Source organism: Mixophyes fleayi, chromosome 5 (genome assembly GCF_038048845.1).
Source record: "Mixophyes fleayi isolate aMixFle1 chromosome 5, aMixFle1.hap1, whole genome shotgun sequence".
NCBI lineage: Eukaryota > Metazoa > Chordata > Amphibia > Anura > Limnodynastidae > Mixophyes > Mixophyes fleayi.
Genome location: NC_134406.1, coordinates 53,323,924 through 53,603,568, shown reverse-complemented (window position 1 = coordinate 53,603,568; position 279,645 = coordinate 53,323,924). Strand labels below are relative to the sequence as shown.

General features: G+C 40.5%; 1 protein-coding gene across 1 annotated transcript; it reads left to right on the top strand.

Annotated features, from left to right (window-relative positions):
• The first annotated feature begins 132,636 nt into the window (after window positions 1-132,636).
• ITGB8 (integrin subunit beta 8) lies at window positions 132,637-260,872 on the top strand. The gene is made up of 14 exons (XM_075212207.1): window positions 132,637-133,499; window positions 169,159-169,244; window positions 181,351-181,525; window positions 195,980-196,226; window positions 201,242-201,407; window positions 203,776-203,934; window positions 216,703-216,798; window positions 217,695-217,784; window positions 222,666-222,800; window positions 230,165-230,570; window positions 244,430-244,652; window positions 252,645-252,748; window positions 256,856-257,019; window positions 257,117-260,872. Exons 1-14 carry the CDS (start codon window positions 133,214-133,216, stop codon window positions 257,237-257,239), a joined length of 2,460 nt encoding a protein of 819 aa, XP_075068308.1. The 5' UTR covers window positions 132,637-133,213; the 3' UTR covers window positions 257,240-260,872.
• Window positions 260,873-279,645: the final 18,773 nt, after the last annotated feature.

The following is a 279,645-nucleotide window of genomic DNA, read 5'->3' as shown; positions in this document are numbered from 1 at the left end:
AAACACTTGACGAAAGGTCTCGGTTCGGATTTAAGGTTTTGGATTCGGATTTTTTTTGAAAAAAACATAAAAAGTTTAAAAATCAAGTTTTTGGGCTTATTTTCACTCCTAGGCTATTATTAACCTCAATAACATTCAATAACAAGCATTTCCACTAATTTACAGTGTATTCTGAACACCTCACAATATAGTTATTAGTCCAAAACGTTGTAACAAGGTATCTTTCTGGACTGCGTAGAGGAGTGGGTCACCACAATATATATTAAAAACCCTGAACTTTTATGATTCGCACCAATAAATGTACCTGGACTGCGTAGAGGAGTGGGTCACCACAATATATATTAAAAACCCTGAACTTTTATGAATCGCACCAATAAATGTACCTGGACTGCGTAGAGGAGTGGGTCACCACAATATATATTAAAAACCCTGAACTTTTATGAATCGCACCAATAAATGTACCTGGACTGCGTAGAGGAGTGGGTCACCACAATATATATTAAAAACCCTGAACTTTTATGATTCGCACCAATAAATGTACCTGGACTGCGTAGAGGAGTGGGTCACCACAATATATTAAAAACCCTGAACTTTTATGAATCGCACCAATAAATGTACCTGGACTGCGTAGAGGAGTGGGTCACCACAATATATATTAAAAACCCTGAACTTTTATGATTCGCACCAATAAATGTACCTGGACTGCGTAGAGGAGTGGGTCACCACAATATATATAATAAGAAAACCCTCAACTTTTATGAATCGCACCAATAAATGTACCTGGACTGCGTAGAGGAGTGGGTCACCACAATATATATAATAAGAAAACCATCAACTTGTTTGATTCGCACCAATAAATGTACCTGGACTGCGTAGAGGAGTGGGTCACCACAATATATTAAAAACCCTGAACTTTTATGAATCGCACCAATAAATGTACCTGGACTGCGTAGAGGAGTGGGTCACCACAATATATATAATAAGAAAACCATCAACTTGTTTGATTCGCACCAATAAATGTACCTGGACTGCGTAGAGGAGTGGGTCACCACAATATATTAAAAACCCTGAACTTTTATGAATCGCACCAATAAATGTACCTGGACTGCGTAGAGGAGTGGGTCACCACAATATATATAATAAGAAAACCATCAACTTGTTTGATTCGCACCAATAAATGTACCTGGACTGCGTAGAGGAGTGGGTCACCACAATATATTAAAAACCCTGAACTTTTATGAATCGCACCAATAAATGTACCTGGACTGCCTAGAGGAGTGGGCACTGGGCACCACAATAAAATATATAAAAAACCTTCAACAGGTCTGCATTACACTACACATACGGCTGCTCCTCCATCCTCTCCATCATATACATGTTGGAGTTTTAGCGTGTGACAACCTCTTGTTTTTGATAATGTCAGTGCATTTTGAATATTTTTCAATTTGCCCCACACCACTGAATGTACTTTATCTATGATACGCATCTATCTATCTTGACTGCGTAGTGTGGTGGCCCCGGTACACAATTTGGTACCGAGGCCACAATATAATTAAAAAACCCTCCACGTGTCAGAATTCCACCAAACAAGTATCTGGACTGCGTAGTGGGGTGGCCCCGGTACCCAATTTGATACCGGGGCCACAATACCTCCTCCAAACATGGTACAGACAATTCGTCATTGAGATCCCATCAAGTATGTTAAAGACAGACAGGGTCCAAGTGTTATTGGTTGACTTTGTAAACCAAAAAACTGTCCCTGTTGCACATAGTCGTGCAATGAAGACTGACTTTTTCATTTAAAGGCACCATCTTTCAAGTGTAGTGTTTGTAAGTCTAAGTCATATTATACTTTTGGTAAAATTGGTTTATTTTGTTCCTCTTTATGGTAACTACTAATAGAATTAAAGTATTAAATAGAAGCGGCAGTTCCTCTTTATGGTAATTAGTAATAGAATTAAAGTATTAAATAGAATTAAAGTATGAAATAGAATTAAAGTATTAAATAGAATTAAAGTATGAAATAGAATTAAAGTATTAAATAGAATTAAAGTATGAAATAGAGTGGTATAGAGTTGTAGTGTGGTATAGATAGAGTGGTCCCCACAATATAATAATAAAACCCTCAACTAGTCTGAATTCCACCAAACAAGTATCTGGACTGCGTAGTGTGGTGGCCCCGGTACACAATTTGGTACCGAGGCCACAATATAATTAAAAAATTGGGCATCAACTGTCACCGTTGTTTAATATCTGATACACCTAAATATGGACTGCACAGTGGAGTGGCCCCGGTAGTAAATTTGGTGCCGGGGCCACAATACCTCCTCCAACTTCCAAGTGTAGTGTTTATAAAGACAGACAGCGTCGAAGTGTTATTAGTTGACTTTCTTAACCCTAAAATTGTCCCTGTTGCAAATATTCGTGCAATGGACAGTTACTTTTTTATTGAAAGACTCAAGCTTTCAAGTGTAGTGTTTATAAAATATAAACAACAATACAGTAGTTTTAGAGCACGTCAATACCTCTTGTTTTAAATTATGACACGGCATTTTACTTTTGGTTTAATTTCTTGATTTTTTTAAAATTTGGTTTTACTTTTTGAACATGGCAAACGACTGTTGATTGGTCATATAATGCAAAAAAAAAAGTTCCAAGATGGAATTGTCCTTGGGCCCTCACACCCACCCTTATGTTGTTGAAATAGGACATGCACACTTTAACAAACCAATCATTTCAGCGACAGGGCCTACCAAACAACTTTGGCTGAAATGATTGGTTTGTTTGGGCCCCACACCAAAAAAGCTATTCATCTCTCCCTGTACAGACTAAACAGGCTCTACTGAGGCAAGATGTCGTCCTCATCCTCAACCTCTGATTCCTCTCCCCCTACAGTGTGTACTTCCTCCTCATCACACATTATCAATTCGTCCCCGCTGGACTCCACAACCACAGGTCCCTCTGTAGTATCTGGAGGGCAGTGCTGTACTTCATTGAGGAATTGATTATTCATTTTTATAAACATCATTTTTTCAACGTTGTGAGGAAGCAACCTCCTTCGCCGCTCACTGACCAGGTTCCCCGCTGCACTAAAAACTCTTTCCGAGTACACACTGGAGGGGGGACAACTCAGGTAAAATAGAGCCAGTTTGTAAAGGGGCTTCCAAACTGCCTTTTTTTCCTGCCAGTAACAATATGGACTGTCTGACATGTCTATTTGGATGGTGTCAGCAAAATAATCCTCCACCATTTTTTCAATTGTGACAGCATCCAATGCAGCGACAGTAGACATGTCTATTTATTTTTACTTTTTTTTAATTTTTTAAAAACTTGGGAATAATGGGGAAATAACTATGCCCTTAGAAGCACAGAGCACAGGACACAGCACCACTGGACTGAACAGGACACGGCACAGGACCCAGCAGCACTACGGAACTCAGCAGGACAGAGCACAGGACACAGCACCACTGGACTGATACTGCAGAATGTGTGAACTTTGTAATATTGCAGTACCAATGGACTTATACTGCTGGATTGGTTTTGCAAATTTGGTTATAATTATTATATTTTTTATTTTTTTTTTAAATTTTTTATTTTTTTTTAATTTTTTTTATTTTTTAAAAACTTGGGAATAATGGGGAAATAACTATGCCCTTAGAAGCACAGAGCACAGGACACAGCACCACTGGACTGAACAGGACACGGCACAGGACCCAGCAGCACTACGGAACTCAGCAGGACAGAGCACAGGACACAGCACCACTGGACTGATACTGCAGAATGTGTAAACTTTGTAATATTGCAGTACCACTGGACTTTTACTGCTGAATGTGTGAACTTGGTAATATTGCAGTACCAATGGGCTTATACTGCAGGATTGGTTGTGCAAATTTTGTGGTAATTAAAAAAAATTAAAGTAGTTTTTGGTATTTTTTTAAAAAACTTTTTTTTATTTTTTTAAACACAGGGGAATATTGGGGAAATAACTATGCCCTTAGAAGCACAGAGCACAGGACACAGCACCACTGGACTGAACAGGACACAGCACAGGACCCAGCAGCACCACTGACCTCAGAAGGACAGAGCACAGCACACAGCACCACTGGACTGATACTGCAGAACACAGCACAGCACAGCACAGCACAGCACAGCACAGAACTAAACAGCACAGCACGAGATCTACCAGGACAGAGGACCACCTAACACACCCTCCCTCTACCCTGATCAATGCCCGAGTGAAGATGGCGGCGACTAGCGGGGAATTTATAGGATCCGAGTATCGCGAGATCCGACAACGGGATTATGAGTCAGAGCCTCAGTTTCACATTTGAATTTGGCGCCAATACCCGGATCTTTCTCGGATCCGACTCGGATCCGCAACGTTCGGGTGGGCTCGGATTTCATAAATCCGAGTGCGCTCATCCCTAGAAATGACCAACATCTGCATCTGATACCAAAGAATACGGTACATTTGTAAGCAAGCCAGGATCTTCTTATATCTTGGCAAAATAAGCAGTTTAGGTGGGGGAAACAAATTAAATTGCCACTCTGAACAATAGGTAGGCTAAATCATACTTGCCAACTTTATGTTGGTCATGTCCGGGAGTTTCTGGAGGGCAGGAGGAGTATATGGGTGGAGGGGCGGGGCTTCACAAATTGCGTCATATTGGTCCCGTCCCCAGTGCTGTAATGTCTGTTTAGGATCTTTTTACAGCTGTAAAAAGACCCTAAACAGGCATTACATCACTGGGGTGGGCCCAAAACAACGCGATTCCCAGAGAATCGCGTCATGCCAGCTCTGATCTGCCCATTTCATTAGTGAAGTGGACAGATGCGGGAGAATTGCTAGCTTTCCCGGGATTCCGGGAGACCTACCTGGAATTTGGGAGTCTCCCGGACAGTCCGGAAGAGTTGGCATGTATGGGCCAAATAGCTACTCTGGCCCACTGCTGAGGGGAACCGGCTTCCCTGTCAAAGCTCCATGTGTTTATGTGAGTTTTTCACAATTAGGTGGTGCATAATGTGGTGTGTATAGTTCCTATGTTATTGTGTGTATCTGTTGGAGGGATACACCGGATCTTGTTTTTGTATTGTATATATTGGCTATGGATCTTTCTTTTTGTTTAATGTGTTTCCTACAGTTGAACAGTATCGAAGCGGGCATAAACCACTGTCATCGTTTATAAATAAGTTTATTGAAATCTAAGTCACAGATTTAACAATTTGGCAATGAGGAGTGAAATCTTCATCAGCACCGATGATCAGAACACCAGTGGAAGTGACACAGTGTGATTGTGGGGTGCAAAGAAGCCGGATTGAATAAGGGAGCTCACGATCATTATTTCTCTAAGAAAGGGAGGAAAAAGGACACAAAAGCAAGGTGTCAGGATACAGTGGCTGCTTTAAATAGTGCTATAGAGAATCTGGGGGTCTATGCATCAACTGTTTTTGATACTTAAAAGATGCGGAAACTACTGTTTTCGCAACTTTTAAGTATGTTTGCCATGCATTACCTGCCTATCGGAGGAGATTTCTGCTGGTGATAGGATTGCAGGAGAGGGGTCACTTCGCTGGGGCTCCCAGAGTAGCCCCATCATAGTACATCTTAGCAGAGCATAGATATGCATCAGGATGTGTGTGTATATGTGTATATAATATATATATATATATATATATATATATATATATACACACACACAGTGATCAAAGTGGAAATTTAGAAGTGGTGGTATGGAAAATGTTAGTGATTGGAATTTCATAATCATGGCATACCAAGCAGAACTGGGCAAACTAAAGATTTTATGACTGTGACAGCCCACTGGGTTGGTGTTTCGCCTTCACCAGCAAGGACAGCAGCAGCATGTACCCAAGTAGGCCACATTTGTCAGAGGCAGGCTACTCTGTGTATCACCGGCTTCACTAAGAGGCATACAGCTGACAATCTGTTACAAAAACTAAGGGATGTCATTGCAACATGGCGTATCCCACTTGGACTATCCTCAGGATATGTGATTTCTGATAACGCCACCAATATTGTGAGGGCATTATTAAAGTAATTCTATCATTTTCAAATAAGCATTACATAAGCGATTGTATTGTGTTTCCAAAGCACAAAGTAATTTATTTTATTTTATTTATTTTATTTATTTTTAGCAGATGTAAAATTTAACAATTCAATACATGATTATAATACAGTACAGCCAATACCAAGAGATACATACATACCGCGCTCGCATGCACTCACTGCGCTCCCACTGGTACCAGCACCCAGTATTTCACTCCAGAATACTGTGGTCAGAAGAGACTGAGGCCAGTGCCAGCACAGCTATATTATATGCACTCAGTGTTACAGAGACAACAATGCAGATGACGTGGCTTGCTTCTATAGGTCCAGACTTCAGGTGGGTCCAGTGTAAACAGGTCATAGGCTAGTTCAAACAACCCCCTCCAAGGCTGAGGGTCAACATTCCAGATGATTCTCCCGCCCAGAAACCAATTTAATCTAGACTATTTACACATTACTGTCAGTTTCACTTTAAGTATTTATTCCCTAACATCACTAATTAAAGTATGCAATGTGCGATCTCTTCAGCGAAAGAACCAGTCAACTGCTGATGAATAGGGAATTAAAATGATACCAGACATGACACATTTCCTAGAACCTGGACCTTAAATAACACTAAAGTGTACATATAATCATAATATATAAACTAATAATAAACTAAATACTATCTGCTCATAAATCACTGTGAAATGGAATCAATATAAATAAATAACTAAAGGTTGTAGTGCGAGTGTGTGCGTGCGTATTTTACCACGTGATCGCGCCATGCAACGTGTAGCGTGGCATACTGAGAGCAATCGCACGATAAAACAATATTAAGCAATATACTTCCATTCATCCAATTATACGACTTCGACAGCATTACAGCTGGTGAATTCCATCACATTCCCTGTTTTGCTCACACAATCAACTTGGTGGTGCAGAGCATTTTAAAAAATGACCGGAACTTGTAGGAGATGCTGTCTGTGGCCGGTAAAATCTGTGGCCCGTAAAATATCTGGACATTTCCAGCATTCGGCAAAAACATGTAGTAGACTGCAGCAGCTACGAGAGCAATTTAATTTGCCCTGCCACCAACTGAAGCAAGAGGTGGTGACAAGGTGGAATTCCACCCTGTATATGCTTCTGTGGATGGAGGAACAGCAAAAAGCCATCCACGTTTACTCCACAAGCCATGACATTGGGAAAGGAGGGGGAATGTATTTTACTCAAGCGCAGTGGCGAATACTTTCCGTGTTGTGCAAGGTGATGAAACTATTCAAAGTAGTCACCTGTGAAGTGAGTTCAGACACTGCTACCTTGAGTCAAGTGATTCCCTTAATTAGGCTTTTGAAAAAGCAGCTTGAGAAACTGAAGGAGGAGATTAAACAAAGCAATTACGCTAAATATGTAGGACTTGTAGATCAAGTACTTTATTCGCTTTGCCAGAATCCAAGAGCTATCAAAATCTTGAAATCGAATCACTATATTTTGGCGACTGTGCTTGATCCTAGGTTTAAAAGCTATGACTTCTCTTTGTTTCCAGCTGGCCCAGATCTGAAGAGATGCAAGGAGCTCCTGGTGACAAGATGACAACTCAAGTGTTACGTGACAGGACGGCATCTCCTCCTTCAGTTTCTCACTCAACTGCTGCTAGGAAAAAACTTAGCTTTTCATAGAGACCCAGTGATGATGCAGATGACTCAGCACAACATTTTGACATCTGGTCTGGTCTAAAAGAATTGACCAAAAAACGTGACACCTCTGCTGTAACTCCACCTGATCCTACTATCAAAATCCAAAGGATGGTGGTGGATTATTTTCACAACAGCATAGAAATAGACACATCAGAAAGTCCCTTTAGATACTGAGAGTAATAAAAGGAAATTTGGAGACCCATGTACCAACTCGCTTTGCAGTGCCTAAGCTGCTTACCCTCTAGTGTGCACTCGGAGTGAGTTTTCAGCACAGCCAAGAACCTTGGCAGTGATCGGCGTAGGAGGCTACTTCCTCGAAATGTGGAAAAGATGATGTTCATAAAAATGAACTTCAATTTCCACGAGGAAGGCCTTTTCCGCCAATTACATCAAATACTGAGACTTCTGTAATGGTGGATTCCAGCAATGATGAATTAATAATGTGTGAGGATGATTTACAAACTGATGAGAGTGAGGATGATGACAACAACATCTTGCCACAGTCGAATTCATTAACAGCACTGTTACCTTAGGTGCCTTAAGCCAATTGTTAGCTTGTTTTGTGGGGGCACAAACAAACCAAGCACTTCAGCAAAAAGGAGTGGCACTTTTGTGGCTCAAGTGCTTGGTTTGTTAAAGTGTGCATGTCCTTTTTAAGATCCAACAAAAGGGTGGCTGAGAGGGCCCAAGGACAACAGTTTTATTAACAAAGAACAACGTTGCTTGCAGAAGTAATGTAAGCATGGATGTTTAAATGGACATGTACATGTATTACCTTCCACTTTGCTGCTGTTTCATCAAGTGTTTGTAATCTGCACTTTATGTTACTAACTATATTATAATTTTGTGTGAATTGGGGCTGATTCGAAGCTCAGTGATGAACTTGCTTTTTGCTGTGAATTACAATGGCTCTTTTTAGTGCATTGTCTGGCACTGTGGATTGGTCTGGGCCTGATAAAAGCACGCATCCCGGGGGGTCAGCGCTCATCGCCATTTATTAGCTGTAGAATTACCATAGTTATCCAAGAAACGTATGGAGCGTTCAAATGAACCATAACTGGTTTCATGACAATTCCATCTTGCACCACTTTTCTTTTCTGCCACTGCTGTGTGGCAATGTTTCCTAGATGTGCTAGGAACTGTCATGTGTTTCAGTCATTGCTCTGTCGCTTAGCATCCAGCAAGGTCGCTGTAGTCTTTGTTTGAAAGTGTATGAAAATAATATTGTGACCTATGAGATGGTAAAAATTGACTGCAAATGACTTGAAATGAGTGTTTTTGAGGTCAATAATAATGTAGGAGGTAAAAAAAGCAAAATTATGTGATTTTCGAAAAAAAATAAGGATCCTAAATCAAAAACAAAAAGCACAAGGGCGGTTTTGCTAAAACCAAAACCAAAACACGAAGTTAACCCAGATCCAAAACCAAAGCCAGAACACAGGGGTCAGTGAACATCTCTAATAAATATATATATATATATATATATATATATATATATATATATATATAATGTTATATAAAGTGTAGCAGTCTGTATTGCTATAAAACATCAAACATTCACTGCTGTCAAAATTATAAAACTGTCACAATGCAAAAGTGGAAAGTATTGTAGAACCCAGCTGTGACAAGCAATGATAACTGGTGTCAACTGCCAGTGTCTCTCCACATAATTATGTGCAGAACAAGTAAAGTGTTTTTGCAGTGTTAGCAATTCCAAATTACTAGTATCCGATGTACAGGCAAAAAGGAACGGTCATGTGTCCAACAGAAAAAAATATTTGACACATTATTCCACTTATGCCACATTGTTTTTCTCTGTTACACAGTAGCACAAAATTGCACATAAAATCAATGACTATGTCAATGATATTGTACTTAATTATTTGCACAGTGTCTAAGCGTTCATGGGGTTAACAAGCTCTGTGTTTTCAAAAGTGCTTACATTTTGAAAACTCCTTGAAGGCATATTCTATATATAAATAGAACTCAAAAAATAATGATTTAATTTAATGCTGAACAACTGAATTATTTTTAGACGGTGCAGAAAATGAGGTATATGGAGATAGAGAAATTTTGGAAAAGTTGCTCAAAAATGACTTTTTCGACTGTGCAATATTCTATAGCAGAATGCTGTATTTTGCATTTAGAGGGCAAAATAAGCATTGACAAACAGAGTCCATTTTTCTAAATGCTTTGCACAAATGTTTAAGGAGGGAAGTCGGAGAACTGATAGGTCCATTGCCTGATAGGCTTCTGTCTTATCTGTGATGACTTCATGCACACATCTCTAGCTCCATCACAAATGGTACATGGAAGGAACCACACTAAAAATAAATTCAGAATCTGGTTGGTTGCTATAAGCAACACTGGTATTCATAAATATCTTTATAACTTACGTTTTGTTGTCTGAAGATAAACATTTTCAACTAGATACAATATAGGACACAGGCACACAGGCACTGTCCGAAACTAGGAATAAATATAATTTATTCTATCTGAGAAGCATCACTTGCCTACTCTCCCAGAATGTCTGAGAGACTCCAGAATTTTGGGAAGTCTCCCAGACTCCTGGGAGAGCAGTCCACCCTCCCAGATCCCACCTACTTCACCATTGATGAGGGCGGAGATTGGGCTTCACGCCATAATAGCTCTGCCCCTTGATGCACCATTGCATCACCCCAAGCAACCTGCCAAGTATGGAGTTATGGCTATAAGCATGATCTGTCCAGCAGTTGATTGAAATTGATATTTAGTTAGATTTGACATTGCAGGGCTTTGTTTGTTATAAACATGTTTAATTGCTGTTTTCAATTAATTGCATTGAATATATATATATATATATATATATATGTATTACACTCTCTCACATATATGAGAGTGCACACCACTCGTCAAATATCGAGTAGTTCCATTTTTTCATACCTGCATGTATTCTCTAACAATTGATTGGGAGTCATCATGTATCAGTGAGCCCTTTGAGCCCTACGGCCATCTGCATTCCTGTTCCATATTACATGCATTCAGCCACAAGTAAAGGCAAGTACAGCAAATGGAGCAGAGACCTAGTCCTAATAACACTCTTAAACTTACATTCTAGATGCACCTAATTAGGCACATGTGCTAGATTGCTGACTTAGATCTTCGAAATTGTTGTTCTTACTTTGCATTTTACACTTGAGTCATAAATAGAGAAAATGATTACCCTGAAGCACTTATGATCCCTGTTCCCAGGAAAAAAGCAAACTCTTCTAAATCAGCATTTGTCACTGTAGACAAAAATATGACATGGAACATTAAATGCTCAAATTAAATTTCAGCATAACAATTTACTATTTTGCTTGATTGTGCTGCATGTTAGAACCACCAACATATTCAAAGTAGAATGTAAAATGTGTCCTTATATTTGGCACGCTGTGATGTCACTTATTGCACAGCACGATTCGTTGTAAAGGTGTTTTATGATGGAGTATATAACTGTCAGTGAATGTAAAACTCGCTTGGATCACATCGTACAAGCTACTTGCAAACTGTCTGATAAAACAGTCGCAGGTATTAAAGATATGTCTCTAATTTGCAATATTGACCTACTGCCCAATAAAATTCCTCTTTTACTGACAATTAAATGCAATTCTTACCATGCATTCCTTATTCTTTGGTCTTTATAAGTTAATATTTTTTGAGTAGGAGTATGTAAAAGTATGTTATAATCAAATTATTTAAACATAACATGATGGGGATTGTAGCATTTCAATGTGCACCAAACCGTTGTCAGATGTAACATGATTCAATGCACTTGCTGAGCAAACAAGTGTTCATGGAATATAAGCTAAGTATCTTCTGTGTAGCACTGTGTAATATGATTGGCGCTATATAAATAATAAAGACTATGCCCTGGTGGTGGCTGGAACATGTTGGAAGTGACGTTCTGGTCAATATGACACAGCTGGGACGTGGCCCGCAAGTAAACAAGTCGCCGCGGCTCATAACATATATAAATATCTAATATATAAATGTCTAGTGGCGTGTGTTAGTCTGTCTGTGTGTGTGTGTGTGTGTGTGTGTGTGTTTGTAAAAAATAAAACCAAGCTGCAGCGCCACCTGCTGGGCGGAGTTATACACTGACCTACTAAATTCTTATTGTGTGTGGAAAAAAAAATTCAGAAAGGGCTGAAATTTGGTATACTAAGATGTTTTTAATTTGTTAATTTAATTTGTTAATTGTTAAAAGTGTTTATAAAGATTTAAAAAATATATATATATATTTCTTGAAGGAGAAGTGACAGTTGGGAGTGGTTGGTGGTTGCCGGGGGTGACAGTGGGGAGTGGTTGGTGGTTGAGGCCTGGGCTATGGCCCAAATGCATGACAAGATCCTTTTTAACACCTTAAGTAGCTTGATTTGACTAGAATGCATGAGTATCATGCACGGGTTAACTTGTATATATATATATGCTCTAGTACTCACAATAGAACTTATCTTACAGACAAAGCTTGTCAACACAACATCATGGCTTGGTAAATCTTCCCTGTGCAAAGTCACTACTGTAAATGGCCGACCTCATACAGTGCTTTGTTGAGAGCAGTTGCTCTGTTGGCTATTTTTCTAATTGCCTCTTTTATATCACTCAAGATATGTGGCTATACAACAAGTACAGTATACTTCTTAATAACACAAAAAAAAACATATTACACATACAGTCTGTATAACCATGCAACCTTTATAACTATAGCAACAGGCCCAGTTATTAACTTATTAAACTATACGACCAGTATTAGCATTATTCTTATTATATCTCCAGTTATACAATACTTGCAATTCCCCCATAGATATCTCTTTATCTAGCAGTCATTACATGTGGTCCACTAACCTCCCTTTGGTCTCACAGGGTGAGGGGATATCTACAAACAAATACAAACAATGTCTTCTTACAACACAGGTACTATCTTACACAAAATCTTTTTGCTAATTTTCATCTTAACCTATCTCATACAAGAACATTATCTAACTTGAACTACAACTTCAAAACACAGATGTTCCATGGCAGGGACATGAAGGTCTATTGTATAGGCACAATCAAACTCCTAAAGTATGTATTAACTTCAAACACTTAAACTGCATTACTTCAACTATTTCACTTTCTAAGTTACAATTTCCAATTTCATTTTCTAATCCAAACCTATAAAAATGTCACTTCCGTGTTCCAAATTACAATATCTCTTAAGAACAATATATCTTAAGCACATTAACATTTATTACAATATATTTAGAGTCCTACAATTGTACAGCATTGCAGGAGTTAATTTTAACATCTGCAAACTGACGACATATATTTCAAATCTTTACATAATATGGGCCTGATTCATTAAGGAAAGTAAAGCAAAAAAATGAGTAACTTTTAACCTTGGCAAAACCATGTTGCATTGGAGGGGGAGGTAAATTTAAAATGTGGAGACAGATTTATAATTGGGATAGGGCATGTCCTAGATCAACTTAAAGGGGCATATTCAATTGACGGCGGGATCGCCGAAAATCCTGCGCTCAAAAATTATTACCGTTATTACGGTAATATCTCGCTGGATTTCAGCTCGCAGATCCCTGAGCTGCGAGCTGAAATCCAGCGAGTAAATTACCGTATTAACGTTTTTTCCGCGCAGGATTACCGTAATAACAGTAATATTTTTTGAGCGCAGGATTTTCGGCGATCCCGCCGTCAATTGAATATGCCCCAAAATGTCAGTGTAAAAATAAAGCCATCAAGTATTTGTGTCCTACATGAAAAACAGCCAGTATTTTCCTTATGTGTAAAATAATAAACTAATTTACACCTCTCAAATTGCAACATGGTTTTGCCAAGGTGCAAAGTTACAATTTTTTTTGCTTTACTTTCCTTAATGAATGAGGCCCTAAGTATTTAACAACTAACAATCTATGCGCGCTAACATTTACTACAATGTATTTACAGTGTCACAGCCACAAACATTTCTACAAACCAAAGACCATACCATTAAAACATCCTTCCTGATCAAATTGTGTGATCTTTCCAAGATACTAGCCCTCCATGTGGCCCCAATGTAGCTCCTATAATACTTGCTAGTCCATGTGGATGTATATAATAAAAGAGAGATTTTCTGTATGTCTGTATATCACAGGTCACCCCCAAAGGTAGTTGGAGTCCCAACACAGAATGTTTTAAGACATGCTAATTAAGCAGCTCATATTTCTACAAAGGAAAAAACAGGTTTCTTCAGTTAAGGTGGGTGGGGGGGGGGGACTAGCTCCCTTGTCAATGGCTACGTTTTATTTGAGTAAAATGTAAAATGTTGAATATCATATTCTTTCTCAATTTGCAAAAAATACATAATTGTGTGAATATGCAAAGTTGGACAAATAATAGTAGCATTTGTAATAGGTTTATGACAGGCACAAGCCCAATCTTTTATTTTAATAGTGAAATATGCATTCTCTATTAGGCTGGAATAAGAAAAAAAAAAAAAACTTGAGAGCTCTGCCTGTGAATTAAAAAATCATAAATCTTGCTAAAATAAACTCACAAAATCATATTATAAACCACGATTAAACACCTATCAGCTTTAGGGGTGAATTCTGCAGTTAGCTAATCAGGAGCAGCTAAATACTGCTGGACGGTGGTAGTCACGTCGCTGATGCTGTTAAATCCGACTCTGAGGACACCTACAAAAGAAAAACGATTTCAGAAGACAACAACAAGAATATACACAGACTTACCTGAACAGTGACTGTCCAGATATCCGATCGTAGCAGGACACTGACAGCAGCTTCTTCCGAATGCATAGGTGTTCGGCAGTAGTGCCTGACGTCAGTGCGGCCTCAATTAATTTTTATTTAAAGCAGAAATTTCGGGACCATGCAGCTTAACTGTTAACCTACAGTCGCAAACAGGCACAAATGTCGGATACAAGCAAATCTGCATATGTGTGCGGCTTTTTTGTGGTCATGCGCAGTACAAGTTTGCCAGTTTTACACTATGCCAATGGGTGTACGTCCAGCTTGGCATCAGGCCCAATGAATATGACCAGTGACTTGGAAATGTGACCGACTACAGATTACTAAATTTAGAACAGAGCATTTCTCACAGCGATCAATAGGTGTGTTAGTCACTACCCATTGGAAAAATAAATAACCAATAGTAACTCTTCTGGTACATCAAAAGAGAGTCATCGTATGAATTTCAGCTGCTGTATTCAAGAATCTTGCAATGCTTTGCTGTAATATTTCTATTCCAACCACACCAGAGCAGAATGAAGTAACCATCATTGTCCAAGCCCTATTTATATACTATGTATTTCACAAAATTCAAACTTAAAAGTACAAATGACCTTCCTGCCAAATGGTACAAGAAAGGGTCTCCATTCAGCAAAACGTATTAATTGTTTGAACATAAAGAAGCTTTTATTAATCATCAGCATAATAATGATTTTAAAGAAAATAAATAGCACTTTGGCCCCATTCAAGGCACTACCTTGTTGCTTGACCTGTCTCTAAGCAGTGGGCAGCTAGGTCATTTACCACTCTCTCTTTCTGCAGACTCTTTCGCTGCAGCTTCTCTCTCCTGCAGGTTATCTTCCCTGCCTCCACACAGCCATCTCCTCAGTCTTCTCAGAGCTGTCCTTGTAGGCCTCTGTCTCTTGCCAGATATACAATGGCCTCACTGGGTCCTCTTATTAGCTCCTCTCTGACCTGTGTGAGCTTTTTCCTGAGCTCCGTGCTGGGCTGCCCATTGGTGTGGTCACACTACTTTTAATCCTGTAGATGAGTATCCTAAACTTCAAGGCCTGCACATGTGGCCACACTTTCCAATAGAACAGGATCCATGGAGAATAATCTGTTATGAAATATATATGTAGAATAATTCTAATATAATTGTGAGTTGTACTGTTAATTTGAGTCATTGTTAAGGAAGGAGAAGTGAAAGACTGCATATGTTGAGTATCACTAGTTACGACAAGGCTTCTATGTGAGTGATTTTGTTTGTTTATACATTTATATGAGCAAAACATTTTATTTTAATTTGGTACAAAAAACTGTTATATTAAAGTGTTGTTCCCTTTTAATGTGGATCTAAAATGGCTCCTTCTCATTTATGTCATAGCTACTGTATAAATATAGATATTGTCCATCATATCCAGATAACATACATGTACATAAGGGTGGTTATACAGTATATCCATCTGTAACGGGGTGGATGGCTGGCACCCCAAAAGTAGTGTAGGGAAGGATTCTACAGGCCCAGTGGTATGGTAGACAGGCGAAGGTCCCCCCAGTAATGTTGAAATAAAACAAGGAACACGGGGCTAAGACTTCATAAACTTGTGGGTTTATTCTCTTTGCTTGTGGCATAAGGCTTTACCACAGCAGCAGATAAATAGCGGTAGTATAGGGAAGTAATACCACGATACCATCAACATGTAATGTTATTCAACAAGTCACAAAATAAATAACATTTTAGAAATCTTGGTTCAACAATATGCAAACATAAATCGACACAACACATAGGTCACGGAAGGAATAAATATATCCCACTTTAAATTTAGGCACTGTGCTTCAGTGAAATGGATTTCACTGGATAAATACTTTAGGACACAAGTTGCTCCAAGTTAATTAAACCATTACACTAAATATTGCAGCAGCAGATAATATAGACCAATCAATCACAATACCTTTAGTGCAATTATACAGATCATACTTATCACACAAAAATCAGTAGAGATGCAACAAGAAGTAATCCAGCTGGTTCAGATTAGATGCTTTAGAAGAAATGACTGTAGACTAGGGTCACTTTGCGATATACAAAACCCAAGGGGGTAAATGATAATCCACAGGTTTAAGCGAAGTTTCAGCTTACACATGAAGCTTATTTACTTGTCCATTGTGAAATCAGTAATCAGCTTGATGCATGTGTGACTCCTGAGCTCTTGACTCCTTTGCAATTCTGCACAATAAATGATTTCCAGTGTAAATGACAGTGTCCACTTACCAATCCTTCTAATGAAATAAGCAGCACTCTCCCAGCAATTGTAGGGTTAAACAACTTGCAATTCTCTCATCAGCAACCATTTTAGGCAGTTTCACAACAGAATCAAACCTCTGATGCTATATTGACAAACTCTTGTGGTAAATGATTGCTCTCTCTATGTCCCAGTCAGCTTGCAGATAACTTTAAAAACAGCACATTTGGCTGGAACAAACTTTTTTCTTTTAGACAGTGCTATAACACCTCTCAACAGCAATGTTACAGTTCCAGTCCGAGGTTTTAATAACACAGATTGATGTCTCACTTAAATAACTTGAACATAGCAAAGCAAAATAAAATTATCTGTCTTCACATGAGTCCTGCTGACATCTCATGGAAGTGGCAAGTTAGGGCTTTTCCTATACTGCAAAGGTGATTCTTTCTGGGCTGGTTGCAAACATCCCTCAGGACAACAATTTAGCCATAGCATTCAGTGGCACTTTGTGGGAAGATCCTACATTAACTCAGCCAGCAGTCACACACATCACTCCTCACACTAGCCAGTCCGTTTTGGCTCCTCCCCTTTTTCCTAAGAATCTCCCAGAACCTTGTAGTTCATTCATTGCAGTTTGCCCATCCCAAAATTGCAAACGCAATTTGCATTTAACTTCCCAGAGTCACTCTGGGGAACTATAGTTTTCTGAATGAGTGCATGCAGTAATATACAGGGGCTGGCTGGGCTGGGGGGCAGGGAGGCATCTGCCCCCCAGGGCGGTACGATAGTGGACTACCTTGGGCTGGGTTGCTGGGCTGTCTGCATTTATTTTCCTTTAAAATAAGCTGCTAAGTCAAGTCCTGCCCCCGGGCCAAAATTTGCCAGCCCCCCCCCCCCCCACCCTGGTAATATACCTGTGATTTGCAGGGTATTGCAAGTCTGTGCTGCCTTATCCTGTTCTGCAGACTTTTGTCAGTGTCGGACTGGTCCATTGGGATATTTGTGAAACCTCCTGTTTATCCTAAAGTTGGTGGACCCCCCCCCCCACCCTGTGTTACTACTCCTTATCTCCTGGAGGAGGAGGCAGGGCAATCTAGTTAATGCTAATCACACCCTCAGGCAGACTGTGCCCCCTCTGTGGGATGGCTTAACCCTTCCCACTCCAACAGACACAAAGCTTTTCAATAGATCACAATTTTGATGCAATAAATAGAGAACTATAAATGTCAACATTTTGTACTAAATTTCAAAATGCTTTGCTTTTTGGGGAATGCAATGTTCCAGTTTAATAGTTAGATACTGCAACTTCTGAGATATTGAAATAGAACTATTATTAAGCATACATTTTAATTTGTTTTGCTATTTACTTCATTAGATATTTAATTTGCTGAGAATCATCCTTTTGTGGTCAGTACCACATTTGGATGTGAAGTCTTATAATTATGTTATAAATAAAAGCTCTGTTTAGACGCCAAAAATTCATATAAACATTTGTTTAATAATTTTCTTTTCTCTGTGGGAAGGAAGTAGTGAATGTAACAGAGGATATAATTTGGCGCCAGTTGGTTGAAAATGGTCCACTGCAACACTTGGAAAACAATATTTTCCTTGTAGTATAGGAAACGATCCAGAAATTGCATATTACATAAAGAATATCCGTAGTGATTTCACCAATGGCTGTACATAGAAATGTTGGTGTGCTTTACGGTCCATGTGCCTGGAAATAATGAGTTATTCTCTGTAATAAAAGTTTGCTAGGAAGAATAAAAGTTTATATCTGTCATTTTTATTGGAGTTTAGAAACCTAACACATTGTCACAAAACTGATTTCCTGCTGCATACCTTAAGTTTTGTCTTGCTTCAAGGCCAATACAGCTTGCAGGAATATGTATATTAATAGTAACTGGCATCAGCAGAAATAATGATGAATCAGTTGCACAAGCACCTTGAGAAATTATCTTAGCCAACAAAAATGAAGCACTGAGTTATCAGGTTCCAGCAATTAGGAAACAGTAAGGTAACACCTTAAGGCATGGGATCCTTAGCAGTCTACAGTCTGTCTCTTCTGACCCACTTGCCCAGGAAAGTAAAAGGTTATATATTTTTATTTGGATAATATTTAAAAGGAAAAACAATTGAGTAGTAGAGCCGAAATATAATGTAAGACTCTGGTGTTACCTGGGCTGAGTCAGAGTACTAGAGGGGGACGACGAGTATGGGGTCCAGCTGCTAGCATGAAAACCAGAACCAGGCTACACAGGGTCGGCTGTTCCTCACTATTAAGTGATCCCCACAGTGGGGAGTAGTCTTGTCATACTGGGAACCAGACCAAGCATGACCAGCTCAGGGCTGGCCAGCTCAGGCTCGAGCGTCTCCTAAGAGCATAAAAATAAATGGGACATTGTACCAAAGGCTACCAAATGACCTATATGAATACAAACAAAAACACAGTTATTATCCCTCAGCACTTATCCTTACTATTGCAGATCCAACTCAGGAAAAGTTCTACAAACTAAAGCTCATTCATAAAAGTGCGCTCTCTTAAAATGACCTGCACCGACGTTTAGGCAAATGTATCTGGTTTTATGGGGAAGTCAGTGGATTCGAGGGACAAGATCATGGCTCTACAGGGTTGCAAAGGTTTGCAACAGTGAATGAGAGAAGTTGGGGGGAACAGGATTCAGAGCACCCACTTGAGTATCAACAAGCAAAAAATAGATTTTGTTTTGCAGGATGAGATTATATTAAATGAAGGGATATATATTATATTGAAGGCTACTTTTGAGGGAGGTTTCCTGGCAGAGGAAGAACAGTCTTTTTCTCCTTGCAAAATAAGTTGATTTTCCACCTCTCGTGAGGATATCAGGTCAAATCCCATAATTTTAAACAAAAGCCTTTGCACCTTTCAGCTACATTTCTTTGGAAAATCACTGTGATGGAAACATTTAAATATACAAAAGTGATACATTAAATAAAGACAGTGCTAGTGTCCTCTTGCTCTCATGAGTAATTTAAGACATAAACAGCAAACTGTACAGCAAACCCGAATGATGGCTTGTGGAGCTTTACAAATTTCAGTTTTACAGCCTTAATATTTTAAATAATGTTTAAGTTCTGGGGTAGTCTGGGCCCTTCTAACCCCCTGCACTTATCTACTGAATATTTATACATTTCCTCATAGTTGAACATGTGTGATATATGAAAATATACAATAACCTCTGGCCATAAAGTCATCACTTTGTAATTTGTGAATATGCAATATTTTCCAAGTTTATTTAACTTACAAAATAATTGCCCCTAAATCAACACAGTAAAATGACCAAGATAAAAATGATGTGTAATGACAATACTTTGCAAAGCAAATTACTTACCAACTCAGTTTACTGAGAACATTGCTGTGTAAGCTATTTTATGGGTACTTTAGATATTTCTTTGGTATACAATTACAGATACAAAGAACAGTTACTTCCCTGTACCTTTCACAAGGTTCCATTCAGCAGGGATTGGATACATATGAAAGCACTGGTTAACATTTAAAGGTCCAGATCAATTTTAATGTTTTTGTTACATCTATTAAACTAGGAATATGTTTTTGTATTATGTATGTATAAGCATGTACAAACGAGAATATTTAAATATCAATCAAGTGAAAAAAAGAATGCTGCCCCAATCCTACACAGTTAGCAGCTATATGACTGAGGATAAAACAAGCAATAGACTAGACTGAAAGGCAGTTGGAAAAGTTAATGATATTGTTACAGTGCATACAGTGTTACTGTAGCATGGCCTCGTCCCCTCCCGGTGACTGTAGGTAAGCTCCCCAGGGGATGTTCTAGTTTAATGAGACTTGTGCCTAATATGACATGGCGCCAGTGATGTAGACAGCCTCACCACTGGGGTGGGGGCAGTGCTTAACCGTGAAGTGTTAAAGTGCCAGCGCTGACTATGAGAGTGTCATGTGGGGGCCAGAGACTATAAAGACCATTTTTAAGCCTGAAGAAGGATGGTGGTCCTGGTCCCCAATGGAGAGCTGTAAGGCACAAACTACAGCCCCTGTAGGTGGTAATCAAGGGAGAGTGAGCCCCATTATATTAAATTCTTGAGTGGAAAAAATGATGGTGCACAGTGGGTGCCGTGGTTAGCATGTTGTTGACCCCATCTAACAGGAGACACCAGAGAGGTACTGCCTAGAACCTGGGGTGACCCCAACACATTGAAAGGGGCTGACATGATCCAGTGAGATTAAAGAGGGGAAAAGAACCCCAGTAATTTAAAAAGCCCCAACAGTTGAATGAAGCTTGACAAGTTCCAGCAGAGGGATCCCTACCTTCAGGGGTACCCCAGAAATAACACCACCACAGCAGACACAGATTTTCACTACAGGGAAAAGAGGCAGTGAGAGTCTGAAAGTCCCTTCTATCAGGCAACCTATGGAGGATCACCCATAAAAAGAACCCCATACTGTAAGGGGGGGTCGCTGCATGGTGGTGTGAGGCTATTTGCTCAGTGTGGCTGGTATGAAGGTTGAAGACTGCTTGGCATAGGAGTCCTTGGACACTGGGATGAAGATCCAGAGGATCTATAATTGTCCTTCTGCATGCCTGCGACTGAGTGAGATGAAATATTTTGAAGAGCCTGTGTGATGCAACTGTGGTCTGTGCGTGTGGAACTACTGATTCCAACAGCAGCAGCTGGTATGAAACATAATGTGGATCTATAAGAAATGGGCGGGAATGAGAGGGAGTAAAAAGGAAGCTTTAATATCTGCTGAATTAGTGCAGGAGGAGATTGGTATTTAAAATGTGAATATTGCCAAAACCGTTATGCTTTTATGTGCTGAAGGAAGAGTTGTTGTAATAAAGTTTGTTTCCAGCTTCAAACTGAGATGACCTGCACCACAACTGCACTAGAGTCTGCCCACATGTGACCCAGTGAAGCACTCATCAGCTAGCCAGGGCAACAAGGACCTTGCAGCTTAGTCCACCAGGGGCACCTTTACAATATGGACAGGCCAAATGTGAAATGAGCGTGCTTAGTGATGATGTTTTTATCTATAAAGTGATGCACTGTGGAGTCCTATCTTCCAAACCACAATGATCACACACATGAGATCCACAAAAAGACAATAATTGCACTCTGTGGACATGAGTCATTAAGGAGAGTAAAGCATAAAAAGGAGTAAATTTGCACCTTGGCAAAACAATGTTGCATTGGAGGGGGAGGTAAATTTAAAATGCGGGGACAGATTTATAGTTGGGGTAGGACTTGTCCTAGATCATCTTTAAATTTCAGTGTGAAAATAAAGCTATCAATTATTTGTGTGCTACATGTTTGCTTTGCTCTCCTTAATGAATCAGGCCCTGTGTGCACATGAACATTTTGTATGCTTTGATCCAAAAAAGTTGGTGCAATTACACTTATATAACCACCGTGAATGTGACACCTTTACTAGTGCCACAAATATGTACTTTAAATTGTATTAATTGTTAACAAAGTTCTCAACAGAGAACTGCATTTTGGAGGCACATGCAGATGTAGTTGTGGTGGGGCTGTTTTACCTAAGGGTAAACAGTTATTATGCCCCTTAATTCATTCACCTGTATAATAGCAGCATTTGCCTAGCCTATGAAGGAATTACCAAACAAAAAACAGTTTATGAGTCCCTTTACTTTTCTACACAAACAACACACTCAAATATGCTATTATATTACTAAATCAGACACTTACATTCTTCTTCAGGGGCCTAGGATGGGCTCCCTGCCTCCTCCTGGCCCTCTTGCAGGGCCTCTTCCAAGGGCTCCTCCTGGAGCTCCTCTAGGGCCTCCTGCAGGGCCTCCTCCTGGGCTTTCTCCAGGGTCTCCTCCTGGGGTCCCTCCTTGGCCTTCTCTATGGGTTCCTGCAGGTGGTCCTCCCTCACCTGCTCCTATCTGCGACGATGGTGGTGTTCTGGTAAAAAAAATATTTGAATAAATATTTTTTCTCTCGGATGTCTATAATAGAGAATTTACGCTTTGCAATCTACCTTCGAATTTCCGCAAGGAACTGCAGCTGTCTCCTGCAGATGTCACTCCAGCGGTGCAACAGCTGCGAAACTGTCTGCCTGCTAACCACTCTTCTTTAATATTTTTCAGCCCTATAGGCTTGTATGCAACCTGGATGTATTGAGGGACAGGCCTAAGAAACCATGATCCATTACATGCCATGATTACATTACATGTCAGGACATGGAAAGCTTACTGAACGCATGTTTGCAAGTGAATTAGGCTTTTCAATATTCTCCTAGTTGATTTGCTCACAGGACATGTGTGGGCGTAGATACGTAAGCCTCTGTTCCCTTCAACAACATATCAACACCATTTTGTTATCCATACTGGAGTACCTGTCATATCCCGTTTGATGATGATAGTGGGCCATACCAATACCATTTGGGGTGTTCCCACGCAACACTGGCGTGATACTACAATTCAGCAGACATGATATGAAGTAGAAAAGTTAGTTTGTTGGCTTGCCATTTTGTGAGCGATCATATCCAACTTGGTATTTAGCTGTATTGTGCTATCTTGCAGTATTTTGCTGCAGTATTTTTTATGTACCAGCCTGATAATGAAACACCTCAGCTTAGCTAAGTGTCTGCAAAGCGTAGGCAGCCATCACCAGGAAGTGGAGCTGCTGGTGTAGATAGTGGTAAATAACATGTACCACACTACCCGGCAGCTATCTGCAGGAACTAAGCAATGCATCTGGGTAGAAATAACCAAGCAGGTCAAAGGTGTTGTTCCCATACGCAGATCTGTGACCGAAATCAAAAAGAGATGAGTTAACTAATGTGGCCAAAATAAATTGTATGTTCAAAATACATTGGAACAATGGCCAACTTTCTATATCTTTCTACACACAAATGTTGGCTAGGGCATGTGATTTTTATATTTACATTAAAACAAACCTGGATAGCCTTCCTATAACCTTGCCAGCGCTACAGTTAATAGTGTTTATAGGGAGCCTGTCAGAGTTTTTTTTACTAAGGCTTGCAGATTAGACAGCCAGCGGGGTCCTGTAATTGCCCCCTTAATGTAAAAAATGTAAGTGTCGCAGTTTTTAGGGTCGCAAATCAAACTTGCTGCATTTAGTGCTTTCGCTATTTATCCCAGGCATGTCGGAAATGATGCATGTCACTTATAAGTAAGTCTGAATTTTCTATTTGTCGCTATCATCTCGTTCGGCATTTTAATGTCTAATTAACTTTTGCTGGAATTATTGCATTCGTTATTTCATACCCCACCCATTTAGCAACAAGGTTGTTAATCTGGAGAGATGCATCTAGTTTAGTATGAACAGTTATTGAGTGGAAATGTGTTCTATTATGAAAAATAGATTAATTTCCACCCAATGAGATCAGAGATATATTGTACCATCTACTGGCCCTATAACGTGCAGCAAGTCAGCTAGGTTGGCAAAATACTTAATGGGCATAAGTGATTCATCAAGTAGCAGATGGATAAATTAATAAATGCGGGACAGGAAAGCCTGCAGCAAAACCTTCAGTACCCAACTAAAGGTAGGTTAGGACAATCGTGCCATGACACCCAATAATGTGTGGAATGACCCTGATGCACAGAAATGTAACACTGCCAACAGTTTGGACAGTGGGGGTATTGCTGTAGGGATGTTGTGCAGAGACTCTAGGTCACAATCTGCATAGTATCCATGATGAAATGAGATGGTAGCCGATAGCGACAGATCACCTCAGCATCTGACAACCCAAAGAGGCTGAAACATGGCCTGAAGGCACGCTCCCTTGGCCGGCGATAATGAACCAGTTTCTGGTTTTGGAAGACATGTCTGTCATCCTTCAGAATCACACATCTTTCAACATGTGTCTATATGTGAGAAAGATGTAGGGAAGTCTAAAAAAAAATGCCTTGTGCATTGACGATATTTCAGGCCTCTTTAAAATTCCACATAATAAATTAAAAATACAAGTAGCACAACTTCCATAATTTATAAATATATTCTTTTCAGGTTTATTTATTTAACATTCATTATAATCAAGGGTGTAATTTGAATAATGTTAATAAAAACAAATATACACTTATAAAATGGGGAAAAAACCTATGCAAATGCTTATAAAGGATCCTAAAAAATGATACCAAAACTTACAGCAATGCTATCGCAAACAAATGTTTATAAAGGATCCTATAACATTAAACCAGAAATAATAACCATTGCTAACCTATGCAAATGCTTACAAAGGATCATAAAACATGTTTTATAGAAATCTGCTAATACTATATATGCAAATCCTTAAACAAAATGCTTCTTTTTGTTTGTTACTATTGAGATACATGTGAAATGTTTTAAAATAGAAATGGTACAAATGGCTCCCCCTTCCAGTGATCTTATATATACTAATGTTTGATGAAATGAGTGGTGTTTGGTGTTTGGTGAATTGGCAATCATCCAATTATACTGAGAGAGACAATGCCATCTCTGGTCATAACTATCTTTCATCAGTTACACCTGCCCCGGAGCTGAGGAAAACCATGTCTGCAAAAAGCGTACAAAGCCAGGATTTGAATTGGCCACTTCTGCATCAGAAGATAATTGTCATTTGCTATCATACTTGGCGGAACATCCATTTCTGCTCATGCACAGTGCAGAATCATGCAAGCTATGCTACGTCCGTACATGAATCAAGCCCAAAGTGTATGAGTATTTATCCAGTGGCACTTCAAAGCAGGCAGTCTTGCCATTGTATCGTTTACATATGGAGTATAAGTAGCGGGTGGCTTTTTGTATATGTGCACCTGTTGGCATGTATTTTTAAAAAGTGTTCAGTTACTTTTTGGGCAATTTAAGATTACAATGTAAGTGGCGCTGAAAACATGTTGTAAGGACAGCTTAGCCTTACTTAGTATAGTTAAGTTGATTTCTAAACATGTTGTGATACATATACATTTGCACCTCCTTTAGTACTACAATAATACGCAAAATACACTTTTATTTCAACTTCCATTTAGACTAGTTATGTCATTTCTGAGCAGTGGGACAGAATATGCTGTGATTTTGCGTGAAAGGGAAAACCACTTTTTATTTGTAAGAAGCTCATTCTATGTTTTGTGTTTGGCATTTCCAACACGTACAATAGAAAGATTTAGAAATACAGAATAAACAATGGTATCCAGCATCTAATGTTTCTGAATATGGGCAGCTTCTATATAGTGGTTATTTTGCCACTGAGATGATAAGTCACAGCTGACAATACACAAAAGGAAACTCACCTGGCAAATAGCCTTTGGTTTGATGGCTTTCTAATTAAATATAGGAACATTTGTTAAAAACAATGTTCAGCGCCGTTAGCTTGCAAAGAAATTACACTGACTAAAACATGTGCTTTTCATATTGTTGGACACATTGTTAGTTATAAAGGAGCAAAAACACAAACAGTCAAATGACTTTAGGCAGTTTGTCACCCATCAGAAATGGACAGCTTCAACGGAGCAAGTGATCTTTTCAGAGCCTAAAAACACAGAGGCATTTATGAAAATTGGTTCATAGGAAAAAAAAGCTATGTAACCTATAGCAAAAAGCCGACACAGAATAGTGTTCTACCATAATTAACGAAATGGAAAGAAATTAAATTAAATTGAAACTGGGGTTCAAGATCGATGTAACCACAAGCTTTAAATAAAAATATATTGGTTTTCTGCACCCACCAAAACATGATCAATGCTATTAAAACTACTTCAAGCTGTAGTTTGTGTTAGTGATGCTTCTGGATTTACTCTCTATTGGAGACACTTCAGACAGTGCTCTGTAAGAAATACACTTTAGGCTGTACTCTGTACTAAAATTGGGAATGTTAGTTCCACATATTGCAGTATATTTTAAGCTGACAAACTCACGCCAAATTATTCCCCTTCTGGCAATCCTACACTAACTATAAACATGAATTTAATATGATTTTCAACTCTGCTATTTATTCTTTTTTTAAGTGGCCTGAGTCTAACCGGAAGATCCACTCCAGCTTGTGTCAGGTGATTCCGTAGGTCAGGGGTAGGCAACCTGCGGCCCTCCAGGTGTTGTGAAACTACAAATCCCAGCATGCCTTGCCACCTATCTGCTAGTTATCTACTGGCAAAGCATGCTGGGACTTGTAGTTTCACAACACCTGGAGAGCCGCAGGTTGCCTTCCCCTGCGCCTAAGTGTCTAATAATGCTGGCCTGATTCAGTAAGGATCTTAGATGAAGAGGATTCTTTATTCAGTCTCCTGGACAAAACCATGTTACAATGCAAGGGGTGCAAATGAGTGTTCTGTTTTGCACATAAGTTAAATACTGACTGTTTTTTCATGTAGCACACACATATCAACTTTAAATTTCAGTGTACAAATAAGCTATCAAGTAAAGGTGTGCTACATGAAAAGACAGTCTGTATTAAACTTATGTGCAAAACAGAACACTCATTTGCACCCCTTGCATTGTAACATGGTTTTGTCCAGGAGACTGAAATAAGAATCCTCTTCATTTAAGATCCTTAATGAATCAGGCCCGCTGTTGTTGGCTGAGGAGTACAAGCTGTGTGCAGGTAGGACTCAATTCAGATGGATGTAGTAATAATGTTAAGAAGAGGGTTAGTTGTCCATAGATGTATTTTTTGGGCACATTTAACAGATTGTGCTGTATCATGTGACAGAGGAAGAGTATTTTCCAGGTAGTGTCTGTAGAGGTTAAGCGATCGATTCAATTGTGACCATTTCACACCACCCTTTACAAAGGCATCTCATGTTTTCAGAACTGACAATTTCTCCCCTTAAAAGATTTATTACTGGAGCCTCTCATCATCACCCTGAGGCACTCAGTGACAGCTAAGGAATTCTTCAGTAAGGTAGGAAAACTTCACAGTATTCACTATAAATATCACAGAATGTGATTTGCTTTTAATGTGGGCTGTGTGATCACCTTGTTATGTCAGTATGTCGAAAAATAAATCTACTTGTGTGACATAACTCATTCTGAAAGTGTGGCATTGTGGAAGACATAATAGTCATCGTTCTAGTACATCTTAGAATAAAAGTAAATGTCTTATTGGTTGCTATAGGTTACAGCACCTTTTTTTTTTTTTTTTTTTGCAGCATTACCTAGTTTTTATAAATGTCCCCTATTATGTTGGTAAACAAACCTGAGCAGATGGCCAGCAAGTTGCGCTCGTTTCTCAACCATTTAGATATCTAAAAGTTGGTAAAAAGAAGAAACCTTACTGTAAGTAATTTCTCATTCTACCACAACTGGATGGCTTCTCTGTATACAAAATATTGGCAGAGGAACTCAAGATACTTAAGATGTTATGATTGCTATGTAAAAAAAATTCAAAACTTCTGCAAATAATAATGGCAGATATGAGATGTTTATTGTCATTTATGTGATCATTCCACCTATTATCTTAACAATTTTGTAGAATTTATGTGGGTATTGAATAAAATGCAATTATCAGAATCAACATTTCATTTATGTAATAATAAATGCCAGGTTCTAGCACAGCCTTTTATTTAATTTAATAGTGGTCTTTTTACAATGTGGGTGATAGTTGTACCTGTGCTTCTTAGTTCGAAGTTCCCTCAACCCAATAGCTCAACTCCATTGTTAGAGCTACTCATACCAATATCGAATGATTGTCAGAAAGACATGCAGATGTTAACTGGGATGCCCCAAAGGAGAATAATGGTGGAATGAGATGAAGACAGGTTGGTCATTCTATTACAGTGAGACCAGACAGCCAAAGAGAGATTGATCACAGGGTGTGTGTGTGTGTGTGTGTGTGCGAAGCCATGGGCCTCTGAGTTGGGGGTAGCCATAGAAAAGAGCATATTCTGGAAGCCAACTATCACTGTCAAATCTATACCCACCCATATTCTGGTCCCTGGGGGAGAGTGTCACTGCATGCACTGGACTAGACAGGCCGCATAATAGTACTTGCGGAAGCAAGGGATGCCCAGGCCATAGAACATAGGCAGAGTGGAGGGGGGAGCTCTAATAGGTAGGACGCGGAAGAGGTATAACAACCTGGGTAGAACATTCATTTTTCTTGAGGTGACATGACCAATCCAAGATATCTGATAATTATCAAAGGATTTGTTATGGTAAGAAGGATGCTATGTTTGCCAGATGCCATCACTATATCGGAAATATTCAATCTAACTTTGAAGTCGTGGGATGGTGACGAGGCAATGGGGATGAATGACCTCTCTAGTCTGGCATCTAGGTTCATATTAAAGTCAAGGGTCGATGAGTAGATGACCTTTGACATGTTTCTCAATGAGTTTGAAAAGACTTTGAAGGAAGATCTGCACAGCAACAGACTAAAGTGATGGACAGATAAAACAAGGTTCCAATACCCAGCAGAAAGCTGCCATCTGGGTCTGCAACCATGTGTTAAACAGTAAGTGGGACAGATTGATGGACTAAGAAGGCAACACCCCTATGCTTAGAAGTAGAAAAAGCAAAAAAGGATTGAGAAAAATCTTCCCTTTGAGTGTTGGTTACGGTGAAGCCAAATGAGTTTCTTGAACCCCTTAAAATTAAGAGTGATTAGTCTAAGAGACTTGATGAAAGGGAGGGGGAAGCAAGAGAATCTCCTCTGCATCCAGATAATAAACTTTGAAAATATTGTGGCCAGGGTCAAGCCCCAAACACAAATGGGAAAGAAAGGTATCCGCATGAAAGGGAAAGGGAGGGGCCAATAGATTAAGAAGGGGGTGCGGTACATAAAAGAGCTCTGAGCCAAAGGGGTTGCTGGAGCAGAAAACCAGTCATGGGGCAACCGGACAGTAGCAACTCGTCTAGGGAGAGGTAAGAAGGGACTGGCACTGGAGGGAAAGGGAGGAAAGAGGGTGGGGAGGGACACAGAGGTGGAAGTGACTTTTGACAAGAGTGGACTTAAACTCGGAGCATCAACAGCAAAATAAGAACATAATAAAGAGTGTAGCATTATACATAACACATTGCCTATAACATAAATTAATGTGTAAACAATAAGAGGGAATGTGACCTCAAATGAGATAAGGCAACTTAACAAAACATAGTCAGAAACATAAGCTCAGAGAATAGTAATAGGTTGTTGAACTGTGGATAAGTTGCTGCCGGTGCAGTTGTGAAACCGATCGATAGCTACTACAAAGCTAGTGAAGAAGATCCCAGAAGTACCCGCAATGGTGGGAGCCCAGTGTACTCTCAGTTTGGTCCAGGTGAGCGGGTGTGTAGAGACCAATCCAATGACTAGGTTGGAGGGCATTCCAGGCCACAGGATAAATGTCCAGTTTAAGGATATCGTTACCAGTTGAGACTCAGAATGCGACAGTGTTCTATTGAGACCAAATCTGGTGGGATAAACTGTGTTTAGATCGTAGGGAATACAATTGTATGGGATTTTTCAAACTCAAATTCTCCTGTGTGCTGCATCCCACTGTGGAGAGAAAGTAAAACTATAGAGAATCAGGAGGAGTGAAGGAGGGAATAAAGTGGTGGGGAAGAGTGAAGAGGTGAGAGATATAGAACAGCAAGTTAGAGGGGGAGAAAAAGAAGAAAAGAAAGAGAGCAAGAGAGATTAGGTGACAACACGAAAAGGGCTAAAGGGTGAGAAGGTTGGTGGATTGTGTTGCTCTCTCCTACCTGTTATAGCAGCTTTCACAATCTGCTGCTGGTTTCCTATCTGGCTTATGGAATGTTGGAGCCAGTTTGGACATTGTATAGGTAATTGTATTAGTTCCATTGTACATGCAAGTATAATCAGAGACTAACTGTTAATGCACCAGCACAGTATAGCAGGGGCAGCTGACTATCAATTTTTTTTAAATAAATTGCAGCAATAAAGGAATCAAAACATTTTAGGGGTATATTTACTAAGATGTGAGTTTGAAAAAGTGGAGATGTTGCTTATAGCAACAAATCAGATTCTAACTATCATTTTGTAGAATGTACTTAATAAAAGGTAACTAGAATCTGATTGGTTGCTATAGGCAACATCTCCACTTTTGGAGATGTAAATATATCCCTTAGTCTTATTGCGGCAAATGAGGACTTATTGATTGTTTTTGCTGGTGATAGAAGCTTATTATTTATTTCACTTTGCATTATACATCATAAGGGTTCATTTCAGCAATAGTCCTTCTGGCAGTATGTTTTTCCATGCCTTTTTTTTTTTATCAAGTATGGTGGTGGTACCTGTGCCTGATTTTCTATACATGGAGAATTGTTTTTTGTTTGTTTTGTTTTTTCAAAAAAAACTTTTTTTTGTTCTAACAGTGAAACTGCTTCGTAATTCCCGCCAATGATTCACCAAATAACAGATTGTACACATAATTGGGCTCTAGTAGTGTAGGATGTGTGTCTGTTGGTGTCGCTTAATGTATCATGTGTGAAATCGCTCTGCATAGCCTAGAATATGGGCACATATGTGCCTATGCAGAGTTGCACATATGTGTAACTTACATCTGCCTGCACTTGGAAAACCAGGATAGGGGATAAAAGAGACATTCTACTGTGTTAAACGAGTACATTAAATGCACGTGTATGCAAATGCGGCAAACCAGCAGGAACACGCATAAATGTTTATTAGGAGGTGTATAAATCAGGTGCATATGCTGCCGATGCAGAGGCAGACGCATCTCAAGATGTGTACAGTTCTGCATATGGGCAGAAATACGCTTGTTTTCAATGCTCTATGTTCTTTCGTAAAACATTACTCTCACATGTATGGAGTTATCATGCAAACTGAATGATAAATTAATTGTTAAATATTGTAAATATTGTAAAAATAACATGCTGACTGTGGGACATTGCCCTGATGTGGAAAATGTTGATATTCGCAGATAATTGAATTTAATTGACTGATCGATGTTATTATGCCTCTTTGAAGTTCATTGCAAATGGTACTGGACATTTTTGGGTGGACAAACTGCAAACTAGAGCCCCAGAGTTAGTTAGACACTGTAACAAGTTACAAAAAATAGGCAAAATGGTGCTAGAATGTACTAGAAGGCTCCAGGATATTCTTAGGGAAACGAGGAGGAACCAATGGACTGCTTGAGGCTACTGGGTGGTTACTGGTAAATGTGAGTTGTGCTGTGTTACTGCAGATCATCGAGGCTCTGCCCACAGGGAGTCACTGAGTGCTGTTGTTGGATTACTGCCTTTAAAGACTGTTTGCAGCTAAAGTTCCAGCTTTTATTGGGAAAGGAGAGACAGACCCAGAGGAAGCATTTTTGGAGTAAAGGAAAAAGACCCAGGCCTCACACTGCCCATCAGATGTCAGCAGGACTCATATATAGACAGATATGATTTATTTTACCCTGCTATATTCAATTTATTAAAGTGAAGCAAGTGAAACATCAAGCTGTGTATATTGCATCAGAAGTTTGATTCTATTGTGGAACTGTCTAAAACAGTTGCTGAGGAGAGATTTGCAAGTTGTTTAACTCTACAGTTGCTGGGAGAGATCTGCTCATTCCATTAGACGGATTGTGAAGATTGTGTTCCTTACACTGAACTCAGTCAATTACTGATTTCATCCTTTACAAGTGATTCAGCTTCGTGTGAAGAGGAGAAACTTTACTTTAACCCAGTGGATCCCAAACTTTCTCAGGTCGAGGCACCCTTAGGGTCTCTATAATATTTTCAAGGCACCCCTAAGCCAAAATAATTACCATGTAGTCATCTGCCATGCTTACCACCGGTCCTGGCCGTGGCACCCCTTTGAGATCGCCATGGCACCCCAAGGAGCCGTGGTGCACAGTTTGGGAACCACTGCTTTAACCTAAGGATTACAGTATAGCCCCCAGGGTGTTCTATTGTAAAGTGACCCTAGTTTGAAATCATTTTTTCTAAAGCATCTAGCCCAGTGTTGGCTAACCTGTGACACTCCAGGTGTTGTAAAAACTACAAGTCCCAGCATGCTTTGCCAATATATTGCAGCTTATTGCTGGAAAGGGTATGCTGGGACTTGTAGTTTCACAACACCTGGAGTGTCACAGGTTAGCCAACACTGATCTAGCCTGATCAAGTTGGATCAACCTATCTCTATTGATTTTTGTGTGGTAAATGTAATCTGTTTAATTGCACTAAAAGTCTATTGGGGTTGATTTGTCCAAGGAATTCTGATGCTTCCCTGATATGTCCAACCAAAAAATAGCAATTTAGACACAGGTCTGTCTGACTGTATATTTGTGAGCAATATTGATTAGCCCTGTCACTCACTCTGTAAACACAGACCTTATGCTGCTCCAGCAGATACTTAATGGACCTTAATATTTTGTCACATTTCAGTCTTTCCCATCTTAAAGAGATGCGCCTTCAGGAATGGGTAAGACAGTATACTTTTAGCATGCACCATTAGAGTATCCAACTATGGAGGTAATTCCCACTCATCCTTCTCTATCAGGACAAAAAAATGTCTTGTATGGCTCCGCCATGCCTCCCTTAACAGTTTAGATAACTGTAAAGAAATAAGTTTTTGGATTGTCCATTGAAATTAGGTAACATCCAGGGCTGGATCATCTACCAGTTTTTATTACCAGATCCTGTTGAACTGCCATTAGTAGTTGGTCAATACCTTGACCCCTGATGGATTATGTATTAAATTCAAACAGATTCCTCAAAGGTTCACCCTCTACATGTGAGAAAATATCTGATATAGAATTGTCCACAAGAGAAACTGGGATATCTGATGAAGCTTACAGGGTCTAATAGGAGAGGTTTGAAGAGCTTCTCCAATGTGAAGAAATGCGCACCAAACCAACATGGATATGCCCTATGTTCTGGCCCACAAAACCTCAGCTGGGTCACTGTGATGAGACTTAAAGAAAACTGGGTGACAGTCTCCCAATAAGGAGAGTCTTCTCCAGATGATCTAGCTGAAAGTATTGTTATTCATCTCTTTTGTACATGCAATAATTTTGTGGCTCTAAACCTGCTAGTTGCACCCATGCTAGTAAACACAGGTTTTATCCTTCGCTTAATATACCCCTTCCATCCCTATTTTGAGAGTTGTAGTGTTATTTGTTTACTGTATTGTACTGTTATACTATGTACTGTCTTGTTGTGTGCCCTCTGTACGGCTCTGCGGACCTCATGTGACGCCCTGTAATTATTCAAATTGGAACCCTCAAACCACCATGGTGTATCAACTTCATATAGCATATGAATAAACAGCATTAACTTTCCTAGCTCACAGGGGGAATTTTCAATTTATTAATAAATAACTCATTCCAATAGATGGTGTAATTAGAGGTTGATACACCATGATGGTTTGAGGGTTCTAATTTGAATATTGGTTATTTATGACACATATCTATGACCAAATTTATGGTATTAAGGTTGTATTTTGAGCAGTGACGTGGCTTGTCTAGTAACATTGTCTTTTTTTATCAGTTAATTGTTCTTTCCTCCGGAATTCATAAACACTTTTTAATATTTCGCTACTAGAAATGATTTTATGATGACTTTACTTAATAAAGATGTATTTAACAGTATTTAGGATAATTTAAGGCACAATTTTGTCCATTTCAGTGCCCCTTAGGATCATTCCTTTTCTTCTTTTTTCTACATGGGTTCTCAATCATACTACAGTGACTGCAAAGGGATGTTAGAGCATAAAACAAAAATGTCCAGTGCGCAAGTGAGGAAATCCAGTAGACAATTCGAAGACCAGCAACCACTGAGTGAATAGATGAAGTCTGCATTATCACCTAGGAAGATATTTTGCTAAGGTGACCCTTCTCCCTAGCTGGAGCCCTGGGGTTTCTACTTGCTGACTGGAGCTCAAAAGCTATTTACTGACTTGAGAATCCCATCAGAAAAACAACTGTGTTTGCACATTTAGTAATAAAGTAATCGTCATTTCACTTTTTGAAACAAAAATGAATTATCCACTTGCCACTGTAATAACATTTGAATGTCACAAAGCCAATATCTACATTTTATACAAATAAATTAGCTGTACACAGAGCAGTGACTAAAAAGAGAGACCACTGGCAACCCACCTCTCGTTCCACCACCATCCTAAGTGGGAGTACAGGCTGCCTCCCACCGGCACGCAGTGCGTGAATAGAAGCAGTCATCCTACTGTGGGGCATGTCTAGCCCTTTACAAGCACTAGGCCAGTCTCCAATCCAGAGCCAGCTTAAGGGCCAATGGAGGTGTGGCTAGTGATATGCAGGTGTTGCCAGCTGTATTTGGGCATGGCCAGCATCATGGAGGTCGTGCCAGGTGCCCTCACATAAAAAAACAAAAACATTTATTTTTTTTTCCTCCTGGCTGGCCTGGGCCTATTTCTGCACAGAGGCCTGGGGCTGCAGCCCCATCAGGCCCATTGTTAATCCGGCCCTGATCCAACCCTGTGCTGCTCTTTCCTACTTGGTGCTGCTGCTGGTGTCTTAACTTCACTGGCTGCTTTGCTTGATCCTGCAAAGCAACTAGTGAACACTCTAGGCCTCCCTTCTTTAACCAGCCCTGAGAGTAAATCAAGCACCAATGTTCAATAATCAGGCATCCTTCCTAAGCTCAAACTAACATTATTCACATTTAATAAAAAGGCATGTTTTATTCTACCAGTCCTGACACTAATTAGTAGCATTTCCATGTCATAAATACATCTTCTTCTACCCCACCTCGCTCCCACATTCAATTAAAAGCACCCAAACCTCCCCAATATTAAATTAATAGTCCCTTCATCCCACCTTAAATTAATAGGCACCAACATGACCCCACCATTAAATAGTGCTTTGCCAAGATTTCTCCTTAACCCCTGACAGCCAAACAGCACAAAATTTAAGGGTGGGCAATCTGGCCTCAGGGAGGAGCATTGTCAGGCGCCGTCCGCACGGCCGCCTGACTGCCTGACCGCGCGTCTGGTTGCTATGCAACCAGACGCATCACTTCCGGATCCCCCCTGCCATCCATCTCCTAGCAGTATGACGCGCCCCGTTGCTAGGCAACGGGACGCTATGTGATTCCCGGCGGCAGGCATGACAGCGCTGCAGCGCTGATGCTGATTGGATCCCCACACTATTTAAACCTCTTCCTGTCCTCTAATCAGTGCCAGAGTATCAGGTCTTCCTGTCTCCAGCGTTTGTGTGTACCAGTTGCTGTATTTGTTCCTTACATTCCTCGTGCTGCTTGTGACCCTTTTGACCCGGACCGTTTGACCACCCCTATCTGGATTCTGCCTTTGTACTGCGCTCCCTGAAAGTTACCGACTCGGCTTGCCTCACCATTCTTCTGGATTTCCCTTTGTACCTCCTCTACCTGAACGTTGCTGAACCGGCCTGTCTGACACCCCCTTATATCTCGCTATGGACTCTAGGAAGGACCGCGACCTGCGTGTCCCTGCAGCGGAGTCCATACTTCCTTGCGGGGGTTCCTGGTGAATACCAGGGGCACGTTAGACTCCGCGCCTTCCTCTGAGTTGCGCCAACAACAGCAGGTACCCACTATCAGTCATACACCCACTATCAGTCGTGACAGTATACTCTGGCCATGACAACGGAGGGGTCTGGTGAACCGTCTGCTCGTGACCTACTCCTGCATTTGGCTCAACGAGTGGAGCAACAAGAAGCAGCCCACGCGCATCTTCTACAATGTGTCCAAGGGATTGCTACCCGCTTCGATACATTTCAGAATGCTGCACCCGCTACACCAGCCATAACCTCTGCGGCATCCACAGCATCCAGTGTGGTTACGGTCTCTACAGCGGCCTCCGGTGTACGCATCCCGACACCCGAAAAGTTTGACGGTGATCCCAAGAAGTGCAGGGGCTTTCTGAACCAATGTGCCATCCAATTTGAGTGCAACCCAGGGGCCTTTTCTTCAGAACGCACCAAAGTAGCTTTTCTCATCTCACTCCTCAGTGGTCAAGCCCTTGCCTGGGCCTCACCTTTATGGGAACAAGGGGGTCCACTTCTTAATAACTCCAACTCTTTAATTGAAGCTTTCAGGAAAGTCTTCGATGATCCCGGAAGAGTTGCTTCTGCAGCTACCAGCTTGTTAAACCTCCGCCAAGGTGACCTGTCCGTGGGGCAATACGCAGTTCAATTTCGAACCCTGGCTTCCGAGTTAAAATGGAATAACGAAGCACTGGTGGCAACCTTTTGGCAAGGTCTGGTGGACCGGATTAAGGATGAGCTAATTTCCAGAGAACTCCCGGCTGAGTTAGATTCTCTCATCTCCATGTGCATCAAGGTGGATTTGCGCTACCAAGAGCGCACGCAGGAACGCTCTCCTGGCAAACGGTTCATACCACGGCTAGCACCCCAGTTCCAAAATCCCATTCTGCCAGTGGACGAACCAATGCAAGTAGGACGCTCTAAATTATCCCTTGAAGAGAGGGAGAGACGCTTCAAACAACGCCTGTGTCTGTATTGTGGAGATCCGGGACACCTGCTAAGAGTTTGTCCCAAGAAACCGGGAAACTCTTCCTCCTAAACGGTGGCGGGGAGGCCGTTTTAGGAGAATCCACAGTTGCTCCCTATTCTAAAGAAAATTCCCCAGAATTTCAGATGGCTGTCATCCTGAGCACCCCCAAGGGTACCTTTTCCACCACGGCCTTTGTGGACTCCGGCTCCTCCGGGAACTTCATTTCGGCGGATCTAGCTTCGCAGCTCCAAATACCTCTAAACCCATTGCCCCAACCGTTATCTCTGACGGCAGTCGACGGAAGTCGTGTCACTCACGGCTCCATCTCCTCCGTGACTTCTCCGGTTCGGTTGAGGGTAGGAGTACTTCATAGCGAAATGATCCAACTTTTGGTGTTGCCGAGGTCCATTAATCCCCTCATCTTGGGGCTACCGTGGCTGAGAAAACATTCTCCTCAGATGGATTGGGACCACGCTCAAGTTATGTCGTGGGGTTCAGGATGTCGCTTTGAATGTCTGTCTAGAGTCTTGCCTCCAAAATGTCAAGTAATGGCTCATTCCGAGCTAACCCACCTTCCTGAGGCCTATATGGAATTCCAAGATGTATTCAGTAAAGTGGAAGCGGAGATCTTGCCTCCTCATCGTCCCTGGGATTGCGCTATTGTTTTATCTCCTGACCAACCCATCCCCAAAGGGAGGACCTACCCTTTATCTCGTCCAGAGACGTCAGCCATGTCTCAATATATTTCAGAAAACCTGAAACGGGGATTTATCCGCAAATCCACTTCCCCAGCGGGTGCAGGGTTTTTTTTTGTTAAGAAGAAGGATGGGTCTCTTCGGCCTTGTATTGATTATCGTCCTCTCAACCGCATCACTGTCAAAAATCGATATCCACTACCTCTCATCTCCGACCTCTTTGACAAACTCAGTGGATCTCAAATCTTTTCCAAACTAGATCTCCGTGGGGCCTATAATTTGATTCGCATCAAAGAAGGAGACGAATGGAAAACGGCCTTTAACACCAGAGATGGACATTTCGAGTACCTGGTGATGCCCTTCGGCCTCTGCACCGCCCCAGCCATCTTCCAAACCTTTGTTAACGATATCTTTCATGACCTGTTATACACTTCTGTGGTAGTGTATTTAGACGATATATTAATATTTTCTAAAGATCTGAAGACTCATCGGGAACAAGTAAAGGAGGTCTTACGTAGACTCCGGAAACATCACCTCTACTGCAAGCTGGAGAAATGTGTGTTTGAGACTAGCCAGGTACCTTTTCTTGGTTTCATCGTGTCGGGTCAAGGTCTTTGTATGGATCCCACCAAGGTGTCAGCTATTCTGGACTGGCCTCAGCCACAAGGCCTTAAAGCTATTCAAAGGTTCATCGGCTTTGCAAACTATTATCGCCAATTTATTCAGGGATTCTCCACCATTATAGCCCCCATTACAGCTTTAACCAGGAAGACTGCCAACCCCAGGGTTTGGTCCTCGGAAGCCATGTCTGCCTTCATAACGTTAAAGAAAGCATTTTCTTCAGCCCCAGTTCTGTCCCAGCCAGATCAAGAACGACCTTTCTTCTTAGAGGTAGATGCATCCTCGGTAGGCATTGGGGCGGTGCTTTTTCAAGAGTCTCCGGCTGGCTCACACAACCCGTGTGGGTTTTTCTCCAGACGATTTCTTCCAAGTGAATGTAATTATGGAATAGGGGACAAGGAGTTACTGGCCATCAAGGCGGCTCTGGAGGAGTGGCGACATCTGTTGGAGGGGGCTATATTTCCTGTTACTGTATTTACCGACCATCGGAACCTAGTGTTCATTCAAGAGGCTCGTTGCCTTAATCCTCAGCAAGCCCGCTGGGCATCCTTCTTTGCTCGATTTAACATGAAGCTCACATTCTGCCCGGGAGCCAAGAATGGACGTGCCGATGCATTATCTCGCTCATTTGACGATTCCGATCGTTTAAGACCGTTGGTTCCTCAGCATATTATTGATCCTTCTAATATCGTAGCCCTTACTAGGACCAAAACGTCCTCTCCTCCTCCAGGCCGGTCATTCGTGGAACCCCATCTCCGGTTCAAGACCCTGCAGTGGGCTCATTCATCCTGCATTGCCGGCCACGCTGGAATAAAGAAGACAACATCGCTGCTTTGCCGACGCTTTTGGTGGCCTAATGTACGTGCCGATGTTGGGAGATTTATTGCTTCCTGCACTACTTGTGCTCAACACAAAACTTGTAGAAGAGTTCCGGCAGGCCTTCTTCGTCCACTCCCTATCCCCGATGCTCCTTGGGAAAGTGTGGCCATGGATTTTATCACAGACCTACCCCTCAGTGCAGGGTTTACCACTATCTGGGTGATTATTGATCGATTTTCGAAGATGGCACATTTTATTCCTCTAACTGGACTACCCACGGCCAGTCGTCTGGCAGATATCTTTATCAAGGAGATATTCAGACTACATGGTTGCCCGAAGGAGATCATTTCGGACCGCGGAGTCCAATTCACATCCCAGTTTAGGAGAACCTTTTGTAAGAGATTGAACATAGAATTGAAATTCTCTTCGGGATACCATCCGCAAACCAACGGACAGACAGAGCGAATCAATCAGGATCTCGAGACATTCCTCCGCTGTTTTACCTCCGACAACCAGAATAAATGGTCTCAATTCCTTCCTTGGGCGGAGTTCTCCCATAATTAACACATTCATGAGTCTACCGGATTCTCCCCTTTCTTTATTGTATACGGAAGTCATCCTGTGTTTCCGGATCCTTTTCCAGTGTCCTCGTCACCGGTTCCAGCCGTAGATACTCTTTATCGGGAGTTTTCTCTCATTTGGGCTAAGACTAAGATGGCTTTACTCAAGGCTACTCAGCATCACAAAATCTTTGCAGATCGTCATCGGAGGGCCACTCCTCTCCTAAAGGTGGGAGACCAAGTATGGCTATCCACCCGGGACCTAAGACTAAAGGTTCCTTCTATGAAGATGGCTCCTCGATTTATTGGCCCGTACACCATCATGCAAGTCATTAATCCTGTATGCTTTAAATTGAAACTTCCTCCTTCTCTGAGATGTCATAATACTTTTCATGTCTCATTACTACGACCAGTGGTACTCAATAAATTCTATCGACCTCCCGGTCGTCCCCCACCAATACAAACCTCTTCTGGAACTGAATTCGAAGTCAGTCGGATCTTGGCCTCTCGCATTCTTCGTGGCAAACAGCAATTTCTTGTCCATTGGAAAGGATTTGGCCCAGAGGAGAGATCATGGGTGGACAAGCAGGACCTTCACGCTCCTAGAATTCTCAAAAAGTTCCTTCAAACAGGAGGAAGAAGAGGAGGGTATACTGTCAGGCGCCGTCCGCACGGCCGCCTGACTGCCTGACCGCGCGTCTGGTTGCTATGCAACCAGACGCATCACTTCCGGATCCCCCCTGCCATCCATCTCCTAGCAGTATGACGCGCCCCGTTGCTAGGCAACGGGACGCTATGTGATTCCCGGCGGCAGGCATGACAGCGCTGCAGCGCTGATGCTGATTGGATCCCCACACTATTTAAACCTCTTCCTGTCCTCTAATCAGTGCCAGAGTATCAGGTCTTCCTGTCTCCAGCGTTTGTGTGTACCAGTTGCTGTATTTGTTCCTTACATTCCTTGTGCTGCTTGTGACCCTTTTGACCCGGACCGTTTGACCACCCCTATCTGGATTCTGCCTTTGTACTGCGCTCCCTGAAAGTTACCGACTCGGCTTGCCTCACCATTCTTCTGGATTTCCCTTTGTACCTCCTCTACCTGAACGTTGCTGAACCGGCCTGTCTGACACCCCCTGACTTGAGAATCCCATCAGAAAAACAACTGTGTTTGCACATTTAGTAATAAAGTAATCGTCATTTCACTTTTTGAAACAAAAATGAATTATCCACTTGCCACTGTAATAACATTTGAATGTCACAAAGCCAATATCTACATTTTATACAAATAAATTAGCTGTACACAGAGCAGTGACTAAAAAGAGAGACCACTGGCAACCCACCTCTCGTTCCACCACCATCCTAAGTGGGAGTACAGGCTGCCTCCCACCGGCACGCAGTGCGTGAATAGAAGCAGTCATCCTACTGTGGGGCATGTCTAGCCCTTTACAAGCACTAGGCCAGTCTCCAATCCAGAGCCAGCTTAAGGGCCAATGGAGGTGTGGCTAGTGATATGCAGGTGTTGCCAGCTGTATTTGGGCATGGCCAGCATCATGGAGGTCGTGCCAGGTGCCCTCACATAAAAAAACAAAAACATTTATTTTTTTTTCCTCCTGGCTGGCCTGGGCCTATTTCTGCACAGAGGCCTGGGGCTGCAGCCCCATCAGGCCCATTGTTAATCCGGCCCTGATCCAACCCTGTGCTGCTCTTTCCTACTTGGTGCTGCTGCTGGTGTCTTAACTTCACTGGCTGCTTTGCTTGATCCTGCAAAGCAACTAGTGAACACTCTAGGCCTCCCTTCTTTAACCAGCCCTGAGAGTAAATCAAGCACCAATGTTCAATAATCAGGCATCCTTCCTAAGCTCAAACTAACATTATTCACATTTAATAAAAAGGCATGTTTTATTCTACCAGTCCTGACACTAATTAGTAGCATTTCCATGTCATAAATACATCTTCTTCTACCCCACCTCGCTCCCACATTCAATTAAAAGCACCCAAACCTCCCCAATATTAAATTAATAGTCCCTTCATCCCACCTTAAATTAATAGGCACCAACATGACCCCACCATTAAATAGTGCTTTGCCAAGATTTCTCCTTAACCCCTGACAGCCAAACAGCACAAAATTTAAGGGTGGGCAATCTGGCCTCAGGGAGGAGCATTGTCAGGCGCCGTCCGCACGGCCGCCTGACTGCCTGACCGCGCGTCTGGTTGCTATGCAACCAGACGCATCACTTCCGGATCCCCCCTGCCATCCATCTCCTAGCAGTATGACGCGCCCCGTTGCTAGGCAACGGGACGCTATGTGATTCCCGGCGGCAGGCATGACAGCGCTGCAGCGCTGATGCTGATTGGATCCCCACACTATTTAAACCTCTTCCTGTCCTCTAATCAGTGCCAGAGTATCAGGTCTTCCTGTCTCCAGCGTTTGTGTGTACCAGTTGCTGTATTTGTTCCTTACATTCCTCGTGCTGCTTGTGACCCTTTTGACCCGGACCGTTTGACCACCCCTATCTGGATTCTGCCTTTGTACTGCGCTCCCTGAAAGTTACCGACTCGGCTTGCCTCACCATTCTTCTGGATTTCCCTTTGTACCTCCTCTACCTGAACATTGCTGAACCGGCCTGTCTGACACCCCCTTGTATCTCGCTGTGGACTCTAGGAAGGACCGCGACCTGCGTGTCCCTGCAGCGGAGTCCATACTTCCTTGCGGGGGTTCCTGGTGAATACCAGGGGCACGTTAGACTCCGCGCCTTCCTCTGAGTTGCGCCAACAACAGCAGGTACCCACTATCAGTCATACACCCACTATCAGTCGTGACAAGCATCCTGTGTTGCACAGCACAGGCACTCCTTAGTCCACATTCACTCTATGATGGTATGGGTGGGCCTCCCCTGCCAATCATGCCACCTTCCGATGGCCCAGACTCTGTGGCAATCTCAGTTATGTACCTGAGGCTTGTTGGTGTAATAGCTGGTGGACATGGCGCCCCCCTGGGTCTTGCACCATTGTTGCCGAACTGCCCTCATTATGGCCCTGGCTGCGCAGATACCACCCGGGCAAAAAGTACACATTTAAATATACATTTTTAGTATACCTCCCAACATTTTAACAGTGTTCTTCAAGAAAGTGCATGTTCAAAAGGAGACATGGCAACACCATGTTGGGGCAGTGGCTATATCATGTTGCCATGTCTCCAGAGGCGTACCATTTGCGTCAAAAGTGCTCGAATAGCTGAGAAATTATATATTACTCATTGTATTACAGTTTATGGAAATTCAGCAACTTTTTTTCAATTACGAGTATGTTGAAATTTTGTGCTTACAGGGACATGCATTGGCATAAGCTGACAGCCCCTCCAAGCTACGTGACTATATTTTTGCATCTGACTAAGCAAGATATGCCAAAATTCAATTTTAAAGTCTACTTGGAATTATTCCTTGTAATTATAAAAAATATAATGTTAAGAAAGTATCCTTACTTATACAAGTGACTTGCTTGTTTTTAGATTTACATTATACCATGGGCTGTTTATTCATAACGCACACAGACCAAGGACATGAATATGACAAGTTTTGATCAGAAAAATATTATTTTCAATAGTAGGTATTTATATGACATTATTGGTTTGTTAATTAGAATCATCTTTAGTTAATACAAACAACATTTTTTTCAATGTTCTCATCATAAATTGCTACAAAATTTTAAATGACCAAACAGTTTAATGGACACCAACAATATTTAAAGGAGAAGCCATACAAGCGTCTGCTTAAATTCATATACTCCATTATGCTCAGTTCTGCACAAGATCTGCGTCTCTCATCCACCCTCATTACATCCTCCCATTCCCGGTTACAGGACTTTTTCAGGCTGCACCCACTTTATGGAATTCTCTCCCTCGCACAATAAGACTCTGCTCTGGTCTATAAACTGTCAAGCGTTCTCTGAAAACCTACCTCTTCAGACAAGCTTATAATATTCCTCAACCACCCTCTTAACCTCACTACCTTACCCTATTACCACCACTACAAATACAAAAGTGGAAGCTGCTCAAATCAATTTATAGGCCATAACAGGTGCTTGAAAGGGTGGGGTTATCCTGCAAGGAACATACACACAACATTTTTTCCCCCAGCACACTGCTATAGCCAGCAACAGATCTGCCATTTCTACTGTAGATAAAAATGCAAAAGTCTTTGTTGCACACATTTGCAAATGTATGTTTAAGTCATCCGCCACGCCAAGGCGCTTTTGCTAATAGGATGGTCCTACTCTAAACAATGAGAGTCCCATATATTTGGGCCATACATATGTGTTTATAAATTGAGAGCCAACTTACCAAAGAGGTACCCCAGAAGCCTCCAAACAGCAATTCAGTGCCAGTACCCCCTCTTAGCTACTGACACCAACATGCCTCTCAGACAAATACAAAAGTGGAAGCTGCTCAAATCAATTTATAGGCCATAACAGGTGCTTGAAAGGGTGGGGTTATCCTGCAAGGAACATACACACAACATTTTTTCCCCCAGCACACTGCTATAGCCAGCAACAGATCTGCCATTTCTACTGTAGATAAAAATGCAAAAGTCTTTGTTGCACACATTTGCAAATGTATGTTTAAGCCATCCGCCACGCCAAGGCGCTTTTGCTAATAGGATGGTCCTACTCTAAACAATGAGAGTCCCATATATTTGGGCCATACATATGTGTTTTTAAATTGAGAGCCAACTTACCACCACACAATTTCACACAAGACAACTACCCCCTGACCAACATTGTTGTGTGACAGGATCATCTAGCCTATGAGTCACTTTTACCTTTGCAGCCTGGCTGGGCCGAAATGCAAAATGTAGACTTAGCCTTAGCCTCATGTGTCAAACTCCCATTATCCCATAGATTGTAAGCTTGCGAGCAGGGCCTTCTCACCTCTTTGTCTGTTTTACCCAGTTTGTTTATTAGTTTACTATGTTTGTCCCCAATTGTAAAGCGCTACGGAATATGTTGGCGCTATATAAATAAATGATGATGATGATGATGATGATGATATACTCCATTTACAAATGAAATGATTATTATACATTTTTCAACTTCCTTAGTGACTGTACACATAGCTGTAGAAAAACAACACTAATTGAAAGATTAGACAAATCATGAACATAGTATACTATACACTTAATAAGCATTCCCTTAGAACATTTTATTTTACTTAGTTTATTTTGTAGTAGAGAGGTAAGAGAAGGGGTATGAGAGGTCAAATTTCAGTATTTTCAAATGGAATTAATACTGTTGAAAATAGAAGAGATGGGCTACCGCGATCCCTTGTAAGTGTAAATCAATTGCTGCCTGGGGGACAAATGAGGGTAGTCCCAACCCTAAACATAGACTTAATAAACAGATAGAGAAGTCCCCTATAGCGCAGAAAATCGGGAGAAGTATGGTGAACACTCCCTAATGAGAAGTAGGTAAACAACCTATCAAGTAGAGGGTGTCAACCTTCTAAGATTACATACAATAAACCAGTGTGGTATCCCCTTTTTTTATAGTAGGTGTCTTTTATTTCCTCAATGGGTAGGCATATAAAATATATTTAGACACTGATAGAAAAGGTTGCAACCTTTTAACAGGAGGTTAATAAAACCAAACCACTGACAGTGATATGTACATAGGTATAAAACAGGTCTCATAAGATACAGGTCAAATCTTGTAAATACCTAGATGCAAATTAGATCAGAGACCCGTAAAGGTATTGTTGGTGAGGGTACAAGACTCCTATTCACCATACAAACTGAGAACAAAAGATTGCAGCTCCAGACAGGGCCGATTAACCATAGGGCTAACTGGGCTACAGCCCAGGGGCCTATGGCATCCAGGGGGCCCTTGAAAGTGCTCAGCAGCAGTATTGATCGGTCGGGGGCGGGGGCGCAGTCAGTGCTGCTGAGCACTTTCACTGCGGTCCTTCCCCGGCGAGCTGTAGTCTCCTTACTGAGGAGATCTCGTGAGTCTCACTCTCACGAGATCTCCTCAGTAAAGAGCGTACAGCGCGCCGGAGAAGGAGGTAAGTGCCGGGGGGGGGTGGACAGCTCGGATCACGGGGGGGAAGCCCTCACAGAGGAACGGAGGCCCCCTTAGCCCAGGGGCCTCCATTCCCTTAATCCGGCCCTGGCTCCAGACAAAGTCTGTGGGACAGAGCATAGAACCTTGCCATAGCCGGAGATCACGTTTGGGAGGAGACTACCAAACCTGGACTGGGCAAGTGAAAGCGCTCCACGTCCGGACTCATTGGCTGGATCTTGGGACATTTTTCTTTCACCTATACTCACAGTGGATTTATCGGCTACCCGCAGATACAATGGGACTGTGGCCCCACTACCCGCGTCAGTTCTCAGTCTTTGGAACAATTCTGTTTATGGTTTGGACTTTATTTATATGGACTTCAACATCACTCTGAGACTTGTTTGCCACTGTATACTATCCATATAGCACTGGATTTATATAGACTTTGTCTGGAGCTACAATATTTTGTCCTCAGTTTGTATGGTGAATAGGAGTCTTGTACCCTCACCAACAATAAGTTTTTTTTTGCAAGGGCGGCCGCAACACCCCTGTGACAGTGCCGCAACACCCCAGGGAGCCACGGCGCACACTTTGGGAACCGCTGCATTAGGGAATAACACAGGGAAGATGTAAATTGTGGTTGTAAAACTTTGTTACTTGCCTCCCCTGTAGACCACTCCTAGTAGGAGGGGAAAGGTGAAAAAGTGTATTTAAAAAATAAGACCACTTATAAGATATTGTCAGACTTGTGGGAAATCAAGCAACATTGTTTTAGGACTCTGTCCTTATTCTGAATTTGGCCTGCAGTACCTCTGTGCTATCATCCTAGAATCTAGTCCCAAACTTTCATGTTTTTTTAATAGTCTGCAAAATGCATATGTGGAGTGAAAAGAGGTATAGGGCTCCCATCCTTCTCTGTAAAATGTGCTGTGATGTCTGTTTAACAATTACTAGGCTACCATCTGAAATCCTACTTTGCCTGGCACTCTCTCCCTTAACATTTTAAGATGCTGCCAGTGGTTCCCTGATTACATGTATATAGCGATTGGGTGTCCTCCTGGAGTCCCAATTAGACACTAGAGGAAAGCATTCTAATGGAGGTCACTATCACGTGTCATAATAACACCCTGTGTACATATATGAGGAAACTCAGACCTGACCACCACTGTTTCCTACATGAACCAAATCATCTTTGGCAGACCACCCTTAGTTTTACGACATATTTTTTTACAAGGATCAAAGCTAATTGCTAGAAATATTGTTTTCTTCATTTACTTAATTCTTGTGTTATTTAAGTCCAGAGAATACACCAAACTTCCCATTAAGAACGCATATTGGTGTCCCTGTAAATGTTGAAATATTTAATGGGTTAAATTAATTTTGCTAGTAGGTAAAAATCATGAAAAATGGTATTTTAAAAACTGTTACCCCTTTTTTCTCTTATATAATACCCATCATTTAAAAATATATTTACCTGCCTGATATTTATTTTTCTTAAGTGTGATACCAAAAGCAAACTTAGTTTGTCCCAGAAAAATAATATAAAATTTGCTTCGGAAGAATAAAAAGGAAAATGTTGTCCACCAAGGATCCGTTTGCCCTCTGGAGTGTGGGATAAACGAACCCTTCCTCTATCGAGAGTTTGAAGAGTATACCCTAGTGATTGCGTTTTCATGTGCTTATGTTGCACATGGTTGGAGCAAGCACAAATCGTGGGCTTTTTATAAATAAAAATAAAGTTATTCCCAATGGCATTGTTACAGTGCAGAAATGTGAAAAATGCTGGGGCCAGCTGTAATTTTGGCACAAACACCTTGCAGCGGCAGGGTTAATTGATGGAGTCCTGCTGTAAATCATTTCTCTGAAAAATACAGCTTCATCTGTTCACTAAACATTTTTTGCAATGAATTTTGCCAGAAAAAATTCCAGAGATGGACTTAGTTCATACAGGTTAAGTCAGCGGTTCCCAAAGTGTGCGCCGCAGCTCCCAGGGGTGCCGATCGCTGTCACAGGGGTGCCGTGGCCAGGAAAGAAAAAACAACAAAAAAACTTACCAATTCGGTGGCGCCCAGGACCCAGCATGATGAAGAGGGGGGCACAGCATTTATAAATTGTTTTAGGATGAAGGGTGGCACAGAGTTTGTGGATGAAGTGAGCACAGAGTCAGGATGAAGGAGGGCACAGAGTGTGTGGATGAAAGAGGGCACAGAGTGTGTGGATTAAAGAGGGCACAGAGTGTGTGGATGAAGGAGGGCACAGAGTGTGTGGATGAAAGAGTGCACAAAGTGTGTGGATGAAGGAGGGCACAGAGTGTGTGGATGAAGGAGGGCACAGAGTGTGTGGATGAAGGAGGGCACAGAGTGTGTGGATGAAGGAGGGCACAGAGTATGTGGATGAATGGGGCACAGAGTGTGTGTGGATGAAGGAGGGCACAGAGTGTGTGGATGAAGGAGGGCACAGAGTGTGTAGATGAAGGAGGGCACAGAGTGTGTGGATGAAGGAGGGCACAGAGTGTGTAGATGAAGGAGGGCACAGAGTGTGTAGATGAAGGAGGGCACAGAGTGTGTGGATGAAGGAGGGCACAGAGTGTGTGGATGAAGGAGGGCACAGAGTGTGTGGATGAAGGAGGGCACAGAGTGTGTGGATGAAGGAGGGCACAGAGTGTGTGGATGAAGGAGGGCACAGAGTGTGTGGATGAAGGAGGGCACAGAGTATGTGGATGAATGGGGCACAGAGTGTGTGTGGATGAAGGAGGGCACAGAGTGTGTGGATGAAGGAGGGCACAGAGTGTGTAGATGAAGGAGGGCACAGAGTGTGTGGATGAAGGAGGGCACAGAGTGTGTAGATGAAGGAGGGCACAGAGTGTGTAGATGAAGGAGGGCACAGAGTGTGTGGATGAAGGAGGGCACAGAGTGTGTGGATGAAGGAGGGCACAGAGTGTGTGGATGAAGGAGCACAGAGTATGTGGATGAAGGGGCACAGAGTGTGTGTGGATGAAGGAGGGCACAGAGTGTGTAGATGAAGGAGGGCACAGAGTGTGTGGATGAAGGAGGGCACAGAGTGTGTAGATGAAGGAGGGCACAGAGTGTGTGGATGAAGGAGGGCACAGAGTGTGTAGATGAAGGAGGGCACAGAGTGTGTAGATGAAGGAGGGCACAGAGTGTGTGGATGAAGGAGGGCACAGAGTGTGTGGATGAAGGAGGGCACAGAGTGTGAGGATGAAGGGGCACAGAGTATGTGGATGAAGGAGGGCACAGAGTGTGAGGATGAAGGGGCACAGTGTGATGATTTTTGTACATGTTGTTGTTTTATTTTGTTTGATCTTATTCCTATAAATATTATCTGTAAATTATTCTTTGACAGAAATATAATTGAAAAAAATATATCAAATATTCTTTTCTCTTAGATTTATGTGTATTATTTTTGCAAATAACTTACTAATTATTTCTGTAATGACCTAAGTACTTATTACGTTATTTTGACCCAACAGCTTAGAAAACGGGACTGCTTGGTAATTATTTTGGAGGGGTGCCTTGAAAAAATTATGGAGACTCTAAGGGTGTCGCAAACTGAAAAAGTTTGGGAACCAGTGTGTTAAGTCATACCTCATTTATTTATTTTTTATAAATTGCTTTAACTGTTACAATGTATATATAGAACAGCAGAGTTCGGCTAAGTATGGCAGTCAGACTCACCATGCAAAAAGTGTTGTGCTGTGTTAAACAGAGTTTCTTAATTTGTTGAGCTACTTTCTCATATCTTTCTCTTTATTCTAAATTATTAATCTCAAAATAGCCACTAGATGGCAGCTGTAAGTCATTGTGCAAGACTTTTCTCTTTCACATCATATCATATATTTGGTAACAATATTTGACTGTGGTTTTTGTAAACTATAGAATGTTAGTTATTTTTTCATACCACAAATGTGAACTTCAACATTGACATGTTTTTCTCTCAGCTTGTGTGGTTCTTTCTGTAATCAATCAATGTATGAAGAAAAAGGAATATATTATTTGCGAGACTGTCATGGTTGCTGGTGTTATGCTCTAATATACTGTGATCACTGACCACTGCAATTATGTCACACACAGTGCAGATAAAAAGCAGTGGACTTGTGCAGAATATCTAAAGAAACTGCATTCTGATGGGTAATAGTGCAAGTTTAAGAAAATATTTTAGGGATAAGTCACACCTGGCAACCTGAACCTGTCTATATAAAGAAATTATTGCTGCATGCCAACACATTAAAGGGGATAACTTAGCAGGACTTGCACCACCAAAATGTTGCTTTAGCACTATTTGCTATGAAATTTCTATACAAATTAGTGCCAAACACGTAAATAAATATGCAGTTAGAGTAAAATTAATAAATGTACTATAGCATTTCATTGCAAAAAATATATACCTGACATGCATGGTTTTGCAAGATAAAATTATTCATTGCAGCATAAAGGTAAATACACGTCATGTTAGGATAAAATTCTATACTTTTTGATGGTGAAAATAAAAATAATTATTGTGCTGATTATGGCAAAAAGAAATACCATTTACTTTAAACCCCACCACCCCTTCATATGCTCCTAGCCTCACATACACTTATATAGTCAGTATACCAACAAATACCCATTTTACCTCTATATACTTCTATATAGCCTCACATGGTACCACATAGCCAACATACCTCCATATAGTCTTGCTTGCCACCACAAAGCCAAAATACCTCCCTATAGCATCATATGCCTGTATATAACAAATAATGCCCATATAGTCAGTATACCCACATACCCTCACATGTTACCAGGTAGCCAATATGCCCCCATATAGCTAATATGCCCATGTACAAGGGTGACTCAAAATTTATCCGCACCCTGGCTGTAGAATTTATTTTAATCAACTTTCAGAAAAGACAAATACATTATTTTTCGACTTAATTTCCCTGCTTTTCAATACACTTTGTCCATCTGTAAACAAACTTTTCGTATTCCCTTATTAAAACATGTTTTAGGCTGAACTGAGAGCCATGAATGTACCATTGTCTTCACCTCTTCATCACCCAGCTCGCACAAACTTTTTGAAACCCAAGTTTGTCGTGGATTATTGCATAGGCAGAGCGATGGCTGATTTGCAAATAATTTGCAACATAATCCACTGTCACTCATCTATCCAACAGAATCAGTTCAAAAGCACGTTCAATGTTCTCATCAGTCGTGGACGTGGACTGCCGTCCGGGTCCTTCTTCATGGCTAACACTTGTGCGACCTTCTTTGAACTTCTCTATTCATTCATACACACTTCTTTGCAACAAAACACTTTCGCCATACTGTGCACCAGACACACCCTCAGACCACAAAAAACTAATCACTGCACGCTGCTCTTCTTTCATGTAAATCACAAGTGGGGCAGTCATTTTTCCATGCGGTGCAGTCACAAATGAACTTACGCAACCAGTTCAAACCTACACAGCAGTGACTGGGGAGACAGCAACCTAGTATTGAAAGCATTGATAAGACAGTGAGGCCAACAGAAGTTTCAATATAACTGAAGTGTGAATAATTATTGACTCACCCTCGTAGTTTCATATGTTCCCATACAGTAACCACCATTCAAAACACTCTGCCACGCTGCCTTTGCCGCTCAAAACACTGTCATGCTGCCTTCCTTTGCTCCTTTCCAGAACTGTGCAGGAGAAGTAAGGAAAAATACTTGCAACCATATTCATACTGCTCATTAAGAACTGTGCTGGAGAGAGTAAAGAGCTGTATATATTTTTGCATTGCTGCAACCATTATGAATATTATGCTGGAGGAAGAGGAGTGTAAATAAAGAGTTCAGTTTGTGATAGACATGGTCTGGCGCCCACATTATTATGATTTTTATTGCACTGCACCAGAAAGTGACATCACCTGTGTCCCACTACTTACAATGAGACTGTTGTAAAGAAACACCTGCATGTGCAGGGATCCTCTGGTCATTTACACCAATGCCCATCAGCTAGCCCGGGCTTGAGAAAGAGGTGCACTATGTGACCTGTGTACCTCACACTACACTCAGTGACAGGGGGTTACAATATGATATAGCCTCATGCCACCATGTTGCCCCATTCCCAACCCTAATGACCCAAAGTACTAAACCCAATGGTAGGTTCTTAGGATTAGCAGTAGCATAATCATTGCACAGGAAACCAGGCTAGTCGGTTTAAAAACAAAAAACAGTTTACCATATGGAAGGTTTCTCTGCGCCCTAGGCAAATGTTAAAGCTACGGGATCCCCCACCACATAAACCCACACATTACACCAATACCACCACCCCCACCCTCTCCCCACACATTATACCAATACCACCCCCTCCCTCTCCCCACACATTACACCAATATCACCCCCACACCTTTCCCCACACAGTACACAAATACCACCCCAACCCCTCTCCTCACACATTACACCAACACCACCCCCATCCCTCTCCCTACACAGTGCACAAATACCACCCCCACCCTCTCCCCACACATTACACCAATACCACTCTCACCCTCTCCATACACATTACACCAATATCACCCCGCACCCTCTCTCCACACATTACACCAATACCACCCCCGCCCTCTCTATACACATTATACCAATACCACCACGACCCTCTCCCCACACATTACACCAAAACCACCCCCCACCCTCTCCCCACACATTACACCAATACCACCCCCCACCCTCTCCCCACACATTACACCAAAACCACCCACCACCCTCTCCCCACACATTACACCAATACCACCCTCCACCCTCTCTATACACATTACACCAATACCACCCTCACCCTCTCTATACACATTACACAAATACCACCCCACCCTCTCCCCACACATTACGCCAATGACACCTCAACCCTCTCCTCACACATTACGCCAATAACACCCCATCCTCTCTATACACATTACACCAATACCAGCCCCACCCTCTCTCCACACATTACACCAATACCACCTCCACCCTCTCTATACACATTACACCAATACCACCCCCACCCTCTCTCCACACATTACACCAATACCACCTCCACCCTCTCTATACACATTACACCAATACCACCCCCACCCTCTCCCCACACATTACACCAATACCACCCCCACCCTCTCCCAACACAGTACACAAATACCACCCCCACCCTCTCCCCACACATTACACCAATACCACCCCACACTCTCCCCACACATTACACCAATACCACCCCCACCCTCTCCATCCATACACATTATACCGATACCACCCCCACCCTCTCCCCACACATTACACCAATACCACCCCCACCCCTCTCCCTACACAGTACACAAATACCACCCCCACCCTCTCCATCCATACACATTATACCAATACCACCCCCACCCTCTCCCCACACATTACACCAATACCACCCCACACTCTCCCCACACATTACACCAATACCACCCCCACCCTCTCCCCACACATTACACCAATACCACCCTCACCCTCTCCTCACACATTACACCAATACCACCCCCACCCCTCTCCCTACACATTACACAAATACCACCCCTAACCTCTCCCCACACAGTACACAAATACCACCCCTAACCTCTCCCCACACAGTACACAAATACCACCCCCACCCTCTCCCCACACATTAAACCAATACCACCCTCACCCGCTCCATACACATTATACCAGTATCACCCGCAACCTCTCCCCACACATTAAATGCAGGCATTGGCTGGTAAATTTTACACTGGGGGGCAAGCACACAGCAGTGGTCCATCTTAGGTAACCCCCACATCCTCAAAAATAACCCCTCATAATAATTAACCTACTCATAATAAACCTTAAACCCTTCATCCTGTCATTAACCTCCTCAAAATCATTAACTCTTTTATCATAATTACCTCTTTATCAATATTTACTTTCCCATCATTAATTAACCCTCAAGATTACAAATGAACCCCTCTATAAGCATTAGCACTCACATCATTCCCATCATAATTAATGACACCTCCCCCTTATAGCTGTTAAATCCTTTAGCCTCATCATAACAACCCCTTCAACATCATATACATCATCATTGAGTCCCTCATCACCATAATTAATTAATTAAACCTTACAATGTTAAAAAACCCTTTTATATTCATTAACCGGAGGTTACACAGCGTGATCAGCCAGTTGGGGAGAGGCTGTGTACTCCATGTCCCATGCACTCTTCAGCCATGAGCGCCATCTTTATGGGCAGCAGCAGATCACATAAATGCTTGTCACCAGCCCTCAGTGGCGCCCCCAAAAGCCTGGATGAGCTTCCAGTAGCTGTGAGCCTGAGAAATGCGGCCCCAAACTGTGTGTCACATGCTGGGACTTTGTGACTGGACAATTCTGAAAGTGTGGTATTGAAGTACTAAGATAGTATTAGCGAACTAATTGACTATTTATATATTATAAATAATCTATATTTTTCAAATTTAACAAATCTTTTCATCACTGAGACAAACAAAAACATAATTTAAAAAGGGTAGGAAAATGTAGGAATGTTTATTTTGCTTTTTCTAAACTACAATTCCACTTAGCAAATAATCCCTTATAAGTGAATTTCTTGTGCTTTGATTTACAAGTTGCTTTTACAAGATCCCCGAACCATCCAAAATACTATGTAACTTGAACTGTTCCACAGTTTCTCACTCATGTTTCTTGCTGAAAGACCTTTAATAGATGAGTGGCTCTCTGTGTACACTTTCTAAATATTCAGCTCAGCTGAAGAATCTCACCTGGATGGTCCTTGTCACACGTATAGGTTATCTTCCTTCGTAACTCCTTTCCCTTTACACCTGGTAGTTTATGCTCTGATCATGTATGGAAGAAAAACATACCCGTGTACCATTAATATCTGATTTCACATTACATTTCTCAAGATCTTCAGTAAACCATATAAACATGAGTTATACTGCACAGGGGACCATATTTATTTACAGATCTGCATTTGTTGAAAATTGTAGGATCCACCACTATAGGTAAAATAGTAACCATATTACAGGTCTTGTTGCCTACATAACATTAGTAATTGTCAGGCGCCATCCCCGCACCTTCCCTCGTTGCCAGGGAGGGACGTCTGATCCTCCTACCCGGCGCGTCCCATTGCCTAGCAACGGGACGGATGACGTACTTCTACGTCTGTGATGCCGTCATGGCACAGTGCACCTGTTAGAATTTGAAAGACACGAACAGGCAAGAGACAAGAGGGCTGATGAGACATGGGGAAGTTAAGGAGGACAGATATAAAACAAGGGTTATATACAAAAAGGGATGGAAGACCTCAGACAAGAGGTGACAGACAAAACCCAAAAGGGAGCAGACATGTGATAATGGAAGATGTGCAAGAGATAAGGTGGAGAATATGGCATCAGAGCAGAGCTGACATGAGACAAGAAACAATGGGAGGCAGACAAAGGGCAAGGACTATAGCTATGAGACAATGGGGTGCCAAGAGAACAAACCTAAGAAAAAGATGGATTAGGGCCAAACAAGGAGAACAAAGATGAGTCAAAGCAGGTGCTGGCCCCAGTTCAGATTCTGCATCTGGACTTATTCATTTCAGGGGCCCTTAGCTACTGTCCATGAGTGCTCCTTTGGGAGAAATGCACTCTTTACGCTCTCCTAAAATTTGCCGTATGTCAATGCTGATATCCAAATTCATCTGTTTCCAATGTCTGAGAAGCACAAATGCCCTACTATTAATATCAATGTGGAAACATGCACAAGCAAGTGTAATAAACTCTATCTTTTGGGGTGCATGAAGCTATAACAATTCAGGTATAACAATTTTTAGTTTGTCAACTGTTAACCCAAATATTAAATAAAAATGTAATTCCTAACAACATACTACTTTGTGCTGTAGGATCTATTTTTTTCAGTGGCTCCAAGAAACATGACATCGAGCAAGAGTAGGAAAAACTTTTCAAGATTTACTGCTTTTCCTCTCTTGTTCTTATTAAAAAAAATCTTGTTCTTAAGCCAAGTTTAATTTAAATAGTTTTGGAAAGTCATGGGTTTCAGATGAATTGCAGAGGGAATATAAACTATACTGAGTACAGTAGCAAATCATTCTGCATCACTTGAAGAAATAAGCTGTAATTCTATGGATTTCCCTCGCAGGTTTTCATAGTATAAAAGCATATAAAATTGCCACTCAAAACTCATTTGACAAGTAACCCTGAGAAAATCTCAAAGACACATTACTGCTTTCACACATTACAAGTTAACACCTGATTAATTAGCAGAAAATTACTGTGTGAGATTTTCTCTCATCTCCCCAAGAAAAATGAAGTGTGTACGTTGTGAAATATGACCTAATATCATCCATGTCCATGTTTGAATCCATTAAATCACTCCATTTTCCCACCATGGAACTCTGTTTAACAGTGAGATAAAGCACACGCTAAAGATATTCACATGACAAAAAGAACAATGGTCAAAGAACTACAAACAAGGCAACGTCAGTATAGTTATATTGCACACTTGGAAAAACGCCAGAAAGATAAAAAAAAAAAAAAAGTGATCTAAAACTAAACGGTTGGACTATTTATTTTATTTTTTCTACTTTTTCTTATTATTATTTGGCCCCTTTCCCACAGTCTCATCCCAAAGTACATTAGGCAGATCAAGCCAGTGTGCATTCTTGAACCTAATGGACACACTGGAGAAATGGTATTATGCCCATGTAAAATTGTGTATCCATTCGATTGTAATAGGAGCTGCGTTACAAAATGGTGTTCATGTACGAGTGTAATATAACTGTCCCAAATATCTATAAGATTGCAAAATAAGTTTATGTTTTTCTCTTTTATGAACATTGAATTGATGCCAGCATACCATTATTATTGTAGCTATATGGCTGTGTACTAATGTACATAGATTCCTAGTGTTCCGTTTTTAGAGGAGAGTGGTGCTATATGTAATATTGAGGTATATATAATGCAGCACTGCTTCAGAACAGAGCAGAGCAGACCTCCGCCACCCCAGAGGTGATGGAGACTTTGATGCAGGGGGGAAGAGAAGGAGTGTTGCAATGGGCCGCATGGTAATCGTTATTATTACTATACATTTGTGCCTTTGCTCCACTCCTACTCCTCCTCCTACTCCTACTCCTCCCAGTGGCAGATCCAGGGGCAGGCGATTGGGGCAATCGCCCACCCTAGCAGCACAAGCCTGCCTTTAAATTGTGTCCCAGACACCGATCAAAACGGGGTGGGGTGTGGCCAGCCACTGGCAGGGGTTGAGTCAGCCAATCAGAATGGAAAATTCTAGATCCGCCCCTGACTCCTCCTCTAGCTACACTACAGTGCAGTGCATCTGTTATAGAAGGGTGTTTGTCCAAACGTCCATAACCCATTTTTCTTTTGCAGTCAACAACTTACAGTAGATGTCAACAAAATTCCATGTCCATAAATCTTTTTAAAATGAGAGGCATATAGCAGGGAGCCCATCAGCCTTTGGGAATATGCAAGACACTGGGATATGCAAGACAGATGACTTTGGACAGTTCCTTTAACTCAACAATTGATCCCTGACAAATGGAACCTGCAGCTCTGAAAAGTTCTATTAATTAATATGTGCAAATAAACATAGGCTTACCCAGGGATGTGCAGAGGGACTCTGCACTGGCCTGATGAGCGGTATGTCGCCTCTTACTACTGCCAGCCAGTGTTGCCAGAGAGCCAAGCATTACTCAGTTGCCACAGCAACCTTTTAGCAACCTTTTAGTGTTAAACTGGGCGGAAGAAGCAATGAGCAGTGACAGAAAATCCTGAAATATCGTCAAATACTGATAAATACGAGCCTTAGTCATAACAATCAACCCAGGCCATTTTTAATAAAGCTGCAACCAGCAGACAGGACAAGAGAAGTAGTACTGTGCAGTTTAAAAACTGTCGGCTTTAAAAATTCATATACATATATATATATATCTATATATATATAGATATATATATATATATATATATATATATATATATAATCCCTGCCTAGAAGAGTTTACAATCTAGAGAAGAAAAATGTGTACCCTGACTTTACTAATACCACTTTCATACTGCCGCCCCGGCAATATCCCGGGTTGTTAACCCAGGATATTGCCAGGGCACAGGGCAGTATAGATAACAAGATTCCCGGGTCAGGCAGGTTCATACTGCACCTGCCCGACCCGGGTTTTAGAAAAAAAAAAGTGTTAAAAAAGATTTTAATTAAAAAAAAATACATAAGAAATGTTTAATTAACTTATTTTCCACCAGCGGTGTCTCCGGTGCGTTGCCGGCTATCAGGGGGACCTCTGGGTACTAAAATGACGTAATTTCTAGTCCATTAGAAATGACGTCATTTTAGTACCCAGAGGTCCCCCTGATAGCCGGCAACGCACCGGAGACACCGCTGGCTGAAAATAAGTTAAGTAAACATTTCTTATGTATTTTTTATTAATTAAAATCTTTTTTTTTTTACCTCACAATTTTTTTTTTTACAGTATGAATGGTGAGACCTGGGAATTACACGGGTTGCACCATTCATACTGCAGGCGAGCGGGGTCCAACACGGGAATTACCCCTTGCAAAATCCCGGGTCTAAGTCCCGGGATTTTAGACCCGGGATTTTGTGGTTGGACTATTCATACTGCACCAAGACCCATGTTTTTCAGCGCGCCTCTGCAAAAACCCGGGTTTTTGGTGCAGTATGAATGGGGTATAACAGAGGCAGACTTCAAACACTCACACAGTATGCTTTGTTAAGGAAGGGGAAAGTAAAAATAGTACTGATGTGTCCCAAGCTTTTAAACATTGAACTGATCCTCTTGCTGCCAAGGAAAATAGATTAACTCAGTTTATCTCTTTCTCACAATGGGGCAATAAATCCCTATAGAACTAATACAGATATTAATTTAATGTAATATCAGATATCAAAGAATGTTAGGGTGATCTCATGTATAAATGGCCACAAAATCAACATTTCATATCTTATTGAAAGCCTGTATTTGCAAACAATAAATTCAATATAAAAATAAACTTTTAATGAAAAAAAAAAAAGGCTTGGATTTCCACTGACGATTCTTCACAGAGAAATTCCCACGTTTCATGAGAATGGAATTCAGCTTACATTGCAAGGAATCCAATGTGAAGGGATATCTGGCACAGTATTAATTACTTTTGTAAGCAGTAATTGCAGGAATAATGGCCTTGTAGAGTTCTGGATGCAGAACTCGGAATAATTATCTGTGCAAGTTGGTAAACACAAAAGCCAGGGAGTTTTATTTAGGTTTAATTTCACAAAGCTCATTAAATGTTTGCAACAAAATCAATGAGGTGCCTACTTGCCTAGAGGCAGGTCATGCAAATTGAGGGCCATTACCCATAATCCTTGTTTTGTAATAGGCCTCAGAAAATATGTTGTTCCCAGCAATCTTGTTAAAGGCTTAGAGACATTGTTTCCAGTGAAGGAGTTAAGCAAGCCAATTTTTACAAGTAAAGAATTGGATTCTGTGCATATTTGGATAGGTAAGGTGAAAAAAAACTATATTCTATTTCTAAGAAGATAGTCCTGAGTTATTGTTGCATTTATTACTATGAATGTGAATTGCCATAGTGATTCTTATTCCAGGGTAAACTGTAATACAGTATTGTTCATAGCAACATTCAAGGAAACACAGTGGAAATCCACATACCTATGAGCTCCAACTGCATTATTGAGTTATATGACTACAAATTGGGCATTTTTCATATATGTCAATCATAGGGACAACAATACTACACCGCCAACTGTGATTAAACTATAATGAAAAACCTTACTACCCGCTTGATATTAATATTGTTTTCCACCTCCGACCTTATATTGTTAAACCTCACTCACCTTCTGCTACATTACCACTTCTGTGTAAGTCCCATTGTTTTCTCAGTGCACCAGAGTTACAGTACTTTTTACAAACTATTAGTGGGGATCAACTTAAGAAATGTTCAACTAATGTCATGGGATCTCCTGCATGGCTTAAAGTGACAGCCGGAACCTGATTGGATGGCTGCTGTACTCATCCATTAAGAAGCCAATTCTTTTTAGCTGAGTGTCATCAGCTCCTTCCCTCCTTTTCTGCTGGTTGATCGTTTTTTAAGATGGTTAATATGAGAACCTCACTAATAGTAAGAAGCAGTTCTCAAATACAGTGTATATGTACAGATTCTGAATCGTTCCATATCCATTTACAAATTCTCTATCAAAAGCTATTGATTCTGTGTTTCCTGACAGTTGCTCTTTCCTGAGTCATTTTGTTGGGCCCAGCGAAGTAAGACCAGCAACATTGATGTTTTTACATTGATGCCGTAACAGACTCCAAATTAGGTGTTCTAGTGACTTGCAAACTTTTATATATTTTAAATTATTTCATAGTTCACCTTTTTATAGAATTTTAACTACAACTTTCCTGGAAAATTTTATTATAATTAAATTCTGTGGAGAACTTTAGTTTAATTACAGATTTGTGACAGCACAGAAAGACATTGCTGGATTGAATGTGATGGAAACTTCTTTCCAGCCATAGTTTGTCTCATGGAAATAAAAGAATGACAATTTGAACCACAAAAGAATCTCTGCGGGCTATCACTTGGGTGGATCTGGAGCACAATACATTTTGTGGGAATTAATGTCATTTTGAGGAGACAATGAAGCCAGTGAGTGAAGAGATGGTGATGGGAAATTGATTACATTTATAAGGCACGGTAGATGAATTAAGGCAGCTGTAGTAATTGTGCTAAATGTTTAGAAAGCTTGTACAGTAGTTAAAATTTAAAGAATCCAGAATGAAATATATATACAATATACTCACCTGAGCCTGCGTGATGTGTGTGTGACAAAGGGTTAATCAAAAATAAACACCTAATCTGTTTAAAAATGATCAAAACCCTCCCTGTCTATCCTACACACTGACTGTCGCCTTACCAATTATGCCACCACCAAGGTTTTTTTGTGACGCGCTGACACTCATACTCAGGAATCCTTTGGTTCTCCCTTTAAACTAATCTATGGCAATTTACTTTCATCAGAGTTATCTTAAACCAAATGATCTCCCCTGACCCAGAGTTATCATAAGCCTAATGGTCTCCTCTGTTTCAACTATGTAGCATTCTAATACCAAGCTAAGTTTGACACGTGATTTCATAAGAACACATAGACCTGAGCTTACTAAGTGTAGTTCAATATGGAAAATAAATTCACAATACTTAATATGAAAAACAATTAATGAAAATGGCATACAAAGTTATAATACAATAGTTTCCTGCAAAATAACGATTAAACGCTCACGAGTGTTCAGATTTCTGCTTGTAGGGAGTGCTTGAATTCAATGGAACACTTCGTAATAAGAAAATGACTCCCAAAAGTGAAAAAAAACCTGTTAGAAACAGGACATTTTAAACATGCTTCAGGTGCCCACAGCCTCCCTTCCTTAATTTTTTTTTTTTGAAACTGGCCTAACTTCTCACCAGAATGTCCTACAAAGATGATATTACCTCCACACGACATGTCATAAGTTTCCCTTCATTTACATACCAGACATCACTTCTGTAAGTGCTGATATTTGAGAAAGTATGACATTTTCCTGTTTCTTTATTTTCCTTCATTAAAACTTATCCCAGCTGCTTAGTCCCCTTTTAACTAGTTGAAATGTTTTGAGATATCAGAACCATTAAGATATCAGCACCACAAAGAAGGTGAGAGGTCTGTTTTTGGATATTATTGATGTAACCTTAACGAGAGGCTCCAATTGTTTTTAGCTTTTACAACCTGTGCCATGAATTGGTATTGAGCACTCCTCTGTAGCATATCCTTTGGATATCTCTATCCATAAATACCTCATGAGTAGAGCAAAAGATTTTAAAAACAAACAGAGATAACATTATCATTTAGTCTCTTGCTCTTAGGTTTTAACCCATGATTGGAAACAGAGTTCCTGTAAGTCACACCAAGCTAATACCATGAATTTAATCACAAACGCCTAATTGCAGTTTTATAAGGTGAATGAGTATCTTACATATGATATATATTCACAGTATACATTATATACCAGTGCCCATTGCTCCTTGTGCATGTTCCCTAAACATTAATTTAGTTTCCGTCAGCCTCCTGTGCAAGTGATGTACCATAATGGGATTTAGAGAACACAACCTCTACTAAATAGTGTTTGTCTCTGTACAATTGTGGTCTCCTTTCTGTGTTACCTGTGTTTACTACAGTGTCAGTTGTGAGGATGTAAACATGCATAGCGACAATGTCAATAGCCATTTAGTAGATATCTCTGCTACTGAGAATTAGTAGAGGATGAGGAATGATTGATTATATTATCAGACAGGCATCCATTTCTACTCATTAGGCCTATATACTTATAGGTTATCGGTCATATGTTTCTAAGTACGATTTATATGACATACCAGCACTTTTCCCCACTTCCTTTGAAGCAATCCTGCATGTCATCTGACAAAGCAGGTAGTGCCTGCTAAGTAGTGTGAGCTTGTTGGATGCACAATACATGTCTACCTTTCATTTGACATGAGTTAGAAGGTGTCTCTCTACAACTGTCTTGCATGGCAGCAACCAGTAACTCCAGTCCTTTGTGGTCTTCAGTTACCTCAGGTAGGTGACTATTTTGTTCTCTAGCGCACTGTAATTACATATTCATGTAACAAGTGTATATGTTGCTTACTTAGGTTAAAAATTCCATTTAACATAACCCAGCTATTTGAAAAATTTTCTATTGCTGCTCTCATCTCAATTTGACAATGAGATTTCACCAGGACAACTGAATGATACTCAGCTCCTCAGTACTAGTGGCTGGCAGCGATAAGGATGAACTTACCTCTTCACCGGGCCAGTGTGGGAGCCCATGTGCATGCGCCCTCTCCATTCACAGTGTAACTGGTAACCCGGACTTGGGCTAAGTGTCTGTATATTGTGAAATTTCCCACAGCACTTCACTAATGGGGCACATACATTTGGAGTGACAGGACCCTAATCAACCCCTAGCAAACACTGCAAACATGATCAGAGCTGATATTATCAATTCCAGCAAGAGCTTCCACTACCTTCAGCTCAGCATGTGGGTAATTTGTGCTTGGCTACAGGTATAGCTGTGGCCAGTTAGAGAAGCTGGGACTAGTAAGTGGTATGCTGCCTGGTGTCTGATGTTTGCTATTTAAAGAAATGCTGTGTTTACTGTGAAGGAACAATAAAAGCAAGAAGTTGTCTGTGTGACTGATGTCTGCAGGGTGCTCATGTTACAAGTGGGTGCTCTTACTACACTAGTTATCATATTGTGTTATATAGTAATGGGTAGGATTCCATATGGGTATTATCATATTAACTACTATTTTGTATTTGTTAATAATATGCACAATAGGTACATCATTTTTACAACAATTTTATGAAATATATCTATTTTTATATAGTATATGCTTGTTATGTAATCTTTGGTCAATCATTTCACACATGAGACAATGATTTAATTTGATGCAATCGGTCTTAATACATTTGTGGGTAAAATAATAAATATATGAGCTTGATATATTATAAAGAGGGAATATGATGCCTTCTTGAATATACACACATATTTAATTATTACAAAATTATTATTTAAAAAAAAATAAAATAAGGTATAACAGGATTGTTATGGTTCTCAATGTGACTTAATATTAAAGTATTTGGGGGTTCTATTAAACACCAGTCAGTATTGAAATTAGTTCAAATTGTTCCTTTAATTTATACTACTGTAATTTTCAGAAGGGATTTATAATTGTAACTGTTAGATTAGGGTATATTTATCTATTATTTATTAATATTTATTTATATAGTGCCAACATACTCCTTCACACTTTACGATTGAGAATATAGACAGTTATAATAAAAATACTGTGTATTAAGAGACAGACAAAGAGGAAAGAGGACTCTGCTCGCCGGCTTACAATCTATAGGACTATAGGGGGGGTATTCAATTGTTGCTCCAGGCGCCGCCAGAACAAGCGCGTTAAAACTATTACCGTTTATACGGTAATATTGCGTGTAATTACCGTTCATACGGTAATTTACTCGCTCAATTTCAGCTCGCTGCTCAGGGAGCTGTGAGCTGAAATTGAGCGAGTAAGTACCGTATAAACGGTAATAGTTTTAACGCGCTCGTTCCGGTGGCGCCCGGAGCAACAATTAAATACCCCCCTAGGAGTTAGATATGTGAGGTTAAGTGCCACATAGTTCATATTGGTCCCAGCTATATTACAATGAGAACAAGTGATTAATGGGCCTGTGTGATTCCGTAAGAGCACAAAGTTGGTTTGGGAGACAAAGGAGAATAAATGTAAGTTTGAGTGACCTGTGTAGAGGGATCGCACTGGGGTAAATAGCATAGTGAGGTTAAGAATGTATTACAGAAATTTGATAAGCTTGCCTAAAAATGTGAGATTCAGTAAATGCTTGAAGTTTTGGAGGCTAAGGAAAAATCCTGTACTTGTAAAAAACCTCTGCAACGGGAGCCAGTAATGAGCTCACATGAGAGACGTGTTGGGTGATATTTTAAAACAAGTGAAGAGTTGTATTCTTGTTGGTGTTGGTTTACTTTATGGCCTTATATGTTAGTGGAAGTAGGGACTGACTGAGTGTAGTAGCAGTAGAAGAGCGACCATATGGGGAAAGTAGGCGGATAAATAAAACAGATAAAATAAAGGAGAATGGACAAAGGGAGAGGTGAGATGTTATGGAAAGTTGAAGGGACATAACTGACCTCAGATGAGTAAGGGTGAGTAATGGAAGCAGGGGGTGTGTGTTGTGGTGGGAGATGGTGCAGTCAAAGTAGCAGCTAGAGCTGTTGAGAGGTGGGAAAAAGGAGAATGAGGAAGGCGAGCAAGTTGTGAATTAAATTATTCTGAGAAGAATGGGAGATAGAGAGTGTGGTATGTGGGAGAGTAGCATGAGTTATGGAAGGATTGGGGGACGACTGGGAGAAAGAAATGAAATAGGTCTGATATTAGATAAGGATATAGGTATGGGAAAAAACAAATAAATGAAATAGGTGTAAACTAAAGTTGCAAATTGCCAAAGATCTATCACCTTATCTGTGTCTTCCACAAGCGGAGTGACATTTGGAGTTTATCACTGCCAGTGTGACAGCAGGAGAATTAGACTTCCCCAGTGTCAGACTGGCCCAGCGGGCTACTGGTAAAATCACCGGTAGGCCCGGCTACCTTACGGCCACACACCCTTTTACCCGTGGGCAGAGCTTACCTGGAGGCCCCCACGAGAACCTGGCATCCCTGCTGCTCAATTGCGATCGCAGCTGCGATCATGTGACCCACCACACCCCCTTGTCACCTGATCTTCCCGTCTGCCGCCGCCGCTGAAAAAGAGAGAAGGAGCAGAGAGCCTGCAACAAGCAAAATATTGGTAAGTATATTTTTTAACCATTTGTGGCCTCAGTTAGTACCACCCTTTATGTGTCTCCCCCTTCCCTTTAGGTTGTAAGCTCTCATGAGCAGGGCCCTCTTTCCTTGTGTGCTCCTTCTACTGTTCCTTCACCCGCTGTACCTCTTGGCCTGCTTCGCTAGCCCTGTTTTCCCTGTTTAATAATCTTCGGCCTTCTTCTTGCTGATTTCTACTATCCCTTTCACTATCTGTCAGATATAATCTGATTTGCTTTACCCTGTCAACTGTGTTTGTATAGATTTGTGTATCATGTTGTGTCTTGGTTCTGCTTTCTGTATATGTAATGTACAGCGCTGCAGACCCTTTGTGGCGCTTTATAAGTCAAAGATAATAATAATAATAATAATAATAATAACATTGGGGGGCACTATGTGGCATAACATTGGGAGCACTATGTGGCATAACATTTGGGGCACTATGTGGCATAACATTAGGGACACTATGTGGCATAACATTTGGGGCACTGTGGCATAACATTTGGGGCACTATGTGGCATAACACTTGGGGCACTGTGGCATAACATTTGGGGCACTATGTGGCATAACATTGGGGGCACTATGTGGCATAACATTTGGGGCACTATGAGGCATAACATTTGGGGGCACTACTGGGTGGCATAACATTGGGGGCACTATGTGGCATAACATTGTTTTGGGGGCGCTACTGTGTGGCATAACATTGTTTTGGGAGCACTACTTTGTGGCATAGGGGGGCTGCCTATCTATACTAATCTATAGGGGGGCTGCCTATGCTAAACTATAGTGAGGGGGGGCTGCACAGAGAACACTATAGGGAGGGAGTGATGGGACCTTTAATGCTGAGTTGGTTTGGGTCTATAATTAAATGTGGGTGCTGTTTATTTAATGGCAGGGATGGTTGACGTTTCTAAATGTACCCATAATTTTTTCCAAATAGGGCCGGCCCTCAACATTCCAGAATCCATACAAGCCGCAACTAAAGAAACCAGCAGCCACAGGTGTTAAAAGTGACAACAACAGGTAGGACAGTCTGTCAAATGATCTGAGTCTAGTACAGGCTTGGCTAACCTGTGGTACTCCAGGTGTTGTGAAACTATAAGTCCCAGCATACCCTTCCAGCAAAAAGCTTCTATATATTGGCAAAGTATGCTGGGGTTTGTAGTTTCACAACACCTGGAGTGCCACAGGTTAGCCAATCCTGGTCTAGTGGGACAATCCTGATTTTTGGTGACTGTTCTGCCCAATCTAAGGGGCAGGTCAACACTGTGTACTCTTTATACAAACACTGCATTCTTTACATACTACACTATGGTGCTAGCTGTCCTTCGTGGACTGACCACTCTCCCTCTAGTGTCTGGTCCCGCCTCTATGATGGCTGACCACACCCCCTTTGGTGGGCCCCTAGTGTTGCATTCCCCAGTGGGCCCTTCATGCCCCAGACCGACACTGGACTTCCCCTAATGGCTCGCACTAAGTGAATATCTTGAGTGGCTCATAAAGTATGCTGTTTGAGTTTTGTGCTGTTCCCTTGACCACATGGTATTAAGATATATTGTGTAATTCGAGTTAAGTTCTTTAAAAGTGCTATATCCATTTGGTGAACATTGTTGTATAATAAACAATACTTTAGTTTAAGTCTAAAATATTTGCCTCGGTGGGAAAACATGGTATTGGTGTGACTTGTATCAGGTATGGGAGTAATTGCCAGTTAACTCCAGGTAGACTCTCCACCAGTCCAGTTAGTGAGGGTTACAGTGAGAAGGTTCTACAGTGTCGTGACACAGACTTAGTAAAACTTTACTGTTTACCACCTTTAACATAGTGTAAGTTTATGATCACTTTGTATGGCTTAAATGGCCCTGTTTTTATACAGATTTTCCCACAGTAGGACCTATCAATGTGGCTAACCAGAGCACTTCAGAACCCCAAATCCTCCTAGTTTGACCCATTATCCCATTCAAAATTTACTTATTCTGTGTTTTGCCAAACATATCTATACAATGATTAGCCATATCAACAGATTTTTATGATGAAAAATGACATGAATGGGACATTTATACTATGCTGCCATTTCGTAAATGACTCTTATTCTGTATATTAAATATTAAGTTAAAGGATTAAAGATACTAATATCTGCTTTGCCTGGAGTTTATTAAATGACCTATAATCACCACCTAAATGCTAAAAAAAAATATTTTCAGCTTTTAGTTTTATATCATATATTTTCAGTTTCATATCATATTCATCAATAAGCAAATACAAAAATGGTATATGTCCAAGATCATTTTATTGATATACCATTAATGTAAACTCCAAATTTTACCTTTGAAAACAGATCTCGAAATATTTTATGACATAAGAAAGCTGAATATACATCCTACTCATACAATATAGGGGGCTAAAATAATGTTAAAATTATCAGATGCATAAAAACAAAATCACAAAAAAGAAAATTTGAAAGTTTACAGACAGTTCTCATTGATTAAGTATGTAATAAATTTGATAAAAGTCACAGTTCTGACACTTCTTTGGCATTTCCAGGTTTTGACTGTGTTGATGAGGAGTATTGAAATGAAAACACTTTCAGTGTACTATATTAAAGACCCCTATGTCATTGCACAACATGAAACACTATCTGACAAACTAAATCTTGACCTACTGAGAAAATACAAAGTCTTACACTTTCCTAGTTATCTCACAGGCAAGAAAAACATAACCGTTGATGCATATGTCAAATGAACAATTTGATATATTTGATTAATTTTTGTTCAAACTGTGAAAGGAATTTCTAACGTTCTCTATAAAACTCAGAGCCGTAACGAGGCCGGTGCGGGCGGTGCCGCCGCCCCGGGCGCAGTCCCAAGGGGGCGCAATGGCCGCCCGCACCTGCCTCTGTGTGAGGAGTGAAAAAAAATAAAAATTAAACAGACCTCAGATTCAGACTGCCGGCCGCCCGGCGCATCCAAAATGGCGGCCGGCACCCGGCTCCACCCCCTTCTGAACTCTGCCCTCTGCCTCATGACGTTGCTAGGCAACAGAGGAGCAGAGAACCAGAGAGGAGCCAGGCAGCGACGGCTAGACAGGAAGAAAGAGGAAAAAAGTAAGTTTAAAAGCAGGGGAAAGGGGATGTGTGTTGCTATTATGGAGGGAGGGGAGGGGGGGGATGTGAGCTGCTATTATGGAGGGAGGGGAGGGGGGGGATGTGAGCTGCTATTATGGAGGGAGGGGAGGGGGGGATGTGAGCTGCTATTATGGAGGGGAGGGGGGGATGTGAGCTGCTATTATGGAGGGAGGTGGGCATGTGAGTTGCTATTATGGAGGGAGGGGGGCATGTAAGCTGCTATTATGGAGGGAGGGGATGTGAGCTGCTATTAAGGAGGGGGGATGTGAGCTGCTATTAGGGAGGGGGGGTGTGCTGCTATTATGGAGGGGAGGAATGTGTGCTGCATCTTGCTATTATGGAGGGGAGATGCTGCTATGCTTTATGAGGGAAGGGGGAGTATGCTGCCATAATGTGTGAGGGAAGGGGGGGATGTATTAATGTGTGATATGAGGGTAGGGAGGTTAGGTGTCTTAGTACATGGGTGGGAGGTAGGCTATTAATTTAATGGTGACGTTTAGGTGGGGGCTAATTATTTAATGGGTACTATTTTATTTGTGGGGTGCTGGTGGGTCAATTAAATTTATTGTTGGGGCTTTTTATTTTAATGGTAGGGTCTATTAATTTCAGGTTAGGTATTTATCTGTTTTGCAGTCACAAGAATGCTCTCTGTATTGTATGGTGGTCATAGGAATGCTCTCTGTATAGTATGGCAGTCATAGGAATGCTCTCTGTATAGTATGGCGGTCATAGGAATGCTCTCTGTATAGTATGGCGGTCATAGGAATGCTCTCTGTATAGTATGGCAGTCATAGGAATGCTCTCTGTATAGTATGGCGGTCATAGGAATGCTCTCTGTATAGTATGGCGGTCATAGGAATGCTTTCTGTATAGTATGGCGGTCATAGGAATGCTCTCTGTATTGTATGGCGGTCACAGGAATGCTCTCTGTATAGTATGGCGGTCACAGGAATGCTCTCTGTATTGTATGGTGGTCACAGGAATGCTCTCTGTATAGTATGGCGGTCATAGGAATGCTCTCTGTATTGTATGGTGGTCACAGGAATACTCTCTGTAAGGTATGGCGGACACTAGGAGGCTCTTTATATTGTATGTGTGTATGTGTGTGTGTATGTATGTATATATATATATATATATATATATATATATATATATATATATATATATATTCATTTCGTGCGATGGTGATAAGGGGGCACGATGGGATAAAGTTGGCTCCATGGCACGGTGTGATAAAGGAGAAACTGTGATGAAGGGGCAGTGTGATACAGATGGTACTGTTACATTTGTTTTAATTTGTTTCAGTGAGTTTTATTTCAATAACCAATTCATTTGTTATACAGCTAGCATGTGATAGCTGCATTTAAAGTACTTTGATCTATGGAGGCTCATTACATAAAGATCCTTACAAAGCCAGACCGTGGAGAATGGGGAGGGAGGTGGTTTCAGTGCGGTCTAGAACTTGTAAAGAGCTAGCTACGCCCCCCACAGTAGGTTGACCACGCCCACTCGACAATTGACATTCCCACTTAGATGGGGGGCGCCGCTTCCCTATCTCGCCCAGGGCACTAAAATGGCTAGTTACGGCACTGATAAAACTCACAAGGATATGTGAGATCCTGAGGGTGCTCAGACCAGGAATTCTACACCTTTGTGCAGACGTATTTATGTCACAATGTATTACAGTAATGCCTTGTTTTGGGATGCTCTTACATGAATTACACTTTTCCCACATTGAACTTGAAAACATCAAAATGAACACATTTCGGAGGAATCTACCATGGGAAAATAATTGCTATTTGTTCAGCTGCCCATCAGCCCAACAGAAGCAATGCAATGTTACTATACATGGTGGGTTATATACTACAAAGCCATTAAAGGCTCATTCACTCCATGTATAGATGCATTTTAATACAATGCATTTACATTTAAATGCGTTTTGTTGTGCGTCTTAAATTTTTACACTTTTTTATGTGCTTTTGATGCTTTTAAAAAAAAACTATATTTATTTAAATCAATTTTCCAACTGTTTTGCAGTTTTATATGCATTTGTTGCCATTTAGCATACTGATCAGCTAGTGTGTGATCTTGAGTAAAATTATTTCTATTCCCTTTAATATATAACTGTGTTACTGATACACAGACAGCATCACCAACATTGGGTGCTCCCACTGCTTTCCCAAAATGTCAAATTGAACTCCTCTATACTATACTTGACTATTTTTTGGACCTTCCCTCCAAAGGTACACATATGGCCACATAAGATTTCACAGTGAAAAGAGAAAAATAAAATTGTACTTCCATCACCTTACCCGGAATTAGATCACTCAGGACGGCAGACTGCTATGTCCTTTACATGGGGCACATCTATGCTAAGCTCAGACATGTGTGATTTCTCCATACATGTGGGCCAAAGTACATACAGATTCAGCATGTGTCTTCTAGACAAATAATGTGGTAGTGTGCCTGTCACACAGCGTGACAATCATGCCATTCAAATGACATGCAAAAGTGTGGGTGGGGGTACTGTAGCTGTACTATGAAGCTTGTGGAGCTTCATCTGATCATTGTAACAGTCCAAATGGAATGTGCTCCCTATGTAACCTTCATGACTTTGAAGTGAAATTCAACTCAAGAATTACAATATAGTATTGGACGAAGTGGCACATGTTTGGGTAAAACACAAGGTTTTAATGTCTTAAATTGATGAGCGCCGCTAACACACTAATATGACTTTTCTATTTCAAACAGGCAGCAATGTTAATGATTCCCCCCCCCCCCCCCCCGCCTTTCCTATGCTTGAAGACAGTTATTTCGTAGCTTCAATGAATTTTACAAATAGATTTTGGCAGATACAGTATCTTCTTTAAATAGTTGTACATAAGTCTTTATGTAAGAAGTGTCACAGAAAGAGAAGGAGATATGCAGGAGAGTAGAAGAGGCCTAGGTAGGGATGGCCATAGTCAGGTCTGGAGCCATATCCAGAGGAACCACTTGCAACCAAAAAACAGTGTCTGCTTGTTTACTGAGTCTGCAAAAGAGAGAGAGAGAAACACACAGCATGAGATATTCTGCTGCAAGTTTAGGAGAGAGCCTGCATAGCATTTGATCACTGGAGCTACTGGGAAAGACAAAGTCCACATTGTGTGTGAGTATTGTGAATGTGAGAGTCCTACCAAGGAGAAACAGGTCTAATTGTGGAGATGCAGGGGGTACAAGAATGTCAATTATTCTTAACTGGGCAATTAATTTTCAATTCCTCTCCACAGGCCACATTGTAAGTAAACCTGGCTTAAAAAAAATAACTGTTAGGCAATACATTTCTTGTAACCTTCTACAAATAGGAACTGTGCATCGTGGCTGATGACTGTTGTTGGTGAAATCTCAGTCTGATGCACATTTGTTTTTCATAAATAGGATATATAACTGCATACCTACATTATTTCTCATTTGCATGAGAAAAATATTTCCAGGCGCTGCTGTCTAAAATTTCAAAATAAAGAAAACAATATTATCTGGGTGTTTCTTTTTTTTCCACCACTCCTTGTTGATTGTGGTAAAACGTAGACACAATAATTACTCAACATTAGGCATTACACATATAAATAAGTAGGAGTACCTACATTTCCAAAAGATTATTTTGGCCCATAGTTAGTATTGTGTAAGCTACAACTTTTATGAATTGCCGAAGACTGGATATTTTCTTTCTTCCTACTTTCATTTACATATGTAGGACGAAATTCATATTTGTTAACACAGCAAAATGTCAAATATAGTCAGATAAAGCCACGATTATTTTGGAATTGTATCGAAATTGTAATTGTATTTGAAATGTGGCCAGTTGTGACAAATAGTGCAATGAATAATGTATTTTACCCAAGTTTTACTAGTAAACTAATAGTAACTCATTGTAATGTAACAAAATCATCTCTGTAACTAGTAGAACGACAGTGGTTCGGTGTCTGAGTTTGATGAAATAAGGGTACCAGGACATGTAATAAAGGATGAGCCTAGCTGCCCCCCCCCCTTTACCCACTATGTACCAATTCACAACTGTGACCCCCACCCATCCAGGGAACATTATCCATGATTAACTCATTTTGAAGGTTAACCTGTTATTTCACCACACCTTTACTATTGACTTTGTTACTGGACAAATTAATTTGTGTAAATCCAAGTAGCTCATTGTTTCATAATAAACAGCCCAAGACTGGCACTAGTATTCTACACTGTGAACAGAGCGAGGGACCACATGACTGTAATCTTACAATACGTCTCCTCTCCCACTCTAAGGCCAATGTGGTCCTCTAGAGAAGACAATGTGATATCACCTATGGATCATGACAATTATAACAGGTTGGACCATAGAAAGGGAGGTGGTGAGGTGTTATTTATCTCTCAATAAGCCAGGTCTAAGCAGCAATCAGGACCAACTGTAAAAATGCATTTTAGGTACAGTAGACATTAATAACATCCTAATAAATGTATTTTATAGGGGGGGTGAAAAAAACTTTTTTTTATTTTTTAATGTTTTGACATTAATGAATATATTATTAATAGGTGATACTAATTGATTTCTTTTTCTGTGCCTTCTTTTGTGATTTTATATTCCACATATGTATTGGACATATCCTACAGTGTATTGCCTGTTAGAGCAGAGCAGACCTAGATTCGTATTCATCAACAAACGTAGCTTTACATCCGCTCCTTGTTGAATACAGATGTGTGTAGGTCCGATTTATGTGTGTTTTTAAAAAAAATGCAAGTTTGTTTTGCGTCCCTTAATGAATCAGGCCCAGTATGTATCTGTGATATGTATACACCACTTAAGTAAAAGTAAAAAAGTAAACTTAATATGGACAATGGCACTAACTAAAATGGAAATTCCTTTTGACCGTGATTTTGCTCCAGATGTTTTTTACTCTATGCATTACCCATGCAACATAACCTCCTATTCGCCACATTATCTAAATAAATCAAAATACGCTACCACTGTGAGAACATTGATAATAGAATATCAGACTATTTAGCTGGCATGATACCCCCTTAAAATAAGTTTATTGTGGTTTGTCCGAGACAAATGGCTTCACATAGCCCATATTGGCCTCTCCCTTTCATTAAAAAAATCAGTATGTGCCACTGCATAATCTTCCCTCATCTCTTGACAAGGTATTCTATTTGCAAAGAATTTGTGTGTCAAGAAATTGACAAGATGAATAATGATAACTGTATAAATGAGGATCCTAAATATGAAGTAATCTTCTTTTGTATGCTTGTCTGGTGCTCTAAAGTGTCAACAAACAATCCTGCCTTGTACCACTCTAGAATTTGAAAATACACATTTTACTAATATAACAAAAAGTGCTCTCCGAGACAAGACAAGCTGTCTGTGCTAGATCTCTAGTTTTTTTTGTTTTCTACAGATAGAGCCAGGTTTCATCTTTGCTACGGCTATTTACTTGCTCTCACTGGTTCATCCCAGCAACAATTAGCAGATCTTTCCAAGCGGGTTACAGAGAGGAAATAATATTCTGTATCATGGACCTCTTCCTAGTTCTCATCTCACTGGACCTAACGTTGCAGCCCTCTCATGTTGCCTTCAACCACCTTAGTTTGTTAAGCAACACAAGATGATGAGCAAATAAAAACAAAAAAAAACATAGTTAATCATCCATTTGTTTATCAGCATGTAATACTACTGCATTAAAATGTATTTATTTATGAAAAAATAACCTTCCAAAAACAGTGACAGTTTATTAAGGGCTGATTTCAAGGCATATGGGTATATACCTTGAAGTTCTGTAGAGGCAAAGCGTTGGACTCATTAAATACTCTCATTGCTTAGAATGAAAAAGAAAAGGAACTTTATCAGTCGTGTGGTAGTGATTGATAGTGGGTTGGCCTATGAACAAATTGCAAAGTAGTAGCCAGAGTCAATGGTAGGATGCTAAAGCGTCGGAACCTTCAACCTGTCTATTTGTAAAGCTTACTCTGCTACTGTTAGCCCAGCACAGGCTTTTGGGAGACCTGTCTGGGTAGCTCAGTGACCCTTCCGTTAAAGACCATGCGGGAAGTAAGTTGGGGAAAGCTGCCCTCACCCCTCATCTGCAAGTTCTAATAAACTGTTAGACTAGCTGCTCCCCTGCTACAACTTGTAGAAGTTTCTGAACTCAATCAGATGTCTTCTCTATTTTACATTTCCTATTGTGTTTGATTATTTGAAATTGAATTTTTAATCAACAATATTTTTTAATTTAATTGGTAATCAACCTTATTTATATATGTCTTTCAGGGTGTCTTCTACCGCATGTAAAATACATGCAAACACTGTTTCCCATGTGTAATATACTTTATTATAATTATGGCGATCATAAAATATATTATAATCTGGTGGGATACAATTAAAACTGAAAAGATTTAGAACGCAAAATACTCAGAAATCTTCGAAGTAAAGTGCCCTTTAGTTAAACACACAGGCAGAGATAAGAGGACAAATCGGTGACCCATAACCTTGTCAAAAGAACGTAGATATGTTTTCCTAGTGGAATTCATTACACATACTCTAAAGCATGCTCTCTAAATTTAGAATAAGCACAGAACTGGGTTAATTTAGTACAGTTTCACGTACACTTAAAATGACTTAATAAGGAAAATGTTTAATGATAAACATTTTGGAAATTTGGAATCTCTGCAGAAACATGTTTGGTATTAGGAAAAGTATTTTGCTAAGTGTCGTTTTGTAGATTCATAAATAGAACTTTACAGGGATATGGTCAGTATAAAATTGATAACCATATTTTGAAAATATTACTATGGCAAGATCCAAGATGGGACTTTCAAATCTGGTTAAGTTGGCAAGATGATGTGGCCTTAGGGAGTGGAAGGTTGTCAAACTGCATTCACATCATCATCACCAACAATTATTTATATAGCACCAGCAAATTCCATAGCGCTTTACAATTGGGATAAATACACACTAGGGGTCTGAGTCATTAAGGAGGGCAAAGCAAGAAAAAGAAGTAACTTTGCACTTGGGCAAAACCATGTTGCATTGGAGGGGGAGGTATATTTAAAATGTGGGGATAAATGTATAGTTGTCCTATAGCAACTTTAAATTTCAGTGTAAAAATAAACTTATCAACTATTTGTGTGCTACATGACAACAAAATCAGTATTTTCTTAATGTGCAAAATAATAAACCCTTTTGCATCCCTTGCATTGTAACATGGTTTGTCCAGGATCAAATGTACTCCATTTTTTGCCTTGTTCTTCTTAATGACTTAAAGTTACAAAGAGAGAATGGATATTATTAAAGATTAACTTTACTCAAATCCTTCAGCAAAGTGGGTGAAACTTCTATTGGTAGAATGCAGAAACTGCAGCTTACTCTTCAGCTGTCAGTGAGAACCAGCAAAAGAAGACTGCAAAATACATTAAAAAAGAAAATGCATTTCATTGGATGACAAGGTATGATGCAAGAGAAAATAGACAACATATTATTGTTTATGATAATTACCTTAGAAGTATATAAGCAGCTGACTGGAAGAACTTTCACGTAAGTCTACAACCAACCTACTCAACAGGCAGAATAGTGGAGATTGGCCAATGGTTAGCAATAAGATTTAAAAATAATAAAACATTAATGACTTGTCAAAATTAAGAATCTTAATAAAAATAAACTGTCACGCCTGAGGATTTGTCTGTACCCGGACAGGGTTGTGACTCTGGAACAGAACTGGTGGCTATGTGTCAGAAGCTGGCTTGATTAGGTTCCTTTGCATGGGAGAGCATGGAGTGGTACAGATGGTGGTTGTTGAGAGTTCAGGAGGTGACTGAATATGAATGGCGATGGAGACTGCCAAGAAGTCAGGAATAGCAAGACTGTGATCAGATTTAGCAGTGGAGACCAGGCTGGAACCGGATTTCTATACCAGACTGGAACCAGAATGCGGACCAGACTGGAACAGGATTCCTGGACCAGATAGGAAACAGATTGCTGGACCGAACTGGAACTGGAATGCTAGACAGGACTGGAACCGGAATGCAGGCTGTGCTGTCTGGGCAGAAACAACTGAGTAGACTGCAGATTGCTAGAAAACAGGTTGGTGTCTAAGGAATCAACATTGTACTGGCAACAGGATAGGGTTCCAGGAAGTCCTTTTAAAGGGACTGCTATCTCATGATTGGAGGCTGCGGACAGCTGAGATGAAGCAGCACTCTGACTGGCTGAGAGGGAGCAGGTGACTGAATCCAAGATGGTGGCGCCAGGGACTAGTTTTGGAGGGAACTCTGGCGTAGAGACTGCTATCCGCTGATTGGACACTGCGGTCAGCTGAGCTGCAGCAGCACTCTGACTAGTTGACAGGTTGAGAGGGAGCAGGAGACTGAATCCAAAATGACGCCGCCCAGGCACTGGTCTTGGCGGGAACTCTGGAGTGGAGACAGACTGGGTAACATCCTGCAAGGAGACCTGAGACCAGCAGAACCTGTGGATCGCAGGGACAACTTTGATAGACAGCGAAGGGGTAAGTAAAAGGACCTCAGAACCTGATACATGCCATAAACTACATGGAAATTAGATACTCAGGATTTCCCATTCAAAGACAAACAAAATGATTATCTAACCAGATTTAATGCATAATAGCAACAGGTTGCCTGTGAGATTCGTGATCTCATCGCTAATAAAATTGGACCTCCACCTAGGACTGAGCAGTGTGTATAATATTGGCCCTTTCTCCTTTGCGTCATGCTGTTGCTTTATTCTGCATATTTTAGATATTTGATGGCTCCAATTCCAATACTTATCGCACTGGGATATTCCAATATTATTACATCAGCAGACTGAAGTGGTGACATAGTCCCAATATTACACTCTATTATGGCAAGAGATGTGGAAGCCTAATCTCGACAGGTGTCACACAGGTGCTTCCACACACAGGGCCAGTGCTAGGGCCCTCGGCGCCCTAGGCACAATTTTAAAATCCGCCCCCCGCCTTCCCCCCCAGGCACAATTTTAACTTGGCTCCATAAAGATGCTCCTCTCTGCCGGGTCCCATCCCCCACTGACACTGTCGGGCCGCGATGATGATGTCACTCCCGACAGTCAGTGAGTGGAGGGGCGGAGACGGAGCGCCCCATCAGCTGTTGGAGGGGAGGGCAGCGGTGGTGATCCATAGCCCCTCCCCTCTCCCCGTGGATCTATCTCAAGCTGTGTGGCGGCCGTGGAAGGTATGCTCAGCGGTCACGCGCAGATTTAAAGTACAACAATAAATGCATTTTAATTCTGTGACACCCATCAAAGCCCGGCTCCCTAGGCAACTGCCTAACCTTGCCTAATGGGAGCGCCAGGCCTGTCCACATAGAGGAAATGGTTGTCACTATTCAGGTAAGACGGGTAAGTAATTGACTTAAATGGGTTTAAATAATGGAATTATCTTTCAAACAGTTCTCTACAAAAAAAGTTTCATTTGCTGGCATAATATGTATCGGTAAATAATCAAAATAAGATATACTTACCAACTTGAGTTATGCGCATGATGCATTTTCCCTACATACCCGATAGTGTACTACAACATTATTATTTTGCATAGCACGGATTTTCCCTACACACCTGACAGTGTAGTACAGTATTAAGTTATGTTTAGTATGCATTTTCCCTAAATATCTGACAGTATACTACAGTCTTAAATTATGCATATCAAGCATTTTCCCTGCATCTCTAAAATTGTTGTATAGTATTATATTGTGCACAACACATTTTCTTACATATGTTATAGTGTAATACAGTATTATTTCACACATATCATGTATTTTCCCTTCATACCTGGCAGTATCGTACAGTATTAGGTCATGAATTTGAGACTTTTCCCCTACATCTCTGACTGTGTAGTAGAGTACTATGTTATGCATATTATCTTAAATAGAGTGCATATATGCATATTGCAACATAGTCATCATCAACAAGTTTAAAAATTATATCTGCCTTGAGCAATCTTACATCTAGAAACTAAAGTATTTTAAAAAAAAGTGGTTTGCTTAATTTATAAGTTCTTTATTAACATTTATTTATATAGTCCTTATATATTGTGCAGCATTTTATAGAGAGTAGTTAACCATCAGTCCCTGCCCCAGTGGAGCTTATAATCTTTATTCCCTAGCAGACAGACATGCACATACACTATAGCTAGTTTCATCAGAAGTCCAATTAACCTAGCAATATGTCTATGGAATTTGGGTGGAAACAGGAGCCCGGAGAAATAAGAACCCATGCAAACATGGGGAAAAATATACAAACTCCACACAGATAGAAAACTTGTCTGAGGCAGCAATGGCAACCTCCATGCTACCCACACTTCCATGTCCATCTCTTGAAGTATAAGACACTGAAAGTACAAGATACAAGTGGGTCTAAATACAAGTGCAAGTTGGATGCCTGTGCAGTGTGCCAAATTATATGCTAAATTTATTTTTACTACGTACAAGCTGACCAACTCTAAAACACACAAAAGCGACATATCTAATACTTTAATTGCCTAACGGTCTTTTTCAATGTAATATATAAATAGAGCTAAATAGAGCAGTATTTTATGAGAAAAACATAATTGTTTAAATTAAAAAAAGGATAGTAGTATTAGTTAGTGCCCCTATGCATTAGGACTGTATGTAGACCGTGTGGGGAAATCAGGGTTACGCTTATTACATGTGCAGCTCAGTACTCATTTACACTGATAACATTTCCATAAAATACTTCTGCTTTCAACCAGGATATACAAAATGTAATAATGTATTGAATAAACAACACAACTGTCTGCCATACATGTAAACATGAAATGCTTCTAAATTCCCTTATGTTTATAAACAGCCTGGGAAAAATAGGGTTCCATATAAGGTGTGATAAAGATGCTAAAATTATCCATTCCATAATTTCAAGTGGCCAAAGAATCAATGGATAATGTTGATGCATGCTTCAAATCTCTGGACATAAATTACAATAAAACATACTATATAAAAAGCATAACAGCACAGAGAATTAAAACACATGATAATTCAAAGGATTATAATTGTGTTATAATTAATTCACTATAATTAATTCACTTTTGAAAGTAAAGGATGCTGCATATCGACAAAGATTTACAAAAGAGTAAACAAAAAGAGGTACAGTATGGAAGGAAAGAAAAATAAATCGGGATTTAAACCCATAAGAGGGACCATCGAGATTGAGACATGAAAAAAATTATTAATGGTAAGTGTAGTAGATATACTAAATATAAAATAACATCCTCTGCAATTGGCCAGGGTATCAGACAAGCCTAGGTTTAGAACACAACACATGTACATTTTTTGCATTGAATGCCATTTGTTTAAGTTCCTTGTAGGGTCTGATTCATTAAGGATCTTAACTTAAGAAACTTCTTATTTAAGTCTCCTGGACAAAACCATGTTACAATGCAATGGGTGCAAATTAGTTTTCTGTTTTGCACATAAGTTAAATACTGACTGCTTTTTTCATGTAGCACACAAATACTTGATAGCTTATTTGTACACTGAAATTTAAAGTTGATATTTGTGTGCTACATGAAAAAACAGTCAGTATTTAACTTATGTGCAAAACAGAATACTAATTTGCAGCCCTTGCATTGTAACATGGTTTTGTCCAGGAGACTTAAATAAGAAGTTTCTTAAGTTAAGATCCTTAATGAATCAGGCCCGTAGTCTTTATATCAAAGAGTTACTTGGAACAGATCAATTTTCTATTCTACAAAGCTGTGCCCAATTTTGTGTGACAGGTTGACTATAATGCATTAGCCACTATCATCTCTACTGGGAGACAATTTGTTGAGTCTATCACCTTTGATGCAAGCTAGTGATTTAGTGTTCTGAGATTTCTCTGTTCTCTGCACCTGCCCCAATCCAGTGTCAGAGCATGACCTGCAATCTTCAGCCACACATCTGGTTCTGTTTCCATAGTGACTTTAGATGTCCAATTCTCAACTGATGAAGTGAGCATGCACAATTATCCTGACTCAATAAAAAGGCGACTAATTCTAGTTTATGTGAAAAACCTACTGGTACATTTACAGCAACCTCAAGTGGATCATTCACTTTATAAAGCGTATAAAACTTTAAAAAGTACAATAAATGAATGTATGTTTTTTCTCGCCCAGGCAGTGGAACATTCAGTGAAGAGTTACATTTCAAATAACATCTGTTATGTGTGAAACTATTGTTCTGTATCCCTGGAGATAAACAAACCTCCCAAGCTGGACCGATGTGAGATATTGGGACAATAGTTCTATTTTTGGCAAATTGATTAACACATCTGTTATTTCTGGGTCAACACACAAAAAGGTCTTAAAAAAGAAATTTTAGGAGTTTAAATAGAAATCCTAAAGGTTTTTTTTATGTTATCTGTTCTTTATGTTTCAGCTGCATAGTTTATTTTTAAAGAAATTATATTTTAAAGACCATTTTGGTCCAATTTCTAATTTTTTCAGTGTAAACTTTACAAACTCATGTATGTGCAGTAAAACATTGAAATACATTTCATCCATCTGTATATATACCTGAAGTATAAAAGGCTGCAGTGAATACAATTAACTGGTTTAATGATCTAACTTTAGTTTAATATATCTTAAAGCTGTGGTGCACAATACGAATTAACTTTGGAACCATCTGTATATGTTTTGAGGGAGAATAACTGTGATGGTTATATGAGTTTTCATTGCCATCAATGACAACAAAACATATCATCTGAGTCGTACTTTCAGTCATGGAAGACTTTTATAATGGGTGACGTCATTTATGCCACAGTCCACCTAATTAGAGAAGTCTTGAGCAAATACTGTACAAACTGGTCTATAGGTTAGAAATCAAATGGCAAATGTAGTGAGGGTCACATATCACTACTGAGGAGCTATTATTTATCATTCTGGGACCTCTGCTCTCCAGCTTCTGTAATCATTTATGAGCATAGGAAAGGGAAAGACATTACTGAGATCATTAGCTAGCATCAATGAAGAGCCACTGGTTAGTAACTGTCCAGCTAACCACTGGTGAGTAACTGTCCAGGTAACCACTAGTGAGTAACTGTCCAGCTAACCACTAGTGAGTAACTGTCCAGCTAACCACTAGTGAGTAACTGTCCAGGTAACCACTGGTGAGTAACTGTCCAGCTAACCACTGGTAACTGTCCAGCTAACCACTAGTGAGTAACTGTCCAGCTAACCACTGGTGAGTAACTGTCCAGCTAACCACTGGTGAGTAACTGCCAGCTAACCACTGGTGAGTAACTGTCCAGCTAACCACTGGTGAGTAACTGCCAGCTAACCACTGGTGAGTAACTGTCCAGGTAACCACTAGTGAGTAACTGTCCAGCGAACCACTGGTGAGTAACTGTCCAGCTAACCACTGGTGAGTAACTGCCAGCTAACCACTGGTGAGTAACTGTCCAGCTAACCACTGGTGAGTAACTGTCCAGCTAACCACTGGTGAGTAACTGTCCAGCTAACCACTGGTGAGTAACTGTCCAGCTAACCACTGGTGAGTAACTGCCAGCTAACCACTGGTGAGTAACTGTCCAGGTAACCACTAGTGAGTAACTGTCCAGCTAACCACTAGTGAGTAACTGTCCAGGCAACCACTGGTGAGTAACTGTCCAGCTAACCACTGGTAACTGTCCAGCTAACCACTAGTGAGTAACTGTCCAGCTAACCACTGGTGAGTAACTGTCCAGCTAACCACTGGTGAGTAACTGCCAGCTAACCACTGGTGAGTAACTGTCCAGCTAACCACTAGTGAGTAACTGTCCAGCTAACCACTGGTGAGTAACTGTCCAGCTAACCACTGGTGAGTAACTGTCCAGGTAACCACTGGTGAGTAACTGTCCAGCTAACCACTAGTGAGTAACTGTCCAGCTAACCACTGGTGAGTAACTGTCCAGCTAACCACTGGTGAGTAGCTGTCCAGGTAACCACTGGGGAGTAACTGTCCAGGTAAACTATTCACCAAAAAGCTGTAACCTAAGAGGTGTCATTTGTCAATCAGTCATTTTGTCTATGTAATCAAGCATAAACCAGCACAGAATTGTATTTTTGGAACAAAATAAATATATCTGTGTTACAAGTTAGTTTAGGTGGTATAAAATTCGATTTTGTGCAAACAAAATCCATCTTTGAGTGCAACACAATCAATGTTGTGTGCTACAAAAAGGTATTTTGTAGCACAAATTGATTTAGTGGTTACAAAATAATGTTTGTGTCAGAAGGCCTCACATACAAAGAAAACTCAATGTGCAGCACAAAATGCCTTGATTTTGTACTGTTTCACCTCGATTTTCAACCTAGCGAACATTAAGGGTAAAGCCTGCTCTCTACTCTCAGGAGGAACCTCTACAAATTTCAAATGCACCTATCTTTCCAGAAAGGCAGAACCAGAGGTGCACAGTACACAAGTGTAAAACAATTTGAATTAAACATCAGAGAGTGGAGTGTTTTGATTAAATATCGCATTTTTGTATGTGTGAAAGTTTTTATTACATTACTTGGAGTGTACCTATAACTACAAACTTCACATTTTAACCCCGCAGAACCATGACAAATGAAAGAGTGGAGCAAGATCAAAGCTGGTTTAGCACAGTGCAGCAAATGTAGTGCGCTCCAGGAATTACCTCCACTCTGTGCTACACAGTAGTTTTTGCATCAGAAAATCAATTTGTGTTTTCCAAATTGATGTCGTTTTGAAATAATTTTGTACCACATACACCCAAGCAGCACTGTCAGAAATGCAGGTATTAAAGGATTAAAGACAATGAACATTAATAAAAAGATTATAGATAGAATACTCTATATTTGTTTTATGCAGCTGAGGTCAGGGCCATGGATCTTTATGGTAAAGGGAAGGAGGTTGAGAAAAGCAAACTTGGCCTAAGTAAACATTTTTAGACCTTTACTACACAGGCACACAGCAAAACCCATACTTCCCAATTGTCCTGCTTTTATTGGGACTATCTTAATTTTCAGATACCAATAGGCGTGATTTCAATAAATGAGGGTTTGGTTGAATGGATCAGGGTGTGGGAGGTATGCAAACTAACTGCAATGTATCCATGCATTAAATGTATTTCATATGTGACAGGTTCTAAAAATGCAATAAAACTCTGTCATTGATATAAGTGATAGATCATTTTGAATTTTTTTTTTTAAATCTGGAACACCTGAAGCATAACTTTTTCTTATGTTTTACTAAACTACTTGTATTCTGAACACCCAGTGCAGGTGTGGGCAACAGACGAGCTCTCATCAGCCTGCTTGTCCTGATCTTAATTATTCTACTGAAGCAGAGAGTAAAAGTGAATAGGAGCAGCTGACTTCCTCGTCATGTGGTCTCCTCTGCGCACTTAATCACCGATAACAAGCAAAGGTTGAGGCAGGCAGCAGACACGATTGGTTTAAAATGAGCTGGGTCAATAACCAGCAAACAAGAAGATGCTACAGAACACAAACACACTACAGGCAACAAGTCAATGGCACTGACAGCCTAAAAAGCCTACAATGGACCAATCCCAGCAGTGCATCAGATCAACCCTTATAAGTAAGGTGTCATAGACTGTCATGGCAAACAACACACTGCTCAAATGGACTGAGAGGCAGTGGAACAGCTGAGCACAGTTTCTATCCCAGCCTTTGCCTACAATCCTGACAGGAAATGGGGCCCTCCAAAAAAACAAGCAAAAAAACAGCCTCATGCTGAAGCACTGCAGCTCAGTGCCCAGTGGTTGTTGGGGTGATATATAGTTAGTTCAAAGGTAGATTTGCATTTTTGCCTGGTGAACAACTGTCTCACATAGCCCTTGCAGCCCTAAAGAGTTTGGGTGTAGTGCACTTGTAGAGTAAAAAATGCCAGCATACCCATAGATGTTGCACTTGCAGAACTACAAGCACCAGCATGCCATGGTATCCAGAGTCTATTGCAGCCACAGAGCAACAGCAAAAAAATACTGTTAACTAAAAATTCTTAAATCTTTTATTAAAATAAACACGCCGGGACACACGTTATTTTACCAATGTATTAGTCACCTAAATACAGAGAGTATCTTCTTCTTTCTTCTAATCCTACACGATAAAGACGCAACACAAATGACAGGCCGGTACTGGGTCCCCACCCGCATTCACTCAGTTTTCCCCAACTCTTCGGATCTCTGTTGGCGGGCCTGCAGTCAGAGAGGCTGCTGCACATATGATGGACCTGCCCAAAAATACGCCTCTACTAGCAAGAAATCCACTCACTTCTATTCAATATCACTGGAGTCACCATGCCACCTTCTGTATTGTGCACACTGCTACCCAGGCCTATCCGATACCCCTCGCCACCTACAAAAAGTGACCTGTCACATAATAAATGCGGAAACTTGCCCCATAGCTGCACACTAGAAAAACACTTCCCCTCCTTTTCTCTCCAGCACTATTCAGAACATGTGGGCCACTTATCGCATGGAGAGCATAACAGCCAAATTGCACAACACCCCTGCTACATTCTGAGCGGTCTGGTCGTCTTGAACAGATCCCTACGGAGCTACCCCTCCCTTACCTGCAACATTCTCCCATTTGCAACAATATCCCCAGCTGCCCACAAAACACTAGAGAGTCATTGCTGTTTACCATCACCCCTCCACTTTAACAATTGCTGAATAATCCCCCGCCACGCACCCCATTGTACGTCTTCCCCTAAAAAACCTTGGTATAAACTTACCCCATCTGTTTAGACACTATTTTCTGCACTTTGATGTTGTCTTGTTAATAACCACTATACCACACCTGCACCTGTTAATCTACTGTTGTTTCTCATTTTTCTACCTTGATTAAAAACAATAAAAAAGTTTATTTTAAAAAAATGACAAGCTGGGCGTCCTATCAGCTACTAATCAATTGAGAGCTGCTTCACTCTGATTGGTCAGTCATGGTTACACCCCATGTGTGTATAACTCTCGTCTTCAGGACTTTGCCCGGGCTGCTCCCCAACTTTGGAACGATCTTCCACAGTCCATCAGGTTAGCATCTACTCTCAAAGGCTTCAAGCGTGCCCTTAAGACTCATTTCTTTATTCAAGTCTATCAGTCCTCCTCCTAACTTCCTAGTCCTGGCTCTCTCCCCCAATTAGTACCACCCTATTTGTGTCTCCACCTTCCCTTTAGGATGTAAGCTCTCATGAGCAGGGGGCCCTCTTTCCTTGTGTGCTCCTTCTACTGTTCCTTCACCCTCTGTACCTCTTGGCCTGCTTCGCTAGCCTGTTTTCTTAAGCTTTGGCCTTCTTCTCGCTGATTTCTACCATCCCTTTCACTATCTGTCCCAGATATAATCTGATTTGCTTTACCCTGTCACCTGTGTTTGTATATATTTTTGTATCATGTTGTGTCTTGGTTCTGTTTTCTGTATATGTAATGTACGGCGCTGCGGACCCTTTGTGGCGCCTTATAGGTCAAAGATAATAATAATAATAATAATAATAATAATAATAATAATAATATAACTTCAATGGTCAACATTTCTACATTGTAGTTCATTGATACATTTGCCAAACTAGTTGTTAAAACAGACTCTGTTGCTTTAATCTGGGGATGAGCTCCAACGCGGCAGTCCTATTCTACTTGCTGTATACCATCGCAGATAGCTTTGTTTGCATACTAGGTTAAGGAACTATTCACTTAGGTTTTGTTTGCTTGTTGGTTAACTGTTATGGGCACAAGGCTCTTATGTGTTGGGAGGTAAGAGCAGAGTGGAGGGTGAGGAATTACATTGATTTTTATTTACAATACGGTCAATACGGTACTGTGTACTGTGTGTAATTTGTGGCCCCTTTGTCAATTTGACTGCCCCACTTGAAAATAGTAAAATAGAATTGATGCCTTAATAATACATTTAGAAGAATGATGGATCATAATTTTCCTTAAAGAGAACACCGTAGATATTGCTTCTCTCTGGGAGACCCATATTGTGAATGCTAGAGTTTTGGCACTTAAGGTGTAGAAAATAAACACTATAGCACAATCCCTCTTTTACCAATTTATGACTCACCTAAATACAGGCAGCTCCTCTACTTTCTTTGTTTAATCCTGTAGGGGAAAAATGTAAAAAAACCATGTTGACGATGAAGATATGTTGGGCACATCATACTATCATACTATCATACAATGTCTTCACAGAATTGTGGGGGAGTGTTTCTTTTGATCTCTAAATCTATCACATTAGAACTACACTAATTATAGCTGGATGACATGGGCAGATATATATATTCACATTGCACAGAGCGTGGATTCTGTACTATGTGTTTTATCTGTGCCAGCTTTATAATAATGGAGTTCTTAAATACTTTCTGAAATTTAGGGGAGAGTGTGGAGTCTCCATCATATCACTATAGTTACCTGGATCGTAGACATGCCATTACAATTCACAGACTTTCCTATTTATTATCTAATATTTTTTATTTATATAGCACCACCATATTACTCAGTGCTGTACAGAGGATACTTGTCATTTACATCAGTCCCTGCACACTGGAGCTTACAGTCCAAGTTACCTAATACACACACACACACACACACACACACACACACACACACGCACACTAGGGTCCAGCCAAATAACTTACCAGTATATCTTCGGAGTATGGGAGGAAACCAGAGTACCCAGAGGAAACCCACGCAAACACCAGGAGAACATACAAACTCCACACAGATAGCTCAAGACTCCAGCAGTGTGAGGTTGGCAATGCTAACCACTGTGCCACTGCACTGCCCTCTCTACTGCAAAACACTATCCCCAAGAGTTTAGTATCTGGTATTTATACATACTTAATAATCAAGAGGGTTTACATTGTTATCGGCCCTTTAAAATCAAGATGGGAAGGAGATGTTTAGGCATTAGATGACGAGCACTTGGGAGGTGCTGGAGTTCCCATAGACAGTTCTCCCCAAACTACCCAGTTTATTGCGGGTCTATGTTCCAAACAGGGCATCTTACTCTATGCCTAGATTGGCCTGATGACAACAGCTGCCCTACGTGAAAGGTACAGCAAAGGGCCTTCTTGCATTTAATATACGAGCCTCTGGTCTTAAGTCATCAGGTTTCTACATGAAAATTGCCATCCTGAAAACCTAGGATCTTGTTTTAAATAAATATGTATTTAAAACAATTTTCCTCTGTATATGATGTATTGCCACTTTCTAACACTTGATTTGGTCTGCATTCTCTCAATAAACATTTAATTGGTTAAAAATACCTCTGCCACCCATGTCTGCATGATGTGTACCTGCTCTGGGATTATATCATATGCATGTCTTACTCATGTTTACCATATTATATTTTATTAATCATGGCGCACTATAATAAACTGCAGCATATGACATATCATTTTGTGCCTAGCGAGACACAATCTCCTCCCGGATCAACCATTAATTGAGACAGAAGGATGAAGGAATGCATGTTGCTTATGTCTATAATAACACTGTCTTAGGAGAAATTACATGTATGCTGCATATTTGTATAGAAATAACTGCAAGTATGCCCCATACTTGTGATGAGTTCCAGAGCAGACATGCAGTTTTTAATGGCTGAAGTTGCAATGCTAATTGTAATGAGAATCTGTAACTCCTATTCATTAAAGTGATATCAAGAAAACTAGATTAAAAGTGGAGTTATGAAAGAATTACATAACTGTTATTATAGAGTTCTTGAATATCACCACTGTGAACTTATGTTTTTTTTATTCAGTTTCATATATTTCTTACAGTTTATATAGGTAGTAAAGTAAGCAACACAGCAGGGAGTTAGGGTATAATAGATGTCATTTAACAGAGATTGGTGGTGTAGCTGAGTGACAGATTCCAGGAACCAATCAAAAACTAGAGGAGAGAACTTTTGTGCAAAATCTATTTATGCAATACTCTGGCCTGTCTGTAATCTACATCCATTTATTGCAAACACATGTATCATCGAAAAATCTATTTTGTGTCTACAACATTTATATCATTCCAAAATAATTTTTCATTTTAGTTTTGTATTTGTTTGACAAAACTAAATTTTTGCTACAAAATTTATTTTGTGACCCAGCTCCAAATTTTGTTTAATCAAATAACAAAATTATTTATGACATTGTACAAACACTATCATGTTACCTGCCCCAATATGTTTTGTTCATATAAATATACTGTTAATAAATGGCACCTCATATTGCCATATATGGCAACTACAAGAGAGGAGACATGTTATAGAAAGTGTAGAGGCCTAAGGACAATTGAAAACATGTGTGTTGGCCCTAACTACTGATTATACAATGTACACATTACTGCAGAGAAAATACTACTACATTTAACTGCACTTAGCAACACCCCAGGGATTTATAAAGAGTGTAAGGTTTGTCTGGATTACAAGGGGTTTCTGTTAATAAGACAAAGAAGGTTATTAAATTAACAATACATTTTATATTAGTAATTTGTAAACACAATATTTAGATAATGTAAGTGGGGAGATTTAGAAAATTAAAACATTTAAAGAAGAGATAAATTATAACTAAGGTTTTCCAGACATGTAGTGGATAAGTTACTGTATGAAATTATTATACTGCTACCTAACAGCACAGCAGCACGGACAGGTTTTGGCACAGAGTAAGCTCAGTGTGTAATGAATATTAAAGAGACTGTTACAAGAATATTTACCAAGGCAACCATTAATACATTTGGAACCTATAACCTTCTAACTTATACAAGGGTTTGGTTGTGTGTGGACACTTAATGCACTACATATGTGATTAGGCCTCTGAAGTATTTGTCTTCTGACTAGCTGGTGGAAACTCAGGACAAGACTCCAAGATACGGTGCAGTGGGACCGCCAAGCCCCTATAATGGTCATAAGATTAATGAAGTTAGAGAGGAATAATTCAGTGACTGATGAGGCTCTGAAAATTGCTTCCATGTGGTTTCTTTGCTACCATCTATTTTGAATACACAACATTTTATTTACTGTTAATGTTTATGTTATCTTGTAGTACTGGTTTACTTGATTTTATTATTATTATTATTATTATTATTATTATTATTGTTATCCTTTAATAAAATATAGTGGCAACATATTATGCAGTGATTTACAGACAGATTCTGGAGCTTATAGTAAAGCCAATTAACGTACTGGGAAGTTTTTGGACTGTGGAAGGGAACCTGACCACTCAGAGGAAGCCCATCCGAACACAAGAACAAATACGCTTCCCACACATGGTCGGCGCATAAAGGGAGGGATTTGGACAGGCAGGGAAAGACGTGAGCCTATAATATAAAATCTGATCTTTCAGTTATAATAGATATTACTCTTAAAAGCTGGTTACCTTAGATATGTTAACTTAGGAAAACATAAAACTTCACTAAAGGGACATGTCAGGAATCACACTGGAAGTTTACTGGATCCAACAGCTCGATCGATTTGGAACTAACTACAATGGAGTTGAGGAGTCTAACGAGGGACCCCCTGCTAGGGTATATGGACTTAGCTGCTATCACCAAACAGGTCTCCACCCTAGGGGTACTGTAGGAATCATGCTAGATTCATGGGAAGCAGACAAGATAACAGATGATCTGCAGAATTAGTGGTGCTATATAAATAACTGATGATGATGATGATCTGGAACTCACTGGCGTAGATGGAATAACCAGGACAGATTGGCATAGAAATAGAGCAGTATGATGGAGCAGTATGATGGAGCCGTACGATGGAGTACAATTAAAACATTTAACAAATAATAATTGCACTCACAATGTTACATTTTTCACAGGTTTATCCTCATTTGGCAAACCCAGAAGTACGGTCAGTGTCTTTGTTCTTCCTTCCTTGCGTTGTTACGAGGTCCGGTGACATCAAACTAGGTCCCAGGATCTGTGGAGTCTGTTGCAGGATCTGTGTAGTTTATTGTGTTTTTCACTTAGAGAGGTTTAGCTCCCTTAAGTAAAGTTTTATGCTTTTCTAACTAAACACATATCTATGGTAACTAACTTATAAGTAACCATTATAACTGATAGATTACATTTTACATTATACACTCATGTCTTTCCCTGCTTGTTCATTTCCTTCCCTGTTTCGACTTATTAAGTTACATTTTTATATTTTAAGATAAGGGCTTAGACATTCCTTTCCTACAATTTTGATCTATCTATCTATATTCCTTATGCAAAAAAACAAGTACTTCCTTATGGTATCATGTATATATTCTGTCTGCCTTCCTGACAGAAGTGAATCACATCTGTATCTTACATTTACAAATAGGAATATTATTAATCAGAAACATTTTGTGTGTCTGTTTTTGAAAGAACTGATAGAAAATTGAATTTTCCTACTTTGTTCTATTTTTCCTAAAAAGGAGCTTTACAAAATCTAAAACATGAAATAGGAAATACTGATAGATAGTGATAGGATGAAGTGCAGGATAATATGCATTTGAACCCCCTGCCCTTCTCTAGTAATCCCTGAGGACACAGCTAACATTCTGTCTTTCTGCAGTTTGTGTGCTGCAGTTAACCTCTCGGGTCCTTCTAGGTAGGGTAACATCACTCATCTCTTTCTATTCATCCATGATCCACAATGTCACAGCAACACTCAACAACACAGTGTAGTGTTTGGGCAATGGCACACAATTGACCTTTTCAGGAATTTCATTGGGAATGGGGAAGGTTTCAAAAGCAGCACATTGGATACAGATGGAGTGTCTTTTAGACAGATGACACACATTAAATGTGAATGTGGAGAAGCCAGAGGCACCTAGTAAACTCTGCAAAGTTGCCCAATCATGCCAGTGTCTAAAAGGAACGTTTTCCATCTGTACAAGAAAGTTGAATAAAATGGACCCTGCAAATATATGTAATTTACCTATTGCGTCCACCTACTTCACATGTCTGCCTAGAGTCCCCCGTCATTTATTCTATTCATGTCATTTTTAAAGATTCCCCCTCTACGTTTCATATGATTTCCCATTGTGTATTCTTTGCTCCTCTCCCTTTTCCTGCCACATTCATTCTCTCTGCTTCTTGCCCACTCCTAATTGTTGGTGTCTTGCCATACCTGTTCTCATTCCTTCCCAATTACCTCCTCATTCCTGTCTCTTTTTTTCATCTATATTTGTCTCTTGTCTTCTGTATTCTCTCTTTTTGTGTCTCTCTATCTTTGCCCTTGCTTCTCTCTTTTGTGTCCTTCTCCCTTTTTGGCCTGTCACGTTGTGATGCCCATGTTCTGATAAGAACTTCAACAGTACAGGATCTTCACTCCCTCAGTGATAAGAGTGGAGGTAAGTAAAAACAAATCTTTTAAATTAAAAAAAAAAAAAACATGGACAAAATGGGAATGATAAAACAATTTGGTTTAAAATAAACAAATATACATTAATATCAGTAACAAATTGGTATATAAAATATAAATGAGAATGTAGAGGAAGGTTCTATCAATACATTTATATGTTTTTATGTATAATGTAACAACTTTACTCAGCTATTAGTGCTATTAACCATTGATACATGTGATCTGAGTGATATAAAATTGTGGAGTGCCATAATATGTATTTATTTGGGATAACTGTTGGGTTACTCACTGTTATCCTTTTCTTCTTGTTTATGTGAGTATGAACCATTGATATTATTGAATTCTACACTTTGATTCAATAGAAAAATGTTTAGGACCTCAGTGGACCAGAGGGTATTTTTATTTAAATATCTACACTGTAGTTTCCTATTTATGTCCCAATACCAGCAGTGATTTCAAAGTGCAAATGGTGCTCCTGCTATCATAAACCCTTCAAGTAACCAAATTTCTGAGTTTTGAAACGCCCCAACAAATAGATGGCACATATGACATTGGGAAGTGTAATAATTCTCTGATTGTTTAATTTTTATTATAGATAAATTATTCTGAAACTATACAATGTTCTTTAGATTTACTGTAGAAATCCAGGAACGTCGTTTTAGCCTGTGAATTCAAAAGGTCAGATTCTTAGCCTGACTGTAGTACGACACACGCCATATAAGCCACACATACAAAATACTTTGTGAGACAGGCTGATAGTCTCTTCTTTATACTATATATGGCATTAGGATAGGGGAATGACGTATTGAAGATAAAGTTGTGAATGCAGCAGGGGAGAAATGCAGTATTCCACAAATAGGCCAATGCTCTAAGGGGCTGACAAAACACACTGGCTAAGTTTATTACTCTTAAAAAATGCAAAGACTTTAAGATAGGTGAACCAATTGCAGCCACGGGGGAATTAAATATATAAATCCTATATTAAGCACCATCTAGAAACTACTATGCTCTTGGAAGTTGTACAAGGTCTTCTCTTTGGGAATAAACTCTACTGCTTTCAAGTTAAACTCCTTCAGATTCCTGGCAACTGATAACTTTTCTACAGCGGGCGCAAATGTAATTGCATTACTAAATCACATATATTCCACCGAGACAATATTTTTAATTCATTTAAGTTTACCACACATAATAAAAATAAGCTGTTATATGCCAGCATTTTACTTGAGCATGTTTGAAATACGCAACTCAATGTTAATGGAACAATATTTTAATACCGCTACGGTACATTACTAACCATTTTTTTAATGAGGATTTATGAAAATGAAATATACCATAAATATTAATAGGATTTATGTTAACTAGACATTTTTAACATGGCTTTAGAGTGAGCTGCTATAGTACAATAATTTGCTTGTTTGTTCAGTAAAACGTATCATCCATTTATCGCCGTACATTGCACCTAAAGACCATATTATTATAAATTTTGCAGTAGAACCGCCTGGCTTTATGAAGCAATAATACCTTTACAAGGCTCAGACATGACAGTCATACAAAACATGCAGCCTCTTCCATTTCCATTCAAATTCCACCCTAGATAGCTTCTGAAGGCATTTATTAAGCTGCCTTCTGATTTGTAGTTAGAGTTGCTGTAAATACTGTAAGATGAATTAATAATTATCTGTATTTACAGACTAGGGCAGCAGTTCCCAAAGTGTGTGCAGCGGCTCCCAGGGGGCTGCGGCGCTGTCACAGGGGTGCCGTGGCCAGGATAAAACGAAACAAAAAAACTTACCAATCCAGTGGCGCCCGGGTCCCCATCACGCAGGAGAGAGGAGGATGCTGGGTCCTGGGCGCCGCCGGATTGGTAAGAAGACAGAAGATATAGAAGAAAGAAGGCCAAGTATGGCAAGTAAAGAAACGGAGGGGAAATAGTGATAGGAAACAGCAATGAAAGGGCAAAAGTATGAAAGAGGGGGCAGAGTGAAGATAAAGAGGGGCAGAGTGAGGATGAAGAGGGGCAGAGTGAGGATGAAGAGGGGCAGAGTGAGGATGAAGAGGGGCAGAGTGAGGATGAAAAGGGGCAGTGGGAGGATAAGGAGGCGCTGAGTGAGGATGAAGAGGGGCAGAGTGAGGATGAAGAGGGGCAAAGTCAGGATATAGGAGGGCAAGTGTGTGGATGAAGGAGGGCACAGAGTGTGTGGACGAAGGAGGGCACAGAGTGTGTGGATGAAGGAGGGCACAGAGTGTGTGGATGAAGGAGGGCACAGAGTGTGTGGATGAAGGAGGGCACAGAGTGTGTGGATGAAGGAGGGCACAGAGTGTGTGGATGAAGAAGGGCACAGAGTGTGTGGATGAAGGAGGGCACAGAGTGTGTGGATGAAGGAGGGCACAGAGTGTGTGGATGAAGGAGGGCACAGAGTGTGTGGATGAAGGAGGGCACAGAGTGTGGATGAAGGAGGGCACAGAGTGTGGATGAAAGAGGGCACAGAGTGTGTGGATGAAGGAGGGCACAGATTATTTGGATGAAGGCGGGCACAGAGTGTGGATGAAGGAGGGTGGAGTGTGGATGAAGGAGGGCACCGAGTGTGGATGAAGGAGGGCACAGAGTGTGTGGATGAAGGGGCACAGAGTGTCTGGATGAAGGGGCGCACAGAGTGTGTGGATGAAGGGGGCACAGAGTGTGAGGATGAATGGGCAGCGTTGTGATTTTTGAACGTGTTGTTGTTTTATTTGATCTTATTCCTCAAAATAATAGCTGTAAATTATTCTTTGACAGAAATACAATTGAATAAAATATCTAAAAATATTCTTTTCCCTTGAATTTATGTGTATTATTTTTGCAAACAACTTACTAAGTATTTCTGTCCTGACGTAAACACTTATTACGTTATTTTGACCCAACTACTTATAAAACGGGACTGCTTTGTAATTATTTTGGAGGGGTCCCTTAAAACAATTATGTTAAGTGAAGCCATTAAGCTGAGGGCACTTAAAAGCATTGGTTTAGGAGTTTCAGGCACTTACCCATTCGGGGTTAAAGTTTTTCTGATATCCAGGCAATGGGGAGTGGCATAGCCTTTTCAGATTGCTTCAGATGGAATACTGGGTCTTTTCTTCCCGCACTTTCTCTGATGCCTTCCCTCCCACCCAGCTAGATGTATATGGTTTGGTTTAACAACTTATATTACAGAGGAGGCGCAGTTGGTAGGAGAGCAGTGCAGTCAGCGACTAGTCACAACGGTGTTTTTGCCATTTGGCCGCACGTCACTGCCCCTCTCAAAGTAACATCACTCTTGATCCTTCTGCGTGGTGGATCCCTTGGCGTGCTTTGCGTGGCCGTCAATGTTGAGTCCAGGAGGGAGCAGTCACGCTGACGCCTGTTTTTAACACCGGCCAATGTTAAGGGATTATTCCTTGGTTAGTTTCAATGCCATCTTGGCATTGCAATGTTTGGTTAAATGATTGGTTGTTAGCTGACTGCATTTTGCTCTCGCCACCACCAGGTGGATTTTCATTTAATTGGTTATTAATAAAATTGCGATGTTTTGCCAAAAGCTAATACGTGTCCGTGTGTTTATTTGGTTTAGTATAAGTTACACTATAGCATACGGAGGTTGGTAAGGTGCGTGAAGGTAAAGACATTAACCTTATGCATTTTATGGAGACTCTAAGGGTGTCGCGAACTGAAAAAGTTTGGGAGCTACTGGACTAGGTTTCTTCAACGCTGTGTCACAGCCACAAGGTAAGGGTCATTTGTGAAACTGTAAACCTGTGCAAATGTTTTATGGGCCTACTTTCAAAAGGAGAAAAGCCCTAGCAGTAGCGAAAAGATAGCAGTGCTAAAAGATTTGCCAGGTCTTCCCCATGCTTCGTATTTAAAATATGATTGCAACAGTATGAAAAAGTGCTGTATTATTTCAATAAAACATTTTTTCAAATGTTAATAACACTAAAATATTTTTTTCCATATTTTTCCGAATATTTATTTACTTTGTATTAATGGCATGCATGGCCATATCCTTCGGTACTGTCCAGGCGAAGTGATGAGTTAAGCACGCATCGCTGCACTTTATTGATAAAATATCATTCAGCTGCCCAGGTGATATTTTCCTAATAAATTCCAGCAATAATTAATTTTGTTTCCCAGTGATAAGTGGTTTTAGAAAAACATTCTAATCGCCACAGACTGATAAATAGGCCTATTAGAGTTTATGAGGGGTATTCAATTGTTAGCCAGAACGGCTAAAATACTTGCGCTCTAAAAGTATTACCGTTAATATGGTAATTACTCGCTGAATTTCAGCTCGCAGCTGAAATCCAGCGAGTAAATTACCGTATTAACGGTATTTACGCACAATATTACCATATTAACGGTAATACTTTTAGAGCACAAGTATTTTAGCCGTTCTGGCTAACAATTGAATACACCCCTATATGTCAATATGGCAACATTTTACAGGTTTGCAAAATTTGGCTTGTTCTTATAGAAGAAGCTGGGCCGATCGGGTGTAATTATTTACTTGGGGCCTCATGACCATCTTAACAACCTTCCAGACACACTTTAAAAATGAAAATGAAAATACACTTATACCAATGTAATAAAAACATTCAAATGAGCAATCATGACAAATATCTTAACATCTTTTCTCTCTTATGATTGAGTTAGTAATGAGGCTAAATCATGCAGTTCTTTAGAAGACAAGAGAAAAAGTATAAATTAATGATGTTGGTGGTCCTGACATTGGAGTAGGTTGGTCTTTATGTTTTTTCCTCTTTTACCATGATCATTTACAGCTGGGCCCATTATCCTGCAAAAATGGGCCAGGATTTTACAGAGGCAGTTTCAAAAAGGAATTATTAGTATATGTGTCTAGTTATCTACAAGGTGGTTAATGAGACTCTTTAGCAGAGAATTAAGTGTTCTGCCAGCCTCCATATTTTGTTGTTCGTAACAGCTCTCAGCATGTAATGTGAAGTCAGTAGGATAGGAAGGAAGGGAGGGGGATTTTACAGTACACAGAGCAGACAGAGCTCAGAGGGACATTCCAAAGCCTCTCTGCTCACTACATTATGTGCCATTTAACTGTTGTTGTCATTGTAGTCAAATGACACTGTGCAGAGTTATAAATCATTATTAGCAGCCTGAAGAAACAAACCAAGGAAATTATAAATACCAACATTCTCCTCACAGCCTGCCACAGTGTGTTATATTAAAAAAAAAACATGTCTGGTTTTAAGAAGTCTACAAGCTAAAGTTTCTTTTCTGGTGGTTCAATTCAAAAAAGCAGCTGATACCACTTTATCTCCCTATTGATTGAGCTTTGTCAACATACTCACTTTGGAATTACAGCATTTTCACATCTCTTCTTCATTCATCTTTATCATTTAGCACTGCACACTTTGCCCTAGACATACTGATTACACTATCGGTTTGGTCCCACTGACAATGTTGCCGGAGAAGACATTTGAGAGGCTAATGTTCCACTAATAACACCTCCTAACAACCTCAGCTTTGCTGAACATAGCAAGCGAGCAGCCACTTTCCCCTAGCAGTGTGGGACAGATTATGGTGAATTGGTGACTGCGCTTTTTAACCTGAACCTCTGTCTAGCACCTTAGGCGAAACACACCGCTTGCTTTATGGTTGAAAAATGATTAGGGGTTGTTAATTCGCTACTTATGAACAAAAAGATTTGGTAAGTACATTAAATTTCCTTTTGCAAACCATGCACAAAAAAGAGTGTTCATTCCAATCAATGTAAAATTGCTAACTAATCTGGTCCTAACAAAATAGCTATTCCAGTAAATCAGTCCATGCTTGCTCACATTCTTTTCATTACAGCTTTTGTGTTACAAATAAATCAAATGGATGAGTATTAGTCACACATCCGGTCTCTGTCCTAATTAAATATAAATAATCTGATTCTGTTGACAATTAAATCTTACATTGTGGTTTTTTGTTAACAATTCCACTGTGTCATAATTATAACTCATGTTATGACATCAACGGGAATGTCTGATTTCACACTGACTAAAATTCAATATATGAATTTCTTTAGATATTTATATTTTATTTTCATTGATTACATTTCAAAGCTAAGGATCTTTACTACTCTGTATGTTTACCTATAACTGTATGGTTTATGCTTTTATTCATCTGACTAAGGAAATTGTTTGCAAACCCCTCACACTGGATCATAAATTATCTTGGTTAAATTGACTGAAATGTCAACTTAATGTCTACTGATTTTACTTGTTCTAATTGTTGTCAAATTAGTTTACCTGAAGTAGCAACTGCATATATTTATTTCAGGAATTAGAAGATTTCATATCAGTTAATGTGCTCTATTATCTGCTAAATAACTGTAAAAGTAAGGCATTTAATGAAAAATGGTAAAATGAAAAACACAAGGGTTTGGTATGTCGTGAGGAATGGCATCATGTCTGTGCCAACAATTCATGTTCAAGTTGCTGCTCTAAGCATATTACTGTTGCTTACCACAATAACCCTTGAACTATATAATAGTGTTCTGCAGCAATCAGAGGCAGCCAGTGGATTACAGATGTTTCTCAATGGCAGGGAAGGCTATGCAGTGTCGGACTGGGGCATGAAGGGCCCACCGGGGGACTGCAACACTAGGGGCCCACCAGAGGGGATGTGATCAGCCATCATAGAGGCGGGACCAGACACTAGAGGGGGAGTGGTCAGACCACGAAGGACAGCTAGCACATTAGTGTAGAATATAAAGAATGCAGTGCGTGTATAAAGAAAACACAGTCTTGACCTGCCCTTTAGATTGGGCAGAACAGTCACCAAAAATCAGGCTTGGCTAACCTGTGGCACTCCAGGTGTTGTGAAACTACAAGCCCCAGCATGCTTTGCCAATATATAGCAGCTTATTGCTGGAAGGGTATGCTGGGACTTGTAGTTTCACAACACCTGGAGTACCACAGGTTAGCCAAGCCTGCGCTAGATACAGAACATTTGACAAACTGTCCTACCTGTTGTTGTCACTTTTAACACCTGTGGCTGCAGGTTTCTTTAGTTGTGGCTTGTCTGGATCCTGGAATGTTGAGGGCCCTATTTGAAAAAAAAAATGGGTACATTTAGAAACGACAACCTTCCCTGCCATTAAATCAACAGCACCCACATTTAATAATTAGGCCTCTCTACAGCCTCAACATTAAAGTAATAGTGCTCACATTTGATAAATAGATCTATTTCCCTCCAACAGACCCCAACATCAAATTAATAGTATTCCCATTTAATAAATAAACCTATTACCCTCCCTCCAAATAGCCCCAGCAATAAATTAATAGCATTTACGTTTAATACATCCATTTCCCATGACCATTCCTAGCATTAAATAATTAATAGTCACATTTAATAGATAGCCCTCCTCCCCACACTCAGCCCCACATTCAATTATAGACCCAAACCACTCCAGAATTTAATTAAAGTCCCATCACCCCCGCGCCATAGTGTTTTCTGTACAGCCCCCCCTCCCTATAGTTTAACATAGGCAGTCCCCAATAATTATAGTTTAGCATAGGCAGCCCCCCTCACTATAGTTTAGTATAGTTTAGTATAGATAGGCAGCTCCCCTATGCCACATAGTAGTGCCCCCAAAACAATGTTACACCACACAGTAGTGCCCCAAACAATGTTACACCACACAGTAGTGCCCCAAACAATGTTACTTCACACAGTAGTGCCCCCAATGTTATGCCACACAGTAGTGCTCCCAAACAATATTATGCCACACAGTAGTGCTCCCAAACAATGTTATTCCACACAGTAGTGCCCCCAATGTTATGCCACACAGTAGTACCCGAAATTCACATATACCACACAATAGGGTCTCCAATTCATATTATGCCCACAATAGTGTCCCCAATTCACATATATATATATATATATATATATATAAAACTCTTCCATCAGTGCTCTAGTTACTGGGAGAGCAGAGGCTGACTGCAGAGAATGGTCTCTGGTCCTTAGACCTTCAGGGAGCATGAGACAGTCAGCTGACAGGAGGAGGGGGCGGGTCACATGATCGCAACTGCGATCTTATTTGAAAGATGACTGACTGTCACTGACAGCCAGTCATCTGCAGCAGCAGGAACGCAGAGGAGGACAGCGGGGACGCCGAGGAGGACAGCGGGGACGCCGAGGACAACGGGGACGCTGAAGAGGACATCGACCCCCAGGTGAGCTGGATGGGCTCCGCCCACTTCTAGAAGGGGGTGTGGCCGTAGGGCAGCGGGGCCTACCTGTGATTTTCCGGTATCCCGGTGGGCTAGTCCGACGCTGAGGCTATGTATGCAGTGCGGCTCAGCATTGCACCCAGGACAGAATCACATGCCACCCCACCCCAATTATGGCTCTTCTCTTTCTCTTTAGGCAGTGGGGGGAACCACCAGCATCTGGGCCAACAGGGGATTTCCCTGACATCCAAGTCCAACACGGTGTTCTTTTACAAAAATTATCTTGGAATCCAATAAGAGTTTGGATAATTATTTTTTTTCAAAAGTCTAATAATTGTTTTGTGTTTTTTTATGCATTTCTTTATGGCCATAAAATTTTAAAAAGCAACAGCTTTAAAAGCAAGTTTTGCCTTTAAAGACATTGCTGTTTTAAATTTCCACTGCAAAGTCGCGACTTGCAAAGTCCGCACTTTAATACATTTACCCCCAGATCTCAATCCAATAGAGCACCTTTGTGATGCTATCAGGTCAACATCATTATCTTAATTTATTTATATGGTGCCACAGAATCCACAGCGGTGCACAATCAACAAAAAATAAACAGCAAAAAATACAGATAAGTAAGGGAAAGGAGAAACAATAGAATCAGTCAAAATCAATGCAGAAGATTATAGAGAAATCAACCACAAAAGAAGACACAACTAAAACAAAGAAAACATTACAAAGAGGATGAGAAAATAGGAGGTAGTGAGGTCCAAATTCGTGAGAGTTAACCTTAAAAGGATTAGAGTAGAAAACATAGACAATAGAGGTAGAATGAAATGGGCAGGTGGAGCGTCAGGAGGGAATTGTCATAGGAAGGGGCTGGGCAGGCAAGTGTAAAAAGGTGAGTTTTGAGGGAGCGTTTGAAAGTTTCCAGGTTGGGGGCTGACTGGGTGGGCAGAGAGTTACAAATGTGGGGAGCAGCGTGGGAAAATTCCTGAAGACGTGAGTGTGACGTGGTGATAGGTGATGAGGAGAGGCGATGGTCATTGACATAATATAGTGGGCGAGTATGGGAGTATTTCTTGACAAGGTTGAAGAAGTAGGGGGAGACATTAAAAAGATCTTTATTAGTGAGGGTAAGCAACTTGAACTGTATTCTGGAGGGAATGGGGAGCCAATGCAGGGTTTTCCAGAGGCACAGCATAAAAGGAACGCCAGGAGAGGAAGATTAGGGCAACGCTGCATTCAGCATAGATTTTAGTAGGGGACAGACATTTGTCAGGCAAGTCAGAAAGAAGGAGATTGCAATAATCAAGGTGGGAGATGACAAGAGCATGGATGATGGTCTTGGTGGCATCCAGGTAGAAGGTGGCAATGTTAAGAAGGTGGAGGTGGCAGGAATGGGCAAAGGACTGGATGTGGAGATTGAAATTGAGGGCATAGTCAATGATGGCCCACCAGGCAGCGTGCGTGGGGAACAGGTGAGATGGCAACACCATCAACCTTAAGCAGATCAGAAGAGGGAATGTGATGCTAGCGGAAGATAAGCTCAGTTTTGGATAGTTGAGCTTGAGGTTGTATCCAGCGATCTAGGTAGAGATGGCAGAGAGGCAGCTGGATACATGGGAGAGGAGGAAAAGAGGTCAGGAGAGGAAAAGTAGATTAGAGTGTCATCGTTCTTGAGGTGATATTGGAGGTCAAAGAGCAGATGAGTTGACCAAGAGATAAAGGTATAAAGAGAGAAAAGTAATGTACCAAGAAGAGAACCATGGAGAACCCCAAAAGATAGAGGAACAGGAGCGGCGCAGACACCAGGTAAATGAAGAAACAATCAGAGAGTTAGGAGGTAAATAGAAAAGGACAATGCAGCAACGCCAAGGGAATGAATGGTGTCAAGGAGGATGGTCAACTATGTCAAAAGAAGAAGAGAGGTCAAGGATCAAGAGCAGGAAGAAGTGGCCCTTCGACTTAGCCAAGAGTAGATCCTTAGCCACCGTGGTGAGGGCAGTCCCAGTGGATTGAATATGTTGGAAGTGTGATTGTACGGTGTGAAAGTGGGTTAAATGGTTGTAGACTAACCACTCAAGAAGTTTGGAAAGAAATGGGAGTAGGGATATGGATTGGTATTTGAAGAGAGAGTCAGGGTCGAGAGATGGTTTCTTGACAAGGGGAGTGATGAGCGCATGTTTGAAGGCAGAAGGGAATATGCCTGTAGAGAGAGATAGGTTGAAAAGTTGAGCTAGTTGACAATGGACCAGAATCTGTAAGCAATGTTTCCAACAGCTTATTGAATCCATTTCACAAACAATTCAGGTGGTTTTGGGGACAAAAAGGTTTTCCTACCCATTTTTATAAAGGTGTACCACCGAGGTGGCCACTCATTGTATAATGGAACACGGTTTTATGGATCCCTTCCTATTATATTAAGATTCCATACACTGGTAAATTTTGCACTACAGGAATCCCAATATTTCTCATTACCCTGATACTCAGAGAACAGGTGTGCTAGGAATAGCCTGAGCATTCTTCAGAGTGGGTCTTGTAGTCTCTGAGAGAGGCCATGCTGTGTTTTGCTTTAGTCCATTGCTGACCAGCCTAATCTTGTTCCATTATGACATGATGACTCCCTGGCAATAGTGGGAATCAGCCCATGACAGGCTGCCCAACTTGGGGCTGGTTTCCACTCTAGCAGAAACAACCCACACTTGTTGCCCCACCCCCCCCCCCCCCCTCCGCACACACACACGCAAAATGCATACATTTCAGAAAGATTTTAAGCACATCATATTCTACGTGCCGTAAGCTTGAAAAATAAATTTAAAAAAAGCAGTAAGCACCCCCTCCAGTCTAGGCCGGCATTTGCAAAATGAGGGGTACAAATAGTGTGGGGTTTGCTGAAATTGCACTAGGCTATGCCAGCCAGAGCTGATAACACTATAGGAGTAAAATCTGCAGCGTGAATTCCCCCTGTCATAATACCAAACAGTCCTAGGCCAGTCAGGATGGGGCTGAATTCCCTAGTGGGATGCCACCCCCCCCCCCCAAAAAAAAAAGAGCCTCACCCCCCCCAAGGACAAATCAGCCTCATCATGACAGCACTAGTACTTTTGCCATTCCCCTGGAGTTGTGGGTGTGGGGTAATTAATTAATCAAAAGAGTTAATATGTCATTGGTGCACTACAGCTCCCAGCACCCAGGGTTGCAGTGCACCAGATAAAACTGTAAATAAAACACACAGACCAATTTAAAATAAAATTGAATTGAATTGAAAACAAAACATCCCCACATAGTCCTGGTTGACCCTTTCTATTTCCTGACCTAATCAGATGGATGGCACCTGGAGCGTTGGCATCTTCATCTGTGAATAATCTGGGCTTGTTAAAATAAAAGTAATAATAATAATAGACACTGCATGACTAGCTTCATTAAGAGCTGTGCTGCAAATTAGCAGCTATGCAGTAATATTTATAACCCACGTCCTGACCTCAGAGACCTTGATAAAGCCATTCAGGGAAACATGCATTGGGCATTGTCAGTGGTGCTGTTTGCTCATTATCAATCAACTGAATAATATTCTCAATTAGCCGACAGAGTTATTAGAATTGGAATACTTATGTATATTCAATAGGAGTGGTAGTGGAAGTGGAAAGCCAGAGAAAAGGCTTTTCTCCCACTGATAAATATATTCGATAGAGAGAGCGAGAGAATCTGCAAATCTGCCAATCATATTGCCATGCAGGATTGTGGTTCTAGAGATTGATCTACAACAGTCGCTCTTCCTATTTTAAACAATATTTCTTGTCTAGAGCCTAGGTTCCCAAAGTGTGTGCAGCGGCTCCCTGGGGTGCCGCGGTGTTGTCACAGGGGTGCTGTGGCCAGGAGGAGAAAAAAAAACAACAACTTACCAATCCGGCGGCGCCCGGGACCCAGCATCCTCCTCCCTCCTCGCTTCTCACTGAATGTCAGGTGTGATGTCATCACGCCCGACATTCAGTGACAAGCGGCATGAGAGAGGATGCTGGGTCTCAGGCACCGCCGAATTGGTAAGAAAGAAGGTCAAGTATGGTAAGTAAAGAAACGGAGGGGAATGGTGATAGGAAACAGCAATGGAGGGGCAAAAGAATGAAAGAGGGGGCAGAGTGAGCGGATGCAGAGGGGGAGGGCAGAGTGAGCAGATGCAGAGGGGGGGCAGTGTGAGCGGATGCAGGGGGGGGGCAGAGTGAGCAAGCGGACGCAGGGGGGGCAGAGATGAAGGTGGACAGAGATGAAGGTGTGAGTTAGCTGTAAATTATTCTTTGACAAAAATATAATTGAAAAAAATATATAAAAACACTTTTTTCCCTTGGATTAATGTGTATTATTTTTGCATACAACTAAATCAGTATTTCTGTCCTGACCTAAATACTTATTACTTGTTTTGACCCAACTACTTATAAAACTGGAATTATTTTGGAGGGGTGCCTTGAAAATATTATGAGAACTCTAAGGGTGCCGCAAACTGCAAAAGTTTGGGAACCACTGGTCTAGAGGGAGGATTCTGGCACCTGTAATAATTCAACAATTCTAATAAAAAACTTCATGTAAAACAAAAACAATATTAGGCCTAACTTGCAAACATGGTATATTTTCATTTAATGCAACAATTGAATTATTGCATAAATACAGCAGTAATTGTGTTAATGTTAATGTTAGTCAATTCATAGACATTCTACAAATGAATTTACTGAAATATATAAAGCATGAATAATATAATTATCATAATGACAAACTATACAGGACAATTGGCTCTGACAACAGACGTGTGATGTTGATTTTTGACATGGTGTAAAATAATAAAACCTTCTTAGAGTATACTGTGTCCCTGCAGGAAAACCCAGGGGAATTCAGAACCAGGCGATCAGGAACTGTAATTCAGGAAAGTACACTTTGTGCACTGCATTTATTTACTTATTCATCTGGGTACTAGAGAACATAACTGTCTGACTCCACCTAGTGAAGCCAGAAGGAATCTGTTGCACTTGGGATTGATACTCTTAACTACAATTGAATACTGCTTTCCCCATATATTCAAATGTTTTGTTATTATTCACAGTAAGATTGTGTATTGTACACATCTGAAAATCATCAAAATTCATCTGTGTCTTAGAAAGACGATTGTTTGGAATAACATACAACTTCAAATCAAGGTAAACTTAGATGAACTACGTTATTTCATATGGCTACTCAGCACGAACCAATCATGAAAAACCAATCACCACACTTTGTTTTCTGTCTCAGGCGGCTTTAGTTAAATGTATAGATATGTTACAGAAATTGGTGTAAAGGCCTCATATGCCTCTCATTACACACTATCTGGATTTTGTTTTATCATTATGGAAAACTTGCTGCTTGCTGAAAATAAAATGCACAGAGTTCTTGGGTCAAATTAAAGTATGCTGGTATCAATTTTTCCTGTATGCATAATTCATAGCGGTCACATAAATGAAACAGAAATGTAGTGTGTCTCAATGTACAAGTAACTACGCTTTTATATGGAATGATTGGGTCTTGTAAAAAGTAAAGAATAATGGCTCACGTGCAAAGACTGTTAGCATATGTTGATTTAATAACAATTGCAGCAATTCTATTACTAAGTCTATTACTTTTACTATCTATTTTCTGATGTATATTTTTATTTATTAACTAATGTCTGTAGTGGTTAATGAAGGAGATTTAGGTGAACAAAACTATAAATATGATACAACAAATGCAGTGGGTGAAAGATACACAATAAATGAGGGTTCTGCTCCAAAGAACTTACAATCTAACTCACAGTTAAAGCAACTAGCTATGTCATCTGTGGTTGGGATGATACCTCTATATCAACCATACTGTTGGAGTCCTTGGCGATTGGTTTATTTTGTTCGGTTATATAGGACTGAGGATCATCAGCATCAGCAGCAGCTATTTATATAGCGCCAATAATTCCGCACCACTGTACAAAGATCTCACTCACATCAGTCCCTGCCCCATTGGAGCTCACAGTCTAAATTCCTTAACACACACACAGACCGGGAGAGACTAGGGTCAATTTTGATAGCAGCCAATTAATCTATCAGTATTTATTGATGGCATGTATATATACACCAACATTTACAACTCATATATTTTATTGTCATTAACATTTCCCTAATTTTTATCCTCATCATCGACCATTCAACTTAAATTTTGTCATTAACTCTTTATTCACTGTTTCTTTTCCGCCATTTAAAAAAAGTACCGTACCTGTTTATCCATGTTTCATTTTCTCGCCAATATTCTTTTATTTGTAGCAAACACTGATCTAGTTTGAAAGCATTTTGAAAGCAGCATATGATCTTCTTTTACTGTATTTCATGTGATTAAGTAAAATAAACTACAGTGTTGGAATATCCATATATTTTATTGCCATTTTGCAAAGGTAGGGGATGTTGGTAAGGCTAAACTGTAGCAAGAGGGAAGAGAAAGTCATAGTGATCTCTAATCTATGATTATCTCTGCCATTTTCAACTCAAATTTATTCACGTGGTTCCCTAACTCTTTTTATCTTTCTTTAACCTAATTCCAAACATTGTATTTATCCCGGAATCTTCTGATTTGACTGCATTTCCAATAGTTATGGTAAAAAGTAACATTTTACATTTCAAAAATAATTCCATCTCCCCACTCATCGTATTTTTTCTTTGAGATTGAGAAATAAAATCTTTAATGTCTCCTCCTCTCTCCTCCTGTCTTCACCACTGTTAACTCTGCTCTCCAGCTACTTAGCCCTCCTCCTTGAGGACTCTCTTTCCCGCGTCCCCTCTCGCTCCCTCCTCTCCCCTCTAGGGGTCTCCCTGTCATCCGTGCCTTCCCTCTTGGACTCCGTCGTTGGCGGACCTTCCCCTCTCCCCTCCTCCGCCCCTCTAGCGGTGCTTTGAGCTCACTGAGTTACTGTGATTATTGTTTACTGTACTGTGCTGTCTCACCTCATATTGTAATCTCGTTTGTCCCTGTACGGCGCTACGGACACCTAGTGGCGCCCTATAAATAAAAATTAATAATAATAATAATAATAATAATAATGTGCACTTCCTATAGCCTTTGCGAGCAGAGATATTACATTACCTTTTCAATGTGATTCATTAATATTTCTAGGTTCCCCATGTTGGAGATGTGTTTTTGACATCACCCCAAATATTTATTTGGATATTTAATTCTATACTTATACTTATATCTTTACAGAAGATGCAGTTGATCTTCTTATAGGCTGGCCATAAGGTTTTAATCTGTGTGAACGGTATTGTAGGGTGACAGAGTTTCAAATACATATGAAACTGTATATTACTTAAAGAATATTTTTCCTTCAGTTATTATAAAGTATAAATGATCCAACCTTGGACAGATACATCTTTTATCAATGCTATGTTCCATTCAAGGAAATATTCTCTAACCCAGGTGTAAAAGCTCGGTTGCCACATACCTTGAAGACCAGCAGATGAAAATAAATGAGAACACAGGAGAACATGCAAACTCAATTGAAATAGCATCCAGATCAAACCCAGGGCCACAGCCCTATGAGGAAACAATGCTAACCACTTTGCTACCTCGGTAACTATCATCATCATCACCATTTATTTATATAGCGCCACTGATTCCGCAGCGCTGTACAGATATCTCACTCACATTAGTTCCTGTCCCATTGGGGCTTACAGTCTAGATTCCTCAACATACACATACACAGACAGAGAGACTAAGGGCAATTTAATAGCAGCCAATTAACCTACTAATATATTTTTGGAGTGTGGGAGAAAACCGGAGCACCCGGAAGAAACCCACACAAACACTATTGTGTGCTGCCTAGGTGCTTCTGCCTTTTCAGTATTTGGCTTATACCTTTTATAGTTTACAGGTGTCCTATGATTGGCACAATATATAAAGAGGTTTAGTCAGTGTTGAAACTTTCTCCATAAACAGTTGCATATTAAATCGGGAGGATCATGATAACAATAAATATAATAAAATCTATGGGGTTTTTTTTCTAGTTGAAATACATTGCACAGTTCAGTTGTGTAACATATCTGGGTGTGTTGTATTGTATTGTTTTGCATAAATACCACCATCATTACAAAGCAGAAAGTGAGTTTCTCAACTGCAATTCTCAAGTACTCCTAAACAGGTCATGTTTTCAGGATTTCCTAATGATACATGGTTGAACTTTTTGTTTTAGAAGGTCACTAAATAATCTGCTGCCACAGAGAAAAATTAACTATGATCTTAAGGGGGAATTCAATTGACCACAGTATTTTTTTCTTTGTAATGTTAAAAAATTTAAATTATCTGCACGGTTGTTGACCCGCGGACACAACCGTTTTTAGGTACCGCAGCGTAAAAAAACATGCTATTCAAATTAAAAACAGATAGCGCTGCCCCCGAGTGTTAACCTTTGGTGCTTGCGAATTTTTAGTGGAGTGGAGGGGAGGGTTTAATGCGGTCATCTATAATAAAAAAAATGCATTGACATACATTGGCATACATTTGTATTACATTACACAACCTTCTATTGTATAATATCTACTTACAGTACTTTGTTTTACTATACAATTACCTATATAATTATACTATACAATTATCTATATGGGGCAGCACAGTGGCGTAGTGGTTAGCACTTCTGCCTCCCAGCACTGAGGTCATGAGCTCAATTCCCAACCATGGCCTTATCTGTGTGGAGTTTGTATGTTCTCCCTGTGTTTGCGTGGGTTTCCTCCAGGTGCTCCACCTTCCTCCCACACTCCAAAAAAAAACATACTGATAGGTTAATTGGCTGCTATCAAAAATTGACCCTAGTCTCTCCCTCTTTGTCTGTTTTCCTGTCTGTGTGAGTGTGTGTCTATATTAGGGAATTTAGACTGTAAGCTCCAATGGGGCAGGGACTGATGTGAATGAGTTCTCTGTACAGCGCTGCGTAATTAGTGGCACTATATAAATAAATAAATGATGATGATGATACCATGACAAAACACATTAATACATACATACATATATTAATTAGTGATTACTGAGTTTATTAATTTTATTAATTTTTTTTACATGCTCTGTAAAAAAATCATATTTTCCATGATATACATTACTGAGGAACATAATTTTTCTTTTTTTTTTACATTACTACATGATTTCAATCGTTTTCTTATGTTTTTAATTTTTTGCACAGCCATGAGAGGTGCGAGATAACATTGGCAATTTGACAGATTACGTTAAAAAAGAATTGCATAGCTTTTAACGCTTCTCCCTCCCTCCCCTATACTTTCAATGGATCATCTACTTGTCCACGATTGGACTGTTTTTGCTAACAAAACTGTGCGTTAAAAATAGATTTAATTAATGGGTAAAGTTAAGGTGCTCCAGAATGGGTGAAAACCGCATTAAAATCACTTACCGCGGTGTTAAAAAGATTACCACTGAGAATTAAATTCACCCCTTTGTGTGAAGAAACAGAGCTGAGGAATTATATTAACGACAAAAAAACTTATCAAGAATTATTAACTCTCCAATTATACTAACAGAAAATATTGTACTGTTAATATAATCTCACATTTTATATAATCATTTCATTGAGCTATTATTATAATATGCAACTGTATCTATTTGGAATAAACGCAAGGATTGACGCTATATTTTTTCATAAATCCCCAGTTTCTGAAACCCCGTTTCTCAAAACATCTTACTGTGATATATTACAATCTTTCTAATAGATATCACCAGACAAATTGATCATTTAATAAATAAATGGTTCAGGTCAATTGACTATTCCATATCTTGCTATAGTACTCACAGAGAAGCATTTCAGTGATGGGCCCACCCAGGGTCTTACCTGCCCCCCCCCGTCTTTTCTTACCTTAACTTGCCTCCTCTCTGCTCCGTCTCCTCCCCTCCACTCACTGACACTGTCGGGCCGTGATGATGATGTCACGGCCCGACAGTCAGTCAGTGAGTGGAGGGGAGGAGACGGAGCAGAGAGGCGGCGGTGGTGATGATCAATAGTCCCTCCCCCCCTCCCTGTGGATGTATGTGAAGCTGTGCGGCGGCCATGAAAGGTATGGTCAGCGGTCGCCGCAAAGTTTTAAAGAAATGTTTAATCTGTGGCGCTCTCCAGAGCCCGGCGCCCTAGGCAAGTGCCTAACCTTGCCTAATGGGAGCACCGGGCCTGGTTACAAGACTGCAGCCATCATTGCCAGGAGGCATAAAGAGCTTGTGACAGGTAATTCAAACAATTCCAATATGAATGTGTGAAATGAATGCTAGTGTCACTCACCGGACCGTGAGTGCCTCTTCCCGGACATTTAGGAACCGTGGCCGTCCACCATCCTGAGGGTCTGCGCATGCGCAGCCCTTTTCTATACTTCAGTGTATACCCCTTTAACTTAATTGGCAGATCAGGCAACCTCCCTATATTAAGCACCTGTGGTCACTACCACGTTGCCTGATCTTGGAGTCTCATTCCTCATGAGTCTCTGAAGGTGTTCCTGTATTACTTGTGTATTCAGTGCTGCTGATTCCTGTGGTTTCCAAACCACTTCTACTACTGTGGTTCCATACCACTTCTACCATCAACTTTATCATCATGACTGTTTGCTGATTCCTATCCGCTGCCTCCGTGCACTACAGTCTTCTACACCACTTCAACGTTATTTTATATCAATGTGACTGTTTGCTCATTGCTATCCGCTGCCTCCGTGCACTCCAGCTTTTACCTCACTCACCTGCTTCTCATCAAGTCTGTTTGCTGATTTCTATCCGCTGCCTCTGTGCACTACAGTCTCCTGCTTGCAACTCGCCTGTGTTCAACATCGTGACTGCCAGCTGACTACTATCCGCTGCCTCTGTGCACTACAGTCTCCTGCTTGCAACTCGCCTGTGTTCAACATCGTGACTGCCAGCTGACTACTATCCGCTGCCTCTGTGCACTACAGTCTCCTGCTTGCAACTCGCCTGTGTTCAACATCGTGACTGCCAGCTGATTACTATCCGCTGCCTCCGTGCACTACACTCTCATCTCATCTTTGCTGTGACTTCCTCGAGACTGCCGCTTTTCATTACCATCTGCTACACTTCGTGATCTACAGCTCCTGCCCTGCGCTGCACTCCTGTTTCCCATCGCTGTTGGTTCCTGTGGTTGCTACTGGTTACCTCCGTGTGCCGCTGAGTCCTGCCGCTGTGGTCAGCGCTATCGTCCATCTCCTGCTGATCCACTCTCCACGCCTTCACGTGTTCCACTGGCCTCTACCCTCCTGTCAGCATTGGATTTGTATCTCTTCTACTACCCTCTGCTGGATCATCTCCATTCTCCTGGGTTTCCTATGAGTCCAGTTCCACGTGTTGCTGACTCCTGTGGATTCGTGTCCCTGTCGGTCTACTCACCTGTGCGCTGCACCTGCTAGACCGCTGCTTCTCCTATCCAGGGACTTCCTATCCAGTCGGCCTCCAGCCGCTCAGGTACCGCTGCAATCCCATCTGACTGCTACTGCTGAACCACGGTATGCATACTTCTCATTGACTGTGCTGTGTATTGCATATCTTGCTGGACTGTGTTTGGTTCTCTCTGGAGTCTGCTATCCGCTGAGTCTATTGCCATCATTGAATGTGTTATCATTGTGCTGGACTACTTCAAGAGACTTTCTAGATTGCAGACCTGATCAGTCATTTACATATATATATACCTATATTGTGCATATTACTGTGGATCGTGTATAAAGTGCCTGTGTATATCCTGTGTTGCAGTCTTCCCCCGTGCACCTCCTCACATATATATGCAGTGGTACAACTTGCTGATGTCAGACCACTGATCCCTGTTTCCGGTATCACCTGTTCCATTATCCTCTCACATAGCAGTGGTACAACTTGCTACCGCAGACCACTGACTACCTGGATACCTCCACTTGGATTCCATTCCTTCACTCAGACAGCGGTACAACTTGCTACCCGCAGACCGCTGACTCTCATCACCTCCTTGTTTCTGTTGGACATTCCTCCTCACTATAGCAGTGGTACAACTTGCTATCGCAGACCACTGACTACCTTCACGTGTCCTTGTCCATACAGTTCCTTGTGTATCATTACCTCATTATTACCAGTGTTGCTAGTCATAGACTTTCCTGAGCATCTCATCGGCCATCATTTCATGTTCCGTGATCACCCAGCTACCAGAGTACCCTATTACCATCTACATTGCTCTGGTAAGCCTACCATCTGGTGATCCCTGGGTAAAGACTCCTAGTGCCCGTGACAGTAAGATCAGGCCATGACAGACCCAGATGTGGAACCTACCGCCAAAGAGATGTTGCAACATCTGGTTAGCCGTGTGGAGCAACAGGATGCCCGCCAACAGCTGTTACTTCAGTGTTATCAGTCATTAACCTCCCAAGGAACATCTGGACAGACTGTGACAGCTACTACTGAAGCTCCTGTGCTTTCCTCCGTTTCCCCATTGCCATCCCAGGTGTCTATAGCTTCCACGCTTCACCTGCCTACTCCGTCAAAGTACGATGGAGACCCCAAAACTTGTAGGGGTTTCCTTAACCAATGTTCAGTCCATTTTGAGCTCCAACCTCAAAATTTTTCTACCCATCGTTCCAGAGTGGCCTATCTTATCTCTTTGTTTTCAGGACAAGCCCTGGCTTGGGCCTCCCCTCTGTGGGAGAGGAACGATCCAATATTACAAGATAGTGCCAAATTCATTTCTACATTCCGAAGTGTGTTCGATGAACCAGGTCGTGTGACCTCCGCTGCTTCCAGCATCCTCCGTCTGCGACAAGGATCTCATACTGTAGGCCAGTACGTCATTCAATTTAGGATCTTAGCCTCTGAACTTCAGTGGAACACTGAAGCCCTAGTTGCCGCCTTCTGGCAGGGGCTTTCCGATAAAATTAAAGATGCACTGACTACCCAAGAGCTTCCTTCGTCACTTGAAGATTTGATCTCTCTATGCCATCGTGTTGATATGAGATTTCGTGAAAGAGAGGCTGAGAAAACGACTTCTGCTAAAGCACCTTTTCGCTCTAACCCTCAATTTCGTCCAGTGTCACCCGCTGTGATTCCCATGGAGATTCGACGTTCCAAGTTATCTTCTGAGGAGAGGAAACGAAGAGTCAAGAATAGACTCTGTATCTATTGTGCTGATTCCACTCATGTCCTCAGCTCCTGCCCTAAGAGATCGGGAAATGCCAGGCCCTAACTAGTTCTGGAGAGGTGAAGTTAGGGTCCCTGGAGTCCTCTCCATCGTCTATGAAATCTAAAGTCTGCGCTTTTGATGTGACTATTTCCTTTGCTACCAAGACCTTTGAGTCACAGGCATTGATTGATTCCGGAGCAGCAGGAAATTTTATTTCCAAATCGTTAGTTAATCAATGGTCTCTACCAATGATTACCTTAAAAACTCCCATTACTGTGACGGCTATCGATGGATCACGTCTCATCAACGGTCTCATCACCCAGAGTACGTCTCCAGTAACCCTTCAGATTGGTGCTCTGCATCATGAAGAGATATCGTTTTTAATTCTTCCTGTTACGACAAGTCCGATTGTCCTAGGCCTTCCATGGCTTCAGTGTCACTCTCCCCAGATTGACTGGCGCACCCCTCAAGTCACGTCTTGGGGGCCTGAATGTCACCATCATTGCCTTTCCCAAGTCATTCCTCTCAAGGTACAGCAAGCTTCCATTTCAGCTATTTCACCGGGACTCCCTCCTCAATATGCTTCATTTACCGATGTTTTTGATAAAGCTCAGTCTGAACGTCTTCCTCCTCATCGTTCTTGGGATTGTCCGATTGATCTTCTTCCTGGCAAGACTCCTCCCAGAGGCCGGGTCTATCCACTCTCGTTACCTGAAACTCAAGCTACATCTGAATATATACGGGAGAACCTCCAGCGTGGGTTCATTCGACCTTCCACCTCGCCCGCTGGAGCTGGGTTCTTCTTTGTCAAAAAGAAGGATGGATCATTACGCCCTTGTATAGATTTTCGTGGACTCAATGCCATTACTATCAAGAACCGGTATCCCATTCCGTTGATCACTGAGCTATTTGACCGCATTAAGGGAGCCCGTATTTTTACTAAGTTGGATCTTCGTGGTGCTTACAATTTAATCAGAATCCGTTCCGGTGACGAATGGAAGACGGCGTTTAACACCAGAGACGGGCATTACGAATATCTGGTAATGCCTTTCGGGCTATGTAATGCCCCCGCTGTTTTTCAGGGCTTCATCAATGAGATTTTTCGGGACTTATTATATGTATGTGTCGTCGTCTACCTGGACGACATATTGATTTTTTCACAGGACCTGCCTTCTCACCACCAACATGTGGCAGAAGTCCTCTCCAGGCTACGGAAAAATTCATTGTTCTGTAAATTAGAAAAATGTTCATTCGAATTACCCCAGATTCCATTCTTGGGGTATATTGTTTCCGGAGTTGGTCTGAAGATGGATCCTGACAAAGTAAATGCTGTACTACATTGGCCCCAGCCAACTACTCTTCGTGCCATCCAGCGTTTTTTAGGTTTTGCCAATTACTATAGACGCTTCATTCAAGACTTTTCTTCCATTGCATCTCCTATTGTGGCCCTGACTCGTAAAGGGGCTAATCCTAAGCAATGGTCTACTGAGGCTATTCAAGCCTTTCAAACATTAAAAGAGTCCTTCTCTTCGGCTCCAATCCTTCGTCAGCCTGATGTGACACTCCCTTTTTTCCTAGAAGTAGATGCCTCTAATGTGGGCTTAGGAGCTATTCTCTCCCAACGCTCGGAACAGCAAAAATTCCACCCTTGTGCCTTCTATTCTCGGGGTCTCCTACCCGCAGAGAAGAATTATACCATCGGAGACAAGGAATTACTGGCTATCAAAGCCGCATTAGAGGAATGGAGATACTTGTTGGAGGGAGCTCGCCATCCGGTGACGATCTTCACGGATCATAAGAACTTGTCATATCTCCAGTCTGCCCAATGCTTGAACCCTCGTCAAGCAAGATGGTCTCTTTTCTTTTCCCGTTTTGAATTAATAATTACCTTCAAACCAGCTGCCAAGAACAAAAAAGCTGATGCCTTATCTAGAGCCTTTGCTACGTCCTCTGATATAGAAGAGGTTTCCAACCATACCATTCTAGACCCCAAATGTATCTCACTGGCTGCTTCATCCACCAAAACGCTACCATTTGGGAAGACCCTCGTGCCTCCTACTCTAAGGGGGAAAATCCTTTCGTGGTTCCATGCCTCTCGTTTTTCTGGACACGCCGGTGAACACAAGACTTTTGAGATCCTCTCTCGAAGTTACTGGTGGCCTTCAATGAGGAGAGACGTCAAAGAGTTCATTTCTTCCTGTGAATTATGTTCGCAATTCAAATCCTCCCGCAGAACCCCAGCAGGGTTGCTGCGACCACTACCCATTCCGTCCAAACCATGGACCCATATTAGTATGGATTTCGTTACTGACTTACCACCTAGTAAGAACCATAACACTATTTGGGTCGTAGTGGACAGATTTTCGAAGATGGCTCATTTCATCCCTCTGTCTGGTTTGCCTTCCTCGTCTATCCTGGCTGAACATTTCATTAAAGAGATCTTCCGTATCCATGGATGTCCATCTGAGATTGTGTCTGATAGAGGAGTACAATTCGTGTCCAGATTCTGGCGAGCCCTTTGTAAAACCTTGGGCATACGATTAGCACTCTCATCTTCTTACCATCCACAATCCAATGGACAAACCGAACGTGTCAATCAAGATCTTGAGACTTTTATAAGGATATTTTCATCAGCCAATCAAGACAACTGGGTAGAGTTACTCCCTTGGGCTGAGTTCGCCCATAACAACATGTACCATGAGTCATCATCCAAAACTCCATTCTTTGTGGTCTACGGTCACCATCCGTCTTTTCCGGAATTTCCTGCCCTCCCGCCCACCCAAGTTCCTGCGGTGGAGACTGTTTGTCAGACCTTTAAAAATATCTGGTCTCAGGTTAGAACCTGTTTGAAGAAGACATCTGTCAAATATAAATCTTTCGCTGATAAGAAGAGGCGGGCTATTCCACCACTAAAAATTGGAGATCGTGTCTGGTTATCCACAAAAAATATTCGTTTGAAGGTTCCATCCATGAAATTCGCCCCTCGTTTTATTGGTCCATATAGGATCATTCAAGTTATCAATCCAGTATGTGTGAAACTTCTTCTTCCTAAGAGTCTTCGGATTTCTAATGCCTTCCATGTATCTTTGCTCAAACCTCTTATTATCAACCGTTTTTCAACTCCTCCCTCAGCTCCGCAGCCAGTTCAAGTCCATCAGGAGGAGGATTTTGAGATTACCGAGGTACTAGATGCAAAAATTTCGCGAGGAGTCCTCCACTTCCTCGTTCATTGGAAGGGCTTTGGTCCTGAGGAGCGCTCTTGGATCAAAGCTGAAGATCTTAATGCTCCTGCCCTTTTGAAGAAGTTTTACTCCAAAAATCCGGACAAGCCCGGTTCCAGGCGTTCTGTGCCCACCTTTAAAAGGGGGGGTACTGTCACTCACCGGACCGTGAGTGCCTCTTCCCGGACATTTAGGAACCGTGGCCGTCCACCATCCTGAGGGTCTGCGCATGCGCAGCCCTTTTCTATACTTCAGTGTATACCCCTTTAACTTAATTGGCAGATCAGGCAACCTCCCTATATTAAGCACCTGTGGTCACTACCACGTTGCCTGATCTTGGAGTCTCATTCCTCATGAGTCTCTGAAGGTGTTCCTGTATTACTTGTGTATTCAGTGCTGCTGATTCCTGTGGTTTCCAAACCACTTCTACTACTGTGGTTCCATACCACTTCTACCATCAACTTTATCATCATGACTGTTTGCTGATTCCTATCCGCTGCCTCCGTGCACTACAGTCTTCTACACCACTTCAACGTTATTTTATATCAATGTGACTGTTTGCTCATTGCTATCCGCTGCCTCCGTGCACTCCAGCTTTTACCTCACTCACCTGCTTCTCATCAAGTCTGTTTGCTGATTTCTATCCGCTGCCTCTGTGCACTACAGTCTCCTGCTTGCAACTCGCCTGTGTTCAACATCGTGACTGCCAGCTGACTACTATCCGCTGCCTCTGTGCACTACAGTCTCCTGCTTGCAACTCGCCTGTGTTCAACATCGTGACTGCCAGCTGACTACTATCCGCTGCCTCTGTGCACTACAGTCTCCTGCTTGCAACTCGCCTGTGTTCAACATCGTGACTGCCAGCTGATTACTATCCGCTGCCTCCGTGCACTACACTCTCATCTCATCTTTGCTGTGACTTCCTCGAGACTGCCGCTTTTCATTACCATCTGCTACACTTCGTGATCTACAGCTCCTGCCCTGCGCTGCACTCCTGTTTCCCATCGCTGTTGGTTCCTGTGGTTGCTACTGGTTACCTCCGTGTGCCGCTGAGTCCTGCCGCTGTGGTCAGCGCTATCGTCCATCTCCTGCTGATCCACTCTCCACGCCTTCACGTGTTCCACTGGCCTCTACCCTCCTGTCAGCATTGGATTTGTATCTCTTCTACTACCCTCTGCTGGATCATCTCCATTCTCCTGGGTTTCCTATGAGTCCAGTTCCACGTGTTGCTGACTCCTGTGGATTCGTGTCCCTGTCGGTCTACTCACCTGTGCGCTGCACCTGCTAGACCGCTGCTTCTCCTATCCAGGGACTTCCTATCCAGTCGGCCTCCAGCCGCTCAGGTACCGCTGCAATCCCATCTGACTGCTACTGCTGAACCACGGTATGCATACTTCTCATTGACTGTGCTGTGTATTGCATATCTTGCTGGACTGTGTTTGGTTCTCTCTGGAGTCTGCTATCCGCTGAGTCTATTGCCATCATTGACTGTGTTATCATTGTGCTGGACTACTTCAAGAGACTTTCTAGATTGCAGACCTGATCAGTCATTTACATATATATATACCTATATTGTGCATATTACTGTGGATCGTGTATAAAGTGCCTGTGTATATCCTGTGTTGCAGTCTTCCCCCGTGCACCTCCTCACATATATATGCAGTGGTACAACTTGCTGATGTCAGACCACTGATCCCTGTTTCCGGTATCACCTGTTCCATTATCCTCTCACATAGCAGTGGTACAACTTGCTACCGCAGACCACTGACTACCTGGATACCTCCACTTGGATTCCATTCCTTCACTCAGACAGCGGTACAACTTGCTACCCGCAGACCGCTGACTCTCATCACCTCCTTGTTTCTGTTGGACATTCCTCCTCACTATAGCAGTGGTACAACTTGCTATCGCAGACCACTGACTACCTTCACGTGTCCTTGTCCATACAGTTCCTTGTGTATCATTACCTCATTATTACCAGTGTTGCTAGTCATAGACTTTCCTGAGCATCTCATCGGCCATCATTTCATGTTCCGTGATCACCCAGCTACCAGAGTACCCTATTACCATCTACATTGCTCTGGTAAGCCTACCATCTGGTGATCCCTGGGTAAAGACTCCTAGTGCCCGTGACAGCTAGATCTTAGTGGACTGGAGCTAAGGCCAGTCACATCAGGTGGCTAATTATTTACATCGCTACCAATAATGACTGAATGCTATGCATGGCCGCTTTGCTCCTCCTCCTGTGATCACAGCTAAAGTAAGGTAATGATTATGATCTAGGTCTGACCTGAACAATTCTAATGACCAGAACAAATGAAACAGGCAGGGCCCCCTGTCTTCCTGTGCCTGTTGTAGTCTGGAGCCATGTTGGCCAAAACAAGCGCATGCTACAGTCTTTTCCCCCACTCCAGTACTGTAGTGCACCACTTGTTGCTCTCTGCCAAACATCTGCTGGAAGAAATAACATTTTCATTTGCGTGCAGATTAATGGTTGGGCTCTGGTCTTTTTGCCTCATGCTGATTTTGACTGTGCTGATAGTCTGTGGAGAGGGTAAGATTGGAGAAGGTGAGTGAAGGTGGCAAGGTGGAGGTGAGTAAGATGGAAGGTAGAAACACAGCAGGTGGATGGACAGGACATTGAGGAATTTGAGAAATAGAGGAAGGGACATGGTGAGAAAAAAAAGCAAGAGGATTAGGATACACAATTAGGAGATCTAAAGGGCTAGTCTGTTGATGAACTGTTTTCTCCTACCTGTATTTCAGCTTTCACGACCTGCTGCTGGTTTATGGTCTGGATCCTGGAATGTTGGGGCTTGCTTGGAAAGCTAAGCAATAATTGAACACATCACATAACACAGATCACACAATACATAAAACATATATCCAACCATTACCCTAAATTTTGAGAATGAAAAAAACAGCCCATAAACAACCCAGGCTTGCTTACATCACTCATCCCAAAATACCCCCTTGATTGCTCCAAACATCCACCACATGCCACTCAGACCTCCCACATGTTCCTAAATAGTCCCACATGCCAAACTACTTACACAAGCCCTCAAATCCCTAAAGCACTCAGATCAAACATGTACCACAAAATTCCTTCCCAATCCCCTAACTACTCCATATCCCCCAACATAGACCTCCTTACATGACTCTCATACCGCCCCAAAAAACCCTCAATCCTCCCTACATACCTCTTAAACGCCCATCAGATTTCTTCATATACCGCTTACACCACCCAAAATGCCCCCGAAACCACAGCTACGTTCTCCTTACATGCCCATCAGACCCCCCCTCACATGCCATCAGACCTTCTAATATGCCCCTTATATTGTCATCAGACCTCCCCACATGCCATAAGATCTCCCCATATGTCCCCAAAACCTCCCCACATGCCATCAGACCTCCCCACACGCCGTCAGATCTCCCCATATGTCCCCCAAACTTCCCCATATGCCCATCAGACCTTCCCACATGCCATCAGACTTCCCCATATGTCCCCAACACTTCCCCACATGCCCATCAGACCTCCCCACATGCCATCAAACCTCCTCATATGTCCCTAAAACCTCCCCACATGCCATCAGACCTCCCCACATGCCATCAGACCTCCACATATGTCCCCAAAACCTCCCCACATGTCTATCAGACCGCCCCACATGCCATCAGACCTCCTCATATGTCCCCAAAACCTCCCCACATGGCCATCAGACCTCCCCACATGCCATGAAACCTCCCCATATGTCACCAAAACCTCCCCACATGGCCATCAGACCTCCCCACATGCCATGAAACCTCCCCATATGTCACCAAAACCTCCCCACATGGCCATCAGACCTCTACATATGCCCCACAAACCAACACACATGCCCTAAAACCTCGAAACACAACCTTTATATGCCCATCAGACCCCTTTACACTCCCTTCAGAACTTCCAATTAATGTACTGCACATTTACTTACCTTACAACTTACCTTGCTGCTCTCAATAATCCTTTTAAAAAGTTAAAATCTTCTTACTTGATAAGAAATGTAAGCAAAATTTTTTAGTTTTGTGAAAATGCAAAACTAACAAATATGCTTATCTTTTTCTTAGGAAAAATGAAAGCAAACATTTGCAACTATGCAGCATAATGGCCTTGGTGATAGTTTATGTTTTCGATGACCTCTCGAAGATTGTAATTTCCTGATATAAGGACCTTCAAAAAGTCTGTTTCACTGAAACAAATTATTATTCTATTCATGATATGTAACTACTTGAAGCAGTACACTAGATAACAAACACATTTTTACAAGTCTGGCCTTCACAGGAGTATCAGAATTGTGCTTTCAGTTTAGTGCTTACGCAATCATGCTTATTTTTCAAGCGACACTTATCTGCAATTATTTTAATGAGCTTTATATAATTGGTTACCAAAATATGAGGGAATTTCCCTTCTGATACTATAATCAGGCTAAAAAGAGTCAGGTGCTTTCCAGGAGATTAGGAGTCATCCGTACAGCTCAGAGGTATTCTCTCTAAAATAGAAAGCTTAAAGAACGAGTAGACAAGTAGGGCCTGATTCATTAAGGCACGCAAAACAAACGTATTGTGCGATTATTAAAAACGCTGGTAATTCGGATATATGCATGTCCATATTCAACAACGAGCAGATCTGAAGAAACTCCTCTTGTTAAATACAGCTGTAGGTGCGCTCTGCACTTGCTGGCACTGTGAAGGACATCACTTAAAAGGGCGACAGTTACCTTACTGCTATTAAGGGGGTAACGTGAGGACTCGCCGCCTGTACAATGTCTAAGCCTTATTAAAAAAACATTATATAGTTGGCGGGTCCACGCATTGCCCCCTTAACAGCAGCAAAATCATTTTAGGATGATATTCTCTATGAATATTTATGCATATCTGTCTCCAGAAAAAAATGCACAAAGAGCTCCAAAAACCTATTGCATATTGGCAGGTGTTTTATCTGTACTTCAGTTTAAAATTCCTGGGATTTGTAGTTCCACAACAGCAGGAGCATCATAGGTTGTCAAATAAAGGTCAACGGTGGACATGAAAGTGTGTCTATAGAATATATATTATACATCAGAAGGGTCTGATCATATACAGTTGATAACAGTATGAGACACTACATTATACTGTATAATATACAACAGAAGTGGCTTCTGCACAGGATAATTCTATTAATATCGTATGATAGTAAGATGAATGGAGCAAATGAGTGATAACGTTTGACCGCTGCATGGGAAGCTGGAGTAGCAGGAGGAGTTCGAAACCCCTACTTGAAATCCTGCCTTTGCCCCTGAGCAGGGGTGGGGTGGGCGGTAGTGGTGGAGGGTTTGGTTTAAAGGGAAGGGAGGGAGATGATTGCTGCCTCAGTCCCCGGACAGTGTATGACATCAGATCCGGTGTTCAGTTGGTAATGGAAGGACCAGGAATTACTGTGCTTGCTGGTTATCTCGTAAACTATACATTTTTCTTGTACATGGATACAATTGATTTACATAATAAGTAGCACACATGAACTGATACAATTAACAGTCATTATTAGTAACATCTATGACAAGTGCAGTGCATTAGCTATTATTTTATATATATATATATATATATATATATATATATATATATACATCTTTGCAATCTAGCTGCAATCTATTGTCCCATAGATTACAAGTTTGCGAGCAGGACCTTCTTACCTCTCTGTATGTATTACCAAGTATTGTTTTATTACTGTTTGTTCTCAATTGCGCTAAGGAATTTGCTGGTGCTATATAAATAAATGTTTAATGATAATGATGATGACTGCATTTAGTAGAGACCCAACACATAATAGATGGGTGTACATGGTAGGGTGAGCCCTCATTGTTATATGTGGGATTTATGTAGAGTATGTTGTGAATTTCTGTTGCATACATGTGCATATTTTATGGTAAAACTCCTATTTTACTCATTCATCTCCTGCTTTTTGTTATTTCTGGTTCCTGAGAGTAGGCGATGATACACCAAATTAAAAAGACCCCATCTCCCATTCTCGTTAACTGCATAGATTGCCTCACCGCTCATAATAACACACTGATGGTGCTTACCAAGATCCTACATGTTTTTTTGTCAATATTTTTATTAGACCAATACAAAGGAAACTAAAAATAGGATTAGTGGGTCTTTATATATTTGTAGAGTCTGTAATGCCCATTTACTAACATTAAGCACTTTATTTCACTGATTAACTTGCACTAGGCTGATTAAAGCTATTTGTTGATTAGTTGCTGGGATTCAGTGCAAATGTTTCACCTAAATGCAATGTTAGTAAATGAGCACTACTGTCTATGAAATGTGGTGTCCTTCCTAATAAAGGTGCAACAGGAAGCAGAGTTTTGATGGAATGCTTTCCTTAATTTGGCTATCCACTGCTCTGTTAACCCTTCTAATTTATGTCAGTCAGCGACACCCCAATGTACTCCAAGAGGACCCATTCTCATCATCTTTCTGTGAAGGATCAGTTATCCGGCCCTTTGCTTTGTCAATATTTAGTTATCTTGCTTCACAATGTTTATCCGGAATTGCTTCGCTTTCTCTGCACCTTCTAAATCTTCTTTTCTTCAACACGTCAACTGTCCCTCCAACTTCTTCTCTTCTCTCCTCACCTCATCTGAGACCAAACAGGCTATTCTGCTTTCTTCACTGTGTCCTCCCCCTCTGTCTCTCAGCAGAATACATGACCTTTGAGTCACAGATCATTGACCATTTCTTTTGTTGCTTGAGCTGCCTTATTCTTCACCTAATAACCTAGTATCATTAAGTCTGTCTCTATATTTGCTTATACTCTACCAATACTACCACCTGAAACACCATCAGCTTATCGTGTATTCCCTGCAAACCTGAATTCTGTTCAGTAAAATCAGATTTGGTCATACAATAACACAAATATGACACACCTTTATAGTCAAATGAGTGCATGGACATATATCAGTTTTGAAATGTTAAAAATGCATAATGAATATTTTATTTTTGAATGGTCAATTAAATACATTAAATAATTGGTTTAAGGATAAAGTGAATCAAAAGCCATATCAGTTTGGAATAGGTTTTATTGAACAAACTTGCATTTGTTTTGTACTAATTTTTTTCCAAAGTCTTCACGTTTTCTGAACCATGTTATAAATGTACATTACACGCTTCTGCCCAGAAGTGAATTTTTTTATATGAAATTAAACTGTGTCTCTTTATAAATGATCACATATAAAACCTGACATCCAATTGTTTTTTGAGATTTTATGTAAACTGGTGCTAGTTAGCCTTGCAGGACTAAACTGAGTATAACCCCATCTGATTTTAAACCCAGTCAATACCAGTAGGTCACATGCATGTGGTAGTGTCTTCCAGCACAGCATAGATTGTAAGCTTGTGAGCAGGGCCCTCTTACCTCTCTGTCTGTATGTATTACCCAGTATTGTTTTATTACTGTTTGTTCCCAATTGTAAAGTGCTACAGAATCTGCTGGCGCTATATAAATAAATGATGATGATGATGATGATAACAAATGGAAAACGACGTTAAAGTATTATTAAAACAAATGGACAGTGCAATGCATAGATAGTTTGGGGTGATGTTCCACAGGAGAAACAAAGTGATGCTCAACTTTTGGGTTTATTTATATATAATGAGATGAGTGCAGATCAGTTGTGCCATTCCAGCTGATAATACAGATAAATATGGCAATTGTGGTGCAGCCAGAATCATGGCCGGCACTGGCATCTCCAGCGCCCCCTGCTGGAGATTGCCATTGCACAGTGAAGTCCGTTTGGGCTTTGGGGCTTCACTGAGCATGCGCCTCTCCGCCATACCCCGGTGACTATTCCAATCTCCGTTCTTTTCAGGGCAGGGACTCGGATGGCAAGGAGGCAAGCCCCTGCCCCCCCTGCCCTTCCCCCCCCACAAAAAAAAGGTTATTTACAGCGCAGGCGGGGTGGTGCCCTGGTGAGCTCAGTGCCCTCCTGCTGCACTTACCATGTTCTGCTGGCTGTGGCTCGAATTTAGTTGGACAATGGACGGATCAGGGGATCAGGGATTTTCGAGAACACAAAAAGATTGGAGTTTTGCACCAGCTCAAAACACATGTAAGCTAAGATATTAGGTGCAAGCATTTTGTTCAGCATGCAAGTTTACGAGTAGGTCAACAAAGTAATTCAACTATTAAAACTGGCCAACCACACAAATGAATGTTACTGGGCCCATTTTCTCACTTACATTGAGCAATCACAATATGAGGGTGAAATTAGGGGAATTCACCATAGGAGCACAGGTAAATGGTGATTAGATAAAACTGCATAGTTATACCTAAAGTGCATTGCTGGCAGACACATAAGGTTCACAAAGGGGTTGAAAGAGAAGAAAATCCCAGCCAAATGTATGAGATTGGTAGATGTGTATATACAATATGCACGAGCACAGTGCACAAGTTAGCATAACAGGGTTAAAGGAAACTTCAAGGATGTTTAACATAAAGACCCTCTGTGTTATAAAAAGAAAACATCTGATGTATAGCTTATGTAATCCTGGTGGAGGTGAGTGTGCGCCAGGGGCAGGCTGAGCTGGGGGCATCTGCACCCCAGGCGAGTCCCATAGTGGGCTATCTTGGGCTGAGTCACTGGGCAAAAAAATAAAAAGTTCTTAATAGGCTGCTGAGTCAAGTCTTGCCCCCCCCCCGGAGTAAAGCTTGCCAGCCCTCTCTGGTGTGCACATTTGAAATGCGAAGAGGTTTGGGATTTTATAGCCGCCACCCACTTTAATGCAAGTTTAGGATACATGGCATACATTCATTAGACTGCTAAGGACTGCTCAGATATAAAATACATTCTTATTGGAAACAGCCAAGCAGAATACATATGATATTTAAAATTATATTTTGGAGGCATCTATTTAGCAGATTTAGCCTAAACCCACTGGCATTTTTTTCCACTAGAAAATACTAGTAAAAAATGCATGTCAAGCACAAAGCGTTTGACAAGTGCTCAATAAGCATTTCTACTAGCATTCCTATGCGGTTGACATGTGTTTACAAATGTGTCCATTTCGTGTTTTTTAATATCTGTCTGTAACAAAATAGGAAGTTTTCATCTTCCTCTAGCCAAACACATGTGAAACGATGCTTGTGTAAGTAAGCGCAAGTGGATTTGTTCACAATGTGTTACTACTGAAATTAATGGACTTTTCCAAGTGCGTTGACGCACGCTAAACACATTTCAATAAAACAATGGAACCCAAATATCAGTGGGTATCCGGTCATTGTAAACAATAGGTTCCATTTTTAGACCAATTGACATTTATGATACTAACGTCAAAGGGCCTGAGTCATTAAGGAGAGCAAAGCAAAAAAAAAGGAGTAAGTTTGCTCCTGGACAAACCATGTAACAAGTCAAGGCGTACAAATTAGTTTATTATTTTACACATAAGTTAAATACTGGCTGGTTTATTTCATGTAGTACACAAATACTTGATAGCTTTATTTTTACACTGAAATTTAAAGTTAATCTAGGACATGCCCTATCCCAACTTAGCTTAGTGGAAGCACTTCTGCCTCACAGCGCTAGGTTCAAGAGTTCGATTCCTGACCATGGCCTTATCTGTGTGGAGTATGTTCTCCCCATGTTTGCGTGCATTTCCTCCGGGTGCTCCTGTTTCCTCCCTCATTCTAAAAATATATTAGTAGGTTAATTGGGTGCTATTAAAACTAACCCTAGTCTCTCTCTCTCTCTCTCTGTGTATGTTAGGTAATTTAGACTGTAAGCTCCAATGGGGCAGGGACTGATGTTAGTGAGTTCTCTGTACAGCGCTGTGGAATTAGTGGCGCTATATAAATAGCTGTTGATGATGATAATGATTTTAAATTTACCTCCCCCTCCAATGCAACATAGTTTTGCCCAGGTGCAAAGTTACTCCTTTTTTATGCTTTGCTCTCGTTAATGACTCGGACCCAAAAAATCTAGTACAATGCACAAAATTAACCCCAGTGGGTATATGACTGGAAAGGAAATCAGATTAATCTACAAATGTGAAGGCATTTGGCAGACCAGTACACTTCTTAGATCACTGCTACACTGTCCAATTGTACTGGGCATAGATTTTTTGGTCTTGCGTATTAGAGGTTTAAATAAATAATCTGAAGCTCTCTTTTATAGCATTGTGAGAAATAGCATGATGAAAGCTCCACAAATGACCAGCCCCTTACTAGCACACAAGCCAGTACTGTCTATGCAAATAGAGCAAGACTACATACTACATACTGAGAATTACATTCTGTAAACAGAACAAAATTACCATGCAGCTGTCCATGAATAAAAAGATAACTCTAAATAAAGACGCCTATTCCTGTCCTGAACAAGAGCAGTGACATTGTGCACATGTCCGGACATACAAAAAGCAGAGTTATGTACGGGAGACTCCCAGATTGGAATGAAACCGGGAACCTCGGAGAACAGGCAATTCTCCTGGAACAGTGCTTCCCTATATGAAGTGGATGGTGATGTGTCATCATGATGCAAATCATGCCATCAAGCACCGCCCACATCGAGTGCCAAAACTAGCATCATTATATGTCTGCCCACTTGTTGAGGCCCAAATGCTCATACCCACCTCTTCTTTTGACCTGCAGTCCACATGTCCCAGGAGCTTGGGATGAATACTAGGCAAGTATGAAAAATATATTACATCCTGCGTATTAAACTAATTTGTTAAACTAATTCACGACGGTCACGATGCATGATGCATGCATACAAAATAACACCAGACACTGCAAATTAACTGTACTGTTGTAAATGTATCAAACAGAGTTCTGTAACCAAAAATACATTGCAAGAAGCATGGCATCATGCAGGGGGCTACTACACAAGTACAGAGTAGAAGATGGGTTACTGCCCATTGCTTCTGAGGATCGCAGGAAGCACAAAGCTAACACCCATGAGTTTTGTTAGGTTCGTTCCTAACTGGCACAGGAAAGTTCATGTGGGGGAAACAGGCACACTGGGTGGCTAATGGAGGGCACCAAATGATATATGTGGCCAGCCTAAGTGGTGCCATGGGCAGCACGGTGGCTAAGTGGTTAGCATTTCTGCCTCACAGCACTGGGGTTATAAGTTCAATTCCCCACCATGCCCTTATCTGTGAGGAGTTTGTATGTTCTTCCCGTGTTTGCGTGGGTTTCCTCCAGGTGCTCCGGTTTCCTCCCACACTCCAAAAACATACTAGTAGGTTAATTGTCTATCAAAATTGACCCTAGTTTCTCTCTGTCTGTGTGTATGTTAGGAAATTTAGACTGTAAGCTCCAATGAGGGGAGGGATTGATGTGAATAAGTTCTCTGTACAGCGCTGCGGAATTAGTGGCGCTATATAAATAAATGATGATGATGATGATGATGATGATGATGATGATGATGAATGTGGGGGCATCATCACTTGGCAAACTATGCATCTGTTATAGTGTATTACAGGTTGAGGGGCACAGTGGTGGCATGTAGAGGACACACTAAAGCATGAACATAGTGACTGAAGTTGCAATGTGGGGCACATTGCCTAGGGAACCACCAAAGCTATCTCCACCCATAGTCCAAACACAATAAAATAATATTATTTAATTTTCAGTGTTTCACTTCTTCATTTATACAGATTAATTGGTTATCACAAATAATAGTTACAATATAATGTATATAAAGTATGGAGATTATGGGCCTGATTCATTAAGGAAAGTAAAGCAAAAAAAAAAAGAGTAACTTTTAACCTTGGAAAAACCATGTTGCATTGGAGGGGGAGGTAAATTTAAAATGTGATGACAGATTTATAGCTGGGGAAGGGCATGTCCTAGCTCAATATTACATTTCAGTGTAAAAATAAAGCTATCAAGTATTTGTATGCTGCATGAAAAAGCAGCCAGTATTTATCTTATGTGCAAACGAATAGACTAACATGCACTCCTTTTATTGTAACATGGTTTTGACCAGGAGAAAACTCATTTTTTGCCTTACTTTTCTTAATTAATAAAGCCCGTTACAAAAACGTATTTACAAAAAAACCATAAATACAACCCAAAAGGAATAAATAAACAGCTGTTAAATAGGTTAAAACATTTTTAAAGGCGAGAATGCTCAGTTTATTTCCTTCATCTCCGTTATTCCCCATCATGCTGCAATATCGCTGCTCATATTTCTATGTATTAAAGCCGCTCACTGTAAGCTTTAGGCTCCTGTGGAATTGGGACAGATAGAAGGGTGGACAGGTTGCAGTTCATCAACCATATTACAAGTAGGAATTAATATGCTGTGACCCACCTTTATATAACATCAATAAAAAGTGCAATTGTCAACATTATAAAACATGATTCAGGTTTCAGGGCTTTCCCAATTCAGCTGTAAGGTGATTATCTCATTCTCCTTGTGTGCTTTTACTGTGTCTGCAAATAAACACATAATATTCTCGAAAGTTTCCTGCCAGAGCCTGGATAATGTTTCCTGTTTCCTTGAATCACCTGTCAGCTTTCACTTTTATTTCAACCTGTATGTTTTACTATCACTTTTATCTTTATATAACTCCTCCTTTTTCTTTGAAGTCATTGTGAAGATATTATGTGCCCAATTATTCATCTGTGACTGTGCTGATCTATAAATCCCATGATCCAGAGTGTATGTGTATATAGTTTAATTGTTTTACTTATTAAATTAATGCTCATTTTGTATAAAATGTGTCCAAAATAAGTTCTCTTTTCCACAACCTCAAAAGTGATATAAAATCTATCCTCTTTGAGCAGCGTATAAAGCTCTATGGGATAAATTAATCAAGCTTTGGGTTTGAAAAAGTGGAGACGTTGCCTAAAGCAACCAATCAGATTCTAGTTATCATTTAGTACATTCTACAAAAAGACAGCTGGAATCTGATTGGTAGCTAATGGCAATATATCCACTTTTTCAAACCCAAAGCTTGGTAAATTTACCCTTATAGATTCCCGCTGAAAGGGAATGCCTGCAAATACCCTCAATCTCCACGCGCTGAAGCGTAGGTTACTTGTTAATTATACAGACACCACTTGACATGGAGAATCAGCTGTGCAGGATCCTGCTTTGTGCCCTACTTTCAGGGCCTCCTTAACTACATTATGGGCCCCTGGGCAATGCAGTGCACCGGGGCCCCTAAATAAATATATATATATATATATATATATATATATATATATATATATATATATATATATATATATATATATAAATAGTGTGTGTGTGTGTGTGTGTGTGTGTGTAAAAAACATATATATGTAAAAAAAGTGATAATATATATATAATCACTTTTTTTACATATATATAAAGGGGCCCCCTTAACTTACCTTAAGTCTGATCCCCTTCTCTTCTTTTTTCCCGCGCCGCTGAGTCTCTTCTGCGCTCCTCCATGCTGTGCTTGCAGTGAATTTTCATTCACTGCGATGCACAGCACGGAAGAGGGGACCAGGGAGGGAGCCGGATCGCCACTGACGTGACCGCAAGTATTTCATTTTAATTATTTTTTTTTGTTGCTGCCTCGGACGGGCCCCCTTGCCCGCAGGGCCCCCGGGCACCTGCCCATTGTGCCCAAGGGAAGAGACGGCCCTGCCTACTTTGTTCTCCAGTAATCTTTGCTTTTTTTTGGCATGCACATGTATATTTTTTCACCCTGTCATTTGCTTGCACTCTGCCCACCTCAATCATCATCATCATTTATTAAAAAGGTGTCACAGAAGCCACAGCACCGCAGAATCAACAAAATATAAACAGAACAAAATACAAATAAGGGGCAAGATAAAAAATAACATCCGGAAAAATCAATACAAGAGATAATAGAGAAAATAACTATGTTAGAAGAAACAACTAGAATAAAGGATGAGGACGTAGGGATGGCCAAGCTTATGATAGCCAACGTACAAGAGGGGCAGGGAAGCAAATGGAGACTATAGGGGTGGAGGGAAAGGATGAAGTTGTGTTAGGATGGGGCTGGGTAGGCAGGCGTGAAAAGGAGAATCTTGAGGGAGCGCTTGAAAGTAGGCAAGTAGTTTCAAAGGTAGGGAGCAGAGTTCTGAAGTTGGGAGTGTGAGGTGGCAATAAGAGATGAGGAGAGGCAAAGATAATTGACAGAAAGTAGCGGGCGAGTAGGGAAGTATTTCTTGACAAGTTCTGAGATGTAGGAGGGGGAAACGGTCATTGTGACAGACCCGGGCCTTATAGTGGGAATATCGTGCCAACCCGATTTGTCCTCAGTGGGCCAATTGAACAACCGTGGCCCACTCTGTTATTAAATGTCTCCTGGTGGCCAGATCTGTTATTGCTGTGGTGTCCAGAGAGGGCGGGGCAGGCAGCTCACAGGAAGTGTGAAACAGCTGAGGACCCTGTAACATCAAAAAAGAGTGGAAGGGGTTAAAAAGAGGAGGATCAGGATCTTATCTAAAATCAGGAGGGGGTCTCTCCTTGTTTGCTAACTATTGCTCTAGCAACTCTGCAACACAGTCTGAATAGCACCATCACCGCAGGTGGGAGACCACTGATGTCATACTCTACTTCCACCCGTTACCACCCAAACTCTTCACACCACCAATCACAAGAGGACAATGAGCAGGGGGTTGACCTAGGGAGGTGGCCAGGATCGGGTGTCTTGTGAGAAGGGACAAAAAGGAGCTGTCTGGGGGAGGGGGGTTGTTGTTGTAGAATCTTGAGACAGCGAAGACTAGGACTGTTTGAGAGTAACCGTATTCTCGCAGGGCCAGAAAGGAATGCATGAAGCAGGAGCTTCTTGAGACAGATCGGGGAGTGTGCCTCTAGGACTGATTCTGTCACCACTCCATCGGGAGACACTCGCAGATTCTGTGGAATTGGTGAGTCTATATCGGTAGGGAGACTAATACCCAGGGTCCCACCAAGCTGGTGGAGAGTTGGCCAAGTGGCTTGGATCAGCAAGATACACCAACCCACCTTACGTATCAGAAACCCTGGCCCACTTGGATTGTCAGCTGTGGATTTTATTACCAGGAGTTTGGGCCTGTTAGGACTCTGTGCTTGGAGGTAACCTGCTTGGGACTTTGTTGGGGAGTTTTTACTTGCACTGGTGATTTTCTGACACTTGATATATTTGATGGGGGAACAAGTTTCTGCTTGGGGAGCTCTGTTGTATTTTACTAAGTGTGTGCACTTTATTTAATAAAAGGGATTATTATTTCTTTCCTGTCTCCTTACCTGTGTGACCTGTGTACCCAGAGGATGTACCCAGAGGACTGGGTATCTAGTGAGCTTTGGTTCCAACCCCGATGTCCTCACAGTCATGATGAACTTAAACAGCTGGCGGGTAGTACCACTGCTCTATGAGTGGGTAGCGGCTTGGTCACCAGTGCCAGCTGTTTGTTAGACACCTGGCCTCCCAGCTCAGTTTCAGATAATTCAATTACTGGAATAACAGGTAGCAAAGTTCATGCGAGAGCGGCTCCTCCATGTGGCATCCGTATATTTAACAAGTACCATATCCTTTCCTGCACAACAATAATTTTTGTATTTTGTACAGATCACCCGACACATGATTAGGGTTATCCTGCGTTTTGAAATTGAACAGCTCAATCCATCCATCGTCCTTGCTCATCCCTTAGTTCACACTATCCTGCTTCACTAATCCATGCACAACTCTGTAAAAAGTGGCAAAAGTGTAAAAGTTGCCAAGTGGTCCCTAAACAGATAAAGCTTTGGAGCTATAATGCCACACTTATCTTCATAAACTATCTTCATACACTAGGTGAAATGTTAGTTTTTGCTTTAAAAACTTTGCATCAGAAGAAAGACATGTAATAATAATATTTACATCTTAAATGATTTATATTGTGACTTGCTATCTTAGTTCTACTCAGCATGCTCTGTTACCAGAGACCCCACATGCTGATACAGTACAGTCGAATTACTAACTGAAACCAAAGAGCTGCATCTGCACACTTATCAGCATCCCTGCAAGTTTTCACCCTTCCATGTTACTGCACCAAATAAACCCGAGGAAAAGAAAGCAGGATGATGAGAAATCTGAACGCTGAAATCCTCAGCATCACTATGTCGGAGTGAATTGTGCTACTGCCCTCTCCACCCTCCACCCCGTTTTGTCGTAAAGAAGGGGTCCAAGAACAAGGAAGTCTGTGAGAGCCAGCCAGGAGAACACAAAGAAAAGTGCGAGAGTGATTCGGTGACATCATTCGTTATTAATGTCCCGCCCACGCTGCATACAATGAGAGAGAGCCTTGCGGATTCGCATATTATGGGATCCAGGTCTCCTAGCAACTCCGAACCCTGAACCGTCCCAATAGTACAAGCGGATCAGGATAATCAATGGTCCATTACTGACTGCGCTAGTCTAGTTTTGGATCAAGTTCAAGGCACAGTAGTGTGTACCTCGCTGATCCTGCAGGCAGAGAAGGAGCTGAGTGACAAAGAAAAACTCCACCAAAGTTAACACCACTGGCTGAGAAGCTCCATTGGACAGGCTGCTGAACCAATTCACCTTGGTTTGGGATGTGGCAACATGCTAATGAATGGTTCTACACCCTTTCTTTTCAGTGAACATGCGCGGAAGCAGGAGAACGGAGCTGTCGCCTGGTTTATAAGCCCACCTGTGTGAACTTCAGCAGTGTCTGTTGCAGACACACAGATCGGCTGGAGCGGCTGCTGATCTGATTGAAGTGTGCAAGCAACAGCAGGACGATCCCCAAATGCAGAACTCCTGAATAATAGGCTCTTTGTGCGAGGTAATGGAAGCTTACATTAGTTTGGCATTAGGTCTGTAGCTCCAAATGCACTGGCTTTTTAGAGGCAAATGCTGGCCATAGAAGAGACGATTGGGGATCCTGATCAACTGGATGAGGCGATATGCACGTCAGTTTATCCCCAGAAATCCGTCACTTTGGAGACACAGCCTGGGGTCCCCGCGACTTTATTACACATTCTGACTTCTCCCCTCAAACCTTGCATGATCTGCACTATGCTGAGGCCGGCGGTAGCCCCCAATTCTGCTTCTAGCACTCGTTGTCTTGTAAGCAGAGCACCCAGTAGCCTGTTGGCTTTTTGGCTCCTCTCTCTCCTCTTGGGACTCTGCCAGTCAGGTGAGTTGATCCCTTTCCCTTCTACATTGAGCAAGGTGGAGTGATGGATACCAAAGTAACAGGTGCCAAATGTTTCAGTAGTCTTCTAGGTGGCTCAGACTATTAATTGCAACTATTTAGTCAAAAATGTCTGTTTTTGTTGTGTAAAATAATTCACTTTTATTTTATTTCACAATGAAATACTAAACAATGCAGTTACATCCAGCAGGTACTTCTGCCTTTACAAAATACTTTTAGTAGTTCATGTTTACAATGAATTTTAAATTGTGTAATTAAATTATACACAATCAAAGTTTTATTGTTCAGTTTCCCTGCACCCAATACAATTGTTGTAAAAATAACATGTTGACATGGCAATATCAAGTAAAGCAAAAAGAAATCAAGAGTCTGCATAAATAGAACTGGGAGCATTCTAAATGGTGGGCACAGTACAAAGGAAATATATGCAGTAGATTCCCAGCACTCCACTCCACAATATATTTGATGTGGTGGGTAGTAAGATTACTATAATTTCTCAGCATAACACCATTAGTCACCATTTTTAGGTAGTCACAGTTCTTACTGATATATACTACTGGTGAGCACAAGGATTGAACTGTAGTTTGCTTGTATAAAGTGGGGAAAAAAACCATTTCATGCAAGTGTAGGTAAAGTAATGGTAAAATAATAATCACTTGTTGTCATGCTCTTATATTGAGTAGAATCCACATATACAAAGTACTTATTGTGGTATTGAATAGTGTAGATTATATTATGGGTTCAAGTTATTTTATAGGAAAACTCATTAGCTTAACAAATGTTTTTTTTACTGTGTATGTGTTACATTCAAGACATATCATAAAGAAAGGATTCTCATCCACATAATCTTAAATTGTAATTTAGAAGATTGTTATAGAAATTGTAGTTATCATTATATGATCATTATATCATTATAGTTATCATTATATGCTATTATTTTGAAATATAACGGCATATTTATCATATTTATGATGATTTTCTATCGCAGTAATTGAAAATAACTGTCCACACGATTTAAAATGAAAATATCACCTGTGCAGCTAAGCAGTGCTCAGCTCCCCAGTAATACTGGCTGGCAACGGCAAGAGGAGTCTTACTGCTAGCCAGGCCAGTGCAAGTTCCCTCTGCGTATGTGTGAGCACAGGGACATCCGGAACTGGCGGCAGCTATAGGAGGACAGTGGTGGTACTTGTACCGTAAATAGGCATTACATTCCTGGCAACAGCGAATGACAGCGTTGCCCTGCAAAAGCTATCATACAGGTGGAGAGTTTCATAAATAGAGGTCCCTTTTTGGCTGGATTTAGATCTATTTCCATTTGATAAATATACCTCTTGGTGAGTCTCATGGGAGGCGTCTACAGTACCAGGTCCTTTTATTAATGGAACATTGGACAGAACCTACTATTCCAGTGCTCTGGGATAAGATGTCAGGGATTTGTAATGTATGATCTAACTAGGGCAACAGGGCAGTCCTGATTCAATGGAAATCTTTTACCTAGGAATGGTTATTTTCCAGCAGACTTCTTATAGACCTATGTGTAAAGTAACATGGTAGTGGAGACTTCATAGACTACACAAAGGACATGTCACATCTATGATAGAATGTCCTGTTTTCATTCTTACTGGAACACTAATTCTGATGTTACTATCAGGAGCTGGCTGGGCTGGGAGGCAGGGGGGCTCCTGAGTCCCATAGTGCGCTACCATGGGCTGGGTCACGGGGCTACCTGCATTCTTTTCCCTTTTAAAATATTCTTAAGAGGCTGCTGAGCCGAGTCTGGCCCTGCAGGAGGAATATGCCAGCCAGCCCCTGTTTCCTATGTTGCCATTTCTACATAGAGAAGCTGTTTTGTGCAGGAATGTTACCAGTACTGCATGCATCTGAGCACAGTGTACTGAACCTTGCAGTTTAGAGATCATGGATTTGGATTTGTAGACTGCTCTCTTGCATTACATCCCAAGGAGGCACTCTGAACTGCAAGGGATGATTGATTCCTATAAGACCATTCCCATAGACATTGGTGGTGAAGCAATTCATGATTCCTTGATTCCTATTGCTCATTTACACTTTGTGTATGGTTAAAATCAGTGCATTTCAATGTAAATGACAAGTGTCCATGTGAGATACAGAAAGCAAAAAGATGGAGAGGGTGATATATTCTGTTATCAAAAAATTTAACTTAAAACACCTGTGAAAAGTTTCAGAAGTTGAATTGTGTGTTTCAGTAATACCAAGACAATTGTAGGGTCATTTACAACGTGCAGTGCGCAAACTTCTTTTGCAAATGCCATGTTTGATTATTTGTTCCTTGACTATTTGCATTGTTGCAGAACTGGTATCTAAGGAAAACAAGGTAAATTGTTTCTGACTGAGGTGTCTGTAACCCTATGAGAATGCTGCCTGTGCTTCTTTTGGTCAAACTGAAAGTTGTACCATACACCTATGTGCATTGTACAGTAGATGAGCTTAGAAGTGGATGTGCGGGCAGGTGTGCCAAGGTCTTTGTATATTTTAGTTGTGCACTGCCCATAATAAATTACTATATTGGTCTCAAAAATAAAAACTAACCCTGCCAGTGATATTTATATTCCCACATTGCATATCTTCCAGTAATAAATATGCTCTCCAATGCCAGTTCGTTAAAAGGTCATTATTAATGTGCAAAATTGAGTACTTCACTATTTGGGCTAGCAGTTCATTTTTCAAGACAATTCCAAGCGAGGCCACCTAATAGGAATAAGTAGAGAGCAGCCATTATAAACAGCAAACGTAACTCCGATTGAATTAACTTCTTGGGTAATTTATTTTCATGATATCAAGTAGCTTTATCATTGGTTATCCAAGTTAGCTATATAGAATTTCACATACATTATACATGAAAGCTTGTCTTATTAGTCCAAATAAAAAATATCACACTGTGATAATTAATTTTTCTACACTAATTGTGGATAATGTTTCACATGTTGTACATTGCACCATTTTCTAGGTCTATAATTTAATTTTCTTAGTGCTTTAAAAAATGTAAACATACAATTCTAGTGCTGTGAAAGGATCTTTATGACTTTGTATTTTTATCACAGACAGATCTGAATTTTATCACCATTCAGTGGAGTGTTAGATGTATCACTTAAGTCTGAGATTGTTAAGTACACATGTATGAGTAGATTGTACCAAGAGTACAAGAATAAATACAAATCTGCATTATGGGCAAATAAAATACGGGTATCTTGGCCTGGTGGATCACTCAGAACAGAACCTTTTTCCATATTTAATTTTTGACAGTTGTGATATAGCTAAAGTTATCTCATGGCAGAGATATAACTCTTATATCAAAAACTGTACCCGTGGGGCCAAACAATGTAGACTTCTTGAGCCAGTCAATCCAATCTAGGAAACAGCACAACATTTCCAGATGCCAGGGAGATGTACATGTACTGACATAAACACAAATCATTCCAAAAAGTAAGGTATCAGCAATTATTCTTGAGGTGTACTGACTTCTGGAATTTGTTCAGTCCTTATATAGTATGACATATAGGGTCCCATAAATATACCATGTTTATTTGTTTGCAATTACTAACATTGGTTTGTGTAAATATACTCCATAAGAACGCCAATATACTTACAAGGGATTATGGTTATGGACAATATGAGTATAGTGATAGATTATGAAGACAGGATTTGGTTTACTAGATCTTGCCTGATTTCATGGATATCAATAAAAGGGTGTAAATATGGTACACTTTTATTGATGATGGTGTAAATGATGCTCAAAGTGAATTGTCAGATGGGCAGCACGGTGGCTTAGTGGTTAGCACTTCTGCCTCACAGCACTGGGGTCATGAGTTCAATTTTCCGACCATGGCCTTATCTGTGAGGAGTTTGTATGTTTTCCCTGTGTTTGCGTGGGTTTCCTCCGGGTGCTCCGGTTTCCTCCCACACTCCAAAAACATACTGGTAGTTTAATTGGTTGCTAGGGAATTTAGACTGTAAGCCCCAATGGGACAGGGCTTGATGTGAATGCCTTCTCTGTACAGCGCGACAGAATCAGTGGCGCTATATAAATAAATGGTGATGATGGTGATGATGATGAATGTGTGTATTTGTAAACAATATCCTAAGGTTGTTCCACTAATTAGAGAAAGGAAAAAGTCACAGCTCTGGATTTTACTTAGTAAAAATGCTGGATTAGGTCACAGCTGGCTGTCTGCAGCTAGGGAACTTATGCCCAATATTATTCTCATTGAAGCTATCTACATAGTGTATGGAAATGTAAGTTCTTGAACATGCAATTGGTTGTAAGATTGATGATGGTTAGTTGTACAAAGCATAATCTAAAAATATGTGTCTGTAGTTTTAATATGTAACAGGTGTTAAATCATACTTGCCTACTCTCCTAGAATTTCTGGGAGGCTCCAAAATTTCGGGGAGTCCTCTCGTTCTCCAAAAGAGTAGACATACGCCAAGATTTCGGAGGAGACTGGGCTTGATGATGTGATTTGTCTCACCATGCCACCCACGCCCCCTGTTATGCGATGCCGTTGGCATTTTTCATAGCAGGGGCGGGGCCACAGAGACAATGGTCTCCCAGAGGGGAGGTTATAAAGGTTAGCAAGTATATCTCAATAATTTACCACTAATGTAAATTATAACAATATTAGAAGTCACATTGAGTTCTGTGACCATACAGAGACATAAAGCTTCTTTTTGAGGTTTTTTTTTATACAGGTAGAGACACTGAGATGTGTTCTTACAATCTACAGCAGTGTATGTTATTATTGTTTATTTTTATAGCGCCACCAATTGCGCAGCGCTGTACAGAGAGAATATTTGTCACTCCCATCAGTTTATGTCCCATTGGAGCTTACAGTCTAAATTCCCTAACATACACAATAGGGTTAATTTTTTTTGTCAGGAGACAATTGACCTACCAGAATGTTTTTGGAGTGTGGTAGAATACTGGAGCACACCAGAGAAAACCCACGCAAGCATGGGGAGAACATACAAATTCTACACAGAACTCATGGCCCTAGAGCTGCTAGGCAGAAGTGCTGCCATGCTGTAATATCCAGTTGAACACTAAGCTGATGCCATTGTTAGGGCTAGTGTTACACAAAATGTGGCACTGGTCAGAAATCATGGTGGGCACCGACACGCTGCTTGCTGGACCAGCAGCTAACTGCAACCCACGTTTTTTGTTTTCTTTTTTACTATACCCCATCCTCTAATGTAGTTAGAATAGTGTGTTGTTGCATTAAAATGAAAAGAATAGCTGCAGACAATGACCGCCAGTTTTCTTGCTTCAGTCCCAATTCAGGACAAGCTCCAGACATATAGGAGCCCATTTATTAATTAACGGTATTTTGCCCTGTTAATTATCATCTGTCATCGCAACAATGAGAAATAACATTTGGTATTGATGTATTAAAAAATCATTCAGGACATGCTTGAGGCTGGTCCTGGATGTTAATTAACACGATTGTTACAAATATTATTTACTAATATCATTAGAATCTAGAATTGCTCTTTATAATACATGGAGTTATGATGCCAATATGTACTGATGATCATTTTGACATCATTACTCATCAGTTATAATAATATAATAAACTATCACATATTTGTTAACACAGGCCCAGATTACAGTAAATCTGTGAAAGAGCTATGGCTTCATTTTTAATTCATAATTTATTTTCATATAATTTACTGATATCTTCTTATTTATATGATTTCTTAATATAGATAGATAGGTAGATAGATAACAGGAAACAAGTTAGAGGATAAATGCATTTTAAAGTAACGAGGCTATTAATTATTAGAGATATTATGATATCTGGTGTGGTTCAAGCCTCTTTGATCGAAAGTGCCCTATTTATCAAACTCGGAGCTAGACCCCGACAGCTGCCTCCATCTGAAGATGGCATTATCTGTACTATCCTATGGGGAGAGCATCACAAGAAGAGATATATTTAGGTCCCTCCATGTTAGGTTCATGCTCCTCCCCATCGCAAATTCAGCAGGGCTATAAGAACCTGTAATATATCTGGACAGGCTCCTATCAGAGAAATTATAATTAGCATGAGCAATATGCTATGGGTCATAAATAGACCCTTTAATTAGTTTATAAGCTGGTATTACACAATCAGTTTTGAAAAAAGACAACTATGGCAACCTATTGTAAGGGGTTTAGGACCCTCATTTCGGTTGTATAGTCAATAGTTTAGAGCCCATAGGTTACAGTACCTGGATACAGTACAAGGACTGTATCCAGGTACTGTATCCAGGTACTGCAGGGCCAAAATGACTCATTGGCGTGGCCAAACGAGTCATTTTGGCCCTGCCCCGTGACAAATATTCAGTTTTGTCGCGGGGGGGGGGGAGGGGAGGGGGCAAAATGACCCGTTTCACTGTGAATTGCATCATTTTAGCCCCGCAATTGCGGGATGTGAGAAACTTGCTAGCTCTCCCAGGAGTCCGTGAGACTTGACCCAAATTTTGGGAGTCTCCCGGACATTCTGGGATCGTTGGCAAGTATGATTTATAGTTGGGGTAGGGCATGTCCTATATGAACTTTAAATTTCAGTGTAAAAATAAAACTATCAAGTATCTGTGTGCCTCATGAAAAAGTAGCAATTATTTAACTTATGTGCAAAATAATAAACTAATTTGCACCCCTTGCATTGTAACATGGTTTGTCCCGGAGAACATGTATTCCTTTTTTTGCCTTATTTTCCTTAATGACCCAGGCCCATCGTGTTCTAGCATGCATACATACGCCATACTTACCTACTTTCTTCAGCTCCCTTCCGGGAGCCAGCCAGTGGAGGGGGGCGTGAGGGGGCAGGGCGGCCAAAATCGCGTTATTTCGGCTAAACGCCGCGATTCATCGGGAATCGCAGCGTTTGGGATCTAATTCTGCCCACTTCACTAGTGGGCACTTCCTAGTGAAGTGGGCAGAATTCGGGAGATTGCCACACTCGCCCGGGAGTCCGGGAGACTCTCGCAAAATGCGGGAGTCTCCCGGACATTTAGGGAGAGTTGGCAAGTATGACATACGCGACCATCATCACCATGACTTGGCACCTACATCTGCCTTGTAGCTGGTGCAAGTGATATGACTGAGAATCACATACCTGAGAGATGCACACAGCTTGAACCAGACATGTGTGCGCTCAACTTTGGCACGCCCTTACTGTATACTGCCCACGCGCATACGCCCCTTCCCTCCCCTCCGTTAATCTCCTGAAATTGTAGGCAATCGGAAGTGTCCTTTGTGTTTGAAAATGAATTGCATGCACCGGGGTATAGTCCATTCCTGAGCATGCAAAGCAATTTTACACAAAATACGGCACCTATTAGCATTTATGTTCCTTAATGAATCAGATTTTAAACGTTTTATCTGCAAAATGCATTAAATGAAGTTGGTATATTATAGAGCAGAGTGACTGTTCAGTGAAACTGTGCAGTGATAAAGCCTGAAGTATTTCCCATTAGAATTCCTCAGTTCTGTAGAAAGGTTAGATTTTTCCACCTCTCTTTTTCATGGGACTCATTTAACAACACAATACACATGTTATTTTTCAGGGTGCAGTGAGGTGGAAAACAAGTATTATTTTTGACAGCTTTATTGTTGCACTCTGTGCCAGATATCCATACAAGGTTTTTGTAACATACGCTTCTTAAGCTCTCAACACCAAAAACTCAACATGTTTACTGCATGTTCTGCATCTATATTGTAGGAGCACTGTAAGGGCATACAGGCTTTGTATCAGCACAGATTGTATATATCTGCCATCAGGGCCGGACTGGGACTAAAAATCAGCCCTGGCATTTAAAGCACACAGGCCCACGTCTTGTGGGCTCCATGCACTATATTGTTGCACACTGATGCTGGCGCAGTACAACATGATGTAGTATGAGTGTGTGTGTGGGGGGGGGGGGGTATTTATTTCTCCTAATGACCCGCAACATTACATTATTAGCACCCCAATTACATCAATAAACACCATGACAATACATTATTAGTACCTAAATTACAGCAATAAATAACCCCCCACACACACTCATACTACATCAATCACCCCCACATTACAGCATCCAGCATCACCCCCCACATTACAGCGTCCAGCATCACCCCCCACATTACAGCAACTGGCATCACCCCCCACATTACAGCGTCCAGCGTCACCCCCCACATTATAGCAATACCCTCTCCTACTTATTAGCAATACTAAGCACCAAACACACTACAACATTGCCACCAGCACGCCACCCCATACTACAGCAATACCACCAATTATACAGACGCCACTGTAGGAAACAATGTTTTGCTTTTTTCAAATCTCCCACAAAATAGCAACAACGAACAGAGTACTTACACACACATATAGGTAACAGGTTCCCTATTCCCTCAATTAAATAGTAATGGCAGAATTTTCATGAATCATTCCACATGAAATAAAACTAACATATATCTAAAAAAAACATAACTATTGAATGATCAGTTGAACCCACACGGCCGCATTAAAAGTATTTCCATCTACAGCAAAATGTCACAGAAAAATATTTTTGTTTTACTACAGTAATTGGATATGCGTCTTTTCTATTCATTTTAAATAACACAGTATATAAATTAAGGGGGATAGAGGAGGTGGGTGAGAAATAATTGGATGTGATCCATCAGTTTGATTAGATAGGAAACATCTAGATTATTTACCTGGAGGCGTCTACCGCCTTGACTCACAGGCAGGGCTGACAAGAGGAATTTTGGGCCCCGATACAGCAACTTCTTTGGGCTCCCGTCATATTCAACAATGAAAGACTTGCCTTTGGCAGAAGTTCATATGATGCCACACCGTAGTGTGCCCAGTTCATATTATGCCACATCGTAGTGCCCCACGGTCATATTATGCCACATAGTATTACCCTCAATACATATTCGGTCATGCAGAAGTGCCCACAAATCATATTATGGCATAGTAGTGCCCCCAAATCATTAGTAAAGCTCAGATAAAAACTCATTCACAAATAAAAATTGGTACAGCATATCAGATACTGAGTGTGAGTCTCCCAAGAGCAGCTTAATACATCATTTACAATGCAAACAAAAATAGATATATTGACACAATTACAAATAAAATTTATGACAAGCAATGTTTTTTCCTCTTAATTAAAAATCTCTGTACAGATAAATATGCAAAAAACTTTACAGCGCAATAATGAGCAATACATAGTGTTAAACATTATTGGATACGCTGTAGTGTCCCCAGTTCAAGAAAGGATGGTTAAAAACATATTGCACACGAGAAAATATATGAACTTACCTGATTATGGCATCCTGTGTTCTGTTCTCCTACTGGGCGCGCTGGGCGAGGAGGGATCAGCAGCTGTCAGCTCACACAGGCAGTCGGGAGCAGGAATAGAGGGCAGTGGTCGAAGCAGAAATTTAGGAGTGGGGGTATAGAAAATATAGGTGAATGGAGTATGAAGGCTTGTTTTTTTTTATTTTTTTAACACTTGTCCCCTCTGTGCATTTCCATTCTTCATTACTACTTGTGTTTTATGATGGCTGCATCCCTGACATTCCCATTCTTAAGATGTCTCTCCCTTTACACTTTCTTTTACCTATGCCCCTGCACCATCTTCTCCTTTGTCCCTCTCACTTAACCCCCTGCACCACCTTCTCCGCTGGCTCTCACACATCTTCCTGTACCACCTACTCCCCTGGCTCTCTCACACGTCTTCCTGCACCCTCTACCCCCCGGCTCTCTCACTCCTCTTCCTGCACCCCCTACCACCCTGGCTCTCTCACCCCCTCTCCCAGAACCCCCTTCCCCTTTGGCTCTCTCACCCCCTCTCCCAGCACCCCCTGGCTCTCACCCCCTTTCCCAGCACCCCCTCCCGCTCTCTCACCCCCTTTCCCAGCACCCCCTTCCGCTCTCTCACCCCCTTTCCCAGCACCCCCTTTGGCTCTCTCACCCCCTCTCCCAGCACCCCCTGGCTCTCACCCCCTTTCCCAGCATCCCCTTCGGCTCTCTCACCTCCTTTCCCAGCACCCCCTGGCTCTCACCCCCTTTCCCTGCACCCCCTTCCGCTCTCTCATCCCCTTTCCCAGCACTCCCTTCCGCTCTCTCACCCCCTCTCCTAGCACCCCCTGGCTCTCACCCCCTTTGGCTCTCTCACCTCCTTTCCCAGCACCCCCTTCGGCTCTCTCACCCCCTCTCCCAGCACCCCCTGGCTCTCATCCCCTTTCCCAGCACCCCCTTCGGCTCTCTCACCCCCTCTCCCAGCACCCCCTGGCTCTCACCCCCTTTCCCTGCACCCCCTTCCGCTCTCTCATCCCCTTTCCCAGCACTCCCTTCCGCTCTCTCACCCCCTCTCCTAGCACCCCCTGGCTCTCAACCCCTTTGGCTCTCTCACCTCCTTTCCCAGCACCCCCTTCGGCTCTCTCACCCCCTCTCCCAGCACCCCCTGGCTCTCATCCCCTTTCCCAGCACCCCCTTCGGCTCTCTCACCCCCTCTCCCAGCACCATCTTCGGCTCTCTTACCCCCTCTCCCAGCACCCCCTGGCTCTCACCCCCTTTCCCAGCACCCCCTTCCGCTCTCTCACCCCCTTTCCCAGCACCCCCTTCCGCTCTCTCACCCCCTTTCCCAGCACCCCCTTTGGCTCTCTCACCCCCTCTCCCAGCACCCCCTGGCTCTCACCCCCTTTCCCAGCACCCCCTTCGGCTCTCTCACCTCCTTTCCCAGCACCCCCTTCGGCTCTCTCACCCCCTCTCCCAGCACCCCCTGGCTCTCACCCACTCTCCTAGCACCCCTTGGCTCTCACCCCCTTTCCCAGCACCCCCTGGCTCTCACCCCCGCGACCCCCCCCCCCCGAAAATCGCGGTACCCCCCGCGACCACCCCCCGAAAATCGCGGCACCCCCGCGACCCCCCCCTCCGAAAATCGCGGGCACCCCCCGAAAATCGCGGGCACCCCCCCTCTTCAGTAAAAAAAAAAGCAAATTAGAAAAAAAAACAGGAAACTCACCAGTGTAACTGGCTGCACAGCATAACGGGGAACGGAGCTGGGGAGCGCGCAGCAGAGGTGGCTGGTTCCTGGAACCACCAGCCACCAAGAAGACAGGGGGAGTTGGGCCGGCCCATATAGCCATCGGCCCTTCTGGCATTTGCCAGAAGTGCCAGATGGCCAGTCCGGCCCTGTCTGCCATACAGATAGATTGCTCTTCTGATGGTATGTTGTAGAAGACATTGAGGATACAGTGTTTGAGTATGCAAATATACTCACTAAATAAATGTAAGAGACATATTATAGGGTATGTCACTAGTTGTTTTGCTGAATAAACAAATATTTGCCCACTCTCCCGGAATGTCTGGGAGACTCCATAATTCCAGATAGGTCTCCCAGATTCTCTGGAGAGCAGGCAATATTCCCGCATTCCCGGCCACTACCTAGTGAAGGAGGCCTGATGGGAGCCTCCATAACGTGGGGAATTGGACCAAAATTATGTGATTCTCCTTGCTCCTGCCCCCTTCTGTCCTCACCCTTCACCTCCCCCCTAGGATCTCCCAGAGGTGAAGGGTGAAAAAGTTGGGAAGTATGACTAAACAAGTCATGGATAATTGGAATGACTCAAAGAAGTTACATTCAGCCTAACTAACCATGGTTATTTCCCCTCTTTGTCCTCTTCCTAGTACATACCTCCTAACTTTTATATTACTGAGTTGGGAGAAAGGTGTATGTTCCTGCTACATGGGGAATTGGGACGTGCCATGTCTTTCTGGAATGTTGGACATTCCCAGCCCCCTTCTCCTCCCCTAAAAACACCCCTTCACTGCCACGGTACCCGTAGCCTTGAAGGGGCACCCTTCAGGGACACACCTCCCAACTGTCCTAGAAGACTTTTGTCCTGACTTCTTGGAATGTTTGGACATGTGTCATGCTCACCACTGTGAGTGGCTGCTAAGTTCAGTCCAAATTCTAGGCCTCTATCCCTCTGTCCCGCCCAGGGACATGTATTTCCCGCGGGTGAGAACGTTGGGGAAAGGGAGGTAGCTAATGAGCAGCTAGGAAGCCTTCTGGGGGTGTGGCCACTCCACCTTCATGACATTACCACGCTCCCCATCGTGACATGGCCTCACCCCCTGTCCAGATATGTTGGGAGGTATGGTTTAATTGATACATTTAATACGTGGAATGAAAAAATAATCTACTTGCAAGTTGATTGCCAGTAAAATTAGCTTATCAGTCAGTAGGGGGTATTTTGCTTGTTTCCTTTTTATCAGGGAAGGGCATTAAGAAAAGGTTTTTGCAAATGAATTAACTGGCAAGGAGGGCTATCAATGTGTGGCTCGCTTTATAAATAAATTGCACTGTGTAGTTGATAATTAGTTCTTTGTTTAACAGCAGTATCCTACTTTATTGAACTATATCTATTTTATTGTTGTTGATAAAATATATGCATACATTATAATTGTACACTTTTGTACATTACAATTACATTTTGAAAGCAGTACTATATACTGGTTTTCGGATTCATTTTTGGCTTACTGTGACATATTTAGAAAATATTCACAGATGTGTATTGCTATCCTTTAATAGCAATATCTGCAGCTAATCTATGATTAATGATGATGGTGAAGCTCTATGTGTAATCCTTGAGCCTTTTTACTGTAATGCTGGGCAGATTATCAGAAGCACATTTATTGTGGGTTAGATTTTAAGTACTAAATATAACTACAGTACAGGCAGTTTCACTTTCTCTATGGTGACTGACTCTAACACATGCTGTTGACCAAAGGCTAACTAATATTGGATGGAGGATATGATGCAGATTCAGGATCTGCACCTTTCAAATTAAGTGTTGATATTTACTTCCTAAATAAAAGCTACAGGAGTAAATTAAATTCCAAATAATCTCCTTCTCTTTTACTTTGCTGTTGGATACGATTTTGGTGTTTGCTCTCATGCCTAGTCTACACTAAATAATCTACTAAAGATTGATTTTTTTTTTACGCTATAGCCAAAAACAGGTGAATTCATTGTCCAAACTCTCTAACCTGCCAAACAGCAATTTTCTGTCAAAATACAGCAATAAGTGATGATTTTGATTAACTTTGAGCGAGTTAAAATATCAGAACTTTTCCTATTTTTTTCAGTTGGCTATTTATTTCAATAGTGTTTCCAGCATGTATGCTACATATAGAAACACCATTTTGGTAAATGGGCCCATTGAACTGAATGGAGCTCCATAGCATAGTTGATTGTTTGTTTTTTTCCCCACATCAATAGGAATTCCATTAGTCTCCCTTGATTTGGACTCAAAGTATTTAGAATCCCCTTCACCTCCAGACAATCTGAAGTGACCAGTGTGTGAAACTGCTTGTGATTGGCAGGAAAAAGATGTGGAATGCCTGCTTTGATCATTTACTGTAGGGCAGGTGTTTTTTTGCTTTGTATTTATTTTTCACCCACATTGGACAACAATGGATCAAACATGAAGAAAGAAGAAAAATTTTTTTTATTTCGCAATGGACTACAGTGGGATCAAGAACAAAGAAGAAAAAAATAGTTTAGATTCAGTGAAGAGGTAAACTAGGGTTTGTGGAGTCTTTTATTCAATTGAAGTTTATTTTAAAATTGTGTCTGTTTTTTGGTTTTTTTTATTACTATTTTTGTATTAAAAGGAAGGAGTGTTAGGTACTTGAGTTGATTATATTAGGACTATTGGTGACACTTCAGGGGTCCCAATTTTGTTAATTGCTCCAGAGCCCTGAAGAGTTGGAATGAGCCCCAGTAGATTACAGTGTGAAGCTGGTAGCTTCTGGGAGTGGGAAGGACACTCTTTTATTTGCAGGCCCTGATACCCCCATATAGGCAACAGTCCTCTGCTGGCCAGCCTGAAGCAGGGCTCCCTTTTTTAGTGGAAACCAGTGCAGACAGTCTGCTGCTGGGGCTGGTTGAAGTTTGGTGGTAGTGGGTTTGGGCTGGGGCTGTGGGTGCAAAAAATAGCATGTTTAAATCTCTGCCTAGAGACTAAAATCTCTGTGATTAAACATTTTCAGCCCCATTGGCTGTAGGTGTTGGGTTAATGGACAAAATTGGGATCCAAGTAAAAAATCACTGCTAATATATTTTTTTGTTGAGTTTTTCCAATTCAGTTCAATGGTCCATCAGTTCAATGGGGTTTCCAGGGTTTGCATTACATGTTGAAACCCCATTTAAATGAATGGGTAAATTAAATATACAGGAAAAGCTCCATACATGTACTCACTTTTTCGGTGAGGCAAAATCGAGTGTCTGAAAACAGTACGTTTATTTTTGACAACTTATTAAATTGATCTTTCATAGATTACCCCTCTTCTATACTAACATAGGTTGAAAAAAAGTGCAATTTCCCTTTAATATATTTGGCAATTTTAAATACATTTTTAAAGGGGCACTCTGTAATGCTGGAGGACACTGCTCTTTCTTTTAACTCTCAGTCTGTGGCTTTCCACTTGCCACCTACAAAAACAGTATTACAGGTTTCAAGGGGAAAAAATTGCCACCTTCATATCATGAAACATTTAGTTGTTTTGGTGATCTTCAATTTTTATAAGTCCCAGTTCTGAATGCTTCATTGAACTCGCTCACAGATGACCAGTTGTCAGGAACCTTTCATTTACATGGGTCAAGAACTCTAAATTTAGGACTATAAAATACCAAAAAATACAATATTTTACCAGAGCTTTCAATCCTCCTCGCAATGATAAGGATTGAACTAACTTTCATATTTATCCAAAAACTTCAACAAGGACAGCAGTCACGTTAAACTGCTGTCCCTGTGAAGTTTATCACTTACCTTTTCTCAGCCTCTGCACTGTGCGAACTGAAGTGTCTTCACAGCGTCTTGTTGAAATTCATAGTGCGCATGCGGCGACCGTAAATATTGGGCATGTACACTGAGAACCTCTTACCTGTTGCTGCTGCAGTGCAAACACCATAGACCGACGACGAGAATCATGTGACAGAGAGGGATAACATGGTCCCTCCACACATGCGTTGTGCAGCTCTGCTCTTCAGAGCAGCTCTGCTCTTCGGAGCAGAGCTGTCAGCAATGAAAGTTTTCAATTATGTTAATGTACACCAATTTCATCTGGCGTACATTAACATGATTGATAACTTAATTTCGTTCATTGTTAAATATCGCTACTGAGCACTCCCCATACACTGTTATGGGGACTGCTCAGTAAAACGAAGAGAGATGCAAAGCAGCAGATATCTACGATATCTGCTGCTATGTTGTGATACATAAATCTGATTTTTGCGGTAAATCCCTGAGGTTTTCAGGGATTTAACAGAGATTTTTGGTATGATAAATAGGCTCCTAAGCCTTCTAAGTTTAGAAAAGTCTCCTGCCTGCCTTTGAAATTCATCTGTAAAGCCATAGAACCATGCAATAGATAGTCTTGCATGCACTTTATAGATTTTCTCATATCTTCATGTGTCTGTTTGGCTTAATGTTATTCATGCAGATTAAACATTGCTAGATAGCTAGTAATTTAGCAAAGGTAGCATAAAAACAATGAAAAAAAATCATGTGGTGGTGAGATCATAGTCAATATTTTTTTCCTTACTGTCCTGTATAGTTGATTTCTTGTGTTCAATGTATATTGATTTGGATGAGTATCCTGTAACACTCCATATTGTATAATTACATTTTAATCCTAGAGTGACTCAGCTTAGTTTCTGTGCTGTCCAACCTGTTTCTTGTAAGCCAGATGTGGCTATTGTGCTTTACTTTTTTAAGAAGATTCTGCCCACAATCATATTTGTAGCCTTCATCTGTTTCCCCCGCACCGTCAGGAGACTTGAATATAGCTGATTTATACATTTGTACTATCTGGATTCTAATAGTTGCTTTGTTTGAGTATTGAATATTATTTTTTTTATAAATTTATTTTTTGTACTAATACTTTAGTGATTATTAGTTAACTTATATCTAATGTTTTACAGGGGATCTCTATCCCAGGAATATTCCCAAACCTGCATTTATTATGATCCCTGATTGAGTATTTATAGTTCTTTAAATTTAAGAGAATACTGTTCATGCCAACAATTTCATTAGGACTCTTATTATAGTAATCTCAAAGTTCAGTTTTGGGTGGAATATCATAAGTAAAACTTACAAGCTGCTACTCCTATTGATCATATTTGTCAACTCTCCCTGAATGTCAGGGAGACTCCCTGAACTAGGGATGATCTCCCTCACTCCCTGAAGAGTCTGGCATTCTCCCTGATGCTGAGCCAGTACAAGACGTGGTTGGCTTCGCCATCTGTGGCATGATAACACAATTCTGAAATTGTGTGCTATATCCATGAATTGATGCCTATGGAGGCGGCCATTTTCATGGAGACCAATATTTATTCAAAGACTGACAGGTAAGACAACATGACTTCAGTAATGGAGACAGAAATGTAAAAGAAGACACTTCAGTCTCTAGAGATCCATTAGCTGCTTTTCTTTAAGCATAGTTGCCTACTCTCCCGGAATGTCTGGGAGACTCACGCATTTCTGGGAGACCTTCCAGTTCTTGTCCCCGCAATAGCTAAGTGGCGCGGGGGGGGGGGTTCGCTTAATGACACAAATAACGTGTCACTTTAGCCAAAATGATGCAATTTGGCAAGCCCCGCCCCTGCACACCCACCTCCCCTGGTATCTCCCTGAAGCCAATGAGGAAAAGTTGGCAAGTATGCTGTTGATACTGCAAGCTGCAGCTGACAGTGACCAGAAGGGGTTTCCAGGAGGAGGAGAGTGTGGCAGACATCACTGTTTCTGCGGACTCAGACTCTTTACAGACATTCAACATGTTATCCACCAGCAACGTGCCAGGGCGCAGGTGCCGACCTAGAATTTTTTTCCCTAATAGAAGCATGGGGCTTCCAGTGGCAACTCATTATACTGATCTTCCCAGCTGCTGACAGGTAAGCTAATAATGCAGCTCGGCCGTGCTGATTGTGTTAAAACACAATCAGAGCGGCTGGACAGGATTCTTTGCATGTCTGTCAGCCGCCGGGAACATCAGTATAGTGAGCTGCCGCTGCTGCTCTGGGCAGCGATTGCCCCGATCACCCCTCCTGGTACCGCCACTGCCAGATCGAGCGGAGTAGTGGGAGGTGCTCAGAAGACATAGCGGAAACTGACGAATATTGAATGCCAAATGCAAGGTAAGAAACTTTTTGGGACTGGGATTTACTTTTGATATTCCACCCAAAACTGAATTATCAGTTTTTAGTTTAGTTATCCTTTGATACCCATAGGGGTCTAGTTGTCAACGAGACACAAGCCCTAAATTCTGCAATAATGTTTTTACAGGTTTTAGAGCTTCTCCCTGTTTACCAAAGCCCCAGGCCGGTGAAGTCTGCTGCTGGAGATAGCCAATGTCGCTGGCCTCCTGCTATGTTTTGCATGGAGGAAGCCTGTTTACCTAGGACAGCAGCGGTACACGTACTGCCTCGTTCTCCGATTGCCCTCTCTGAATAGTGATACTCAGGGGTGCCCACAGAAAAAATGCTTTATTATTAAAATACAGATTTATTTATTTTTAAATGAAAGTAATTTTATTATTTTTAGCATTTTATTTATGTTTTTGTTTTTTTAAAAAAACTTTTTTTTTTTTTTTTTTTTAATTTGGAACTGGAAGCCCAAGTCCGGGTTTCCAGTTCCAGTGCACTCTACTGCGTCACTTAGTTGCCATGGTGAATTTTTGTTACATTGCACGATAAAAGATTTTCTATCGCTGTAATATTTATAATTCTACCATTTGATACTGTGCACTTTTAAGGTGGTCCTTGCGTGTAATAATACTTTCCACCATATGATATAAATTACATCATAATAGCTACATTATAAACTGCTAAAAGACAATCTTAATTTAAACACAGAAAGTGAGTCACAGTTTACTTTCCAATCACTAAGTTATTGGCTGTGAAATGTCTGAGACAACTGCGTGTATTTAAAGAAGTTTGAGGGTATTTGCTACTTTTGTCAAGTCTGCAGTGTTTCATTTCAGTGCTGTTTGCTCTGGTTTAATACAGACCCAGTATTGTTCCTAAAGAATGTGCTATTTAGGGAGAGGGCCTATGATCCAAGTGGAAAGGTCTGTTTGTACTGCAGAGCTGCATTGATTTGTTTTACATATGCCATATCAGATACTAATCAGCCACCCACTAACTCTCAGTAGTATCTTTCTGTCTACGCCCAGTGTTCAGTGCACTTCCTTGTTTTTCTAAAAATGACATTTATGGAAAATATGGCCCTATCTATTTACATATACATTCTCAATCACTTTCATTTTTTTTCCCTTTCAAAGAGAGACTGAAATGCCTGTTTTTTATCAACACGTGACTGTAAAACTGTGTTCATACAGTCCTCTTGAGAGTTAGATGTCCTGTAAAGACCTTATTGTTAATGGAGTAAAAAAAAAAAATAGGTATTTCACAGTTATAAAAAATGCTAATTAGTTAAATTAATTTTCAGAAGTACTTGGCTGATGGTAGCAAGTTTATTCTTGGCACAGTTTAGTTGAGTGTATAGTTGATTTTTTTAATTCAAAAAGTTCCCCTCCACACACCTCAGGGATATATTTCAATCTGTAGCTGTGTATTTGCAGAATTTCAATTGAGGATGCACTAGATCCATATTGTAGGATTCTGTCAAATACTGAATCATCCGGCCTGCATTTGCATATGGAAAGGAAGGAGGAAGGACCTAACTGATAAAATGTTTTCTTTTTTTCAGCAAAAAAATAAGAAGAAATGATTATTTAGATATGGTTGGTGGAAATCTAAGGGTTCGGCCAGTGCTATATTTACAGTTAATGCTGTCCAGACATTGTGAGTGAAAGATGCCTAACCTAGCAACAGTGCACACAACATGCTTCTTTGCACCGGCACCACCTCTTCCATTTTTTTACACGATGGGTTTGAAAAACCAAATAGAAAAAAGAAAGTTAAAATAAAAAAAATGTATGCCCTATGCATGTATAGTTTGCAGTGGCGTAACTATACATTTTGGCGCCCTGGGCGAGACAGGGCACCGGCTCCCCCCAACTAAGGAGGGGGAGAAGGGAGGGGGAGGAGCGAGAGAAAGAGATTAACTATCCAGAGTTTGACGCTTGTCCTTAACTTCCGCGTTCCACTGACAGGAAGTTCAGCATTTTGAACGCATTTGCACTTCCACTGCGGAAGTTAAGGAGTGAAGCATCAAACTCTGGTTAGTTAATCTCTCCCTCTCTCTCTTCTTCAGCCCTTCAGCCCTTAAGGGCTGAAAGTATGAAGGCAGGTAGCGGCGCGGCTGCTGCGCCAAGTGGGCGACGGCACCGCCCCCGCACCGCCCTCGTTACGGCCCTGATAGTTTGTCTATATGGTAAATACAGACTGGGTTTGGCAAAATGGAAATTTTGCTCAAATCACTTTGTATTATACTATTTGATTGAAGTGCTAAACAAACATTGATTCTCTTCCCATAGTTGTTTGTTACGTTGGTTGCTATAAGTTGTCTCCTGGCTAACTATGTAATGTATTCAGCATAATTATGTCATATGCCACACTGAACAATAATTGCACCTCAGTCCACCGTGGGCCTCTGAAAAGAACATGACCCTTCTATGGACAAACTCTCACTCCCTATTTTTGGATATTCTGCTGTTCTGCTGCACTTGTTGAAATTGTCACATACACAGTTTTATGATGTAGCAGCCAATTACAAATTTGCATCAGACATCTCTTGCACAAATCATTTCTCATAGTTTTGTGAAGCCCACACATCTCAATTTAGGTGTATTAGGAGTCTAAATTCTACAAAAATAAGCATTGCCAGTTTCTAATTGCAAACGCTGGAATTTTCTTGGGAAAGCACTGGAGCATGGAAGCCCTAGGTACGTGTGACATGTCAGTTTTACATCAGCACAAAAGCAGCATTATGCTGTCTCGCTGTCAGGATCTGCCTTCAGCATTGCATCAGCATGCTGCTTTGTATCGGTAGCTCCTGCCTCTGGAACTATATTGGACTTTATACTATTGTATGTGCCTTGCAGTACCCCAGTTTCACCAGAGGTGCTGCTACTATCCTTGTATCTTTCACTAGCTGGGGTTAACTAGCTAATCATCTACACCTGTTCTCATTATTTTTACCTGTCTCTCCCAGTTACCTTTGCTGGTCATTTATGTTGCTATTCTGGATATTGTTGTGCTCATATGTTTCTCCTGTTCTCCTCCTGTTCCTTGGAACTGCTACAAGCTGCTTGCCAACATCTTTGTACCCGATTTCTTTCCACTCAGCCAGTTTACCGGCATCAGCCGTATCCCTTGTTGTTACCTGTTTTCAGCCTCACCCAGATATTCATTGTTTTGTGTATTCAATACTCGTTTGTATCATTATCTGCATCTTCTGGATCACATCTCCTCAATAAATATTTATGCTTTCACCATATTCTGGGCTCCATAGCTGTCATTTCCAGTCCTTAGCATAGAAGTGTGACACTCACACATTGTTAATAAATGTATATAAGCAGATAGATATAATTCTGTGTAAGATTACTTATACTCTACCCATACATTCTACCTTACCAATATTGCATATATTTATAGGAGATCTAATATGTTGACCCACTAAACAACCAACATATCTGTTGCGTTGGAAAGCTTGTCTCTATCTCTGCTGTCGTTATTCTTTGCTGCTGCGGTTTGTATTTTCCTCTGTATGGGAAACCTGGGATCAACCAACAACACATTGGGGGAGATTCAATGCATTGTGCCACCGGACATCACAGCGATGTCTGGCTGTGCCCATTGCCACGTATTACAGTTATGAATCTGCACTCATTATAATACGCGCCTCTTTGGGGAGCGAGGAAAAAGGAGCAAGGATATCTTGTTGAACATCGCCTTGATGTGTAACCGTGGACTATTCCAGAGGCACATCATGCTGAATTGAATCTTCCCCAGTGTGTAACCATTGCACTTTTTTCTAAAGTACCTTTGTAGGGCATGATGATGTCTTTTGCAAAGGTAATTAGTTTCGTTCTAACTACATAGTCAAAAGTTTGTGCCTGACTTAGCTCCAAAAGCTCTTAAATGGAATTACTATCAGAAACAAGAAGAGGATCTAATATATTTAAGCCTAGCGGCGTGTGTTAGTGTGTGTGTGTGTGTGTGTGTGTAAAAAACTATTTTCTCAGAAAGGGCTCATCCAATTGACCTGAAATTTGGTATACTGACATTATTTGACAAAAAAATTATAATAGTGAAGTCAGTTAACTTCCATCATCCCCCCTTGCCCCCCGTGGGAGGGGTAGTAAAGGCTAAATTTACCAGTTGAGGGCTCAAACTCTTGACCGTGTGGGTATTTATTTACCAGAGCCTGTGTTTGGTCATGGACAATTGTATGTAGCATTTTCACGAGTACGGAGAAGCAGTGATGTGCAAGTGCAGGTTATGAATACTGCCCTTCAAGGAAGACTGATTGAGCACAGCGATAAGGTGTTTTGCAGAAACGTTGTGTATCGAGAGGTTTTAGAACAGTAAGACGATGGAGATTAAGGATGTGGCGATGAAGATGAAGGATGAGGTGATGGAGAAGAAGGATGAGGTGGTGACATGTGGACAAAACCACGTTAAAAATGGGCGCTTACGTCGGGAAGTAACGCTCTTCCCCTGAGCAGGCCTGGCCTAGCCCCAAATGCATGACAAGAACCCTTTTAACACCTTAAGTAGCTTGATTTGACTAGAATCCATGAGTATCATGCATGGGTTAACTTGTTTAGCATATATTTGTAGATCTTCCAAAATTTGCAGTGTTTGCAGATGTATATGTAAAAGACATATACATCTAAAGTGGCAGCATTTTAGACTACTTTACCAGTTATTTCAACACTTTCTTTTTTTTTTTAATTTCAGCTTTTCAGCCAGATGCATAATAATTTTTATGTGCACCAATTTATTTAAAATGTAATGTAAATGTTAAGCACATGAAATATAAGCAGTCCCAGTGTCACCTTGCTTTCTTGAGTTATACAATATCTCAATGGTGGTGAAATAAGCAGTACATCGGGAACAAAGGAAATTAGGATAATACAGCCTCTTTTTTACTTATGTAAGTTTGAAACACTGCAGCTCTTGTGAATAATGCAAATAACTACTTTAAATAATGATTGCTTACCTGCTATCACTAGTTTTAATGATAGAAATGGTGCCCTTTTAAATATGGCGTAAGCAAACCATCAAACAAAGATATATATCTGGCTTGTAAGCTTTAGTTTATATATGATCACTCAGTAGCTCGCAACATTTACAATTCAAGTATAGAAATCTTTTTTCCGCTTAGGCATGTTTTGTATCACTGTCACAAATCTGTATTATTTTACTGAATTCTCTAAGACAAGGTGTATGGTATTTATTGAAAGTAATTGTGAACTAAGCCAAAAATGTTAACTTTTTCATTAACCCCTTCAATGCAGCCAGTGGTCTCTTTTGTTAAAACAACAGACACGTTTCAATATTAATCAATATGCAGTATTTATAGAAAGTCACAAGATGCTTACACTGGATTTAAAACTAGTTAATACAGTTTGTTCACACTACGTTTCCTAAGCAAGGCAGGCCTGTGGTCGCATCCAACAGCAATTCCACATTGGTTTGGTTTTATTTAACCAAAATGACCGGTTCATGCAAACACAGATCGCCAAGTTGGGGAAATCTTAAGTAGCTAGTTACTTGCCCACTATGGGCCTGATTTTTAGTTAGGAGCAAAGAAAAGGAGCAAATCTGCACCTTGGCAAAACCATGTTGCGTTAGAGGGGGAGGTAAATTTAAAATGCAGGGACAGATTTATAGTTGGGATACGGCATGTCATAGATCAACTGTAAATTCAGTGTAAAAATAAGGCACTCAAGTATTTGTATGCTGCATGAAAAAACAGTGAGTATTTCCCTTATGTGCAAAAAAATAAGTCAATTTGTAACCCTTGCATTGTAAGATGGTTTTGTCCAGGTGCAGTTGCTCCTTTTCTTTGCTTTGCTCCTAATTTAAAATCAGGTCCTATGTCGTCATAATAAAATACGGTTTTCAGAGTCCCATTTTGAGGTCAACATTGTGTTCTACTTAAATTACAAAAATATTCCTGCAGTAATGCCTAAAACATTAATACAAACTGACATTTAGGTAATACATTGTTACCTTTTACTGGGTTATAGGATACTTATTCCAGTGATAGTGACCAAGTATATACTGTAAATGGAAAGGCAAAGCAGTCTTGTTTAAACAATTTAATGTTGCCTTTTCCCTGGTTTTGAGCCAGTAATATGCTGAAACATAGAGCTTAGATCTTTGTGGTCGAAAATAAGTAAACTATTTTTTTCCAGCCAAAGATTACCCAAAATATAACCATTGCTTGGAATCTGGTCGTTCTTTGGATAGTTTGAAATGTGAGCTAGCAGCGATTACTTTGAAGTCTGGAGAAAGCATGTGTATGAAGTTGTTCTTATTTCTAACTAAAACTTGTTAGGTTCCCATGTATTAAAAAGTAGCGGAATATTAGGGCCTGCTGCAAGTTTTCATATTGGTGGTAGCAAGGTGCATTTTAGTGTGTGGAGTCATTTAAGACCAGACAAAGGCTGTTTATTCAGCAAAGTCATTGAACATTACTGCCTGTTTTTACTTGCTCAGCATGGCAAGAGGGTTTTGGTTAGGAGAGGAGCACATTTTTGCCCCATAGTATTGAAGGAGCTGGTCAGACATGGGCAATTCATGGCATTCCATTGGATAATATGGGCAAACCTTAGTAATGCACCAAATTGAAATATGAGATTTAGGGCCTGATGTATTCTGTTGCGCGCTTTATCTTGCGTGAAATAGCTCTGCACATGTTTAAAAATGTGCATTACGTCAGTGATTGCCACTTCAGGCTACCTACATCTTGAAGGGCAGAACGGGCGAGGGAAGGGACAGATGTAAATAGGCATTGTACAGTAAGGGTGTGCCGAGGTCCAGCGCACGCACATTCGTACAGGGCCAATGTGAGTGGCGACTGATAGTGACACATATGGATGCCAGAACATATGTTTGCAAGTGAGAGAAACTTCAAAAATGCATTTTATATAGAGTAAGCATTTCATGTAAAAAAAATATTACTTTTTTTAACATATCATCATCACCTTTTATTTATATAGAGCCACTGATTCCGCAGTGCTGTAGAGAGAACTCATTCACATCAGTCCCTGTCCCATTGAAGCTTACAGTCTAAATTCTCTAACATACACACACAGACAGACAGAGAGAGAAGGACTCTAGGCTCAATTTTTGATAGCAGCCAATTAATCTACTAGTATGTTTTTGTTTTGGAGTGTGGGAGGAAACCGGAGCACCTGGAGGAAACGCACGCAAACACAGGGAGAACATACAAACTCATCACAGATAAGGCCATGGTCGTGAATGGAACTCATGACCTCAGTGCTGTGAGGCAGAAGTTCTAACCACTTAACCACCGGGCTGCCCAACATATATTTTTATTAATGATTATAGTGTTGAGAGTTGTAGATTAATTTTATGAAATCCTTTTTTTTTGCATGCATTCTGAAAGGACTTAATATTGCACATATGCATGTGCATATCCTGCAGTCTGTTCTGTCTGTATGTATATGGCAAGTAACGTATAGGCAGGGCGTACTTATTTATACCCATATTCAAATAAAAATGTTTCTTGAGAACCATTTGTACTTGAATACAGGCCTATGTGTGTGCAAGTTACGTCTGATTATTTCAAATGCAAGTTGCGTTCACAGTGCGTTTAATGATGAATCAGGTCCTTCAGTGCAATAACGGATTTTAAGGTGTGCAGAGTGCATTTTCCCCTTGTTATCCCCAGAGCCAGTGCAAGTTCTCTAGATGCCCTAGGCAAAGCTTCAGCCTACCCCTCCCATACCCTCCTGAGAGGCTCTCACACACTTAATTTTTTTGGGGGGGAAATTAATGAATAGGAATTCTGGATTTATTATTGGTGTAATGGCCTTACCTGGTTTCGTTCGGATCACCTGCCAGTCACACCCCTTCTTCAGCAACAATCTGTCCACACCGCTTGAGTCTAGTGGAGAAAGCGCAACAATTACTGGAGTGCAATAATCTGTAGGGGAAGGCGCAATGGCAGCTCTTGCTGAAAGAAGAATATAGTGAAGACCAATACTGGATGGACAAAGTACTAACTCAAAGTGGGCTAATGTTTTAGTAAAGCTAGTGAAAAATTCAGTAAAACTCGTGAAGGCTCTGGAGACACCACAAGGACTCTTACCACTGGAATAATGGAAAATATCTTATATCAGAAGCTTATTTTCCTAGTCACTATTTCAGGTGACTTAAAGGCAGGTAAACAATGTAACAAAGCAGAGAGAAAGGCAAGTCAGATGCTTGGTTGCATAGGGAGAGGAATCAGTAGCAGAAAGAAGGAAAGAAAAGTAATAATGCCACTGGGTATGTAGGTCAGTTGATACGGCCTCATCCAGAATACTGTGTTCAGGTCTGGTAGCCATATATCCAGAAGGAGCAAATAAAATGGTGCATGGTAGGGGGACATGATAGAAACCTTCAAATATATCAAGGGTCTTAAGAGGGTGCAGGAGGGAAATATTCTTCAAACACAGAGAAGTATTAGAACACGAGGACATGCACTGAGACTGGAGGGAAGAAGGTTCCGAGGAAATTTGAGGAACTGTTAAAAGAAGCCATAGTTTTTTTTCTTATCCACTTTTATTTAGATATTGGGCCCACAGGCAGGAAATAGCATCATCATCATCCTCATTTATTTATATAGCACCAACATATTCTGTAGCGCTTTACAATTGGGGACAAACATAGTAAACTAATAAACAAACTGGGTAAAACAAAGAGGTGAGCAGGCCCTGCTCGCAAGCTTACAATCTATGGGCAAAGCTCTTACCCGCTATTATGCCCGCAACATCTCCATACACACTTCCTCCAGTCCCACTGCTCGGCCATTGATCACTGCCTCTCCTACCCTCTGATTACTTCTCATTCCCACTTCAAAGACTTTCCCTGCGCTGCTCCCAATCTCTAGAACAAGCTCTTTTGCTCTATCAGACTCTACTCTAGCTTCCAATGCTCCCTCAAAACTCACCTGTTCACCAAAGCTGGCCGCTGACTAACCCCTCCCTACCATCCCAATCCTTACCCTCTACATGTCACCCCCACATTCTTCCACACCAACCCCTCCCCTTTAGATTGTCAGCTCTCATGAGCAGGACCTTCCTTCTTCTTGTCCCCTCCCTCTTACTTACCACCTCTCCCTTCTCACCTCCCATTACCCTTGCAATCCTTGTAATTGCCTAGGATTTGCCCTTTGTATTTGATTCGATTTATGTTACCCTTGTTGTATTACTACTTATATTTGTCCCCTGTTCTTTTTGGTTCTTCTTGTGCTATGTAAATCGTTGTGAAGTTTTGCTTGTTTGTGCGTCCTGATCACATTAAGTTGTGACCGTATTTTGAGATAAGTCGGAGTAATTGAAAATGACATTAAAGTGTCAGCTTTGAACCAAATCTTAGTGGTACCAGAACTGTGTAGATAATAGTGAGATGTAATGTTGGAGAGGTTTAAGCAGTTTTAGACAGACCAGGTGGTTTTGTTTTGATTAACCCTTTCACACCTATATGTCATGCCTGCTCAAGTGAGTCTTGTGGTGACCACTGCGACATGTCCACTTTGAGCATAAAATATATAGCTGTGATATAAATATCTTAAAGAGAGATCCAGTTATTAATACTTATTTCATTAATAACAAATGCATGTAAAACTGGCAGACCTGCAACTGATATATAGTTTAATATTCACTTCTTACAAATCAGCATCTAGACATATGAGATAAATTACTGACTTAAGCTACGTGGAAAACCATATGTGCATTGTGATGCTGAATCAAGTGAAATGCTAAAAAATGTGTGTTGCTTAACAATTACTTTTGGTATCTGGGGATTTCCATAATACACAACTTTTGTAGAGTAGTTGTCACACTGAAACGTTTTCAGGAGATTCCATTGAGGTATTAAGCCTATTGCATTTCCTTTCTCCCCAGAGACATCTGTGTGTAAGCAACATTGATATATGGTGATAGAATCAGCATATAGTCTATAGTGTATTAGAGCTACCACAGTACTAGAAGGAATAACACAATTTAAGAAAACTGCAATAGAAAGAGCTACGAAATATGTATGAAAGACCTCTCTCATAGTTGCCAACATCTGAAACAATTTCAAAGGCCATTTTTGCTGCTAAAAGTTAAAATGCTTCCATATCATTCTTGCCTACTCTTTGAACCTCACACCATAGTCATCCACCTATACTTGCCTAGGGGTAGCACCAACCCTGCTTGCAGTAATATTGAACATTTGATAATCATCATTCATATTGGCTTGGACCAATAAAGGACTGTATTGCATATTACTTAGCTCACTTGGCTTGCATTTCACACAATGTCACAACATGTCAAAAGCTATGTCAAAAAATAGAGAAAGATCTATTTAATTTTGTTACCTTTTCAATTAAAGAATCATTATTGGGAGACTTGTAACACAATCACAAGATGGACTCTGGTAACCGGTAAAATAAAAAAACCACAGGTGGCACACAGTAATTATTACAGTGATTGATTGCAAAGTTCTCAAGAATTACCTGCGAATGAACTCCAGCCATTCGCTGCTGGGCAGACCTTTGTCTTTCCAGCCTGGTAGTGATGTAAGCATTGTTGACTAGTCCAATTCTTGTTTGATGGCTACACTAAGGTTACATATATAGCTATATCTTTCTTTGCAATGTTTGATTTGCATATCTAATAACTAATGTTGTGTTCAGGTTTAAGTTCTTGTCCCGCTATCAGAATCCACTTATATTCCAAGTGATTACTTAGATAACATAGCTTAGAACATACAAATTGCTGTGATTCTTTAGGTAGTAACGTGCCAAATAAAGGTCAAGTCTGGGACTCGAGTCATGTCAAATCGCTGTACAAACTGAGCCGACACTTACGAAGTCTGAAAACCTTGTCCTATGAAGTGTTCTTAATTCACACTTCTATTTGGGGAAATACATGATGTCATACTTACCAAGCATTTATATTTCATGAGGCACACTCTCTGACGGGAAGATATTATGAATAGCAACATTGTGCATAGCTAGTACAATCCGTGGGTTGCTGGTTTGTGGCTTACATTTATGTGGCTATCACTGATAATGACAATGGGTTTATAAGGCATCACCGAAATATTATGTCAGCTGACCCTTGCCCAATGAGTAATAGCTGTCCTACAGGAAAGTTGGAATCATGGCTATGACTAAGAGATTGTAATTCAAATATGGACAATTAAGGTCATTTAAGAAATTGTAAATACTCTTTGGATCTTCATGCTGCTTTTGTCCCAGTTTATAATGGTATTAGGGTGTAAAAATCAACTTTTATGATCAAAATGTTGCCCCATCTGATGGGAGGAGTTGAATAGATCAAGGTACTTCTTGTTGTATGTGGGTTAGGTGCAATAATGCACCCCAACATTGCTCCAACATTAAAAAAAAAGGGATTTCTTGTTGCAGGGTGAGATATTTAAATAACTTGACAATAACCTGAGACTTACAGGTCTATAGAGCTACCAATAATCAATGCTGTTTGCACAAACTAAGTTCCGTTTATGATCCTCATTTTGGGTTAGGAGCAACACCAGCTAAAGGGTGCAGATTTGCACTTGGATAAACCATGCTGCAATGCAAGGTGTTCAATGTATTTTATTTTCAAACAAGCAAAATACTGTATGTCTCTTTTTGCATGTAGCGAACAAATACTGTGCAGCTTTATTTTAACACTACAGTTTAGAGTTGAGCTGAGACACGTATCCCAACGATAAATCTGTCCACACACGTCTCTCTCAGAACTTATTTAAGACACGAGTGAAGCTCAAATAAGCATTAATTCTGGAGAAAATTGGGAAGGATTTTCTGAAGCGATGTTTCTACTGTTTTCACCATATTCATTGAACTGAACTTGTGTTTATTTGACAATCATTTGAACTAGAGATTCACAATCTGGCAATCTATCAGACAAATGAATTTTTGCAGCGATGCGATGTTCCAGTAATATAATCTAGTTTAACTTTTGCTTCACCATTCCACATAATACCATTCCACACCGTTTTGGTAAATTTACATTTCACAGAATTTATAGGTTATGAGTAGAGTTGAGAGAACAATGGTCAATTCATTCAGGTTTGTTGGTGGGGTAGGACAGGGGAACACTTAAGACTAAATTCTGTCTGTGAAATGTGCAAAATTTCATGGCCAGCTGTGGAATGAGGCAAATATTTACCAAAATGGTTTTAAGTTTGCTCATCTCTATTTAGATCCCTTCTTTCACAGTTATTGGCATAAAAGAAATAATTTTACAGAAAGCAAACTTATCGACAAACTACATACAGTGCCGCAAAGTGGCCTGTGCTGTCGTGAAATTGATTCAGCCTAAATTTTGTGCAGCTTCGCTCAAAGATATAACTTAGTAGTAACTCTGAGTACCAGATTATCCAAATATTTATCCTGCAGGGAACAAGAGATGCCAGAACACCTAAGCTCGACTCTCATTTGTCAATGGATCACCAGACTTCAGTTGTTTAATGTTGTTTTCAATGTGTATGGGGGAGTTTGCCTCTCCTTTGTTGCAGGATAAAGCCTGGGTTGTAGTCATTGTTTAACAGATAGTTTGTCTATAGAGTATGGCATGCGGAAGACAGAACAGATTGTTGCCAAATATTTTGTTCAGGAATTTGTTGGAGGATCATCAGTACTGAATCAATACTGATACTATGTGGGAAAATATTGTGTTCCCTACAAAGTAATCATTGTGTTTAATTTTTGTAATACTAAATACAGGTAGGCAAAACCCAAGACAGAGGCACATAATTTAAACCAATATTTTGCTATTACCTGTTTTTTTTTCACTTTTCTTTTTTTTTCTTTTGATTGTTCTCTTATTGGAAGAGTTTGTTTAGCGATCCATTTATTTTCTATCGAAGTCGAGAAGATAACATCTTTTTTTGCCACGTTGCTAGAGTGTTGCTCTCACACCATTGTGGGCCTCCTAAACTAATAAATTTATATAAATTATGTATTTGGTTGCTTTCTCTTACTCTAAGACCTAGGTTTGCCTTTGACCTCTTTCTTGTGCCTGCTGTAGAAATAGTGACTGGTTGATAGACTACAGAATTTTGTATTATAATCACAGACTCTAATCCAGTAAATTGATGTTGCATAGTGTTTTAGTGGAAGAGTTGTGCAGCAGTGGGAGTAACACTTGTGGCCAACAGATTTGTTGCAGAGCCAAACTCATTTACCAGTTCTTATCTATTTGATCCTTGTGGATACTAATGTGCAGTTCGCTGCTCAATTGAAAGAAGAACATACACCAGTGAAGGGCAACCTTATACCCTTCAAGGGCCACGTGTGTGGCCCTCTCACCTTGGTAAGGACCGCACATTGCCCTTCATCACAGTAATAAGACATTTAATAAAATAAAGACACCAGTTTGTAATAACATACCAGTAGGCATATTAATGTATAATGAATATGTGTTATAAGCTAAACAAACAAATCTGACAATTTAGAATGACTTCTGGATGGTCAGAATTGTCACCAGCTTGTGAAAGTTAGGTGTAAGATGGAACAGGCACAATGCAATTCTGCAAACAGGTTTCTATCTGGCAATCTGTTATGCTTCTTGTTTTTAAGGTGCCCCATGTTCGCGAACGTCATTTCGTTCGTGTAAGTGGTATCAAAAATACACTTTGCAGCCCATGGGTGCATTACAAGGCCTGTCTAAAATTCACTTTAATGAAGTAAGCAGAAACCACACTGCTCTTTCCTGCGGAGGATGGATGGAGCTCATATAGTGCAGTTTGTACATCCCTCCTTTTGTGATCTCAGATGTGCTGCTGGCACTGCCTGCCCTCCATGCATCGTGTGATGGCGCTTGTGTGGAAGTTGGTTGCACCAGCTAAATAATAAGATTAAGTTCAGTCTTATTCTCAATTTTATGACCCATAATTTAATAAGAGCTGGGTCTCCAGGTTAAGCTTAGCAGGGTATAAAGCAATGGAAAAGAACTGGGGCAGGTGGAGTATACAGCAGAGAAATGAACTGACAGGGCATGTGGCAGAAATATTGTGGGGGCAGGGGGCGCCACCGCTACAGGGTCTGGCAATGTAGGGCCCCTACTCCTCACCTGTGGCTCCGTACCCCACCTGATGCCCCCACTCTTCTCTCAAAGGAGTAGAGAAGAGGCCTCTTGTAAGCAGCACATGCTCATTAGAGAGCAGAGCGATGGGGCCCGGGATGCTAGCGTGGCATCTGCGTGCCTCTATGCAATTTTGCTATGGAGCTTGGCATTGCATTGTTCTGCCCCTAGACAGTACAGATAAGCCAGGGGCCACGGATGAAGGCTCCGAAGGCCGCCTGTTGCTCATCACTGACATACACTATTAAGTATAATATGTGTTTTGGCATTTCTAAGAATATTTAAAGAGTATAACTTGATAGTTTTTGTTTAATGAATATGAAGAGTCAACACCCAAATCTTGCTATATGGAAATCCTGGACAAAAACCCATAAACTCACTTATTGAAAGTGCAGATCCAATAAGTATAACCTCAAAAAAGCTAAAATAAATTTAGAACTGGACAATCAGCTACAAATCAAGTTGTTTTGGAGAAAAGTACTCCAGTGCCTTAGATAGAAAACTATGGATTAAACAATACACTGTTTAGTTAGGTCCTGTTAAAAGTTTCCATATTTCTGAAACATTTATTATTGTGTTTGGAAAAATGGAAAAATAGTTTCAGGAAAGTCGTATTTCATACAGCAAAGTAGGTGTGACTTCACATATTCCAAAAATCATATGGTGACGGCTTTCTGTTTGTTTTTCCATATCAAACATTTATTAGGAAATGTTACATTATACAGACAGTCACGCACTGATCAAGTTAAAATAGAACCTTCACATTCCCTTTTCAGGTAATAAGCACATCAGAAATGTCTGAACGAAAGCCAATAACATTATACTTTGTAGTCAACTTACAAAGGGTACGTACCACACTATTGAAGTCTCATATAAAAACTTCTTCCCACTTATCAAAACATTGATGCATGGCAGACGGTACAGCTTTTAAAGTGACAGGTACACAATTATAATTCATTATCACTGGCTCTCTTCCAGAATTGTTTTTGCAAAACAATACACTTAGATAAACTAAGCCGATACGGGAAATGGGGCCTCCCAGAGGCACTTATACCAACCAGCACTGTAAATAGATAATTATTAGCGCTAAATATTATGGCATGTAGTATTATAGAAGCACTAGACATGCCCCCTGATGTGAGCCACACTCTTTTTATTAGCAGAGGGGCATCCTCACTCTTCCTATTCCCTGATATCGCAGACAGAGCAAACCGAATAGCAATGTACATGTTTACAGCACATACATTTTTTGATAAAAATCTAATATAAAGCTGTGCCCTTTCCCTTCGTTTTATACTTCCTCCTATAACACCTTCAGTATTGTGTAAATTAGTTGTTGTTGGATGTAGATCATGTTACTCTTGTTATATCAGAGCCAATTTGCTGAAAGCTGTCAGACCTACAGGTATATGATGTCACGGAAAATAGTTCTCCTGTGCTAGGCATTTGGTAAATAGCCCTAATACTAAAATGTGCCTAAACCATGCGGAAACGTGGCTGAAGGCTTGATAAATAGGCCTCCTTGTATGTACAGACTGCTTTTTGTAATAATTATTGCCAGTCAGATAACACTCCCCATCCATTTAGGTGGAGCTATCTATATGAAGGTGTGAACCAATATTAAGAAACCCGTCTCTTCAGTAGGAGCTTGTGACATCACTGAGGAATCACATGGGGTTATTGCAAATTAAAAGGTTGCATTCTCATAACATACCTGCCTCCACAATGCGTAGGTACACATAAATGGCCATACACCATAACATTACATTACAATGGGAATCATTTAAGATTACTACAATAGAATGTATTGTGTATCAGTCATTAGATTGCTCTCTTTATGATAAAGGTATTACTAGAACAACTTTCTTCTATCTGCTGTTGAGCACAGTGAGTCCTATATTGATTGCATGTACTTTACAGAAGTCAACATAAAATACTTCTACTAACATACAAATCCATTAAAAAGACTGCACCAACACACATCTCTTGTCTGAAAATATTTCCCAACTTCATCCCGTTAGCTCTGCCTAATATCTGCGCCTCTCTTCCTCATTCATTACTTGCTCCCATTCCTGGTCACAGGACTTTATCGGACTCTGTCCCTTTCCTTCACTTGCACAGCAGACTTTAGCCTTCAAACCTTCAAGCGTCCCCTGAAAACACACCACTTTATGAAAGTTTAACTAATTTCTGAAACACCCTTTTAAATTCTCTATGCTATTCTTACAAAATACCATCCCTCTTCTCTGTTGTCACTTATCCCTATGTATCAAACTTCCTATAGATTGTAAGCTTGTGAGCAGGGCCCCCTTACCTCTGTTTCTTACGAAAGTATTTTTTTACTGAGTGTGTTCCCAATTGTAAAGCGCTGTGGAATATGCTGGCGCTATGTAAATGAATGTTACTAGATACTGTGTAAAGCCATGGCTACATTAGGCTACACTCCCACATCATGAAACACTCTGCCTTATTTTTATCTCTGCAACATGGTGGTAACACTGACTTTGAAAGTTATTCTGTTCCTTCATAGAACCACATTGGTATTGTGAAGTACAAAGTAAGTCTTTTGTAATCCCATTCTCATTTTACTGGCAGGAACAATACTTAAACTGCCAGAATGCATAAATGCCACTGGCAATAGAGCATCCTACCCTGTAAGTGCAAGGAGACAAGTTAAAGGTCTATAGTATCACTTCCACTTGAGTAGGGATTAATATATTTGCACACACCGAAGCTCTATTTGACCTTATACTATTTATCTTTGTGAAACTTAATGCTTTTCTTATAAGAATGCATTATACCTATTGTGCTGCAAATTTACCAATGCAAATGTTTGTCTTAGTGTTAGCACAAAAACAGGTTTGTCTACTTTTAGAATGGATGGAACCATAGTAATAGCAAGTTTTTAAAGAGACATAACACTGAAACATTACGGATTTTAAATGCAATAAGAATTTTTACAGTAAATAAAATTATGATACACCTATGCATGAGAGGTGTCTAGTTAACAAGTTTTCACTTGGCTAACTAAACATGTCTTTAGGTTATTATAAATTCACTAGGGTGTGCTATTCTATTGATGCATGCAGTATAGCAGCCCCATGTCATGCCACTAGATGCAAGTATGTCCGGAAGTCTTTATTTGTAAATGAAATCTTCCTTTGCATATGGAATATTTCCCTGTAAAGAAAAACTATCAAGTAAATATTTATCAATTGTGTATTTACAAGAAACACCACAGAATGTTGTGTTTTGTGTCTGATGTATTTGCTTAAATTAGTGGCATAGTTACTTTAAATTTACAAAGGCTGTTGTATTTTATTTTTATTGAATGTGTAGATTGTTTATATATGAAGAAGTTGTTTAGTTGGTAATCTGATTAGGTAGTTGAGTGCAAATGATTATATTCATATAAACTTATCTCTGTGATAACAAGTGTTACTAAGAGAATATACTGCATAATATCAGTAATCTTTGATCTATATAAAGATAGAAAATAACATTCCCCATATTACCTTAATCAGAACTGCTTATGGATGTGAGAATGAATAAAGATTTGTAGTATTGAACAATAAAGATATATTGTCTTGACACTGAGCATATGGTTTTTAACTCACTAACACACTACACTTTAATGAGCTTGTTGGTTTCTTTTATTAGAATTGATTATTACATTAGCACTTTTAAATAAATCATTAATAAAGATGTGATTTTAATACAGAAGAGATCCATAACGGATCTCAACTGAACCATTAAGACAGTTATAAATATGTCTGCGTTCTACACATTAAGGCTGAGTACACAACATTTCTCCCAATGCGATATTGGTAATGATTTTACCAATAACTGAAAGTACCGATCAGCATGCCGATTTATGTGTACACACTGTACACGTTTTACATGATTTACCTTCAGATCTGTGCTCTTCATCTGTCATAACCATCGGCTGATAAGATCATGACTCTGTAACCTCCATAGAGATCTGCCTACACTGCTGGTCGTGGGTGTATACACACTGCAGAATTTGGCGAACAACGTTCCATTGTTTATAGAGATTTTTAGTCCGGTTATAAAATCAAATCAAACGATATGATGTACTTTGTTACGATAGAACAGGATCGTGGGAGCGTACACACTAATGCAATATCAGATTTAACTGTCGTGTATCGAGTGATTGGCACAATAATCATATGAAAAACCTGTAGTGCACCTTTTATGTTTGTACCAGTTTTCATAAATGTCCTCCAATATCTGTGGATATAACTCTTCATACAGATAAACACTAACATGTACATTTATATGCACTCTTTCTTTTTCAGCTGAAAACAAGTGTTCCTCTGCAAACGCTGCTTCATGCACAAAATGCCTTGCACTTGGCCCAGAATGTGGATGGTGTACCCAAGAGGTGTGTACTTCCTTCATCACTTATTTGCTGTTATTAGTAACATACAGAAATATGTTTTATGGAACTTGGCCAGGGAAGAACAGTTCTAATTCCCGTGTAACAAATGCAGAGTTAAACTGGCCTCCGGGAGCAGTCAGACATTGAGATTGAATTAGTTTGTGTGTTTATGAATATCATATTGAAATGTTAGCTATTCAAAATAATAAAGGCATAATAAAAACGTGAGGTACAATCAGCCAAGAATGCTTTGCCTAAGGATGAGCCCCACAGTAGGTTAAGAAATACCCCAAAATGGTTCCAGTCTTATCTACTGCACTATACAACAGTGTCACATGCTAAGGCCATGTAAACAGATCTTGATCCAGATGATGATGATCTCCTCTGTCTCCTGTATGAAAGGCTTTGGCACCACGGTTGTAGAAATGTCCTTGGTTATCCTGCAGCTTTAACAACATGTTGTGATAACTTTTAAGTATCTTGGGTCAACGTCTGAAAAGTTTCAGACAAAGGGCTAGATTTACTAAGCTGCGGGTTTGAAAAAGTGGGGCTGTTGCCTATAGCAACCAATCAGATTCTAGCTTTCATTTATTTAGTACTTTCTACAAAATGACAGCTAGAATCTGATTGGTTGCTATAGGCAACATCTCCACTTTTTCAAACCCGCAGCTTAGTAAATCTAGCCCAAAGTGTTTCTCAACAGTCTTCAATAGTTCAAAAGGAGTAATGTGTACCAGAGATTGGTGTACTTCTTAGATGTGCAAGTTCTAGATCTATACCAATGCCAAATGAGTTTGTAAAAATGCATTTCACAGTCTGAATCATCCTCTCCTACCTGTGTCACTGAGGGTATACAAGACTGAGACGAGTTAGTTAAATTCCCCAAAAGTATTTATCCCTCTTCTGTAAAAAAAAAGGCATGTCGTTGGAAACTGTCCCCCATGTCTTGCAACCATAAACTTGAGTTTTGCAATGATCATTTGGGATGTTTTATCTGGTAGTTTGAGGATTTCTGAATGTTTCGTAAAATAGTCCAAACTCAAAAAAAAATGCAAGTCCCCTGAAATAAAAAATGCCAGTTGGTAAGTTGCGCCAAGGAAGTTCTAGCATCTCATGTGACAACAAAGTTTAATTTTGGTTGGTTGATCTGTTTTCTTGACTCACAGTTTTCCACCTTTTCTTCAATGTCCTTGGCCATGCCAGGCCAACACATAATCATTCTAGCTCTTGCTTTGGAGCGCTGAATGCCCTGATGTGCAATATGAAGTCTCTTTAACATTTCAGGCCTGGAGCCTTTCACAACTCAATCACCTGACATAAGAATATAGTCAGCTATTGAAAGTGGCTAATTAATACTCATCAGCTTGTTTTTCTAATTGTTTGGATGGGTCTGAATAACTGATAGCTAAGGCTTGTGTCAGACTGCCTGTCAGCAAATCCAAGACTTTGTCCTGTTTTGGTCTCCATCACTATATACTATATATTATAATATATATATATATATATATATATATATATATATATATATATATATATATATATATAAAACAAAATAAGCGGGAGGGGGCACCACATAGTATAATACTGTATGTAACAATACAGAGTAATGTGCCAAAAAGCGAAATATAAGTCACCAAGTGAGTACAGACACACAGATGTTAGGTGAATCAATATAGAAAGTGCACTCTGGAACACCGACATCAAGCCAATATAATATGCGTACCAGATATAAAAACTTTAGGGCTTATCTGTAGAAGTAGCTGGTATCTTCATGCGTCAAAATGAACGCAGGTTCCCCTTCAGAACAATGGGATGCTTCACTCAGCAAGTAGGGTTCAAAACAGACACTTCATATACCGTCAGTGATAGCCAGTGATAGCCAGGGTTATAGAATGGAAGAAACTCACATAGTGTGATACTGTATATCCACACATTTATTATAAAACAATACAGATGTACACTTACATAAAACACTTTAAAATGAGCTTATCTGGGTATCTTTATACAGAGCCAAACCGTTAGAGTCACCAATGGAGGCTCACCAACATACTGCTGGATATGGAGTCAGTAGGCTCGTTAGAAACAGTCCTCAACGCGTTTCGTCTAGTTAGATAAAAGACTTCATCAGGAGGAATAATAGCTCCGGCAGCTGTATGACAGGGCCAGTGTAACAGTGATGGGTTGACAACTCACTGTTACAACACAGGAGAGTTTGCCAAACACAGGAGAGTTAGCTAAACTCGGGAGTGTTTACATCGCTCAAAATCGCCAGAGATGACCAGCGATTTTGAACATGAGTGTCAAAATCGCAGCTTGATACATTTGCCGTGATTTAAACACGCTGGCAAACTCGCACTTTGATACATTTACCCCCTAGACTTGTATTCAACAAGATACATTTCTCCAGATCTGCTCCTCATTGAATACGGATGTGAGCATGCCCAAGTGTTGCGTGTTTACAAATAAAACAATTTACATTAGTTTTGCATGTCTTAATGAACCAGGCTCCATGGTGCAGATTCAATTAGCCGTTTGTTGTTGCTTGAGAACAACGTGGCCGCAGGATTTGACAGAAAATCTCTGCTGATTTTTTCTTGCGGCAAATATCAGCGGAGAAATTACAGTAGTAATGGTGATAAAGAACAACGCAGGTAATTGAATCTGCCCCATATGTAAAGATGTTCTGTAGTTGTATAACATTATGAAAATAGCTGTATTTACTGTATTACAGCTTACGCAAGTAGCGTTGCGCATGCGCAATGAGCTACGTTACTTGCGTAAGCTCTAGGTACAGTATTAGGTGATTCCCCGACTAGCGTGGGAAAATCACATTATACTGTAGTTTTAGCTTACGCAATGAACGTAAGTTCATTGCGGTTCGGACCTCCTACATAGTAGGAGGTGTTTGCGGCGGATAAAGACTTTTATTATTTTTCTACAATCAAGAACAAAGATTCGGGATGTTACAAATATGGGGCTCTTCTGGCCGAAGTGATGCTGAATTTCTTCAAGCCATTTTGGAAGTACAAATTTGCTGGGACTGGGGCAAGCCTGGAACTTTAGAAGAAGAAAGACATCTTTGGTGAGTATTTTGGGTGTTTTTATTTTTAATAAATAGATGTGGTTTTAATGAGGGTGGTTAGTGTATTTATTGTGGGGTTTTTATTTTTAATAAATATGTGTGGTATTTACAAGGGTGTTGTTATTTATTTAACTTTTTTTTTTTGTGGTACTACAGGTCCCAGCAAGCCAGGTATATCAGGGCATGTTGGCACTTGTGGTTCTCCAAGTGCCAACATGCCCTGGCTGCCGTGGGTATGCTGGTGCTTGTAGTTATACAAGCACCAGCATGGCCACACTGTTTTTGGCAACCTGGCTGGCTGGAACTTGTGGTTCCACAAAACAAAATGGCGTCTGTTTATTTTTTTCATACTTTTTCGCCATATTACCTTACTACCCACAGCCCAGGGGTAGTAGGAAGAGCCCTAGTGCTATCAGCACTGGGATGGTTCTTTCTAGGGGGGGGGGGGGCCCGCTCGTTTTTTCGGCGGACCCCACTCCCTAGGGAATCCAGCCCAGCGCTGAACAGTCTAGGGTTGGTTAGTCATTATGGCAGGGGGACCCCTGCCCAGCGTCCCCCTGCTATAGTGCCGCCAACCCTGGCTGGTTTGCCTAGTGCTGGTAAAGTGAAAATCGGGGGGACCCCACGCAAAAATTTTCCCCGATTTTCACGGGACCAGCACTAGTCAGGCAGCACTAGGGTAAAGCTGGAATAGAGGGGGGACCTCACGCTTTTTTTATTTTAAAACTTTTATCTATTCTTTAACATTTTAACACTGCCAGGGCAGTGTAACAGTGATGTGTTTCTACAACCCGCTGCTATCAAGCAGTGTGTTGTATCTGGCGTGTTTTGAAGCAAACTCTCCGGAGTTTGCTTACTCGCAGCTTCATACATTTGAGAGCTGTATAGCTGCAGTGGCAAACAGTCGGGAGTTTGATCTCTGGCAATTTTGCAAATAGCGATTTTGACAGAAGCAGAACTCTGGTGATTTTGCATGAAATCTCAGCTTCATACATCGGCGAGTTTCAACTCTCCCGAGAAAATAGCTGGAGTTGCAAAATCGCACTTTGATACATTTACCCCTAGGTAAGCTCTCCTCTCACAGACAACACACTGCAGGATATGTCCAGTATATGTGTGGAATATAAAGTCCCAGGAGAATGCACATGGAAAACATTCAATTCATGTCACCTGTTAATAATATAGGGCCTGATTCATTAAGGAACTTAGGCAATAAATTGAGTAAGTTTTCTTACTTAAGTTTTCTGGACAAAACCATAGACTGTGAGCTCCAATTGGGGCAGGGACTGATGTGAGTGAGTTCTCTGTACAGCGCTGTGGAATTAGTGGCACAATATAAATAAATGATGATGATGATGATGATGATGTTACAATGCAAGGGGTGTAAATGAGCTTATTATTTTGCACATAAGTTAAATACTGGCTGTTTCTTCATGTAGCAAACAAATATTTCATAGCTTATTTGTACACTGAAATTTAAAGATCATATTTGTGATATTTGATAACTCTGCAGTCTTGCATATACAGGTTACTGTAATCACATATATACATGCAGGTGCAGGTTGTTGGTATGCACTATAACACTCTGTGACACAGTCCCTGCACGTCCGTGCAGGATACACTTCTTGTTGTGGATAGGATCTATTATACTTATATTAAGTATAAATATTAAGTATAATATACTTATTATATTCCTCCAGTCTGTACCTATGACTATCATGGGTTAAGGGTAAATTCTCCCAAAACTGTAAATTAAGTTAATCCCAGTCCTAAGGTATATCTATGCAGCAACTCCTAGATGCGTCCGTTCACTGTGGGCACTAATGTAAGGCGCGAAAGTCAAGCTTCCTGTTTCAGGAGTATGTGCTGTACCATGTCCTCCTACCACAAGACCCCCGGAGATTGGGCTGCCATGGAAATGGAACATTGTAGAACATTGTAGAATGTTGTAGAACATTGTAGAATGTAGAACATTTCTAAAAACCCCACCGCCCACCATGAAGGCTGAATCATTCACTAGTGGGGTAGGGACCAGGTTGACTACCACTGATCTAGCGCATTCTAGAAAATTATAGCTAGAATCTGATTGGTTGCTTTGGGCAATATCTCAACTTTTCCCTCTTAGAAGTTTTAGTAACTCTACCCTCTGCTGGCGTTTGCAGTCTCTCACATATGCTCTTAAAATACAATCTGCCTTTTCTGAATAGTAGTCAAACCAGTGGAAGTATAAACACTGAAGCTATGGTTGTAGAGATTATAGTCTGAACACAGCAATAGAATAAGAAATATCCAAAATGGATTGTAGTCAAAAGTAACAACTTCATGTGCTAAAACCATATGACCAGGTGCTGTCTAATATTGTAATTTGCAGCACTACATAATACAGGACTGTACATACAGTGCTTATCACTAAAATAGAAATATTAATGTCCTGATACTGAGTTGTACGCGTGTTGGAATTCATGCTTAAAAAATATGCCCATAAAAATAGTGCATTAACGCCCATGTCCTGAGTTGAGGGCACAATGTGTGCAGTTCAGCACCTGTGGCATACCTGTAGGTCTACGTTAGACATACACATACACACAAACATGTCATAAGCACAACAAATTGTCAAAACTATTGTTTTGAAACCGAGAAACACATTATCTATTAGGATTAATTTAATTTTTTTAAAAACGACTATATAATATCTCTATATAAAACTTTTTAATAAAGCCGATATAATGTTGCTTCTTGTTCACAAATGAAAGTAACAAAAAAAAAATATTGTAAAAATATGCCACAAAATCATATAATATCTGCACTTGCGTGAACACGTCCTAACTTTAACTTGTCCTACGTTATGACGCCCCTTCCTTTCCTGTTCTCCCTCTCCAGTCATATGGAGGCAGCTGTAAGGAGAAGGGCAAGTTTTCATAATATATGCTAAACGAACGGCGGATAATCAGCTCAGCACCGGGCCTTATGTTTTACTAAACGCATATAGTAGCAACTGTTATTGTAGCAGCCTATGAAAACAATGTAACTGTTGCTCTGGGTATGTAGAACTAGCTCAAAAGGCCTATTTTGTTGCACTTGTTAACAGCAAGCATTATTCTTAGTACTTCAATCATCATCACCATTTATTTATATAGCACCACTAATACCGCAGTGCTGTACGAATAGCTCACATCAGTCCCTGCAACACTGGGGTTTACAGTCTAAATTCCTAACACACAAAGACAGAGAGACACACAGAGACTAGGGTCAATTTTTTTTAGCAGCCAATTAACCTACTAGTATGTTTTTGGTGTGTGTGAGGAAACCGGAGCATGCGGAGGATACCCACGCAAACACGGGGAGAACATACATATAGATAAGGCCATGGTCGGGAATTGAACTCATGACCCCAGTGCTGTGAGGCAGAAGTGCTAACCACTACGCCATCATGCTGCCCAGACAATATAGATATGACTTCCAAATATGTCTGATTGCCTCCTAAATTCCTTTTGATTTTTATGTCCCTTATTTAATAAACTGGTATTTGTATAATATACCAGTGAAACTTATGTTCACAAATTGGCAAAAGTGTGTAGATGACTACATATACAGCTGTAATGCAGATTGTTCCTTTTCTTAAACTATCCGCTGTTATCTATTGCAGTGTTATTGCTTATGCTCAATTATGTGTATCTGACAATAGTAAAGTTAAATTACACCTCACCAGTACACTGTGGTGACAGGTATATCAGGAGAATGCAGCCAGGTAATTTGCTAGGAACCCACTACACAACTCACGGATCAGTGTCTACTGATTTATAATAGTTCAGACGTTAATATAGATAGTTCCACAGTGTAGACGAGACAGACAGGGCCTGCCTAGCATTTTGTGGGCCCTAAGCAAAAATGTTTTTACCCCCCTCAAAAATGTCACAATAGAACCAAGGAATTTTACTGAGTATAGCACAAACTGAAATAACACAACATATATATTTATTTTTATATATATATATATATATATATATATATAATATATATATATAAATTTGTCTCTAATACAATATAGCAACATAACTTAGGAGAACAGAGTTTTCCTTTAATGTTTGACCTGATTGTAAATGTCTACATCCTAAAGAAAATATTATCTCCAGTCACCTAACTCACAAGCTTCTTAAATTATATAAATTTCCGGTGTTCAAAACCCAATGACAGATGTAATAAGAAAATGGACAGATTAAATGATGGACTTTGTAGTTATCTCTGCCATTCAATTTTTTGTAAAGCATTTTGTTAATACATAAATATATATAAAAAAAAAACAATTGTGCAGTAGCCATAGCAATGGCAGTCCCATGTTTATATAATATTGATTTTGTTATTTCTTGCTTCACAATATCTAAATAAGGGTTCACTATCAAATTGCAGCCTGAGGTCATTTACTCATTTACATATAATTTCCACAGTCATATGTGGAAAAACCGATGTACTTTATCTTTTACATGAAACCAAGCTTTATACTATCATCTAGTTTCAATATTCAGCTTGTACTATTTTCAGCCTTAAAAACAGTGATGTCATGTTTTGGAACAGACCCACCTCTGGGAAATATTTTTGTTACTGAGCTTGTGTTATTTTTAACAGTGTTTGTCAGTTATCATATTACGTAAGAAGGAGGAGATATCTGCAGTGTGTAAAAAACACTTGCAAAGAACTGTCATTCTATATTCATATTGATTCCTTTCACTACATATGTTTTATGTTTAAGTTAAAGGGGATTTCCACCTATAACAATATTTTTAAACTTAATTCATTTTTAGGAGGAAATATTTTTGTTATAATCTGATAAATTGCCATGGGTAGAGCCCGTTGGACCTCATCGGAAAATCTCTGAGCCAGAGACCCTAACCAGCACGCCCTGATATAATGCATCCTTGGCCTGTATGCTATACTGGGCTGCCTGTATTACATAGTAGGCGATGGAAGCTGCGTTACCTAGACTGTATCACAGAGGCCCTAACCAGCACGACCTGATATAATGCAGCCTCAGCCTGTATGCTATACTTGGCTGCCTGTATTAAATAATAGGCGATGGAAGCTGCATTACCTAGAGGGCATCACACAGAGGCCCTAACCAGCACGACCTGATATAATGCAGCCTCAGCCTGTATGTTATACTGGGCTACCTGTATTAAATAATAGGTGATGGAAGCTGCATTACCTAGAGGGCATCACACAGAGGCCCTAACCAGCACGACCTGATATAATGCAGCCTCAGCCTGTATGTTATACTGGGCTACCTGTATTAAATAATAGGTGATGGAAGCTGCATTACCTAGAGGAAATCACACAGTGGCCCTAACCAGCACGACCTGATATAATGCAGCCTCAGCCTGTATGCTATACGTGGCTGCCTGTATTAAATAATAGGCGATGGAAGCTGCATTACCTAGAGGGTCTCACACAGAGGCCCTAACCAACACCACCTGATATAATGCAGCCTCAGCCTGTATGCTATACTGGGCTACCTGTATTAAATAATAGGCGATGGAAGCTGCATTACCTAGAGGGCATCACACAGAGGCCCTAACACCCTAACTTCCATCTGAAGTGTGTACTGTCCAGGCATTCATAGCTGTGAATGTGTTCACAACCTCCAGACTCTTCACCATGCCCCTTCCGCCCTCGGCCGTTACCTCCCCTCCTTGTTCTAAATGCTAGTCTGTTGGCACCTGTTGCTATGCTCCCTCTTTACTGTTTGTGCCTTAAACTGCCTGACATCCCATTAGACAGTTACTGGAACTCTGAGTGATGTAGAGAGATGGTTCACTGACTTGGTCACTGTGCCGGAGGCAGCAGTAGCTCTGCAAGCGCTCAGTCTTCTAGCAGAAAGAGAGAGAGACTGAAGAACATAAACATGGCTCTGAAACTATTAAATCATGAAATGACAATTCAGATTGTTTAAACAAACTCTTCATTCCCTTTATTTTCCAGTTATTTGTTGCCCTATTTAGTTGCATTTTTGATTCTGAGGGGTCTATTTACTAATATTCGGCTAATTTTATTTTTGCTAATCGTGGTGATAAAAAACATTCACTTAATAAAATAGCGACATTCAGATTCTTTTGCGATACTGGCCTGGCGCGGTGAGGATTAACTTACCGCTTCTTCAGGTCCATCTGTGGGTATAGGTGCAGGTGTGGTCCTGCTAACCAGTTCACTCATGTGTATTAGAACTGATAGCCCAGGCTTGATGTCTGTACTTTATCTCCAGTGAAACCTGCTGTTAAGACACCCGTTTTGCCGACCATAATTCCCCTATGATAAATATGCCGCTCAATCTGCTACTTAGACAATTGGGGCCTGAGTCATTAAGGAGAGCAAAGCATAAGAAAGGAGTAACTTTGCACCTGGGCAAAACCATGTTGCATAAGAGGGGGAAGTAAATTAAAAATGTGGGGACAGGTATATAGCTTGGTAGGGCATGTCCTAGATCAACTTTAAATTTCAGTGTAAAATAAAGCTAGCAAGTATTTTTGTGCTACATGAAAAAACAGCCAGTATTTAGCTTATGAGCAAAACCATAAACTAATTTGCACCCCTTGCATTGTAACATGGTTTGTCCCGAAGAGCATTTACTCCTTTTTTTTGCTTTGCTCTCCTTAATGATTCAGGCCATTGGAGTTTATATGTAGCATATTTCTTTTATTGGGTTTAAAAGTTATGTCTTTTGTAGGCCTACCAGGAGTCTAAATCTGAGAAAATTATTACTAAAGATTAAAGATTTGCTGTTGCTAAAAGAATATTTTGGATAAATGAGAAATGTGCTACATTGTAGAATAGGAGAAGCCTAGCTCTGGAACTATGTAATGTTTGCTCCTGACATATTTGTGCCTCATTTTTAGATAACAAATGTAAATAAAACATAACAATGATCTCCCCAGTCACGTGTTGTTTCAGCCAAACATGTTTTTCACATTAGCACCTGTTGTATAATGATGTGACTGTCCTTTTAAATTATAGTGTGGCTCTCTGACACCTTCCAGCTGTAACTTATTTCAGTGGCCTCTGGCATCCTGCTGGATGAAGGTCTATGAAAGTGCAGCGTTCTGCATCTAGTGGGGGCTGGGCTGGAGCAGTTCAGTAAAGGACACATACTGTAATTGCGTCCTGTATTTCTACTTACACAGCTGTTTATTTCATAATTTTGACTTTCAAACGGTCACATGTGGAACAGGTGTGGAATCTGGAAGCTTTCTATGTGGGGTGTGTGCGAGTTTTAGCATATCTTTTTTGCTTTTTTTTTTAAATGCTTACTAGGCACTTTTCTGCAAGTAGCAGAATTTATCAGATCCACCCACCCACAGTGACACCTACGCACAGAGCAGACAGCCGTTTGGTGGACTGAACGTTCAGTAGCTGTGAAAATGCAGCCTGACATCAACTGATATCACCCATACCTCTGTGATATCACTAGTTACTAGTGAATTGATAGACTGAATATTGGTTCAGGGCACAGAATGGCTGCCTCCAGTGTATGCAAGCCACGGGTACTTTTTGAAAAGTTGCTTTAAATAAAAAAAATAAAGTACTCGTTTTATTCTTTTGCTATGGTTAGTATAGAAACTGGTGTATGAAGTAATGTATAAAGCCTTATTGAAAATTCTATTTTCGTACGTGTTTGTAGGTAATTTGTTTTCTTATAAATAACATCAGCAAGCCCATGAACAGAGTGAGAAGACATTTAGCAGAGCCTATTATATATCACCTTCCTCACCCCATGAATATTAATCATGGGATACATTATTAGAAAATATAACTGTAACTCCTATAATTCCATGCAATGCCCTAAAAGTATATGACAGATAGTATTATTGCTGAGGCTTTTCTCAGAGCTTGTCACTTCTTCAATACTCTACAGAAACCCAGTCCTCCAGAGGTACCAACAGGTCATATTTTAAGCATTTCTGTCTGTAGAAACAGGTCGGATAATTACTGACCCAGAAAAATAGATTAACTCACCTGCATATGATTAAACTAATCCTAAAAACATGAACTGTTGGTAGCTCTTAAGGACTGAGTTTGGGCAACTCTGCTCTACAGGTTTTAGCTCACACCAGTTACCTTGTCCATTCACCATTTATCAGAGTAGCTGGTAGTAATTGTACAGTGCAGGTGCCCAAACTCAGCCCTTAAGAGCTAGCAACAGTTCCTGCACAGGTGAGTGTTTGTTTGGGTCAGTAATTATCCGACCTGTTTCTACAGACAGAAATGCTGAAAACATGACCTGTCGGTAGCTCTTGAGGACTCGGTTTGAGCACCTCTGGTGTACAGAGGTGCCTGATCAGTGGCAGATAATGAATCCAGTATTAAGCTGGCTGCTTTATCTCTGATCCTGTTGCTGAAGCCCAGAAGTGGGTGGATATAATGTTGAAAGCTGGTAAAAAATTGCTGAAACTTTGAACCAGAAGAAAAAACACCAGACGTGAGAGACATATTTTGTAATAGAAACAGACAGCTCTGTAAACATACTGATTGCAAAGGCAATTCCAAAATAGAGGTTCTTCACTTTCATCACTTATTTTTATTTATAAATGCATGATGTGAACAACCAATATAAATAAATAAAAAAATGATGTAACATACACTGCTGCTACAGGGCGTCAATTAACTTGAGAAGTAGGACAGATCTCTGTAGAAATATGGCAGCGTACAGGGAGCAATTTTTCTTGAGTAAATAGAGCTGGTTGATTTTCAGGGAAGGCGTACAGGATACCCTACTCAATATTTTTATATTTTTACATCTTTAGTTCCATAGTAACTAGCAGTTACATTTTACTAAATATATTATTTTTATTATTATATATAACCACAGAATACAAACTGCTTTATTTATTATTGCAATAACAATGTAACTATAAAATCTGTTTCCTAATTAATAATATAAAATAAAAATGCTTCCTACTGAAGCAGCATGCATGGCTAGCCTGTGAGACATATGAACATCCATCTGTTTATTCTCTGTTTTTTCCCATTGTCTTCAAACAGGATTTTATGGTGGATTCAGCAGAAAGTGAAAGATGTGACACTGTTTTGAATTTAAAATCCAAGGCGTGCAGAGCACATTCAATAGAAAGTCCGTCAGCACATTTACAGGTTGTGAGCACCAATGACGCAAACAGTCAGGTGACACCAGCAGAAGTGTTCGTTCACCTTAGACCAGGTTAGTACTGGATTGTACCCTTTATTGCTGTGTCTGTTTTATATTGCATGTCTCATCTTTATTGTTGGTTTTACAGGGACTCTATGCTATATGTATATATATATATATATATATATATATATATATATATATATATATATATTATTAAAGGGACACTCAAGACTCAAATTGTTTTTCATTTAAATTCCTCTTTATTAGTCATATCTTTTTGCAGTACAGGGTAAAACACAGAACTTTTCTGCAATATATAATACCAGGCTTATACTTTCTGACGGTGTAAGGTTATTATTAAAATGCTGCAGTCCTGAGTCCATCAGCACCACCACCATCCAACCTTCTGCACAACCTCTACCAGACACCATCATGTCCTCTACACCTTCTAGGCCCTGCACCATCTTAGCCTCTGCCACCACCATCCAACGTACTGCACAACCGCTACCAGACACCATCATGTCCTCTACACCTTCTAAGCCCTGCACCATCTTAGCCTCTGCCACCACCATCCAACGTACTGCACAACTGCTACCAGACACCATCATGTCCTCTACACCTTCTAGGCCCTGCACCATCTTAGCCTCTGCCACCACCATCCAACGTACTGCACAACCGCTACCAGACACCGTCATGTCCTTTACACCTTCTAGGCCCTGCACCATCTTAGCCTCTGCCACCACCATCCAACGTACTGCACAACCGCTACCAGACACCGTCATGTCCTTTACACCTTCTTGGCCCTGCACCATCTTAGCCTCTGCCACCACCATCCAACCTTCTGCACAACTGCTACCAGACACCATCATGTCCTCTACACCTTCTAGGCCCTGCACCATCTTAGCCTCTGCCACCACCATCCAACCTTCTGCACAACCGCTACCAGACACCATCATGTTCTCTACACCTTCTAGGCCCTACAGTATCCAGGCTCCTGCACCTTCATGGCCCCATCTAGGCCTCTGCACCATCATGGCCTCAGCATTTTGGTGTCCTCTGCACCAAAAGTGGACACTGCCCAATATCCCCTGTCGGGCTGGGTCCTCTACCTTATATCTCATGTCCACTCTCCGTCTCCCTCGCTTCTTCCTGTCATTCTTTTGCTGAATTGTTCTGTATGCCATGCCATTTGTTCCATTTATTGCATCCATGCATTTATTATTCTGTCTACCTGTACCCTTGTATTCTGTGTTCCTCTTGCTGTTTTCATGTATGTTTTATCTGTATGATTCTGTCAGATGTTGTTGAGAGCTATGGAATCTTTGGCACCATTTAAATAAACAATGATGATGATGATGATGAATTCAAGCACCAGTAATGACTCCAGTAAAATGTGATACCCACTATAAAGATTGTAATTAGGTGGCAACATTTTTGAGCTTTTTTTTCTTTTAATGCATTTTGTATTTCTTTACACACTTCACAATGTCACCTTCTGACCTTCAATAACATCAACAGATTATACCGAGCTCCCGAGCATTTAGCTCAGTGTGTCTTAGTTGCACAGCATTCCAATTTGCTCATAATATGACCTCATTTAAACTATGTCAAAATGGATTATATTACATCACAAATTCATACATAATGACTGTATAATTAGTGATGATGGTATAAAAAATATCAACATTCCATGGAAACTGTTAGCTAATACCTCCAAGTGAACTGCAGTTTCCATCTTCATGTTTGCAGCTAGAAGGTGTGTGCGCACTTTTTTTAAAAACATTACACAGCAGTCCTATTATTAGCATTTAAATGAACCCAAACAAGAGATATAGGTAGGTGTCTGCAGATAAGATCAGAGAGAAGCACAATGTTATTTCAAAAGACATGACTCCATACTAATTCAGCACTGAGGTTTGCAATTACTCAGCAATTAATTTCTAAATAGACTAAGATTTATGTTCTGTTTTTCTTTCAAACTCATTTTACTGCATTTTTATTACATACGTAAAGTTCTAATTATGATGCCTTTATGAAATGAAAGATTCCGTGACCACTTAACTAACATTGGCCTTTTGCCCATGCTTTTGTAGATTCAATATTTATTTTAGTTTTGAAGATATAGCATTATAGTGATCCTTAGTTGAACCTTTGTTCTTTTTTTATTATTGTTTTGTTGACTAAAGTTTTAACTCATTTTTAATTTTTTGTAGATTCATTCATATAAATTTAAAGCAAGAAATCATAAAAAGTTGTGTAGTATTATCCTAGACCTACATAGTGAATGCACATATTGATTTTCCAGGTGGCACAATATGGGCAATTATTAAACAATATTACATCTTACACATTCTCCGTTTGAACTGTTTCTGGATATTTTCATAGGTATTTTATATGCATGTCAATACTGGCCAACAGTGCTAATTTTTACCGAAGAGTCCAAAGTTCCTGCAGACAAAAGAGGAGTAGCAGATTGGTGGATAGCCAGGGCAGAAGGGGGCATGAGCTAGTTCTTTTAGATTGTTGTCTCACAATATTACACTGAAGCACTAGCTGTACTTAGCTTATAACAGTGATTGACCACTGCAGTATCTTCACAGATCCCGAATCTGTATTGTAAGTTGTTGTATTGTCTTATCGGCTACACATGACTTATTATAACGTTCTATACCAAAGACGGCACATTATATTAATGACCTATAATATAATATGCTATCACAGTATACAAATTAAGAAACCTACCAAGTCACGTTGCCCAGGCTGAGTAGCCTGCAGCAGTGTCTCACCAGGACTGACCGAATCGTCATCATCCTCCCGGGTGTTGCACCCCCACTATTTTGTATCTTAGCAGGCGAGAGGTGTGGGTCCTCAGATTAGAAGTGTGGTGCTTGGCTGTGACAGCATAGCCAAGTGTCACACTCCCAAACCAATCACAGATTTGGAGGTGCAGTTGGTAGCATCACATATCAACGGCAAGGGCATTAAATAAAAACACCTGATAAGTGCCATTATGTCACTCATTCAGTATTTCCTAGGCCCCTCTAACCATTAGCACACTGGGCAACCACCTCAGTTCATATAATGGTAGCGCCATCACTGGTCCAACCAGCTTCACATGCACTGCTTTATAAATATGCAGAGAAGGGATAGACAGAGATAAAGAGCAACAATGCTGCCTTTACTATTACTACTACTACTCCTACAGAGGAGTAGGGTGATTATTATAGGCCATGTGGGGATGGGACATGAGGCAATATAGTAGCATGAGGCTATATCATAACATCTGTATGGGGCAAACAAAACTATAAGGGCATGTTAGCTATATGGGGGCATACTGATTGCCTGAGGCTACATGGGTATATTGGTATATCAGGGGCAGAATGGTGGCTAAGTGGTTAGCACCTCTGCCTCACAGCACTGGAGTCATGAGTTCAATTCTGTGTGGAGTTTGTATGTTCTCCCCGTGTTTGCGTGGGTTTCCTCCGGGTGTTCCGGTTTCCTCCCACACTCCAAAAACATACTGGTAGGTTAATTGGGTGCTAACAAATTGACCCTAGTCTGTCTCTGTGTGTTAGGGAATTGGAATTTAGACTGTAAGCTCCAATGGGGCAGGGACTGATGTGAATGAGTTCTCTGTACAGCGCTGCAGAATCAGTGGCGCTATATAAATAAATGATGATGATGATATTGGACATATATTAGCAGTTGAAACTATGTGGAGATGTTTTGGCTTTATTATGCATATTTGTTATCTGGAGTCATGTAATGGTTGTATGGGACACATTGTATATGTGGTGTCATGTGAAGCTATATGAGGGTATAGGGATTATGTGGTGACATGTTAGACTTTATGGAGGGATATTGGCTATGTGGCAGTGTATAGGTTATATTCAAGTGTATTGGCTTTGTGGTGAAATGTTAGGCTGTATGCAGGTGTAATAGAATATAAGCCTATATGGAGGTATAAAGGCTAGATGGTGGTATATTGGCTGTTTGTTGTCAAATCGGTTATATGGAGATATATGTGGAGCACTATGACCGGACAGTTGGGTCTAATATACACATTTATTTTTCTATACTGTGCACATTAAATATTAACATTTTGCGTTACTTAAAAAAATATTTAAATAAATAATTTTTATCGTATTAACTATTCATCTCAATACCACAATAAGTACATTTTTGGCCAGATTATGCATATCCGGTATACAGTTTTACCTAATAAAATACACAGTAAATAATTTTTTGTGTTATGTTCATTTAACTGTTTGACACAAAACAAATACATGTATTATGTGGGATGAATTGCTAAAGAAACATTTTTCTGTCTGTGTGTAGGGTAGATGTAGTCAGGGCCGGATTAACCCGAGGTCTAACTGGGCTATAGCCCAGGGGCCTCAGGCATCCAGGGGGCCCTTCAAAGTCCTCAGCAGCATTATTGATCATTCCGGGGGCGGGGGCGCCCCCAGCCCGATCAATGCTGCTGAGCACTGTCACTGTAGTCCTCCATCCCCGTCCCCGACGCTCAGTAATCTGCTTACTGAGGAGATCTCGCGAGTGAACTCTCGCGAGATCTCCTCAGTAAGGAGCTTACAGCGCGCCGGGGATGGAGGACTACAGTGACAGGTAAGCGCTTGGGGGGGCCCTCACGGGGTACGGGGGGGCGGCGGGTGGCTCACATTGGGGGCTTCACGGGGGAATGGAGGTGCCCTTTGCCCAGGGGCCTCCATTCCCTTAATCCGGCCCTGGATGTAGTGTCAGGTCTGTGGAGACAAGTGTAGAGTTCAACAGCAGCTTTAATAGACCAAAGTGTAAGACCACCAACGACAGCAACAGGAGCGAAGAGGGTGAATGGACTACATACAGTATAAACAATATTTACAAAGGATAGCACACAGTGAGCTAACATTTCCACTCCTATCTCATAGTAATCTACTCTTAATAATCTTTTAGTGATCTATTCCACACTGTGCCTGCTGGGCCTTATGAAGGACGTAGGCCACACCCAACCTCACATGTGACTGACCTCACCTTGCCAGTCGGTTTGGTTTGTGTGTCAATGGCTGTAAGTATAACAGGTTTCAGAACAGGTGATTCATTCTAGGATAATGGTCATAAGATAGATATGACTAGTATCTATTAACTTAAGGTCCTATAGAAAGGTGTGTAGTACAGGGAAAGTAAAATATTTAAGTAGTGAGCCTCATAAAATGCAAACACTATATTTACTATTAGGGACAAGAAGATGCCAGCCTTAAACAGCACAGGAGAGAGCAGATGAATTTCAATATGATATAAAATGTGGAATAATATGAGTTATTAATAATAGTTAATGCATTATTAGATACCCATGCATGCTGTATAAACAATAAAACCTGAATTTTGCTATTTCCTAAGTTATGGTGTGCTGCAATGTAAAATAACTGTAGACCGATTAGTCAGGGTAGACAAAATAATGTAGAATTGAGGAGCCAGCAAGTGGCAAGTAGGAGCCATCAGGATCTGCTAAAGAGCCAATATCCACCCATCCACCTAAATAGTAACTGTCCTAAAACGTTTGGTGCCTGGAGTCATTTTAAGGTGAATTGGATGCATGGCTCAGTCTTGATATTAATACGTAACCACAAGATGTAAACAGATTAACCAATGACTTCTATTTAACATTCTGTGATACCCTTTAGTTTATTTGCATGAGACTAATTTTTGTGCTAGCATGAAAGTGTTTTACACATTTGATGTAGTGACTGCTGTGTGGATGTTTCTCAGATGGTTCCATTTCTTCCTAGCTTTCCAGAAAGCCAATCATGGCTCTGCCCAATTAGCAATTTACACTTACACTACTAATTGCCTAAAGGAATATGACATCATAAAAACAACCTATTAAAAGTCCTAAAATAACACGTCAATGAAATAATGGAAAATATTTTGTCAGATTACTGCTATAAAGTCTTCTATAGCTGAAAACGCTGTGTACTTTAGGTAATGAAAAGTCTAGACTTTTTGGGGCCGAATTATCAAGTGCTTTGCCCAGTGCTATTGAAACGCATGAGTGGGTATATTGGCATAAAGAAACTGACAATATATTCTCAGTGCACTCGTTTTATCCCAGATTTTATTTAAATATGCTATGCAGGTGCCACCAATTCCACTGAGAACTAAGGTTTTCATAGAGTTAAAATGATCAGAATAGTGCATTTTTTTTATCAGAATACAGAAAACGAATACAAATCTCTTTGAAATAAACTACTTGATGGTCATATGCATAGTGAAAGCTAGACTGCCAGGTGTTCAGTGATGCAATTCAACAGTTATGTTAAAATAACTTTATTTTCACTGCCAGCAAAAACACTCTGCTTTCAGCCACAATCAGATGCCCAGTTTAAAATTCCACTATGTGCAAACTTTCTTAATGTTAAAACCAGCAAGGTATAAATGCCATATTAATGCAATTATATTTTGCTACACTTTACGATCATCTGTAATACATTTTCTAGATGTTCAGTTTTGCAGCTATGGAAGCGTCAGCTGATAGAATTATGCACTTTTTAACTTTTTATAGAGCAGAGGTAGGTATCCCGTGGCTCTCTACCTGTTGTGGAACTACAGTGTCTGGCAGGGCTATTTCATACAATGGGAAGTACTTTCAGAGTTTGGAACACCCTTTCACTGCAGTATGGTTATTTTGGTTATACAGCCAACAAAAAAGATTTAGGGATATATTTACTAAACTGCAGGTTTGAAAAAAGTGAAGGTGTTGCCTATAGCAACTAATCAGATTCTAGCTGTCATTTATATATAGTACATTCTACAATTAGGTCTGGGATTCGTAGCACTGCGCGGCTGCACCGTTGTGTATGTTAATAGCATACTGCAACATCGCAAATTGTCGTTCGCATCCCTATGGGGTGCATACGAAAATCCACGTTATTGCGGTCCCACGGATTGTCTTCACGGCCCATTTGGGCGCAGTGCCTTGAATACCGGAGCTAATTGAATACCCCTCCTCCACCTTTTCAAACCCGCAGTTTAGTAAATATACCGCTTAGTCTTGTGCTACGAACACATGGTCACTGAAAAACAATGCTTGTTAGGTAATTTGGCCCAATTTCAGGAGAACTTGCATTAATGAATGTGTCTGAAAGCCTCACCGCAGCGTACTATAGTGCTTTTTCAGACACTAAATAAGAGTATACATAGAACCTGTTATATTTATCAAGCGTTAATGATTATGAACACTGTAAGCAACATTAAGATTAACGTGGCACAATGCAAAGTGAAGCAAATGCTTGTTAGAACTTGTGTGTGTACAGGTTCATCCACTTACATTATTTTTCAGAACTACAACATCAGATAGCGTGTAGTAGACTTTGTTGACAAGCATTAATCACAGTCTCAGTACCTGATTTTAATGCAATTGTGTACCTGGATTGTAAGCTCTCCCCCAAGAAAGGCTATCCCTACCATTTGTTTTGTCTGTTTTATTCTGTCTACCTTGTATGTCCCTGTTTTATGCATGGTCTGTTTTCCCCACTGTCTGGCGCTACAGAGCACTGTGGCGTCTTACAATCGATGACAATAAAAATAATATACTACAGAAAAATTAATAATTGTAATCTTCATCCAACCATACCACACGGCACGATGAATTGAAAAAGTTGTTGTCCCAGTTTAATTTATAGATTATAAATTCTGCAGTTTACAAATACAGTGAGTTGGACCACCAAAATCAGAACTTGAAGATTGTATCACCAGAAACAGCTTGTTCCACTGCAAAGTTCTGTTTGCGTCGGCACACCACAATTTTGCTCATGTCTAAATCCTACCTTGCTAAATGATATATCTCTAGTAGCCTTTACACTTCTAAGCTGATGACTTGGAACTGCCCATACAAAGGATCTGTTGTCAGTTCTCCAAAGTTGCATGTTTAGCTTAACGTCAAGTGAATGAGTGCCATATGTTTGAGGTTGAATCCTGGAAAGACAGAAGTGTTAAGGCTGGCAACATATCACGTGATCATTTGGGCCTAAACAGAGCGTCAAAACCAATTTGGAGAAATATCAGTTGCAGTTGCATACAAACACTGCAAATTACTATATTATCTGATTTGTGACATAGAAATACGGCAAATTTATTTATTACTTTTATTACACGTGTAGCAAGCATTTTTGTAATAAGTAAAAAAAAACAACAATGGTAACAGGTGCACTTTAAAGAAAAGCTCCACATAAGTTTAATTTATACAGCAATAAAATTGTTCAGATTTGACTAGCTGCACACCACTCAAATTCCTTTCTTTCTGCATGTTGGATGCAATTTTTCCATGCATACTTTTTCCCTGGACTTTGTTAGCTAATGCTTTGTTTATTAGTTTTTAAAATGTAAAAAACTAAACATCATAATCAGATTCAGTAAACATGACACAATGGGGACTGTAGTAATATCACAGTCCCACAAAAAAAAGGTACATCTAAGCAAAACTCACACAATACTATCTCACCAGCAAATAAACCTGGAAATTATTTTGAAATGTTGTAGTGCTCGTTTACTTTGAGCATAGGCAGTGGTGGGAGTGTAGGAGGGGGGAACAGTTACCCAAAATCACCTCTCCAGACTTAATAATTAAAGTGTGAAAATAAACTGTCTCGCTGCCCTTTCTAGCACTGTATAAGCACATTATAATACATAGATACTTCTCATTAGGGATAAATTATCTCGAATTATGTATTTTCTGCTTTCCCATACCGACCCAGCACAGATCAGCTGAATGGATTATAAACTATTGCAGAATTTAAACATTCTAGAACTTTCTGACACCTGCTCTGAAAACAAACTAAAGACCTTATTTACCCCAACATTCCATAGGTTTCGTTCACAATGAACATCTCCAGGTCATCCATGTTTGTGCATAGCTGGATTTATTAGGGTTATAGCTATTTAGCTGATAAATGACTGAGTAGCTGGTTGATAAATAGGAAGAACAATATTGACTAATCTTAGTGCAGTGAAGTTGATTGACCTATTTTGGGGATTTTCCCATTTTTGTATTTTCTAAGTTGGACCAAGAAAATATTATATTTTATTTTAGCAAAGTGCTGAAAAGTGTTTTTGGGGAGTGTTGTATTCATGTTATTGATATATGGAAGGGCACACTGCCCTTTCTTAAATTAATTATTTATTTTTATTGCACAGGGCACAGTGTGTGGGAAGTAATATCCTCCTGGAGTTATTTTACAGAGTGTGAAGTGTGTGTATTTTGTTCAGTTTCAATTTATTTTTGTAAGAGGTGCGGTTATGTTCATTTATTTTTTAGGTGCTTGAGCTATAGGAATAGCAAAGAGGACTCTTCGTATATCCCACTCAATCATTACCCAGACCCTCACTATCCATGAGGGTCTGGAAGAGGCCCAGTGCTTCTCAGGGAGAGACCGGTTATGTGTCGAAGGGGAGCTATATCATGTTTTATCATCCCATCCTAATAGAGTGGAGGATATCAGACTAGTCAGCCCTGCATTGCTGACTAGTCTGGTTATAATAACAGAGGATCTTATGCTGCTGGTTTCCACATTATTGCCCAGGTTGGCTAATGCTGGGGCTAGTAATCAGATCATCATTCAGTCAGATTATTATTGGTTACTGCAGTTGCTTCTGGCTTAAAAAAATGTTGTGATTTCACACAAATTGCCTGACATTGGCCATCATTAGATAAAGACATTTACTTTAGGTCATAGTTGCCTACTCTCCCAGAATGTCCAGGAGGCTCCCGAATTTTTGGGAGTTCTCCAGGACTGCCGGGAGAGCAGGGCAAGCTCCTGAATAATGCCCACTTTGTTGATGTAGTGGGGGCGAGGCTAATTGTGACATCCTGGCCCCACCCCTTGCTATAATAGGCCGAAATGGGTATTGTATAGCAGGGGGGGGGCTAATGATGCAATTAGCATGGCCACACCCCCAGACACGGCCAACTTTGGAGATCTCCCCGAGGGGTGATCTCCAAAAATATACTTTAGGTCAGTTTGAAAGTACAGATTTTACTCATTCTTATCAGCAGTATTTTGTTTTTCCACTGAGAAATCCAGGTATCGGGCTTAGACTTTATAAAGACAGTGGATGTTATTTACAAAGGGCAAAACATCTGCTGTACAGCATGAATATAGCTTTGAGACAGATTGCATCTCGAATTGCAAAATGTACCTACCCTGCTTAAGGGCACATCAGTTTGCAGAGCAGAATTCCCACATTTGCCAAGGAGCAGTGAACCTTGTTTTACATAGCAGTGCCAAAATTAAGATTTAATTTTGCCAAGAAGGTTATTGTAATGGGATAAATTGGTGGAGAGGGAGCATTTTCATGTATTTGTATTTTCCCTTTGGACTAGGGATGTGCACCGGCCACTTTTCGTGTTTTGGGTTTTGGGTTCTGATTACCTTCAGGTTTTGGGTTCTAATGGGTTTTGCCAAAACACCTCCCTCAAGGTTTAAAAACATAAAAACTGCTAAAATCCAGATTTTTGTTTTTTTTTCACTCCTACGCTATTATTAACCTCAATAACATTCATTTCCACTCATTTCCAGTCTATTCTGAACACCTCACACCTCACAATATTGTTTTTAGGCCAAAAGGTTGCACCGAGGTAGCTGGATGACTAAACTAAGCGACACAAGTGGGCGGCACGAACACGTGGCCCATCTAGGAGTGGCACTGCAGTGGCAGACAGGATGGCAGTTTGAAAAACTAGGCCCCAAAAAACACATAATGCCAATTAAAGAGGTGCAAGATGGAATTGTCCTTGGGCCCTCCCACCCACCCTTATGTTGGGGAAATAGGACATGCGCACTTTAACAAACCAATCATTTCAGCGACAGAGCCTACAAAACTGTGGCTGAAATGATTGGTTCGTTTGGATCCCCACATGACATTGGGCATCGGCCTTGGCAGACGACGTTGATGGCATTTCATCGTCTATGTCATGACTAGTGGCAGCAGCTTCAGCATTAGGAGGAAATGGTTCTTGATCTTTCCCTACTTTATCTTCCAAATTTTTGTTCTCCATTATATGCAGCACAAGAGAGCGTACCCCTAAACCACACACACACGGCAAAGCCTTTAAAAATTATATGCGGCACAGGAGAGCACCACTGGACTGAGCAGGACAGAGCACAGGACAGCACCACTGGACTGAGCAGGACAGCACCACTGGACTGAGCAGGACAGAGCACAGGACAGCACCACTGGATTTAAATGGCTGTACCACTGGACTGGACACAGGACAGCACCACTGGACTGGACTTATATGGCAGTGCCACTGGACTGGACTTAAGCAACACAGGACAGCACCACTGGAATTATGGCAGCACCACCACTGGACTGAGCAGGACAGAGCACAGGACAGCACCACTAGACTGAGCAGGACAGCACCACTAGACTGAGCGGGACAGCACCACTGGACTGAGCAGGACAGAGCACAGGACAGCACCATTGGATTTAAATGGCTGTACCATTGGACTGGACACAAGACAGCACCACTGGACTGGACTTATATGGCAGTGCCACTGGACTGGACTTAAGCAACACAGGACAGCACCACTGGAATTATGGCAGCACCACCACTGGACTGAGCAGGACAGAGCACAGGACAGCACCACTGGACTGAGCAGGACAGAGCACAGGACAACACCACTGGACTGAGCAGGCCAGAGGACACCACCACACACCCTCCCTCTTCCCTCTCCAATGCCCGAGTGAAGATGGAGGCGAGAATCGAGGAATAATATGAATCCGGATCTCGCGAGATCCGACGGCGGGATGATGATGTTTTGCCTCGTTCTGAGTTTTGCGTCGGGCGGGAATACCCGAACAGTGCTCGGATCAGGGCTCGGATCGGCACTGTTCGGGGGTGTTCGGATTTCAAAAATCCGAACCCGCTCACCCCTACTTTGGACTATGATGGATCAAGAAATAAGGAAGATTCATCAAAATTCATCATCATCATCATCAATATTTATATAGCGCCAGCAAATTCTGTATAGCTTTACAATTGGTAACAAAGATTTTATTTTTTATTTAATAAACAAGCGTTTTGGGGATTAATTTATTCATTTAAGATGTATTGTTAAATTGTCTCAGGAAAGGGGATATGCTATTTTATGCAGCCCTCTCATGCAGAGGCACCAATCCTGCACTGGCTGACTTGGTTTTCACTATAGGGGGGTGAGGGGTACCCCATGCTTTAGGTCTCCTTATTATACTTCTAACCAGCTCAGGTTGTATAGCATTGGGCTGGTTGAGAACTAGGTGAGAGGACATGATGCCTGTTTAGAATTATTGTTTTTTTTATTAGGGCAGTATCTGTGGTCTGAGTAGAGGTAACTGTCAATCACTTGCAGTTCTCCTGTATTTGCCTGCATTTTGTCAGACCACAGGTGCTGCAGATTCATTCATTTAAATTAAAATGCAAAATAGTAATTTAATTCATAAAGCACAGTACACATGCGCGTCATACGCTGACATACGTAGTATGATTCTGTAAAGGTGCCATCTGTTGGCAGAGAAATGTATTACAAGGACTTTAAATCTTAGGCTTTTGGAAACATACATGATGCAAGATGATGTGTATATTTAATAAGTGTGCGTTGAGTGAATAAAGTCATGCCATGTTAAATGATTGTTTAATGCATGCTACATTTTGTTTTCTTGATCTATTTAGTAAGAGATCAATTGGTGACAAATGGATTATATTTAATATTACCTAACATCAATATGTGCAGCTATGTAGATAATGCATAGTTACTGTTTTCACAGAAAATCTACACTGCTTACAGTGAGAGTCATTTACTAATTTTGCTCAAAGGCGAACATATCCACTAACACCATTGCAACCAAACATTTGCTTTCATTGTCTAACTAGCACTGGACTGATAAAGACTAATTAATAGTTAATTGATATGGCTTTAGTGCAGGCTTGTTCATTTGAACAATGTTAGTGAATAACCCTTAAGGGGAGATTTACTAAGGTACAGTTTGTTTAACTGCAGGTTTTCGGGCGTTAAGGACAAAGCGCACACCAAAATGCATGGGTTAAAATTGCCATCCCAATTTTTAACCAAAGAAGGTATACAAATCCTTCCATGTATGAAGCAGCAGTTTGCCAAGCACATGGCAAATGTCTGATTGATGTGATTCACACAGGTGAGATAGCTCAGCCCACATGCAGTTTGTGCTATCTTGCCTGTCAGATTGCAAAAATAATAAATGAATAAATGCATACTTGCTGAGTTCTTGAAGTTGACGTCCGGGAGCTCCCGGGGGAAAGTGGATGTTCGGGGGGAGAACTTATTGCGTCATTTTGGCCCCACCCCCACGATGTAATGACGTAAATGCGTCAAATGCCACTTCCTAGTGAAGTGGGCAGATGTGGGAGACTGCCATACTCTCCCGGGACTCCAGGAGACCTACCCAGAATCCCTGAGTCTCCCAGACATTCCAGGAGAGTTGGCAAGTATGAATAAATGAAGAATAAAAAACTCTTTCCTTACATTTAGACAAGCACAGTGCTACTTGGCATCAGGCACAGTCCTCTAAGAGGGGGTCCAAACAAATGATTGAGCCCCCGAACCTCGAGCTGCCCAACCTGATACCCCTGGTTGGTGGGTACCAGGGAAAAAAGTGAAAATCTAGTCCAAGCACTTGTGGCACTACAAGTACCAGTATGTACGGCAAGCCCTTGACTGTTCTTGCATGCTGGCATTGAAGAACTAGTATGCACTGCTGTCCATATGTTTGCTGGACCACAATGTAAAACATGTTCACAAATGTGCACTCGAGTGTTGGCCCCCTAGTAAATCAACTAAACAGCAGTGCCCCTTTTATCAAAACAATAATTAAATCTTACTATCTTTGTAAGAATAAATAACGAATACTGCCCTTTTTATATAAATAATTAATAAATGGTGTCCTCTTTATAGAAATAATTAATTGTGCCAACTTAGTATAAAATTCATAATAAATATGGCAGCATCAATAATTCTATTATTATTGCCCTGATATTTGAAATCCGATGTTGTTCTTTCCTTTTTCCGACGTAATCCATATGAGAAAACACAAAATCCCACCTATGGATGGAACCGACAGTTCACAAGGAGCAGCGGATGCAAAATGAGTTAATCTCCAGTGAGTCACCTACTTAATAGCCGAGCAGCCAATCAGGAGCGGTCTCAAACACTGCTCAGCCAATCACTGATAAGAGAACACTCCTTGCGGTTTGGGGTTTTGCGAGCCGCCACAAGTTGGATGCAGTTTCGGTTTTTATACTCCAAACCGCAGGACAGTAAATCCTGTGATTTGGCTGTGAAAACAGCATCTGATGTATGGTGGTTTGCAAACTGCAGACAAAACCGCTGCTTAGTAAATCTCCCCCTTAGTGTTTGAGAACTGTTATACAATCATCTGTTTATCTATATTATATGACTGTGCTAATTATTGCTGTGTGCATTGACTGTTTTTGCCATTCTTCTCTCTTTTAACCAGGTACCAAAGTAAACTTCATGCTAAAATTAAACCGGCTGGAGAAATATCCTCTGGATATTTATTATTTGGTCGATGTCTCTGCATCAATGGTAGCAAGTATTAAAAAACTTAATTCCATTGGTTTTGACTTGTCTCAGAAAATGGCAGAATTTTCTGATAACATTCGATTTGGATTTGGATCATTTGTGGATAAGCCTGTATCACCGTATATTAGCGTTCATCCTGAGAAAATAAAGAATCAGTGCAGGTGAGTGTAAGTAGTTTCACACAATGCCAACCCTAGAACTGCAGATCTGTCAGGTGCTATAAATATATATACAAATGTGGGATTGTGAAGCAAGTTGCTGACTACTTTTACACAAACTATGCACACGCCTGTGTGTCACCCCGCCCTGTGCGAACTTTGACATATATCCTCATTCTCCCTCTCATTTCATCTATAATCCTTCTTTCTGCCGACCAGAATCTTCTTTACAGTGGATGGCCACCTTCAGTTTGCTTTAACAAAATACATTGCTTTTTATTTCTGGCTATGTTCTGTGCTTTTTAGCCATAGATTAATATCATCAAAAATGTTTGTTTGTTTTTGTTGCCATTGGATACGACATAGCTCTGCAGTGCCTTTGCTATTGGATACAGTTGTATATAAGGAGATCTCTGTGTTTTTTCACAGGATAACAAAAAACAGTTTTGTCCATGATATTTAGAAAAAAATTGTACATATAGTAACTAGTACAATGAAAAGACGTTTTAATTTCTCTCCCCCTTTTGCAAAATATATGTTTGAGCAAGCTTTTAATTATTTAACTGAAAATAAAGATTTGCGATACAATTATTAAAGAGTGCACGACACCACAAATTATCAAAAAATTATCTACAAATAAAGTTAACCATCTGTCAAATATATACCATTATATGGTAGAAAGCACTAGAGGGCCGTATACCGACTTCAGGTGAGCAAGTGATGTGATTAGATTCACATATACTCATTAAGGATCATATAAGAGCACAAAAACTGAGGGTACATAGCACAAATGCCGTTTTGGGATATTGCAGATTGATGGACCAGGATGACATCATCTGTGGGGGCACAGCAATTAGCACACTCGTCTAGAAATTCCAGGAGACTCACGAATTTCGGGTATCTCTTCGGCACTCCAAGGATAGCAGGCAACCTTCCCACATCTAGCTCACTTTCTAGAAGAGCAGGGCCAAAATCATTCCATTCACAGAGCCGTATCCCCCCCTCTGTACTTGACTGTTCTTGATCTAGCCTCCGGAAACAATGAAATTGGCAAGTATGCTTTAGCACATTCTGCCAGAAGGATCTGGGCGGATCAGGGTGTTTCTTGCTGATTGCAAGCTAGGACAATGAATACACTTAAAAAAACTAGAATGTTAAAATTAGTTAAATATTTGGTCCTAAAGTGATAGTATAATAGACTTTGAAGTGATGTTTTTACTCTATCCACCAAGTGCATTTCCAGCCAGACTCGCAAACATGCAAGAGGTTGTACAGATCGCTTTTATAGGGGCAGTTCCATAATCTGTTATGAAGATGTGTCGATATCGTGCACTCTGCTTGGCCCATTACAGGAGCAAACACAGGATTTCTAGAAGGGTGGTTCCAAATGATTGACTTCATACATATGGAATAAGAAAAAATACTATATACTTTCAGTGTCTGTAAAGTGCAGGAGGAGTATCCTTTATAGGAGGCTGGGGTTAGAAATTGTATGCAAGGTACAAGATCATTGATATTGAACTTATGCATATGACTGATATATGTGTTTTGAATGACATACAACGTGACATGTTTACTTGGTTTTAGCACATGTTTTTGCTCCACTGTTCTTCTGTTACACAGGATACTCCAACTTCACGTAACTGGATAAGAACTTGAAATATCAAAGACAAAGCTGAGGTTTAAGATGTTTGACCATTCAAGTAGTATTCCAATGTATGTATATGTAATTGTGCCACAAATATCTGAGCTAAAACCTTACTTGCCGCTGATCTTATCTGATCTATGGCCGCACGTTTACCCGGAATGTGAAGCACATCCTACAGAGTCACATGGGCGACTTGCTTGACAGCATTTGACACATAGTAGTAGTAGGAGGATCTTCAGAATTTAAGTGATCTCCCATGGCTCGTCATTGCCAATTGAGCTATTGACAAATGGATTGGAATACTGTTTTAACTGGCAGTACAAGTAGAAACTATTGATGTATCACCATTGGCTACAGGCCAGATCAAAGAACGCACAAATACCTTGCACCTGAAGAATTGGCATAAGCATGTTGAGCAAATCACTTTTGATCCTCTGACATCACCTTTGTTCCCTGTAGTCCAGGAGTTTCCATGGTTCCCTCTCCAGGCTGACGATCCAGTGGTTGACAAGACTGGTAATCTTTCCATCTAAATTGTGTCATGATAATTGCCTAATTTCTGGATCTGCCCTGCCTTGTTGTACTCTATCAACAGAAGTTTTAGAAGAAGGGTGCAGACACTTTTTTTGCCTCATGGAGTGTTTGATTGCTCGATTCATCTAGTTGTGGGAGCTCGGATACCTTATGGTTGCATTTACTCCCTTTCCAGCTGAGAACTTCAAGCTCTTAAATCTTATATCGATGAAAACTTTAAAAAAGGGTTTATTCAATCTTGTTCATCTCCAGCAGGGGCTTCAGCGTTTTTGTAAAGAAGAAAGACTGTTCCTTAAGGCCATTAGTTCCTGTTTTTGTTCAAGTGGATGCATCAGATCTTGCTGTGGGTGCTATTCTCAGAGGACAGAAGTTAGAGCTCCTCCCAAACTCTGTGCTTATTTTTCTACGGAAGAAAGAAATTATGATATGGGTTATAATGAGATGTTGGCCATCAAATTGGCATTTGAAGTATGGCACCACTTTCTGCAAGGAGCAAAACACCTGGTACTTGTCCAGAAGTTGTCATAAAATCTAGACTTTTTAAAGAATGCAAAAAGTATATCAACCGTCAACTATTATCAAGTCTACGATCCTCCAACAAATGATCATTGCTGCAGGATATGTTTTGCTATATTAACTTTGCTCAAGATGACTGTGTGTGTTCTTCATGCTCTTGAATATTCCTTCAATAATGCTGAACATAATTCAACCTGGCTAAGTCCATTACTAGCTAATTATGGATTTAATACTGCAATGTTACCTAATACCCTGGTGACTAGTTCTATTGCAGTCACTTCTGAGTGCCTTACATTGCTGTGATGAGTCCACATTCAGCTGACTCAAACATTTCTATGGAGCATACACGATTGCTGCTGAACGTCACCGACAATCTGATACCAAGGTCTGGTTGTCTACTAAATTCCAACAACAATAGATGCCTTCAGTTCAGTTAGGACAAAAGTTCATTGGTCCATTTCCAAACATTGCTCAACTCAGTCCTGTATCTTTCAGTCTTCTTCCTCCTCGTTCCTTGAATTCTAGAATTTCATAGGGTTCATTTGAAACCTCATAGCATGGATACAAGATTTCATAGACCTTGATCTCCCTGTCATCCTCGGATTGTGAAGAGGAATATTGAGTAGTCAGCATTTTGCACTATCCAACATTTCGGGAGCATCTGCAATATTTAATCCGTATATATGGGACTATGGCCTTGAAAATCAATCTAGGCAGATGGTTTCTCATGTCCACAGCTTCTTTAAGAATGCAATTGTCTTCATTGGGATAAACCACAACCTCTTTAGTCCTGAAGACACATTTTGAAGTGAGGGGTGGTGTCAGGAAAGGATTAAATATGTGTCTCTATGTTAAAGGGCTAAGTATGTGGCTGCCCACTATACTCTCACTGCTGTGAACCTGCATTTCTTCATTCTGCTGATACTAACCTGTAGGTTCCTGCTTTCTTAAGTCCTGGGTCATCCTAGAATAGCTCACGTACTGCCAGAAAGGTGTAATCTGCTTTCGTTCTGTTTATTGTTACAAATCTGACAGCTGCCTTTGCTGAACGCTGATTAATTGACTGACTGTTCCTTCAACTCCATTTAAACTTCACATGCCTGAAAGGATTTCACTTCTATTAATCAGCAAATCGATTACAAAAAATGTGTTGTTCTGTCGCAATACAAAATTTTGAAACATCTGCTTAACTCTAAGCGTCAGTGGCATTTGAACACACTAGTCTTTCATAAACAGTGAGGGTCCATGGTACTTTAAAGATGTAATTATAACTTTTAGCTTTCTGCATTTAGTGTATAGCCTGTTACAAAGCTATAGTCTTAGATTTCCTTCATGGGAATCACAGATGGAAATAAAAATGATCAAGCAGTGAAACATTGGAGTTCTGATTAATACTGCCTAAACAATACTTATATGTACATCTATAAATTGGAAGGAAAGCCAAGCAAAACAAAAAATGATCACAAACTAATGCCTTATTTTCTATGCTACACAAGTGAGAAAAAAATATTTTGCTGCTTAAAATATTGCACCCATATTATAGCTGACTACTTTAAAATAGTGCTTGAAAAATAGATACCAAATATTACACGTACAATTTACCCTGTATTCATAGACAATCTTCATTGAAATAGTATTTCTTGACCTGCTAGATCCAAGTTACACGTGTAATACCACTGTTTACCCAGCAGTTGGCATTACCATGGCTGTTTAACATGTGTGACACAACATTTGTCTTCAGATGTATTATGTATACTAACCATTATCATTGTTTTATATAGTATATTTTAAGTTGGTTTCTACAGCTCTATGTGTCTTGTAAAGATTCAAAGTAACGCAGCATCCTAATTGAATTAAGTGTCATTTTGTTTTGAGTCGGTGCTATCTGGCCAACTTTACAACGTATATACTCTAACATGTCCAGAAATGTTCTCCTTGTTCTTTGTATATGGAGGACATTAAGATTTAGAACAAGGAAAGCAGCTTATGACATTCTACCTATTGCAGACGTCACCTTTTCCAATATTCAACCATTCAGTGGGAACTCCCCAACAAATAACATTTGAAATGTTAAGCAGTAAATTACATACATAAAGTATTTTATCCATGGAATTAATTTATTACCATTGTTTTGGGTCATTAGGGATATTCTTTACATTCCTTGAGGTTAACTTGGTAGCTGCCTCACCCAGGTTTTGTTTCTCTGCACTTTCGACACGTTTAAAATTTGGTGGAACTAGATTGGCTGAAGTGCTTTTTTCAGTCTTGCTATGCAACTGTGTGTCCATTATTCTCTATTAATGAGTAACCTCTCTTACAGTGATTATAATCAGGACTGCATGCCGCCTCATGGATTCATTCATGTGCTGTCCTTAACAAACAATATTACACAATTTAAGCAAATTGTTGGCAAACAGAAAATATCCGGAAATATAGATAACCCAGAAAGTGCATTTGATGCTATGCTGCAGGCAGCGGTTTGTCATGTGAGTATGTGTCACTGAATATTATATTTGTAAAATGTTGTCTTAAAATTCTATTACAATGTTGCTATTGCAGAAGTACAGGGTCAATGGAGCAGGTAGACATGTACCAATGGATGGTCTGTGTGTGGAATGTAGAGGGAGCAAAGGGCAAGACTAAAGATTTAAGGCAGAGGGAGCCAAATGCATCATCCTGAGTGTATCATAAACAGCATCTTGGCTGTGGACTTCACATACAACAATGTCAAGGGTTTGTTGAGAATGGATCACCACCTGAATAATACACAACAGTCATGTGATCTGACACACACCATTGACATTTTTGTTCTGAATGAGGCTGGCACAACTTGTGCAGAGTAATAGGCAGGGTACGGTCAGTCGGCTCAGTACAAGAGGCATCACAGAACACACAACTCATTTTATAGGTCATAGGTATTTTAACATAAGTGACTATCAGGATGTTACTTCACAGTAGCAGTGTACCCATTTACAAGTGAACATTTCAGTGAGAAAATGTCCCAGATTACAAGGCTGGATTGGGTCCAGGAAGATGACAGTGATTTAACTTAAAGCAATGTCCCTTCCAGTCACCCAGAATTAATCCATGTGTGAGAAATAGAACATGAACATTCTATTCAGAGTAGAACTCTGCTTGCGGCTACTTTACAACAACTGTGAGGCATATTAGGATTAATATAGGCAAGAATCCCTATGACTATTGTAGTTTTACTTAATAAACTGGCCTCCCTGCGCATATGGTAAAATACCTGTGAATGACCTTCTGGTTTCTGACATACTGCAGAGATATAAAAACTTCATTCTTTATGTTCTCTATATTTTTACCATTCTGATGCAGGCCTGTGTCCAAAAGGTCCTGCAGAGAGTCACAGTCTAGTCCATGGCAACCTACCAATGGTTCAGAAACCGAAAGGAGGCCGTTGAAGTTGAGAGACAGAAGCTGTAGAGATATCTATTGCAGCTCTATTATGTAGAGACATTTATTAAATTGATAAAAATGTAAAAAGTGAGAGTATTGTGAAAATACTTTGTTGGATTCTTCTATTTGTTTTTTGGACATCTTTGTCCCATTTTCTCATGTACTTTCAGATCTGCAGTTCTTCCCTGTTGGCCCTCTAATTCAGAGCCCTCATTAAGAGGACATCTTAATGAGGACTTCAGGTTGTGCTATTTTATTTATGTATTTTACATTTTTAGGAAAAGCAGTGGTGCCTGGGTGGTTAATGGATAGGATTAATTAGAAAATACTCCAACTTAAAATAAGTTTAATATAAAGCTAACATAAACAACATGATAAAATAATGCTAATACCATAGACACTCACACAAGTAGTATCTCTGTAATAGTCATTTCACCTGCTGCTTGGAGAAATTATGTTGCTCTGCCACATCCACTCATTGCTGTCAGTGCAGGAGAGCACTAAGTTGTCAAGTACTGAATATCCGCATGGCTTCTGTGACCGATGAACTGGTTGTTAGAGGCACCTGTCAGCATCTCAGAACGGGACTTACTCTGTAATTTAGGGATCAGGGTGGCATTTTTCATTAAGTCTTGTTTTACCAAGAATACAGTCAATATGACATTTTTATTGTTTATATTGTACATGTTACATATAGATATACAAGTATATTTTGTGGTTTGGTCAAATGTAAGCTACTCTGGGATCGTTCAAGGCAGGGGAGGGCTGGCAAATTTTAGCCGAGCAAGAATCGTCTCAGCAGCCTTATAGAAACATTTTAAAGGGAGAAAAATGGAGGTGGCCCAGTGACCCAGCCCAAGGTAGCCCACTATAGGACCGGCCTGGGGAACAGACGCCCCCCTGCCCCCCAGTCCAGGCTGCCCTGGTTCAAGGATAAAGGGATTTCAGTGAAGGACTCCAACAAGCCCCTCTCTGTGACTAAGCTACAGAAACAGTACATTTCACTTTGACAAATGGCACAATCCTACATCCACTGAAGAGCAGTAGGCTTGCTGGATCACACCACAATAACCCTATCATATCCGTTTCACATTATTATCAGGTGGCGAGCTGGCATCAATGGCACCAACATGCTCCATCTTATTCTTTCTTGTGTTGTTACTGTCATTGCTATTGTTTTGCGGTGCATTACTCACATAGACTATTTTAATTGCTACAGTGAAATACATTGCCATATTAATGTTTTTGTTATTTAGTTTCTAGTCAACATCAACAGATGACTATGTTTAAAAAATACTTTGTGAACTCCTATTATCATAAATTCATGATCTGAAATTTTCTTTTAGGTGTATGTTGTATTTTAAAAATAAATTTATCCATATTTAGTTTAACCACCTTAACCAACTTTGTAATGTATTTTTTTTTATGTTTCAGAAAGATATTGGCTGGCGAAGAGAAGCAAAGCGTTTAATAATCTTGATGACAGATCAAACGTCTCATTTAGCACTCGACAGTAAATTAGCAGGAATAGTCACTCCAAACGATGGCAATTGTCATCTCAAAGACAATGTTTACACCAGAGCTACTGATATGGTAAGGATGTGTTAAAGAGGAAATATTAGCTTATAAGTAGACTCAGTCTCTGCGGATGTGTCTAGATTAGGTATTAAGTGCAGCTTAAGCATCGTCCACATCTCACTTCTACATCTCATACTTCTACACAGGGCCGTACTGGGACTAAAAATCAGCCCTGGCATTTAAAGCCACAGGCCCACGTGTTGTGGGCTCCATGCACTATATTGTTGTACACTGTACAGCAGTGCGCGTTGCTGGTGCTGTACAATATGATGTAGTATGAGTGTGTTTGTGTGGGGGGGGGGTATTTATTTCTTCTAATGACCCTCAACATTACATTATTAGCACCCCAAGTACATCAATAAATACCATGACAATACATTATTAGTACCCAAGTTACAGCAATAAATAACCCCCCACACACACTCATACTACATCAATCACCCCACACATTACAGCAACTGGCATCACCCCCCACATTACAGCATTCGGCATCACCCCCACATTGCAGCAACCAGCATCACCCCCCACATTACAGCGTCCAGCATGACCCCCCACATTACAGCGTCCAGCATGACCCCCCACATTACAGCAACCAGCATCACCCCCACATTACAGCAACCAGCATCACCCCCCACATTACAGCATCCAGCATCACCCCCACATTACAGCATCCAGCATCACCCCCACATTACAGCATCCGGCATCACCCCCCACATTACAGCGTCCAGCATCACCCACACATTACAGCAACCAGCATCACCCCCCACATTACAGCAATACCCTCTCCTACTTATTAACAATACTAAGCCCCAAACACACTACAACATTGCCACCACCACACCACCCTATACTACAGCAATACCACCAATTATACAGGCGCCACTGTAGGAAACCAATGTTTTGCTTTTTTCAAGTCTCCCACAAAATAGCAATAATAGAATACTTACACACATATAGGTAACAGGTACCCTTTTCCCTCAATTAAATATTAATGGCAGAATTTTCATGAATCCTTCCACATGAATTAAACCTCCAGTTTCTCCAGAAACCCCTCCCCTCCACTAAAAAAGTGCCCTACATAGCAGCAATGTACTATACAGCAGCTGCGGCGCTGTCAATGAAGCGTCCGCGGAGGTGTTGTATTGTATACAGCACCACCGCGGACGCTTCTTTGACAGCACCGCGGCTGCTGTATAGTACAGTGCTGCCGAAACTGAGCTGCTGCGCATGAATCCTCCATGCGCCCCTGACCTCTGACATATATCTAAAAAAAAACAACTATTGAATGATCACTTGAACCCACACGGCCGCATTAAAAGTATTTCCATCTACAGCAAAATGTCAGAGAAAAATATTTTTTTTACTACAGTAACTGGTTATGCGTCTTTTCTATTCATTTTAAATAACACAGTATATAAATTAAGGGGGATAGAGGAGGTGGGTGAGAGATAATTGGATGTGATCCATCAGTTTGATTAGATATGAAACATTTAGATTATTTACCTGGAGACGTCTACCCCCTTGACTCACAGGCAGGGCCGACAAGAGGAAGTTTGGGCCCTAATACAGCAACTTCTTTGGGCTCCCATCATATTCAACAATGAAAGACTTGCCTTTGGCAGAAGTTCATATGATGCCACACCGTAGTGCGCCCAGTTCATATTATGCCACATCATAGTGTCCCAAGGTCATATTAGGCCACATAGTATTACCCTCAATTCATATTTGGCCATGCAGTAGAGCCCACAAATCATATTATGGCATAATAGTGCCCCCAAATCATATTATGTCACAACAGTGCCTCCAAATCATATTATGCCACAATAGTGCCCCCAAATAACATTATGCCATATTAGTGCCCCAAATCATTAGTAGTGCCCAGACAAAAACTCATTCACAAATAAAAATTGGTACAGCATATCAGATACTGAGAGTGTATGTCCTAGGAGCAGCTTAATACACCATTTACAATGCAAACAAAAATAGATATATTGACACAATCACAGATAAAATTTATGACAAGCAGCGTTTTTCCTCTTAATTAAAAATCTCTGCAAGAAACATTACAGCACAATAATGAGCAATACATAGTGTTTTAAACATCATTGGATACACAGTAGTGCCCCCCAGTTCAAGAAAGGATGGTTAAAAACACATTGCACACGGGAAAATATATGAACTTACCTGATTATGGCATTCTGTGTTCTGTTCTCCTACTGGGCGCGCTGGGCGATGAGGGATCTGCAGCTGTCAGCTCACGCAGGCAGTCGGGAGCATTCTTAAGATGTCTCTCCCTTTACACTTTATTTTACCTATGTCCCTGCACCATCTTCTCCTTTGTCCCTCTCACTTAACCCCCTGCACCACCTTCTCCCCAGACTCTCTCACACGTCTTCCTGCACTACCTTCTCCCCTGGCTCTCTCACACGTCTTCCTCCGCCGTCTACCCCCCCGGCACTCACATGTCTTCCTGCACCCTCTTCCCCACTGGCTCTCTCACCCCTCTCCCTGCACCCCTTAGCTCTCTCACCCCTCTCCTTGCACCCCCATCCCCCTGGCTCTCTCACCCCTCTCCCAACACCCCATTTCCCTTTGACTCTCTCCCAGCATCCCCTTCTCCCTGGCTCTCTCACCCCCTCTCCCAGCACCCCCTCTTCCCTAGCTCTCTCACCACCTCTCCCAGCACCCCCTAGCTCTCTCACCCCTCTCCTTGCACCCCCATCCCCCTGGCTCTCTCACCCCTCTCCCAACACCCCATTTCCCTTTGACTCTCTCCCAGCATCCCCTTCTCCCTGGCTCTCTCACCACCTCTCCCAGCAACCCCTTCCTCTTTGGTTCTCTCACCCACTCTCCCAGCACCCCCTTCCCCCTGGCTCTCACACCCCCTCTCCCAGCACCCCTACCCCCTGGCTCCCTCACCCCCTCTCCCAGCACCCCCTTCCCCCTGGCTCTCTTTTACCTCCTCTCCCAGCACCCTCTTCCCGCTGGCTCTCTCACCCCCTCTCCCAGCACCCCCTACCCCCTGGATCTCACACATTCGTGACCCCCCCGGCAAAAATCGCGGCAACCCCGCGACCCCCATCCCCGTGAAAATCACGCCACCCACGCGACCGCCACACCCCATTCAGAAAAACAAAATCTGGAAGCTGTCCAGATTACATGTGGCAGTGCACAGCATAACGGGGAAGGGAGCTGAGGAGCGCACAACATAGGTAGGGAGACAGAAGGAGTGGGACCGGCCCATCCAGCCATCGGCCCTTCTGGCATTTGCCAGAAGTGCCAGATGGCCAGTCCGGCCCTGCTTCTACATGTACCGTGCATATGTTTAAAATTACCTGGCAAGATGTTATTTCAGACCAGTTTACAACAGGGGCACACAGAGGATTTTTAAGGGGGGTTTCCCCTCCACCCCCCCAAAAAAAAAAAAGCCATGTGCGGCAGCTCCGTTTCGGCAGCACTGTACTATACAGCAGCCGCGGCGCTGTCAAAGAAGCGTCCGCGGCGGTGCTGTATACGAAGCGTCCGCCGCGGACGCTTCTTTGACAGCACAGCGGCTGCTGTATAGTACAGTGCCGCTAGGTAGGGCACTTTTTTAGCGGAGGGGAGGGGTTTCTGGAGACCCAAAAACCCCCCCCTGCATGCGCCACTGTGCATAAGGCTGCTGTTCAATCAGAGTTATCAGCACACTGCAAGTGCTATATTCATTTAAACATCACCAAGGTGTCTGTCCTAGAAAATTATCTGTTATCTGTGTCGGCAAAAGTGAGCTACTCTGGAATTACAGGGTCCAGAATGAATGTGGCGGGGGGGGAGTAATGACCAAAATAAGTTTTTTACATCTAGGGTCATCTACAAAATTGCTAAACATTCACCTCTCAAACAAAGATATCTCAGATGTTGTTTGGATTCAAATTGGTATAGTAAATACTTTGTCACAAGCAAGAGCCTTACATGTGTCATTATTTTTAAAACATGAAAATCTGCTGAGGTTGTGCGTGTATGGAAAATCATCATACCCTGTCAAAATTGTTACCCTTTGTCAAATTACACCATGGAAATTGAAATAAATTAAATCAAAACTTTTTCCAGATGTATTTACAGATTTTAACCCTTAACATCAAATTTAATATATAATTTACAAAAAAAAACTTAAAAATTAATATAATTTCATTACTAAAATACCTGGTTTGGATAAGTGATCATACCCTTAGAGCAGTGGTCAGGGAACAGGGGTAAATTACCCCAAATGGGGTAATAATGAGAAATTCCTGGGGGTATTGCTGCCGATTCATATGCTGTCAGTTGGATTTTTAGACCACTTTAAATGTGAAATTGCTGTTGTACAAGAAGAGCCTCAAGGGTTGGCAGAGGCACTTCTTGAGCTCTGATGCAATAATGAAGCACATATTGCATTTAAAGACAAAGCAGATCTATCACACTTTTGGATGTCAACAGCTGCAAAGGCATTCAGAATTGCACATGAGGAGGCAGTCAGAAAGTTGCTGCCTTTTGCAATAACCTACCTTTGTGAATAAGGATTTTCCACTCTAACGAACATAAAAACAAAGCAGAGAAATTGATTGGACGCTGAAGACTGTATCCAAATTGCTCTGACATCAAAATACCCCAATATTGTTGCTCTCGTATCAAAAATGAAGCAACATCATTTCTCCAAAACCTGAAGTTTTCAAGTTAAAGCTTTCAAAGAAATTTGAATAGATTCAATAGAATTTGGAATTCCAATAATTAATAATATATGATTTCCTTCCTTTCAAATCAAGGGGGTAATGTCGGCATATCTAAATATATTTTGGGATAAAAGGTAAAAAAGTTCCCTGACCCCTGCCTTAGAGAAAACTTCCAGAACACACAACAGGATAATTGGTCTCCACCTGACATCAGTTGTAGTGGTTTTGAGTTCATCAGCATAAAACCAACTGTTCGTTGAGGATTCCACTACTAATAGTACATGGTAAGGCAAAGAATTCATCATGGTTAGACAGGTGCTTTTAAAAGAGCTCTGTGATAAAGTTATGGAAAGGCACAAGTTAGGAGAAAGATGCAAAAATAATTCAAAGGCTTTTACCCTATCTCTGACTACCGTTCAAAGCATTATTAAAAAGTAGAAAGCTTATGGTACCACAAACACCTTGCCTAAATTGGGCTCTCCCTCCACACTGGATAACAGAGCCAGCAGGATATTGATCAGGGGAACTAACAAGAGACCAATGGCAACTTTGGAGGACTCACAAGTCTTTATGGCTGAGATTGATCAGTCTGTGCACAACTTTCTCATGAGGGAGGGAGAGCAGTCTTATTCTTATTTAAGTGTTAGGAAGACAGAAGATTGTACTGTGTGTACCAATTGCAGTGTGCTGGGGTTTTTATTGGGAGTTTTCTGTCTATACTATAATGATTGTTTGGTATATATGCAAACGCAGGCTGAGTACACTAAAGATTTGTTCACATAAACGTGGCTCATGCAGACCTGCAGAAATACGCATGTACACCTGTTAGGTGGTGTATGTTAGGCATTCGCTACACAGCAGGTGCAAATATGCGATGATGATAACTTCTCATAAACCAGGTGCATATTCTGCTGATGCCGAGGCGAACGCAATGCCTAATGCACACGGCTCTGCTTATGGGCACACATCCACTCGTCTCCATGCTCCTTTTTTTTTTAGGTGTCATTTTTATTTAAAAAAAAACTTTTTATTGAGATTTTCATTTTGTAGTAAAACCATTAAAAGGTAAATCCCTAACTCTCATCCAAAAAACATTTTCCAAGGTACAACAATACAAATTCAAAGACAATACATTAAAGTACGATTGGGTACAAAATAAACATTGAAACATAGGTAGTAGTATTACAAAGGAAAAACTTATTCAGTTAGACTGGATGTAACAAGGCATCAAAATGATGTATTAACAGCAAAATATGGCATATGGGCAGAGAGAACAGGGGGTAAATGTTAGAGATGAGCGGGCTCGGATTTCGCAAATCCGAGCCCACACGAACAGTGCGGATCCGACGGGATCCGAGCACTGTTCGGGAACTTCCGCCCGCCAAATGAATCCAAAACGAGGCTATGACATCCAAGTCTCGCTTTGGATCTCGCGAGACTCGGATGTCATAAATTCCCTGCTCGCGGCCGCCATCTTCATTCTGCCTGCGATTAGTGAAGAGGGAGGTTGTGGTTTGGGAGCCCCTGTATATATATCTTCAGTGAGAAGCCTTTTGCACAATTTTAGGTACATCTGATGCAGGAACCAGCATAGTTATTAGGTATGCTGACAGATTCTAGTGTAATGACATAAATGAGCTACTAGCAACAAGCAGAAATTTATTAGGAGTAAAAAGAAAAAGCAATTAATGTATTTCTTGGAGTGCTAGTAGTCAGGAATCCAGAGTGGGTTGTACAGAGTCTTTTTGTCGGAGAAGAAGTAGAGTATACTGCAGGCAGATAAATACCCATTTACACATAATTAAATGCTACTTGTCTGTATTTCCTGCTATTAGTAAAAACTAGAGATGGGCGGGTCCGGTTCTCCGAGAACCGAACCCACCCGAACTTTGGGTATCCGAGTACCGAGCTGAGCAGCTCGGTACTCTCCCGCCCATTCCGAATCCAAATCGAGGCCGAACGTCATTGTGACGTCGTCGGATCTCGGGACTCGGTTCTCGCGATACTTCAACTTTATAAATACACGCCTCCACAGCAATCCATCGCCATTTGACAGAGGGAGAGAGCAGGGTGTAGTCATAGGCTAATTAGAGCAGGGACAGAGAATACCATATTGTTCTTGCAATTGCTCTAACCAAAATCGCTAGTGCAGAGAGGAGGATAGAGGTTTATTATTTTTTCTTCATATTTGGCACTCCCCAGCGCTTTTGGGGTGTCCCCCATAATTGTGCATTAATATTTCTGGCTGTCAAAAGTCATATCTGTCAGCAGTATCTACTAAATAATTTGTAGCACACCTCAGTGTTTTTGGGGTGTCCTCCCTAATTGTGCATTAATATTTCTGGCTGTCAAAAGTCATATCTGTCAGCAGTATCTACTCAATAATTTTTAGCACTCCTCAGTGTTTTTGGGGTGTCCTCCCTAATTGTGCATTAATATTTCTGGCTGTCAAAAGTCATATCTGTCAGCAGTATCTACTCAATAATTTTTAGCACTCCTCAGTGTTTTTGGGGTGTCCTCCCTAATTGTGCCTTAATATTTCTGGCTGTCAAAAGTCATATCTGTCAGCAGTCTCTACTCAATAATTTTTAGCACTCCTCAGTGTTTTTGGGGTGTCCTCCCTAATTGTGCATTAATATTTCTGGCTGTCAAAAGTCATATCTGTCAGCAGTATCTACTCAATAATTTTTAGCACTCCTCAGTGTTTTTGGGGTGTCCTCCCTAATTGTGCATTAATATTTCTGGCTGTCAAAAGTCATATCTGTCAGCAGTATCTACTCAATAATTTTTAGCACTCCTCAGTGTTTTTGGGGTGTCCTCCCTAATTGTGCATTAATATTTCTGGCTGTCAAAAGTCATTTCTGTCAGCAGTATCTACTAAATAATTTTTAGCACTCCTCAGTGCTTTTGGGGTGTCCTCCCTAATTGTGCATTAATATTTCTGGCTGTCAAAAGTCATAACTGTCAGCAGAATCTACTAAATAATTTTTAGCACTCCCCAGTGGTTTGCGCTCAGAATGGATTCAAAGCAGTCCACATATGATCTAAATGAGCAACCAGGTTCTGTCACCAGTCCTGATGTTAGTGTTCCCAGTACGTCATCTGGCCAAGGCGATGTCAAACAACAGAGTGTTTTCAAATTAGTGCAAAAAACAAAAACCCAAAAAAATTTTACTGTATTGAAGCGAAAAAGAAGTGTAACTGAGCAAAAGTTAAGTGACGATAAAAAAAAAATTGCAAGCATGCCATTCTACACACGCAGTGGCAAAGAGAGAATGAGGCCTTCACCTTTGGCTATTAGTGGCAGATCCCAAAAAGTTACCCAGCCTACAATTGGTGCACAACTACTGTTACGCGTCAAAGCCGAGCTGCAAGATAACAGTGAGGCATTACAGGAGAATATTTGCTCTGATTCACAAATGACAACAATCCCTGTGGAGAGTCCATCCAACAGTGGGATGTCTAATCGTGAGCATTCTGCTGATGTGTGCCTTAATAGCCCGAGTGTAGCCGGTGATACCCAAATTGAGGATGCCACTTTGGAATTAGAAGAGGATGAGGGGGAGATTTGTGTAGGCGACGAGGGCGCTAATGATGATGTTGATGATTATGATGCAGACAGATACCAAATTGCCTTTCTCAATTTCTATTTATATTCTAGATTATATAACGGCTGAATAGTTTTCTATTTTACTCCTAGTGGAGAGAGGATCTGATGCAGACAGATACCAAACTGCCTTTGTCCATTTCAATTTATATTGTACAGTATATAACGGCTGAATTTATTAGTATTTTATACAAGTGGAGGGGGGCCTAGAGAGACAGAAACCAAACTGGCTTTCTCCATGTCAATTAATATTATACAGTCTATAACGGCTGGATTTTTTTGTATTTTATACAAGTGGAGGGGGGCCTAGAGAGACAGAAACCAAACTGTCTTTCTCCATGTCAATTAATATTGTACAGTCTATAATGGCTGAATTTTTTAGTATTTTATACAAGTGGAGGGGGGCCTAGAGATTCAGAAACCAAACTGGCTTTCTCCATGTCAATTAATATTGTACAGTCTATAATGGCTGAATTTTTTGGTATTTTATACAAGTGGAGGGGGGCCTTGAGAGACAGAAACCAAATTGGCTTTTTCCATTTCTTTACATATTTAACTATAAGTGTAGGGTGTAATATACATTCAAAGACGATGGCTGCATTGCCAATATGCATAGATGGAGAGGAAGACAATCTGTTTTGTGTGTAGAATAGGCCTACCAACGAAGAATTAAACTGTTTTTTTAGATGATTTATTACCTCAACAATTAGATTACTTGTCTCTAAAACAGTTGGAGCACTAAATTGGGTTAATTTAGGCCCAAAAACATGGATTTTCCAAAAAAATAGCAAAACAAAACCAAACAAAACCAAAACCAAAACCAAAACACGCAATGGCAGTTTTGCAAAACCAAAACCAAAACCAAAACACGACGGTAATCCAGATCCAAAACCGAATCCAAAACCAAAACACGGGGGTCAGTGACCATCTCTAGTAAAAACCCTTTTTATATTAAAATGTGTTTGTGTGCTTAAAGGATGCAGCTCCCAGCAGCAGGAGTGCCCATGTTACAATCACTATACAGAGCACTACAAGGTAAAAAGTCATTCCAGATTTTCAGTGTCCTGCTGAGTCCAGTGGTGCTTTTGTCCTGTGCTTTGTTCTGCTAAGTCCATAGTTATTTTAAAATTATCCAAAAATCATAAAAAAAAATAAAAAAACAATTATAGAAATATAATTAAAAAAAATGTAAAAAAAATTATACAAAAATAATTAAAAAAATATATAAAAAAAATTATAGTGCAATATATTCTTGCAGTCCAGAAATATTACTACTGCAATACCTACGTTCACTGTTCTTGCAGTCCAGAAATATTAGTATCAGATATTAAACTACATCAGATATTTCCTGCTACATCAAAAAAGCATGAACCTGCCCTGCCATCAACAAAAACAAGAGGTAGTGACGCGCTTGAACTCCACCCTCTATATGCTGCAGAGAATGGAGGAGCAGCAAAAGGCCATTCAAGCCTACACAGCCACCTACGATGGGCCACGTGTTTGTGCCACCCACTTGTGTCGCTTAGCTTAGACATCCAACTACCTAGGTGCAACCTTTTGGACTAAAAACAATATTGTGAGGTGTGAGGTGTTCAGAATAGACTGGAAATTAGTGGAAATGAATGTTATTGAGGTTAATAATAGTGTAGGAGTGGGAAAAAAAACCAAAATATGGATTTTAGCACTTTTTATGCTTTTTTAAAAAAAAAATCAGAACCCAAAACCCAAAATCAGAACCAAAACCTTTCGTGGGGTGTTTTGGCAAAACAAATCAGAACCCAAAACCTCAAGCTAATCAGAACCCAAAACACCAAAAGTGGCCGGTGCACACCCCTAGTAAATGTATCAAGCTGAGAGTTTTCCGGCGAGTTTGAAAAGTGGAGATGTTACCCATAGCAACCAATCAGATTCTAGCTGTCATTTTGTAGAATGTACTAAATAAATGACAGGTAGAATCTGATTGGTTTTTCAAACCCGCCGGAAATCTCTCAGCTTGATACATTTACCCCCTGGTCTGGACCAGGTGCCTAGGATGTGTTGTCATCCGAATCTTCGGGCAGGGACGGTAGTGCATATCTAGACTTGACCCACTGGGACCAAAACGTATAATAATATTTAGACATGGATTTTCTGCATGTGTGGGTGTATCGTTCATGTCCAACTGTTTCATTTATTTAAGGCAAGCCAGCTGGGTTTTTCATTAGCCATCCACGTACTAGCTATATTAACCTTAGCCAAAGCCAACAGATTGATTATCATCATCATTAACATTTATTTGTATATCGTCAACAAATTCTGTAGCGTTTTACAATTGGGGACAAACACAGTAATAAACAATATTGGGTAAAACAGCCAAAGAGGTAAGAGGACCCTGCTCGCAAGCTTGCAATCTATAGGGTGGGATGATGACAGATTCCGTAAGGCAGATTTTTAGAGACAATACAGAGATCTTATTCCCTGTTATCTAAATACATGCCACAACAGCTACCCAAAATCTCCTGACCTCTGGAGGAGATGCCAGAAAGCAGCTGCCCCCATTCCACATTTATTTCTAGGCGTACTTTAATCTCCAGCACTGCATCAATCCCTAGTATGCTTCATGCAATGTACAACAACTCCTGTTTATGAATTGCGGATTTTGCCTTTGAATATCTCTGAAGTGTATATTTAAAAGCTGTAGTACATTGCATTAGATAACCTTACATTGTACTTCTTGCTCTATAAGACGTTTGGATCACGGGTATAATGTGGATTCAGTCACAACATTTGATAATTTGCAACTGCTTGCTTCCAATTTTACTATTTATGATGTTTGATAAATGTTAAACAGGAGAGCGTGCCCAGTCCTTAGTGTAATAAGTTAAAAGCTCTATTTTTATCTATTAAAACCACAACGACCTCACTCACATGCTGGAGAGACTACATAGGCTTCACTCATTACAATCAATCTGCTGCCTATCTTACACATTTCATACTTTTCATACAACCAATCATATTCAAACTGTCATTTTCAAGTACTTTTTATAAGAAGAAAGAAAATGTCTGGTTGCCATGGCTTACAGAACACATTTGATGTTAAATAATCGATTGTATACTTGCATTTAGTAATAATTCACAAATAAAAGACGTGAAACCAACTATACGCCTTTATACAAGGGACGTGATAACCTGGTACGGTTATATTTTGTATGTATTAACCCTAATTTGCAGAGTATTTTCAAAGAGCACTCTCAAAATACCCTTCTTCAAACCCCTCCCTACAACACCAGATTGTTGTGTGTTTTATGGTGGCTTTTTTAAGAGGAAGAACTATATATGATATAATAAATGTATATATTATTGGTATATGATACAATATACAGCCTAGTGACCCATTAGTGGTAACAAATAAAGAGGCAGTTTTTGCAGGGATGTTATAGTTAGTTACCCTTTTTTGGAACCCCCCTCCTTATTTGTGTCATCCCAGCCCCTCTTCCCCCGTGATCTCGCACCTCAGAGTGTATCCCGCCCACTTTGCAAGAAGACCTGCCAGGAAAAGTGTATGAAAGATTCAAATATATAATTTCACATATGCATTAGGGTGATTCCAAAAAATCTTTTTTTGAGAATGACAACCACCAACCCACCTAAAATGGACCATTGTGTGAAAAAACATAACAGTAATTTTTATTCTGTCACATATAGACTACTGATGATGGCCCCCTCCTCACTCACATATAGGGGCATATTCAATTCTTGGCATTATAGCCAAAGATCTCGCGGCGCGCACTGTTACCGTTATTACAGTAATAGTGCGCGTAAATACCGTTATTACGGCAGTTATCTCACTGGATTTCAGCTCGCAGCTCCCTGAGCCGCGAGCTGTAATCCAGCTTACTATTACCGCTAATATTATTGCTAATAGTTTTAACGCCGCGGGAATACAAAAGAATTGAATATGCCCCATAGACTACTGATAATGGCCCCCCTTTCTCACAGAACCCCCCCTTCTTCCCGCTGTTACCACAGCCAGGGCTCCTCCTCCACGGTGTTATGCTGTGTAATTAGACCTGCAGGACCTTTGGTGACACCCTAGTCACATGACAAAGGTCCTTGAACAGGCAGGGAATGCGGTTTTGCCGCGATTTTGCAGAAAAATGTCGGCAACCCCCCTGCTCTCCCACGGCCACTCTACTCTTTTCAACTGTGTTTGCATCCAGGAGATGGAATCACCCTAATATGCATATATATTTTTCACATATGCACACAAATGCTACACTATTTTATTTCTAGTAATGCACAAATTGTACCTAATGAATGCTGAAGTGACAGATTTCACAAATTATAGATGATGATCAGATCTCCCTGTATTTCTAGATGCTATTTACACATATGTTAATATTGTGTTTATCATATTTATATTTATATACTGTATAAACAACTTTAATATAAAGATAAGTTATCATTTTTTTATTTTTTAATAGTTACTGTAGCTTTATTTCTTAACAGGAGAATCCATCACTAGGCTTGCTTGGGGAGAAGTTAGTAGAGAACCATGTTTATGGGATCTTTGCTGTACATGGAAATCAGTTTAACTGGTACCAGGTAAGGCAATTTTAAAGATAATGGGCCTGATTCATGTTCGGAGGAAACTTGCATGTAACTTATGTTTTAAAAGAGCACAGTACGTGTGTTCTGACCGTATTCAAATTAAAATGTATTTCAACATACGTTTCGATTTGGATCTTGGCCTAAACGTTATTTTCCATATATAGATACTATAATTAAATTATAAAATAAATGAACAACTCTTAACAGTATAATCATTAATAAATATATGTATTTTAAACGTTTGTTTTTTCAATATTACATTAAATACTTAACTCAAGATGTTTTAAATGTGTACTGTACATTCAAGGTGTTTATACAGTCAATATTCCTTACATACACATTTACATGCATACATGTAGTTTTACAAAGACTGTAAAATGTCAGTCATCACTATCAGCCGGCGCTTACACCTGCCCTGTAGCTGGTGCAAGTGATACGGCTGGAAACGGGTGCAAGAAGCACATGACTTGAATCTGACGTATCTGCGTTGGCAGCCCATACTGTACATGGCCTATGTTCATCTGCCCTATCCCTCTCGCGTTTCGCCTCAAAAGTCATAGGCAGTCGTAAGTGTCATTTGGATTAATTGGTGTAGGGTCCATTTCTGAGCATATGTTGAGCTATTTCACGCAATTGGACTTATATCAGATATTCCCATAGATTGTAAGCTTGCGAGCAGGGCCTTCTCACCTATTTGTCTGTCTTACCCAGTTTGTTTCTTAGTTTACTGTGTTTGTCCCCAATTGTAAAGCACTACGGAATATGTTGGCGCTATATAAATAAATGATGATGATGATGATGATATCAGCACATGAATCAGGCCCAATGTTTTTTTGTTTTTTTTAGTTCATCGGTTGATTTTAATCTCATTTTGAATTTTACTTTCGTAGGATCTATTACCATTGCTGCCAGGGACAGTTGCCAAGAAACTGGACGACATTGCATCTAATATTAATAATGTGGTGGTTGAGGCTTATCAGGTCAGTTTCCTCAGCAGACAGGTTATGACATCTGTTTGTGAATTAGTTACATTATCTTTAATAATCCTTTAGTTTTAATTGCTGCTCCTTTCACCTGACATATTGATAAAGCACAGTGAAGAATGAGGATACAATGTCCACAGTTTAAAGGCTGTATGGCACTGAGCACTATACTTTAGGAATCTTGCTTGCCTGAGATAATAAACTTACATTGGATCTATTGGATTTCTATTAGCACCGTTCATCTGCTCCTGTCATCCTGTGGCTTGCGGATGTAACCAGCTTCTTCTCTGCTCATGTATTGCCTGACAGCATGAATTACCTGGCTACTGCCAGGGCCATCTTAACATCATTATGGGCCCCCGGGCAAAGCAATGCACCGGGGCCCATATATATATATATATATATATATATATATATATATATATATTATATATAGATATATAGAGATAGATAGATGTACTTGCTCAGTGACCCTTGGAGGTTTTTTTTGCAGGGTTTTTTTTTCCCCAGGATTATTTATTCTAATTAAGAGCCCGCCTATGGGGCCCCTTTGTCCGTGGGGCCCCCGGGCACCTGCCCATCGTGCCCAATGAAAAAGATGGCCCTGGCTACTGCCCCATTTAAGTGGGGAAATGTAGAGTCATTCCATGTCAGTTCAACCAGGGTTGTCCACCACCCGTCTCAAATTTCTACTAAAAATTTTTAGTTAAGAGAGGATGTCAAAACAACTATTTCTGCCAAATATCTCGACTGTCTGACAATTAGTTGATTATATATTGATTTTTCAATTTATTAAATAATTTACGAATCACGGCTTCTCTATCCAGTTTATTTGAAGTATTACGGGTGTTTATTAAGGAATCGACACAAAATTTGGACCCCTAAGGTAGCTCTTCCTCCCGAATCCAAAAATCCAAACCAAATTACTGTATCTGCCTCATGTTTTGCGTTACGGCAAAAACGCACGTTTTTCAAATATCATTAAAACCACTATATTCAATTGACATTAGGGATCCCATTTTTTTTTTTTGGGGGGGGGGGGGGGTGTTTAAAAAAGGTATAAATTACTACCACAAAAAAAAATCAGCCGGGTACTCTGTTTCATAGTGGAGAAAAAAATAATGAAGTTGATGCTCGATTACTGCTGTACAGCATACATAATTTACACATTGCTAACAACCATACCAAAAAAGTGAACTAAACTGAGGCAATGGGATAAACCTCCCATACAGGAAATTAAACAAACAAACAAACAAACTGATGGGAAGGGGATTCCCTTTAGAGAGACCAAAACTGAAACTTTCCAGAGAAAGAGAGAGGGAGACACAGAAAGAGTCAATCATGGCAGCTTCATTATTTTTTTCTCCACTACCCGGCTGATTTTTTTGTGGTAGTAATTTATACCTTTTTTAAACACCCCCCAAAAAATGGGATCCCTAATGTCAATTGAATCTAGCATTTTTTAATGATATTCAAAAAACGTGCGTTTTTGCCATAACGCAAAACATGAGGCGAATACAGTAATTTGGTTTAGATTTTTGGATTCGGGAGGAAGAGCTACCTTAGGGGTCCAAATTTTGTGTAGATTTCTTAATAAACACCTATAATACTTCAAATAAACTGGACAAAGAAGCTGCGATTAGTAAATTATTTAATAAATTGAAAAATCAATATATAATCAACTAATTGTCAGACAGTCGAGATATTTGGCAGAAATAGTTGTTTTGACATCCTCTCTTAACTAAAAAAAATGTCAAAAAAATCTGAGACGGTTGGTGGAAAAATCATGTTTTTTTGGGTGATCTGATGTGGAATGTGTATTGATGTAACAAGAGCTCCATGCAGGCTAATGGGCAAGGATATCTGTGCAGGACAACTACCAAATGTTCCCATGCATATTAACTGATAAGGGTTACCACTTGGCATAATTTCTGTGCAATGGGCCTGATAGTCTGTGCCATCTCCTTAGCCATGGGGTCTGTGCAATATAACTATTTGCCAATGTATAACATAATTACCTGCACAGTGATGTATTCTAATTAGACAACACACATAGAAATTAAAATTAGTCACAACCTGGGTCACCTTTGCTAGTGCATTATAGAAGTAAGAGATATCTCATACATACCCTCAGTTTCAGCCCAAATGAACTACATATACTTTAAGTCCTGATGTTATTATTATTTGATCCCCGAAAGCGGCATTCAAGAAGCAAAATATACTAGACATACTACAAGACAAATAAAACTGCACCTTCTTCTGACTATTTGTCTGTACATTGACTGACCTATTTAAATCCATTGCAGATTTTGTGCCAAGGTTTTTTATCTTGTGCAGCAAACCAGTGACAGAACTACCCAGCAGAGGCCCCCAACTGGACACCGCACTTTATGTAGTTGTTTCCCATACAGCATCTTGGGCTCCGCCGTATGCGGGACCTCCCCCTCTCCCCTCCCCCGCCCCTCTAGCTGTGCTTTGAGCTCACTGAGTTACTATGCGTTTTGTTTACTGTATCGTGCTGTCTCACCTTTGTATTGTAATTTTGTTTGTCCCTGTACGGCGCTACGGATACCTAGTGGCGCCCTATAAATAAGAATTAATAATAATAAAAAAAAAATCATCCAGGAACTATTTATATTTGGTTCAACATAATATTCCCGGCAGTGCATTCAACAGTACATTACATATACAGTAGAGTATACTAAGTTATTTTAAGTTCTACTTTCCTGGGGTACATAGTTCCCCCAATGTGAAGGGTCCACAAAGCGATCATTGGAGAGCGACAGCATGAAACAGACCAGTAGTAATTGTATAGAGCAGAGAAGCACAGGACTAGTCAGTCCTTCGGGACCTGTTGACTAGTGCACACTGCTAAGTAGATCTCTTGCATTTTATCTTAAGTTAGTAAACTCCCCAAAAAAACACATTTTAGATTTTGGGTGGAATTTTTCTTTATGTATACAGTGAAAACAAAGATTTATATGTGGGAGGCTTATATAATGTCTGCCCTGGAGCCTTTTACTTGGCCTAGCACATTATGGCACTAAATCATTTTTCCGTTAAATGTATACTAATAATGGATATAAAATAGGTCCAAAAATACACATTATACTGTTTTAGGCATAATAAATAATAATAATAGTAAGCAACAATGACATAACCTTCCTTTATATCAGGGCATGTACCCAATGTGTGTATCTACCAGGGATCTCTGTATTTTGCTTCACTAGAACATGACAATTTATGCCAGGCCCCCCAATCATTTTTTGGGCACATTACGTTGTGTTTCCAGTCTCAGAATGCGGAGGAGCTCATTTACACACCTTGGTTTTGTACATCTAGCTACACACCTCTTCTTTTTGGCAACAGCCTTTGCAAAAATAAAAATGTGACTCAATCTGTGGTGAAGCAGAAACATCTTTAGACGGTGCTCTGCTAACGTCACATCAAAGTCCAAACTCCTGCTCCTTTCCTACTACCTTTTTCAATTAAATAATTGTTTCAGTTTTTGTCCTAAATTACTGCTCAGTGTAGCCTTAGTTATGGCTTAAAGAAAGAGTGAGTGACTATTAGAATTGTTTTTGTTATATTCTTTATTATATGCTTCATTTAGAGTGTTTGTAGCTTCTTATCTTATTACATTGCTCAGAGTACACCTAGAAATGCGTATCTCTACCAAAGGCCCATACCCGTTCGTTGGAGAAGCGTATTTGCAGGTGCACTACCTGCAATAAAACAGTCCCCATATACAGTCCCCTGTGTAAAAAAATAAAATAAAAATATTAAAAACAAGCCCTTTCCCACTATATCCCCCAAAGAGCCAAAACAATGAAGGCTGGTTTTGACCACATTAGGGAGACGATAATCATGAGGTTGTCCTTCTTATGAGGAGGAACAGCATGCCCCCCTCCCAGAGGCTACTAGCCCTATGCTAAAAAGTGCCTGAGCTCAATCTGACCCTCCTGGGCTGTGAGGGACAGGATAATTGTCCAAATTTTGGCATCTGGCATGGCACCACAGTGGTACCCAGTATGTTATAATGGACATGGGTCTCTGTGATCACTGCCGTCTATACCAAATCGGTAAATATTCACACATACACAATTTTTCAAATAAAGTTTAATTGAAAATATAGTGCTTTTTCCCAGTTGGACTCAGACCATTTTAGATATTTTGCAGAAAATGCGGCAGCCATCTTGGGTGCACCTAGTTTGTGTCTTATGAAAACATTTATTTCAGCCCCTTTCTGATTGGAGCTTACTAAATTCCCCACCACACACACACTAGGGTACATTTTTGTCAGAAGCCAGTTAACCTACCTGTAAGTTTTTGGACTGTGAGAGGAAACTGGGGTGTTTGGAGGAAACCCAAACAAATTCCACACAGATCGGACCGTGGTTGGAATCATACCCCTGACCCAAGCGCTGTGAAGCAGCAACGCTAACCACTGAAGAAAATACTTGTTTCTTCTCTTGAACTGCCTGGTCGCTACTGAACTGATAGGCTGCATATTTGTTTCATACAAAATGATTATCTTTGCTGTGTGCAGGTGACTGGTACATCTCCCAGCTTCAGTAATTTAACACCAAGCTGAAAAAGATATCTGCTGTTAAAGCGCTGTACAATAACCCATATTTGCTCTTTGTTAGCTGATGAGAATACAGTCAGTTTCCCCTCCAGCAAATGTCATTCTGCTGTTTATAAAGCACGTTTTCCATGTAGCTAGTGAATGTAGCTTACAGTGCATTCTTTGTGCCTAGGAAACAATTCATCTATTCAGACACACTCAGACAAATAAGCTGTTCATTTTACAGCAGAAAGTAGAGATGGATGTTTTTGTAAATAAAATATAAAACGGACTTTGATGTGTTCTTCCAGGCACTTCTCTCAGAAATGAAGATTCAAGTGGATAATCCCATGAAGGGTATTTATGTAAATATTACTGCTATATGTCCGGATGGAAGCAGACATTCTGGGATGGAAGGATGTCATAATGTAAAGAGTAATGATAAGGTACAGTATACTGGAATATCCTCTACAGCTGTGACCGTCAATTATATCTGAGATGTTTGCACAGTCATGGATAAATGTGTTGCTTATAGTATCTGCTCAGTCACATATTATCCCAGTCACTGTAATCTGATCCTAATTTCTATAGGCCACTTAATGGTTGATGCCCTCCCCTCCACTGTTCTAGGCCCACTACACAAGTCCCCAATTTTTACCCAAATAAAGACAAAAGACGTCTGTGTGGCGAAAAAGAGGTCACAGCTTAATTTAGTAAATTTCATCAACATGGTGGAAAAGAAACAGCAAACTCCATCTCCAGTTTCGACCATCGTGTCACTGCACACACTGACCTGACTTTTGAACGAGCAGTCGTATGTCGGCTGATTGAGCCAATTATTGGACGAAAACAGTGTAGTGTGTACCCAGCTTTAGTCTCTTGGACATACCCCCTCCCCCCTTTAGTATTTGTCTTTTTACATGTGGAGACTTTGATCCTTTGGACTCACCCATTTTCGCTCCTGTAGGGCCCCCTCCCGTCTTTATCTGGTCTCTGAAGCCAGGAGTCAGTATGTGCTATGAGAAGGGAGGCTGGATTTTGTCTATTCCCTTCAATAGCACTGAATAGAGCTTCCCTATGTAGTGCTATTAAAGAGGAATGAACTGATTCTGACCCCCCTCATATTTACTAAATTAGTTTTTTGGGATAGCATTAACTGTTTTAAATATGTTGGATAGGAAATAATGAAAATAAACTGTCCAGTATGTGAAGACCTCAGTGTCCCATTGGGGGGTTTTCTGTAAAAGTAGAAGAATCTGAAAACTTGTATTTGATATAACTACTATACCCTTTTACACCATATTTTTTAAACAGTCTTAAACAGGGGTCCTTTTGTCACTTTATATCCTTAATTGTTTTGTTGCTGTATTTTCTTAATAAAAACGCATATCTATAGATATTCTCTATAAGATCTCACCGATTCAGTGGGAAAAGTAAGCAATTGCATATATTCTATACAAGTAATATTTTTATTGCGGTTTTGCCTTAGCCATGCCCATTTTTATTCATTAACAGAGATGAAGAGTGGCTGACAATAACGTTATAGAGTACCTAGAAAGCTAGTCCTAAAGACAAGACAAAATCCTACCTCTTTAGCCTGTGTGCAAGAGCCTTGATTGGGCAGCTACTGCAGCCATTAAGCAGTGCTCATGAAACACTGCAGGCCCTGCTGTTACAGAGGTGCCCAGTCGAATGTTTGTGGGCGGGAGTTATGGTTTTCCAAGCAGCAGATTTCCTTGACCTGGAAAATGGTCCTTTGTTACTGAGCTGCCCTAGAACCAGCTCTACTAATAAAAGCTATGTATTTTCTCATTTGTCAGGTTAGTGTCTAATCTTTGATCAGTATTTAATTAGGGCTTGCATTATTCATGTATGTCTGTTCTGTAAATCTTGTAAATGTTTGGAAAGTTATTTCACACTGAATACTTTAGTCTTTCTATTATCAGTGGTCTGCTATATTATAATTAAATATTATTCATATGTTGCAATAGAACAGCCACAGCTAAATTATCACGAAAAAATTGGGGAATGGTTGAACAATATGCTAGACATTCATTTTAATCAACATCAAAGGTATCAATAAAGCATTAAAATTAATACATATTTTTTCATGTAATAAAACAAGTATGTTCCTATACATATTAACAGTGAAAAGGTTGCAGTAGAAGGTATAATCCAGGGCACAGGTAAAAGTACTCTTACCCATGTCTGATGTTATTGGACAGACGGAGGAGGTAGGGAGTTTGGCAGGCTCCAAGTCACAAGGGTGGAGTGTGGACTAGACCACAGATGACGCTTGCAGCAGCGAGATGGGAAATGGGTGGTAGGCCGCCAATTATGTGGTGGAGGAGGCTGGGTGTCTGACCTGATGGAGTTTTCAGTGGATGGACCACTAGGGGTCAGGCTGATGGAGCGGCAGGTGTGTGCGTCACTAGTATTAGGGTAGAGGGAGCCAAATGTCTGGGCCAGTGAACCCACAAGACTTGTGTCGAGGCTGGAAGCCAGGCTGCTTGTTTGTCCAGAAGGTAAGCAATGGGACTATAACTCCCTGACAGCGGCACAAGCAGTAAGCCACAAGTCAGGACCTCGATTCCTGGTGGTAGGGAAGAGATAGTTCACACTGGTTCAGGGGTGATCCACTCGACAAGGTCACCTAAATTTAGTAGTTTTGGGACATTTAGGACTGCTGGGGTAGGACCTCTACATGGAGACGTCTGTATCCGGCGGCCATATTTCTCCTGTTTATGATAATGATATCTTCTTATGTTACATTTTCTAGTACATAGTTTTTCTTTCAGACTGTAGGTAGGAAAACAAGATAATATACAGCCACAGACAACTTTCATACTGAGTGTTAACATGACACAGCCGTAAATCACAGAGTGACTTGTTTTAGTGTACACTAGAATGTGTTACTAGGGTGCATATAAATCTGCTGCAAATCATTGTTAGTCAATTGTCATAATGCATATACATTCGTGTTTCCAGAACTATCAAAAAATAGAAAGTTATACTGAATGTTTTGGGTGTTTTGCTATGGTTACTGCAGTCCTGCGTGAAAAGTGAAACACGCAATAAGATTGTAACTATTTCCTTTGCTTTAGTTATTGTACATTTACAGTGCATTTAGCCAATAAAGATACTTACCAGCTAGTTGGTTTTTTTGTTTTGTTTTGTTTTTTTATTATTTTTATGTTTTCACATGTATTGTCTAGGGTAGGTTTCTCATCTTTTTTGTATCATTACGATATCTCTACTTTATAATAGTAAATAGTACCTATTATTGTGGGTCGGTTTATTGGAATTATCCTGTAAAGTATATATATTTATTTCATATAGAGTACCCTTTAATGTGTTTACTTACTTATTCAGCATCACCCTATATATAACATTTTTATGAAACACCTCATCTGATTTGTTTTGAAGGATTTTTAAATTACTGATACATTACTCTGTTATTTTGATTTTAATTGAACAGGTTGAAGTACCCCTCCAATCTGTCTGAGGTTCCCCTAGGACTAGACACACTTCAGGCTGATATAGTCTGTTTTGAGGGGAGAAGGAGCAGATATATATGTTCACTGTCCCCAATTCAGAAAGAGAACAGTCTGTAGTTTTTGAGTTCTAAAAATGAACTTCTAAAGGTTTACATGGTACATTTGACCTTAGTTTGACCCGCACATCTGTTATGGGAAATGATTGCACAAACGGTAGATTAAAAGCGTCAAACTATTCCATCTGCACTTTCCACCTTCAGTTAAATTTTTCATCATTACTCACTGTTGCCAAATTTCCTGACCGTGTCCCAGCTCCAATTCTAGCAAATGTTCTAGAGGTCATTCCATTAATCTCTGCACAATGGAAAAGATATTAGACAGATAGTTGAATCGTTTATTTTGACACCTACAATTCAGGTTTCTTCTATGGTTGTTGTCATTGTGTATCATATATCCACAATGTATGTATGATCTAAAGAGCAAAACGTCCGCTGCACGGTACAAGATAGTTTTTGCTCATTCCATACATCTTGTTTTGTGTAAGTGTACATTTAGGGCCTGAGTCATTTAGGCAAACAAGGAGTAAATGTTCTCTGGGACAAACCATGTTACAATGCAAGGGGTGCAAATTAGTTTATTATTTTGCACATAAGTTAAATACTGGCTGTTTTTTCATCTAGCACACAAATACTTAATAGCTTTATTATTACACTGAAATTTAAAGTTGATCTAGGACATGCCCTACCCCAATTATAAATCTGTCCCCACATTTTTAATTTACCTCCCCCTCCAATGCAACATGGTTTTGCCCAGGTGCAAATGTTACTCCTTTTTTTATGCTTTGCTCTCCTTAAAGACTCAGGCCCTTAGTATCTACAAACTGCATTGAGTAGCAGAATTTTGCACATGTCAAGGGTGGGGAAATGGGTGCAAAAAGTGCAGTATAAATACAAGATTTTCATTTGCATAGAGAGATTACAGAAATGGGGAAAGGTGTATGGTGCTATGCAGAGGGGCGCACAGACATGCCCAAAATGATTCAAATGTTGCAGTAGCTCAGACAGGTGGCCTTCGGTCTTATTCTATACTTTTAGTGGGACCAATCATGCACCTTCATGATGCAATTCATAGGAGTAGCGTAGTTCCATGTTCGTTTACACTTAAGATTAGTCTAAGCCATAAAGAAGGATAAACCGCACAGTATTTTAGAAGAAAATTGTTAAATATTTATTTCATGAAAGTGGTGGCACTAACCTGGTAGGTTGGACATTGATGTGATATTTACACTTTTGTACACTGTGCCTCTGGAAACTTGTCCACCTCTGTGCACTTAGGTGCACTTTTATGTTGCTATGTCATCTCCCGAGAGTGTAGATTTGTTTGTCACTAAATATTCTACAAATGTTGTTAATCCCTACCAGAAATACTCGCTACCACCTATCCCATCTCTTCCAAACACCTTTACTGTAGCAATCAGGGCCTTCTCACCATCGGTCATTACTCTGGTGTGATGTACTATCGCAGCATGTTTACTATGTTCATGGTACTATGCTATGGAATGTGTTGCAGTTATGTAACAAAAAAATAATACAGACTATATGATATATATATATACATTGTGTATATGTGTGTGTGTGTGTGTGTGTGTGTGTGTGTGTATATATCTATAATATAAATGTCTAGTGGCGTGTGTTAGTCTGTCTGTGTGGAAAAAATAAAACCAAGCTGCAGCGCCACCTGCTGGGCGGAGTTATACACTGACCTACTAAATTCTTAGTGTGCGTGTAAAAAAAAATTCAGAAAGGGCTGAAATTTGGTATACTAAGATGTTTTTAATTTGTTCATTTAATTTGTTAATTGTTAAAAGTGTTTATAAAGATTTAAAAAAAATATATATATATTTCTTGAAGGAGAAGTGACAGTTGGGAGTGGTTGGTGGTTGCCGGGGGTGACAGTGGGGAGTGGTTGGTAGTTGAGGCCTGGGCTATGGCCCAAATGCATGACAAGAACCTTTTTAACACCTTAAGTAGCTTGATTTGACTAGAATGCATGAGTATCATGCACGGGTTAACTTGTATTTGTATATATATATATATATATATATATATATATATATATATATATACATATATATATATATATATATATATATATATATATATATATAAAACCATCACAAGGTGCTGATAAATTACAGTCACATTGAGAGGTGTTACTGATTTGATTGTCAGACTTGCAGGCACACCAGACACTTTCTGCACCAGGTGCTTTCCCAACTGCTATGGTTATCGCCTGACAGCTATCAGGTGATGGACAACACTTTTCTTTAATGCTTTAAAAGTAAAACAGGAATGTTAATTGGTCTCTTTTGGTGGCCTAACTATATTTTCCACTGGTAGGCGATGTGTGTTGTCTGAAATTATTCAAACACTGGACACAGGACATGTGTAAGTCTCTCCTGTATGTATAAACCACCACTAAAAGATAATGTCTTTTATAATCATTGGTGAGACTGAATATCTAGAAGACATATATTGTCAATAGGGGGCATATTTATAACACTTGTTGCACAGTTTCAACTTTAAAACCTGGTATTGTTAATGCAAATTTGGGGTTGTAGTCAGGAGCATAACTAGGCAAAGTTTTGTAAGGGTCCCCATTTACCTCCCTGAATATCACCTAGCCTATGCCAGGTCTGCCCAGGTGTAGGACAAGTACCTTAATAAAGCATGTTACTTAATTGCTGGTGTTACTTCCTTTTTATAAAGGGTTCTGCCACTTCAGCATCATAGCATAGCCCCTACTTCACACTGAGTTGCATGAAGTGATTTAGGGGGAGTGAAAATTCCCTTCTAATCTGGCATCCTAGCTATGGTGTACTACTGAGTGCTAATATGATGAAGTCATTTGGTTTTTGGTTTTATAAAAGTCTCCAGTGTGCCAGAGAGAAAATAAAAGTTGGGGCCAAATATAGTAAAAGTTACATCTTCACTTTACAACAATGAATAATAAACAAAGCATTCATTTAAACAGCGAAAATGTACCCTATATTTGTAATAATTAACCGTCACATAAATAAACAGAAAATAAGTGATGGGGCAAAAACTGACATTCTGTATACGTTTGTTCATTCATTGCTTGTGCATTTGCCGTTGAGGTTCATAGTAGCTATGGCCATCCTCAAATCACTGATAATTTTAAGTAGTTCATCTCCATATTTTGTGTAGTCCAACTGCAGAATGTGATGGTGTGTAAGATGCAGAGTTATCAGGGCAGCAACCTTCACAACAGTCCTGCACATAGGATCGACGGCAACCAACTTCTTAAAATTCCAAAAAGTATCATCTGCAGTGCCAAGATAAGCGTGGGGCTTTTGCACATGTATAAACTGTATATTTTATTACCATCATGTCTTGATTAAACCTAATCTAGTCATCTTTTTAATTTGGTTGTGATATTGTTATTGTAACACACCTCGGTCACCCCTATAAACTACATATGTCTCCCACTAACCTGAATAGTTTTTAAAGATCAGCTATCATAATTTAACATGTTTTATTATATATCTGGATATTCAATCTAAAGCCAAAACTGAATGAGTGAGATGTAATAAAACAGAAAGGTTTAAGTTTAAATCTCTATGTGCTGTACTGCCAAAAGGACAGTGTGGCTAAGCCGAGGCTTGCATGGAATAGTATGTGCGTCCTCCATAGCCAAGGAAGGTGTTAGATGATATTGACGGTTTTTTAGGAGGTCCAACATCTCCTATCTTAGAAATGTTTAATTTTGTGTATTTTGTTAGCATACAGTGCGTATGTATATATATATATATATATATATATATATATATATATATATATATATATATATATATTACAGTTGTGCAGACTGACTCTCAGTGGCTTAAAATGTACCCCACGAGATCTCTTAGACAGGATATCTACTGAAACCAGAGCTGGGAGTCATTGTCACAATTGCTCCCCTTGCTTTGGTTCGAACCTGTGCATAGAAAGACAAATTCAACGTTTCAGCTTTTGTAACATTTCTGAAATTATTTTCCTATAAAGTGATATAAACGATATAGTAAATATAAATATTATAGTAATAATGTATGCATTGAATGTCCATTTTACAATCACAATTAATCAGTATGTTGGGATGTAGATAAACTTTTGATACTAGGCTAGGATATCCTTAAATTGTCATGTAAGTCTGTGATAACTGGTTTTGACTTTCGCTATAAGGAACGTAGACACCAATTGTTATTATTATATGCTATACATTTAATGTTATATTTTTTTCCTATTGTTTAGGTTCTTTTTAATGTAACAATTACAATGGACAGTTGTGATTTAGAAGGAGGAAGGAACTACATCATTCTTAAACCGATTGGTTTCAATGAAACCGTTAAAATAAAGCTACACAGAAGCTGCACGTGTCAGTGTAACAGTCCTCTAAGGCCTAAGGAACAATGTGTAACTGAGGTCCATCCTGACTGTCCAGGACTTCCATGCCGGGACAGCAACTGTAGCTTGGGTGACAAGGCGCATCTGTCTGAAAGCTGCAAGAGATCTCCGTCAGAGCCCGAATGTGGGGGCCGAGGAACATGTCTGTGTGGAAAATGCTACTGTTATAAAACCAAACTGGGAAAATTATATGGGAAATACTGTGAAATGGACAACTTTTCTTGTTCATACAACCATGGAAAACTATGTTCTGGTAAGTAGCTCAGTAGTGACATTTTTTAGGACGGAAGTTTGATTTTATTGTGTTGTCTGCTCTCAGTGCATAGTATTTGTACACCTAGCCCACATGTAAATAGCAATGGTCGTCTTCTAACAGCCAGGACTTACCAGTGTTTTCTGTGTGAAAGAGATCACCTGGATTTATAAATATGCAGAGAATCTGTGGTATTGTTCACCTAGTATTGGAGCATGTGTCTAAATGCTCTAACATAGTAGACTTGGATATCTTTGACATCAAAATCTATAGTGTTACATGTTACATACCTCCTAACTTTTTAAGTTGGGAAATTGTGAGAAATGTATGTACAAAAAGGCGGTGCAGTCATGTGGGTGTGTCCAGTGCTTACAACGTGCTGTACCACTCTCACCCCTTTTCCGCTACAATAACCCTTTCAATGCCGCGCACTTCAGTGATAGGTGCATGTGGTACAATTTATGCAAAGCAGAAGTGAACGAGACATAGCTCACAACTTCACGTGTCACGGGTCAAACCTATCCCAGTTGGAACGATGGGGCAGAGCCCATAAACCTGGACTGTCCTGCCTAAAAAGGGACAGTTGGGAGGTAAGATGCCACTAAATGTCTTATTCACTCTCTGATCATCTCCCGCATTGACTACTGTAACCTCCCCCTTACTGGCCTCCCCCACTCTCACCTCGCTCCCCTTCGATCTGCACTTAACGCTGCCGCTAGGCTCATCTTCCTTTCTCGCCGCTCCTCTTCTGTCTCCCCCCTCTACCAATCCCTTCACTGGCTCCCCTTACCCTACAGAATCCTGTTCAAGCTCCTCACTCTTACATACAAGGCCCTCGCCAACTCCACAGCACCCTACATCTCCTCCCTCCTCTCTATTCATGCTCCATCCCGTCCTCTCCGATCGGCCAATGACCGTCGCCTCTCTTCCCCCCTGATCACCTCCTCCCACGCGCGTATCCAAGACTTCTCCCGCGCTGCCCCCCTCCACTGGAACCAGCTCCCCCGCTCCATCAGAACTTCCCCTAATCTGTCCAGTTTCAAACGGTGTTTAAAAACCCACCTTTTTCTTAAAGCTTTCCAGTCTCCCACTTAACTTCCTACCTTTTCTTCTGACTCTTCCCCCTCATTCCCCTTCCCCTATCCTTATTCTCTGTTCCTCCTTCTCTCCCTCTCTCCCCTGTGTCTCTCTGTCAGTCTTCCCCTCCCCTTAGATTGTACGCTCCTTTGAGCAGGGTCTTCTCTCCTCCTGTCTTCACCACTTTTACTCTGCTCGCCAGCTACCTAGCCTCACTCCTTGAGGTCCCTCTTCCCCTGGGGGTCTCCCTCTAATCCGTGCCCTCCCTCCTTGGTGCCGTTGTTGGCTGACCTTCCCCCACCCCTCTAGCTGTGCCTTGAGCTCACTGAGTTACTGTGATTATTGTTTACTGTTCTGTGCCGTCTCTCCTCGTATTGTTATTTCGTTTGTCTCTGTACGGCGCCACGGACACCTAGTGGCGCCTTATAAATAAAAATTAATAATAATTAATAATAATAACTAATGCTGATCCAAAAAATCCCTTTTGTGTGTATGTATATATATATATATATATATATATATATATATATATATATATATAAAATTATGGCCCACCTACAGTACACTAAACTCCTTGGCATCATTGTAAACATTAGGTGTTGTGTAATAAACCAATAGCGTATGTTTCCGCATTTTAAGTAGGTATTGGAAGAACCATTAAAAAGTTAATTAGTTATAAGTTTTTCTTTTTCCCGCCAAATAATGCACAGAAATTACAAATATATTTACTTTACGGGGAAAAAAAATCATAGTACAATAAAATGTTATTCCTGGCGAAACCAATGCTATATATGAAAAGAGTGGGCCCTCCTGAGGTGCCATTTTGGCAGGGTAACGTACTAAGAACCATCACCTGTCCAATTGGTGTAGAATCTCCAACATTAGCATAAAGGTAGAAGCTAATTAACAGCACGCTTCCCTTTATCTGTTTCTAATTTGTGTATGGGTCTTGCTCTCTTTTTTGCAGCATAAAGGACCTGATTTTGAGTAGACCACAATTTTGACGCTTGAACATATAAGTACAATTCTGTTCACATTGTGTGTATTTTGAGATGAAAACAGCGGGTGAAGTTGGCTGGTATACGGTGATATGCCATACTGCCACTTCTCCTACTGCTTTAATTGTAAAACTAACAAATTCCATTCACTTACATTTTCCATACCGCCACTTCTGAATTTCCACTTCAACCACTGGTTGCAAGTATGTGAAGATATGTGCAACTGAAAATAATAATGTATATCTGTGGCTGCGTCAATGTACACTTTAAGCATTATAATAAATCTGTTCCAGTCATAGCAACTAACTTGATAATGGGGACTGGTGTTTAAGCAGAAAGGTTTAAATAACTAAATAAAAATAGCACCTTTCCTCTCCAAAAAAGTAACCAGCAGCAGTGTATGTAGATGAGATGGTTAGCGTGAATGCGGGGGAAGACAAAGAACTGGGGCGAGGCGGAACAGTGCATAATTTTGGTAGTGTCCCTGCAATGCTGCTCTCACCTATTGGGCTCCCTGTGCTGTTCTCAAGAGCCTCTGCTGACCATGCACGGTCAGGCTTCTTTTAAGAACAGAGTGGGGGCCTCAGAGCGGAGGAGGGGAGCTCCCTCACTTCTGGGCCCCATACAAGCTGCACCATCTTCTATTGCACCCCTGAACTATGGTCCTCCCACAAATGTGGCAGCGAGCACCAAGCTATGCTGACCTCAACTATTCACACTATAACAGGAAGATGTGCTTTGTGGGGTCAGCCTGTCATAATGTGCACCAGCCCCGGTCTGGTCTGCATGAGGCTGGATTCTGTGTTGGGTCTGCAGAAACCATCTCATCCCCAGGGATATCCAGACCAGCATGTTGTGGGGGCCAGGGTAATGTGTAACAAAATTGATACATTTTACTTAGGTGTGTGGAACTACAAGTCTCAAAAAACCTGCCAGCCATTAACTGATTGGACATGCCCATCTGCCTCTCTAGGTGTAGGGGACCAGAAGTGCAAGTTGCACTTACCTTAAATTCCACTCGGTAAACCAAATGGCATTTTTACAGAAAGGAGTTGGACTGTCCAACTGGAAATCAGGCCCAAAATATTGAAACAATATCAGACTCCCAGTGCAATAGAGAGCTTTACTCCCCAGTCAAGTAGATCAGAGTCCCAAAAGACTGATCAAATCATAAGTACTACTATACATGGATTTAAGCTGCTCATACAACAACTGACTCAATGGGGCATATTCAATTGTCGTTATTACGGTAATCCTGCGCGGAAAAAACGTTAATACGGTAACTTACTCACTGGACTTCAGCTCGCAGCTCAGGGAGCTGCGAGCTGAAATCCAGCGAGAGATTACCGTATTAACGGTAAGGATGAGCGCGCTCGGATTTCTGAAATCCGAGCCCACCCGAACGTTGCGGATCCGAGTCGGATCCGAGACAGATCCGGGTATTGGCGCCAAATTCAAAAGTGAAACTGAGGCTCTGACTCATAATCCCGTTGTCGGATCTCGCGATACTCGGATCCTATAAATTCCCCGCTAGTCGCCGCCATCTTCACTCGGGCATTGATCAGGGTAGAGGGAGGGTGTGTTAGGTGGTCCTCTGTGCTGTTTAGTTCTGTGCTGTTTAGTTCTGTGCTGTTTAGTTCTGTGCTGTTTAGTTCTGTGCTGTGCTGTGCTGTGCTGTGCTGTGCTGTGCTGTGCTGTGCTGTGTTCTGCAGTATCAGTCCAGTGGTGCTGTGTGCTGTGCTCTGTCCTTCTGAGGTCAGTGGTGCTGCTGGGTCCTGTGCTGTGTCCTGTTCAGTCCAGTGGTGCTGTGTCCTGTGCTCTGTGCTTCTAAGGGCATAGTTATTTCCCCAATATTCCCCTGTGTTTAAAAAAATAAAAAAAAATTTTTTTTATAAAATACCAAAAACTACTTTAATATTTTTTAATTACCACAAAATTTTCACAACCAATCCTGCAGTATAAGCCCATTGGTACTGCAATATTACCAAGTTCACACATTCAGCAGTAAAAGTCCAGTGGTACTGCAATATTACAAAGTTTACACATTCTGCAGTATCAGTCCAGTGGTGCTGTGTCCTGTGCTCTGTCCTGCTGAGTTCCGTAGTGCTGCTGGGTCCTGTGCCGTGTCCTGTTCAGTCCAGTGGTGCTGTGTCCTGTGCTCTGTGCTTCTAAGGGCATAGTTATTTCCCCATTATTCCCAAGTTTGTAAAAAATAAAAAAAAAGTAAAAAAAAATAAAAAATTAAAAAAAAAAAAAAAATATAATAATTATAACCAAATTTGCAAAACCAATCCAGCATTATAAGTCCATTGGTACTGCAATATTACCAAGTTCACACATTCAGCAGTAAAAGTCCAGTGGTACTGCAATATTACAAAGTTTACACATTCTGCAGTATCAGTCCAGTGGTGCTGTGTCCTGTGCTCTGTCCTGCTGAGTTCCGTAGTGCTGCTGGGTCCTGTGCCGTGTCCTGTTCAGTCCAGTGGTGCTGTGTCCTGTGCTCTGTGCTTCTAAGGGCATAGTTATTTCCCCATTATTCCCAAGTTTGTAAAAAATAAAAAAAAAGTAAAAAAAAATAAAAAATTAAAAAAAAAAAAAAAAATATAATAATTATAACCAAATTTGCAAAACCAATCCAGCATTATAAGTCCATTGGTACTGCAATATTACCAAGTTCACACATTCAGCAGTAAAAGTCCAGTGGTACTGCAATATTACAAAGTTTACACATTCTGCAGTATCAGTCCAGTGGTGCTGTGTCCTGTGCTCTGTCCTGCTGAGTTCCGTAGTGCTGCTGGGTCCTGTGCCGTGTCCTGTTCAGTCCAGTGGTGCTGTGTCCTGTGCTCTGTGCTTCTAAGGGCATAGTTATTTCCCCATTATTCCCAAGTTTGTAAAAAATAAAAAAAAAAGTAAAAAAAAAATTTAAAAAAAAAAAAAATATATAATAATTATAACCAAATTTGCAAAACCAATCCAGCATTATAAGTCCATTGGTACTGCAATATTACCAAGTTCACACATTCAGCAGTAAAAGTCCAGTGGTACTGCAATATTACAAAGTTTACACATTCTGCAGTATCAGTCCAGTGGTGCTGTGTCCTGTGCTCTGTCCTGCTGAGTTCCGTAGTGCTGCTGGGTCCTGTGCCGTGTCCTGTTCAGTCCAGTGGTGCTGTGTCCTGTGCTCTGTGCTTCTAAGGGCATAGTTATTTCCCCATTATTCCCAAGTTTGTAAAAAATAAAAAAAAAGTAAAAAAAAATAAAAAATTAAAAAAAAAAAAAAATATATAATAATTATAACCAAATTTGCAAAACCAATCCAGCATTATAAGTCCATTGGTACTGCAATATTACCAAGTTCACACATTCTGCAGTATCTTGTGCTACATATAATGGAGAGCAAAAATTTGGAGGATAAAGTAGGGAAAGATCAAGACCCACTTCCTCCTAATGCTGAAGCTGCTGCCACTAGTCATGACATAGACGATGAAATGCCATCAACGTCGTCTGGCAAGCACGATGCCCAATCTCCTAGTACAGGGCATGTAAAATCCAAAAAGCCCAAGTTCTCAAAAAACAGCAAAAAAAGAAACTTAAAATCATCTGAGGAGAAACGTAAAGTTGGCAATATGCCAATTACGACAAGTAGTGGCAAGGAACGGCTTAGGCCCTGTCCCGTGTTCATGACTAGTGGTCCAACTTCACCCAAGGATCAAAGCCCTCCTCCCCCCCCCTACAAAAAATTTAAGAGAGTTATGCTGTCAGCAACAACAACAAAACAGCAAAGAACTCTGCCTTCTAAACAGATGACATCACAAATCCCCAAGGCGAGTCCAAGGGTGTTGTTGGTTGTGAACCCTGACCTTCCCATCACTGTACGGGAAGAGGTGACTCCATCCAGCATTTGCAGCACGCCCTCTGCATATGCTGGAAGGATCACCCACAGTCCAGTTACAGATTTGGCTAATGAAGGTGTGAATGTTGTGCACTGGGAGGAGGATATTGATGTAGCTGGCGCTGAGGAGGATGTTGATGATTATGATGCAGACAGATACCAAATTGCATTTCTCAATTTCTATTTATATTCTAGATTATATAACGGCTGAAAAGTTTTCTGTTTTACTCCTAGTGGAGAGGGGATCTGATGCAGACAGATACCAAACTGCCTTTGTCCATTTCTTTGTATATTTGAATTGCTAGTTCTACAGTCTATGCAGGCTGCTTTATTTATATTCAACTACAAGTGTAGGGCGGGGGGGGGGGCATAGATAGCCACCAAAGTAACGTGGTCCATTTAATTTCACTTTCTAGCTCCACAGTCTGTGCAGCCTGCTTTTTTTTATCTTCAAAGTATTTATATTTACAAGCCTTGCAATCTAAATTAACTAGAGGTAGTGACGTGGTAGAACTCCAAAAGGCAGTTTGGAAGCCCCTGTACAAACTGGCTCTATTTTTTAACTGAGTTGTCCCCCCTCCAGTGTGTACTCGGAAAGAGTTTTTAGTGCAGCGGGGAACCTGGTCAGTGAGCGGCGAAGGAGGTTGCTTCCTCACAACGTTGAAAAAATGATGTTTATAAAAATGAATAATCAATTCCTCAATGAAGTACAGCACTGCCCTCCAGATACTACAGAGGGACCTGTGGTTGTGGAGTCCAGCGGGGACGAATTGATAATGTGTGATGAGGAGGAAGTAGACACTGTAGGGGGAGAGGAATCAGAGGTTGAGGATGAGGACGACATCTTGCCTCAGTAGAGCCTGTTTAGTCTGTACAGGGAGAGATGAATAGCTTTTTTGGTGTGGGGGCCCAAACAAACCAATCATTTCAGTCAAAGTTGTTTGGTAGGCCCTGTCGCTGAAATGATTGGTTTGTTAAAGTGTGCATGTCCTATTTCAACAGCAGACCTCTCAACTGCAGCTCATCCCTCCTCTGCGGGGATAATGTCTCCTGTGCTCTGACACGTCACTCTGTGTACTCTCAGCCTCAGGATCTGACACTACAGCTACCATGCCTCTTGTAGCAGCCCTCACTCCAGGGCCTCTTCCATGTGCAGTGTCCCCCTCTCTCTTGGGTTCACTATAGTGGCATGGAGTTCTCCCCCTCATCCAGGGCACACATTCCTTGCCCTGGCTCAGTCACCACGCTCAGACTTCCAGGCAATGCTGGGGGAGCCTGGGAGCTTCCACCCCAGGTCCCCAGCTACAACTCTCCTCTCCTGTGTCTTCTCTCTCTTTCTGACACTTGAAAGATCGTGCCTTTAAATGAAAAAGTCAGTCTTGATTGCACGACTATGTGCAAGTGCAACAGGGACATTTTTTTGGGTTTACAAAGTCAAACAGTAACACTACGACCCTGTCTGTCTGGGGTCTGTCAATGACGAATTGTCTGGAGCATGTTTTGAGGAGGTATTGTGGCCCCGGTATCAAATTGGGTACCGGGGCCACCCCACTATGCAGTCCAGATACTTGTTTGGTGGAATTCCGACACGTGGAGGGTTTTTTAATTATATTGTGGCCTCGGTACCAAATTGTGTACCGGGGCCACCACACTACGCAGTCAAGATACTTGTTTGGTGGAATTCAGACCAGTTGAGGGTTTTATTATTATATTGTGTGGACCACTCTATCTATACCACACTACAACTCTATACCACTCTATTTCCTACTTTAATTTTATTTAATTCTATTTCCTACTTTAATTCTATTACTAATTAATTAACATAAAGAGGAACCAAAAAAACCAATTTTACCAAAAGTATAATATGACTTAGACTTACAAACACTACACTTGAAAGATCGTGCCTTTAAATGAAAAAGTCAGTCTTGATTGCACGACTATGTGCAAGTGCAACAGGGACATTTTTTTGGGTTTACAAAGTCAAACAATAACACTACGACCCTGTCTGTCTGGGGTCTGTCAATGACGAATTGTCTGGAGCATGTTTTGAGGAGGTATTGTGGCCCCGGTATCAAATTGGGTACCGGGGCCACCCCACTATGCAGTCCAGATACTTGTTTGGTGGAATTCCGACACGTGGAGGGTTTTTTAATTATATTGTGGCCTCGGTACCAAATTGTGTACCGGGGCCACCACACTACGCAGTCAAGATACTTGTTTGGTGGAATTCAGACCAGTTGAGGGTTTTATTATTATATTGTGTGGACCACTCTATCTATACCACACTACAACTCTATACCACTCTATTTCCTACTTTAATTCTATTTAATTCTATTTCCTACTTTAATTCTATTACTAATTAATTAACATAAAGAGGAACCAAAAAAACCAATTTTACCAAAAGTATAATATGACTTAGACTTACAAACACTACACTTGAAAGATCGTGCCTTTAAATGAAAAAGTAAGTCTTCATTGCACGACTATGTGCAACAGGGACAGTTTTTTTCTTTACAAAGTCAACTAATAACACTTGGACCCTGTCTGTCTTTAACATACTTAATGGGATCTCAATGACGAATTGTCTGTAGCATGTTTGGAGGAGGTATTGTGGCCCCGGTATCAAGTTGGGTACCGGGGCCACCCCACTACGCAGTCCAGATACTTGTTTGGTGGAATTCTGACACGTGGAGGGTGTATTTATTTTATTGTGGCCCTGGTACCAAATTGTGTACCGGGGCCACCACACTACGCAGTCAAGATAGATAGATGCGTATCATAGATAAAGTACATTCAGTGGTGTGGGGCAAATTGAAAAATATTCAAAATGCACTGACATTATCAAAAACAAGAGGTTGTCACACGCTAAAACTCCAACATGTATATGATGGAGAGGATGGAGGAGCAGCCGTATGTGTAGTGTAATGCAGACCTGTTGAAGGTTTTTTATATATTTTATTGTGGTGCCCAGTGCCCACTCCTCTACGCAGTCCAGGTACATTTATTGGTGCGAATCAAACAAGTTGATGGTTTTCTTATTATATATATTGTGGTGACCCACTCCTCTACGCAGTCCAGGTACATTTATTGGTGCGAATCAAACAAGTTGATGGTTTTCTTATTATATATATTGTGGTGACCCACTCCTCTACGCAGTCCAGGTACATTTATTGGTGCGATTCATAAAAGTTCAGGGTTTTTAAGATATTGTGGTGACCCACTCCTCTACGCAGTCCAGGTACATTTATTGGTGCGATTCATAAAAGTTCAGGGTTTTTAATATATTGTGGTGACCCACTCCTCTACGCAGTCCAGGTACATTTATTGGTGCGAATCAAACAAGTTGATGGTTTTCTTATTATATATATTGTGGTGACCCACTCCTCTACGCAGTCCAGGTACATTTATTGGTGCGATTCATAAAAGTTCAGGGTTTTTAAGATATTGTGGTGACCCACTCCTCTACGCAGTCCAGGTACATTTATTGGTGCGAATCAAACAAGTTGATGGTTTTCTTATTATATATATTGTGGTGACCCACTCCTCTACGCAGTCCAGGTACATTTATTGGTGCGATTCATAAAAGTTCAGGGTTTTTAATATATTGTGGTGACCCACTCCTCTACGCAGTCCAGGTACATTTATTGGTGCGAATCAAACCAGTTGATGGTTTTCTTATTATATATATTGTGGTGACCCACTCCTCTACGCAGTCCAGGTACATTTATTGGTGCGATTCATAAAAGTTCAGGGTTTTTAATATATTGTGGTGACCCACTCCTCTACGCAGTCCAGGTACAATTATTGGTGCGAATCATAAAAGTTCAGGGTTTTTAATATATATTGTGGTGACCCACTCCTCTACGCAGTCCAGAAAGATACCTTGTTGCAACGTTTTGGACTAATAACTATATTGTGAGGTGTTCAGAATACACTGTAAATTAGTGGAAATGCTTATTATTGAATGTTATTGAGGTTAATAATAGCCTAGGAGTGAAAATAAGCCCAAAAACTTGATTTTTAAACTTTTTATGTTTTTTTCAAAAAAAATCCGAATCCAATACCTTAAATCCGAACCGAGACCTTTCGTCAAGTGTTTTGCGAGACAAATCCGAACCTCAAAAATAACGAAAATCCGGATCCAAAACACAAAACACGAGACCTCAAAAGTCGCCGGTGCACATCCCTAATTAACGGTAATATTTTTTCCGCGCTCGAACTTTGGAACAATTGAATACCCCCAATGAATAATGTTACGCTGTACTTTCTGTGTTTTGGGCTTATCTAGAAACACAAAGCAATGATTTTATGCTTTATCAAACACGTACATCTGGTAATGGCGTTTAGATGTGAGCTGTCAGTGCTTCTTTTCTATTGAACTCTCTCTGGAGCCCGTTCTCCCCTCTGCCCTAAACTTATCTTTGCTGTAAATGTGTTTATTATTCACAGCGTGTAATAAGGAATAAACTATGAGAGCTAAATGTTGTATTGCAAATTATGTGTAGTGTTTGTTGTTTTAGAAGAAACTCCTCTGCAGGGGAGCCATTAAAAACACCATTGAATTTCATTAGAATTTGGAATGTTTTTTCTAGACACCCCTAGAGCAGACATTGGAATTCTCTTGGCTTATGGAATACATCTCATTATTTTAAAAGAATAATGTATAAAGGACTTCATTAAAAAAAATAAAAAGCGTACAACTGTTATTAAAATATATCACTTATAATCCTAAGTAGAGCTGTCTATGATGCTTTTAGATTTGTAAAAATAAAATGCATTTGGTCCGTGATGGGCAACCTGATACAATTCAAGGGTTACATACGTGGCCCTCTAACCTTCAACGGGTTGTCCTCAATCTCAGTAATAAATAAAGTTTTACACACACCTCCTACTCTCTATTACTCTGATCCCTTCTTTATTCCTTTACCTCTCTCCACATTCAGCCACCTCTAAAAGTAAAAAAAAAATTCTAAAATGTAAAAAAAATTACATCCATGCTCCCACATGCTCTCAGACCTCCAATTATAAAGTGCCCTTTATACCCCCACAAGCCACTGAGATCTGTAACTAACCCCAAAATGCCCCACATGTCCTCAGACCCCACATGTACACCAAAACTCATTTCAGACTTCTCCACATGCCACAAACACCCACACCTCCACATGCCCCTAATCACTCTTAACTGGAAGAGTACCAGTAATCTGGGGCTTTCTGGGAAGGGAGGACATCAGCCCCCCGGACCGGTCCCCTAGTGGTCTAACTTGGGCTGGGTCACTGGACTACCTGCATTTTTTTTCTTGAAAATGTTCCTAATAGGCTCCTGAGCTGAGTCTCGACCCCCAGGCTAGAATTTGCCAGGCAGCCCCTGATAAGTAATTGCCAGTAATTGACAACAAGTAGTTACTAATTAACTCTCCAGTTACAGATAAAGTCTTAGTTTAATGTGAAAGCCAGTAATAAAGATCAATAAACTCTACTTCAAAAAAAGAGAGGAACAATTTCCAAGGTAAGAAGGAATTCAGGATCAAAACAAGGTATGATCTTCCAAAAGAGGGACACTTGGTATGTATTGCAATGACCAACATTTACTAACCTGTGCAACACTTGCACAGTGCACCCCACGGGTTATTTTTTCACAAAATTTCAATGGAATGAGTCAACCAGCACAATTTGGCACATGATATGGGGAAGAAAAATATGCTATGTTGCCCATATTGGCATTCCCCACTGACATGCAGCATGAATGTGGTTCATCTAAGAGGACTCAACGCATCATACACCCAGTGCAAATAGCAACGCATTTCACCATTTGTTTTCAATAAATGTGCTCTGCTTGTAAATAGACTAATGTAACCATGTGTTCCACAGTCAGCTGTTTGTGTTTAAACACACAGCTCAATTTCAGATTATGTAATGTCACCTGAATAGCCTTCCATACTTCTGGAGTAATGTTCTGTTGACACAAGACATAGTTTGACGTTTTTTGGGTGCTGTTATCTATGACGAAAAAAATAAACACTGGAAGTCACACACAAAGGGCAAGTTTTCCAACAAAAAATACCGCTTTGGACCCACTGTGCCACTCCGTTTCTGCAAATATGCCTAGATTTCCCCTGGAACACAAAATTACCACATTTGCAAAACAATAGAAGTATGCAGGGAGGTGGTTTTGGTCAGTGTGGAGGCTCTGTCACTAAGTACGGAAGAGGTGCATGTGTAATAAACATAATATATAACAGGCAGTATGTCCCTCAGATACTCAACTAGCCCAGTACTATACAACTTGGACTGGTTACCACTATAACAATGATATGTGAGCATAGGTAAGCTGAGGGGCTTGTGGTCTCCCTGATATAGTAGAAATCACCCAATGTACTGTAATGCTGGGGCTTTTTGATGACTTGTTGAGCACAATGCTCATTTATGGAAATGATGTATTTATTTATTTTGCATAGTGCGCTGTGCACAGAGACTGTCTTTATTACAGAGGCTGATTGTGCCTGCAAAGGCGCTTCTCCACATGTGTTAGCTATAAGAATAGGCCTTTGGTGAAGCAGTGACTTTCTAGGTGCACCCCAAGCAGTATAAAAAAAAGCATCACACAGACACACACACACGCACAAACGTGACACGTGTAAGAAAAAAAACGCCCCATGGTCCCGTCATTCTCATGATTTATTAAAGCCATAAATGATGTTAAATCACGCAGCATATTACATAAAAATGAGCAGCACTATTCAGATTAAAGGGGTTGTAATGAAGGGGTAGGAGTTTGGGCATTGATATGATGTTTACAGTAGATCTCCTTTCCAATTCTTGACACATACAGGTGGACAAGAGACTATTTGTTAATTTATGGCGACGGCTGTTTTTCTATCGACACCTATCTCGGTGATAGGAAATCACCATCTTCCATAATTTATTATTTCGTCAAGGCTGCTGAGAGATACTAAACTGGTCATACTGTCTAGATGATTCACGTGCGCACAGTGGAGCGGAAAGCCAAGATTTGGGTTTTCAGTCCCACTAATTATAAACTGTAAAGGGCTTAATTTGGAGATAAGACCAACTGCATAAAATAATCACACTAACAGTGTACAGAAGAATTTAGAGTTTCTGAGTGTCTGAGGTCTCTGTCTCTTGTTGTGGCAGTACGATCAGCTAGTCCACAATGTTTATTCTAAAACAACCTTCAACTGTTACTAATTGAAGAGATTTGACATGGAGAAATGGGCCAGAACTCCTATACAGTGATGCGCGGATCCGGTTATCAGCTGTAGGAAGTGTTGTAGATATTGATGCACCAGGAGATGCAAACCGTTACTAAATCTAAGTACAGTTATTACGTCACACAGTCTCATGGCACGTTGACTCAAAAAAATAAATGGAGCCCAAAACGTTTGGTGCTATTTGCTCATACTACCATTGTATTCATCCATAGAAAGTATTTGAAGGTCTGAAAATTTGGAAAATATGCAAAAACTTAAATACAGAAGGGAGGCAATTTATTTCCATAGTTGACAGAATTTTATGTTTAGCACCTTGGTATTGGGCAGATGAGTTTAAAAACAAAACACACGGTGCAGTCTTGGTGAACTACAATTCCAATCATGACCTGTTAACTGGTGTAATTTAATATATATTAAACCCTCTTTGGTAATATTAACTGATAAATATAACAGGAATAGACAACTGAGATTTGCATCCTACATACAAAATAAGACAAATTTAACTGTCTAGTTGAACAATATTGAAAAATACGGACATTTCCAGAGACAAATAGTTAACACCTGGGACTGTGTACAAATAAGGGATGTTGTTGCCAACTGTACTGTTCGTAAACATGGTTCTACATGTGCCACCTATTGCTTCATTTCTTGTTGTTGTTGTAGGTAATGGTGAATGTGAAAATGGAAACTGTAAATGCTTTAATGGCTGGGAAGGTGATCGATGTCAATGCTCCTCATCAAAGAAACACTGTATGGACCCTTATGGACTTGTATGCAGTGGGAGGGGAACCTGCACATGTGGCAAATGCGAGTGCACTGATGACAAAAGCTTTGGCCCTTTGTGTCAATACTGCTCTGGATGTAGCAATACCTGCACAGACAACTGGTACGTTGTGTATTATCAACTGCTTTTACAATGAAGACACTGCTATCCTGACCATTCAAGACGTAACCTTATGCTAGATAACAAAAAAATCATGCTCATATGTATACATATCACAGTAATCATTGAGTTCTGCTTTGTCAAGTACAGAGCAATTTGCGAAATTACAATGGAAAGCTAAAAAAACAAAAACCTATTAGCTTTAGACACTTGAAATTGTCTGAAAACCATGAATGAGATTAATGATGTTTCCCATTCAGTTCAAAGGCCAATCATCATCATCATCAACATATATATTTAAATAGCACCAGCAGATTCCGTAGCGCTTTACAATTGTGAACAAACAGTAATAAAACAATACTGGGTAATACATACATACAGAGAGGTAAAAGGGCCCTGCTCGCAAGCTTACAATCTATGGGACAGTGGTTTAATACACAAGGGTAAGTGCTACATCATTTTGAATATTTGCCCAGCTAGAATGCAAAGGTTACAAAGTATTTAGTGGGCTGTATGCTCAGTCTCACAACTATGTTGGTCAGAGGGTTGTTGTCTTGTGTTAGCTGTGTAGAGGGTGGTAATAGGGTAACATAGGGAGATTTAGAGGGTGGTAGAGGAATACTATAAGTTTGTCTGAAGAGGTGGGTTTTCAGAGATAGCTTGAAGGTTTGAAGGCTAGAGGAAAGTCTTGTGGTGCGAGGGAGTGAATTCCATATAGTGGGTGCAGCCCTGAAAAAAGTCCTGTAACCCAGAATGGGAGGAAGTGATGAGAGTAGAAGAGAGATGCAGATCTTGTGCAGAACAGAGGTGTCGAGTTGGAAGATATTTTGAGACAAGTGAGGAGATGTATGTTGGTGCAATTTTGTCGATGGCCTTGTATGTTAGTAGAAGAATTGTTTATTGGATTTGTTGAAAAACAAACAACAAATGTAGAGACTGACAGAGTGACTCAGCAGATGTAAAACGATTTGCAAGGACAATCAATCTAGCCGCTGCGTCCAAAATAGATTGTAGGGGCTCGAGCCTGATTTTGGGAAGACCAGTAAGGAGGGAATTACAATAATCGATGCGGGGATGATGAGTGCATGAATTAAAGTTTTTGCAGTGTCTTGTGTGAGATATGGTCGTATTCTGGAAATGTTTTTTAGATGTATGCTGCATGATGTAAATATAGAGTTGATGTGGGGAACAAAGGATAGTTGCGAGTCAAGGATTACACCTAGGCAGCGAGCGTGCGGGGTGGGATTTATGGTCATGTTGTCAGCAGAAATAGAATTGTCAGGAAGTAAGCTTCTATTGTTGGGTGGGAATATTATTAATTCTGTTTTTGAAAGATTGAGTTTGAGTAGACGTAGAAATACATTGCTGATTGAAATTAATAGCAAAATGCTCTGTTAAGTAAGTAAATAAATAAGGTGAAATACTATTGTGAAAATGCCAGAAAGCCTAGTCAGCCATTGACTGCTTGCACATATTGGTGCTTGTGGAACTACAAGCACCAGCATGTCCTGTCAGTCTGGGCACGGTAGTATTTCCTTCCTTTTTTACAAGTCCCATTGCTTTTAATGTAGTTAAGGTCAGTGCCTGTTCAGCTCATCAAAAGTGGCCAACAGGTAAGCATTGCTTGTGATTGGCTGAGCCTTTTCCCATTAATTTCTATGGACAATACACTTTAATTGGCTTTCTGCTCTAATTTGCCTGTTCAAATTATTAGAAAAATCAGCAATTTTGCTCAGCAAAGTAAAATCCTGCAAGCTCTTGAATTGAAAATAAATAGATGTTTAATAGATCGTAGAGTTTTAGGGATTGATTAACAATTTATTATTGCAATTTTAACTTAATTCTGCATTTAAGAGAAATGCATGTATGTGCCTTGCAAAATTTGGAGCACATGCATGACAATCGGCAGTCCTGGGGCATTTCTGGGTACTGTGGTATAGACACAATGAGGCGCCTTTGTAAGGTCAAAATGTGCAAAAAATAGATTTTCTTTTCTGGAACAATATATTTAATTGAACTGGCCGGAGTGTAGATTGGGTATATATAAAGGCATTCTGGGTTTTACATAGTGCTACAGGGCCAGAAACCTACACCACCTGGGAGGTGGCAGAAAGTACTACTTCTTTAGCAGTAGTTTTAAATAGGTCATTTGCTCTATGGAAGTACACTGCAAACAAGGCACAATTTACATAGGTATGTGCAGGTTCTGTAAGTCAATATAGATGGATAGTAGGGAGTCACATGAGATTCCTAGATAGACCATTTTGGCACTCAGTGTTAATGTGAGCTGACCCATATATAAATACTACATTCTGTTTGATGACTTTAATTTACTGGGTATACTTTCTCTCATAACTTTTACTAAATTCTTTCCTTTATCTTTCTGTGCTTCTTATTATAGGTTTTATATCAACAGGCAGAATTCTGAATGGACTTTGGATATGACACAACTCAGCTCTGCTGTGTATTGGATAAATGTGTAACCAAATATTAGCTATGTGTCGTATCCAGACAACAATGCCTGTTGATATAAAGATATAACTCAAAATCTCAGGTGGACACCAGAAAGATATCTTTCTTTTCTATTACTGCCTTCTGCCTACGGTGGGCCTGACTCATTAAGGAAAGTAAGGCAAAAAAATTAGTAAGTTTTTTCCTGGACAAAACCATGTTACAATGCAAAGGGTGCCTATTAGTTTATCATTTTGCACATATGTTAAATACTGGCTGTTTTTTCATATAGCACACAAATACTTGATAGCTTTATTATTATTACACTGAAATTTAAAGTTGATCTAGGACATGTTCTTCCCCAACTATAAATCTGTCCCCACATTTTAAATTTATCTCCCCCTCCAATGCAACATGGTTTTGCCAAGGTGCAAAGTTGCTAATTTTTTTTTGCTTTACTTTCATTAATAAATCAGGCCTGGTATGTTTTGTGATTTAACAAATATTTGCCCAATTCTCTTTATTTTTCCCATAAACACTGTGCCTTTTATGTTTTTCTCATTTGATTAAACATGCTAGAAATGTATCCTGTTTGCTTATAAACTGAAGCCTGACTGCAGCAAATCACCAGCTCCATCTGTTTATACAGCTACTCCCTTCAATCCAGCATGCAGAAAATGTTTTTGTAGTACTAAGCAAAGCTTGTACGGTTCATGTCCCTTACAGAAAATGAAACCACTGTTTATGCAGAGTTACTTCTATTTTATCTTCTCCATAAATTGTGGTATCTATTATACAGCCACACATCACTGGTTTACAGGAACATGTTTTCTAGATGAGTATTGTATATCATTTTTTTCTCTCCCAATGCTGACTTTGCTTTTTGCAAAATATTTTATTTTGTTCTAATGTACCTCTTCCCTGGGATTTTTACTAAACATGCAGTTGTTCAAATTAAGGATTTCCACTCAATCAATGAGGGAATTGGGGGAATTGCAAGTGATGATGTGAGGCAGTTTTGGGAGGAAGAAATTGTGACTGGAGAGGGTGCATTGAGCACAGGGTTATGTGGGTGTGAGGAACTATGATAACTAGAAGCACAGAGAGAATGGGGGTGTATCTATGATAGCTGAGAACACAGGGGATATGTGGGTTTGAGGAACTATGTTAGGGAGAACGGGGGGGTGGGGATCTATGATAGCTGGGAATACGGGATATGTGGGTGTGAGGAACTATGATAGGGAGAACGGGGGGCGGGGGATCTATGATAGCTGGGAACACAGGGGGTATGGGGGTGTGAGGAACTATGATAGCTAAAAGCACAGAGAGAACGGGGCTGAGGATCTATGATAGCTGGGAACACAGGGGGTATGGGGGTGTGAGGAACTATGATAGGGAGAACAGGGAGCGTGGGATCTATGATAGCTGGGAATACGGAATATGTGGGTGTGAGGAACTATGATAACTAGAAGCACAGAGAGAACAGGGGGGGATCTATGATAGCTGGGAACACAGGGGGTATGGGGGTGTGAGGAACTATGATAGCTAAAAGCACAGAGAGAACGGGGCTGAGGATCTATGATAGCTGGGAACACAGGGGGTATGGGGGTGTGAGGAACTATGATAGGGAGAACGGGGGGCGGGGGATCTATGATAGCTGGGAATACGGAATATGTGGGTGTGAGGAACTATGATAGCTAAAAGCACAGAGAGAATGGGGGGGAAGAAGAACTATGATAGCTGAGAACACAGGAGATATGTGGATGTGAGGAACTGTGATAACTAGAAGAACAGGGAGAACGGGGGATGAGGATCTATAATAACTGGGAACACAGGGGATATGTGGATGTGAGGAACTATAAAACTATAATAGCTAGAAACACAGGGAGAATGGGGGTGTCTATGATAGCTGGGAACACATGTGATATGTTGATGTGAGGAACTATAGCTAGAAGCACACGGAGAATTGGGGGGTCTATGATAGCTGGGAACACAGGTGATTTATTGGTTTGAGGAACTATAGTAGCTAGAAGCACAGGGAGAATGGGGGAGGGGGTCTATGATAGCTGGAAACACAGGTATATGTGAATGTGAGGAACTATAATAGCTAGAAGCACAGGGAGAACGAGGGGGTTCATTTATAACTGGGAGCACAGAGGGTGAAGGGGCGGAGGAGAAACTACAATAGCTGCAAGCACATGGGGTATGGAAGGGGTAGGAACTATGATAACTGGGAACAAATGGGGTACGGAGGAAGGGAGAACTATTATAACTGGGAGCACAAAGGGTTAAAGAGGGAGGAGGATGAACTAGAATAGCTAGGAGCACAGGAGATAGAGGGGGCAGGGAGGACCTTTGGTAGCTAGGAGCACAGGGGATACAGGGGTGGGGAGGAACTTTGATAGCTAGGATTACTGGAGATACGGAGGGGGGGTAGGAAACTATGATACCTGGGAGCACAGGGACTACATGGAGGGGAGAAACTTTATTATGGAGTTTAGGAGGTGGCGGATTGGGAACATAAAGCGGCCCTGGAAAAAAATCTGGAAGTGGCCTCATGTGGGCGGGACCAAATCAAGTGTAGGCAGGGCAAACACAAAAAGAGGCGGGATTAATACAAAGTTGATTATGCCATCAAAAGGCTGAATATTGCTAGACTGCCCATTACATACCACCGTTGTCCCAACATTCCCACTCATGGGACTGAGCCCTAATTCAGGTCTGTGCCGCTGAGACATATTCATGTTTATTTAATAACATATTGCAGAGGAACTGCCAATATAGAAAAACACAGTTGGCAGACTGTCCTGCTCTCTCCTACCTGTTCTTGTTGCTTTCCCTACCTGTGGTTGCTGGTGTCTCTTGATCAGTTGCCACTTGTCTGGATCCTGGAATGCTGGGGGCCCTATTTGGGAAAAAAATAAGTACATGAAATATATAAAACTCCAACAAGCTCCGGTGTTAAATCAAAAGCACCCACATTTAATAAATAGGCTTACCTCCAGCCCCAGCATTAAAATGCTAGAATTCACATTTAATAAATAAACCTATTTCCCTCCAAACAGCCCCAGCAATAAATTAACAGCATTTACATTTAATAAATATAACCATTTCCCATGACCGTGCTGGCATTAAATAATTCATATTTAATAAATAGCCCTCTTCCCAAACTGAGCCCCACATTCAATAGCCCCAAACCACCCCACCATTAAATTACAGGTCCTGTCACCTCACCTTAAATCAATAGACTCCACTAATAAATTAAATAGCACCCACCATTAAATAATTTGCTCCAACTTGCAGTCCACCTTTAAATTACTAGCCTACCTCCCACCCAAATTAAAGTAGAGAATGTCCACAGCTCCAGCAATAAATCAATAGCATTTATGTTTAATAAACCTATTTCCCGCAAAAATCACTGGCATCAAATAAATCAAATTCAATTTAATAAATAGACCTCATTCTTCCCAAACTCACCCCCACATTCAATTAATAGCCCCCAAACCATCCCTTCTTAAATAGTCCCCGCTATTAAATTAAATTGCCCCACCATCACTCCACAATAGCACCCATTAATTAGCCACCACCTACCTTACACCCATATTACAATGCCACAAGCCCCCTTTGCCAAAACACTACAATGCCACAAGCCCCCTTTGCCAAAACCCTACAATGCCACAAGCCCCCTTTGCCAAAACACTACATTGCCACAAGCCCCCCCTGCAGCCTTCACACACACACACACACACACACACACACACACACATTGTCCTCAGCCCCCCCCTGCTGCCTACACGCACACACACACATTGTCAACAGCCCCCCTCCTGCCTTCACACACACAGTCATCAGCCCCCCCTGCTGCCTACACACATTGTCCTCAGCCCCCCCCTGCTGCCTACACACATGTTCATCAGCCCCCCCCTGCTGCCTACACACACACACATTGTCAGCAGCCCTCCGCCCTGCTGCCTTCACACATACACCTTGCAATCAGCCCCCCTGCTGCCTTCATTCACACACACACACACACACACACATTGCCATCAGCCCTGCCTCCGCTCACATATACACTCACAGGAATCGCCCCCACTCCGCTCACACACACACTAGAATCAGCACCCCGCCGCTGCGCACATACACTCACAGGAATCGGCCCCCCTCCACTCACACACACTGAAATCAGCACCCCGCCACTGCGCTCCGCTTACTTACCTTTAAGTCGCTTCCAAGCTGCGCTTCTCTGCTCACATGGGACGGCACCTGTCACATGGTGCGCGTCCCATGTGATATCCACTTCTTGTCGGATAGGCCACAGGGGGGGAGCGACAGGTCTCAGGATATAAAAAAAAAAATCAAAGGAAAAAAAACAAAACGGACAGACGGCCTCATTAGGTCATCGGCCTACCGGTAAAGTTCCCGGTAAGGCCTATGACCAATCCGCCCCTGAGTTTAGGGTATGATGGATGTGGTACTATGACTGCTAATATTGCAGGGAGAATGAGAGGATGAGGAACCGAGACAACTGGAACTATGGACTGAGGTTTAGGGGCAAAAATATTGGTAGAAACTAGCAACTAGTCGGACGTGATAAGACACAAAATTATAATTGGCATGTTCTGAAAACAAAAGGCACCATTTATATACATAGAATAAACATACATATTTGTAAACATTATGTTTATATAGTAGGTGTTCACTAGATATGGTATAATGAACCCCCTACTGTAAAGTATAGGGGTATCAGAACACCGAGTGCTTCTATACAGATCATGGAACTTCAAGGTCACTCCTAATATTCAGAATAATTTACTAAAAGATCTACCTTATTCCTTTTGTAATGTTAAAAAGGCAGAAATAGTAAAGTAGCAAACTGACAGACATGCAGAGATACACACTGAAACACAATGCCACCTCTGAAGCACACATGCACAAATATTTTTAGAATGCAAAGTTTGTTTTTATTTCCTTTTAAACATTAATATTTTAATATTAACATTAATACCCTGCCCACCGCTACCCTCATGCCTCTCTGTAAAGAGATGCGTCTGGGCACAGATGTTCTCACTAGTACAGGCAGCATGCGGTGTCTTTTCCATCTCAGAGCTGTTGCAGAAATACTCTGACAGCTCTGAGACAGAAATCAGCAGCAACAGCTTTTAGAGAATTTAACTGGGGAGGACACAAAATGTATGATCACTGCATTCTGGGGTGAGAAAGTGACGTTTATACATATATGTATAATTATATTTATTTATATTATTTAGTATTTACAGAAAAATATATCGTAAGAATATTAAATATCATCTTAATAGCCCCATGTGTAACACTTAAGTTTGTGTACTTGCAAATTTAAAACTCTCAGTTGACTAACAGAATCACAGCAAAACATATGTGCTATTTACGTAACGGTGAATGGCAATGAGTAAATATTAGCTTAGAACAAGTTCCTAGTTTTATTTTGAGGTTTACAGTCGACTGACATGCATGAACAAAATCCGATTCAAATGATCAGATGTGATATATTGTTTGTCTAATTCACAGGAATTGTGAGCACTCTCATGGCTCATTAAATGGATCTGTCAATCCAATTAATCCATTCAAACCCAAATGTAACACACTGGTGTACTATATAGATCAGACCTCAGGTAAGTTATTTTATATTTTGGAAAGTGCTTAACCATGTAACTTGCATAACAAACTGTACTTAAAAATGTCATATTTGATTAAAAATTGTGTTCTGTTCTATGAATATTTTAACATTTCTTTGGTCTTCAAGTCCTTTACATAATGCATAAGTATACGCTTCTGTTGTGTAGTGGTCAGGATGCGGATAGAAATACCAGCAGTAACATCCAAAACAGGTTTTATTCAGCATGAATATCTCCTTTTACCAGAAGCAGACAAGAAGTAACTCTCTATTCATAAGTGCTCAATATTCTTTTTCATATCACCACCTAGTGTCATAAACTAGTAATACACCATCGCTTCTCATGAAATTGAAACTAGGTCTTTCCTGACCATAATTTATTTTTGACTATTGGACACAGTTCAATGAGGATAGTGGAAATAATTTTCAGGTGCTGTTTTCTTATTTTATTCTTGGTACACCAGTGTATTATTGTGCAACAATGAAGTACAGCCATTTACCATGCTGTAGCTGTTCTGGAAGAACTAACGAAAACCCCCCTTCTCCTCAAAGACTTTTTCCTTATTATTGGTAGGCTAAAGTACCGGTAAATGGAGAAAGTGCTAGAGGCTTCAGCTCATTCCCATGTTAAAGTCAAGTAATGCTATTCTGAGATGGCGTTACTTTGCTGCGAAAGTTTTGCAGCTTAATAAATTGCCTAATTATGCTGTCAACTCGGTCAGCGCCAGTAAATGGGTTAAGGCTGGAGAAATCTCTGATCTATCCAGCATTAACCCTTTATTAACTAAGAAACGTCGGTGAAAGAGACTATTGTCTGCGAGTAGGCCAGCGTTTTGGCTCTTTACTGCTTGTTAAATAGACCCTAAGAATGCTGCTGACACATTTATAAAGACTGATAAAAAGGATAAATGTGATGAAACTTGTATCAACCAATCAGGTTCTGTCATTTTTAGCACAGTTTAGAGAATATAAGTAAACAATGATTGGTTGCTAAGGGTAACAGCCTCTGTACCAGTTTAAATGGTCCCTTAATGCATTTAATACGGGTATCTTTTTAGTTTATGTGGAGAACTAGCACAGTCGATGGGATCTTTTTTTTTACTTTCATGCTTTGAGGGACTTATTTCATGCAGGGACCAATTAACTATTGCTAATATGTAATTAGATATATATCTTTAGATGAAATTAATCTATAGGCAATTACTGCACCTATCTAATAATTATACTATGTACACATGAACCTAGATTACATTTTATTTATAAAAGAGCTAATTTTATACATGTAATAGAATCTGAGGTGACTTTAAAAATCTATAATTTTTCAGTAAGGGTGCATTCCTTATAATACACACAATTTCCTAATTATTTATAGGAGTTCATACATATGTTACCATTACCATGTTTTTTAGATAAATTAAAATTCCACATAGAGAAAAGTAGATACATGTGACCACATCTTAAATTGAGTTAAGGCGTGTAAACTCATATATGTGCATTTGGGATTGTTATGAGATGTTTTTCCATACTTACTGATTTTTTAGGCCTTAGTGGATTTTTTAGGTCTAAGTGGCCCTTTATGTAAACCCGTACTTGCTAGGAATTGCTCAGTGATGTTTCTGACATGCCCTGTGACAGTGAGAAAATAAAGCAAGCTGTGTTTACCTGCTCTTTAACTTCAAGACAGTTGGGTAGCCTAAGAAATGATTATGTCTAGATGAATTCCAGACCACAATGTACCCACTTCAAAGTTACAGAAGGTCATCACCAACTGCAAGGTCAGGCAGTCTGATAAACTGAGAGTCTAGTAATTTGTAGCCTTACAACAACACAATTTTTCATGATCCCAAATATGTTAAGGTTATCAAAAGGTCTTGTGGTATCAGCCAGACTGTGCCTCCTTCGGTTTATTAACAACATACTATTGTGTTTAGGAAGTCAGGGGAATTAGAAGAAGTAATTATAGTCTTACAAGTCGATGACTGATAACTTGCAGCCTTCCAGTATCTCTTAAGAGACTAGTTCTAGTAGGCACAATTAAGCACTACTGAGCTACCTAGTGAAAGATCTGTGGAGAATGAAATATATCAGCAGTACTTTCTCTGGAAATATTTACATCTCCTCCACACAGGGCCGGTGCTAGGGTCCGTGGCGCCCTAGGCACATTTTCAAAATTGGTGCCCCCCCCCCACGGAACATTTTTAAAATCGGCGCCCCCACCCTGCACTTACAAAATAGTGTGTAAGTGTGCAGGGTGGGGGGCCAACTTTGAAAATGTGCGTCTTTTCTTACCTGCTTCTAACTTGCCTCCTCTCTGATCCGTCTGCTCCCCTCCACTCACTTACACTGTCGGGCCGTGATGATGATGTCACGCCCGACAGTCAGTCAGTGAGTGGAGAAGAGACAGAGCAGAGAGGCGGCGGTGGTGAGCAATAGTCCCTCCCCCCCCTCCCTGTGGATGTATCTGAAGCTGTGCGGCGGCCGTGAAAGGTATGGTCAGCGGTCGCCGCACAGTTTTAAAGAAATTTTTAATCTGTGGCGCCCTCCAGAGCCCGGCGCCCTAGGCAACTGCCTAACCTTGCCTAATGGGAGCACCGGGCCTGCCTCCACACATCTTTATAATATTCTCATGATGTACTTTTTTTTTGCTATTTGCTAAAAAATGTAAATGTGCAATAATTCAGAAAAAAATCAGTAATTAGCTTTGATCATTGCACTGTAAAATAGACAATGAATGTCTGACTGGTTGCTATGGTACTGCTTACATTGTTAGTAAATGATCACAATTTGTTTCAATTTATTTACTGCCAGAATAAAATTTGGGGTACTTTGTTGTTGGTTTTTTTTTTGGGGGGGGGGGGCAGGGGTCATTAAACTAATAATAAAAGATAGACTTTTGAGTCAAATGCAACTGTATTACAGGAATATTTTATGACTTTTTTCAGATGATACTTTTTTGTGCAATTTATTGCTAGTATAAAGCTTTGTTGATGTTGTTCTTTTTACTTCATAAAAATACTTGTTTGTCAAAAAGAATCCAATTACTGTATGGGTGTTCTGTAAGGGTTAATACCATCACCTATTTACTACACACTCTAGGACAGTGGTGCCCAAACTCAGTCCTCAGGAGCTGCCAACAGCTCATATTTTCAGGATTTTTTTAATCATGCACAGATGAGTTAATCTGTTTGTCTGGGTCAGTAATTATCCCACCTGTTTCTACAGACAGAAATCCTGAAAACATGACATGACACCTGTGTGTGAGCACCTATGCCCTAGGACATGGGTTGTCAAGGTTTACTATTACAAATGTATTTGGTGGGAAAAATTAAAATAAGCTTGATGTCATACGGTGTGGTGTCTGGAGTATCAGAGAGGCTGAGCCACAGGAAAGCACTAGAGGGCTAACTCATGGTACTATTGGAGAGCCCAAATCTAGTGTTAATTAATTATTCAGGGCATTCAATTCTGGCCCTGTTGCAGGGTGAGGTTGAGCAACATATAAAGTAGGGGTTAACCTTAATGGAAATATGGGATAGCTCCGCCCATTCCTCACAAGGGGTGGCCCTATGCCCTTCATAAGGCCCAGTATAGATTTGATTATTAAGAGGAGGGAGTGTAGAATTGCAGTAAATACCACTTATATTGTATATAGTCCATTTACTCCCGTCCTTCTCACTCCTGTTGGTTTGCCTGCATTTGGGTTTAATAAAGCTGTGAATGGGGTGACTTTCTCCACCCCATTAGCTTTGTATAGTTTACATATGCAGAAATACAGACTTCCTAATTTACCTTTTTCACACCTGCAATGTTTAATGTTGTCCTAGAATGGGTGGATGTGTAAAAGTGTGCAGTGATTGTCTTTATTTCTATGTTATGCTTCATTCTACATGCATTGTCCTATCTGCAGCTTTGTATGCATCACTGACAACCTTCAAGGGAGCTTTTACAAAAAAAACAATCTTCCGCAACATTTCCTTGAGTCATGATAATGTCATGGTTCTTTTGCTATCTTTCCGCCAGTACATTGTTGTGTCTAACATAAAAGTAACAATGTTTAGAAGAAATGACTTGTCATTGTTAACAGTCTGCACCTTCTTTCCCCCAGAATGCTTCTCAGACCCTCGGATCCTAAAGATATTTTTTATCATCTTCACCACAACATTCTTTCTTGGTTTTATCTCTGTGCTTATGATTAGATACATTAGTCTGCAATGCAGTAACAACAGTAAAACCTCTTCATCTGAATATAAGGTGTCTACATCAATGAAGGTAAGTATTTACATCAAATCTAGGTTTAGTTTATATAGTTTTGTACTTTGTCTTTTTTTTAAGACAAAATAATGATAGTGTCATCTTTTCCCCAAAGGATAAAAATGGTTTGCACAATGTATACACAAGGACTGTAACTTATACACGTGAAAAGCCAGAAGACATTAACATCAGCATTGGGAAAATGGCAGTACATGAAGCTTTCAAGTACAAGTTTTAAGAAAGGAATATGTCTATCCTAGATGATCCTCATCCCACGGTGTGCTTTGGTTTCAGTGACAAGTTTGCATTTTGCTATAGAAGTCTTTCAAAATGAATGATGTCACGTAACTGGGAGGAGCCAACAGACAAACCTTTAAGGTGGACACAATAGATGGTTATTCTCTGAGCGGAATACACATGAAAAGAAGGATTGTGACATTCTGGAAGTAATGTCATGCAACTATCAATTCACACCACACTGTTATTTTTGTCACTTATGTGATTTGGTTGTTAGATTTGGGAACTGGCATGTGAGAATTCTCAACTACGTAGTGATTGTTTTTAATATTTTAGCTGCTCTAACAGATTCAAGTGCATTACTACTGTATGGTACAAGGTTTGAATGTAGCACTTTATTTTATTTGTATTGACTTTTTACTTTTTTTTTTTGTTGTTTTTTGTTTTTTTTAAAGCAAAGCACTGATTACACTTTAGCGAGAATTTATGTGCACTCGATGGAAAGGTTTGGTACCTTTTTTGGTATGTCATGAAAAAATAACTTTAGGGTGCTTAAATTTAGACATTGATAAGTGAAACTGCAACTTCAGTAGAAAAAAAAACACTATTGGTGAGTTTATACATATATATATGTATTTCAGCTCAAGGGTTCAATATTCAACCACTTCATAATGACATTATTGAAATATGACAAATAGATTTAGATACTATTTCTATAAATATTACAAAAATACATAACATACTGACATGTAAAGTTGTAAAAATGTTTGTTGAGAACAGGTTAGGCCAGTGTTGGCTAACCTGTGACAGTCCAGGTGTTGTGAAACTACAAGTCCCAGCATGCTTTGCCAATATGTAGCAGCTTATTACTGGAAGGGTATGCTGGGACTTGTAGTTTCATAACACCTGGAGTGTCATAGGTTAGGTTAGGTTAACAAATGGTTAGATGATCCTGTATATGTATGATTACATAAATCTTCATTTTTTTTTTGCCTAACCCCCTGAAGAATTGAAACTTCCCAGTTTGGTAATCACATTTGTAGCCATGTTAGGTACAGAATTGGTCATTCATTGATTTGGTCAACAACCATATTTTCCTGGTTTGTGTGGCTAGTTTAAGACTGACAAATTGGGCTTTAAGAGGAGATAGAGATAAGACTAAAACTACACATCATTGATGAATGGTAATCTGTGGAAACAGAATTAGTAACACTTTTATAGAAACTAGGTAATGCCTGATAACAACAATATTGTGATACATTATCTCTTAATATTTCAGACTAATACAAAGGGAAACTTTAAAATATAGAGATAGTGTTCCTTTATAGCTTTGCCAATGCCTACAGACATCTATATCAGTGTACATTAGCTTGATGTTAAATTAGACTTTATTTATTGGATTATCTTTGGTCTCCCAGGAAAAACTACTTCTGGATACTAAAACAAAGTTGTAAAGCAAGTCATGCAGATGGATACTGTTTACATTGGAGCATTATTGCGGACAAATCCAAAATTCCAGAGTGTGGGTTTTATAGCAGTAATCACCGGGGACAGGTTAAGGATTTCTTAGAGTTTAAATAGCAGTTTGTCTTGTGATGAATAATCATACTATGTAGGCTTCAGCTAATCAGTAAAGTAATTATTCGTTTTGCCTAGTCAATTTTAAAACAGCAATTTTCCCACCTGCTGCAATAACTCATTACATTCTACATAAGGATAGGTTACAAAACCAAAATTAACCATAAATAGCTTTTGTGAATACAGAATCTTCAGTATGCTATTTATTGTTTTAGGTGATAAAATTGAGAACACAACTCAATTATAATTCAACAAAATTACAATACAAGACTATGATGTGACAGGGACATTATGTGTATGATTGGAGGACCACAAAGTTATCATCTGTGTATGTTTTGCATTTTTCTCTAATATGGAGACACTGGTCAGTTGATTCCTAGTTGGATTGAAATAATTCAGCAACTTGATGACAGAAAAAAGAGTCCTGGCCAAATTAGTGGCATTTTCATTGCAGAAATACACGTGCCAAGTATTTAACCAAAAACAGATTTGTTAACTTTGTTTAAATGGGGATATTTATTCATTGTTCTTCTAGCCATTGTGGATTATACTCAGGGACAGTAATAATGGCTCTTATTTTGTCTGTTTTTCTAAATTCTATTTTTCCTTGATTTATAAAACAAAATATACCTCTTCCTCTTTAGAGTACCCATCATGATAATACCCCCCCCCCCATGCTGTTTTAAGAAGTTGTATTGATTATTCTGAATTTTCAAACTGCAATACAATACCTAGAAATGTATACATTAATTCATTTAAAGTGATTTAAAATATATACTGCTGATGAGGGACCTAGGCTTCGGTGTACATGGCCTGTCAACGAATATAGGTAGAAAAATGATTAGCAATAAGTGCCCTAAATAATAATTTTAGTGCCTAGTAACATATTTGTCACTTTCACACGTCTACAAAACAAGATTTAAAATGTTCAGCTTCTCTACAACACAATGGGTATCTGGTTTCCTAATGTAGCAATATTATTTTAACAAAGTACATCACTGACAATAATGCTGGCTAGGATTTCCATTGTAGTGGACAAGAAGGGAGGGGTTCGTAAGAGCCCAGACTTCTATCGCTCCAAGCTGAGTTGATACACGTCAGCTGAAATCTCCAGGAGAAATGCTTATCATTGTAATATAAAAATGCTATTATCAGATCGGGAAAACTAATGAAATTAAGAGTGAAATTATATTTTAAACATTTGTTCCATTTCAAGTTAAATATTTGAAATATCTGTTCTTAGGGGGGAGTTAACACAACTGTTTTATTGAGTTTTTGAAAGCAAGGGAGTAACATAGAGAAAATCAATAGATCATACTTACCAACTTTAGAAAGTTGGTTTCCGGGAGCCTGCCAGGGGAGGTGGGTGTAATGGGGGGCGGGGCTACAAAATGTGCATCATTCTGGACCTGCCCCCGTGACGTAATGACGCAAACGCGTCATTTGACAGCGGGGTTGGGGGTCGGGGCCAATCGCCTCAATTCACCGGGAATCGCGGCATTTGGGACCTAATTCTGCCTAAGTGCGGCACTTCCTAGTGAAGTGGGCAGATCTGGGAGATTGCCACACTCTCCCGGGAGTCCGTGAGACTCTCGCAAAATGCAGGAGTCTCCCGGACATTCCGGGAGAGTTGGCAAGTATGCAATGGATACATTGATGCAGATATGCGGATAAGAAAAACACATTATAAGGATGGGCTTAGACAAGGTATACGTTTTTATACTCTGTTTATTACATTTGATAGATTCTATATACAGTAGCCATTGTTGTAGTGATCACTTTGACGATAAACGCTTCTCATTCTTTGGCATGTACTTTGTCCTCCATCAATAGGCCATGGCTCATACTGTCCAAATATAATGTATTGTCTGCTTGATAATACACATAGAATGTTTGATTATCAGAGTAGCAAAGTTATTTATTGGATAGATTAATATGCAGACATCTATGACATGCATTATATTTGAAAATCACTGATTAGCGCAATATAATATATATTGATTTAGAGAGGGCAAACCATTCACCATCATTTTGTTCTATAGATTTCTTTGTGATTTTTATATATATATATATATATATATATATATATATAAATATATATATATATATATATATATATATATATATAAAAGATGAAAGAGGAGGCACACAATAGTGTAGTACAGTATATTATTGGAGCCAAACAAGAATCCTGGATTCTTGTTTGGCTCCAATAATATACTGTACTACACTATTGTGCGCCTCCTCTTTCATCTTTTCTAGATTTTTTCCTGCTACACCGCTTGGTTCAGAGGATTGGCAGCCGCCCGCACAGGGGAAGTGTGACATAAGAAGGAACCAGTTCAAGTTATTGGACTTTATTAATATTGTACTGGTGTAGTATCCTAGCACCATCTGTATCTATTTTGTTTATTATATATATATATATATATATATATATATATATATATATATATATATATATATATATATATATATATATAATCTTTGAAGTTTACCTGCAGAGCAAAATGGGACTTGCACTGCTGTCTGTTAAGTGAAACCAGTGAACGTGTGAAAGGGTTGGATGAGCTCTATCTAGCACTCTCATGATCAATATTGTGTTGTGCAGTGGGGGATGAGGTCCTGGTGAGGAGTTAGTTCTTATAACTGACTATGCTATTTAGAAAATAGCGAGGTTCATCAAATCAAGAAGCATCTTAACAACCGTTTATTTTTATACTTGAATATATAAATAAATAGTCAGATAGACATGTGCTCTGTCATTTGTATATTATAAATGGCATTAATTTGTTTGTTTGCATTTGGTGACTCTTGAACTGAACACTACAAATATTGCAGCCAATTAGTAAGAAGTTGAAATGCATCTGTGGAACTAATTATGCCAATTATGTGTTAGATGTTTCATCTACAGAAAAGCTTTTTTTATTGCTGTGTAGTCTAACTTAATATGTGGCCTGATGCTGTCTTGGAGAATTGTGCACTATGCTAAATTACTCATGCAATATGTGAAATTATTGTGTCTTCATGGAACGAACCATTAATCAGCAATTGTAGGACGTCTTCTAAGTATCATATAAAAGGCTACGGTCATGTTGTCATATATTGCTAGTGCAATTAAAGTGCACATGCTACCTGCACACAATGCAGCCAGGTTATGAGCTAGACCAGTACTCACAAACGTACAGGTTAATTCACTAATTGCATCATGAAGCATGGAGTGGATAATTATAGGTGCATTACATAAATAGTGGTCCATCAACAGCTTATTTAGTAGTTAAACTGGTTTCCCTATACTCCTATTGTTCCAACTCTGTCCTTTCCATGTTGGACTAGACCGTTCTGGACATTTGTTTCCTTCCCAGAGGTCCATGCACTTGGTGGGCCAGTAGTCCTGCTCCGGTCTGAATTGTGCCTTTTGACTCCAATATATAAATGTACTATGTTTTGTTAACTACAACATGTTTTGGTAATTCTCCTGTATGTGATCCAAAGCAATACTTCTAGTCTTATATATCAGTCATTCTTATTGTCCGTGAAGTAAAGTGCATGACCCTTCCCAATAATATCTAATAGTGGTGTATAAACATGTCACAGCACCCACACAGTGTCTGCCCACCAAATCATACAGTCCCACACTGATGTAGGACCATGTCACGAGGTCAGCTGGTAAGCATAGCTTCTCACACAGATACTTTTCTAACCGGGAAAGAGATTGTTTACTGCTGTTAGCAGTAAACAACCTTAGGATAACCCAACAATCGCACTGTGAATAAAAGCTCAGCTTGGCCGGTCTGCAGTGGCTATGTGATTTAATTGCTGCCATGCCAATGTGAATAGTAGTACTGTAACATGAAAAAGCAGGGATTTCTTTTTATCTGCATATTTACGTTATTGTTTAATTGAATTTTCTAAAATTGATCCACCGTTCTTGGTGCTGTGTGAGGACAGGAAGAAATGATCCCTTTCATTCCAAATAGTAGACAGCAAGTCAGGAAGCCGAGATGGTCTGACAAGACAGATGGAATTCCTAGTGGGTGACAAATTCTTATATCTGGTCTGTGTTAAAGTCATTTCTCACAAAGAAGACTATACAGTAATCAAGTCAGTGGTATAGCAGAATGTTCTTATCAACTAACTTCAAATCTGTTTAATCTATGTGCTACAGAAAAAAAAATAGTTTGGGGAATACAAAGTGGCCAAAAACATTGTTTAAATTTGTGCATATCTGCTTTAATCATTGTTTTCATTACAACATTCCTTCTCTGAATTATAGGGTAACAGACAATGAATACATCGGTGTCACCAATCAGAAACAGACATTCATTTTGCCGAGTGACAGAAAAATGACAACTATTTATTTGGAGTTGAGAAAATATTTGCTTTTTAATTGAATCAGTTGTTGCTCTCTCTACAATGATGCCAGTAAATTTGGATTTATTTATTTTTAGAACAGTTGGGATGTAGGAAAATAAGTAGGATTTTCCAAATGGAAATAAAAAAGCAAAACACACTTGTGAAACTAAATAAGAAAAAGATATAATCTGTGTTAATTTGACAATATAGCCATAGACTCTGACATACTGACCTTGTCTACAGCTAATGCAGTTATTTATACATTTTATCAACATTACTCATGGAGTCATAAAGTAAATACGATTAATATTTAGAGCCGAAATGCAAATTTGGAATACCAAATTAAATCCCTAAAATTCATCTTTGTCATGTGGATAGTTTTACATTTTTAGTACAGTTTTGGTTTGGCTGCAGACTTAATTTTTGACAGTAGTTGGCGCCGTTTTTGAATTGTCATAAAAAAATTACAGTTTATTACTTTTTTGAAGACTTATTGTTAGAAGTGAATTATGAGTTAAATCCTATTTTTTACTGTTGTGTAAAAGTGAACTTTTAACCAATTTAGTTCCAAAAAGATCATTATTGTTTTATGATGGCATCTTTTTTTAGTATGTTTGTTTTGCCGCTTTATGCTTTTGCTGTCTTTGGGGGAAGGGGTGTCTGTGAATTTCTTTTCTCATTTCTTTATGAATGGCAAAATACCTGTCAACATCTACAACTAGCCAAGATATTATTGTTTCCGTCAGTATATATGTATGACACATATAGCAGTAAAGAAGGTACCCAAAATGTAAACTTTATAGTTTGAGTAATATGTGATATGGCTGAAGCAGGCTTACATATCAATGACATGCCTTGCTAAAGGTCCTATGTTTAATTTACCCATGGTATAGCTTTCTATGTTCTTCTTTTAACATATGACTTGTATTTCAGGAACCAGCTTATGTATTCTTTGGGTAGACCATTCATTTTCAGAGGATAACCAATTTTCTAAATCAGATGACTGTTTTCTTGTGTTGAGTTGCAAGTCATGAAAACTTGTATTTGTTAATTTAATCTAGTTACAGCATAACTTAATTTGAATACAGTGGTTCCAGTACTTTTTTTTTAACATGACATAGGGAGTTCCAGAGTGGGGAAATGTTGTGGATCTGAAAGCTAGTCACTGCTGTTGTGTTGATTAGGAGTTAGAACAGCAAATCCGATCTTCTGATAAGCAAATAGCATAGGTCAAATATAATTATGGGGTTTAGCTTCAGCTTCTTTCCCAGCAGTTTACAGTTTGTATAATTATAAGGGGGACATTTGGAGGTCACAGTAACTAGTAGTCAAATAAGTTATCTTAGGTAATAAAGTTTCACTGAATTTTGGAAAATAAAACATGCACTTTCCACTTCCTGATGGGGATTAAACTGGACCGGAATAATGCATGGTTTCCTTTATATTTTAAATGTGTGGTTTACTTTTCTATTTTTCTTGTTGGAATATTAATATGGATGTGCAGCATTTGGATAATGACATTAGAGCCTTGAGATTTCCATGGCATGTGTACTCATTGCTTTCACATCGTCCTATACAAATAGTTTCCGGTTAATTTCCAAACTAAATATTGCAACTTTTTTTTTACATATTTCCAGGGTCCAAAATGTGCTTCTAATTATATCCAGTCACGTATCATGTAAAGTCATTTTGTATCTGGTTATGCTATGTATAATCTACCTGTTTCTATTACATTTGTGAAATTGACGTATACATATTCATGGATCACCAGATACCTTCCGATGCAAAATAGGACAAATAGTTCTATCTTTTTGCATTACTTTAAATGACATATGTAATTACTGTTTGCTGACATAGAAATTATATTTCCTACAATATTTTGCCAGGTGATGCCTTTAAAACATTTTTACGGCTTTATTTAAGTAGACCACCTTCTACAATTAATTGCATACAATGTGATTCTCTCACCCACCAAAACCCGCTTCAACGCCCCCATTTTGGGCCTCTTTGCCTCTTTCATTGACATCAGTTACTTAGAAAAGAGATGCCCACATCTGCTTTTCTTCTTACTTAAAAGCTGAACCATGTTATCGGACTTTAACAGTAGTTCTTAAGATATGTTTTTCTGTACCAGCATTAAAAGAGATTTTCTGTAACACTGAGGTCAGAAAACATAAGAATCTATATTACGCTTCCCAGGGAACAGGCGAAAGGTTTATCAAAATATCAGTGTAAATGGTTTGCTTTGTTTGAGTTAAGCATTTGGAAGTAATCCTATGTATATACATTTTTTGGCATGTTCATTGAAAAAAAATAACACTGTTGCACTTTCATTGTTACAAAAAAAATACCCAAATAAAATGGTGTAAAATATTAATGTTATTAGGGCTGTGACAGTGGCGGTGTAGTGCCAGCATTGTGTTAAATAATGATTTTATACATTTCACTTCAATTCATTTGTTTCGTGGCTATATCCCTCCTTTGTATAATTATTTGTATTCTGATTTGAATTCCTGGAATATTTTGATTTTAATGTTTATATTATGATTTTGAACTAGTCTTTATTTGTTAATTTAATGACTACTAAACTGTATGTTAATATATTTATTAATGAACTGACACTGTAGAACATAGTGTTTATTTTTTTAATAAACGTGCTGGTTTTTTTTTAAGCTGATGTTGCTTTTGTGGGAGAAGTGAGATTGATTTATGTTATGCACATTATATGTGACCAATAGGTGGCAGTATATTATTACAAATGGTGAAAGATTTATACCATCATCTCATCTCATAAACCACATAACTTTTTTTTACAGTGGGCTTCATTTACAAAACTCAAAACGGCAGACACAGCACAAAATCCTTTAGGTAGTGCTGTCTTCGTTGTAATGTGCCTGGAGTTCTGCCAAAGTGAATAGGTTTTCAGAACAAGATGGCTGCATGGGTGTACAGGTCTGCACTGGCCAATGGGAAGAGTTGGGCAGAACAAGGGCATTCTTTGCAAAGTAAGGAGTAGGCACATCGATGTACCTAGTTTTGCTGAGCAGGGCAAACATAAGATTTAATTTTGCGAGAGAGATTATTGAAATGAGATACAGGGTTGTAGTCATTTCCACTCCACTGAAAAAGGACTTGATTTAGACAACAGCTCTCAGCTGGACGAACTCCAGTCTCATATTTTTGATGAATGTGTTTTGCCCCTTTAAAGTAGTTGTTCACATTGAAGCGCATATATTGGTGGACTGTGGCAGGATGGTCTGCCTATGCCACCCATAATACATTGCATAATGACCTACCCCGGAATTCGGGAGTTTCCCGGGCATTCTGGTAGAGTTGGCAAGTGTGAATTTAACATCAGGATATAATCTAATCTTGCATCTAACTAACACGGTTTAACTTTCACAACAACCTAATTTCCTGAATGTACTTTTTATACTTTTTAGTAGGCTTCCTGTCTCTCTAACGAGACAAAGACATGCATACAGGTAACGACCCCCTGCCAGGCCTTCAGGCCAAAGCAGGTGTTTGTCACTTCTGAGGTGAAAAGAATGAATTAACTTAATTTAGGATTGTCTTGCCTTCTTATTTTACACAAACACATTTCCTCTACCATGGCTACAGTATATTCCCAATACACAAATATAACACAGTATCAAAATCAGTACATTTGCAATGATATAAATTGCTGCACTGCGCTAATAATTTAAATATGTTTACACAATAACTTATTTGTAAGTGATCCAGCCACATGCAGTTTGCCCAATGTCAATAAAAGCTCCAAACGCATGAGTGTACGACATGTAATAGATAGTCCCCTCACTCTCATGATATAGCCAAATTTGGGGCTATCCAAGCAATATCTTAGGAGAAATATGGAAAATGTAGTTCTAAAGCAGTAGGTTGGACATGATGTGATGTTTATATTTTTACAGAGTGCATCAGATTTTCCCACTTCTCTGCTCTGCTGGGTGTACTTCTAGTTTGTAGAGGAATCTCCTCAGAGCATAGAGTAGATGATACATTTATTGTGCGCAGGATGGAGCATATAGTCACACCAGTGTAATAGCCAGGTGCTTTGCGCTGTTTGGAGTATGCGTGCTAAATGAAGTCCAGTGAGTAACATTTATGAGAACTGGCGCACAGGATACTTTGCAAAAAAAAAGTAATGTAATCCGTACTGTGAGTTACAGCACTATCATACACAGTTAATGTTGTACCAGCTCAGATAAATCTCAAGATGTAGAACCAACCAGGAACAATGGCTTTTAATTGTCCTGCAAGTTTGTAAATTAAGCTGGATGGTTCTTAATCCATATGGTTATTTTTTTTTCTGGTTCAAAGTAGATTTATGTGCCAGTTATCTAAACAGTTGGAACATGTCATTTTCCCTCTTATCCCCTCACCTATTTCTCACACTATTTAAAATAGTTCACTCAGTGAAACTCAGTGTCATAACAGTGTGTATGACAGCAGGCATAATTGCTAAGATCTTCTGACCGGCTTGTGGGGCAGTGTAAGGGTAGAAACCCAGTCCATTCATTAGCTGCCAGTTGCAGGGTATTCCAAGTTTTTCTGCCTGCATTTGATACTCCTACTGAACAGTTATTTTTCTGCACTAATTACATACACAGAATGCTGTGCTTAATTCCATTTTTGCTGGTATCTCTATCTCTTAGGCCAGTGGTTCCCAAACTTTTCAGGTTGGCGGCACCGTTAATCTCCATAATTTTTTCAAGGCACCCCTCCAAAATAATTACAGAGCAGTCCCATTTTATAAGTAGTTGGGTCAAAATAACGTAATAAGTATTTAGGTCAGGACAGAAATACAGTAAGTTGTTTGCAAAAATAATACACATAAATCCAAGGGAAAAGAATATTTTTATATATTTTTTTTCACTTATATTTCTGCCAAAGAAAAATTTACAGCTAATATTAAGGGAATTAAGATTAAACAAAATGAAACAACATGTACAAAAATCCTCACACTGTGCCCCTTCACCTTTACACTGTGCCCCTTCACGATCACACTCTGCCCCCTTTCTCCTCACACTCTGTGCCCCCTTCATCCACATACTCTGTGCCTCCTTCATCCACACACTCTGTACCCCCTTCATCCACACACTCTGTGCGCCCCTTCATCCACACTCTCTGTGCACCCCTTCATCCACACTCTCTGTGCCTCCTTCATCCACACACTCTGTACCCCCTTCATCCACACTCTCTGTGCGCCCCTTCATCCACACACTCTGTGCCCCTTCATCCACACACTCTGTGCCCTCCTTCATCCACACACTCTGTGCCCCTCTTCATCCACACTCTGTGCCCCTTCATCCACACACTCTGTGCACCCCTTCATCCACACACTCTGTGCGCCCCTTCATCCACACACTCTGTGCCCCTCTTCATCCACACTCTGTGCCCCTCTTCATCCACACTCTGTGGCCCTCTTCATCCTCACTCTGCCGCTCTTCATGCCGCTTCTCACTGAATATGTCGGACATCCAGTGAGAAGCGAGGAAGGAGGAGGATGCCAGGTCCTGGGTGCCGCCGGATTGGTAAGTTTTGTGGGGGGTTTTCTTCCTGGCCGTGGCACCCCTGTGGCAGCGCGGTGCACACTTTGGGAACCGCTGTCTTAGGCATTGTTCGCACATGCAGGATTGGGAAATGGGGAAGAACACATGAAAATAATGCCAGCCTGAAATGAGTTTAGTCATGTGTTTTATTTAACACATTACAGAAATAAGATTTTGCTGCATTTAACATTACAACATTACCTCGCTGAATCAATTGGCCCTTCCTTAGGCAGAACATCGACCATCTCTAGAGTATGCTTAGCTCCCATGTGGAAATGGAATTTCCCCCATCGCTATGCAACACAACTACCGCTAGAGACTTTAACGGCCGTGGACGAATTGCTCAAGCTGCGTCCACTCACTTCTTCTCGTACTAAACGAGGAACACCTAACACAGAAATATCAACGTGGATCACAGAAGTATTAGCACCTCAATACTCTGTCTCACCGAAAAAACTGATGAGTATATTACTAACTGGTAGCACTAGGGTTACCCAACCATGCCAGTGTAATTTTCTCCAGCTGCTCTCCCAAGTCACAATCACGGTTCCTGTACCGTGCGGTCCGATCGCAGCGCTTGCAGATACTAATTATCAATAAACGCTATGATTACTATTGGGCGCGCTTGCGAAAAGTCCACTTGTTTTCACCACCAGTATACCTGCCCCGTATACCGATCACCAGTTGTGCAACCTGCCTCGTCAGACAGCAACCAATACTCTCTGTCTCTTTACGACAATAAATCAACTCTTTCATATCCAAATCACACAATATACATCTTTTTTGCGCAGAAAATAAACTTCCCAAACAATAGTAATAACATTTCAGCGGCTTTAACAAGTGATTACACTATACATATATAACAGACTATCAAAACAACTGTTTAAACACGTGGCAACAACACCGGAAATACATATATGCAATGCAGGAAGTACACATACGCTATGCAATGCAACACATTTAAAATGCAAAACAACAATAAGCGCTCCTTAGATTATGCAAAAATGGATATTCGGTTTCAAAACACAGAATAATAAACAGGTTTTGAACACGCGTCTCCACCCTTTGTTGAGAAACCGAAATCCATATGCTTTGCGTATCGTCCGGTAGCTCCCCTGCGAGCCCCCAATTTGTTATGTACGTCTAGTTGCTATCCAATAACGAATGTCCACTTCCAATGATGTGGTTCCAAATCACAATGCGATTTAATAGCAAATAGTAGTAGAGTAACAATTCAGAATAAAATAAGTACAGCCTTTACTTAGCAGGCGCTCTGGATCCAGCATGCAGTCATTCAGTTCTGAAGTCTGTGATAAATGTGACTGAATACTGGTCCCAAAGCTCCTGCTTATAGTCAGTGATACAGTAAAAACAATACAGATGATTTTGCATGTTTCCATAGGTTCAGGCTTCAGGAAGGTCCAGTGTAATACAGGTCATTAGCCAGTTCAAACAATGCCATCCAAGGGTGGGGGTCAGCTCTCCAGAAGATGCATACTTCACCTTCCTGCCAAGAACTAATTCAAACTGGTGTATTAGCATTACACAGACAATACCATTCTAATAATTTATTCCCTATCATCCATAACTAGCATAAGCAAGGTGCGATCCTTTCGGCGATTGAACCTGACGTCTGCGGATAAATAGGGGATTAGAATGATACCAGACATGATATGTTTCCTGTGACCTGAACCTTAGATCTCACTAACGGGTATATAACATTATAATATCATAAACTGTGCTATATTTCAGTACAAATAACTATGTGCTGCAACTAATTTTAATGTGAGCTAATTACAAATGTATGTGTTCGTGTAAATACATGTCTGCACGTGTTGCAGTTAATTACGCTCTTCCACGCCGGAGCGTACTAGTCATCTAACTTCAGATCAGATTGTTAGATATTAATTTGCAATGACCATATCCAATTATCTGACTTCGACAATAGTTTGGGTTAACATCTCCCTTAATGGACATACATTTGGTACTGCTCTTGTGGGCTTCTTCCATACAGTTGTCCAAATAAAATTTACTTTCGAAGTATAGGTGACGGTAGGGACCATTGTTCCTTATGAGCAGTACATAGAAACAATGCAGTGTCCTTTATCTGATTAACCAGCATTCAAGTCAATATAGCCAGGCCGATTTTCATACTGGTCAGAAGGATCACATGAGATTTGAAAGCAAATTGCATATTTCATGCAAACACCCATATGAAACATGCTCCATTGTTAAACTGCAATATGTGGCACAAGCCTCAATGATTATTTCCAGTTATTTAAGTGAAACTTAATTTTAGTAACTACCAATAGGGAGTTATCATTCCATATTCATTCCTGTAATGCATTACAGTACTTGAAAACAGGAGATACATACTCATTTTCCACCAGAACATTGTATATATTATATTGTATTTGTAGCACAGAGATGACTTTTTTCCGTTAACGGATAATTTCACTCACAACTGAAATTTTCGGTTGAAGGGTACTAGTCCTATTTTTCAATAGAGTATCTGTACACAGGCTCGACTGTCAGCATTAATGAGAGAACCATGAAAGTACTCCAATTTAAAGTATGGTTCGAAGCCAAAATAATATTTTACTAACATCCATCTTAGCCTAACTAGCAGAACTATGATGGTCCAATGCCAATGGCCCCGCAGCTCAGGAGAAGTTGCCAGCAGCTCTGTCTTAATTTCTAACACTAATGTTGGCTGCACAGAACTGCAGCTTTGTATGATCACCTCCTGTGTTAGAAACTATAAACCAACATCACTGTTTGGATTTGAGTTCACCCAGTTTGTCAGTTCCGGAAGAAGCGGTGTTAGTGCGTCTGTGGGCTTTGCCTCTCTCAAACTGCAGGGGTCCCTGGCATGCTGCCTAAAGTGTTTTGGAAATTTGGATGAAATTATCATTTAAGGAGACACATTTAACTTCTAGCTATAACTTTTAGTAAATGATTTAAACAAAGAAAATACACATTTTCTATGCATGGGTTAAATATTTGATATATAAACGTAAAAGGTTATGCTTACAAACAATATAAAATAAATAACCTTCAGCATCTTATGCTATAATTTAAACATGAAAAAAAAAAGTTAAAAGCAACTCATGTATTAAAGCCAGAATATTAGTCCTCTGGGAGTCTGAGAAATGTAAACAAACTTTGCAGAACAGGAAAAGATGATGCCTGAAGCACATTTGTGACAGTATAGAGCCAGATCCCAGGATGCAATGCACTGAACAACTAATCGAGTTTCCCAAACTTAGTAGGCTGCAATCATTCACAAGGTTTTCAGTTGTAAACAAAGCTCATCTTTTATAGAGCAATCATCACATTGGCAGACAACTTTAACTCATTTGTCTCATCATGTTACGCAAGAAAGCCAGCAGCACCCGAGACAAAAAGAACATGCAAACTATCAACCATGGTTGTCATATATGACCTTTTGTTTCCCATGTGCATTGCAGACTTTGTAACAATAACACGTTTAACCTTTAGCATGCTATTTTAGAGTAAGAATGGATTTCTACTGCTAAAGCAACAGCAAACTGCATTGGCTGTTATGTGCTATTATGCTTGAAGACACCAGGGGGTAAATGTATGAAGCTGAGAGTTTTCTGACAGGTTTGAAAAAGTGGAGATGTTGCCTATAGCAACCAATCACATTCTAGCTTTCATTTTGTAGAATGTACTAAATAAATGATAGCTAGAATCTGATTGGTTTTTCAAACCCGCCGGATAACTCTCAGCTTGATACATTTACCCCCCCGGTGGGCCTTTTGAGAAAACATTGTGTCATGTAGGTTAAAATAGTAAAATGTTACAATTGAGACACTGGTTAAGGCAGCAGTACGCAGTCTGTGACACGCACATTCTATAATACACGTTAAGAGCTGAAAGTGCGGCTCCCTAACCTTCAAAAGGGCCACACATTGCTCTTAATCTCAGTTAAAACAGTACATTTAATCAAAGAGGCACCACATGGCCATCGAATAGATCCTAAATGTAGTCCAAAATACCTTTAAGTTTTCCTCACATGCTAATCAAACCTACACTCAGACATGCACACAACGCATATTCAATCAAAACACCCCCATTTACCTCAAAATACCTTTCATACCATATCCAAACCGAGGGGGTGGGGGGTCTTAGTGCCTGGAAACTCCCTTCCAAGCCTGGGGCACTATATAATTAAGGTGGCTGGACCCTGCCCCCAGGACCAGCCACTTTGCAGCTTGTGTGCAGATCGTTTCTGTCACATGCTGGGCAGTCGGGCTGCCTACCCAATGGCTGGTGCACTTACCTGGTCCCTGCTGACAGCTCGTTCCGTCCCACCATCTTCGTTTTGGGTCTGCGCATGCGCAGACCTGATCTATTCATCTCCTCTGCCCTCTTCCAATTGGCTGACTCATTTTGGCTCCAAATTCAAAAGGCACCTCCTTCTGGCGTCTGATGCCTGTTCTTCAAGTTACCTGCTAGGTAGTAGACATGGCTCCATTGCTCCTGCTGGGTGTTTTGTCTTCTTTGGATTGTATCCTGCAGTAACCGCTTGTCCGCAGAGCTGACACTCATCTGTGAACTCCGCCACTATCCCAGTGGTAATCTGTTGTCCGTTGAGCTGACTCTTCATCGTTCCTGCAGTAACCTCTTGTCCGCAGAGCTGACACGCATCCGTGAACTCCGCCACTATCCCAGTAGTAATCGGTTGTCCACTGTGCTGACTCGTCATCATTCCTGCAGTATCCTGTTATCTGCTATCGCTGACCTCTCTTGTATATTCCCTTATAGAATTTTAATTATAAAAATACATTTTTTGCGCACAGTCTGTCCTATAATGTATATCTAAAGGATGACAGCAGCAGCTAGGTATATGGACAGTCCACAAATCCCAAATTAATACAATAATACTAATACCAGCGCTAGCTATGTTGCAAATATGGTGACTAGACAGATAAAGAGGTAAAATGATATTACAATTTAATAAATAACATAAGTGAAAAAACATCAAATGAACATGAGTATTGCATATATAAATTGCCACAACTGAATCCTATTGGCAGTCCATATAATTATAGAAGATTGTAAATTTCCAGATGTCAATGGTCCAGTGCATCCAGATATTCCAAATATATTGTTGGTTAGTACGTAGGACCAGTGGATAGGATCGCAGAGTTTTTGGATGCCATATGCACATTCAAAGTTCGTGAATAAGTCAATTGGTGAAAAAAGTACAATGGGGGTTGAAAAAATAAATCGGCGTGCGCTCCAGCCTCGACCGCACTCAACTAATTATTATCTTCAATTTATAAGGTGCCACAAAGGGTCCGCAGCGCCGTACATGACATACAAAAAGCAGTGAGCCATGAGACAACATGATACAGAAAGAATAAAAAATTATCAAAAATATATAAACAGACACAGGTAACATGGTAATGCAAATCAAATTATTATTGAGACAATGAGTGAAAGAGATGGTAGAAATCAGCGAAAAGAAGGCAGAAGCTTAAGAAAATAGGGCTTGGGAAGCAGGCCAAGAGGTACAGGGGGTGATGGAATAGTAGAAGGAGCACACAAGGAAAGAGGGCCCTGCTCCTGAGAGCTTACATCGTAAAGGAAAGGGGGAGACACAAATAGAGTGGTACTAACTGGGAGAGAGAGTTAGGAGGCGGACTGATAGTCTTGAATAAAGAAATAAGTCTTAGGGGCACACTTAAAGCCTTTGAGAGTAGATGCTAACCTGATGGAACATGGAAGATTGTTCCACAGCTGGGGAGTAGCCTGGGCAAAGTCCTGGAGACGGGAGTGAGAAGAGGTGGGTCACAGGCAGAGTGGAGGGGGCGGCTAGGACTGTAGGTAGAGATGAGATTGGAGATGTAGGGAGGGGATGATTGATTAAGAGCTTTAAAGGTGAGGGTGAGGAGTTTAAATGTAATTCTGTAGGCAGTGGGGAGCCAATGTAGTGACTGTTGGAGGGAGACAGCAGAGATAGAGTAGCGTGAGAGAAAACTGAGGTGGGCAGCAGCATTGAGGATAGACTTAAGATGGTCAAGGTGAGAATCAGGTAGGCCACAGAGAAGGAGGTTACAGTAGTCAAGGCGAGAGATTACAAGCGAGTGAACAAGGGTTTTCGTAGCTTCCGTGGTGAGAAAAGGGCGAATCTTGGATATATTCCGAAGGTGGAAGTAGCAGGATTTTGAGAGGGGCAGAATGTGAGACTTGAAATAGAGAGATGAATCAAGGATGACCCCAAGACTTTGGACTTGAGGGACAGAAACAAGGGTGGTGTTATTAACAGAAATAGAAAGAGAGGGAGGTGGGAGAGTCCTGGAAGGGGAGAAGACGATAAGTTCAGTCTAGGAAATATTGAGTTTAAGGAAGCTTTGGGACATCCAAGATGAGATGGCCGAGAGACAGCAGGAGACATGAGACAGAAGGGAAGGGGAGAGGTCAGGGGATAAAAGATAGATTTGGGTTTCATCAGCATAGAGGTGGTACTGGAGGCCAAAGGAGCGGATGAGTTGAAGGTGGCAATAAGCTGATGGGGGTTGGAGAATTGGGAAGAAATGAGAGCTTTAAAGAAGGATTGATTATAGAGTGATAGGGCCTAACTGTAAGAGGCAAGTATGAACTTGAAGTGGAGGAAGTCAGAATGAGTGCGTGACTTTCTCTAGAGCCGTTCTGCATTGCGGGAGCATTTTTAAAGATAGCAGATAATTTTTGAGTGCCACGGTTGCGGCAGGAACCGACGAAGCTTGATGGTGACAGCTGGGGCAACAGAGTCAAGTGCAATGGTAAGAGTGTGATTATAAAAGGAGACAGCCTCATTGGGACACGAAAGAGTGGTGATGGGGGAGAGGATCAAACCCAGGGATGAGGAGAAATTGGTAGGATCAACTGTGTCAAGATTACACCTGGTGAGAGTAATCTTGGGGGATGGGGACGGTGAGAGGGGTGAAGAGATGCTAAAAGAGAGGAGATGGTGCTCCGAGAGAGGAAAAGGTGAATTAATGAGGTCTGAGACAGTACCATGGTGTGAAAAAAACAGATCAGGGAGTGGCCACTGACACTCCCTGATCTGAGGAGAGGGAGAAAAGTTTGGAGGCAGCAGGGTCTGAGGGATTGTTTATAGGGATATTAAAGTCCCCCAAGATGAGGGAGGGAAGGTCAGAGGAGAGAAAGTGAGGGAGCCAGGTGGCAAAGTGATCAAGGAAATGGGAGACAGGAGGACAGTAGATAACAGTATTAAAGTAATTTTATCGTTTTCAAAAGAGCATTGCCCAATCAATTGTATGTGTTTCCAAAGCACAAAGTGATTTATTTTAGCAGATGTAAATAGTCAACAATTCAATACATTATTATATTATGATACAGTACAGTACAGCCAATACCAAAAGATAAATACATACCGATGCTATCGCATGCGCTCGCTGCGCAAACCACGGGACCCAGTGGACAGTATATCTGTTTAGAATACTGTGTCAGAGTTGACTGAGGGCCAGGGGGAGTGCAGCTATGATTATATACAGTACAGTGTTACACAGTGAACAATAGAGATGACGTAGATTGTTTCTATAGGTCCAGACGTTGGGTGGGTCCAGGGTAAACAGGTCATAGGTTGATTCAATCTAAGGAATCCAAAGGTGGGGGTCGTCTCTCCAGGGGGTCTGCTCCTTTCATAGCCAGCATCATACAAAAGTTTTTTCCCTAATATCAATAACTAAAGTATGCAATGTGCGATCTCTTCGCCGACTGCACCGGACAGCTGCTGATGAATAGGGCTTCAATATGACACTAGGCATGATACCTTTCCTATAACCTGAACCTTGACTATCACTGAAGTGTATGTATGATCATTATATATATATATATATATATATATATATATATATATATATATATACTACTAATAAACCAAATACTATCTGCTCATAAATTACAGTGTAATGAAACCAATATAAATATGAATTATATAAATAACTAAATGTTGTAATGCGAGTGTGTGCGTGCGTATTTTACCGTATTTTACCGTATTTTATCCCCACGCCACGTGTTACGTGGCGTACGGATCGCAATCGCGCGGCAAAACAATATTAAACCAATATACTTTCGTTCATCAATTATACGACTTCGACAACAGCAACACAGAGGTGGACTGGGTGGAATAAGCGGATAGACTGAACCTCAAAAGAGGGGAAATAGTGGGAGGGTTCAGGGGGAAGAACCCGAAAAGAGCAGCATGAGGAGAGAAGTATGCCAATGCAACCACCTTTCTGCTCCCCATGTCTGCAATGTGTGGGAGAAGGACAAGCCCCAGAAAGAGAGAGCAGCAGGAGAGGTAGTGTCCTCAGGGAATAGCCAGGTTTCAGTGATGGCAAGCAGGATGAAGGATCTAGAGATAAAGAGATCATGGATAGAGGAAAATTTGTTACAAGTTGATCTGGCATTCCAGAGTCCACAGGATAGAGGAAGAGAGGGAAAAGGAGAGATGTAAATGAGATTGTTGGGGTTGCTCGACTGCAAGGGTGAGTATAATATGGAGCGAGGGGCATGACAAGGAGAGAGAGTTGGAATTGGACAAGAATAAAAAATAGAACAGACAGAAATAAGAGGGATAATAAGGGATTTGTCAGCAGACAGGAGATGAGCAGCAGGGGAGCAAGAGGTGGGGGAGGAGTGGAGATGGGGCAGATAAGAGGGTTTATGAATGGGAGAGGCAGAAGGTAGGAGTGACATGAGGGAATAGATTACCTGGGGGAAAGAGAGGGAGGTGGTAGGTAGGAGCAGACTGATGCTGAGAGAAGAGCCGTGAAAGGGACAAGAGGGAAAGAGTGTGAGTGGGGGAAAAAAGGAGGAGAGAGGGAAAGATGGTGGAGGGGGCACCAAGTGAGGAGGAGGAAGAATATAGAAAGATTGGGCTAGGGAAGCAGGGGGATAGTGGGAGAGGACAGAAGTGAGAGAGGAGCAAATCATGATAAAGCTAGAGAATGTGTGGAATAGAGAGTTGAAAGTAATACAGAAATCAGGGATAGTAAGGGCTTACAAGTAAAGTGAGGAAATGGTGAGAGCAGGAAAGGTGAGTGAAGCGAGAGAGTGCAGCAGTAGATTGAGAGAAAAGAGGAAGAAAAGATGTAAAGTATGAGCCAGGGAATAGGAAGCAGTAAGGATAGTAGAGATACCAGATGGGTGTGTTAAGATAAACAGTTAGATTAGACAGTAACATTAGGCATGATTGGACGGCAAAAGTATTACATAAGGCATAATACAAGGTGCACTGAGCTGGCTATGTAAGTCCAAAGGACAAAAGGAAGCCAGTTAAAAATTCAAGCTAAGTAGGGCAACAGTGCGGTTTAAAGGTGGGAATACACGCAGCATACGTGGAATCAGCAAGTCCTATTAAAACTGCAGCAGCCAAAAATAAGTGTAAGAAACAGATCAGCGGGGAGTGTCCAGACAGTTGACAATGCAGGTGGTGGAGGATATCTGACCTCATGGCTGACTGTGGAATGTTGTCCTCATGTAGCAGTGATTAGTTCCTCTCTTGTATATCTCTTACTATACTAACTAAATGAATTAATCCAGGCAAGTAATAAAATTCAGTCATATCTTTTCCTTTAGAACACACCAAGCCACAACATCAGCTTATTCATTAAGAGGTGGCATATAGTAAAGAATAACAGGTGGACCATTGGGCATAAAGCAGGAAGGAGATGAATGCCACAAGTGAAGGCTACATGGGCTGCATGTGACTGAAGGCAAACAAAAGGGATCTATGGCAGAACCAAAAAGGAGACAGAGCTAGACAAGCAATTATAAGATTGTTACAGGGATGAATGGTTTATCCAGCCGGACAGCAGCTGCACTGCAAATAAATCACTGCCTTCCTGAGACACACACATTCTCTAACATACATATACACCATACTTGCCAAGTTTTCAATGTTGGCCTCAGGGAGATCCCGAAGGGGAGGTGGGTGGGCGGGGGCAGGACTCCGTGAATCACGTCATGTGACTCCCGAATGCTCGGTAGATCTCTCAGACTCCCAGGAGAATAGGGCATTCTCCTGCATCTGCCCACTTCACCGGGAAGTGGGCAAATGTGGAAGAATGCCATACTCTCCTGGGAGTCCGGGAGACCTACCTGGAATTCAAGAGTCTTCCGGACATTCCAGAAAAGTGGGCAAGTATGATATACACACAATAACACACATTTATAGAAACAGACAATTGCACATTCACAAATGTATACACATACACACAGTAGCACATGCATACACACAGACAGACTTAGATGAATACAATCAAACAACAACCTTTTTCAGTCCCTTTCTAATGGGTGCTTAACCATGCCCTGTCACCTCTTTTATAGCTGGTGATGGGATCAGAGCAAGGCAACAATTGCTTTCACCTCCATTCATTCATTGCTACACCTCCAGCTCTCTAATAATCTTTTAAACGGAAAAATGCCCTCAAAATTACAGTGTGACCCACAATTGCTGCAGCAGGCCTGAACAAATTGCTCCAAAAATAGAAGCCAGGGCCAAATGTTTAAAGCCAGTAATTGTATAATGTACGTTATGCCTATTTTCCAACCTTTCACAGAGTGCGGCGGATAAGGCTTTGTGAATCACATCTTTATGGCCCTGCCCTCGTTGCAGTGCCATGATTCACGGCCCAGATCCCACCCACTTCGCTAGGGTAGTTGGCAGGATGCGGGAGACTGCACTACTCTCCCAGGAATCCAGGAGAACTCCTAGAAATTCCCAGACCTCCTGGGAGAGTAGGCAACTATGACGTTGCCATATGCATTAAAAAACTGTGGTCTATGCACATTAGGGGCTGAGGCACCAAACTCCTCATACCGCTACATTATATGCCAAGAATAAATTAAATGCATTACT

What these genes read in the sequence shown, in the direction of transcription:
- ITGB8 (XM_075212207.1), top strand. Translation starts at nt 133,214, where the DNA reads ATGCTGGCCATAGAAGAGACGATTGGGGATCCTGATCAACTGGATGAG. An exon ending in AAAATAAAGAATCAGTGCAG is followed by an intron (nt 196,227 to 201,241) that starts GTGAGTGTAAGT and finishes CCTCTCTTACAG; the next exon opens with TGATTATAATCAGGACTGCA. An exon ending in TGCAGGCAGCGGTTTGTCAT is followed by an intron (nt 201,408 to 203,775) that starts GTGAGTATGTGT and finishes TTTATGTTTCAG; the next exon opens with AAAGATATTGGCTGGCGAAG.